We start from the raw sequence: 279,060 nt of genomic DNA, 5'->3' as shown, positions 1-279,060 counted from the left end.
TCATTAACAGTCACCGCGGCCACTGGCCTTAATTAAAATGCCCGTGACTATGATCAAGTCGGAATAGGAGAAGTCCCTCTAAAACAATTCACAGCGGGACAACATGTTAGTAAATTTACAGTCGCCAACTTGATGTCACAATTTAAATAATTAAATACATTAAATCATTGTTAAGCCTTAAGCACCCAATTACCAGGTGCTACATTTTAATTGGGGACCTGGAACATGTTTTAACTGGTCATAGAGTAAATTCAATTAATATAAGTTTTTTGACGCCGACTCACAAAGAAGAGAAAGTTTCACTTCCTTGCGAGGCGGCCATGTCCGGCAGTCTCGAACCACTCCGCGCCGGGAACAGACGTGTGTCCGTGGGCAGCATCCAAGTTTTCTTTCTGTGATTATTTTATTCTGTACTAAATATTTAAATTTAAACCTCTTATTAATTCATAGCTGCCCACGTCGACTCGGCGCGTATTTTACGGAACCGGGCCTATCCCGACCGTCTTCATCGTGATACCGCGCTGCAGATCGTATCACTAACATAAGTGTTTCGCCGAATTTAGGAGCCCGCTCATAGAGCCCCCCCCCCCCTGCACCCGTTAATGTTCGGCGCTGGCCGTCTCCAGCGAGCATCGACCCGCGTCCCGCGAGACTGCCGCGGTAACCATTAGTGTCGCGTAGTGTTATGTTTTTTCTGTGTTAATTGTGTAACGGCTAGACGTCGCCAAGTGTTGGTGAGAGTGTTTTGTAGCGGGACTAGATTAAAGGTAATTTTCACCAACTCGTGTACACTAATTTTCCGGAGTCTCCCGTCCTCCACACGGCCGAGCGGCCTTCACAGTCAAGGGAGAGCCATTCAGGGTAGATTCAAGCCGTGTACCTGGCGGGGCACGCGGGGGCAGAGTACCCACGACCCAACACCAACGGCCTAGCAGCCCGCTAGCCTGGCGCCCCTCCGGACAACAAGAGCACCGCGACGCCCGTAGCGCCCGTCAGGTACCCCCCGGGCCTTTCACATAGGTCGGGTGACGGCAATATTTTCATTTATTGTCATTCTGGCGTGTTTTCAGACGGACTTACGTAGCTTAGGTAGCTTTATCATTTTTGTCCTGAAAATTCTGGAAAAAAAAAGCTTCTAATTACCCTTGCTAGTTCTCTCAGCGCTAATACTTGCACTATAATCTTAAAATAATTTCCACAAAATTTATAATTTATATCACAGTAAAAATGTAAATGCACTAATTAAGTGTGATAATATAAATTGGACTAGATATATTAATGGTATTAAGTATAACCATAAGAAATATTTTCATTGAGTAAAATTAATGAGCCATATTTTTTATGAACAATCTGCACCTATAGTGTGACGACAGTCATCGTACCCTCCCAGATGCAGAGGCCGTACCTGTCCACCGACGTGGGCCTAAGGGAGGTTTGTCCCCCCAGTGCACCGTCTGTGAAGTGCTACGGTCAGGGACGCACCCGCGTGCGCCCTAGCATGCCAGTGGGCTTCTTTTTGTGTTGTAAATAATTATGCTTATTATGTACTTTTAAGTGGTCACGAGCCTCCACAATTGCGTATATTTTGTAACGTAACAAAATTCTCATGTCTGAAACATTGTGTAAATACTTCACTTGTCATTTATTCGTAACTAATTAATTCACGTGTATTTTCGTTTTATTAATTAATTACTTGTCATGTCGTTTTAATAATTCTGTGATTCTTTCAAGTGTTTATGCTATGTTAGTAATGTAATCGCAGCCTGGCGCACCGCGAGGCGGGCCTCTCTCACGCCGGCCGATTTCCCCTCCCCTCCTCCGCAGCCCGCGGGCCTCGGCCCGCTAGCGGGCGGGGGAAGTGAACGAGACGCGAGAGCGAACAGACGTGCGCTCCGCTCCGCGCTGCTCGGGAGACGCGTTTCTCATCTCGAAGTTCGCTGACAGTGAAACGTCACGGGTCGTCTCTGCAGCTGAGCTGCATTCGTTATATCGCTGGACGTACTCAGTTTTACGAGTTTTTCTGGGACTTCACCTGCCTACGTTATAGGCCGTGTAAGTGCCTCTCCAGACTGCCGAACCTCTCAGTCAGTACGAGCACTCATAGGACCTTCTTCCTCTTACGTGACGGGCCGCGTACACGCTGTGCATCAGTACAGAACAATCGTAACCGGTACCATTAGCTACGGGATTACCTTCTCTGTTCGTTTCGGGTCGTATCCTAAGGACGAGACTTATTTCCGGGAGTCCAGGTCGTGGTGGGGTGGGCGCTCGTTTTGCGACGTGCCAGCCAGGCTGCGGCAGGTTCTCTATACGGAAATAAAAGGGGCTCGTGGAAACGGACATCACCGAGTTATCCTTGGAACTACCTACCGTTCCTCCTCCACACGTAACGTTCCCTCCAGGTCCCGTATTCCGGTCCTGGCCACGTGGCCTGAACTCACTTCCTCACCGACGAAAGCTACATGGGCAAAACAGGACATTTTCGCAAACAGGAAATCAGGGACCATAAGCCGAGGGACGTCAAGTGAATGACACTACTAACAATGATCCAGAGTATTAATAATGTATTTGCTGAATATTTTGCCAGTGAATAAGGATATCCAAATAATCATAACCAAAACAAAACCTTCAATCCTTGTTTCGACCTAATTTCAGTTTCTTCAATCTCTGACAGTATTGTACTCTGATGAATTAAGTCCCTAAAATCATCCTTCTCATGATGGCCTGATGGTATTCTTAAATTTTTACTTAAATATTCTCATTTATTTGTACCTCTTCTTTCAAATATATTTAACACGAGATAAAAATCTCAAGTCTTTCACAATTCCTGGAAAATAGTAAACATCATTACAATTCACCAAAAATGGTAGCAAATTAATGCTAATTAATTATCGTCCCATATCACTGCTTAATGGTTTTTCAAAAATTAAAAATATCAAAATATTACATTTTTCTCTTGGATTTAGAAATTTTAAGTTGATGTCGTCCCGATCATGGCCTCTAAGCCCGTGCTCTGCACCACTAGTACCAGATACCGCTTTCGGAGCGCACCCCCAGCCCAGCGGGAATCAGTCAGGCGAGCGCCTCGGGCGTGACCCCACTAGACGCAAATAAACTTCAGGGCACGAAACCCCAGGGGCTCGACCCTTTAAAATAATTAAGGAACAAGACCTTAGGACACAATTATTAATTCACAGCCATTTAACAAGTGCGCCGTAGCTACTCCATGCGAGCACCGCACGCACGGAGTAGACATCGAACCTCATTGTCAGTCACCGCGGCCACTGGCCTTAATTAAAGTGCCCGTGATAATGATCGAGTCAGATTAGGAGAAATCCAACTAAAACAGTTCACAGTGAGACAATATGTTAATAAATTTACAGTCGCCAACTTGATGCCACAATTCAAAAATTAAATACTATCAAACAGTTGTTAAGCCTTAAGCACCCATTTACCAAGTACTACCTTTTAATTGAGCACCTGGAACGTGTTTTTAGCTTATAATAGAGCAAATTAAGTTGATATAAGTTTTTGGCGCCGACTCACAAAGGAGGTGAAAGTTTCCCTCCCTTGCAAGGCGACCATGTTTGGCAGTCTCCAACCACTCCGCGCCGGGTCAAGACGTGTGTCTGTGAGCAGCCTTCACTTTTGTTCCACCGATCGTTCACTCTGTACTTGATTTAATAACCAATCCTTTATAATTCATTGCTGCTCACGTAGACTAAGCGTGTATTTCGCGGACCCGGGCTTATCTCGACCGTTTCCTTGGCGATTCCGCACCGCGTCGCGGACCACGCAATTTACGGCACTGGCCGACTCCAGCCAACTCGTTTTCGTTAAGATTGCTGCGTATACGCTTGCTGGCTATAACCTCACGTAAGTGTAAACTTGAATTTAAGGTCACGCTCATTGAGCCCTCCTAAGACAATTAACTTTCGTCGTCTCCAGCGAACTAGTAATCACGTCCCCGCGAGACTGCCGCGGCAAATTCACAGTGTTATGTTAGTGTCGTGTTTTCTTTGTAATAAGCGTCTGTAAGTGTAATAGTTCAATGGCTCAGACGCCGCATAGCACATTATCATAGCTTTTGTAGCGGTTCTGCCACCATGTAGTGTTGATGTAGCCACGGATATCACCCCCCGTAATTTAGCTGGTTATGTCCTACTCTCGGGTCGGGGTTCAGGCCTTGTGGCAGGGGGAAATTATCACTACCCGTGCTACAATGAAAGTTCGTCAGTTTGTGACACAACGTTTTACTTAGTCTTTCACACAGTCGCTTTACATGGGCTGCGCGCGGCTCAACACCCGTTCTCTCCGCGGAGTGAAGCTCGGCTACACGTGTTTCGGTGGGCAGGCGCCGAGTGCGGGCTGCCCTCGTGGTCTCGCGACACGTACGTATGAAGAACTTACTACGCCCCTCCTGAATGATAGCGAAAAAACAAAGTCAGTCTGATTGCCAGCACCGAAGACGTAAAGTCCGTCTCGATGCGGTACGCCCATGTCTGCTGATACGCGCAATGTCTGCTTTCACGGAAACACGAAAAACCTTTATATACAATTTAACTATTTACAATTACGATAAGCTGCGTAACCCTAGTGGTCGTGAAGTCTCAATCCCCCTTGACATGATCTCACCCGTCGGTGCTCTTGGCTCTGCGTCTCACCGTGCGACCGCCTTGTCCAGCCGCCAGATGCCAACTCCGTCGTTGCACTGCGACTCTCGTCCCTAGACACGTCTATCCTCTCCGGCCACCAGACTCCGACTCTGTCCTTTCCTGCTGCGCGTCTGCCTCTCCGCCCGTCCTCCCCCCCACTCCGCGACACATGCAGCGCTCGGAGAGATTCCGGGTGTTGGCCTCGTCTTCGTCGCCCGGTGACAGCAATTAAAATAAATGTCACATAATATTTAGAAAGACATATAACAATAATGAAATTACAAAAATTACAGAAAAATAATACAAAAAATAATACATGACCCATTATTAAATATAAAAGTACTTTCTTAATATACAAATTAAAGTGTCACACTGCACGGGCAGGGGTGGTTCAGGAGTTGGCGCAGCATAATGGACTTTATGAGCAGGGGAGACACTTGGGTCGACGTCAGTGTATGTGTAGGGAGTACAGCGTACCCATGCGTACCACTGGAGAAGTCCGTGGATTAAAAGCCAATTTAATATAAACGGTGTCTTCTACGATTATTCCTCAACATTCTGTCCTCCACACGGCCGAGCGGCCTCACAGCCAAGTAGGGAATTTCAGGGTAGATTTCCAGCCGCGTACCTGGCGGGGCACGCGGGGGCAGAGTACCCACGACCCATCACCAATGGCCTAGTGTCCCACTAGCCTGGCGGTCCCCCCCCCCCCCCCCGGATAAAACAGCAGCACCGCGACGCCCACAGCGCCCATCAGGTACTTCCCGGGCCTTCTACAGAGGCCGGGTGACGGCAAAGTTTACTTAAACCCATCTCATTATTTATTTTCTTAATCCCATATTTTATTAAGTTAATCATAGTTGTCAACTAGATACTTCAATTTGAATCTGTTAACCATATTTTGCTTGACCAATTATCAAACTTTGGTCTAAGTAATAATTTTTAAATTTGGTTTGCTAGTTTCTCAATCAAAGAAGTTTTCTTGTCTCCATCATAACTTATTTGATTATTTTAATATTAGCTCAGGTGTTACCCTTTCTCCCTTTCTTTGTAAGGTTTTTATTGATGATAGCTATGTTCATAACCAATCCATGGGAATATTCTTTGCTGATCTGAAGATTTACTTAAATATTAAATGATTTTACATTCTGCGTAATATGTTGAAATGTTTTAATTCGCACATGGTGCTAACAATTGAAAGGCATTTATTCTTTTTTTTCTTTTAGGCTGAGAGTGAATTTTAAGAGCGTTGTCAAAAATAATAATAAGAAAAAGAGTACTATCAAAGCTACAGACTATTTCTCCGAAGAAGAAGAAAATTGAACAGGTAACTATTACAGCTGAAGTTTGTGTGGACGAGAATGAAGAAATTAAGATGCTACAGAAAACGATAGATGATTTGAAGAAGAGAAACACTTTTCTAGAAATTTCTTTGAACAACTGTAAAGCATCACTGAAGAAAGCTAAAAATATTTCGTCATGTAGTGAAGAAGAAGGAACCAGCAACATCACACCATGTCAGAAATGAAACAATTTCTAAAGTCAAAACAATATTAGGAAAGTGTTTTACACCTGCTCAGATTCGCTGTTTGTTGCGCAACATTAGAAGAGTAACGTGGAGTGCCGAATACATTGCAAGTGCTTTAGCTTTACGAGCTCTTTCGAGAAAAACATACTTTTATTTTATTGAGGAAACCCAACATTCCCTTGCCGTCTCGTTCGACACTAAAAAAGTGGACCAAAAATTTCACGTGCAAAGCAGGCATATTAAAAGAAGTGTTGTGTCTTCTGAAAACCAAATTTGAAAATGTAAGTGAATTTTAAAAAATTGCAATGCTGTCGTTCGATGAAATGAACATTGATGGCAGAATGTGCTATGATTCTTCGGAAGACACTGTAGTTGGGCCACACAAAAATGTACAAGTAGTCATGCTCAGAGGACTGTTTCAAGGTTGGAAGCAGCCGGTGTATTATGGTTTCGATGTAACGATGACAAGTGAATTGTTGAAAAGTATAATATCACAAGTAGAGGCCTGTGGAGTGAACATTGTAGGAGTAACATGTGATATGGGAGGAAAGAACAAGAAAGTATGGAGTATGTTAACATAGAGAAACCATACTTCATGAATCCTGTTAATACCGACCAGACGATTTGGGTCTTTTACGATGTGCCTCATTTACTTAAACTTCTACGAAATCACCTTTTAGATGATGGCGTCACATTACCCGATGGTACAAAATTTGGGAAAAAGTGACATTTCCAGCAGACATCACATATCTGCAGCTCATGTAGAGGTGGGTTGTTACAGCAATTTTCGGTATCTGTTCCAACCTGATACTGATACAGTAATATACTAGTTACAAATAGCTGATACTTCTGTATCAGCTAGAGCAGTAAGCATTCCCGTTACAGGTTACACATCCTCCGTGCCGTCATCACCAGCGTAAAAAGGTATCGGTGTTCTCTTTCCACGCCTTTCGTAATCTGCAGCCTCCCCCCCCCCTCTACTCCACAAACTTCATTCCCCTCTTTCCGACGTTAAAGGAGTATTTCTCACTCTCTACCAACCTCCCCTCCCTGTTCTTACTTCTCTCCAACAGTAAAAAAAAAAAAAAAATCTCCGCGTACGCAGACCGTGCGACCGTAAGGAGAATCTGATACATTATTTATCATGCCCGGTAATTCTCTACCTCTGGTAAGCTCATGCCCGCCTAATATAGCCAGTATCAATCAGTTCAACATTCACTGCAGTTCGTCCTGTCCGTGTATTACCACGTACATTGTTGCGGGCTGTCATACTTTGTAGTTAGTATCTTTATAGTGAAATAAGGAATGGATAAGTGCAGGAAAAAGACTTCATTTGTGTGGAATATTTTCACGGAAAATAATGAGTTTGCTAAGTGTAATTTGTGTAAACAAAAACTGAGTTATAATGCAATACTATTTGTTAAATAGTGACTGAACTTGCAAAGTGTTTTTTTTTATCGATATTGGCACTGCTATCTGCCTGATGTAACTCAAATGTCTATTGATATAGTATGCTCAAAATGTACCTATCTGTTTTTTTAATTTTTAATTTTTGATAAAATCGTAATCTTTTAATGTATGAAAACACTAGTTACTAATTGTTTTCGAAAAATGAAAGTCCATAATATTATGTTGATTACATCTGTTATTAGGGTTAACTGAGAATTTATTTGCATTTTCATAGTTGTTAGGTGCACAAATATATATATATATATATATATATATATATATATATATATATATACTATAGTAGTATATAATAGGGCATACTGAAACTGGCGCTGGCGCGCTGTGTGTGTGTCGGTGTCCGCCATCTTGGATTGTGACGTCAGGCGGCCATTTTTGACTCAAAATTCGTCAAAATTCCTCAAAAATGACTCAAAAATTCCCTTTTTGAGGAAAAATTTCCCGTTTTCGAGGGGAAAATTCCCGTTTCGCGGGAAAATTAGGATTTCGAAAAACCACAAAAGTCGTTTTGCCTTAAAAACCACGAAATTCCTGATATAGGCTTAAGCATCCATGTCTACAGCCTCCGATAACCCTCTTTTAGGATTATGACGTCACAATTGCAATTTTCGTTACGGCAGCCATCTTGAAAATATTTATTTATTATCCGATTTTAATGAAAAAAAATTTAAAATTTATAAAAGATTCAGCTTCCGTTAAGCCATTTCTAGGAATAAGGATACCATGACCGCCATCTTGAATTATGACGTCACCGTTGCAATTTACATTATGCACGCCATCTTGAAAATCTGTAATTTTAATGTTAGAAAATCGGGAAAATTTTTAAAAATCATTAAAAAAATTATTTAATCGAATTAAATAATAAAAATATTAAAAAAACACTGTTGCACTTATCTTTACGGTCGCCATCTTGGATTATATAAATGTTGCATATTTCGTTACACCCACCATCTTGGTTGAGTACTATGTCAACGTTACACTTTGTGTTACGACCGTAATATTGGATCCTATTAATGTTGCAATTACCGTTATGGTCGCCATCTTGAAATTTAGATGCCATCTTGTAAATCTGTAATTTTTATGTTAGAAAATCAGGAAAAATTCCAAAATTCATCAAGAAATTAACTTAATATAATTCTGATTGATTATATCGATTCCCATCCTTGGTTAGAAACCGGTGAGGGCAAAAAATAAAAAAAAACATCAGATCCTTCCTCCACAGAAGCCACCTTCAGACTGACCTACCACCAATATCAAGGTATATATCGTCAGCTGGTATGACGTCATGTCCGCCATCTTGTCTTCGTCCGCTGTAGACCATCATCTTGTTTTCGTCTGCTAAAGTGCGCTGACGACATGTTAATATAATTTTCTGTTCACCATACCTTTAACCTTGTCTGTTGGCATTGAACTTTGTCATTGACCTTGAACTTTGACCTTGACCTTGAACTTTGACCTTGACCTTGAACTTTGACTTTGACCTTGAAATTTGACCATGTCCTTGATATTTGACTTTGATCTTGACGTCCATCATGGATCCGTCATTTTATGTTCAGTACATGCCACCAGGAGCTACCACATGCTAGTGGTCATTGCCACCATCATGTTTTCGTCTGCTGGAGGACACCATCTTGTGTGTACTCGTCTTTCCATCATGCTAGTTTTATTCTAACCTGCTACAGTGCAGTAATCATTTCTTATTACTCAGGTGCCCGCCATCTTGAAATTTGGCAGCAATCTTGAAATCATGTAATTATTTAGCTAGAAATCCGGGATGAATTCCAAAAGTCTCCGAAAAAATCAATTATTAATTTACAAATTGAATGGATGGATTCCTGTCCACGGTTCGATTCTTGACCAGTAACAGTTGTAACTAATTATTAAATAAATTTTATATTCTGTTTTCCATTACCTTTCGTGGAGTTTATTAATCATTCACTCTACGAAAAACAACTCAAGTCAATATACCTTACCAACGAATTAATACAGTGCCGATTATCCTATTATGAAAGACTAATATTTCAATAATCTTAATAACCTATAAGCCGTTCATGTACAAAGCCATACATACATATAGACCAAGCGTCTTCGGACCGAGAGACCAGGTCAAAATCAATGTCAGACGTATAGGCTAGTCATTTCAGGACCGCATAACCTTCGTCGTTAGCTAATTATATGCAATTAATCCATCATGACATTTTTTATACATACTAAAGGATCAAGTGACCTTGAAAAATATTTTTGGAACACCAAGAGGTTTTTAAACTAGTATATATTCAATCACTACATTTTGTACTACGCGCAATCAACAAAAAGGAAGCACCGACAACGAAAAGGTAGCACCGCCAACGAAAAGGCAGCACATTTGGTAGCACCGACAACGAAAATGCAGCACCGCCAACGAAAAGGCAGCTCATTTGGAAGCACCGACAACGTAAAGGCAGCACCGACAACGAAAAGGCAGCACCGCCAACAAAAAGGCAGCTCATTTGGAAGCACCGACAACTAAAAGGTAGCACCGCCATCGAAAAGGCAATTCATTTGGAAGCACCGACAACGAAAAGGCAGCACCGCCAACGAAAAGGCAGCTCATTTGTCATTGACTCCATAATGCATTGGCTCCAATAGTCATTGGCTCCAATATTCATTGGCTCCAATATTCATTGGCTCCAATATTCATGGGCTCCAATATCAATTGGCTCCAATTGCTCCAAATGCTCCAACAGGCTCCAAAAGGCTCCAACAGTATTTTGGTTCCTATAGTCATTTGCTCAAATAGTATTTGGCTCCAATATTCATTGGCTCCAATCATGGGGAGGAAACTGGAATAGGAAATTGTTGCACAGGCTTTTTTTTTATGATGGACCATTTTTTTTGTTAGTTCGTCATTCGCCATGATACAGGTGATCGCGCTAAAAGCAATATCACACAATCACACTAAAAACTCCAACAAGTATAGCATAGCTACTTGTACTTGTAACGAAGTTTCTACATCAATTTTAAAAATTATTCAGTATTATAATAAAAATATATATATTTTTTTAAATACTTCGCTAAAATAAGTAGGATATTTATTTGACTCGCATGGTTGGACTTGCTGGCGCCATGTTGTGTTTAGTGGTAAACAACTTGCAGCTGGTAAATTAGAAATCATTTTAAAATATTTGGTTAGCAAAAAAACGTGAACAGATAAAAATGTCTGGACGATATGCCTATGAGCGAAAATGTGCAGTAAGATGCTGTCGTTCAAAACCAGAAGAGCAACGATTTTTTCTAATGAGTTTAGTGACAATTTTTATAAAATAGTGCATGACCAACTCCGTGTTCATCAGATTATTTCTGGCACAACCTATACATCATCTTCTATTTTCATATTTCCTGTAACTAAAATGGAGTTATTGTCAGTAGTTAATAAATCAAAAGGTAAACGTTCATCAGGTTTAGATGCTGCACCTGATTTTATTATTAAGACTTGTATTGATTATATAGTTGACCCATTGTTATATCTTTATAATGAATCTTTTATGCAAGGTTATTTTCCTACCTTATGGAAGTGTTCGAAAGTTATTCCCTTGCATAAAAAAGGTCCTCGTGACGCCTGTCAGAATTATAGGCCAATATCTCTTATGTCCTCATTCTCAAAAATATTAGAATTATTAATGTTTAATAGATTGTCATTTTTTGAGAAAAATAGTAGATATATTTGGTATGTATGGGAGCAGGGGAGGAAAGAGGGGGATTCGGGGATTACGTCACTTCCAGCGACCATCTAGTAGATGGACAAGACCGATTCAAGGACAGGCGGAGGAGCGAGAAGCCGACCTTGAACTTTGACCTTGACCTTTAACTTTGACCTTGAAAATTGGCCTTGAACCTTGACCTGGACCTTTAACTTAGACCTTAAATTTGACCTTGACCTTGAACTTTGACCATGACCTTCACGACCATCATGGATCCGCCATTTTGATTTCTAGAAATTCAAGCGCAGGCGGAGGAGCGAGGATACGACCGCCAACTTGGATGACATAATCGGCGACCATCTTGGATGACGTCATCGGCGGCCATCTTGGATGATGTCATCTAATATATGCTAATCCGTATGCTAATCCATTCTAATCCGTATGCCAATCTATGCTAATTCGTATGCCAATCTATGCTAATCCATGCCAATCTATGCTAATCCATGCTAATCCTTCCGCCATTTTGTATTTCTAGAAATTTCCACCAACTTCGAATCGTGATGTCACCGTTGCACTTTTTGTCACGTCCGCCATCTTGGATTCGATTTTTTTTTCGAACTTCAACTTTTCGAAATTCGATGTAAACATCGCCGTCATCTTGAGTCGTCTGTTGGTGGTCGCCATCTTGTTTCGTCTGCTGGAGGCCACCATCTTGTGACGTCATATATTTCTGTTTGAAAACGTTCAAAACGTAGAGGTTAGAAAGCAGGCACCTTACCAACCAGACCACGAGACCACTTTAGATATAGTGGAATAAATAGTGTATATATGCTACGTACTGACAGCAGGTTTATGATAAAAGGGGGGAGGTTTTTTTTTCCTTCCTTAATGCATACCTAACACACCATATTTGAAATTAAATTTATTATACAGCTGCCATCTTTAATTTCAGCACAGACTACCAGATGGTGCCAAATTCAAATATTAGTTAGGGAGTCGGCAGACAGGTGTCGCACACCGTCATCTTGGTTCTCAAGTTGGCTGGTAGATGTCGCTAGTATCGCGCGCCAAATTCAAAAATTAGTTGCCAGAGGCACCGCCATCTTGGTTCTCAAGTTGGTTGGTAGATGGCGCCACCATCGCCATCTTTAGATCCAAGTGTTGCTACCAGAGTGTGCCACCATCGCCATCTTTAATTCTTAAAGTTACCGCTGGAGCGCGCCAAATTCAAATTCAAAAACCTAGTTGGTAGATAGCGTCACTAGCAACCATATTGGCCGGATAGGTGTGGCATGATGCTTCAAAGTATACGTACCCTTATGCGCATCAGACTCACACACGAGAATTTTCATTGTCAAAGTCCCTGAATGTATGCTTATAGGGTGATTACTCGTTTAACTGTATATACCTATTAAGTAAATAACCTACTAATTATCAGTACCTTGGGGGATATAGGTTTTAAAAATTAAAAAATAATAAGTAATATGTAGGTAAAATCTTATTTATTAAATTAAAAACATATTTTGTACAGCAAAAACATAAACTGTACAGCAAAAATTATACAACAAAAACAGAAACTATACAACAAAAATGGAAACTATACAACACAAAAACAGAAACTATAAAACAAAAACTATACAACAAAAAGAAACTATACAACAAAAAAAGAAACTATACGAAAAAAATGGAAACTATAAAACAAAAAACAGAAACTATACACCAAAAATGGAAACTATACAACAAAATGAAAACTATAAAACAAAAAATGGAAACTATACAATGAATGGAAACAGCAACCAAATTACCAAACTATTTACAACAATAACTATTTACAGGGAAAAAAAATTATTCGTCGCCTCCGATATAACCGTGGGGTACCGTAGGATGCCGTCTTCACAGATTAAATGTTTGTCATCCTCCCACGTTATGGCCAGCTTATTGCTGTATTCGCTGTACAGCACATGCTTTCTCGACCGTATGGCTCTAACACCTGCCCTCCTTGTGCGGTGGTCTTGCAGGGCATCCAGGTAATCACCGAATGTGATGTGGTTTTTCACCACACAACGCTGGATGCCCTTAGCCTTCTTCTCGACCTTGCCACCGCACCTGTATGCATAGAGTTTGGCCCACAGACTGACAAACTCGCTCATTACTTCTCCCCCACATTCATCTTTGAATTTGCCAACAACTTTCTTGTTGATGGGGGAGAAGCATAGGTGGTCAGGAGGGTAGCAGCTGGTGTCGAATTCAGACATGAACTTAGGGTCGGCTCTTAGATCATGGTAGAAGTCTGCTGTCTGAATCTCATACACAAAGCTATCTGTATCCATATATGCCAGATTAATATTTTCCTGATATTTTGGTTTCATAGCATTGTAGTGGAAGTCGTACATGAGTGTTTTTGATGGATCAAGTACTGCGAGTCCGGCATAGATCGGCTTGTCGCAAATGATAGTCTCATGGTTCAGGTGTACAAGAGACAATTTTGGCTCATACATCGTGCGGTCCTTGAAGGACGGACGACACACCAACTTCTTAAAACGCTTCTCGGAGCACACCAACTCCATTTTGAGCCTCCGCCTCTTGTTCTCCATTAGTTTGCCAAATGTCGAGTTCACAGCGAGCTTGAAGAACTCCTTCTAGAACTCGTTGGCTGCTGTTTTGCGCTTGTTGGTGTTCAGCCGAATATAGGGCTGCAACCATGCTGACTGCTCAAACTGAAGAACTTTATGGATTCTTATGATTTTTAGACCATGCGATACTGCTTGCTGTAGGTGTTTATAGTGAACGATGTAGTGCTCTTTATTTTCCAGCATTGTCATCAGCTTTGATTGCTTTGAGCCGGGCGGACACTGATTCACGGGAAGAAACGGCAGGTCTTTGTGACTTTCGTGGAGTTCGAGAGGGTACTCCACATCACACTCGATAATGTAGCCTGTGGAGGAATTTTTCGGAATAGACATGACATCAATTGATGTGTCTGTCCATTGTAAATGCCGAATGGGGAGCGGCAGAGACATCGCCCACCCGTACAAGTTGTTTGCATCAATGTACTCCAGGAATGTGGATGGCTTGGAAGCATCGTGTGTTTCTGGTACGTAGGCGTTATTGGCTATGCAATGACGTTTAATGCTTTGCGCTACACCACCGCGAATACCAGCCTCCACAAACATATACATGTCGTAATCTGTGAGTAGCTCTAGCTGTACACCTGAGGTTCGAAGCATCGCGTCGAAAGCGAACCCAGGACAAGAAATGTAGTGAGACGGATCTAAACTATATGTTTCCAAACAAATACTGCGGAAATTCTCAAATACGTCCGCCAAAATCAGGACATCCGTCATCAGGTACAAGTCAGCGTATTCCCCCAAAGTAGCAAACTGAAACTTGTCCCAGACATTTTGTGGGTGAGCGTAATCCGCCTCGGAATTACCAGTATCAGTCAGAATATGAAAGAACTCATCGATGGATGGAAGACTAGTATCGTCTAGTCGAGCAAAAGAATCAACTAAGTCGTATGGGAATACTCCTTTGCGGGTAACCAACTCCAACTCATCAGAGCGAAAAACTCAGCAGTACTCATAAACTTGTCTGCAGGCAAGAACTTGGTGAGCGAACCAAGACCCCGATTCATAAAACGGAAAGTATCAACAAACTGGATACTGAACTTATCGCATAACGTTTTTGACTCTCTTCTGAATTCGGAATTATAAAAATATATCTTTAGTATCATACCCAAACTTCCTGATAATGAAGTTCTGGTCGTATGCCAGGTTGTGGAAGAACACGATCAACTTTTTTGGTCTGCACCTGAGAAGGTTGCAGTCATTACATGCAGACCCAATAAATTCGCCGGTGAAGTGATTATGGTCACGAACTTTCTTTACAGTTATTCCGAACTTTCCCCCACAGTAGCAACAACACCTTGCTTGCAGAAAAGCAATGTTCTGTGCATGTGTGAGCGGAGTCATAGGAACAGATGTAGAAAATATTTTCTGTATGTCATGTCTAATTTCCACAATGCGGGATATGAATTTATCTTCTGCGTCACACCCCCTGTATATTTCAGGCTGTGAAGTAAGTGAAGAAGTGAGGTGTGCAGGAATGACAGAGTTATCTGCTTTCACATAAATGAAGTAGCTGTACGCTTTATGCTTTTGATACTGCAGCGTGTATGGCTCATCAGGATTCGGGTGACACGTATGGATTTTCTCCAGAATAGCTTCAAAGTCGCAATATACCACGATGGGCATCTTATCAGCATGATGGAAGTTTTAGAACTGCAGAACAGGAGGCTGGCCATTTTCATCAAGCTGTGGCATTTCCATCCTAACATCAGCATGTTGTTTGCAGAGCTCACTGTGTTTTTCCAAACACTGAAGACCAGTGAGCCCACTAAACCTTTCCCGATCATCATAATGCTTAAAGCATCTTTTACATAAATGAATAGCCTCAGTGTGTGAAGTGATTTGGGACCGAACCAGGGAAGAAAAATTAGTGATGTAGGTGAAATGGGACGAATTTTCATTAACCAAGAGCAGAAGATCGAAATGATGCTCTTTTTCTTCAGGAGAGACTCGTGCAGGTACAATTTTCTGCTTCTCATCGATACTGTAGATGTTGATGGAGACTCCAGGGTTCTGTTTTTCGAACAGCGGTATTTGCTTGATTGCAGTAGGAAACTCGATTTTGTTGAAGTTGAACTTCCCCTCCAAGTCATGATAGCGCTGGTTGACACGTTCAGGATTCCATCCCTCAAACTACTTCACAAGAATCGACCACTTAAAGCACATGTGGTCTTCAACATTTTGCGGATTGATCACTGCATATTTGTCTTTGATTGAAGTAGGCAGTTGGTTGTAGGAGCTGGCACGGAGTGGATCAAGTTTGTTTATTCGTAGTTGAAGTCGCTTAACAGCCGACAAAGTCCATCCGGACCTCTTCCCCATGTAGTCTTCCTCCTCCTTGCAGATCTTAGAGATGGACTCGGCAACTGCCTCCTCCACCTCGTGAACTGCGTAGAGGGGGACATTCATGGTTTTGAAGGCCCTCTTGTCTTCGCTGGCATCCACAGGTTTTTCATAGTCGCACTCAAGCACGATGTTGTACTTCAGCGGTCCATTCTCTTCAATTTCCTCCAAAAGTTGGCTTATTATTTTTGCCTTGATGGAGTCCAGGTACGCACAAATGTCCTTGGCAGTACTTGTTGTATTTTCTGCCACGTACGTCTTCAAGTTACCCTTGAAACCCACTTCGGCTGTGATGAAGCCATGGGTGTTGGCCAAACCCATGCCGGTCACCACCTTTGTACGACATGGTTTAGGCAGTACTGCAGGATTAACTGCTGCCATCCTCTACTTCTTTGTCGGAGGCGGAGCAGGCCCCTTTCACACCTTAATGTGGGCTTTCAATTTGTCAGCCCTGGCGAACTCCTTAGCACAGTTGTCGCAGGAATGTGCTATCATGAGAGAGTTCACATGATGACTTGTGCCAGAACTCTCTTGTTGCTTAAGCAAAGAGTTCACAAGCTGACTTTTGCCAGAACTCTCATGTCGCTTAAGCAAAGAGTTCACAAGCTGACTTGTGCTAGAACTCTATTGTTGCTTAAACAAAAAGTTCACATGCTGACTTGTGCCAGAACTCTCAAGTTGCTTAAGCAAAGAGTTCACAAGTTGACTTGTGCTAGAACTCTCATGTTGCTTAAGCAGGATTCAATTTGGACTTTTTAAAATTTTTTTTTATAATTTATGATGTTTATAAACGACATCTCCCAGATAGTTTTCTCTGAGTGCTCCTATTTTATTTTTATCAGGTAGAATTTAAAAAAATCATTATTCAGTCAAATGATAATATGTCCTGAGAAATCAGAAACTTTAACTGGAAGAACAAACTTCCTTCTCCTTGGAGTCTAGCGAAGCCATCCCTCTATTGCGATCGTTAGTGAGAATCCTGCATCCTGCATGAGTAGTATAGGATAGCCGGTCCGAGATCTGGGAATTGGGTGTGGTGCCGAGAGCCGAGCCACATATCTTGGATTTGTGACGTCACGGCGGCAAAAATTCCTCAAAATTCCTCAAAAATGACTCAAAATGACTCAAAAATTCCCCTTTAAAGAAAAAATTTCCCGTTTTCGAGGGAAAAATTCCCGTTTCGAGGGAAAATTTCCTGTTTTATTCCTTAAAAATACCAGCAGCTAGGAATGTCCATATGTAGGCTTAAGCATCCATGTCTACAGCCTCAGATAAGCCTCTGACGTCATCATGGATGATGACGTCACCGTTGCAATTTCCGTTACGCCCGCCATCTTTAAATTTATGATCCGATTTTAATGAAAAAAATGTTAAAATTTATAAAAAAAAATTCAAATAATAAAATTTTAATAAAAAAAAACTTTTATGACACGGGCTCGGTGTCCTCGGTTCGAACCTGGCGAAGGCAAAAAATTAAAAATGGTGACCGATCCTTCCTCCACGGAAGTCACCTACAGACTAACCTACCACCACCAATAACAAGGTCAACTAGTATGATTTCATGTCCGCCATCTTGTCTTCGTCTGCTGGAAGCCATCATCATTGTATCGTTTGCTAGAGTGCGCTGACGCCATGTTAGTTGAATTCTCACCCGCTAGAGTGCTGTTATCATTTATTATAGATGTGACACCTGCCATCTTGTCATTTGGCCGCCATCTTGGAATCGTGTAATTATTTATCTAGGAATTCGGGAAAAATTCCAAAATTCATTAAATAAATCAATCATCATTTTACAGATTGATTCGATCAGTTTCAGTCCTTGGTTCGATACCCGATCGATGCAATAATGTTTAATTTTATGTAAAAAAAATAATAATTTCAATAAACCATGTTCAACATTCTTAAAGAGACTTTAAAACCTCTACTACCATCTTCATCCTATAAGCCATCAACACCACCATCTTGGAAAATTCGTAATTATATTGCTAGAGATTCGGGAAAAAGTTCAGAAAACATTAAATAAATTTCCAATCAATATACTAATTAATTAGATCGATTAAGGTCCTTGGTACGATCTAGGATGATGCAAAAAAATAAATATAACATCAATTTAACATAAAAGTAACAGGTTCGAGGAATTAAACACCCCAAGTTCTTTTACAAACATAATATTTATTACATAATTTCTATTCTACTACAGGATCACTTACGAAAGCTAGCAAATTTATAATCATTTAGTTCCGCATCGGTGTGAAATGACTAATTCTTAGCTCCAATCGGTTTATACTAGACAGAGTCCAACCAGAACCTTTACTGACATAGTTCTCCTCTTCTTGACAGAGTTTCTGGATACCGTTTTTAACAGTTTGCTTCACATCGTCAGAACTGTAAATTACTGCAGCCGATGTCTTGAATGTACACTTCTTCACTTTTTCATCTAACGTATATGGCTTTCCATATAGACAGTCCAACCACAAGTTAAATTTTAATGGACCGTTTGTTGCTACGTCATCAGTAAGCTGATTGATTATGTCCTGTATGATATCATCAAGAAAAGTACAAATGTCCTTCGACTCACCGAACGTATTTAGATAATAGTAGTCTTTCAAAGTTTCACGAAATGCAGACTGTGCCAAGTAGAAGCCACTATCGTTTACTTGTAATGCACCGAACACAGTCATAGGTTTATTTTCATGTTCAGACGTCATAGCAATCGGTTTCTGCACATCTGTTTTATTTTTTTTGCTAGTACGCTCACGAGTCACCAATCTAAAGCGAGGAGTCAAAATGTCAGCAGGTAGTTCAGCAGTAGACGCACGGACTTCACCTTTACAGTTTTTCGCATGTCGGCGCAAATTATCGATTCGAGTAAACCATTTAAGGCACTCATCACAGCGAAACTTCATGCGAGAAGGATTCTTCATGCATTTGCTCCGCTCATGTCTTCGTGCATCATGGAAAAATGCGAACGACGTATCACAGTAGCTGCAAGGATGCCTAGTTGAAGACAAACCCGAACCAGATGACGTTGTAACTGTGGTTGTACCATTTCCAGGCATGCTCTTATGCACATCGATGCATCGTTGTTGCACCGATAGCTTTATTTTCTGACGCTCTGCAGGGCCTATACATGTCTCCAAGTGATGCTTCAAATTAGTATTTCTTGTAAATTGCTTGCGACACTTAATACACCCAAACATTTTACGATAAGGGTTCTTAGCACATTCTCTCTTCTCATGTCGACGAGCATTGCTGATGTTTGAGAAAATCTTGTCTCAGTAACGACATCGATGTTCGTTAGCTGTTGAGGATTCGTCATCCATTGAAGTCTCCATCGAGGGCGAACCAGCGTATGTTGAGGTTTCCTGTACAGCCAGCACTACCGGCATTAAAGTCTCTTCTGCTGGTGGTATCATGTCTGTCGAAGTCTCCTCCAGTGTTGTTGTCGACGTTGCCAACGGGATCTGCACTTTCTCCATCGTAGCTGTCGTCAAGGTTCCCGTAGACGATGGTACAACCTCCGAGTTCGACGTTAAAGTCGGTAAAGATGCCATCGAGTTTGCAAGAACAGGTAATTACGCAACTTATGCACCAGAAGAAACAAACTCGGCGATCCGTACACCACCGACGTCAGTAACAAACTGAGCGTCCTGCTGTCTAGGACTCGCTTATATACATGCACCGTATGGAATAATACGCTAGTCAAATCAAGAATCATTTACAATAATACTTGAATCAAAACAACATTAAAAATAGAAGGACCATCAACGAAAAGGCAGCACATTTGGAAGCACCATAAAAAAAAAAGAAGCACATTTTGGAAGCACCGACAACGAAAAGGCAGCACATTTGGAAGCACCGACAACGAAAAGGCAGCACATTTGTAAGCACCGACAACGAAAAGGCAGCACATTTGGAAGCACCGACAACGAAAAGGCAGCACATTTGGAAGCACCATCAACGAAAAGGCAGCACATTTGGAAGCACCGACAACGAAAAGGCAGCACATTTGGAAGCACCGACAACGAAAAGGCAGCGCATTTGGAATCACCGACAACGAAAAGGCAGCACATTTGGAAGCACCGACAACGAAAAGGCAGCACATTTGGAAGCACCGACAACGAAAAGGCAGCACCATCATCAAAAAGGCCGCAAATTTTTCATTAGCTCCAATATTCATTGGCTCCAATATTCATTGGCTCCAATATTCATTGGCTCCAATATTCATTGGCTCCAATATTCATTGGCTCCAATATTCATTGGCTCCAATATTCATTGGCTCCATTATTCATTGGTTCCATCAGTCTATTGATTCCATCAGTCATTGGCTCCTACAGTCATTGGCTCCAACTGTCTTTTGTCTCACCAACTCCAAATATATTTGGCTAGAATTCTACTAGTCTAAGAGACTATGAGGCCACAAGTTTACGAGTCTTAAAGGATCTAGCTGGTTACGAGTTATACATAGCTACGAGACTGCATTGCTAAAATACCGCGTGGCTACGAAACTACATGTCTTTGAAGCTACAAGAATACAAGTCTACTCGGCTCCAACTACTCCAGCAGCATTATGTTATTATATTGCATGACTACTTGTTTACGTAGCTACAAGTCTACAAGGTTACTTGGCTACATAGCTACAATTATACGAGGTCCCAAGACATCATGAGTACGCGAAAACGAGCCATGAGGTTACGAGACTACACGACTACGAATATTCAAGTTTACGAGGCTGCGCGGCTACAGAGCTACGAAGCTTCTAGAACATAAGTTTACGAGACTGCGAGGATACAGGACTACAAGTCTATACGAGTACTTGACTACGAAGCTACAAGTCTACAAGGCTCCAATTGCGGCATTTGTCTTCGACTGAATTTTCTCTTTGGTTCCAACTGCTACAGCAGCATTATGTTATAATAGTACAAGGCTACTTGACTACGAAGCTACAAGTCTACATGGCACCAATTGCGGCATCTGTCTTCGGCCGAATTTTCTCTTTGGCTCCAACTGCTACAACAGCATTTTGTTATAATATTACAAGGCTACTTGGTTACGAAGCTACACATCTACAAGGCTCCAATTATCGCATCTGTCTTCGTCGGCATTTTCTCTTTTGCTCCCACTGCTCCAACAGCATTATGTTATATGATTCCATGGATACTTTGTTATGTAGCAACAGGTCTACGAGGTTCCAATGCATCATGTTTACGAAGCTTCCAGAACACAAGGTTACGAGACTGCGAGGCTACAGGACTACGAAGCTTCCAGGACACGAGGCTACATGGCTACGAGACTACATGACTCTAACTGATTACAATAGCACCAGTCAGTGGTGAGAGTTAGGCTATCTAATGCAAAGCAAATTGATGCAAGTAGTTCTGGCTGTCATCAACAGATGTAGCCACGTGTTGCTTGCAGGTAAATATTAATTAGTTATTTTATGTGGGATGCGGGATGCTCAATAACGATCGCAAAAGAAGGAGGGCTTCGTTAGACACCAAGGAGAAGGAAGTTCGTCTTACATGTTAATGCTACGCTGATGTCTCATGGCATATTATTTGACTGAGTAATGGTTGTTTATTTCTTTAATTCCACCTGGTAAAATTATTGCAAGTGTCTATTTATTAGCAGAAATTCACTAATTAAATGTAACTCTGAATAAAATGACATGACTCATTAAGTAAATATCCTTCATGCAGAGATCGATTTCACACAAATAATCAGCAGCACTCGGAGAAAATCATTAGATGTCTAGCCGGGAATAACCAGAAGCACTTGGAGAAAACCATCAAATTATTAACAAGAATAATCAGGAGCACACGGAGAAAACGTAATGACAAGAATAATCGGGAGCACACGGAGAAAACCACCACACGTTTTCTTTGATATCATAAAATTACAGGGAAAAAAATATTTAATAAATAATAAAAAAATTTAAAATATAAAAAATACAAAAATACATAAACAGATTCTGCTAGCTTGTGAACTTCTCATTGTTGAGCAAAGTTAGAGTTCTAGTACATCCCGCATCCCACATAAAATAACTAATTAATATTTACCTGCAAGCAACACGTGGCTACATCTGTTGATGACAGCCAGAACTACTTGCATCAATTTGCTTTGCATTAGATAGCCTAACTCTCACCACTGACTGGTGCTATTGTAATCAGTTAGAGTCATGTAGTCTCGTAGCCATGTAGCCTCGTGTCCTGGAAGCTTCGTAGTCCTGTAGCCTCACAGTCTCGTAACCTTGTGTTCTGGAAAATTCGTAAACATGATGCATTGGAACCTCGTAGACCTGTTGCTACATAACAAAGTATCCATGGAATCATATAACATAATGCTGTTGGAGCAGTGGGAGCAAAAGAGAAAATGCCGACGAAGACAGATGCGATAATTGGAGCCTTGTAGATGTGTAGCTTCGTAACCAAGTAGCCTTGTAATATTATAACAAAATGCTGCTGTAGCAGTTGGAGCCAAAGAGAAAATTCGGCCGAATACAGATGCCGCAATTGGTGCCATGTAGACTTGTAGCTTCGTAGTCAAGTAGCCTTGTACTATTATAACATAATGCTGCTGTAGCAGTTGGAACCAAAGAGAAAATTCAGTCGAAGACAAATGCCGCAATTGGAGCCTTGTAGACTTGTAGCTTCGTAGTCAAGTACTCGTATAGACTTGTAGTCCTGTATCCTCGCAGTCTCGTAAACTTATGTTCTAGAAGCTTCGTAGCTCTGTAGCCTCGCAGCCTCGTAAACTTGAAGATTCGTAGTCGTGTAGTCCCGTAACCTCATGGCTCATTGTCGCGTAGTCAAGATGTCTTGGGACCTCGTATAATTGTAGCTATGTAGCCAAGTAACCTCGTAGACTTCTAGCTACGTAAACAAGTAGTCATGCAATATAATAACATAATGCTGCTGGAGTAGTTGGAGCCGAGTAGACTTGTATTCTTGTAGCTTCAAAGACATGTAGTTTCGTAGCCACGCGGTCTTTTAGCCATGCAGATTCGTAGCTATGTATAACTCGTAACCAGCTAGATCCTTTAAGACTCGTAGCCTTGTGGCCTCATAGTCTCTTAGACTCGTAGAATTCTAGCCAAATATATTTGGAGTTGGTGAGACAAAAGACAGTTGGAGCCAATGACTGTAGAAGCCAATGACTGATGGAGTCACTAGACTGATGGAATCAATAGACTGATGGAACCAATGAATAATGGAGCCAATGAATATTGGAGCCAATGAATATTAGAGCCAATGAATATTGGAACTAATGAAAAATGTGCGGCCTTTTTGATGATGGTGCTGCCTTTTCGTTGTCGGTGCTTCCAAATGCGCTGCCTTTCGTTGTCATTGCTTCCAAATGTGCTGCCTTTTCGTTGTCGGTGATTCCAAATGCGCTGCCTTTTCGTTGTCGGTGCTTCCAAATGTGTTGCCTTTTCGTTGTCGGTGCTTCCAAATGTGCTGCCTTTTCGTTGTCGGTGCTTCCAAATGTGCTGCCTTTTCGTTGTCGGTGCTTCCAAAATGTGCTTCTTTTTTTTATGGTGCTTCCTAATGTACTGCCTTTTCGTTGTCGGTGCTTCCAAAATGTGCTGCCTTTTCGTTGATGGTCCTTCTATTTTTAATGTTGTTTTGACTCTAGTATTAAAGTAAATGATTCTTGATTTGACTAGTGTATTATTCCATACGGTGCATGTATATAAGCGAGTCCTAGACAGCAGGACGCTCAGTTTATTACTGACGTCGGTGGTGTACGGATCGCCTAGTTTGTTTCTTCTGGTGCATAAGTTGCGTAATTACCTGTTCTTGCGAACTCGATGGCATCTTTACCGACTTTAACGTCGAACTCGGAGGTTGTACCATCGTCTACGGGAACCTTGACGACAGCTACGATGGAGAAAGTGCAGATCCCGTTGGCAACATCGACGACAACACTGGAGGAGACTTAGACAGACATGATACCACCAGCAGAATAGACTTTAATGCCGGTAGTGCTGGCTATACAGGAAACCTCAACATACGCTGTTTCGCCCTCGATGGAGACTTCAATGGATGACGAATCCTCAACAGCTAACGAACATCGATGTCGTTACTGTGACAAGATTTTCTCAAACATCAGCAATGCTCGTCGACATGAGAAGAGAGAATGTGCTAAGAACCCTTATCGTAAAATGTTTGGGTGTATTAAGTGTCGCAAGCAATTTACAAGAAATACTAATTTGAAGCATCACTTGGAGACATGTAAAGGCCCTGCAGAGCATCAGAAAGTAAAGCTATCGGTGCAACAACGATGCATCGATGTGCATAAGAGCATGCCTGGAAATGGTACAACCACAGTTACAACGTCATCTGGTTCGGGTTTGTCTTCAACTAGGCATCCTTGCAGCTACTGTGATACGTCGTTCGCATTTTTCCATGATGCACGAAGACATGAGCGGAGCAAATGCATGAAGAATCCTTCTCGCATGAAGTTTCGCTGTGATGAGTGCCTTAAATGGTTTACTCGAATCGATAATTTGCGCCGACATGCGAAAAACTGTAAAGGTGAAGTCCGTGCGTCTACTGCTGAACTACCTGCTGACATTTCGACTCCTCGCTTTAGATTGGTGACTCGTGAGTGTACAAGCAAAAAAAATAAAACAGATGTGCATAAACCGATTGCTATGACGTCTGAACATGAAAATAAACCTAAGACTGTGTTCGGTGCATTACAAGTAAACGATAATGGCTTCTACTTGGCACAGTCTGCATTTCGTGGAACTTTGAAAGACTACTATTATCTAAATACGTTCGGTGAGTCGAAGGACATTTGTACTTTTCTTGATGATATCAGACAGGACATAATTAATCAGTTTACTGATGACGTAGCAACAAACGGTCCATTAAAATTTAACTTGTGGTTGGACTGTCTATATGGAAAGCCATATACGTTAGATGACAAAGTGAAGACGTGTACATTCAAGACATCGGCTGCAGTAATTTACAGTTCTGACGATGTGAAGCAAACTGTTAAAAACGGTATCCAGAAACTCTGTCAAGAAGAGGAGAATTATGTCAGTAAAGGTTCTGGTTGGACTCTGTCTAGTATAAACCGATTGGAGCTAAGAATTAGTCATTTCACACCGATGCGGAACTAAATGATTATAAATTTGCTAGCTTTCGTAAGTGATCCTGTAGTAGAATAGAAATTATGTAATAAATATTATGTTTGTAAAAGAACTTGCGGTGTTTAATTCCTCGAACCTGTTACTATTATGTTAAATTGATGTTATATTTAATTTTTTTTGCATCATCCTAGATCGTACCAAGGACCTTAATCGATCTAATTAATCAGTATATTGATTGGAAATTTATTTAATGATTTCTGAACTTTTTCCCGAATCTCTAGCAATATAATTACGAATTTTCCAAGATGGTGGTGTTAATGGCTTATAGGATGATGATGGTAGTAGAGGTTTTAAAGTCTCTTTAAGAATGTTGAACATAGTTTATTGAAATTATTATTTTTTTTTACATAAAATTAAACATTATTGCATTGATCGGGTATCGAGCCAAGGACTGAAACTGATCGAATCAATCTGTAAAATGATGATTGATTTATTTAATGAATTTTGGAATTTTTCCCGTTTTCCTAGATAAATAATTACACGATTCCAAGATGGCGGCCAAATGACAAGATGGCGGGTGTCACAGCAATAATAAATGATTACAGCACTCTAGTGGGTGAGAATTCAACTAACATGGCGTCAGCGCACTCTAGCAGACGATGGACTCCGAGCTGCGTGTCATAAGTGTTTTTTTTAAATTTTTATTAAAATTTTATTATTGATTTTTTTTTATAAATTTTAAATTTTTTTCCTTTAAATATGATAATAAATTTAAAGATGGCGGGCGTAACGGAAATTGCAACGGTGACGTCATCATCCATGATGACGTTGATGTCCCTCTGCTAATGGTCTCTGATTCCCCGTTTGTGTAATAGTCCGGTTGTGCCCGTTCTGCTCTTGTCGGTGAGGTGTGGGTCCAGGCCGACGTAGCCGGGACCGGGAAATACGGGACCTGGAGGGAGAGTTAGGTGAGGAGGGATAGTGGTAGGCTGTTTCAAGGATAACTCGGCGTTGACGATTTCACGAGCCTCTTTTATTGACGTTTTAGAGCCTGCTGCAGCCTGGCGGAACCGTCGCGGAACAAGCGCCCTTCCCGCGGCGACCTGGACACCCGTAAGACCGTACTGTCCGTTAAGACGTCCTGACACGGATTGGGAATTTTCCAACGTAATACTGACCCCGTTTAAGGTTACTCAGCGAAGAAGCGCAATGCGTGCGCGGCCTGTTACGTAACGTTTCGTAAAGACGACGTAAGTTCAGAGACCCGTAATTGCACGTCCACGTTCTGAAACTCTGGACTGGTGATGCCCCTCGAAAGACTTGTAAATTCAGTAAGACGACGAATGACTCGCGGAGGCAGCTCGGCTGCCGCGACAATCCGTGAACTAAAACATATGACTGGCCACGAGCTCAAGGTACGCGCCTCGCGAGCAGCGCGGAGTGGCGTACACGACTGCCTCGGTTCAAGCCCTGAACACGACTGACTCTCCCCGCCCGCCAGCGGGCCGGAGCCCGCGGGCTGCGGGGGAGGGGAGGAGAAATCGGCCGGCGTGGGAGAGGTCCCGCCTGCGGCGCGCCAGACTGCAATTACATATGTACTAGCACACTTGAGAAAACACAGAATATTTACACAGCTAAACGAAACATTAATCACAAGCAAATTTACAGAATTAATAAATTATGATTACATTATTTACATACTTGTTGAGGCCCGTGACCATCTGGGAAAAATATACAAACACAAAATTATCTATTGCACAAAAAGGCTCACTGGCACGCTAGGGCGCACACGGGTGCGTCCCTGGCCGTCGCACTTCACCGATGTTGCACTGGGGAAAAAAACACTACCTCAGGCCCACGTCGGTGGCCAGGTACGGCCTCTGCACCTGAGAGGGTACGACGACTGTCGTCATATGCCTCTCCCGAGGCCGTCCTGGCCCCCGACGCCGACCTAGACCGGCAGCTGCGTCCGCGTCCTTCCACGTGTCTGGTCGTCGGAGTCTGTCACGTCATTCCGTATGGATCGGGCAAACTGGGGCAGGAGCTGCATCACGCTGCAGCGTAGCCCCCCGTCGGCCGTCTGTCGTACGTCTCGGGGCTTGTACTGACCCCCCCACTCGTAGTCCCGGAGGTAGTGAGGGGCCGTTTTCTCACGTGTGGACCGGCGCAACGCTGGTCCCCTCCCCGCGTGAGCGGTCGTCATTGGCTCCCCGGAAGGCAAGTCCAGGACCACCTGCTGGGCCCTGTCGACATCGCCCTTCCCACTGAGGAGCCGGACCGTTACCCCATCTGTCACGTCCTTGCTCACGTCCGTCCTCGTCACCCGCCGTTCCCAGGAGTGGACGCATCTCCATCCACGTCTCTGGACAGGCTCCGGCAACGTCACCACTGGTTCACTCAGGTCGACCAGGTCGCCCTGTGCAGTGTCGTCATGCGTCACATCCTCGATGAGTGGTCTGTCATTATCGTTGGCGTCGGCATTGACGTCATCGGGCGGAAGCACCCGGTTCACAAAGCGCTCCAGCTCTGCCATGCTCGTGCCGAAAACCGCCGTCTCCCCATTGATGTCCCCTTTTAGGGGACTGAGTCGGTGTCGTCGTGCGGGCCTGTTCGTGCGTCGTACCCCAGGTGTCAATGTCTCCGTCATCATTCCTGCTCACCACCCGCTGTGGTCTGGGGTGTGCGTGTCCCCGTCGATGTCCCTGATTCAACTCCGGTGGCGTCAGCACAGGGTCACCGAGGTCGACCAGTACTCCTATGGCGACGTTGTCATTGGCCCTATCCTGGGTCATTGGCCCACTACCGTCGTGGCCTCCCCCGTGCGTCCCGTCCCATGTGTCGTCGTCCTCGTCAACGTCCCTGCTTACCACCCGCTGTGACCTGGGGTGGGCGTGTCCCCGTCGACGTCCCTGATCCTGCTCTGGTGGCGTCACCACGGGGTCACCGAGGTCGACCAGCACTCCTACGGCGACATTGTCATTGGTCCTATCCTGGGTAATTGGCCCACTACCGTCGTGGCCTTCCCCATGCATCCCGTCCCGTGTGTCGTCGTCCTCGTCAACGTCCCAGCTCACCACCCGCTGTGACCTGGGGTGGGCGTGTCCCCGTCGACGTCCCTGATCCAGCTCCGGTGGCGTCACCACGGGGTCACCGAGGTCGGCCAGTACTCCTTCGGTGACGTCATCATCGGCTCCGTCACCAACCACTGGTCCGCTGTCGTCGTGGTCGTCCTCGTCGTGTGGATCCTCGATTAGTCGGATGTCATCTCTGTGTACTTTAGTCATCTGTCCGTCGGCACGATGCACGAGGTACAAGGTGGTCCCCAGTATGTCCACTACCTCCTGCGGTCCTGACCACTTAGGAGCCAGACTGGCGCAAAAGCCCCTCTCGCCAGACGACAGGTGGTGACACCTGACAAACACCTGCTGGCCAGGCTCCAACCGTCCTGGGGGCTGGTGCGTCTGCGGTGTGCGCCGGGCCAGGTAGTCAGCTTGGCGACGTCGGGCGTCTTCGCGCCGATCGTCCGCGGTCATGTCGTGCGAGTCGGGGGGTGTGCGCTCTTCCCCAGGCAGGGCGAGGTTTCGGCCCTGCACCAGTTCAGCGGGGGAATGGCCCGTGACCACGTTCGTCCGACGGCGCAGACAAAACAGCAGCGTCGGCAGGTGCAGGTCCCACTTGGTGTGGTCCTCGTCCAACCGGATGCGCAGCTGAGTTTTAATGTCCTGATTTCGCCTTTCGGTCGGATTCGCGCGCGGATGGTAGGTGGGCGTCGTGTGATGCTCCACCCCCCATCCCGCGCAGGACATTCACCAGTTTCTCCCCGTGAACTGCACCCCGTTGTCCATCAGCAGGACCACGGGGTACCCGTATCGCGGGAAGAACTTGCGCTCGAGCAGGGCAATCACGGTGCCGGCCTTCACGTTTGGTACTGCGAACGCCTCCGCCCAGCGGGTGAAGACGTCCGTGACCACGACAATGAAACGCCGACCACGGGACGTGCGGGGATACGGCCCCATAATATCCACCGCCACAGTGTGGAAGGGATCCTGGGGCCGCTGTGGGACCTGTTGCTCCCTGCCGTCGGGTCGCCTGGACTTCCACTCCTGGCAACACAGGCAGGCCCGCACGTAGCGTCTCACTTCTGCCGCGTCGCCAGGCCAGTGGAACGTCTGTCTGACCTCACACAGCGTCTGCTCCGCACCCAGGTGTCCCGCCAGGGGGTGGTCATGCAGGTAGCCCATGACCCAGCGCCTAGCCTCGGGCGGCACGTGGGTCTGCCACCTGCCCGTCCTGTGAGCCCCCCTGATCTGGAGCACCCCATTCAGACTTCGGCAGCCCGGTACCACCCCTTCCCCTCACTCCGTCAGTCGAGTCTGGGTGTCGGGGTCCCGGAGCTGCGCAGCGTGGACCCACGTGAGCAGTTCAGTCATCGTTTCCGGTCGCGCGTCAGGCGCAGGGGCAGTGGAGCTTGTCAGCGCGTACAACGCACACGGTCGCGGCACCGAGTCCTTTACCCCGCGCTCATGCTCAGGGAGGAGCACTACTTCCCAGCCCTGGTCGTCGCGGAACTCATTCTCAGGATCCGGATTCCGGGACAACTCGTCGGCCAGCTGATTTTCACGTCCAGGAATGTGTTCGACCGTGAACGAGAATTCCTGGATCAGCATGGTCCACCGAGTGAACTTAGACTTCCGGCCCTGAGCAGAGTCTAACCAGCGGAGGCATTGGCTGTCGGTTCTCAGCGTGAATGAGCGTCCCTCGACGTAGTGACGGTACCTCTGCAGGGCCCAGACCACTGCAAGGCACTCCTGCTCATTCACGTGATACCTCCGCTCAGCTTGCCCAAACTTGGCGCTGGCGTAGTCGATCACGCGCCTCACGCCCCGGTCATCCATCTGGTACAGTACCGCACCCATCTCCTCCTGACTCGCGTCCGTCTGGATGAAGATGGGGTGGCTGGGCACCAGGCGTGAGAGCGTGTGACAGTTCCTGAACCGGTGCTTCACCTGTCGCAAGGCCTCGTCCGTGGCGGGAGTCAACCGGAACTTAGTCTTCGGCGACAGTAGGTCCGTCATCGGGGCCTTCACCGTGGCGAAGTCGGGGACAAAGGAGCGCAGCCAGTTGAGCAGTCCCAGCAGCTTCTGAAGCTGCTTCCTGGTCTTCGGTGCCCCCTTTCCCTCGATCAGCTCCAACTGCACAGGTCGGGGGCGGCACCCCTCCGTCGTCACAATGTGTCCCAGGAACTCGATCTCAGTGGCCCCAATATGACATTTCTTTGGGGCACACGTCAGTTCGTGTCTGGCCATACGTTCTAGCACCAGTGCCAGATGGTGCACGTGCTCCTCCCACGTCCTGGACCAGATGATAACGTCGTCCAGATAGGCACTGGCGAATTCGCCAATGTACCCATCCAGAACACGTACCATCAGGGCCTGGAACATGGCAGGGGCGTCCATGAGACCAAACGGCATGGCGCAGAACTGGTATCGCCGGCCGTCTGGTGCTGTAAATGCCGTCTTAGGGCGGTCTTCCAGGCATACCGGCACCTGCCAGTAGCCCGATTTCAAGTCAAGTGTCGTGAAGATAGTCGCGTCCCCCAGTCCGGCTAGAGCATCCGTGATGTTGATCTGCGGGGGCGGGGCGCTAATGGTCAGTTTGTTTACCGCCTTGAAGTTCACGCAAAAGCGTAAACTTCCGTCTTTCTTGGTGGCCAGCACCACCCGCGAGTTGTACGGGAAGGTGCTGGGTTCAACCACCCCGTCACGTAACATCTCGTCAATTTGAGTCTGTATGGCCCCCCGTTCTCGGATGCCAAATCCGTATACCTTCTCAAAGGGGGGGGGGGCGGTGCAGTACCATCGGTATCCTGTGCTCAGTCACGTTCGTCCGTCGTATCCGGTCCGCGGCCGCAAATACCTGTGCCTGGGAGGCGAGGACATTGTTGATGACGTCGACGTACTCCTCGGGGACACCGTGCTGAAGATCCTCCAGGCTGATGACTGACTGAGGGGGACTGGGGGGAACCTGGTGCACGCCGTACACCGTCCAGCGCCCCCGGGTGCCGAAGTGCATCCGCCCAGCTCATACTTCCACGGTGGCATCGACCTCGTACAGCCACGGGACTCCCAGGATCAGCCCCTCGTGGAGCTCGGGGACCAACCAGGCCTCGATGTGGCTAACGTGACCAACGATGCTTCATGTTACCTGAGTGATGCTCCCTGCTGCGACGACGGCGTCCCTGGTGGCCAGCTGCACCAGCTCCCTCCGCGGGGTCACCACCTCTGCTCTCACCAGGTGGGCCGCGATGTAGGATCGGCTGGCGGCGGTGTCCACCGGGGCCAGCATCTCCCGTCCATTAGCGTGGACGAGAATTCGCAGCAGCTCCTGCTCCTTGGGGCTGACCTGCCCCAGCTGTGCCGCCGCCTGTCCCCCACCACCCCCGGCCTCCTGGCCGTCCGGGCGTGGGGAACTCGCGGCGAGGTCCGCGGCTCGTCCTATCGTTGACGTGTTGACGTTACGGTGGTCCGCCTGGTCGACGGCAGGCCGACGAGGCGTCTGGTCCGGCCCTGGAATAACCTCCGTCGGGGCCGCGGTGGTCGTGGCGGCATCTAGTTGTCCCTGGAATGGTCCCAGCACGGGAACTAATGGCGAGATGCCTATGCTGACGTTCCGGTTGTCCACCTCGCCGATGGCACGTCGACGAGGCGGCTGGCCCTGTCCTGGTAAAACTGGCTTCAGGGCCGCGGTGGTTGTGACGGCATCCAGCTGTCCCTGAGGTTGTCCCGGCAAGGGAACAGCTGACGAGGAGCAGTTCTGTTGCCCTTTGCTTCCCGGAGGCGGACACGATGTTGGTGTGATAGGCGCTGGCGGTGGTCGACGAATCCTTTTGGTTACTGGGTCTGCCGGTGGCCGGCGGGTCGGGGAGCGGCACCCAGTTGTCCCTCCGCCCCCGTTCCCGCGTTTCCCGCCTGCGACGTGTTGCCTTCGCGCGCCTCCTCCCACGCGGCTCTGGTGGGGCACAGGCGATGCCAATGGTACGCCTCCGGGCAAAACCTGCATCGCGGCGGACGCTCGTCCCTCTCCCGCATTCCTGTCTGCTCGTGACGTCCTCCTCCTGCTGCAGCTGTCTCCGGGCGTCCCCTGGTGCCACCACGGTCTGTTGTCCTCCGAGGTCCCGCGCCATCGGCGTAGCTAACCATGGCCATGTCATTGTCCGTGACCTCTGTGACGATTACCCCCCGTGGTCCCAAGCGGGCATGGGGAACCCTCGCGCCCCTAAGTGCCGTCCTCCACTGTGACATGTCGCGCTCAATCACGCGAGCGAGGGCCACGAACTCCTCTGTGTCACGTCCGGCGGCTGTTCTCATGAAGGGGCGGAACTCCGGTAGCAATTGTTCGACAATTGTTGGTAACGCCGCACTCACGTCCCCACTCGTCCCCAATCAACGGAACATACGCAGCTTCTCGTAAATTAACTGTTCCGCACTCTCGTCCTCATCCTGGTTCCGGCAATAAAATGTTCGTAGACACATTGCACGCCCCTGATCGTTATCAAACCTAGTCTCGACTTGGCGTAAAAGATGTCCCCACTCGGTATCAAAACTCCCGGCCATTGACCACCAGTTTCTTGCCTCGCCGCGGAGCTGTCCCGGCACTCGCGACGCCCACTCCGCCTGTCGCACTTCGTACAGTTTTAAGAGATGCTCGCATTCCCGCAAAAACTCCCGCGGATCCTCATTGTCTCTCCCCGCAAACACTGGCAACTAGAACTGCGTATTCACGTACCGCACTACCGGCCCCTCCACGTCCGCGGGCATGTCGCTCTGTTCCTGTTTACATTCGGCGTCTGTGCTGTCCGTGCCGTTCGCGCCCCCGACCGCGCCGCCGGGCACACATACTACACTTTTTACGTCCATTTTCGCTGAGTCTCCTTCCTCATGCATGTCTGTTCCGAAACTGATTAGATCGTCTCTCTCTTGTCCCGCCTGCTTCCACGCCATCCTGTCCTCCAGTGCTACTGATCCAGGACGTAATCACAATCTCCCCCAGTAATACAATCCGATCCTTCCTGGCGCGTTATCTTCAGTCGGAGATCCTGCTGACTCGCCGTCTTGTATTCCTGTCGCTCCCTCGTCGCGTTATCTCTCGCCGAAACGTCTCGTGTTCGCGCCGTTCCCGCGCCACGTTATCTCCCGCCAGCGCGCCGGTGCGATGGCTCGAGTTCGCGCCGCTCCCACGCCGCGCGGCTGCACCTGCTTCCGTCCTGTCCTGCACCTGTGCGCTTGTGTGCGCTTGCGTGCGCTTGCGTACGTTTGTGTGTGCTTACGGCCACACTAGTTGGGCGCCAAAAGACGTCCCTTGGCTTCTGGTCCCTTATTCCCCGTTTACATAATAGTCCTGTTGTGCCCGTTCTGCTCTCGTCGGTGAGGTGTGGGTCCAGGCCGACGTGGCCGGGGCCGGGAAATACGGGACCTGGAGGGAAAGTTAGGTGAGGAGAGATAGTGGTAGGCTGTTCCAAGGATAACTCGGCATTGACGATTTCACGAGCCTCTTTTATTGACGTTTTAGAGCCTGCCGCAGCCTGGCGGAACCGTCGCGGAACAAGCGCCCTTCCCGCGGCGACCCGGACTCCCGTAAGACCGTACTGTCTGTTAAGACGTCCTGACACGGATTGGGCTGCGGGGGAGGGGAGGAGAAATCGGCCGGCGTGGGAGAGGTCCTGCCCCGCGGTGTGCCAGGCTGCAATTACATATGTACTAGCACACTTGAGAAAACATAGAATATTTACACAGCTAAACGAAACATTAATCACAAGCAAATTTACAGAATTAATAAATTATGATTACATTATTTACATACTTGTTGAGGCCCGTGACCATTTGGGAAAAATATACAAACACAAAATTATCTATTGCACAAAAAGGCTCACTGGCACGCTAGGGCGCAAGCGGGTGCGTCCCTGGCCGTCTCACTTCACCGATGTTGCACTGGGGAAAACACACTACCTCAGGCCCACGTCGGTGGCCAGGTACGGCCTCTGCACCTGGGAGGGTACGACGACTGTCGTCAACGTCAGAGGCTTATCTGAGGCTGTAGACATGGATGCTTAAGCCTACATATGCACATTCCTAGCTGCTGGTATTTTTAAGGAATAAAACGGGAAATTTTCCCTCGAAACGGGAATTTTTCCCTCGAAAACGGGAATTTTTTTTCTTAAAACTGGAATTTTTGAGTCATTTTGAGTCATTTTTGAGGAATTTTGAGGAATTTTTGCCGCTGTGACGTCAAAAATCCAAGATATGTGGCTCGGCTCTCGGCTCCACACCCAGAACCCAGATCTCGGACCGGCTATCCTATACTACTTGCATGAAAGAAATAAATAATATTCACCTGCAAGCAACACGTGGTGTCATCTGTTGTTGAAAAGCAGAACTACTTATAAAAGGCCGGGATTAGCTGTCGGAGCTTCAGTGTGTTCTTAGAGTTTGAGTGAGTTAGTTCGTGTGTGAGTTTCGCTGCTACCACGATTCCTACCGCCAACACTACATCTTCTGCAGCTCCACTTCATCGTTTTTTGAGGTACGCTACATGTTTCGTTAATATTTTTATGTTTCTCAGCTTTTTTGTAGGTTATCAGATAGCTAGTTTTTTCTCTGTACACTTGTGTGTGGGTAACCAGGAATTGTTTAGCTTAAACTTTTAGCAGTACTTTAAATATTCTAGCATTTTTGGGTTGTGAATTAGAGTAGTTTTGAGGTTATGTAATCAATAATTTTTAGTTAACATTGAATACTTTTTCAGCTTTAACTTTTATCAGTATTTTAAATATTATACCAATTTTAGGATTGTACATGAAGGAGTAGCTTTGAGGTTATGTTGGCAACTTTTTTATTTAGTAACATTGCTAACAGTTTAGGTTAGTAAGCTTGAGGGCTAGAGTTTTGAGGTTATGTTTGCAACTTTTTTATTTAGTAACATTGCTAACAGTTTGGGTTAATAAGATTGAGGGCTAGAGTTTTGAGGTTATGTTTGCAACTTTTTCGTGTAACATCTAGCTACATTGTTTTCTTTATTCGTTTGTGATAGTTCTCTGTACGTCGAGCTTCCTTTGCGTTTTCCGTACGTCGAGACCAGTCTAAAGATTGCTGTGATGGCATCTACCGTGCAGAAATGCAGTTTCTGTCCTGCCGTGTTTTCGCTGGCCCACAACCGCAACCGACATTAGCGCCAGTGTGCCGAGTACCAGCAGCGTGACTTCCAGCAGTGCCACCTATGTGGCAAGATGGTCGCATGCAGCGACAAGATGCAGCAGCACCTGTCAACATGTGCTGGAGCTGTCGCCACAACATCAGGCATGCGGTGCAGTTTCTGCTATAAGGTCTTCGCCCGTGCTGATTTTGCTAGACGTCATGAGAAGTTTGCTTGTGGCCTCAACCCAAACCACATAGCACATTCCTGCGACAACTGTGGTAAGGAGTTCGCCAGGGCTGACAAATTGAAAGCCCACATTAAGGTGTGAAAGGGGCCTGCTCCGCCTTCGACAAAGAAGCAGAGAATGGTGGCAGTTAATCCTGCAGTACTGCCTAAACCATGTCGTACAAAGGTGGTGACCGGCATGGGTTTGGCCAATACCCATGGCTTCATCACAACCGAAGTGGGTTTCAAGGGTAACTTGAAGACGTACGTGGCAGAAAATACAACAAGTACTGCCAAGGACATTTGTGCGTACCTGGACTCCATAAAGGCAAAAATAATAAGCCAACTTTTGGAGGAAATTGAAGAGAATGGACCGCTGAAGTACAACATCGTGCTTGAGTGCGACTATGAAAAACCTGTGGATGCCAGCGAAGACAAGAGGGCCTTCAAAACCATGAATGTCCCCCTCTACGCAGTTCACGAGGTGGAGGAGGCAGTTGCTGAGTCCATCTCTAAGATCTGCAAGGAGGAGGAAGACTACATGGGGAAGGGGTCCGGATGGACTTTGTCGACTGTTAAGCGACTTCAACTACGAATAAACAAACTTGATCCACTCCGTGCCAGCTCCTACAACCAACTGCTTACTTCAATCAAAGACAAATATGCAGTGATCAATCCGCAAAATGTTGAAGACCACATGTGCTTTAAGTGGTCGATTCTTGTGAAGTAGTTTGGGGGATGGAATCCTGAACGTGTCAACCAGCGCTACCATGACTTGGAGGGGAAGTTCAACTTCAACAACATCGAGTTTCCTACTGCAATCAAGCAAATACCGCTGTTCGAAAAACAGAACCCTGGAGTCTCCATCAACATCTACAGTATCGATGAGAAGCAGAAAAAGAGCATCATTTCGATCTTCTGCTCTTGGTTAATGAAAATTCGTCCCATTTCACCTACATCACTCATTTTTCTTCCCTAATTCGGTCCCAAATCACTTCACACACTGAGGCTATTCATGTATGTAAAAGATGCTTTAAGCATTATGATGATCGGGAAAGGGTTAGTGGGCTCACTGGTCTTCAGTGTTTGGAAAAACACAGTGAGCTCTGCAAACAGCATGCTGCTGTAAGGATGGAAATGCCACAGCTTGATGAAAATGGCCAGCCTCCTGTTCTGCAGTTCAAAAACTTCCATCATGCTGATAAGATGCCCATCGTGGTATATTGCGACTTTGAAGCTATTCTGGAGAAAATCCATACGTGTCACCCGAATCCTGATGAGCCATACACGCTGCAGTATCAAAAGCATAAAGCGTACAGCTACTTCATTTATGTGAAAGCAGATAACTCTGTCATTCCTGCACACCTCACTTCTTCACTTACTTCACAGCCTGAAATATACAGGGGGTGTGACGCAGAAGATAAATTCATATCCCGCATTGTGGAAATTAGACATGACATACAGAAAATATTTTCTACATCTGTTCCTATGACTCCGCTCACACATGCACAGAACATTGCTTTTCTGCAAGCAAGGTGTTGTTGCTACTGTGGGGGAAAGTTCGGAGTAACTGTAAAGAAAGTTCGTGACCATAATCACTTCACAGGCGAATTTATTGGGTCTGCATGTAATGACTGCAACCTTCACAGGCGCAGACTAAAAAAGTTGATTGTGTTCTTCCACAACCTGGCATACGACCAGAACTTCATTATCAGGAATGATACTAAAGATATATTTTTATAATTCCGAATTCAGAAGAGAGTCAAAAACGTTATGCGATAAGTTCAGTATCCAGTTTGTTGATACTTTCCGTTTTATGAATCGGGGTCTTGGTTCGCTCACCAAGTTCTTGCCTGCAGAGAAGTTTATAAGTACTGCTGAATTTTTCGCTCTTGATGAGTTGGAGTTGTTACACGCAAAGGAGTATACCCATACGACTTAGTTGATTCTTTTGCTCGACTAGACGATACTAGTCTTCCATCCATCGATGAGTTCTTTCATATTCTGACTGATACTGGTATTTCCGAGGCGGATTACGCTCACGCACAAAATGTCTGGGACAAGTTTCAGTGTACTACTTTCGGGGAGTACGCTGACTTGTACCTGAAGACGGATGTCCTGATTTTGGCGGACGTATTTGAGAATTTTCGCTGTCTTTGCTTGGAAACATATAGTTTAGATCCGTCTCACTACATTTCTTGTCCTGGGTTCGCTTTCGACGCGATGCTTTGAACCACAGGTGTACAGCTAGAGCTACTCACAGATTACATGTATATGTTTGTGGAGGCTGGTATTCGCGGTGGTGTAGCGCAAAGCATTAAACGTCATTGCATAGCCAATAACGCCTACGTACCAGAAACACACGATGCTTCCAAGCCATCCACATTCCTGGAGTACATTGATGCAAACAACTTGTACGGGTGGGCGATGTCTCTGCCGCTCCCCATTCGGCATTTACAATGGACAGACACATCAATTGATGTCATGTCTATTCCGAAAAATTCCTCCACAGGCTACATTATCGAGTGTGATGTGGAGTACCCTCTCGAACTCCACGAAAGTCACAAAGACCTGCCGTTTCTTCCCGTGAAATAGTGTCCGCCCGGCTCAAAGCAATCAAAGCTGATAACAATGCTGGAAAATAAAGAGCACTACATCGTTCACTATAAACACCTACAGCAAGCAGTATCGCATGGTCTAAAAATCATAAGAATCCATAAAGTTCTTCAGTTTGAGCAGTCAGCATGGTTGCAGCCCTATATTCGGCTGAACACCAACAAGCGCAAAACAGCAGCCAACGAGTTCTAGAAGGAGTTCTTCAAGCTCGCTGTGAACTCGACATTTGGCAAACTAATGGAGAACAAGAGGCGGAGGCTCAAAATGGAGTTGGTGTGCTCCGAGAAGCGTTTTAAGAAGTTGGTGTGTCGTCCGTCCTTCAAGGACCGCACGATGTATGAGCCAAACTTGTCTCTTGTACACCTGAACCATGAGACTATCATTTGCGACAAGCTGATCTATGCCGGACTTGCAGTACTTGATCCATCAAAAACACTCATGTACGACTTCCACTACAATGCTATGAAACCAAAATATCAGGAAAATATTAATCTGGCATATATGGATACAGACAGCTTTGTGTATGAGATTCAGACAGCAGACTTCTACCATGATCTAAGAGCCGACCCTAAGTTCATGTCTGAATTCGACACCAGCTGCTACCCTCCTGACCACCCATGCTTCTCCCCCATCAACAAGAAAGTTGTTGGCAAATTCAAAGATGAATGTGGGGGAGAAGTAATGAGCGAGTTTGTCAGTCTGCGGGCCAAACTCTATGCATACAGGTGCGGTGGCAAGGTCGAGAAGAAGGCTAAGGGCATCGAGCGTTGTGTGGTGAAAAACCTCATCACATTCGGTGATTACCTGGATGCTCTGCAAGACCACCGCACAAGGAGGGTAGGTGTTAGAGCCATACGGTCGAGAAAGCATGTGCTGTACAGCGAATACAGCAATAAGCTGGCCATAACGTGGGAGGATGACAAACATTTAATCTGTGAAGACGGCATCCGCACGGTACCACACGGCTATATCGGAGGCGACGAATAATTTTTTTTTTCTGTAAATAGTTTTTGTTGTAAATAGTTTGGTAATTTGGTTGCTGTTTCCATTCGTTGTATAGTTTCCATTTTTTGTTTTATAGTTTTCATTTTGTTGTATAGTTTCCATTTTTGGTGTATAGTTTCTGTTTTTTGTTTTATAGTTTCCATTTTTGTCGTATAGTTTCTTTTTTTGTTGTATAGTTTCTTTTTTGTTGTATAGTTTTTTTATAGTTTCTGTTTTTTTGTATAGTTTCCTTTTTTGTTGTACAGTTTCTGTTTTTGTTGTATAGTTTTTGCTGTACAGTTTATGTTTTTGCTGTACAAAACATGTTTTTAATTTAATAAATAAGATTTTACCTACATATTACTTATTATTTTTTAATTTTTAAAACCTATAACCCCCAAGGTACTGATAATTAGTAGGTTATTTACTTAATAGGTATATACAGTTAAACGAGTAATCACCCTATAAGCATACATTCAGGGACTTTGACAATGAAAATTCTCGTGTGTGAGTCTGATGCGCATAAGGGTACGTATACTTTGAAGCATCATGCCACACCTATCCGGCCAATATGGTTGCTAGTGACGCTATCTACCAACTAGGTTTTTGAATTTGAATTTGGCGCGCTCCAGCGGTAACTTTAAGAATTAAAGATGGCGATGGTGGCACACTCTGGTAGCAACACTTGGATCTAAAGATGGCGATGGTGGCGCCATCTACCAACCAACTTGAGAACCAAGATGGCGGTGCCTCTGGCAACTAATTTTTGAATTTGGCGCGCGATACTAGCGACATCTACCAGCCAACTTGAGAACCAAGATGGCGGTGTGCGACACCTGTCTGCCGACTCCCTAACTAATATTTGAATTTGGCACCATCTGGTAGTCTGTGCTGAAATTAAAGATGGCAGCTGTATAATATATTTAATTTCAAATATGGTGTGTTAGGTATGCATTAAGGAAGGAAAAAAAAACCCTCCCCCCTTTTATCATAAACCTGCTGTCAGTACGTAGCATATATACATTATTTATTCCACTATATCTAAAGTGGTCTCGTGGTCTGGTTGGTAAGGTGCCTGCTTTCTAACCTCTACATCTTGAACGTTTTCACGTCTCATGGATCGAATCCCAGCCCCAGCACTGAAAATATTTTAGTTAAAGAAAAAAAAATCCCTGCTGCTACCTGGTGGCGACCAACAGAACTATATGACGTCACAAGATGGTGGCCTCCAGCAGACGAAATCAAAATGGCGACCACCAGCAGACGACTCAAGATGATGGCGATGTTTACATCGAATTTCGAAAAAAATATCGAATCCAAGATGGCGGCCGTGACGAAAAGTGCAACGGTGACATCACGATTCGAAGTTGGTGGAAATTTCTAGAAATACAAAATGGCGGATGGATTAGCATTGATTAGCATATGGATTAGCATAGATTGACATACGGATTAGCATAGAATGGCATACAGATTAGCATGGATTAGCATAGATTGGCATACGGATTAGCATGTATTAGCATACGGATTAGCATAGATTAGTTGACGTCATCCAAGATGGCTGCCGATGACGTCATCATAGATGGTCGCCGATTACGTCATCCAAGTTGGAGGTTGGCTCCTCGCTCATCCGCCTGCGCTTGAATTTCTAGAAATCAAAATGGCGGATCCATGATGGTCGTGAAGGTTAAGGTCAAAGTTCAAGGTCAAATTTAAGTTATGTTAAAGGTCCATGTCAAGGTTCAAGGCCAATGTTCAAGGTCAAAGTTAAAGGTCAAGGCTCAAGGTCAAAGTCAAAGGTCAAGGTCAAGGTTCATGGTCAAAGTTCAAGGTCGGCTCCTCGCTCCTCCACCTGACCTTGAATCGGTCTTTTCCATCTACTAGATGGTCGCAGGAAGTGACGTTATCCCTGAATCCCCCTCCCTCCACCCCTGCTCCAATACATACCAAATATATCTACTAAAAATAAATTTTAGTGGACAGTCAACATGGATTCAGGCGTTGTAAATCGACGATAACTGCACTTTATGAATTTATCAGCATTATAACTATGGACCTACACAGAAGGAATCATCCTGTTGGGCTATTTTGTGACCTAAGTAAGGCTTTTGATAGTGTTAACCATAAAATATTAATTAAAAAGTTAAGCACATATGGTGTAAGTGATACAGTGCTTAATTGGTTAACATCTTACTTGTCTCAGCGTTCACAAGTAGTCGTAGTACAACATATAGCTCCCTTAACCAACATAAAATATAATGTTCATTCAGATAGGCAAAACATATCTGTTGGTGTTCCTCAGGGTTCTGTACTAGGACCTTTGCTTTTTCTTATATACGTTAACGATTTGCATAAGAATGTTAAGAGTGGGTAAATAGTATTATATGCTGACGACACTAATATATCTATACATGGAGATAACCCTTTAAGTTTAATTGTAAATATTAAAATTTTAACTAGGGACATCATTGATTTGTTTAAGGCTAATGAATTAATTCTTAATAACACAAAAACAATGTGGCTGCATTTTAAACTTAATAACTTATGCAATTTTCAAGACCCAACAGTATCGATTAATGGTGATGATATATCTCAATCAAATTCAACCAAAATACTAGGTATATATATTGACAAGAACCTTAATTGGAAATCTCATATTGCTCATTTAACTAAAAAAATGAACTCAATATTATTTGCTATGAGAACATTTTCAATACTGACTAATCTAAATGCTTTAAAAATTATTTACTTTGGTTATGTTGAACCTCACGATATGGAATAATATTTTGGGGTAATTCCACGGACTCATATAAAATTTTTCAAATACAGAAAATATTTGTACGTATAATAATGCATGTAAATTATCGTACCTCATGCAGACAACTTTTCAAAAGCTTAGGTGTCTTAACATTACCATCGTTATACATTTATGAATTACTTATATTTGCTCATTCACAATTGAATGAACTGCAGAATTTCAATTTACATAATTATTCGACTAGAACAAAAAATAATTTTCATATATTACAACATCATACAAAATGTTTTGCAAATAGTCCGAAATACTCAGCTATATGTTTTAATAATAAACTTCCACCACATTTTAAATCAGAAAAAACAACTTTGTGTATTTAAAAAAAAACTGAAAGATTTGCTGTTGTAATTCAGTTTTTATTCTATTAATGATTTTATGGAAGCATTACTTGCTAAAAAAGTATTATTATTATTATTATTATTATATAATGTACTATCGTTCTATCACTCTGTAAGCTTTCTCTGAAAATTACGATTTGCAGAGTAAGTGATAACTTGAACACACTTCTATAGGGATACAACTTACTCAGGCTGCACTACTCTACAACCATGTGTAACAACAGAGTAAATAGTGAAAGGGTAACATAAATATGCACACAACTAATGAGGCAAGTTGGTAAAACATACAATAATCAGTAAGAAATTAGAACTCATTTTATTTGAATGCAATCCAAACAACGTGAAAAATCCATAAGCATGTAATAAAATTAATAAAATAATATGAAAATAATAATACTTGAAAATAATCCAACTTCCTTAATAAAAATCGGGATATGATACCTGAATTAGCGTGGCCGTTAATCGGTATGCACATGTACCAAAAGTTTGTAAAATTTTATAATAATAATCTCAGGGTTAAATTTTAATGCTGCTATAGTCGGTAGACTCATGAGATACTACACTCAAGACCACTAGACCTGAGTGTGCAGTGTGCTGAACATTGTCGATTATTCCGTGGAAACAAATCACTAGTGCCATTACAATTAATATTACTTTAGTTATTGCACTTAAATGAGTCAAAATGTCCAGATTACAACTCGATATTACGCCGTTAATAAATTATACAGCGATGGCGTCACTGGGATTACAATTATTAAAGCATAAAATGGCGTACCTTTTGATGCTGAATAAATCGTCGTAATTGTAACTATTTTATTACCATCAATTTTGGACACGGAATAGTACAAACATATGTACCTCAGTTGTATGGATCCTTGATATATACAACTCAATAATAAAGATATGCTTCACAATGTGACATAATAAACCTTATCTTCAGAAACTAAGGCTTTATTAAGCACAAAACATGACTTAGATTGTTACATGAATTAATACATAGATTTGAATAAGAGGTAATATTGAAGGTTAAACAATGTTCATGCAAAGAGGTTGCTAAGAGGTTGCTAAGAGGTTAAAACCAATATCACCACACAATGCTTCAACTACAATAACACTCCACCATTATTACTGGACTCACACACCAACCAAACCAGCTTCGGTCCCAGCCAAATCTTAATCTCTTTAAAAACAAAATACTTACTTTTTCCTATATATTTTAATTCCCATGATGCAACGGGCCAGCGGCACTTCCGGGTTCACACGATTAAAATTATAAGAAAAACATGACAACAAGAGTTAAATTAAAGAAAATAATAAAAATTAATTAAATGCTTAACATCATTGAAAAAAATAACAAACAAATAACTCCACAAATATTTACGTTGCCGCCAAGTAAACAAACCATATTTACTAACTTACAGTAACCATGGCAACTAGAATCAAAGAAATCAAAATAAACAACTTTGACACCTGATAATACTCTGTACCCTTACAGTACATTATTTGTTTTTTACTATTATTATTTTTATGTGTATTTGATTGTACTTAAATGTTTATTCATAATGTTTAATATTCTTGACGTGTCCTATACTACATGTAGGCCCTACAATATAATTGTATATTATTGTAGTCGACTTGGACATTTTAAAAAATAAATAAATAAAATAAAAACTTTTCTTCTTCTCGCCGCTGAAGAGTGTAAAAATTTCATCATATATTGGTTGATTTTTTGCTCATCATGATATTTAATTTATAAAATTCACTTGTCCAATATATTTGTAAAAAAGTTTACTCTGAAATGATCTGGTGGATGTAATAAACTAATTAGTAGAGTAAATTATGTTGTTTGACTCAGGTAAACTAGTAATACATATAAATAGCCTATTCAGGTTACCTTTGCATGAAATATATACTGCATTTGAAAATAATCTGGCCCAAGTAGGTCATACCCTGACTTTGGAGCTTTCAGTATACCCTGTGACAGTTATGGCACTACAGCACCACAAAAATGAGTGGGTGAAACCCTAACAACTGGAAAAATTACCTTGGTACATATTTACACTATTATACAGCATGAAATTGTTGTAACAGTGTTGTTTTTGATTGTTGAAATATAATGTTAACATTAATTTTGTAAATATGGGAAAACAAGACAACTATATTTGCAAATTTTATTGACACCAGTAAACATGGGTTTAGGTTTTGTGTCTTGTGAACAGTGAACCTTTTAATTTGTTATCCTGAATGAAATTTAAATATATTGGTATAACATGTCTGAAGGTACATTTTTTATTTACAGCCAATTCAATTTCCCCTTTCCTTTTTTCAGAAAGTATGGCACATAAATGAGACATTCATTAATTCATTCATTGAAATAGGTTTCATATCTAACATCAGAGTGATCATGGTTAACTGTTTTTGCCAACTTTTGGACTGTTGTTTTGACAGCTTGATCTACTAGGGCTCCCAGAAGCCAGATTTTTGCAAAACAGAGTACACAGCATTATTGATCTGTCTGGATAAATGTATGCTCATGACTTAGGCAATAACTGCTATATTTAATTATTCTGCTTTAGTTTTCTATATTCTGATTAAAATCCTGAATAGTTCAACAAATATTAACAGTGTTGATTATGTGTCACTGTTAGCCTACATTATATCCCAACCTTCAACATGCTTCTTATTCTGCAAAAAAATTTTCTGAGAAGTGGCGACTGGCAATGCAGTGCAACAGCGCAATTTCACTGAGTAGTTTGTAAAGTATAAACTTGTTCTCGCTTCTCAATATGTTAATATATAGTCTGTATGGCTGCACTGCCTCTCCGCCTGAAAGATAGTTTACCTACCTAGCTACTGCTGCCTTGTGAGGACCTGCCAAGCAGGGGTTTGGTCGGGCTTGCAGTGTGCAGAAAGATGTCATAGTCTGTAGGAACGCCACATAGTTTGTGGTGAAACTCTCCCTCCCACCTCCTTGCCAAGCCAGCTGTATGCACTGGCCAACATTTAAGGCCCATTCTATAAGTGAGAATCTATTACAAAATGCAATTTTGGCCTGAAACTGTAAACCCAGTTGTGATAAAATTGGTTTTAATGGTAACAAAGTAGGATTTAGTCAGGCCTACAGGAGAAAAAAAATTTTAGTAACGAACATGATAACTAGATTCATTTCATAACAGAACATTCCTGACCTATGTGTCAAAAGTGTAATTAAATGTATTCACACCTGGGTTAGAGGCCTGTATGTTTTTAAAATATAGGTACGTTTTATACATGCGCATGGTAACTTAAACCAAACAAAATGCTCACGAAAGTGATTACATTCTGGCAATATATTTATTATGGTTAACATGACAGATGTCGGGGTTTCATATGGTACAAACCTGATAATATCAGGCACCTTAACAAGAATATTAGCCTTTCTTTGCAATTGAAAGCTCAAAGAAGGTTAAGTATTTAACGAGTGTAACTTTCAGAAATAAACATGCAGAGATGCAATAGGTCCGAGTTACGGCTGTTTAGACTTAGTACATAATTATTTGCCGAGAAAATTAATTACAAGTATTTTATAAGGCAATATCAAAGTAATTGACCAATCAAGTTTAGAAAATAATATAAAGTAACATCCTTTGTAAATAAAGTATTGCTTCTCTGCATCTTTGTTTACAAACATATCGTTAATTTTCTGTATGGCGGGAAAAACAAGCACGTGACAGCTAAAAAAGGGGCTCCTAATGAGCATGCGCCGCACGCTCGTTAGTTCCGGTTTTGCCACGACACACATGGTATCGCTGCGGTCACTCCATAGCAGTCTGCTTATTGCGACACGCATTTAACATGGAAGTAACCACTCTTTCCGTAGGAGTAATACTCGTTGGCTCCAATATTCATTGGCTACAATTATCATTGGCTCCAATATTCATTTGCTCCAAAATTCATTGGCTCCAATATTCATTGACTCCAAAATTCATTGGCTCAAATATTCATTGGCTCCGCTATTCATTGGCTATAATATTCATTGGCTCCAATATTCATTGGCTCCAATATTCATTGGCTCCAATATTCGTTGGCTCCAATATTCATTGGCTCCAATATTCATGAGCTCCAATATTCATTGGCTCCAATATTCATCGGCTCCAATATTCATCGGCTCCAATATTCATCGGCTCCAATATACATTGGCCTCAATATTCATTTGCTCCATCAGTTATTGACAACATCAGTCTTTTGGTTCCAAAAGTCTTTTCAAAAGGCTCCATCAGTCTTTTGGCTCCAACAGTCTGTTGGCTTCTATAGTCATTGGCTCCAATAGTCATTGGCTCCAATATTCATTGGCTCCAATATTCATTGGCTCCAATATTAATGGGCTCCAATATCAATTGGCTCCAATTGCTCCAAATGCTCCAACAGGCTCCAAAAGGCTCCATCAGTCTTTTGGCTCCAACAGTCTTTTGGCTCCTATAGTCATTGGCTCCAATAGTCATTGGCTACAATATTCGTTGGCTCCAATATTCATTGGCTCCAATATTCATTAGCTCCAATAGTCATCGGCTCCAATATTCATTGGCTCCAATATTCATTGGCTCCAATATTCATTGGCTCCAATATTCATTGGCTCCAATATTCATTGGCTCCAATATTCATTGGCTCCATCAGTTATTGACACCAACAGTCTTTTGGTTCCAAAAGTCTTTTGGCTCCAAATATATTTGCCTAGAATTCTTCGAGTCTAAGAGACTATGAGGCCACATGGCTACGAGTCTAAAATGATCTAGCTGGTTACGAGTTATACATGGCTTGCGAGGCTACAGAGCTACGAAGCTTCTAGAACATAAGTTTACGTGACTGCGAGGATACAGGACTACAAGTCTGCATGAGTACTTGACTACGAAACTACTTGTCTACAAGGCTCCAGTTGCCGCATCTGTCTTCGAAGGAATTTTCTCTTTTGCTCCAACTGCTCCATCAGCATTATTTTATAAGATTACAAGGCTGCTTGCTTACGTAGCTTCAAGTCTACGAGACTACGAGCCATGAGTTTACGAGTCTATGCGATTGCGAGTCTTCAAGGTTACGTGATCGCGAAACTATAGGACTACGAAGCTTCAAGTCTACGAGGCTACTTGGATTCGTAGCTACAATTCTACGAGGTCCCAAGTCATCATGTCTACACGACTACGAGCCATGTGGTTACGAGACTACGTGACTACGAATTTTTAAGTTTACGAGACTGCGAGGCTACAGAGCTACGAAGCCTCTAGAAAACGAGTTTACGTGACTGCGAGGATAGAGGTCTACAAGTCTGCATGAGTACTTGACTACGAAGCTACTCGTCTACAAGGCTCCAATTGACGGATCTGTCTTCGTCGGAATTTTCTCTTTTGCTCCAACTGCACCACCAGCATTATGTTATAAGATTACAAGGCTACTTGCTTAGGTAGCTTCAAGTCTGCGAGACTCCAATGCATCATGACTACGAGACTACGACCCATGAGGTTACGAGACTATGCGTTTACAAGTCTTCAAGGTTACGTGATCGCGAGGCTATAGGACTACGAAGCTTCCAGAACGCATGGTTACGAGACTGCATGACTAATTAGCCGCATGGCTACGAATCTTCATGTCTCTGACTACAATAGCACTATTCAGTGGTGAGAGTTAATTTATGTTATGCAAAGGTACTTGCTGCAAGTAGTTCCGCTTTTCAACATGAGATGACGTGACGTGTTGCTTGCAGGTAAATAATATTTATTTCTTTTATGCAGGATGCGGGATGTTCACTATCGATCGCATAAGAAGGGTGGCTTCGTTAGTCTCCCAGGAGAAGGAAGTTCGTCCTTCCTGCTAGTGCTTCTCAGATTTCTCACGGTCCGCCATCTTGGATTGCGACGTCACGGTGGCCATCTTGCATGAGTGTGACCTTGAACTTTGTACGAAACCGCAGGAATGATCGCTAGCACACGGATTAACCATCAAAATATTAACAAGAATAATCGGGAGCACACGGAGAAAACCACCATAATATTGACAAAAATAATCAGAAGCACACGGAGAAAAGCGACACATGTTTTCTTTGATATCATAAAATTTCAGGAAAAAAAAGTATTAAAAATAAAAATAAATTAATAAAAAATAAAAAAATAAAAAATACATAAAATTCTGGCTTGTACAAGAACTCTATCTTTGTTCAACAATGAGAAGTTCACAAGCTAGCAGAATATATTTATGTATTTAGCCATGCAGTCTCGTAACCATGCGTTCTGGAAGCTTCGTAGTCCTATAGCCTCGCGATCACGTAACCTTGAAGACTTGTAATCGCATAGTCTCGTAACCTCATAGGTCGTAGTCTCGTAGACATGATGCATTGGAGTCTCGCAGACTTGAAGCTACCTAAGCAAGTAGCCTTGTAATCTTATACCATAAGGCTGGTGGTGCAGTTGGAGCAAAAGAGAAAATTCCGACGAAGACAGATGCGTCAATTGGAGCCTTGTACACGAGTAGCTTCGAAGTCAAGTACTCATGCAGACTTGTAGACCTCTATCCTCGCAGTCACGTAAACACGTTTTCTAGAGGCTTCGTAGCTCTGTAGCCTCGCAGTCCCGTAAACTTAAAGATTCGTAGTCACGTAGTCTCGTAACCACATGGCACGTAGTCGCGTAGACATGATGTCTTGGGACCTCGTAGAATTGTAGCTACGTATCAGTAGTATATAATAGCCGGTCCTGAAACTGGCTTCTGGCTGTGGTGTGTGTGTCCTATCCGCCATCTTGGATTGTGACGTCACGGCGGCCATCTTGGATGACCTTGACCTTGACCTTTGACCTTGACCTTGAATTTGATCCTAAAAAATCGCCAAAATTTGCCAAAATTGGGCAAAAATTGCCCAAAATTCTTCAAAATTCGCCAAAATTTCCATTTCTGTGGAAAAATATTCCGCCAAAAAATCTCAAATAATTCCACAGTTCAAAAATTAGGATTTCGAAAATCCTCAAAAGTCGCTTTGCCCTAGAAAAAACGAAAACTCCTAAAAGCAGCTTAAAACTCCTAAGAGCTAGCCGCTTATAAGCCGCCGACCTTGAAAATAAGGATGTCATGGCAGCCATATTGGATGATGACGTCACCGTTGCAATTTTCGTTACGGCAGCCATCTTTAACTTTTTTATTTATTATCCGATTTTAACGAAATTTTTTTTAAAATTTATAAAAAAAATTAAATTAATAAAATTTTAATAAATTATTAATAAAAAAATTACATAAACGACACGGAGCTCGGAGTCCTCGGTTCGAACCCGACAGAGGCAAAAAAAATATAAAATGACGACCAATCCTTCCCCCACGGTGGATGCAAGCAGAATGACCCCCACCACTTATGTCAATGCACATATACCATCAGGTAGTATGACGTCATGTCCGTCATCTTGAAATTTGGACGCCATCTTGGAAATCCGTAATTTTTATGTTAGAAAATCGGGAAAAATTCCAAAATTCATCAAAAAATTAACGTAATAGAATTCTGATTGATTATATCGATGTTCGTCCTTGGTTCGAAACCGGTGAGGGCAAAAAATAAAAAAAATCAGATCCTTCCTCCACAGAAGCCACCTACAGACTGACCTACCACCACCAATAACTAGGTATTTACCATCAGCTGGTATGACATCATGTCCGCCATCTTGTCTTTGTCCGCTGGAGGGAACCATCTTGATTTCGTCTGCTAGAGTGTGCTGGAGTCATGTTAGTATAATGTTCTGTTCACCATAACTTTGACCTTGACCTTGGACTTTGACCTTGACCTTGAAATTTGACCTTGACCTTGAAATTTGACCTTGACCTTGAAATTTGACCCTGACCTTGAACTTTGACCTTGACCTTAAACTTTGACCTTGACCTTAAACTTTGACCTTGACCTTGAAAATTGACCTTAGCCTTTGACCTTGACCTTGAACTTTGACCTTGACCTTGAAATTTGACCTTGACCTTGATGTCCATCACGGATCCGTCATTTTATGTTCAGTACATGTTACCAGGAGCTACCACATGCTAGTGGTCATTGCCACCATCATGTTTTCGTCTGCTGGAGGACTCCATATTGTGTGTACTCGTCTTACCATCATGATAATTTTTTAATAACATGCTACAGTGCAGTAATCATTTATTATTACTCAGGTGCCCGACATCTTGAAATTCGGCCGACATCTTGAAATCATGTAATTATTTAGTTAGAAATGCGGGAAAAATTCCAATAGTCTCCGTAAAAATCAATTATTAATTTACAAATTGAATCGATGGATCCCTGTCCACGGTTCGATTCTTGACCAGAGACAGTTGTAACTAATTATTAAATAAATGTTAGGTTCTGTTTTCCATAACCTTTCGCGGAGTTAATTAATCATTCACTCTACGAAAAAAAAACTCAAGTCAATATACCGGACCAACGAATTAAATCAGTGCCGATTAGCCTATTATGAAAGTCTAATTTTTCAATAATCTGAATAACATATAAACCGTTCATGTACAAAGCCACACATATAGATCAATTGTCTTCAGTCCATGAGACCGAGTCATGTCATTATCAGACGTATAGGCTAGTCATTTCAGGACCACATGACCTTCGTAATCCATCGTGACATTTTTATACATTCTAAAGGACCAAGTGACCTTGAAAAATATTTTAGTAACACCAAGAGGTGATAAACTAGTATATATTCAATCACTACATTTTGTACTACGTGCAATCAACAAAAAAGGAAGCACCAACAACGAAAAGACAGCACCACCAACGAAAAGGAAGCACATTTGGAAGCACCAACAAAGAAAAGGCAGCACCGCCAACGAAAAGGAAGCACATTTGGAAGCACCGTCAACGAAAAGGCAGCACCGACAACGAAAAGGAAGCACATTTGGAAGCACTGACAACGAAAAGGCAGCACCGACAACGAAAAGGAAGCACATTTGGAAGCACTGACAACGAAAAGGCAGCACCGACAACGAAAAGGAAGCACATTTGGAAGCACCGACAAAGAAAAGGCAGCACCGCCAACGAAAAGGAACCACATTTGGAAGCACCGACAAAGAAAAGACAGCACTGACAACGAAAAGGAAGCACATTTGGAAGCACCGTCAACGAAAAGGCAGCACCGACAACGAAAAGGAAGCACATTTGGAAGCACCGACAACGAAAAGGCAGCACCGACAACGAAAAGGAAGCACATTTGGAAGCACTGACAACGAAAAGGCAGCACCGACAACGAAAAGGAAGCACATTTGGAAGCACTGACAACGAAAAGGCAGCACCGACAACGAAAAGGAAGCACATTTGGAAGCACCGACAAAGAAAAGGCAGCACCGCCAACGAAAAGGAAGCACATTTGGAAGCACCGACAAAGAAAAGACAGCACTGACAACGAAAAGGAAGCACATTTGGAAGCACCGTCAACGAAAAGGCAGCACCGACAACGAAAAGGAAGCACATTTGGAAGCACTGACAACGAAAAGACAGCACCGACAACGAAAAGGCAGCACATTTGGAAGCACTGACAACGAAAAGGCAGCACAGGCATCGAAAAGGAAGCACATTTGGAAGCACCGACAACGAAAAGGCAGCACCGCCAACGAAAATGCAGCTCATTTGGAAGCACCGACATCGAAAAGGAAGCACCATCAACGAAAAGGCAGCACCATCAACGAAAAGGAAGCACATTTGGAAGCACAAGTTACGAGAACTTAGTCTTAGTTAGAAATCTGAATACAAGAAAAAAAAAACATTAAATTTTTATAATTGCAATTATTTATTTCTTTACATTATACAAATACAAGTAAAACAAGCCATTATTATATGTAGCCAGCTTTCCTCAGTTCTTTGAGTATGAATGATATTTCTTTGATGCACGAATAATTTCCTGCACAAAGCGAGTCATGTAGAAGTCTTAGCCGGTCAACCAATATGTTTGGATCGTTCCATGAAGTGTAATCAGTCTCTTCTACCACCATCTTACTTGTTTGATTATTATAAATATTATTTTCTCTGGTGTCTTCCGTTTTAACTCCATCCTCAGGGTTACTTTCATTATCGAGACAATGATCATCACAAGCTTGATCCGATTTATTTAATATATCACGTTGTTTCCATCGTTTCGGTCTCAGGACACCACCACAGTCTTCGATCTTGCCTGCTTTAGTTGCTTCATCACAGTCTATACCTTTGTCAACAGCCGCAGAGTCACTGTAGCAATCACCGTAGAAGGCATCATCTTCACCCAGATTACCGTAAGAATTCGATGTCGATGATGTCGAAGCGTCTTCATCGTCTTCATGCTTCCTTTTTAGGAGTCCATCATTTTTACAAAGTAGGAAAGATCTTTTTGAATTCGGCTGGAATGTATTCTCACTTTTTACGTTAAAGATTCTTCCATTGTCTTCATTCTTCCATAAATCATAATCGTCCTTCAATTTAAGTTCTTTGTCGAGATCGGAAGAACCGCGATCATAATCTCTCCCAAGACAAGGAATATTATTGTCGTAATGCAGATCACTCTTTCTTAGTCTAGTAGAGCCATCGTTGTCCTCTAGCTTGTACACAGGCTTGACGTTACAAGTTCTGTCATGTCTTTTTAAGCTCTCTCTCCGCGTAAACGACTTGCTACATCGAACACAACTTATCATATTACGTAGTGGATTTTTATCACAGTCATTCTTCTCGTGTTGTCTTCCATTCTTTCTCAAGATAAATTCTTTGCTGCAAAACTTACACCTGTGTCCTTTCGTTACAGCATCAGTCACCGAATCAGGATTCATATTAGTTACTGAGACTATGGTCAGATGCAAACTGAATTAATTAAATTAGATACATTACTTAAATATAATTTTTAATATTTCATCTGCAAGAATTAAGTTACATCATACAAAAGAAATTGTTACATGTGGTCTCGATTATTAGCATGTGATGTCGCCACGTGTTGTGTTGAGTCATAATTTATTTAATTGTTTTATGTGGTATGCGGGAAGCTCACTAACGATCGCAAAACAAGGATGGCTTCGCTAGACATCTAGGAGAAGGAAGTTCATCTTACATGTTAGTGCTCCACGGATGTCTCATGACATATTATTTGACTGAGTAATGGTTGCTTAATTTTTATTTCCACCTGGTAAAAAAATTACAAGTGCTGATTTAGTAACAGATATTCTCGAATTAAATTTAACTCTAAATAACACGTCATGACTCATTAGGTAAAAAATCCGTCATGCAGAGAGCGGTTTCTCATAATAGACAGAAACACTTGAAGAATCCACAGGAATAATCAGGAGTTCATGGAGAAATCCATCATAATATTGAAAAAATAATAGGGAGCACACGGAGAAAACCATCACACGTTTCTTTGTTATCATATAAATACAGAAAAAATATTTAATAATAAAATAAATTAATAAAAAAATTTTAATTGAAAAAAAAATTAAATTGAAAGCAGGAATAATCAGGAGCACACGGAGAAAACCATCATAATATTGACATGGATAATCAGATGCACTCGGAGAAAACCACCACACGTTTTCTTTGATATCATAAAATTACAGGGAAAATTTTTTTTAAAAATAAATAAAAAAAATTCAAAAAAGGAAAAAATTACCAAAATACATAAAATTCTGGCTTGTACTAGAACTCTATCTTTGTTACACAATGAGAAGTTCACAAGCTAGCAGAATCTATTTATGTATTTTGGTAATTTTTTCCTTTTTTGAATTTTTTTTATTTATTTTTAAAAAATTTTTTCCCTGTAATTTTATGATATCAAAGAAAACGTGTGGTGGTTTTCTCCGAGTGCATCTGATTATCCATGTCAATATTATGATGGTTTTCTCCGTGTGCTCCTGATTATTCCTGCTTTCAATTTAATTTTTTTTTTCAATTAAAATTTTTTTATTAATTTATTTTATTATTAAATATTTTTTCTGTATTTATATGATAACAAAGAAACGTGTGATGGTTTTCTCCGTGTGCTCCCTATTATTTTTTCAATATTATGATGGATTTCTCCATGAACTCCTGATTATTCCTGTGGATTCTTCAAGTGTTTCTGTCTATTATGAGAAACCGCTCTCTGCATGACGGATTTTTTACCTAATGAGTCATGACGTGTTATTTAGAGTTAAATTTAATTCGAGAATATCTGTTACTAAATCAGCACTTGTAATTTTTTTACCAGGTGGAAATAAAAATTAAGCAACCATTACTCAGTCAAATAATATGTCATGAGACATCCGTGGAGCACTAACATGTAAGATGAACTTCCTTCTCCTAGATGTCTAGCGAAGCCATCCTTGTTTTGCGATCGTTAGTGAGCTTCCCGCATACCACATAAAACAATTAAATAAATTATGACTCAACACAACACGTGGCGACATCACATGCTAATAATCGAGACCACATGTAACAATTTCTTTTGTATGATGTAACTTAATTCTTGCAGATGAAATATTAAAAATTATATTTAAGTAATGTATCTAATTTAATTAATTCAGTTTGCATCTGACCATAGTCTCAGTAACTAATATGAATCCTGATTCGGTGACTGATGCTGTAACGAAAGGACACAGGTGTAAGTTTTGCAGCAAAGAATTTATCTTGAGAAAGAATGGAAGACAACACGAGAAGAATGACTGTGATAAAAATCCACTACGTAATATGATAAGTTGTGTTCGATGTAGCAAGTCGTTTACGCGGAGAGAGAGCTTAAAAAGACATGACAGAACTTGTAACGTCAAGCCTGTGTACAAGCTAGAGGACAACGATGGCTCTACTAGACTAAGAAAGAGTGATCTGCATTACGACAATAATATTCCTTGTCTTGGGAGAGATTATGATCGCGGTTCTTCCGATCTCGACAAAGAACTTAAATTGAAGGACGATTATGATTTATGGAAGAATGAAGACAATGGAAGAATCTTTAACGTAAAAAGTGAGAATACATTCCAGCCGAATTCAAAAAGATCTTTCCTACTTTGTAAAAATGATGGACTCCTAAAAAGGAAGCATGAAGACGATGAAGACGCTTCGACATCATCGACATCGAATTCTTACGGTAATCTGGGTGAAGATGATGCCTTCTACGGTGATTGCTACAGTGACTCTGCGGCTGTTGACAAAGGTATAGACTGTGATGAAGCAACTAAAGCAGGCAAGATCGAAGACTGTGGTGGTGTCCTGAGACCGAAACGATGGAAACAACGTGATATATTAAATAAATCGGATCAAGCTTGTGATGATCATTGTCTCGATAATGAAAGTAACCCTGAGGATGGAGTTAAAACGGAAGACACCAGAGAAAATAATATTTATAATAATCAAACAAGTAAGATGGTGGTAGAAGAGACTGATTACACTTCATGGAACGATCCAAACATATTGGTTGACCGGCTAAGACTTCTACATGACTCGCTTTGTGCAGGAAATTATTCGTGCATCAAAGAAATATCATTCATACTCAAAGAACTGAGGAAAGCTGGCTACATATAATAATGGCTTGTTTTACTTGTATTTGTATAATGTAAAGAAATAAATAATTGCAATTATAAAAATTTAATGTTTTTTTTTTCTTGTATTCAGATTTCTAACTAAGACTAAGTTCTCGTAACTTGTGCTTCCAAATGTGCTTCCTTTTCGTTGATGGTGCTGCCTTTTCGTTGATGGTGCTTCCTTTTCGATGTCGGTGCTTCCAAATGAGCTGCATTTTCGTTGGCGGTGCTGCCTTTTCGTTGTCGGTGCTTCCAAATGTGCTTCCTTTTCGATGCCTGTGCTGCCTTTTCGTTGTCAGTGCTTCCAAATGTGCTGCCTTTTCGTTGTCGGTGCTGTCTTTTCGTTGTCAGTGCTTCCAAATGTGCTTCCTTTTCGTTGTCGGTGCTGCCTTTTCGTTGACGGTGCTTCCAAATGTGCTTCCTTTTCGTTGTCAGTGCTGTCTTTTCTTTGTCGGTGCTTCCAAATGTGCTTCCTTTTCGTTGGCGGTGCTGCCTTTTCTTTGTCGGTGCTTCCAAATGTGCTTCCTTTTCGTTGTCGGTGCTGCCTTTTCGTTGTCAGTGCTTCCAAATGTGCTTCCTTTTCGTTGTCGGTGCTGCCTTTTCGTTGTCAGTGCTTCCAAATGTGCTTCCTTTTCGTTGTCGGTGCTGCCTTTTCGTTGTCGGTGCTTCCAAATGTGCTTCCTTTTCGTTGTCGGTGCTGCCTTTTCGTTGACGGTGCTTCCAAATGTGCTTCCTTTTCGTTGTCAGTGCTGTATTTTCTTTGTCGGTGCTTCCAAATGTGCTTCCTTTTCGTTGGCGGTGCTGCCTTTTCTTTGTCGGTGCTTCCAAATGTGCTTCCTTTTCGTTGTCGGTGCTGCCTTTTCGTTGTCAGTGCTTCCAAATGTGCTTCCTTTTCGTTGTCGGTGCTGCCTTTTCGTTGTCAGTGCTTCCAAATGTGCTTCCTTTTCGTTGTCAGTGCTTCCAAATGTGCTTCCTTTTCGTTGTCGGTGCTGCCTTTTCGTTGACGGTGCTTCCAAATGTGCTTCCTTTTCGTTGGCGGTGCTGCCTTTTCTTTGTTGGTGCTTCCAAATGTGCTTCCTTTTCGTTGGTGGTGCTGTCTTTTCGTTGTTGGTGCTTCCTTTTTTGTTGATTGCACGTAGTACAAAATGTAGTGATTGAATATATACTAGTTTATCACCTCTTGGTGTTACTAAAATATTTTTCAAGGTCACTTGGTCCTTTAGAATGTATAAAAATGTCACGATGGATTACGAAGGTCATGTGGTCCTGAAATGACTAGCCTATACGTCTGATAATGACATGACTCGGTCTCATGGACTGAAGACAATTGATCTATATGTGTGGCTTTGTACATGAACGGTTTATATGTTATTCAGATTATTGAAAAATTAGACTTTCATAATAGGCTAATCGGCACTGATTTAATTCGTTGGTCCGGTATATTGACTTGAGTTTTTTTTTTCGTAGAGTGAATGATTAATTAACTCCGCGAAAGGTTATGGAAAACAGAACCTAACATTTATTTAATAATTAGTTACAACTGTCTCTGGTCAAGAATCGAACCGTGGACAGGGATCCATCGATTCAATTTGTAAATTAATAATTGATTTTTACGGAGACTATTGGAATTTTTCCCGCATTTCTAACTAAATAATTACATGATTTCAAGATGTCGGCCGAATTTCAAGATGTCGGGCACCTGAGTAATAATAAATGATTACTGCACTGTAGCATGTTATTAAAAAATTATCATGATGGTAAGACGAGTACACACAATATGGAGTCCTCCAGCAGACGAAAACATGATGGTGGCAATGACCACTAGCATGTGGTAGCTCCTGGTAACATGTACTGAACATAAAATGACGGATCCGTGTTGGACATCAAGGTCAAGGTCAAATTTCAAGGTCAAGGTCAAAGTTCAAGGTCAAGGTCAAAGGCTAAGGTCAATTTTCAAGGTCAAGGTCAAAGTTTAAGGTCAAGGTCAAAGTTTAAGGTCAAGGTCAAAGTTCAAGGTCAAGGTCAAATTTCAAGGTCAAGGTCAAATTTCAAGGTCAAGGTCAAATTTCAAGGTCAAGGTCAAAGTCCAAGGTCAAGGTCAAAGTTATGGTGAACAGAACATTATACTAACATGACTCCAGCACACTCTAGCAGACGAAATCAAGATGGTTCCCTCCAGCGGACAAAGACAAGATGGCGGACATGATGTCATACCAGATGATGGTAAATACCTAGTTATTGGTGGTGGTAGGTCAGTCTGTAGGTGGCTTCTGTGGAGGAAGGATCTGATTTTTTTTATTTTTTGCCCTCACCGGTTTCGAACCAAGGACGAACATCGATATAATCAATCAGAATTCTATTACGTTAATTTTTTGATGAATTTTGGAATTTTTCCCGATTTTCTAACATAAAAATTACGGATTTCCAAGATGGCGTCCAAATTTCAAGATGACGGACATGACGTCATACTACCTGATGGTATATGTGTATTGACATAAGTGGTGGGGGTCATTCTGCTTGCATCCACCGTGGGGGAAGGATTGGTCGTCATTTTATATTTTTTTTGCCTCTGTCGGGTTCGAACCGAGGACTCCGAGCTCCGTGTCGTTTATGTAATTTTTTTATTAATAATTTATTAAAATTTTATTAATTTAATTTTTTTTATAAATTTTAAAAAAAATTTCGTTAAAATCGGATAATAAATAAAAAAGTTAAAGATGGCTGCCGTAACGAAAATTGCAACGGTGACGTCATCATCCAATATAGCTGCCATGACATCCTTATTTTCAAGGTCGGCGGCTTATAAGCGGCTAGCTCTTAGGAGTTTTAAGCCGCTTTTAGGAGTTTTCGTTTTTTCTAGGGCAAAGCGACTTTTGAGGATTTTCGAAATCCTAATTTTTGAACTGTGGAATTATTTGAGATTTTTTGGCGGAATATTTTTCCACAGAAATGGAAATTTTGGCGAATTTTGAGGAATTTTGGGCAATTTTTGCCCAATTTTGGCAAATTTTGGCGATTTTTGAGGATCAAATTCAAGGTCAAGGTCAAAGGTCAAGGTCATCCAAGATGGCCGCCGTGACGTCACAATCCAAGATGGCGGATAGGACACACACACCACAGCCAGAAGCCAGTTTCAGGACCGGCTATTATATACTACTCGTATCCAAGTAGCCTAGTAGACTTGAAGCTTCGTAGTCCTATAGTTTCGCGATCACGTAACCTTGAAGACTCGCAATCGCATAGACTCGTAACCTCATGGCTCGTAGTCTCGTAGACTTGAAGCTACGTAAGCAAGCAGCCTTGTAATCTTATAACATAATGCTGATGGAGCAGTTGGAGCAAAAGAGAAAATTTCTTCGAAGACAGATGCGGCAACTGGAGCCTTGTAGACAAGTAGCTTCGTAGTCAAGTACTCATGCAGACTTGTAGTCCTGTATCCTCGCAGTCACGAAAACTTGTGTACTAGAAGCTTCGTAGCTCTGTAGCCTCGCAAGCCATGTATAACTCGTAACCAGCTAGATCATTTTAGACTCGTAGCCATGTGGCCTCATAGTCTCTTAGACTCGTAGAATTCTAGGCAAATATATTTGGAGCCAAAATACTTTTGGAACCTAAAGACTGTTGGTGTCAATAACTGATGGAGCCAATGAATGTTGGAACCAATGAATATTGGAGCCGATGACTATTGGAGCAAATGAATATTGGAGCCAATGAATATTGGAGCCAACGAATATTGTAGCCAATGACTATTGGAGCCAATGACTATATGAGCCAAAAGACTGTTGGAGCCAAAAGACTGATGGAGACTTTTGGAGCCTGTTGGAGCATTTGGAGCAATTGGAGCCTATTGATATTGGAGCCCATTAATATTGGAGCTAATGAATATTGGAGCCAATGAATATTGGAGCCAATGAATATTGGAGCCAATGACTATAGGAGCCAACAGACTGTTGGAGCTAAAAGACTGATGGAGCCTTTTGAAAAAACTTTTGGAACCAATAGACTGATGTTGTCAATACCTGATGGAGCAAATGAATATTGATGCCAATGAATATTGGAGCCGATGACTATTGGAGCCGATGACTATTGGAGCCGATGAATATTGGAGCCAATGAATATTGGAGCCCATGAATATAGGAGCCAATGAATATTGGAGCCAATGAATATTGGAGCCAATGAATATTGGAGCCAATGAATATTGGAGCCAATGAATATTGGAGCCAATGAATATTGGAGACAATGACTATTGGAGCCAATGACTATAGGAGCCAACATACTGTTGGAGCCAATTGACTGATGGAGCCTTTTGAAAAGACTTTTGGAACCAAAAGACTGATGTCAATAACTGATGGAGCAAATGAATATTGAGGCCAATGAATATTGGAGCCAATGACTATTGGAGCCGATGAATATTGGAGCCAATGAATTTTGGAGCCAATGAATATTGGAGCCAATGAATATTGGAGCCAATGAATATTGGAGCCAATGAATATTGGAGCCAATGATTATTGGAGCCAATGAATTTTGGAGCCAATGAATATTGGAGCCAATGAATATTGTAGCCAATGAATATTGGAGCCAATGACTATTGGAGCCAATGAATTTTGTAGTCAATGACAAATGAGCTGCCTTTTCGTTGGCGGTGCTGCCTTTTCGTTGTTGGTGCTTCTAAATGAGTTGTCTTTTCGATGGCGGTGCTGCCTTTTAGTTGTTGGTGCTTCCAAATGAGCTGCCTTTTTGTTGGCGGTGCTGCCTTTTCGTTGTCGGTGCTTCCAAATGTGCTGCCTTTTCGTTGGCGGTGCTACCTTTTCGTTGTCGGCGCTTCCAAATGTGATGCCTTTTCGTTGGCTGTGCTACCTTTTCGTTGTCGGTGCTTCCTTTTTGTTGATTGCGCGTAGTACAAAATGTAGTGATTGAATATTTACTAGTTTAAAACCTTTTGGTGTTTCTAAAATATGTTTCAAGGTCACTTGGTCCTTTAGTATGTATAAAAAATGTCACGATGGATTAATTGAATATAATTAGCTAACGACGAATTTTATGCGGTCCTGAAATGACTAGCCTATACGTCTGACATTGATTTTGACCTGGTCTCTCGGTCCGAAGACGCTTGGTCTATAATTATGTATGGCTTTGTACATGAACGGCTTATAGGTTATTAAGATTATTGAAATATTAGTCTTTCATAATAGACTAATCGGCACTGTATTATTTCGTTGGGAAGGTATATAGACTTGAGTTGTTTTTCGTAGAGTGAATGATTAATAAACTCCACGAAAGGTAATGGAAAACAGAATCTAAAATTTATTTAATAATTAGTTACAACTGTTACTGGTGAAGAATCGAACCGTGGACAGGAATCCATCCATTCAATTTGTAAATTAATAATTGATTTTTTCGGAGACTTTTGGAATTTATCCCGGATTTCTAGCTAAATAATTACATGATTTTAAGATGGCTGCCAAATTTCAAGATGGTGGGCACCTCAGTAATAAGAAATGATTACTGCACTGTAGCAGGTTAGAATAAAACTAACATGATGGAAAGACGAGTACACACAAGATGGTGTCCTCCAGCAGACGAAAACATGATGGTGGCAATGACCACTAGCATGTGGTAGCTCCTGGTGGCATGCACTGAACATAAAATGACGGTTCCATGATGGACGTCAAGATCAAAGTCAAACATCAAGGACATGGTCAAATTTCAAGGTCAAAGTCAAAGTTTAAGGTCAAGGTCAAAGTTCAAGGTCAAGGTCAAAGTTCAAGGTCAATGACAAAGTTCAATGCCAACAGACGAAGATAAAGGTATGGTGAACAGAAAATTATATTAACATGTCGTCAGCACACTTTAGCAGACGAAAACAAGATGACTGTCTCCAGCGGACGAAGACAAGATGGCGGACATGACGTCATACCAGCTGACGATATATACCTTGATATTGGTGGTAGGTCAGTCTGAAGGTGGCTTCTGTGGAGGAAGGATCTGATGTTTTTTTTTATTTTTTGCCCTCACCGGTTTCTAACCAAGGACGGGAATCGATATAATCAATCAGAATTAAATTAAGTTAATTTTTTGATGAATTTTGGAATTTTTCCCGATTTTCTAACATAAAAATTATGGATTTACAAGATGGCATCTAAATTTCAAGATGGCGACCATAACGGTAATTGCAACATTAATAGGATCCAATATTACGGTCGTAACACAAAGTGTAACGTTGACATAGTACTCAACCAAGATGGTGGGTGTAACGAAATATGCAACATTTATATAATCCAAGATGGCGACCGTAAAGATAAGTGCAACAGTGTTTTTTTTAATATTTTTATTATTTAATTCGATTAAATAATTTTTTTAATGATTTTTAAAAATTGTCCCGATTTTCTAACATAAAAATTACAGATTTTCAAGATGGCGTGCGTAATGTTAATTGCAACAGTGACGTCATAATACAAGATGGCGGTCATGGTATCCTTATTCCTAGAAATGGCTTAACGGATGCTGAATTTTTTATAAATTTTAAAAAAATTTTCATTAAAATCGGATAATAAATAAATATTTTCAAGATGGCTGCCGTAACGAAAATTGCCACGGTGACGTCATAATCCTAAAAGAGGCTTATTGAGGCTGTAGGCATGGATGCTTAAGCCTATATCAGAAATTTCGTGGTTTTTAAGGCAAAACGACTTTTGTGGCTTTTCGAAATCCTAATTTTCCCTCGAAACGGGAATTTTTCCCTCGAAAACGGGATACATTTCCTCAAAACGGGAATTTTTGAGTCATTTTGAGTCATTTTTGAGGAATTTTGAGCCAAAAATGGCCGCCGTGACATCACAATCCAAGATGGAGGACACCGACACACACACCACGCGCCAGCGCCAGTTTCAGTATGCCCTATTATATACTATTTATTATATCTTTTATTAATGTACTTTTTAATATTAAAATTTCATTAGTTTTATTATTGAACGAGACAGTGTTTTAGCTTTGCTCCCTAGATCGTAAATCCACATAGTATCTATCACCTAAGGATGATGGATCTAGAACCAGTGTCCTTGGTCTTGTATTGCTATTAGCGTACTAACTAGAGTCTTCAGTCTTCGCAAGAAGCACGCACTGCGCACTGAGCGTACTTTGATATGGGACAATAAACAAAACGACTCGTAACAATTTCGCTCAGCGCCTCTCCTTCAACGCCTTCCCCTGCACTTCCTCCCCTACATTCTTTCCCTTCTTTATCCCTTATTCGTCGTGCCGCTCCCTCCCCTTTCACAAGCTCCGCCCAAGTGACCGTCATCTGCGATCGGGTTCTGTGCACATTGGCCGTGGTGTTGTTCAAGGCAAATTCTAAACTTATACTAAAGTACTTGATACTTGAATAGTGTACTCGTTTGCAGAACCTGATACAGGCGTGTATCAGTAACAAAGTAGCAGGTTGATACTCTGCGACCCACCTCTAAGCTCATGTTAATGTTGCAGGACGTACTCTTCAAAATGTGAGGATGGCTGCACAGTTGCTTTCTCGCCGCACTGCGCAGGCTTTGAATCATGTTTTGAAGAAAACATCTGAATGTAATTTCGTTGAACTAGTCAACGATGTGTTTGATATTTTAAACTCTAGAATTCCAAAAGACGACAAAACACCTCTGCGAAGTGGTTATGGGTTGTTTAATCCCAGTCAGGAAAATACTCTGAAAAGATTTTTAGAAGTTTGTCCTGTACTTCGTTTTGGCAACAGAAATCATCCGTTGCCTTTTCAAAATGGATTTTTTATATCTATTAAGTCGCTCATTGGACTGTTCCAGGACATGAAGAAAAAAATGCAACCTACATACTGATGTCTCGGTTGAATCAAGACTGCATTGAAAACTTTTTTTCATGAATCCGTGGTGTTAGTGTTTTCTACAACAACCCAACACCATTTGAAATCAGAAACAGAATACGATTACTTGTGTTAACAGGCAACACAAGTGATATTCCATTGTCAAGAAATACACCAGTTCCTGAAGAAACATGTGAACCTTCGAATTACTGTGACGACTTGGAAGATTTATCTACTTTCATTTCTAGAGAGCTTTGCATAGGCATAACAGAAAGTAGTCCTACCTTAGAACCAAACGAGGACGAAGAGGTTCAAGAACTTTTACAACATGATGTTGAAATTGAAGTTTGCGAAAAGGAACTTCAAACGGATGTAAGACTTGATGCTTTAAAGTACATTGCAGGTTATGTGGTATTTAAATGCCAAAACGTAGACAAATCATTGGGTGTATGTCATGAGAAGGGTGACATAACCAATGTAAAAAATGATTGGATTTTAGTCATTTCTCGTGGAGAACTTCTGCATCCATCTCCAGAATGGTAGGATAAAGTCAGGCAGTTTGAAATTTTATTTTCAGTGTTTCATGGCCCACAAATTTCTAAGTGTAAAAATGTTATTGCAACTCTGACGGCTATGTTGCAAAATAAGTTTCCAGAGTGCCACAAGAAAGCCATTCATTTGTTTGTTAAAACAAGGGCATTTATTCGTACAAGGCATTTAAATCATGTAATGAAAAAGTACGCAGCAAAAAAGAACAAGCTGTGGGTACAATCTTATTGTGCTAGACAATAAGTCTGGTAGGTTTTCTGTGAAGGCCTACTTCTGAAACACTTGTTGAAATTTTTAAATTCAACTTAAAATATAAATAGAGCATGCTTAACTATAAATATGTACAATTATGTGGTTAAATGTACAACATTCATTAAACTTAAAAATTCACATTTTAAAGTGTTTGCTAGGGAGTGGTACAGTGTTTGACTTATAAAAAACTAAAACTTAAGTAGGGGAGAGTGGGGCAAAGTCGACCAATTTTTAGTTTTTTTGTAATAAATACATTAAGAAGATATTTAGCACAGTCTAACACTTGTGACCATCTTTTTACAAGTTTTTTAAAAATAAGTAAAGAACATAAATGTCACCACGGTAAAATGATACAACTCAGTGGCCGATGTGTTTTCCATTTCACTTAGCCCCAGTGGTGGGGCAAAGCGAAATAAGGGTTGGGGTAAAGTGAAACAATTTCACAAGACAATACATATTTAATTAATATTTAAAAATTAATTAGAAATTTTAAATATTAACAATATAATGAAAATTATCTGTTTAAACCTTCAATGCTGCAATTTTTTTAAATATTTTTAACCATAATGAACAACATAAAAACATAATTTGCAAAAATCACAAACAAAATAAAATTTCACTTTAGCATCAAACGTCATGCATTCTACAAGAGACCATTCGGAACAAATTTGGTATTTCACCCATTCTTCTCCTGGTTTGCTCGTATTCCATTCCCCTCCACACATTCTATGTCTGGAGTAACAGGCGATTTGCCTAACGGCGGTTTGCCTAAACATGAATTCGTTACGGCGATTTGCCTAAAGTCATTTCGCCTAAAGGCATTTTGCCTAATGGCGATTTGCCTAACGGCGTTTTGCCTAATGGCATTTTGCCTAAAATGTTACTATGATGACAAAACCTTGTTATGCCTAACGGCGAATTGCCTAACGGCATTTTGCTAATGGCGATTTGCCAAACAGCGTTTTGCCCAACCTAATCTAACCTAACCTAGCCTAACCTAACCTAACCTAACCTTACCTAACCTAACGGCATTTTGCCTATCAGCGGTTTGCCTAACGGCGATTTGCCTAATGGTGTTTTGCCTAACAGCATTTTGCCTAATGGCGTTTTGCCTAACGGCGATTTGCCTAAACGGCGTTTTGCCTAAAATTAGGCAAAACGCCTTTAGGCAAAACGACACATGCCCGCAAGACACATCAACGTCCTCACATTCACTAGCCATTGTTTTTGATTCAATTCGACTTCTTATGTTATCTTTTCTTTTGGCACTCTATTTGGGCTGAGGGTTAGGTCTAATCTTCTTGCTGGTGTTTCGTAATGGGATTTGAATGAATAATTTTCTTTTGCAACTAGATTTCTGGGACGCCTTTGCAGATAGTTCACAAATGTATGGAATTGAAGTTAAGATAGCAGTCTTCCTCTTATTTCTTCTCGTCCTTGGCTTATTTTCATTGTCTCCTGTGTCACACACTTGTGGGATTGGTAAAATATTCTGTCGTGTGATACGAATTGTGATGCGATCTGCGTTGTTATTTGCAGTCTCAGCTATGTTCTGCACTGGCTGACCACTTTCTTGGGTTGGAGATAGGCCTACTCGACTGGGACCAGCAAGCGGTTCCATAGGTACTTTAATATCAATATCTACATCTTCGATTTTCATTTAGTTATGATATGAGAACTTCACTCAAGTAGGTGTCGAATTTAATTTAACGAACAGATTTAAATATTTACTCGATCGTGCGAAAATGCCTTATTTTGGTTTTTACGTTTCTCGATGACGAAAGTTTCATATCAATTCAATAAATTACTGACCCTTAGCGTAATACACAAAATACATCAACCGCTTTGTATAGGATGCATTGGAAAAACCTCTATTGTAAAGATAATAATAAAACAGACATTTTTTTTAATTTGTTAACGTGCGAAAACTTTCCTCACTGTGCCGTGAGTCATAATTTATCAGCAAGATCAAGCTAGAGATAAGCGATAACAGCCAGCAGGTGATGAAAATAAAAGCTCCAGCCACCACATTCAGAAGTACCTGCACCTGTTAGCAGGTAACAACTAGTGACAGGTGAATTGCGTCCGGACGCAGGCACCGGGAGAAATTTATTACGGTAAACCTAATTTTTTCTCATCATTTTTTGCACCAGCTATAAACCTTTAGCATTAGTTTTAACAGTCAAAGTTTACCAATACAATTTTTATATTAGCGTTATTCAAACATGGCTGCTTTCGCAAGGTCAACAGGTCAACTAGGTGTGATTTTAAAAACAAGCCGATTTAATTTTGAGGCGGTACAAATCATTGCTTAACCCTCTCACAAAAAAAAAGTAGGGGGCACGGTACATTGTGCGCCTTTTTCCTCCCCTCATCAAACAGTTCACGCCCCACTGACATGTGCCACATCGAGGAATCAATGTATAGTTGGTGTCAGGGCCGCAACTAGGGGGGGGGGGGGGGGGGGCAAGCGGGGCATACGCCCCGGGCGCAAAGCTGTGGGGGCGCCGAAATCGCTTTCATTGTAATTCCTACTACCTCTGGTAACTGTTAAAAAATTTTTTCATCGAAGTTACAGTAGCACAGAAACTGTTACATGTAGGTATGGAAAATGCTTAAATAGCACCATTTTTCCGTGGGAGGACCCCCGCTTTATTGGTGTGGTATGTGCAAAAAAAGAGGGGGGGGGGGGGGCGCATGAATCCATTCATGCCCCGGGTGCCAGAGACTCTAGTTGCAGCCCTGGTTGGTGTCATGTAACTTGTCTCGAATTGAACAGTTCACTAAATTAGTGCCAAAGGTCTACGTAAGTCTTCTGCCTCTGTCGTTCTGTGAACAGTGCTTCGTAAATAATATCACCTGATTGTCAATGTCCGTAAACAAAAATCACGTGAACGTTGAGAATTAAAGACAAGTTATATGAGACAGACTATCCTTGAATGCTTATTGTCTTATCGTCGTATGAAAGTTTATCGCCGTTAGAATTCCAGCCGCGTCATTTAGGCAGGTGGTGATGACGATCTTCAGGTGCTGGTATCAGCATTGCGTGTTTGGGGCTAGGAATTGTCAGGAGAAACATGTTGTGACGTAGTTGAATAACTTTTTTTTACCTCGTCATTATTAACCCCCCAAAAAATTTGCAATAATGGAGCTTGACCCCACGTGATTTAATTATCACCGTCGTCGTAAACAATCACTTCCATAAAATACAGTCGTTGGAAACTGTATCCACGATGCACACGTGACACTTCAGCCATTGTTTTGGGCGTCTCGCCAACATGGCGTGGGTCACCAGCTGGACAAAAGGCGTTCTCACGCAGTATCCATGTAGTCACGCATGGCCACACCCTGATTGAGTGTAGGTTATGTTGGCAGCAGGGACGAAGACGAAATGCGGATTCCTGTGTCGGAAGAACCAACATTTTAACTGTCAGAAATTTTCAAACTTTTAATGCTATATGAATTTTAAGATACATAAATTTATTGTTTGTTAAACACTATAGCCTTCTTTATAATTAAAAAGGACAGTAATAGTGTATTAACCAACTAATCACATTGTTAATCAACTTCCTCTTCTCATTAGTGCAAATTGAACAAGGCCCAAAAAAAAAATTTAATTTTTGTTTCCCAACATGTAATGAATTTGTGAGAGCTGTATAATGTTGCGTATAAAACAATCCGGGTTCAATCATACACACAATGAATTTGACTATATATCCATGATAGACATGATCTGCATACACGATTCTTTCATAAGTAGCAATACAGCAACAATACTGGTACGTGGATGTTTACAGTTTCACACAATCACAATGAAATGTCTCTAACTAGACAATACACACATCATGAGCATGCTAATGTTTTTTTTTGTATATATGTTTTCACCTGTGTTGTAGTCTTGTAAGGTCCTAGTAGGTGGTGCCTGCATGTTGGTGGTGCCCACATTGTGTGTAGCAGCTACATGTTGCACTGTCCTACCTGGATGTAGTGCCTAGCAGTATGCAGTGCCTACCCTGATTGCAGAGCCCATCTCATGTTTATTGACCTGTCCATCCTGCAAATTAATATTGTGTTTTTGCCGGCCCCAAATTATTTATACTGTTGGTATGCATGTAAAAACTTTATAAACAAATAAGATAAATATTATCTGGGTATTTTCAAAATGGTGAGATTTAACCGTTTCTACAGAGATCAGCAATATGCATGAGCCCATATTATCTCAGTCTTCCGTTATTCCTGCGGGGAAAAGGTAGTAACTGGACCAATAAAACGACAAACTGCTGCTAAGTCGTGCTGCGTTGGCGAGAACAATAACAATGTGATGTATTAAATAGGTTAGCAATGTGGGAGGAGTTTCAACTGCTCATCAGCTTCACGTGTAGAAAATGCTGGAAGCTAGGGGCAACTTCCAGGTAGAGGAATAAATATTTTCTTGTCTTCTTCGCTACTGGGGTGCAGGTAGAAGCAGCAGCCCAGGAGAACAATGTGTCCTTGTAAAACTGTCCTCTACGTGTTAGGTTCTGCAAGTAGAGATGGCAGCGCATGGCAATTTGACCTCGTACAACTGTTCTTTACGTGCATGGTTATGCAGGTAGAGACAGTAGCCCAGGAGGACATTGTGTCCTTGTATAACTGTCCTCTACGTGTGAGGTTCTGCAGGTAGAGAGAGTGGACCCATGAAAACGTGTCCTTATATAACTGCTCCCTGTGTGCAGGTAGAGAGAGTGGCCCATGAATACGTGTCCTTGTATAACTTCTCCCTGTGTGCAGGTAGAGAATGGGGCCCATGAAGATGTGTCATTGTATAACTGCTCTCTGTGTGCAGGTAGAGAGAGTGGCCCATGAAGACATGTCCTTGTATAACTGCTCTCTGTGTGCAGATAGAGAGAGTGGCCCATGAAGACGTGTCCTAGTATAACTGCTCCCTGTGTGCAGGTAGAGAGAGTGGCCCATGAATACGTGTCCTTGTATAACTGCTCCCTGTGTGCAGGTATAGAGAGTGGCCCATGAAGTCGTGTCCTAGTATAACTGCTCCCTGTGTGCAGGTAGAGAGAGTGGCCCATGAAGTCGTGTTCTAGTATAACTGCTCTCTGTGTGCAGTTAGAGATAGTGGCCCGTGATGACGTGTCCTTGTATAACTGCTCTCTGTGTACAGGTAGAAGCAGCAGCCCAGGAGGACGATGACCAGCTGGAAGAGACCCGACTCAGTGCCGCACCCCAAGGTGTGGCGGCGAGCGTTCGGCAGGAAGCCGGTGGATGGCAAGGTGCTGTCCTTCGTCATCCAGGACGTTCCTGAGGACAGACAGGAGGAGCTAGTGCAATTCATGGTGGAGAACTTCATTAAGAAAGAGCCAATGTGTGAGTGCCTGAACGCAGCTGACGACCCAGTGAGCATGGAGCAGTTCCGTGTATTCTGCGATAAGGTACTGTCGCAGAGAGTATCTGTGGTCGCCTTCCTCGAAGACGACGGTCCCCGACCCAGGATCGCAGGCGCCAACTTACTGGCCGTCTTCACCAAGGCTGAGAAGGACAAAAAATATGAGGTGGGTATAATTATTATTGCAATTTTACTAAGGTAGGGCTTCATTCCTTACCATTTCACTTGAATTGTACTACTGGTAATTATGTATATTTATATAATATTTAAAATCAGTATATTATTAGCTTACATTTAATATTTACGCACGAAATTAATAGTAGACTAACATGCGATTCTTAAGTGAAATTACTTATCAGTTCTCACAGGTTTGTGAACTTCCAGCATGTTCTGCTATTTTTTTTTTGTGTGTAAAAATCTTGGCTCTCTTATACGGAATTGGGTTCAAGTAAAATCGTGAATGGAACGGAAATAGAATGAACGTAAATGTGTAACAACGGTGCCGAATTCGTAAAGATGGCGGACCCGTGTGTAGCAACATAAACCCGTATGTAGTCACTTTTGTAAACATTATGGGACATACCAAAAGTATTGGTGTGCCAAATGAAACTTTATGGTAGTGAAATTACCCTAAAATATCTTTGGTAAAATAAAATAGTCAGAGGTGGCCAGTGGGTGCGTTCAGCAGGCAGGGGCGGTTACTGGTAGCGGGTCTGGGACCAGGCTTCAGGCCTTTCGAGGGGGACGACGCCATTTTTAAATATGTTGCTATGTTTACTAAATATTCTAAAAATTATTACTTTTATATCTATAAACATTAAGGGTAGGTACCCAAGGATATCCATACACGAAATAAAATTAAAATAGCTTTGTGATTATTACGGCTACACAATACTACACATATTTTTCCCCCTGAAATTTGATAGTATTGATGAAAATTTAAGCTCTTCGTTTATAAATTAAATAATGCTTTTAAATATATGGATGATTTTTAATAAACCCTATTTTTGATACTAACCCAAAACATTAATTTTAATTATAAATATAGCTGTTTGGTATTCCAGTTATCATTTACGAGTGAGTTTGAAATCCGTATTGTCTTCTGTACTCCTCGAAAACTTCCCACACCTTCTGTAAATGAGCTTAAAATTCTAAATTAGAGATTGACTAATACCTGTGATAGGAGGCAGCCTGCATTTGTCAATTGTAAAGATTCGGGTGATAAAATTTTATATAGTTGATATTGTAGATATTTTGGTTATATGTGATTCTCATTAACATATTTAGATTGAGAATGTTTTTTCCTGTTCTTTCCACGAGGAAAGTGCAACAAGCTGGCCAATTAGAAATACAAAAGAATTGAAGTTGCTTTATTTGTAAGTTGGAGCATAAATATTTCAGGGCCTGTTTGTAATTTATGTTCTGGAGAAAGGTAACCTACGAAACTCAAATCTGTAAGCTAATCACACACATTGTTTTTTTTTAATCATTTCCCAACCTAACACTACAAGGACATCCTGTGAACATCGTTGGGATATATTGATAGGGCATATTTAATATCCGAATGAAATTCTGTGATTGGCCAAGTGATGTCCTATTAATATATCTGGGGCATTTCAATGACTGACGTGTGGATATCCAAAAGCTATCTCGCCAGGACATTCTAGTGGCTTGGCCGTTTAGAAACATATCTATTGGGTTGCCTCAGAGATACCCATAAGAATCCCATGTCCATCACAGGATATCCATCAGATATTCAAAATGTTTTTAAAGAAGTTCTGAAAAATGTCCAATATGCCTTGCACTGTTAGGAATATTACAGTCATTCTACCTTTGTGTGTGTGTATTTTTTGCGTTATTTTTGTATACACATCCATATCGAAATTTTGGACGTTGCCCATGCAAGTTCTAAGCTAACATATAAATATGAAATTCAAAACACATTAATGATTAAAAAATCTTCTAAAAATTACCTTCGTCCATAGGTAGCGCTTTAACTACCATACTCGCAAAATTAAAATATGCAAAAGAGCAAAGAAAACTAAGCTTGGGAATCATTTGGTCCTGTGCTGACGTCAAACGGCGATGATTTATTTTTCTTGCAGTACATAGGAGACATCGCTAAGAAGACAGAAGAGTTTCAGGAATACTTGAACTCCCTGGCAGACCCCTTCGAGAAGTACGGCCTAGACGAGTACATAGTAGGGATAGGTCTGGCGGTGGCCATGGAGTTCCAAGGCCAAGGACTGGGCAGGGAGATTCTGAAGGCGAGGTTCGACGTGGGCCGGGCCGTGGGGGTGAAGCTGACGGTGACTGTATTCATCGCCATAGAGTCTCAGGTGCTGGCCACCAGGGAGGGCTTCGAGGAGTTGGCGCGCATCGACTACGAGGACTACAAGGTGGACGGCAAAGAGGTGTTCCCGGGAATAACCAGCAAGTGTGCCATACTCATGGCCAAGAGGATATAGTGAACAATGAGTCACCTAGTGGCTTCAATATCACGATAAATTTTATACTCAAACATTTTTTTTTTAAATGTTAACTGGTTAAATGTTTATTCTATATAACGTAAATAAATAATTTCTGTTTCTCTCACTTTTTTCTATTCATCGAAATCTTCACCTGTTCTTTTTACCACAGCTGTTATTCAAACTCGGTGATGATTTCAAACTTCACTGTAATGGATCATGCATATGCCTAGTTCAGGTATGTTTGTATGTTTTAAATGTTCTTTGCAAAACCTACAAAAGTCTTCTGAAAGTGGAAAAAACTAAAACATTTTCGGAAGGATGTATCACAAGATGTTTCTTATTTGTGTAGGCTACCTGTGTGAATGCCAGATAGAATATAGTAAAAATCTCTTTTATTTTGGTCATTTTCAACTTTTTACAAAAGTATTTTAATAGGATCGCTTGAAGAAATTTCAACTTTTTCACATTTAAGAAAATTAATATTTAGGAGAATTTGTTAACTTCAATTACAGTATACAATACATGTAATATCTTGGATAGTAGTTAAATGAATTAGAATATGTTTCATGCCTGCTGCAGTCAGTACTGAGGGAGAGTCAAATAGTAGGCCCAGACTGTAAATATCAATTAATTTAGTTATTCATGGATTAAAATTATTTTTATTAAATCGTGTATAATACTCACGTCCCTGCACGGTAGATGATCCACTTTCACTGTTGCTTTTAAACTTAAAAAACAGTATATTTTTAATATTTGACATGCTTAGTCAGTTTCGCTTTTGCATGATATGAATACCACATCCCTCACATGGAAATGCCTCACATTTAACATTTTTCTTTGCAACCATTTTTAAGGTGCATTGCGATATTCTATAATACTTATTCACAGAAATATCACTTATGTCTGATTTCAATCAGTTGAAGATCTTCCATGGAGGGAGGATGAAGGTTATAATTTCTGATGTTGGTATGTGTACTTAGCCATTCTGCCCAAACCACAAAACTGCACTTGTAGTAAATAAAATACATGCAGGATTACGATGGTTTATTTGAATAGCTGTGATTCGCATGCCTCTGTGCATTGCAGCTTTATGTAAATGACCACTTACAGCTAAGACACTTGTACTTTATAATAAAGGTACACCTTCATACATGTGTTGATCTCTTAAAAAGAATGGTATTAAAACGCGATATACTCTATATTAAACATAGTAGGGTTTATCACGACAAACTCCAGCCAACTTTAAGAATTGTAACATGTTTCAGTGTTCCAATTACATACAAAATCAACATAGAATTATGTTTTAATAAATGGTTGGATGAGTCTAGTTCAATTAGACAAAAATTACCAAAACACTAGATACTAGAGAGAAAGTGGACAGTTTTCTGAAAACGAGATTATGTGACAATAGTTTTGAAGTTTGCAAAATTTACACTTAATTAGGCAAATAATTTTCTTGCGATGACTAACTAAATTCCTAAATGCTTATGGTGTTTCAATAACAGTCGATAGCGTTTGAAATAGTCAGCTTATATTTATATCAATTCCGTAACTGACTTTCTTGTACAACCATATTTCACAAGAAAATACATTTAAGACGATTAATATGTTTTGGTGCAAAATAGTGAATTTGATTTTCATAATGACCCCATGATTGTGATTGCATGTAGGTACAATCTTCGGATAAACACTTTAGAAAGTGGGAGTAGCAACAAAGTGCAGCTACAGAGACATCTACTGGTCTCAAGTTCAGCACGAGACATTTTATTTAATAGCACCATTCTGAAATCTTTAACGAAAATCGAATTACACATGCACCTAACATATTAATCGTGGAAAGTTTAGGTGCATGATATGTATAGTCGACTGCTGTTTAACCACAGTGAAACTGATATATTTAGGGGCCAACAAAATGTTTTGAATATGATTGGAAATATTACTTGCGTATTTTATGGATCACTACAAAAAAAGTAAAGAAAAAAGGTAAATTGCTGAAAACAGTGAAAGCAGTTGTCAGAGGTCTTGTGTCTATTTAAGGCGATTAGTGCATGGAAAATATTACGACAAAACTAATTTAACTGTACATATTTATTTTTGATGCTTCTTTTTAAGACATAATATACCTAGGATATTTTTAATAAACTTTTTTTTACTGAGTTATGTCATTTTAAATGCATTTATTTTTATTCCAAGCCAGAATTATTTAGAAAACACATAATTATGTTAAACTTAAGTATAGTTAAAGAAACGAGTGTACGAATAGGTTTCTGCACCTATAAAAGTAAGAAAAAAAATTTTCATCGTCAAAATTACAGTTTAATATTGACAATTTCCATTGATCACTGCTGGACTACTTCAGGAGCGATTTAAAGAATAAATTTAAATATAAATGAAAACATAATTGGCAGAACACTATTGAGTTATGTATATATTTTCATATCCTTTTGTTTTTGATACGATCCGACTCAAAAAACGCCCTCTGGAGTGACAGTTCTAGTGCTGCATGTAAAACTCTCGCCGCGGGGAAGAATGTCCCCGCGACGTGGCGCTGAGGGTGGCGCTTGTCGGAAGGTAGTCCGGCGGAGCTCTGGCTGGCTGGCCGCAGCCTGCGGGTGGGGAGGGGGAAGAATGGGGTGTGGAGGGAGGACGAGAGAGGAGGCCGAAGAAACGAAGGGTCTGTCAAAGTCGCGCTCATCGAGCTTATATACAGTAATACATCTGGAGAGGACAAGGGAAGGCCAGCAGAGGATGCGAGGTGAAGCCGGGTATCGGCATTTGTTCCATGCCTCCTACGCTGGAAGAAAACGAAGACGAGCCAACTTGCCTCGCGCGGCCGAAAAATCCTCCAAACTAAACTCGCAACAGCTCCGAAACTATCAAAACAATCAAACTGAAAATTTTACTGGAGTATCTGTAAACATTTTCCCCCACATCGCTTTAATATTTTTTTCGAAACATGAATGCTTTCATTTTTAAAAATTAAATACCTATTTACTGCCGAAAATTGTTGTGAATATGCAAAGTAAATTACAACATCGAGGAAAAATTTTTGTTTGCAATTATAAGTGGGGGACACCAGCGTAAGAAATAAGGAAGAAGCCTCAAATTTTATTTATATACCCCTTTTGACGCGTTCAACCCCATACTTTTATTTTTACAGAGAGTTGAAGTGGGGATAATGTTTCAGTGGGTAACACTACCGACATATGTCTTCGGAACGCACTTCTTTTTGTTATTATACGTCTCAAAATTTATAATTTCATACACAACGTTTATAAAAAAGAATTCTTACTTACCTCATTTAATCTATTACAAACCTCTTGTAATATACGTGTATTAGTAGAAGAACCAATGTAACATGCAAACCTTAGGTAAACACTGGTAGAGAATTGTTTGGAATAACTGTAATGCTATGCATATACTGACAATGTAAGAAACTTTCAATTTTATTAATTGTTTGCATTAGAATTAATAATTTTAAAAAAATCATAGAATAGGCCTTTATAGACTGAAAAACTTTCACCTAGTTTCAAGTCGCGTACATAAAAGTTTTTTAATATATATAATTACCAAATATTGTTGAATATATTTAACATTTTTATACATGTTACAACACACATATAATAACAAACCTATATAGTATATAAAAAGACAAACACCAAATTTTAACATTTTGTATTTCTTTTCTCTGTGTGAATAAAATAACAGTTCTTAACGTAGTTGCTAATACAGTACTATATTTCTAAAAAAAATTACGAAAACCCCTGACATCGTCACCATAACAATGATAAATTTGCAAAATAATTAAGGCACATATGTTAATGCTACGAAGCACACTCTTAAGAGAAATGTTTTAAACTTATGTTGGGATGTAACTAATATCTTAAAAGCATTGTGAAACCGTTACTTTGAGGGAAACCTTAATATACCGAACACCATACCATCCTTTAATCGAGTACGATTTTCGCTTCTTAAGACCCATTTGTCTTCAAAATGCACTGTACTGTGTAAGTAATAAATCAGTCTTAAAATTAGTTAGTTATTTTGTCTTCTCTTTCGTATTCTAATTGAGATAAATATCAGATAAGCATGTGTTACTTGTATCACGACATCAAGGTATTATTTATCAGTAATTAATATTTTGTAATAAACCATGCTCTGAGTACCATTTTTCTTACGAACGCTGGGCTGTAGGTAAACACTCAAAAGTGAATAATTAAATTAAGGCCTTGGAAGCGTCAGCCCAGAAAACAAAACAATAACCACAATAATCACAGAGGTGCCCAGACGTCGTATAAAAGAATTTTATTTATAACCTCCTAGCAACTCTAGTAGGCTATGTGGATCGGGGATGAATAATAATGAAATAACAAGACTGGTGGTTTGATTAATATAAGTGCCCTTTTACTTAACTAATTTACTTTTGTTTTTATCTTTTAATTACATTGGTATTAAAACATATTGATTACAAAATAGAGGGAGCCCCGGGGCAACAAAATACATATAAAAGTAACACCATAATACCTCTTGAATTTAATACTGGTTTTAAGTTAGCTCGCAGGCTAAAAAAACAAAACAAAAAAACAATTACATTGACATTTAATTATGTCCTGTGTCCTGGCACCGGAGGTTTCAGCAGATTACGTCCAGAAGAAATCATTTTTAGTAGCAACTCGGAGTTAAACTTGGAGTGGAGCTTGCAGCTAATTTTGGAACTTGGAACTCAACTTGGACCCCGCCTGCAACCAAAGTCCCAAATTACTTAGACTGGTTAACAGGCGGCTAAGACTGGGCAAAAATATGCCCAGGGAAAGGCAAAAAAAAAGGGGGGGGGGAAGGATGACGACCACTTACCCAAAACAGCCAGGTGAAGTTATGTAGGCTGGCTGCAGGAGCAGAGAAGGCAGCTCGCGGCACGAGTGGTCGCGGTAGACATGTTGAGAGAGAGAAATAAATAATTTAGATTAGCAAATAACTATTGCGGGCAGCAAAATTTAAAACTAAGAAAATTGAGGCCTCTATGCCTTGACGTTGGCGACTACATGACGTAGTGTCGAGTCTTGGAGATAAACTTCGGAGATTAACTCTCGCGGATCGCGACGCGTGGTCCGCACAGACCAGATGCTGCCCGCCGAATCTTCAAAAAATGGCGTCGGGGCGCCTAATTAAAGTAAGCAACTGCCCCCAGCCAAAGAAGGTGGTGATTGCCCGAAGGTGTCCAGAGATGCCCGAAGGGGCGAAGCAGACTGCAACCTGTTCGCTGCGCTCTCACGCGAGTCGTAGGCGAACTAAAATCGCAATCGCACTGCGACTGCTGCCAAGGTCGATTGTGACAAGCTGTCTCTTATGGGAGGGATAAGTATTGCGCTCTGGTGGCCAATACGAGAACCTGTCTGGAGGGTCACAGAAACGTCCGCTAGAGTGCAGTGGGCGCGCTCGCGACCAGCGTTCAAAGCAAGGTTAGGGATTTTTCCCGCCGCTAGACTTCGCTGAGGGCTCTGTTTGACAAGTGGGAATGTCCTTGGGGAGACCAGGTCTCCGCCCGGGGTTCACTGGGGGTCGTTGCTCCGGGTTTGAGTTCTCGTGAAGCCACAGGTGGGTGTTGAGGGGAGGGGGGTTTAAATTTGCTAAGTCGCCTGGGAAAGGCGTCATGTGGACCGTCCCGAGGCTTCGCCGCTGGCTGTAACTTGGTCCAGAGGCGTGCTTGCAAAACCCTTACCTATGCTTGCCTCCGAGAAATGAAAGTTGCTAGCAGTGGGGTTGGGGTAGCGTTCGCTAACACGAACGTCATTTTGTTACATGGAGCAAACATGATGCGAACCGCGGCCGAGATGCTGCGATCACAAATCGTCAGCAACCAGTATCTAATTGAAGCCTGCGAACAAGCGCAGGTGCACTGGGTAGCACAAGCTTACGTCGGAGTGTACAGTAATGGCAACAAAATTCAATAAAATAAAAATTACAAATTTATTATTTGGTTTAAATTCGTACATTTGTGCCTGAAAGTGGCACTGAAACGGCACATACTTCCCCCCTGAAAGATGGAGTCAGGGTGGCCAACTTGAGCCACCAAAAACCTAAGTGACTTACCCTGTACCAGGATCTACAGTAGTAAACTACTTACAACCGATAAGAATTCTTACACGTTTAAATAGAGCTAAAACTTACAGATAACTTATTGAATAAGTGGCGCCACTTAAAACTAGACATCTTAATGTAACACTTCTTAACTTAAATATCTTATGAACTAGTACCATGGTTGTTTTTTTTTTACTTATAATTAGGACCTAGGAATTTTTCTTGAAATATCAACACTGTGTGTTGAGTATGGCATGCCGGAATATTAGCGCTGTTCCTTGTGTAAGGAAAGTAGTGAAGAGTGCCCCTACTTCATGTCAGGGTGCACCTTCATCACTTGGGAGATGTGGGCGCGCGTGCGAAATTCGCCAGAACTCGGGTCGGCTAGAGCGACGGTTACTGGCGTGAGGAATCGTTGTATCTGCCAGGGACCATTCCAACGATATGAAAGCTTGGCTGATCGCCTGTCGATAGCCTTGCTTAAGGTGTGTGCCTTGCACAGCACCAAATCACCTAGTCTGTAGGGATTGGGAGAACGTTTTCTGTTATATTTCTGTCTACTTGCCTCATGGGCTAAGTGCAGGTTTCTACGAGCTCTACTCCAGACTTCCTTAATGTTTCTCGGGTCGTCTGGTAGTAACTCTTTCAAAGACCATTGATTAGAGAGTGGGGTGTTGGGCTGGTAGGTAAACATGAGTTCAAACGGTGTTGTTTTGTGACCTTCATGTCTGGCCGAATTGAAAGCCAACTGGAACCACACGAGGTTAGAGTCCCATTTATCCTGCGAGTTCGCATGAAATGCTATGAGAGCAGATCGGAGGTTTCTGTTGAAACGCTCCGCATGCGAAGGCTGGGGATAGTATGGTGTAGTGGTTACATGCTGTATTCCGAGTGAAAAACACATGTTTTTGAAATGGGTCGATTTAAAGTTTGTGGCATTATCAGAAACGATGATGGAAGGAACTCCAGAAATTTTGAAAATGTTGTTTTGTAGGGCTCGAATAGTAATTTCGGCCGTGGCTCTCCTGACTGGAATTAGCCACACGAATTTTGAAAAGGCGTCTACGCATACCAAAAGCATTGTATTTCCGTCCTTTGATCTTGGGAAGGGTCCCACAAAATCTATGAAAAGCTTTTGCATGGGCCTTTCGGCCACGTCAGAACTTAAATAGCCGAACTGGGTCTGCTGCGCAGGTTTACTCAACGCACATAATTTGCATAGTTTTATCCTTTGTGTAATATCCTTGTGCATCCCGTCCAAGATAAAATTCCTACGAATGTTTTCAATCGTTTTGAAAATTTCTAAATGTGCGCCTAAAGGTGACGAGTGGTAATACTGAAAAACCATGTCCCTGAGATTTTGAGGTAGGGCTATTCTGAATCTTTTTCCTTGTTGTGTCCTTCGGTAAAGTATGCCTTTTGAAAGTTTGTAATATTTTGGAGGTGAACCTGATTTTATTTGGTTAATTATGTTTGACAATTGTGGATCAGAATTTTGATTTGATTGTATGTCGGAAAATGCTAGTGGAAAATCTGTTAACAATGCGTGGCATGCAATGGGATTGTTTTCCTGAATATCGGAGTTGGAAGGGTTCTCGAACATTCGAGAAAGAGTGTCTGCCACGATGTTTTGTGAACCACGAATATGTTGGATGTTGAATTTGAGTGAAGCAATTTTTACAATCCAGCGACCTAATTTACCTAGTTGCTTCGGATGGGCTAAAAGCCAAGCAAGGGCCTGGTTGTCTGTTTCTAGTAGAAATTCTTTATGTTCTAGATATGGCCGAAACTTATCTATGCCGAAAACTACGGCAAGGCACTCAAGTTCGTATACCGAGGAGGCTTTTCTCTCCTGGTGTGTTAGGGTGCGGGAGGCAAAAGCTATAGGTTGCCTGCAGCCATCGAACTCTTGGGATAACACGGCACCAATGGCCACACTGGATGCATCGGTTTGCAGAATGAAAGGCTTACTGAAATCAGCCATTCTGAGCACTGGAGGGCTAGCTATTGCCTGTTTTAGGAAATCAAAGGCTTTGTCCTGTTCTGGACCCCAATTGAAAACTGAATTTTTCTTACGTAGAGCATTCAGTGGTGCTGCATGCTCAGCAAAATTAGGTATGAATTTAGCGTAGAAATTTGCCATGCCGATAAATTTGAAAATGCCTTTAACATCTTTAGGGGGTTGGAAATCCTTTATCGCTTGTGTGCGACTAGGGTCTATGGTTACTCCTCTACTTGAAATCAGGTGTCCGAGGAAAGAAATTTCCTGCACTGCAAATTTTACCTTCTTTGTATTGACAGTTAGGCCGGCTTTACGTAGTCGCTCAAGAACTGCTTGCAAATGAGCAATATGCTCTTCAAATGTTTCTGAATAAACAACGACGTCATCAAGATAATTAAAAACGAATTTGAATTTCAGGTCGCCGAAAATTTGGTCTAGAAGGCGTGTTAACACTTGCGCGCCTGTGGTAGAGATTCCACGGAACGCAGAAACCTGTGACGTGTTTTGACTCTGGAGTTAGTGGTATTTGATGATAGGCCGAGTTGAGGTCAAACACACTGAAAAATTTGGCTTTACTGAACCAGTGACATGCCGAATTTAGATCTGGTAATGGCATCATTTCTACTTCAATTTGACGGTTGACACGGCGAAAATCGATCACCATGCGGTGACCTTGACCTTGATCTTTGGGTACCAAAAATGCCGGGGAGGCGAAACTGGAGGTGGAAGGTTCAATGACATCTTTGTCTAACAAATTCTGTATGTGATCCCGCATTATCTGCATTTTAGGTCCTAATAATTGATAAGGATGACACCTAACTGGGGTTTTGTCCAAAAGCTTAATTTCATATTGTGTGAGATGGGTGCGTCCTAATTTTTCACTCAAAACGTCGGGAAAGTTCCTGCATAACTTTTCTATTTCTTGTCTATGTTCGGAGTTAAGGTGGGTTAGTGAAATGTTGTTTTCACCTTTAGCATTTGCGTGAATGGCATTTACATTGCTCTGACATTTTGCGTCAGGAGACACAAAAGAAACAAAAACTTGGTTGTTAAATTTGAAGTGAAATTTTCGTGCTTTCAAATCAATTATCATGCCTGTTTTAACAATGAAATCTGAACCAAAAATTAAATCTGTGGCTAAATCATCTGCTACTAAGAATGGGAAAGTCCAAGAAAACAAGTCGATTTTTACTTTAACAAGGACAATGCGATTTACTTTCAAAGGCTGTTCAGCGGCTGTAAAACATTGTATTTCTATTGGCTCTACATTTTGAGTCAAACGGTCCTGTTGTAATTTCCTGAACAGCTGGCCTGACACGAATGATCGCACGGATCCAGTATCAATTAGACCTGGGACTTCTTGTTTTCCAATTGTTGTGTTTGCGTAGGGCAAAACTGTGGGTAGATTGGCGAAAATGTTATGACATGTTCGTTTGTCACTCGTGCGAGGACAGTTACATTTCTTACACGTGAGCGTAACAGTCTTGCTATGATCAGTTTATTTTCTTTTGTTCATTCTGACTTGCTTGTTTGTTTTGTGTTTTTGTTTTCGTTGTTTATTTTTCCACCGATTTGGGGAAGCTGTGTTTTGTTTTGATTTGTTGCTGTCAGATTTATTATTTACGTTTGTGTGGAAGCAAATATTTCTTACAGTTGATTGGTGTACTGGCTCAGAAAGGATTCTTTCTGGCCAGCGATTTACACGTTTTTTGAATTTTGAGAATAGTGAAAATTTGGCCGATAGTTTTTTGCACGACACTGTTCAATGTAGTGCCCAGTCTTTTTACAGTATCTACACACCGGTATGCTCTCATCTTTGTACTGGGGCTTAACAAAGTGTTCAGAGTTGTGCCTTTGTTGGAATTGTTTATTGGAAAATTGCTGTTTATTTTCTGTTCCTGTCCGTGCGTTGTTGTGGGCGTAGGAATTAGCTTCTCGATTTCGCTGGTGGTCAGTGTATTCTACGTTTGTGTTGGAGATACACAGGCGGTCAAGCTCGGCAAAGTTTTGCGGTCGAGACTGGAAAACTGCCCTCGATCTTTCCTGCGGATTAATTCCATCAAGGATGTTTGAAACTATCTCGTTCTCAGACACTCGCAACCGAAGAATTTGTGCAGCTAATTTGATGTCTGCTATGAAATTTGGTAAGGCTTCACTTCTTTGTTGTAGCCTGTTGTACCATTCCAGTCTGATGTTGGTCATCAAACGGGTTGGAATAAAATAATTTAGTACGTCTTCGTGAAATTGGTCAATTGAATAATTTTGCTCAATGGCGAGCGTCACTCGCTCGCTCAAGGGTGGTTGTGTGAAGGGGAAAATGATTTCCAGCAGTTCCCTGTCTGGAATATTAGCCTTTTGTTTGATTCGGAATAAATGCTTGAGGAACTCGATTAGGCTCCTGGGCTCCAATCCTGTGGTTTCCTTAAAATTGGCTAAGAGCCTCTCCACGGGATGTGGAATCTTAGCATAAAAATTGCCTCCAGTTGCTTGATTGGAGATAGAAAATACAGGTACTGGGTTCGGTGCTAGGGTAGAGGATGGAAGTGGGGCTGGTTGAGGTTGAGGTTGATTTTGAGGTTGATATACCTGCGGATTCAATGGCAGGTATGTGGTGGCGGGGCTGATGTATGGAAGTTGCGACTCTACTCTGCCACCGGGTGGCACAGATGCTGCTTGTGGCAGCGTAGCTGCCAGGGCGGAAGGAAAGGCTATAAGTGGCGAACCTGACCTTTCAATGGCCGAGGAGGTGGGTTGGGCTTCCGGAGAGGTTTGAAGGGATGAAAAGGCGGACCTCAATTCACGATAGGGGTTGAAAATGGTGGGTGAGGTGGAGGGTAGGTATATGGGTTGGGGCCTGTAAAAAGGGTGAGCTGTGAACGATTGAATGGGATGAGTATATGTAACATTGGTGCTCTGTTGAGTACCAGTCGCCATGACAGTCGCGGAGGGAAACTGCAAGTTAATGTATGTAGAGGTGGTGACAGGGAATGCCTGACGGCGTGGTATTACGGGGGTGATGGAGGGGGGGAGGTTAAAGGAGGGGGGGAGGTTAAAGGAGGGGGGGGGTAGGGAAAGAGCTACCTCCGGTTTGCATTTGTTTTGGAGGTGGCTGTACTTGAGTGGCAGTTGCTCCTCCTGCCACTGCCTCTACGGGTTCAAGTAATCCTTGGTCTATTGCGGCTAGTTTGCTCCGCAATTGGAAGGTTAGACCAGGAATCTGCTGCCTACATTTGTCGATCTCCTTTTGGTAGATCCCATTTAATTTGTTTGCGGCTACTATTTTGAGGTTAGTAAACCTCGTGCCGATATGGCTCAAGCGAGTTAGCGCACAGAGGATGTTGTTTTTACTTGTTTCATCTCCTACAGAATTAGTGATTCTGTAGAGATCTTGAAATTTGTTACAATCACAATTAAATTCATTCAATGTGTCCAAGTTCGCGAGATTAGCTATTTGTGGCTGAATCTCTTCGGCACACGCAGCTCGGAGTCTTTTCCGGAGCGTGGCCACGTCGCCGAGGTCTGATAAGCCTCGAAACCGTAGTTCATACATAAGCTCGTCAGGGAGGAGATACTCGGGTGTGAGCAATGTGTTCATTTCGTCGTTGGACCTTGGTCCAATCTTACAAAGACAAAAAAAAAATACACTAACTTTTGACGTTGGTTGGTCAAAAAAAATACCAACAAAGACTTAAAACTATTGTTTAAAAAGTACCTTAAATTCTATACATAAGACACTCTTAACTTAACTTAGTTTAATAATATCATCGTTACTCCAGCAGGTCGGAAGTATGTGCCCAAAGTAACAAAAGTCTTTGTTTAGAAAACTTTAACTTTATACCTAGGATGGGTCAAACACATGCGTCCTAGCCGGTAATGAAAATTAATTATTACTGCTTGGCTCGGAGGACGAATGACGTTCGTCAAGTTGCGTGCCCAGCAGGCCGCTGTGGCAGTACAGTCAGTCGTCCTGTGAAGGTCGCCCAGGGTGCTGAACTGAACTCGACGCGACAACGCGCGCCATGAGAGATAAGGTGCGAAGGGGGGGGAGGGGGTGTTGTTTACAACGGGTGAGCACGTTCTAGTGATAAGGCCATCAGCTGAGTGACGAGGCCTGGAGCCCGCCTTGGGCTGCGTGGAGAAAAATACGCGACCGTCGGTCAAAGGAAAAACCATTTAGTTATATATTACATTATGTTTCAAATTTAAAATTGAAATTTCAAATTAAAAATTAAAATTATTATTTGGGTATGCATATAAACCAAACCACTTAAAATACTACCAACTTCCAACTTGAAACAGAAAATTGCTCTATGCTACCAACTTGTAGCAAAGATCAAACCACACTCTGCTACCATTTTTGTAAGAAACCATGCACTGAGTACCATTTTTCTTACGAAAGCTGGGCTGTAGGTAAACACTAAAAAGTGAATAATTAAATTAAGGCCTTGGAAGCATCAGCCCAGAAAACAAAACAATAACCACAATAATCACAGAGGTGCCCAGACGTCGTATAAAAGAATTTTATTTATAACCTCCTAGCAACTCTAGTAGGCTATGAGGATCGGGGATGAATAATAATGAAATAACAAGACTGGTGGTTTGATTTATATAAGTGCCCTTTTACTTAACTAATTTACTTTTGTTTTTATCTTTTAATTACATTGGTATTAAAACATATTGATTACAAAATAGAGGGAGCCCCGGGGCAACAAAATGCATAATACCTCTTGAATTTAATACTGGTTTTAAGTTAGCTCGCAGGCTCAAAAAAAAAAAAAACAATTACATTGACATTTAATTATGTCCTGTGTCCTGGCACCGGAGGTTTCAGCAGATTACGTCCAGAAGAAATCATTTTTAGTAGCAACTCGGAGTTAAACTTGGAGTGGAGCTTGCAGCTAATTTTGGAACTTGGAGCTCAACTTGGACCCCGCCTGCAACCAAAGTCCCAAATTACTTAGACTGGTTAACAGGCGGCTAAGACTGGGCAAAAATATGCCCAGGGAAAGGCAAAAAAAAGGGGGGGGGGGAAGGATGACGACCACTTACCCAAAACAGCGGGGTGAAGTCATGTAGGCTGGCTGCAGGAGCAGAGAAGGCAGCTCGCGGCACGAATGGTCGCGGTAGACATGTTGAGAGAGAGAAATAAATAATTTAGATTAGCAAATAACTATTGCGGGCAGCAAAATTTAAAACTAAAAAAATTGAGGCCTCTATGCCTTGACGTTGGCGACTACATGACGTAGTGTCGAGTCTTGGAGATAAACTTCGGAGATTAACTCTCGCGGATCGCGACGCGTGGTCCGCACAGACCAGATGCTGCCCGCCGAATCTTCAAAAAATGGCGTCGGGGCGCCTAATTAAAGTAAGCAACTGCCCCCAGCCAAAGAAGGGGGGGGGGGTGGTGATTGCCCGAAGGTGTCCGGAGATGCCCGAAGGGGCGAAGCAGCCTGCAACCTGTTCGCTGCGCTCTCACGCGAGTCGTAGGCGAACTAAAATCGCAATCGCACTGCGACTGCTGCCAAGGTCGATTGTGACAAGCTGTCTCTTATGGGAGGGATAAGTATTGCGCTCTGGTGGCCAATACGAGAACCTGTCTGGAGGGTCACAGAAACGTCCGCTAGAGTGCAGTGGGCGCGCTCGCGACCAGCGCTCAGAGCAAGGTTAGGGATTTTTCCCGCCGCTAGACTTCGCTGAGGGCTCTGTTTGACAAGTGGGAATGTCCTTGGGGAGACCAGGTCTCCGCCCGGGGTTCACTGGGGGTCGTTGCTCCGGGTTTGAGTTCTCGTGAAGCCACAGGTGGGTGTTGAGGGGAGGGGGGTTTAAATTTGCTAAGTCGCCTGGGAAAGGCGTCATGTGGACCGTCCCGAGGCTTCGCCGCTGGCTGTAACTTGGTCCAGAGGCGTGCTTGCAAAACCCTTACCTATGCTTGCCTCCGAGAAATGAAAGTTGCTAGCAGTGGGGTTGGGGTAGCGTTCGCTAACACGAACATCATTTTGTTACATGGAGCAACCGTGACGCGAACCGCGGCCGAGATGCTGCGACCACAAATCGTCAGCAACCAGTATCTAATTGAAGCCTGCGAACAAGCGCAGGTGCACTGGGTAGCACAAGCTTACGTCGGAGTGTACAGTAATGGCATCAAAATTTAATAAAATAAAAATTACAAATTTATTATTTGGTTTCCTTCTATAAAAAATAAAAATAAAATTTAAATTATTACATTTGTGCCTGAAAGTGGCACTGAAATGGCACAATTTCATTTTATTTTTTTGTTAACTAATGTGCATAGGGCAGTGCACTAGACATCACTACCTGTGTGTAGTGTTGCGTTACATTTTTTAACGCATTAGAGTTTACATAAAATGATAAATTCAAAATTTCGTTTAAAAGTATAAATATCAGCGATCAATTTAATTAATGTCCAGTATAACTCAGTCAGTAAAACATTCGGAAATATGTATAGGACCTGTTAACCTAAATATTTGTTAACAGTTAAACTGAACTAAGATGTGTTAGAGTGGTTTTTTCTCTCTCTGTATATTAGAGGTATGGGACATCAAAATACGCATCTGTCGCCCATTTACTTTAAATACAGAATTATAAACTACATATTGTGAAAACATTCTGCAGCAGTTTTTGCTGAACGGAAAAACACGGATGAGAAGACAGACGAAATGTGTTTGGTAAGTGATTTTTCGTCAAATGAAATGGAACATGACAGTGCTTATCAGAATGAAATTACAGAACTACTTTTGTGCAAGGAAATGTATTTTACAAAGACATTTCAAGAGAAATCACCTTTAAATGAAATAGATCTTGCTGACATGGAAGAAATAGACTTAGATTTAGAGGCCAGGCCCCTTTCAAGTGACGAAATTTCTCTTGAAGGGCTGAAATATGTTTCTGGCTATACAGCTCACCGTTTCAGAAATAAATATCCTGACCTTGGCACTACGGATTTCAATTCGGAGGACGATAGCTGGATACATGTACAATCAAAGGGTAACTTAAAATGTCCCACTAATGAATTTTTTGAATTAATAAAGATCGCTGAAATGTGTTTTGATAATGTTCATAGCAACAATTTGTGCAAAAAAGAGCGGATTTTTGTATCACTGACTAAAATTATTTGCGGAACTACTGAAAATAAATATCCAGAAGAAGTTATATACTGTTTTGTCAGGACAAGAACGTATATGCGTAACAAGTATTTGAACATGAAATATTTTAACGAACAAGACCAAAAACGCAAAGAAAGAAATAAGATGAGGAAAACTACCCTCTAAGATTTTTCAGTGTGATAGTGTCCACTTTCCTTCACCATAATATGTATGTTCATAATTTATTTACAATGTTTTTTAATTACTATATTTAAGAAAAGCGTTTATTGTGAATATCGCAGCAATTATGTAGGGCTTAAGGTATTTATTGTATTCCAAATATTGAGTATGTCCTTTTTATTGCCTTTATTAAAAATAATATATATGTTAACAATGTAACAAAATTGCGATATATTTGTATTGCTATTGCAATTTCGTTTCTTGTAAACATTATTGTAGACTTTTTCATATTGAAATTAAATTTGCTATAGGGTTGGTTGTATTTTAATTTTACAGTTATAAGTTTTTTTATATGTTGTTTACTATTTACAAACATTTGAAAAATATTTCCTTAACCATATTTCCATTTCCATGACAATAGTCTTGTTAGCTTTTCGGGTAACTCTTCTACATGGATGATAAGATGGTGCGACATCTAAAACATATCACACCACCTTTACATAACTATAAAACTAAGAGGTGTTTTCTTTACATAATATTAAAGCACAATGTTTCCTTGTGGCGTAGGTGATTTAGAATTTCCATTTATCTAGAAAAATGGGCTTTCAGAATGTTTTTTAACACACAGTGTTTCGGAAGGTTTTTGAAGAAAAAAATTGACTACCCATTTTATTTTTTTACAGCTGAATTCGGGCACGTGCATGAAATATAATTAATCCGTAGGAAGCGCAATGGTTTAAAGTATTGATGTTGAAGATTTGAAAAGATTTATTGAAATAGTGTGAGAGAACGAGCGAGTTGAGTGAGAAGATGTGCGGGAGTGGAGAGGTTAGCTCTAAGCCACATGTGCGCAGTTACGGACAAAAGAATAATCCATTCCGCCTCCCCATGGCGAAGGATGAGTGAAAGAAAAACCTGCTAAACCTTCCCCTCCTCCGGGCACGATAAAACCTTATCGGCTGTGTGTTAGAGGGAGAGCGAGATACAATCTTCGAGGTTTTGTTAGTTACCGCTAGATGGCAGGCCGCAGAGCGACCACCAGCGACACCCTTCCCGTATGAAGGCCATCTCACCACTGACGAGCTGGAACTAAGCTCCTGACCTCCCTACATAGTAACGGTCACCCACATAGGCATCTAGACTCTTTAGTGGTCATATGATACAAAATTCATTGTTTTCGGGCCTGTGACCGTTTTTTACCGTGCACCAATCGCCTTAATATCAAAGTTCAACTTGAAATGGGCGTTCAAGACTGCAGCAAATTACATTAACCTCAGATTACGTAATAAAATAAGGTATGCTTGCGTAAAGTATAAAAAGTATAAAATAGCGCTGTCGTATCTATGCAGCAGGTACATGTATAAACCGGTGTCAATAAGTTAGAAAGAAGAATTTTGAAAAAACGGCGAAATTAATACCGATTTAACTATCAACTAACATGAAATTAAAACTTTGTACCAGCAAAAAAAAAAAAACTCACAAGTGGCGGGAATGCATATTGATTGCCACGGAAAAGTAATCTAAGAATGCAAATGCATCATCTCAACTGAACCAAAATCTTTGTCACGGAATCGAGTAGCCTGATGTTGCTCGTGCGCAAGATGGCAACTGTGTCGTGTTGGGTTGTGGTTCTAACACGTTACCTACAAAGGGCAAACCTTAAAACAAAATTCTCATAAAATCACATTAAATTTTTTAAAAATGTATCTGCTATGAATATGTCGCTTTGTGAACTTTATCAACGGAGCCATTTTTTTATAATAAAAGTTTTTATTTCCATATCATTTCCAATATTTTTATGTGCTTTCTTGGGTTTATGTAACTATAAATTATTAATAAATATTTTAAAATCGGAAGGATATTTTTATTCAGTAACCATTACTGTACGTAAAAATTAACACAAGTAAATATATTTTGTTCTGGAATTAACAATTGTTTCTTTACAAAATTATTTATGCTAAAATAGTTAAATAAAGTCTTTAGTACTGTGGAAAATACATTAAAATTTATATTTTCGATTTTGATTAATCAACTCTATAGGTGTTTTAAGTATAAATGAGGCTCGATATATAGCGCCAAAAGTTTCGTATCCATTATAACCGATTTCATTTTTCACATGTAACAGAACGCATAATAGAATGTTCTGAAACAATGTATAGTAAACATTTTTTTTTTTTTTAATTTTAGTGGTTGTATTCTTAATGCAGGTGTGCCTTATTGTGTCTAGAGGCGATATTTAATCTGCAAGGTTTTACCTTTGAGATAAGGCTCACGGACAGCAGCAGATATAAAGAACACCAGCTACGCAATCACAAGCAGCTGTTAGTGGGGATCCGTGTCAGGTGAGTCGTTCACGATAACCCGACTCAACGAACCGTTGACTAACCCCGTCATTGGCGCTGTGCTATCTCCGTGTGACAGCGACAAGCGACGACCTGTAGCGTGGTCAAGGATTTGGCCTTATAGGGGTGCAGGCGATTTCAAACATTACAAAAGTCACAACTTCAAAATTATAACTGAATTACCATGTATTCGAAGTAGAACTTACGAAACAATATTGTTTCCATTGATATTTTTTAATTATGATGATTTTATAAAAATAAAAACACATTAAAAATGTATGAGAAATAAGTATGATAACCTGATTATTTAAATGAAATTATTGTACGCTAGCGAAAATTTTGTTGTATAACTTTGTTTAAAAAAACATTATTCAGATTCTAGTAGTGTATAAATATCGGTACTGGCTCAGAAGTAGGAGTTAAGAGCTCGAGCCGGTGTCCGCCATCTTTAATTGTGAAGTTGTGGCAACCATCTTGGATTACCTTAACATTTGACCTAGAACTTCAAAATTTGCAAAACAATTATTTAATTAACGTCACTTCAGTGCACTAATATTTCATATTAAAAGTGTAAGTTTTTAGTTGCAAGAATTAAAACAAATTATTACAAAAATTTATTATGTAAATTCTACTTTACCGTATGAACACTTGCGAAAGTTAACATTCTAATAAGCATTTATTTCCGCATTGGCTTTAACTGACTAATTCACAGCTCCAATCAATTTACTGAAAACATCGATCAGCCAAAACCTGTCTCCACATAGTCTTTTTTTTTCTTGACAGAGTTTCTCGATTCTCTATTTAACAGACTACCTACTTCACAACGCCATAATTGTAAATAGGAGCATTCACTGTCTTGAAAGTGCACTTCTTCGCTTGATCCTCAAACATATATGTTTTGCTTTATACCCAAGTCCAACCACAAGTTATATTTTAAGATCCGTATGTTGCTACTTCATCTGCAAGCTGACTATGTTCTGCTTGATATCTGAAAGAAAAGTACAAATTTATTTTGATAATTGTAGTCTTTCAATATTCCACGAATGCGGATTTCAAGTACCTGTAATACACCAAGCGCAGTCTAAGATTTAGATTCATGTCCAGACGTCATCGCATAGGTTTCTGCGCATATGTTTGGGTGCCTGTACGCATACGAGTCTCCAACCTAATCAGAAGAGTCGAAATGTCCGCCGGTAGTTCCTAAGTAGGCAAATGAACTTAACATTTGCAGTTTTTTGAATGTATTCTCAAACTGCCATTACGAGTAAACCAAAGCTGGAACTTATCACAGAGAAATTTCATACGAGAAGGATTCTTCAGACACTCTTTGCGATTCTTCGTGCATCATGGGAAAATGCGAACATCAAATCAAAGTAGTTGCAAGGATGTATATTGGATGACAACGAAACTTTCAGGCCTGGGCCAGATGCTAATGTTATACAAATTCTCTGTGTACTTTAAAGCGTATCAATGCATCACTTTGGCAGCGTTACTTTTTATCAGTTTCTGCCACGCAGCAGGACCTTTGGATGTTTTCAAGTGTCTTTTCAACTTATCTTCTATACAAACTGCTTGTAACATTACTCACAACCATACTTTTTTACTAGGCAGTCTTATAATAATATATTTTTTCATGTCGACGAGCATTACTACTGTTGGAGAACATCTTTCCACAGTGACGAAATCGATTCTCGAAAGACGTTGGTAGACTTCTGACAGTCATCGACGATGAATTCGCCAATTTTGAGGTTATTGTATGCATCGAGGTTTCCTCTGCATGCAACACTAAGCTCGCTTAAGCTGCTACCTTCGAGATCTCCGAGGTTGTAAGCATCGCTGACATTAATATCTTCGATGAAGATGAAACTCCTACCATCGATGTCGAAATTGGTAATGCTGAATCACCAACCCAAAATAAATTCTCGAATTTGCAGCACAAAGAGTCGGTCTTCGCTCTGCCAAAGCACCAGGTGAAGCCTGAAGTAAACTATAGTTTTACATTAACTTTTTTGTAGAATTACTAAAATGTAGTGTGTCAAACCAAGATCCCTGAGCCAGTAACCGTTAATTCCACAGAGAGAGAAAAATTCTAGCTGGACAAACAAGAGACAAAGTGGCGCCTTATTTCAGTTAATTGACTTGTCTCCAAACAGGCTACATCGTACTGCAAAGATTAGTAGAGTGATGCGTTGATAATAATTGCCTGACGATAGAAAACACAAAGTGATGGACTGAATAAGTTAGCAAGTTCTGTCTGGTTACAACCAGTAGTAGTAGTAGTAGCCAGGGGGAATAGGCTTGAGAAGCTAAGCTGTCTCATCTTCTCAATACAATTTATACATGCCAACATAGCATTTTATGGTAAAAACGGGTTGTGGAGAGGGAGAAAGCAAAAAAATTGGGGGGAAGAGGAACTTAGTTTATAAGCACACCACTTCCCTTCTTTTCTTGATATTCTGGATCCACCTGAGACTGTGTATGATCACGAGATGTTAATTTGAGATTCTACACACAAATGTTTAAGGATATGAAGAAGCTTACCTTTCATGTATTCTATGCCTTTCATGTTAGCGGGTAGGAATAAACTGACATCTTGTGGCATCACGACTCATAGATAGGCTACGGCTGTGTGCGGCAAAGACAGTGCACTTTCACACAAAAACCATAGACAAAGTGGAGACTTCATTCCAACACAACATCGAATTCAGTGTTACCAACTCCGGATTCAAGAAGAAGAAGAAGAAGAAATCCCATAAATCGGTTATATATATCGATTATGTAAACTGGTATGAAGATCCTTCTAGAAGATTCTAAAATCATCTTTATTATTAAATTAAACCAGAGAATTGGAGGGGCAATATGAGGGAAGGGGGGAGAGAAAATGGGTATATAAGCTCGGGCTTTGACCAGTTAGGCATGGAGCAGCAGGACCATCACCACCATCATCATGAGGCATGAGAGAGAGAGAGAGAGAGAGAGAGAAAGAGAGAGAGAGCAGAGTTCGACAGCAGGAAAGGTGTTTTGGAGAGCTAGTATTGGTAGGGTTGTAATTATGAAATTGCCACTAGAGTTTGAATTTTTGATGATGATAATAACTTTGTTAGTGTGTATAGTATCTGTTGGATTTGTGTTTTTTGTGAATATGATGCACCTGTTTAAACTTAAAGTGTTGTTTAGGTGCTCATAATGTGGATTTGGCACTTGTTCCATTTTCTGCACCTCCTGTGCATTTTCTTGTTTGGTGGCCATATTGTTTTCAATAACTTGATTTAGCGCCTTATGAGTTGGTTAATAATTTTGTTAATATTGGTAAAGATATTAGGCATTCAAATGTAGCTTATAAATGTTGGCTTTTCTAGCTTAGAGCTTATACCAAAGAAAACTACAAAGTTAGATATAGTATTTATTGTGTGTAAATTATAATATTTGTTTGGACTAACTAGTCATCACAGCTATAACTATTTTTGTACTGGAAGTTATTTATGAGATATGTTAAAGATTAAAAATAAACGATGGAACTAATTTTTATGTTTTTGGTCAATGTTCTGCCACCTTACACTTTCAGCATAGGTTTTATCCCTTTGTTTGAATTTAATATGCAGGTTAGGCCCCATCTGGGCAAGTGTTTACCTTGTGGAAGGTAACAAGAGTTGATGCTTGCAGTGGGAGTTGGGACTCTGATGGGGCCCGGCCTCACACCTTTGGTCACAGCTCCGTATCACGGGCTAATATTCCATACAACCAAGGGAACAATAGGTTCGCCTACTTTCAGGGTGGATAAAATGTTTTGTCGATTAGATTCTGAATATGTTATTCAAATACAAGAGAATACTTGCAATTTTAAAATCCCCAAAAGCAGTACCATTAATATACATTTACAAACTTTCAATCGCAAAGCAACACACAATGTTTGTTCACGAAAACTGGCGACCATGTGGAGTTGTTTACAAACTTTTTTGACAGAAAAAAAGTAGCCAAATGAAACGTATAGTATCCGTACTACTTTTGAGAACTATCAAATTTCAGGATCGTTGCATGAAACATCGACTTTTAAATCATCTGTAGCTTAGTTTCAGCTAACATAATGAAGATATTCTTCACATGTTATTTTTATTTTTAATGCTTTTCTTTAGGATAAGTGAGGGAAATGTATTCATATGTGTGTTGGGTTCTCTGCATACAATATTGTGCAGGTAGAGGCTGTAGCTAAGGTGGACAATGTGTCCTTGTACAACTGTTATCTGCATACAAGATTGTGCAGGTAGAGGCTGTAGCCAAGATGGACAATGTGTCCTTGTACAACTGTTCTCTGCGTACAAGATTGTGCAGGTAGAGGCTGTAGCCAAGATGGACAATGTGTCCTTGTACAACTGTTCTCTGCGTACAAGGTTGTGCAGGTAGAGACTGTAGCCAAGATGGACAATGTGTCCTTGTATAACTGCTCTCTGTGTGCAGGTAGAGAGAGTGGCCCATGAAGTCGTGTCCTTGTATAACTGATCTCTGTGTGCAGGTAGAAGCAGCATCCCAGGAGGACAATGCCCGGCTGGAAGAGACCCGACTCAGTGCCACACCCCAAGGTGTGGCGGCGAGCGGTCGGCAGGAAGCCGGTGGATGGCAAGGTGCCGTCCTTCGTCATCCAGGACATTCCCAAGGACCGCGAAGAGGACCTACTTGACTTCATGCAGCAACACTACATGAAAAACGAACCAATCAGTAAATGCCTGAATGTGGGCGAAGACCCGGTGAACATGCAGGGGTTGCGTGATTACTGGGGGAAATTGCTGGCCCAGAGGATAGCTGTCGTCGCCTTCCTCGAAGACGATGGCCGTCTACCCAGGATCGTGGGTGCCAATATAATCGGCATTCACACCAAGGCTGAGGAGGATGTCAAGCTGGAGGTAGTGTTTTATTTCCTTGTAACGTTATAAAAGCAAAGTGCCACATCTCAATTTACCTTTAAGCTTTAGTACAATTGTATTGAAGGTATTAGAAGCCAATGGGTCCAAGTTAAAATTTCATCATTTTGTGGGACTGCAGTTTGAAGTTAAAATAAAACAGCTGATTCTTAAAGTAGTTTATTATTATGTCGTCGATCTCAGCACATGGCAGACGTTTACTTGTATCTCTTTGTCATCAACATTTAATATGTTTTAACTATCCATGACCGCACTTAACTCTATTATTATTTAATAAGCCACTTGTACTCCTTGGCTTCTCACCCCTAATTATTTATTGCATTATGGGTCTTTATTGTGTGATTTTAAATTTTTTTCTCTCCCGTAGTACGAAAACGATGTCGCCCAAAAGATCTTGACGTTTATAGACTACTTGGAATCCTTGGCAGACCCTTTCGAGAAGTACGGAGTGGAGGAGTACATCACAGCAGTGGGGCTGTCGGTGGCCAAGGAGTTCCAAGGCCAAGGGCTGGGCAAGGAGCTTCTGAAGGCCAGGTTCGACGTGGGCCGGGCCGTGGGGGTGAAGCTGACGGTGACTGCATTCACTGCCATAGAGTCGCAGGTGCTGGCCACCAGGGACGGCTTCGAGGAGTTGGCGCGCATCGACTACAAGGACTACAAGGTGGATGGCAAAGAGGTGTTCCCGGGAATAACCAGCAAGTGTGCCATACTAATGGCTAAGAGGATATAATGAATATAGTCTTATTGGGTCGGCGAGTTCACACAGATTGTTCTTAATATATAATGACATTTATAAACATTTATAAACACGTTGATTGATTGGGAATTTCTAGCACATGTCCAAGCAATGTGAAATCAAATGCTCTGTTTACTCTAGTAATACTCATTTTCATAACACTCTACCGACTGTTATTTCTAGTGGTAACTATAAATATAATACCGGCTCCCCATTTAATATGTCTGCAATCTAATAAGACTAATTTGGTAAAACGTGTGTATCTTATTCTATGGGATTGCCCTAGGAGTGATACTGCACTTCTTTGATTGCAATTACATATTTAAGTCCTCTTTTAGAAGAAATGTATGACATCAGCTTTTACTGCAAGTTAGAAATTTTCATGGAAATGATGCTCTGTCTTGGTTAAAGGTTAAGGGAATTTTAACAATGCATGTTATACAATAACTTCCGTAATCAGTGATAAAAGTAAACCTGACAGTGGAAATGAGCAATGTATTTGACCAACTGACATCGTTGATTTAACATTGTAAGAATTTTAATTTTGCTGATTGTGAAAAAACTTTGTAAAATTGTTTTATATATGAATCATATACTCAAAATGTTACATTTTTTTGCAGCGAAATAATTTAAAGAATATACTAATTCTCTATAAATCGTTCTCCGAGGACGCAACATTTGTGTCTGATTTTAAACAACCGGAGACTTACATTGTAAGACTATGAAGATTGCAATTGTGGGTCTAAAATACTACCCAATCAGCAAAATTGCACTTATTATAAACAAGATATGATCTACAATTTTATCACGTAATTGTCATTTTCATGCCTCTGTTGCAAATGTTTCACAGAACAGACATTTGTATCTCAGAACAAAGATACGTCTTTATAGGTTTGTCCAGTACAGTAAGTAGTGAAATAAAAATTATCCAAAACTATAGATTAAAAAAAAAGAATAATTTGTTAAAAATTTTAGGGTACAGTACTTATTAGGTTAGTAAAGTGCCATTAACTGTGCAGAGAGTTTTCTTGTTGTGTCTGGCATATTTTGTTAAATTGTGAAAGTGTTTAAATTTTGCATTTTCTCTCAAAATATTTTTTCCTGTAATTATGCTAATTTTGGTAACTTTGCTTTAAAAACACTTTTTTCCGGCTACACATTTGGTTACAAAATAATATTTTCTTTGGTGCATAATCACAACTTTGTTTTTTTAATGACCCTATTATAATAAGCTCAAATACAATTTTTGGATGCCTATACGTTTATTGCGTATACTCATAACGTAGTCTTACAATGTATAACTGATTAATGGAGGGGTGTCTGGTTAAAGGTATAATAGAAGGAATGATTACTTATAAGATATCTACTGAAACTACTTCTAACTTCACAAACGTGTTGAAGATCAATACTGCTCGGTTCGCATTACCAACTGACTGGTGACATGTGTCCTTAGGACTCTGTTAATATAGCGCTGTGTTTTAGAGCTAACCAATAGACTGACAGTTGTGTTAGTTTTTTGTGTCACGAACATACTTTTGTTGAGGAATATTAATGCAACCTGTTTGTAGAAGTGTTTATGCAATAGGAAAATTTGTATGCAACAAAACGGAACATGGCTTTCAGCTCTTATGTTAGTCTCTCTGCAGCTCTTTAGTGAGCGGAGTTACTATACATAGTATTATGAAGGAGGTTTTGGAAGTCTTTGGAGAGATTCAATAGGATTGGAGCAAAGTTATTTACCAAGAAAGGCATGTGCTAGAATAGAGTTCAAATGCTAAACATGGTTGCCATGGTTGCCTATGTATGGAAAATTGCGAAGACAAGAGCAAAACATTGTGTGAGAGCGCAAGAAGTACTGCGGCTGATAGGTGTTTCTAATCACGTGGCTGCTCCGGGTTGGTTTCAGTGATTCTGTTTTTGAAATGTAAGCATCTCGGTGTACGGCATTTGGTAGGAGTAATTTCGTGAAAATGGAACGGAATTTATGAACGGAAATGTGTCACAGTGATGGTGGACCCATGTGTATCAAATTAAACCCGTATATAGTTACTTTCGTAAACATTGGGGGACATACCAAACATATTAGTGTGCTAAAAGAAACTTTAGGATAGTGAAACTACCCTGGAGTGTATTTGAGAACTAAAATAGTCATAGTAAAGAGTAATTCTGAGTTTTAAAATAAGTAGGTATTATAATATGAGTATTTAATGATATATATTCTAAGCTCATGTAAGGGAAATCAAATTTTTTCTCTGAGGAGTTCAATTCAATAAATTTAACAATTTTGAACTTCAATTACTACCTCAATAAGACATGTATTATGTTATTTTAAATTATCCACAGGTGCCAGTGCTAAATATCTAAGCATGTTAGTATGTAGTATGTAAATGCCGATCCGGAAACTGGTTCCTGGTTGAGGAGCGTGAGAAGCCGACCGCCATCTTGGAATGCGACATCACTGCGGCCATTTTGGACGACCTTGACTTGACCATTGACCTTAGCCCCTGTGGCCATGATGAATCCACCGTATTGATATCTAGAATGTTCCGCCATTTTGAATTCTAGAGCTTTCTGCTATCTAACACCACACTCCCTAGCGTTGCAATTTCCGTTACGGCCGCCATCTTGAAACTCCATAAATATTATCCGAATTTAATGGAATATTAAAAAAATATTAAAACAATTAATTAACAAAATTTAAGTATAAAAACCTTCACCATTTTGAAAACTGTCCACCATATTGAAAATCCGTAATTATTATATGATTATAATGGGGAAAAAGTCAAAATTCATAAAAAATATTTAAATACGATTTTTAAAATTTAAATGTGACCTTTGACCTTGACCTTGACATATGACCTTGACATTTGACCTTGGCTTGACCTTCGAACTTGATATTTGAATTTGAATTGTGGTCTTGAACTTGATATTTTACCTTCACCTTGACATTTTACCTTGACCATGACCTCTAACTCTGACCTCAGATTCCATCTTAAATGTAATCATCTTAGAAACAAGCACTCAAATCCCCCAATGTTGCAATTTTCATTACGGCTGCCATCTTGAAATTCCGTAGTTATCCGATTTTAATGGAAAAAATTAAATAATAACATTTTAAAATCGTGGAGTCCTTCGTTCGTACTCGGCGAAATCAATCGATTAAAAATGATGACAGATACTTCTTCCACGGAAGCTACGGCAGATTGACCTCACATCACTAATTCTAAGACAGATATTATGTCATTCAGTATGACGTCATGGCGGCAATCTTGTTTTCGTCTGTTGGGGGTCGTTGCCGACATATTGTTTTTTTTTCTGCTAGAGTGTGCTGCCGCCATATTAGTTTAATTTTTACATGCTAGAATGCTGCATTCATTTATTACTTTGTGAAAGCCAATTTTACATTTTAACCGCTTTCTTGAAAATTTATATGGATTTGAGAACATTAAAGGAATTTAGTCACTAAACCGAAACACAATTTACATAATTTTGCAACTAATTGAACGCTTAAAAATTTTAGGAAGGCAATATTGTTTCTGATTTATAAAATACGGCCCAAAAAAACATAATATTAATGCAAAGTGATATTTTATTTTGAATGATCTTAAATATTCCATCGTTTTGAGTGACAGTTAAACCTGGAAAACTCACTAAAATCTTAAACATACTGCGTGTTTCTATTTATTTGTCAAATAAAAATAATAACCATCAATTTAATTTTTTAATTTGTTTTTAAAATGAGTTAAAGCTTCTACAAAAGTTATTTGAAGGAAAAATTAACTGTATTTAATACTGTTGAGTTTTAAAATGCCTTACTTTACGGCAATGAGTGGTATAATTATTGTTGTGTGTTTGGAACAAATTTTTTTTCTGTTGCTAGTTAATAAGCGAAATTACTTTGTGTGTGGTTCTGTTTACAGTCACTCACTATCACTCTGATAAGTAATCATATACATTGGTAGCACTATTCCCATAACTCATTGTACAGAAGAAGGTGGCGGTTCATATACGAGATCCGAAACATAAAGTTTACTTTCTTTTCACCTATATTACAGTTGATAGCTGGAACTAAGGATTTATGATCTAAACTATTACTTCATGAATGAATTATAGTTACCACAGGTAATAGGACAACTATTATTATTATGTTTATACGGGCGCCACACTTTAACATTACTATATTACTCATAAATATTTGCACTGCTATAAGTGGTTTTCAATTGCGGCTTATGCCTAAAGTTAACCATTTCCAATATTAATAGTTTGACACACATAAGGTGATTAACACTGAGAAACAATGTTGCTTACACATAACTCATATGAAATCAAATAAAATATAAGTTATCTATATAGTTATGTTGGGCACAAACGAAAGCAAAAGTTCATTTATGATAAATAATAATCCTTAAAGTGAATTAAAAATCAACTAACTCAGTTACCTCGGATCACACAAGAATCTTTAAATCGAGACTACTAGGTGAAAGTTAAGATAATTATGTTGTGCCATAACGAAAACCAGACGCATTAACAGGAACAATAAATTACTAGGCCCAAACAGTTAATAGAAGGGGTTCACTGAACACAAAACTTCAGGCCTAAATACATTAAACTTTCGTACCTTATATTTCCGTAGATAAAGGTAGCCCCGGTAATTAAATATTACCGTAACATTCGCCCTGGCTCAGGGGCGCAACAGCTTACTTATTCAGTGAAATATCTGCTGAAAATATAGCTGAATTTCGCGTCGGAAATGCCCGACGCGGCCACACACACCAGCCAAAAAAATGGCACCCCAAAAACCCCCTTCTTCATTGTTCTCTCCAAAATTATATCGCCAAATTTTCAACAATGCCTAAATTTTTCCATTTAAAAGGTCCGCCGATCCATAGACAAATCACCTTCTCTTAATCACATATCTTTTCCAACCATTAAAACATAGAGAAATTGCTACTGCTCTGAGAAATAAACTCTAGAGATTATTACAATTGAAAGACATATAAACAAACACTGAAAAATATTTAAACTAAAGTTTCAGTGTTCTGAGATACTTAGTATTATCACAATAACCTTAATAAATTTAACTTACACCTAAGTCTACTTAGGCATTAGTTTATATTGCAAGACTGTGTTATTTTATTTAGTAGTATATATTGTAGCAACTTGAATCATTAATGCGAAAGTCATAAAATAATTTTTGACATAGGCAGCATCACTGCCTAACATTTAGTTACGAGATAAAAGATATGTTATGCGATTACCAGTAGACAATTGATTAATTGCTAAATTTCGTTATTACTACAAAACAGTTCTTTTTTTAATGATTTGGAGTTTGCACGAAATAATGTGATTTATGGGTTTAAAATCAATGTTTGTACGACTTGATTATCAGGTTAAAAGCATTAAATAAAAATTTAGTTATGTTAAATTCGTTTTGTAGGGCCGATGTATTTCTGTGTTCATTTCTGTATCAAAACCCTTTCTTGACATATTAAAAAATTATTTAACAAATTATTAAAAACCTTGCATGAAAAAAACACATAAAAATTATTTTTTTTCCATGCCATGTGTTACCTATGAGTCAGTGATGAAAAAATGCAATTTTTTTTTCTTTTCATTTTAGACCCTTCGTTTATTCTTTAGGAAATTGGAAATTCTTTACATAGTAACAAAACAATTTTCTGGGGACCTTATTTACATACGGAACCATAGACTCCCAACAAAACTTGGAGGTTTTAATCATACACGACACGCAATTGATGGTTAACCACATAAAAAAAGGATATGATAACATAAGGTTGTTGGAGATTATTTCTGAAATAAATGAAAGTGCATTGTAACCTATGGGGCTTTGATAAAATTACGTCTCAAAATAAGTCACCGAGGCGACCTGTATTTTATGAAATTAAAATAACAGTTTGCAAACAAATGCAAAATGGTCTTTTTCAGTGTATTATTTTACCCTCTTTGACTAGACGTGACTTATACGCTATAAATCTTGACTTGTAACATTCATTCATATAAAAAAAAATTATATTCCTGTGACGAGATTTGAACCCAATGAACAAGAACACCTTATATATATATATATATATATATATATATATATATATATATATATATATATATATATATATATCGCGGCAGCGATGACGTGTTCTCCCGCCTGTGATGTTCTCAAATACCGACCAGCCACAGGCGGGAGTTTACCGTACCTAGTCGCTCATGACAACAGTTCGTCATTTTCCGAGCTCCTGTGCCCGAGGCTACGATCACTGGTCAAATGGAACCATCCGCAGGCACTGCCTATAAGTGGCATAGCCTCGCAACTGGGGAACTTGTAAAATGACGCTCTGGTTGTAGACACACCCCGCAGGCGGGAAACCGGACAACATTCACGCCTACAGCCTACTCGCTGTGGGCGTTTCGGAATTGGGCTCCAGGTAGGCGTCAAGTATGAAACAAATATTTAAAAAAATACACACACACAAATTAAAAAAATTAGTCTGTCCGAGTTTCTGCTTCCGATGTGCACGAACAGCCGAATTTGAAATATTCTTTAGCTTATCAAAACACTATTTTTAAAAACAAATTCTGTTTTTACCATCAGCTGCCTTCTTGATATATATATATATTTTTTTTCTGTTTCACACTTGCGTCATACTGCTGTGGCACGGCGTAAACAGAGATAAGCGCCTCTGGACGCCAGATCACAAGGAGAAGATATTCGGACAGAGATCCAGTGCCGCCCGCACTTCACGAGCGAACAGCTGGCTGGGAAGCCCTGCAGGTCAGTCTCGGCGTGCGCGCAGTGATGGTGGAGCTGTGTTCGCCCAGGCCAGTGACTTGCTTGGATAGCTTCGCGGCGCGACCGCCAGAACCGGGCATCGAACCGCGAGCACGTGGAGTCCCAAGCGACGGGACGTTGCCCGTTACCTCTCTCAATTGTGTGCAGAATCTAGGTTATAATTTCAGTGAGAACGCAAGGAGTTTATTAGATGTTATCACTTGATTGGAATTTACAAGCGTTCGGGTCCGAACCTGGATTACGTGTGTTGCAATGGGAACTGTTGTTGTTCGCTGGCATATGTGATGCAAGCTCTTCGAGTTATAATTGTTATTAATACTCCTAATATTTAAGTAGATTTTGATATTTGTGGAAAAAATCCGACAGTTCCTACTAATATTAAATATATTGTTGAAATTGCTCCCACCAAAGGTCAAGGTCTTATTTCTACTAAATGATAGGGATGGTTTTGTTTTATTGACATTAGTTTGCTTCTCTTGAAGTGTACTTAAAACGGTAGATATTGAAAGTATGAACTATATTCGTTCAACTGAGTCACGAGACAGCATCTATGCCCCTCGTGCATGAGCTGGAATTCTAAAAAAAAAAAAAACAAAGTTGGTAGATTTGGCATGTTTATAAATCATACCACATAACTTACATCCTGCTCGATTAGCTTCAGAGATACGAATTATCCACAGAGATACGACTTTCATGATTAAAAAAAATTGACCGCCTTTGTACCTCTTTTTTTCCGACGAATATAGAAAAATGGTAAAGGTTAAAACATAACATTAAATAATAATTGTATACGTTATTCTTGCTCAGTATCTTACCTTCATCTTAATTTGTTTGGAAGTATGTTTTATTGCTATCAAAACTAACGTGCTTCCATGTCACTGGGTGGAATAACAAAAAATGGTAAAAGTACTCTACGTAATAATTATTTACGTTATTTCACAAAGATAGTTACATCTTTACATCTTGTATTGTTTGCTAGATGATATTAATTTTTATGATATAAAATAACTTACTCCCTTTTTCACACACTTAAAAGACGAAATCCGGAAAACTTAAATAATACTACCTGTAACTCTTTATACTCAATGTTCATTCTTAATTTCTAACTCTTAGATATAGTTGATTCTGAAAAATGAATTTTTTTTAAAGTTTATTTAAAACAAACTGATCTCGTTTACCGCTCTTAGGGGCGGAACCTAGCCAATAAGATATAAAATAATTTAATAGTTTATTAGTTTTACCATTAATTTGCGCCATACTTACTAAGTTTCGGGAGTTACGAGTTTTGTTAACAAATAAAGACCTTCCCTGTTTTTACCTCCATTAAAACACGAATTTTAATAAACTCGAAAATAAGCAATGCGTTAACTCTAGAAGCAAGTTTTTTTTTGTTTATAACTTCTAATTATAATTGAATTTGAAGTGTTAGTTTTTGTTTTTGTTTTAAAAACACAACCACCCCCCCCCCCCTTTACCCATTTTTTACCAACCTCGGGGTTTGAATTTTTCAAATTGGTAACATTGTGGTTGGTATTTATCGTGGAAGGAAGGACCTATCAGCATTTTTATTTTGCCCTCACCGGGTTTAAACCAAGGACTCCAAGCTCCAATATGTAAGTGCAATTTTTATTAAAATTATATTAACATTGTAATTAAATAATATTTTACAAATTAATATTTTTCCCGATTTTTTCTGATAATAATTTTGGGTGTTAAAGACGGAGGACGTGACGAAAATTTCAACAGTGAAGTCATAATTCAAAATAGAGGAATTCAAAATAGCGGAAAGTTATAGAAAACCAAAATGTCGAACATTACGCCATAATTCAAAATTGCGGGACTAAATAGGGCGTACGTGACTCCATCCAAGATGGCGGCTGGAGTTAAAGTCAAGGACAAATGTCAAGGTCAATATCAAGGTCATTGAAGATGGCCACCGTGATGTCACAATCCAAGATGGCGAACACCACCACCGACAGCACAGACCGGCACCAGTAGCAGGACATACAATTATTTACCACCAGTAGCGTAGCCAGGATTTGTGTTTGGGGGAGGGGGGGGGGTTAAGAAGCATGGTGCCCCCCTATTAATGCGGGGGGTCCGGGTGTCCTCCCCCGGAAAAATTTGGATTTTAAGGTATAAAATAGTGCTATTTGAGCAGTTTTCGGTACTTAAATTTAAATATTGTAATGGTTAAAATATTATTAATTTTTTAATAAAAAAATTGTTTGAGTGATGAAGTAAGAAATTAATTAAAGATATTTTAATCAATCCAAGTGCCTTGTCCACGTCCACTCAAAATCATAAATCATGCTCGAAGCTCGACAATACAAAAAAAAAAAAAAAGGAATAAAAATGGTTGGGTTTCGGCAGAACTGGCCTATTCCTGGGAACAATTAGCTATAGCTTGAAGAATTACCCAGTCACCACCTGCTTATAATTACCGCGCTGGTTAAATACAATAGGTGTAAGATATTTGAAAGCTTGGGACCCGTCACGGCGTCACAACCTTATAACTTCTACTCGTGACAGGGGTAGGGGAAGGGAAGGAGAAGCGGTAGGGCTCGCTTACTCTTCCCCTCCAGTGTAGTGGCCGGTGATAGCAGTAAGACACCCAGGCTTTAGCTAACCTGCTTTCAGATAAGAAAAAAAATCATGGCTAAAAAAGGGGGGGGGGGGTTATAACCCCTAACGCCCCCCCCCCTGGCTGCGCCCTTACCACTATAGTCCATTCCATTTACAGGCTACCAGTTGCAGTACGACATAGTGATACTTGATATTACACAACTTAAATAGTAGCTGTATGGGAAAAGAAGCAAGGTATATTTCTGCTGTTTCACAATAATTGTTATTTCTATTTCTCTTGACATGTTGCTGTTGCTGCTGCTGCTTCTGCTGCTGCTGCTGCTGCTTTCACATACCTGTTAAATTATTACAGGTTGCTGTTCACAGCCCACTCTACTCTACACCACGTGCAGTTGATGTGCATGACCTGTCGGCGGCAGGATGACTCAGGTGCCAGGACATACTGATGCACCCATAAGATTTCCATTTTTGTTAACACTTCATTATTAACGTGTTACTTGAACGAATTTACAGGTTTTGACGAACAATGATTTAGTTCGGTACGGAACTGTCATCGCTTTGTACTGTTGATAGTATGTGCCATTTTATTTCTGGTTAATTTTTTTTTCTTGTATTATTTGCCTTAATTGTTATAACATATTTCTCAGAAATTTGTTTGTGGTGATATTTATTGAATTGTAAAAGCGCCTCCGACCTCAAAAACTTTAATAACCAACGATTTAGAAGGACAAAGGTAAACTTCTTGATAATTCTATACATTTAAATATTCGAGATAAAATATCAACTGTTGTCTTGATAAATATTTAAAAGATGAGCTGTAAGAAATTTTCGCTTATATGACATTTTTTAAAATTAAAAAATGGCTAAAAATAATATACCTAATTATCATTTCTATATATATATGAAATGATGCCCTACTCAAAATAATATACATATATGTGTGTGTGTTATCGAGATTTTTTTTCTTCATTTTGACGAGTGAAAAATAAAGCAGTAACACAAATACTTGGAACGGGGATATTGGGGAAGGAACCAAGAAACCACAGTATTTGCCTGGATTGATGTCGGGAAGTGGGTAGAAACCATCTGGATGATAGACTTGGACTCGAGCCCTTGTTTCCCAGAATACCAGATAAGTGTCTTACCACTATTCCCCCTCGCTGCATAATTTTTATTTCAAAAAACTGTGTGCTGCAAGTTAAAATATTCTCAAAAACTCCCAACAAAAGCACAAAGACATAATAGTTTGTCAGTCCTATAATGTGCCAGCACGCAGAGTTGCAACTATTTACCCACAACCTGTGGAGAGGAAGTCAATGCTGCAACCATCTTTATGTGTGAATATCAGCACCTCTCACAGACAAAGTTGTGAAGATATTGACGAGTAATGTTTACTGCATGCAAGGTTCTGTAAGTAGAGACAGTAGCCCAGGAGGACAATGTGTCCTTGTATAACTGTCCTCTACGTGTAAGGTTCTGCAGGTAGACAGAGTGGCCCATGAAGATGTGTCCTTGAATAACTGCTCCCTGTGTGCAGGTAGAGAGAGTGGCCCATGAAGACGTGTTCTTGTATAACTGCTCTCTGTGTGCAGGTAGAGAGAGTGGCCCATGAAGACGTGTCCTTGAATAACTGCTCTCTGTGTACAGGTAGAGAGTGGTCCCTGAAGACGTATCCTTGTATAAATGCTCCCTGTGTGCAGGTACAGAGAATGGCCCATGAAGACGTGTCCTTGTATAACTGCTCTCTGTGTACAGGTTGAGAGTGGTCCCTGAAGACGTGTCCTTGTATAACTGCTCCCTGTGTGCAGGTAGAGAGAGTTGCCCATGAAGCCGTGTCCTTGTATAACTGCTCTCTGTGTACAGGTAGAGAGAGGCCCCTGAAGACATGTCCTTGTATAACTGCTCTCTGTGTGCAGGTAGAGAGAGTGGCCCATGAAGTCAAGTCCTTGTATAACTGCTCTCTGTGTGCTGGTAGAGAGAGTGGCCCATGAAGATGTGTCCTTGTATAATTACTCTCTGTGTGCAGGTAGAGAGAGATGCCCATGAAGTCGTGTCCTTGTATAACTGCTCTCTGTGTGCAGGTAGAGAGAGTGGCCCATGAAGATGTGTCCTTGTATAACTGCTCTCTGTGTGCAGGTAGAGAGAGTGGCCCATGAAGACGTGTCCTTGTATAAATGCTCTCTGTGTGCAGGTAGAGAGTGGCCCATGAAGCCGTGTCCTTGTATAACTGCTCTCTGTGTGCAGGTAGAGAGAGAGAGAGTGACCCATGAAAACGTGTACTTGTATAACTGCTCTCTGTGTGTAGGTAGAGAGAGTGGCCCATGAAGACGTGTCCTTGTATAACTGCTCCCTGTGTGCAGGTAGAGAGAGTGGCCCGTGATGACGTGTCCTTGTATAACTGCTCTCTGTGTGCAGGTAGAGAGAGTGGCCCATGAAGCCGTGTCCTTGTATAACTGCTCTCTGTGTGCAGGTAGAGAGAGTGGCCCATGAAGACGTGTCCTTGTATAAATGCTCTCTGTGTGCAGGTAGAGAGAGTGGCCCATGAAGACGTGACCTTGTATAAATGCTCTCTGTGTGCAGGTAGAGAGAGTGGCCCATGAAGACGTGTCCTTGTATAACTGCTCTCTGTGTGCAGGTAGAGAGAGTGGCCCGTGATGACGTGTCCTTGAATAACTGCTCTCTGTGTGCAGGTAGAGAGAGTGGCCCATGAAGCCGTGTCCTTGTATAACTGCTCTCTGTGTACAGGTAGAGAGAGGCCCCTGAAGACATGTCCTTGTATAACTGCTCTCTGTGTGCAGGTAGAGAGAGTGGCCCATGAAGTCAAGTCCTTGTATAACTGCTCTCTGTGTGCTGGTAGAGAGAGTGGCCCATGAAGATGTGTCCTTGTATAATTACTCTCTGTGTGCAGGTAGAGAGAGATGCCCATGAAGTCGTGTCCTTGTATAACTGCTCTCTGTGTGCAGGTAGAGAGAGTGGCCCATGAAGATGTGTCCTTGTATAATTGCTCTCTGTGTGCAGAAAGAGAGAGTGGCCCATGAAGACGTGTCCTTGTATAAATGCTCTCTGTATGCAGGTAGAGAGAGTGGCCCATGAAGCCGTGTCCTTGTATAACTGCTCTCTGTGTACAGGTAGAGAGAGGCCCCTGAAGACGTGTCCTTGTATAACTGCTCTCTGTGTGCAGGTAGAGAGAGTGGCCCCTGAAGACGTGTCCTTGTATAACTGCTCTCTGTGTGCAGGTAGAGAGAGTGGCCCATGAAGCCGTGTCCTTGTATAACTGCTCTCTGTGTACAGGTAGAGAGAGGCCCCTGAAGACGTGTCCTTGTATAACTGCTCTCTGTGTGCAGGTAGAGAGAGTGGCCTATGAAGACGTGTCCTTGTATAACTGCTCCCTGTGTGCAGGTAGAGAGAGTTGCCCATGAAGTCGTGTCCTTGTATAACTGCTCCCTGTGTGCAGGTAGAGAGAGTGGCCCATGAAGTCGTGTCCTTGTATAACTGCTCCCTGTGTGCAGGTAGAGAGAGTGGCCCATGAAGACGTGTCCTAGTATAACTGCTCCCTGTGTGCAGGTAGAGAGAGTGGCCAATGAAGACATGTCCTTGTATAACTGCTCCCTGTGTGCAGGTAGAAGCAGCAGCCCAGGAGGACGATGACCAGCTGGAAGAGACCCGACTCAGTGCAGGTAGAGAGAGTGGCCTATGAAGACGTGTCCTTGTATAACTGCTGCCTGTGTGCAGGTAGAGAGAGTGGCCCATGAAGTCGTGTCCTTGTATAACTGCTCCCTGTGTGCAGGTAGAGAGATTGGCCCATGAAGACGTGTCCTAGTATAACTGCTCCCTGTGTGCAGGTAGAGAGAGTGGCCCATGAAGTCAAGTAATTGTATAACTGCTCTCTGTGCTGGTAGAGAGAGTGGCCCATGAAGATGTGTCCTTGTATAATTACTCTCTGTGTGCAGGTAGAGAGAGATGCCCCTGAAGATGTGTCCTTGTATAACTGCTCTCTGTGTGCAGGTAGAGAGAGTGGCCCATGAAGACGTGTCCTTGTATAAATGCTCTCTGTGTGCAGGTAGAGAGAGTGGCCCATGAAGCCGTGTCCTTGTATAACTGCTCTCTGCGTGCAGGTAGAGAGAGAGAGTGACCCATGAAGACGTGTACTTGTATAACTGCTCTCTGTGTGCAGGTAGAGAGAGTGGCCCATGAAGATGTGTCCTTGTATAATTGCTCTCTGTGTGCAGGTAGAGAGAGTGGCCCCTGAAGACGTGTCCTTGTATAACTGCTCTCTGTGTGCAGGTAGAGAGAGTGGCCTATGAAGACGTGTCCTTGTATAACTGCTCCCTGTGTGCAGGTAGAGAGAGTGGCCCATGAAGACGTGTCCTTGTATAAATGCTCTCTGTATGCAGGTAGAGATAGTGGCCCATGAAGCAGTGTCCTTGTATAACTGCTCTCTGTGTACAGGTAGAGAGAGGCCCCTGAAGACGTGTCCTTGTATAACTGCTCTCTGTGTGCAGGTAGAGAGAGTGGCCCCTGAAGACGTGTCCTTGTATAACTGCTCTCTGTGTGCAGGTAGAGAGAGTGGCCCATGAAGCCGTGTCCTTGTATAACTGCTCTCTGTGTACAGGTAGAGAGAGGCCCCTGAAGACATGTCCTTGTATAACTGCTCTCTGTGTGCAGGTAGAGAGAGTGGCCCATGAAGTCAAGTCCTTGTATAACTGCTCTCTGTGTGCTGGTTGAGAGAGTGGCCCATGAAGATGTGTCCTTGTATAATTACTCTCTGTGTGCAGGTAGAGAGTGATGCCCATGAAGTCGTGTCCTTGTATAACTGCTCTCTGTGTGCAGGTAGAGAGAGTGGCCCATGAAGATGTGTCCTTGTATAATTGCTCTCTGTGTGCAGGTAGAGAGAGTGGCCCCTGAAGACGTGTCCTTGTATAACTGCTCTCTGTGTGCAGGTAGAGAGAGTGGCCCATGAAGCCGTGTCCTTGTATAACTGCTCTCTGTGTACAGGTAGAGAGAGGCCCCTGAAGACGTGTCCTTGTATAACTGCTCTCTGTGTGCAGGTAGAGACAGTGGCCCATGAAGACGTGTCCTTGAATAACTGCTCTCTGTGTGCAGGTAGAGAGAGTGGCCCCTGAAGACGTGTCCTTGTATAACTGCTCTCTGTGTACAGGTAGAGAGAGGCCCCTGAAGACGTGTCCTTGTATAACTGCTCCCTGTGTGCAGGTAGAGAGAGTGGCCCATGAAGACGTGTCCTAGTATAACTGCTCCCTGTGTGCAGGTAGAGAGAGTGGCCCATGAAGACGTGTCCTTGTATAACTGCTCCCTGTGTGCAGGTAGAGAGAGTGGCCCATGAAGACGTGTCCTTGTATAACTGCTCCCTGTGTGCAGGTAGAGAGAGTGGTCCATGAAGACGTGTCCTTGTATAACTGCTCCCTGTGTGCAGGTAGAGAGAGTGGCCCATGAAGTCGTGTCCTTGTATAACTGCTCCCTGTGTGCAGGTAGAGAGAGTGGCCCATGAAGACGTGTCCTTGTATAACTGCTCCCTGTGTGCAGGTAGAGAGAGTGGCCCATGAAGACGTGTCCTTGTATAACTGCTCCCTGTGTGCAGGTAGAGAGAGTGGCCCATGAAGACGTGTCCTTGTATAACTGCTCCCTGTGTGCAGGTAGAGAGAGTGGCCCATGAAGACGTGTCCTTGTATAACTGCTCCCTGTGTGCAGGTAGAGAGAGTGGCCCGTGATGACGTGTCCTTGTATAACTGCTCCCTGTGTGCAGGTAGAGAGAGTGGCCCATGAAGTCGTGTCCTTGTATAACTGCTCCCTGTGTGCAGGTAGAGAGAGTGGCCCATGAAGACGTGTCCTTGTATAACTGCTCTCTGTGTGCAGGTAGAGAGAGTGGCCCATGAAGCCGTGTCCTCGTATAACTGTTCTCTGTGTACAGGTAGAGAGAGGCCCCTGAAGACGTGTCCTTGTATAACTGCTCTCTGTGTGCAGGTAGAGAGAGTGGCCTATGAAGTCGTGTCCTAGTATAACTGCTCCCTGTGTGCAGGTAGAGAGAGTGGCCCATGAAGACATGTCCTTGTATAACTGCTCCCTGTGTGCAGGTAGAAGCAGCAGCTCAGGAGGACGATGACCAGCTGGAAGAGACCCGACTCAGTGCCGCACCCCAAGGTGTGGCGGCGAGCGGTCGGCAGGAAGCCGGTGGATGGCAAGGTGCCGTCCTTCGTCATCCAGGACGTTCCCGAGGACCGCGAGGAGGAGCTACTTGACTTCATGGAGGTGCACTTCATAAGAAACGAACCGCTCTCCAGGTGCCTCGACATGATCAGTGACTCGGCGAGCTTGAAGGATCTGCGTGGCCTCTGGGAGGAGATGCTGGCCCAGAGGATAGCCGTCGTCGCCTTCCTCGAGGACGACGGACCCCGGCCCAGGATCGCGGGCGCCAACATGCTGGGCGTCGTCACGCGAGCCGAGAAGAGCGTGAAACACGAGGTGGGTTTCTAAAACTGATTTTTTTTAATTTTTTTGTTTTTAAGAAAGGTATGAATTCCCTAATTTCAGTGACGCAGCAAAGAAATTTTTTTGGGCAGTTGTTTTACATCTAGTGTAACCCACCCCCATTTACCAGAGACCGCTGTAAGAGTCCTTCTGATGAATTTTGCACTTAAAAATTTTCAAACGAAATATAGTATTATTGTCGTTTAAAAAAATAGTTATTTTTGCATACTTGCATAGTTTTTGTGTCATATTATCATCTTGGAAATGAGTGGGATGTGGACATTTCTGACATTCCACTAGACTGCGTAGTTTCTTCTTTACTTTTTTTTTCTTTTTGTTGGCTACTATTTCAACATGAGAGGAAGGATGCAGTAATAAACCTTACAGTAATTTGTAATATGTAGGTATTTTTCTGATCCTGAGGCAGCGTTTTATTTAATTGCGCAATGCATATTAAGGAATTGAAAGATCCCGTTTCTTTTTTTACTTGTATCTGCAGTAACACACTATTTTATGTTAAAAAAATATTAAAAATAAATGTGAGCTAGTTTTTAAGAACTCCCCAGAGAATTGCAAAATCTACCACGGTAACGAGACAATTCATGTGTTCTCGCGTTGCAAATGCGTTTTTAGGTTATTAAGAAATTCGGACACGAAATTTAAAGGTAGACTTGTTTAAAATTATGACGAGCATAATAAATATAGGCTACGCAAACTATGTTTTCAACTACATTTCTGAACGCCAATCACACGTAGTTTCCGCACCCACAGCTAGAATTCTTTATATCGAATCGTTCCATTTGCAGCCAAAATTTTAAACCATATAGGTAATGACAAGGATACGACAAAAGCTAAAAAGATTTGATAAAATTCTAAAACCTGGCTATGGACCCGATTTTAGACAAGGAATTTTATTGAAATACTGCTAATCTGATTAAAATTAATTCAACACTTTGTGATTTTATGTTTACGCCATCCGCCACAGATGGCAGCACCGTGGTTGTTTCACATTTCCGTTCCATGTGACTTATGTTCCATTCACGTCATTACTAGAGACCCGGAAAATTCGCGGGTTCAATGACCTCCAGGATAGACTCCAATATCCTCTACACACTCGGGCAAATGCCAACTGTTCATTGGCTGCTGACTTGTGAGTCGTCTCGACTGGGTGGCCTGTGATTCGACACTTCTATGAGTGAGGGTCTCTAATTGGCCCTCAGTCCTCCAGATTAACATTGAACCAATGACAGAAGCAGCACTAAGGTATAATTATTTTAATTTTAGCATAACACGAAATGAACCCGCGAATTTTCCGGGTCTCTAGTCATTACTACTACCAACTGTCGTATACCGAGAGTTAAGATACACATAAAAAATATATAATGATGGTATACAAAATAAGCCGGGTAGTATCGATTTGGCAACAGTATTCGCCATTTACTCTGTACTGCAATCCAAGCGCGAGACATACATGTCCAGCTTGTCAGCAAGCTTGATACAACAAGCTGCATTCAAGCTGACACAAACTTTAATCAAGCGTACATAAAGCTTCAATGAAGTTCTCTGTGACAAGTTAACTTGTCTAGCCTCGTTCAAGCACATTGCAAGCGTGCAAATGCAAGTGTGTGTCAAAATAATCAAGGTCATAACAATCAAGCTTGAACCAAGCTTGATGCGGCAACTCTTATTAAAGTGATTTTTCGAGATTACCGCGAATAATAACGACCGTTGAGGGCCGGCGCCGTTTTTAAACTGTCAGTTATGTCCCGTGCTCTTGCACTGGCGATAAGACATGTCTTCCCCTGCTTCGAGGACAGCAGAAAGGTCGCCCGAAAATAGCGCCCAGCCTTGACCGGGGTCAACGGGAAGCTTGCGATCCATTGACCTCCTGTCAGTCCCCGAACGATTCCAAAGTTCACCGCTCGCTAGTGCAACTTCGCGGTCAGAATTAGAAAGAAGAAGGAAAAAAAACTTATATGCAAGAGGTATTACGTTTGCACGATTTTACAGAGTTTTAAACCGGATGTTCACACAAATCTGTAGTAATCTGCCCGTTGGTGAGTCTCTCGCACTCCGGGGCCGGTGTCACAAGACTCAGGGCTGGGGCGACGAATAATCCCTCGCGGGCCGTATTACCTTTGAATATATATACTGTATAGAAGTCGCGAGTGGATAGGATTCACTCTACGTTTTTCAGGAGCGTATGATGAGCAGCTTGGGAACTTCACCGCTGCAGTGCGCTGCTGTAACGCCCTGTATCGTCTTAGTTGTTATTTACACGTTAGAGAGCAGCACTGTCGCCCGCTGTCATTACCCGCACCCCCCACCAATCATTCACTGCAGTTCAAGTTCGTTAAACGGGAGGGGGTAGGGGTGAAGAGTTTGACACTTGTCCGCTAGGGACCACCACAAGTCGATGCCCTAGAGATGGTGGCGATTGCGGCGGTGAATTAACCAACTACCTCAAAACCGTATTAGAAATTTTAACCTGGGCTGGTGACTTCTATACAGTATATATATTCAAATGTATTACAGAACCAGTTCAGGAGCCCTGCGCCAGGCTAGGAACTGGTTTCAACGCATTCTAGCGTACGTTTGGCAACCATCGATAACATTTTTGCTGCAAAAATACTAGAGATAGCCGCACCATCGCAAAATTAGAACGATCGTTCTAATTTTCTCAAGAAGGTACTTTTAAAGTTGCGTTTGTTTCTTTTCCCTAATTTTTTTTATAACAAAAATTATAAATTTACTTTACCGTACTTTTAAAAAATTATTTATCTATGTATTTTGCTACGTTCCAAACGAAATAAAGAAAATCCAGCCGTCACCACCCCCATGGCCTCTAACATGGCAGGTTCGAAACATCAACATTGAAATATCCAACCATAGATGTAGGTGCCGACGCATCGACTTCGATATACAAATCTCGACATGTTGACATTGATATTTCGTTATTAATGTTTCTGACTCGATAACACCGTGAAAAATACAGCATATTTTAATTATATGATACAAATATTATTTTCCCTTGTTTTTCATAATTTTGATAAATTCATTATTCGGCATAAATTATATATATTTAATCTACATTAAACAAAGTCCCTTAATAATATATAGCACATAGCAATTTTATAAGGCTCAATTTTGAAAATTAAAAGCTCAGATAACACATAAAGAGGTTCACAAAGACCATGGCATAGTGTATACATATTAACAATACCGTAATACTGTAGTCATTCCCTGAAGTGAATTAAATACTAAAAGATAATGACTTCACAGTGTAAGCTATTCGTAACTGTCAGTCACTATTAACTTCGAGCAATCCATTAAATTACATATGCTCTGCTTTAAAGAATCAAATTTTGAAAAGAAAATGATAGAAAAACGTTATGCCTGAAAACAGTTGAAAAAACTGCTCTATAGTTTTTCGTGAATTCAAGTTCCAAAAATCGATTTTGTGATTTTCTGATTCCTCAGGTTTGTCCACGTTCAGTGAGGTTTGTGGTTTTAAGGAACAAGTGTTATATTCTGTGTCGTGTACAACTTGTCTCAAATATTACACTTCCCGTAAGTTGTACCTACCGATGTGCCAAATTTGTTCTGTTAACGGATTTTGTAAACAACCTCATATGGTTGTCAGTGGTCGTGAACAGACATCATGTGATGCTTATCACGTGACAGTAAATGGGTACCGCTGGCACATACTTCTTTCAAATACTTAAAAATTTGAGACACATTGAATGATAAAGACAACAGGTGTTTGATTATCACTAAGTAATATATTAAGTTTAAAACCAGGCATTGTCTGCCAGGAATAAGAATACAGAATATCTTGATCCATAGGTGACTATAACTAACAACCGCCGGTAATGACTTGAATGGATCAATGGATGATGTTTTACTTTCCCACAGCATCAAGGGGCTGTCATTAAGAAGATCATAAATCTTCTGGACTACTTGGACTCCCTGGCAGACCCTTTCGAGAAGTACGGAGTGGAGGAGTACATCACGGCTATGGGACTGTCGGTGGCCAAGGAGTTCCAAGGCCAAGGGCTGGGCAAGGAGCTTCTGAAGGCCAGGTTCGACGTGGGCCGGGCAGTGGGGGTGAAGCTGACGGTGACTGCATTCACCGCCATAGAGTCGCAGGTGCTGGCCACCAGGGAGGGCTTCGAGGAGTTGGCGCGCATCGACTACAAGGACTACAAGGTGGACGGCAAAGAGGTGTTCCCGGGAATAACCAGCAAGTGTGCCATACTCATGGCCAAGAGGATAGGATGAACAGCCACCTTGGGGCTAGGGTTGTGAGTCAAGTCAATATGTCAAAATCAACCACGACATGCTAGGTTTTTTGAACAGTTCATATTATTCCAAAGGGTGATTCAGCCAGTTAAAGGCTACAGCTTGAAACCGATATACGTCGAGATGGACATTTCGAGCGATATCTCGTTTTCAACATATCAAGGAAGTCTTGTGGATACCGATATAAATTGGGTCAAGACTTACATGTTAAAGTGTAATATATTATTCGGTTGTCATATAAATTTTGAAAATTATATTTTAAACTTATTAATTATTTACACCAAATGTTTTATTAATTTTAATGTCCTGCAAATGTTTCTGAATATTTCAAAGGGTTTACTTTGAATTTAACTTAAACATTAATAAAAATTAATGTCATGAAGTCTAAAATATAAATGACGAAATGTCAAGTTCTACATGTAGAGATCAATACTTCGAGCCCTATAGCTAGGGTAATATACGTTAATGGTAAATGTTGAGATCGATTTCTCTTGGTATAAGTTTATTTTTTCAAAATATTCCTAATTAATCCAAACCTAAATGTGTAAATTTTATCACATGTTTAATATGTTACTGTATAGTTTAAACTCAACTATATTAAAAAATATTTGTGAAAAAGTATTTAATTACATAAGTTTATTCAGCACTAATAAATAGAGGTGATCTGTGTCTATCTTTGTCGTATATTCTGTCGTTCATAGGATGCTGGGAGTGATTTCAAACTTCTTCCACATGGCGCATCAGTTAAGTATATGTTTATACTTTGCTATTTCTTTCCTAAACCATCACTTTTTTTTAATAGTTTGACGAATTTCTATAACTCATCCATTTAGGATGAAATTTTTATGTCGTCCATCATAATTATTGAAACGCGTGTTCCTAGTTGAATACGTTATAATGCTTTTTTTTTCAATGTATTATCTTTTTCAGTATTTTCCAGTTCACAAAATTCCTTCCCTGTGTTCCTTGAGCATTTTCATTTCCTTTTACTTTCCCCAATATCCCTCCTAATAGCTACTCTGCCTCTGATTGCATATAATTATGGTTTACAAAATGACTATAGATGAATGAACATTTTATTCTTCGTATGAAACATTTATTAGATTAATTAATTTTTAAAAAATGCTATGTTATGATTTTTTTTTCAAGTTACGGCTCATTGCTCAGAAGTCCGAGTCAACTAAACAAATAAACGTCATTTGGAAAGCAGACTTAATGTTCGGAACGGGACAGAAGCTGCGGTCCAATTCGATACTGCGTGGCCAACACCGCCACACGAGGAATGTCCCTAGGTCACACTGCTCCTGTAGCGGTCTCCGGGCGGCATGGCAACAGCACACAACTCTGGGAACATGCCATTTTCGACAGTGCGGTGTAAACAGTGTACAGCAATGTGGAGGTTCATCTATGTAATATGGTTACGAGAACAAATTGCCAGAGACTGCCAGTCTTCTCGGCATGAGAGAGACGCGTCGTTTCAGGTGCTTGCCTTAGCGACTAGGGTTTCCTTTGCGGCGCGCCGCCAGACGTCGGCGGTCTCCGTGATACTGTATCCTCGGCGGTAACTCCCGCCGCCGCGTGTGTATCTACAGCGCATTTCATTGTTAGTTTGCAGTGTGTGCATTTAAATAGGCATTTAAATACTTTCTCTTTCCGATCTGCCATTAGCGCTGTCCTCGTTTCGGCGTGCTCCGTTGCCAGATGCACGCCATTGAGCGCAAACGTTTCACACACAACTTTGCAATGTAATGAAAATTTGTTTAATTTATCGGAATATTTGTATTTTGTAAGTTATCTTTTTGGAATGACGATTGTGGAAATACATATTCCTGGTGAATTTAATCAAGAGCATCATTTGATAATTTATATTATATATATATCTGAGTAGATCTCAACGAAGGATGCCATCTTGGTTTCAACCGTTTTTGTTAACATTTTGTTAATATTTTAATTTAAATGAAGTTTACCCTTTTTTGTCCAGCATTACACATACTTTCATTGAATGCCTTGTTATCAATAGTGACTGACAGTTTCAAATAATTTCTCCTGTAAAATGATAACTGTAATTTAGCATTTAATTTTTTTTCTGTCAGAATTACTACAATTGCAATGACACCGTAGGTACACACTATTTTAGGTTCTTAGAAAAAAAATCAAGAAATATTATAATTAAATAATATATTATTAAAACTTATTGTGATTAACGATGGTACACAGTAGTATAGCTTGGCCGGTCCGGAAACAGGCCTCAGGCGGTGGTGCTTGGTGCCGGCTCCGCCATCTTGGATTTGTGACGTCACGACGGCAAAAATTCCTCAAAATTCCTCAAAAATGACTCAAAATTTCCCGTTTTAAGAAAAAATTTCCCGTTTTCGAGGGAAAAATTCCCGTTTCGAGGGAAAATTTCCCGATTTAGTCCTTAAAAATCCCAACGGCTAGAAATGTCCTGATAGAGGCTTAAGCATCCTTAACTCAAGCCTCAGTTAAGCCTCTATCAGGATGTGACCTTGACCTTTGACCTTGACCCCGACGGCCATCTTGGATCCACCATCTTGGATGATGTCATTTCGTTTTCTCGAACATTCCGGCATTGTGTTATCGGCCATTTTGAATTATGACGTCACCGTTGCAATTTACGTTACGGCCGCCATCTTTAAATTTATTATCCGATTTTAATGAAAAAAAAATTTAAAAATTATAAAAAAAATTAAATAATAAAATTTTTAATAAAATATTTAAAAAACAAACATTTACAACACGGAGCTCGGAGTCCTCGGTTCAAACCCGACGAGTGCAAAAAAATAAAAATGGCGACCGATCCTTCCCCCGAGGTGGCTGCAGGCATACTGACTCCCTCCACTTTTTTTTCAAAGCATATATATATCGTCAGGTAGTATGACATCATGTCCGCCATCTTGTCTTCATCCACTGGAGACCACCATCTTGTTTTCGTCTGCTAGAGTGTGCCGATATCATGTATTATAATTATCTGGTCACCACACCTTTGACCTTGACCTTGAACTTTGACCTTGACCTTGAAATTTGACCTTGACCTTGAACTTTGACCTTGACCTTGAAATTTGACCTTGGCCTTGAACTTTGACCTTGACCTTGAACTTTGACCTTGACCTTGAACTCGAAATTTGACCTTGACCTTGAACTTTGACCTTGACCTTGAAATTTGACCTTGAACTTGAAATTTGACCTTGACCTAGAAATTTGACTTTGACCTTGAAATTTTACTTTGTCCTTGAAATTTGACTTTGTCCTTGATGTCCATCACGGATCCATCATTTTATGTTCAGTACATGATACCAGGAGCGACCACCTGCTGGAGTACACCATCTTGTGCGTGTACTCGTATTACCATCATGCTAGTTTTATTCTAACATGCTACAGTGCAGTAATCATTTATTATTACTGAGGTACCCACCATCTTGAAATTTGACCGCCATCTTGAAATCATGTAATTATTTAGCTAGAAATGCGGGGAAAAATTCCAATAGTCTCCGAAAAAATCATTTATTAATTTACAAATCGAATCGATGGATCCCTGTCCACGGTTCGATTCTTGACCAGAGACAGTTGTAACTAATTATTAAATAAATGTTAGGTTCTGTTTTCCATTACCTTTCGCGGAGTTTATTAATCATTCACTCTACGAAAATCAACTCAAGTCAATATACCGGACCAACGAATTAAATCAGTGCCGATTAGCCTATTATGAAAGTCTAATTTTTCAATAATCTGAATAACATATAAGCCGTTCATGTACAAAGCCACACATATAGATCAATTGCCTTCAGTCCATGAGTCCGAGTCATGTCATTATCAGACGTATAGGCTAGTCATTTCAGGACCACATGACCTTCGTAATCCATCGTGACATTTTTATACATTCTAAAGGACCAAGTAACCTTGTAAAATATTTTAGTAACACCAAGAGGTGATAAACTAGTAAATATTCAATCACTACATTTTGTACTACGCGCAATCAACAAAAAAGGAAGCACCGACAACGAAAATACAGCACCACCAACGAAAAGACAGCTCATTTGGAAGCACCGACAACGAAAAGGCAGCACATTTGGAAGCACCGACAACGAAAAGGCAGCACATTTGGAAGCACCGACAACGAAAAGGCAGCACATTTGGAAGCACCGACAACGAAAAGGCAGCACATTTGAAAGCACCGACAACGTAAAGGCAGCACATTTGGAAGCACCGACAACGAAAAGGCAGCACATTTGGAAGCACCACCAACGAAAAGACAGCTCATTTGGAAGCACCGACAACGAAAAGGCAGCACATTTGGAAGCACCGACAACGAAAAGGCAGCACATTTGGAAGCACCGACAACGAAAAGGCAGCACATTTGGAAGCACCGACAACGAAAAGGCAGCACATTTGAAAGCACCGACAACGTAAAGGCAGCACATTTGGAAGCACCGACAACGAAAAGGCAGCACATTTGGAAGCACCGACAACGAAAAGGCAGCACATTTGGAAGCACCGACAACGTAAAGGCAGCACATTTGGAAGCGCCGACAACGTAAAGGCAGCACATTTGGAAGCACCGACAACGAAAAGGCAGCACATTTGGAAGCACCGACTACGAAAAGGCAGCACATTTGGAAGCACCGACTACGAAAAGGCAGCACATTTGGAAGCACCGACAACGAAAAGGCAGCACATTTGGAAGCACCGACAACGAAAAGGCAGCACATTTGGAAGCACCGACAACGAAAAGGCAGCACATTTGAAAGCACCGACTACGAAAAGGAAGCACATTTGGAAGCACCGACAACGAAAAGGCAGCACATTTGGAAGCACCGACAACGAAAAGGCAGCACATTTGGAAGCACCGACAACGAAAAGGCAGCACATTTGGAAGCACCGACAACGAAAAGGCAGCACATTTGGAAGCACCGACAACGAAAAGGCAGCACATTTGGAAGCACCGACTACGAAAAGGCAGCACATTTGGAAGCACCGACAACGAAAAGGCAGCACATTTGGAAGCACCGACAACGAAAACGCAGCACATTTGGAAGCACCGACAACGAAAAGGCAGCACATTTGGAAGCACCGACAACGAAAAGGCAGCACATTTGGAAGCACCGACAACGAAAAGGCAGCACATTTGGAAGCACCGACAACGAAAAGGCAGCACATTTGGAAGCACCGAAAACGAAAAGGCAGCACATTTGGAAGCACCGAAAACGAAAAGGCAGCACATTTGGAAGCACCGTCATCGAAAAGGCAGCACATTTGGAAGCACCGACAACGAAAAGGCAGCACATTGGAAGCACCGACAACGAAAAGGCAGCACATTTGGAAGCACCGACAACGAAAAGGTAGCACATTTGGAAGCACCGACTACGAAAAGGCAGCACATTTGGAAGCACCGTCATCAATAAAGGCAGCACATTTGGAAGCACCGACAACGAAAAGGCAGCACATTTGGAAGCACCGACAACGTAAAGGCAGCACATTTGGAAGCACCGACAACGAAAAGGCAGCACATTTGGAAGCACCGACAACGAAAAGGCAGCACATTTGGAAGCACCGACAACGAAAAGGCAGCACATTTGGAAGCACCGACAACGAAAAGGCAGCACATTACGTTACTGAGACTAATGCCAGATACCAATTGAGTGTTTTAAATTAGATTCAGTAACTAATATGAATTCCGATTTGGGATCTGACGCTGTATCGAAAGAACATAGGTGTAAGTTTTGCAGTAAAGAGTTTATCTTGAGAAAGAATAAAAGACAACACGAGAAGAATGACTGTGTTAAAAATCCACTGCGCAATATGATAAGTTGTGTTCGATGTAGCAAGTCGTTTACGCGGAGAGAGAGCCTAAAAAGACATGGCAGAACTTGTAGCGCCAAGCCTGCGTACAAGCTAGAGGACAACGATGAATCTACTAGCCTAAGGAAGAGTGATCTGCATTACGACAATAATTTTCTTGGCTCTTCCGATCTCGACAAAGAACTTAAATTGAAGAAGGTTGATGATTTACGGAAGAATGAAGACAATGGAAGAATCCTTAACGTGAAAAGTGAGAATATATTCCAGCCGAATTCAAGTAGATCTTTCCTACTTTGTAAAAATGATGGACTCCTAAAAAGGAAGCACGAAGACGATGAAGACACTTCAACATCATCAACATTGAATTATTACGGTAAATTAGGTGAAGACGATTCCTTCTACGGTGATTGTTACAGTGACTCTGAGGCTATTGACAAAGACATAGACTATGATGAAGCACCTAAAGCTGCCAAGATCGAAGAATGTGGCGGTGTCCTGAGACCGAAACGATGGAAACGACGTGATATATTAAATAAATCTGATCAAGCTTGTGATGATCTAGGTCTCAAACATGAAAGTTACTCTGAGGTTGGTGGTAAAACGGAAGACACCAGAGATCATAATATTTATTATAAAGGTGCAAGGAAGATGGTGTTAGAAGAGAATGATTACACATCATGGAAAGATCCAAACATATTGGTTGACCGGCTAAGACTTCTACATGGTTCGCTTTGTGCAGGAAACTATTCGTGCATCAAAGAAATATCCTTCATACTCAAGGAACTGAGGAATGCTGGCTACATACAATATTGACTTGTTTTACTTGCATTTGTATAATGTAAAGCAATAAAATAAATAATTTAAATTATAAGAATTTAATGTTTTTATTTCTTGTATTATGATTTCTTACTAAGACTTAGATCTCGTAACTTGTGCTTCCTTTTTGCCTTTTTAAGTTAATGGAGCTTCCAAATGTGCTTCCTTATTCGATGATGCATCCAAAATGTGCTGCCTTTTCGTTGGCGGTGCTTCCAAATGTGCTGCCTTTTCGTTGTCGGTGCTTCCAATGTGCTGCCTTTTCGTTGTCGGTGCTTCCAAATGTGCTGCCTTTTCGTTGTCGGTGCTTCCAAATGTGCTGCCTTTTCGTTGTCGGTGCTTCCAAATGTGCTGCCTTTTCGTTGTCGGTGCTTCCAAATGTGCTGCCTTTTCGTTGTCGGTGCTTCCAAATGTGCTGCCTTTACGTTGTCAGTGCTTCCAAATGTGCTGCCTTTTCGTTGTCGGTGCTTCCAAATGTGCTGCCTTTATTGATGACGGTGCTTCCAAATGTGCTGCCTTTTCGTAGTCGGTGCTTCCAAATGTGCTGCCTTTTCGTTGTCGGTGCTTCCAAATGTGCTGCCTTTTCGTTGTCGGTGCTTCCAAATGTGCTGCCTTTTCGTTGTCGGTGCTTCCAAATGTGCTGCCTTTTCGATGACGGTGCTTCCAAATGTGCTGCCTTTTCGATGACGGTGCTTCCAAATGTGCTGCCTTTTCGGTGTCGGTGCTTCCAAATGTGCTGCCTTTTCGTTTTCGGTGCTTCCAAATGTGCTGCCTTTTCGTTTTCGGTGCTTCCAAATGTGCTGCCTTTTCGTTGTCGGTGCTTCCAAATGTGCTGCCTTTTCGTTGTCGGTGCTTCCAAATGTGCTGCCTTTTCGTTGTCGGTGCTTCCAAATGTGCTGCCTTTTCGTTGTCGGTGCTTCCAAATGTGCTGCCTTTTCGTTGTCGGTGCTTCCAAATGTGCTGCCTTTTCGTTGTCGGTGCTTCCAAATGTGCTGCCTTTTCGTTGTCGGTGCTTCCAAATGTGCTGCCTTTTCGTTGTCGGTGCTTCCAAATGTGCTGCCTTTTCGTTGTCGGTGCTTCCAAATGTGCTTCCTTTTCGTTGTCGGTGCTTCCAAATGTGCTGCCTTTTCGTAGTCGGTGCTTCCAAATGTGCTACCTTTTCGTTGTCGGTGCTTCCAAATGTGCTGCCTTTTCGTTGTCGGTGCTTCCAAATGTGCTGCCTTTTCGTTGTCGGTGCTTCCAAATGTGCTGCCTTTTCGTTGTCGGTGCTTCCAAATGTGCTGCCTTTATTGATGACGGTGCTTCCAAATGTGCTGCCTTTTCGTAGTCGGTGCTTCCAAATGTGCTGCCTTTTCGTAGTCGGTGCTTCCAAATGTGCTGCCTTTACGTTGTCGGCGCTTCCAAATGTGCTGCCTTTACGTTGTCGGTGCTTCCAAATGTGCTGCCTTTTCGTTGTCGGTGCTTCCAAATGTGCTGCCTTTACGTTGTCGGTGCTTCCAAATGTGCTGCCTTTACGTTGTCGGTGCTTTCAAATGTGCTGCCTTTTCGTTGTCGGTGCTTCCAAATGTGCTGCCTTTTCGTTGTCGGTGCTTCCAAATGTGCTGCCTTTTCGTTGTCGGTGCTTCCAAATGTGCTGCCTTTTCGTTGTCGGTGCTTCCAAATGAGCTGTCTTTTCGTTGGTGGTGCTGTCTTTTCGTTGTCGGTGCTTCCTCTTTTGTTGATTGCGCGTAGTACAAAATGTAGTGATTGAATATTTACTAGTTTATCACCTCTTGGTGTTACTAAAATATTTTACAAGGTTACTTGGTCCTTTAGAATGTATAAAAATGTCACGATGGATTACGAAGGTCATGTGGTCCTGAAATGACTAGCCTATACGTCTGATAATGACATGACTCGGTCTCATGGACTGAAGGCAATTGATCTATATGTGTGGCTTTGTATATGAACGGCTTATATGTTATTCAGATTATTGAAAAATTAGACTTTCATAATAGGCTAATCGGCACTGATTTAATTCGTTGGTCCGGTATATTGACTTGAGTTGATTTTCGTAGAGTGAATGATTAATAAACTCCGCGAAAGGTAATGGAAAACAGAACCTAACATTTATTTAATAATTAGTTACAACTGTCTCTGGTCAAGAATCGAACCGTGGACAGGGATCCATCGATTCGATTTGTAAATTAATAAATGATTTTTTCGGAGACTATTGGAATTTTTCCCCGCATTTCTAGCTAAATAATTACATGATTTCAAGATGGCGGTCAAATTTCAAGATGGTGGGTACCTCAGTAATAATAAATGATTACTGCACTGTAGCATGTTAGAATAAAACTAGCATGATGGTAATACGAGTACACGCACAAGATGGTGTACTCCAGCAGGTGGTCGCTCCTGGTATCATGTACTGAACATAAAATGATGGATCCGTGATGGACATCAAGGACAAAGTCAAATTTCAAGGACAAAGTAAAATTTCAAGGTCAAAGTCAAATTTCTAGGTCAAGGTCAAATTTCAAGTTCAAGGTCAAATTTCAAGGTCAAGGTCAAAGTTCAAGGTCAAGGTCAAATTTCGAGTTCAAGGTCAAATTTCAAGGTCAAGGTCAAAGTTCAAGGTCAAGGTCAAAGTTCAAGGCCAAGGTCAAATTTCAAGGTCAAGGTCAAATTTCAAGGTCAAGGTCAAAGTTCAAGGTCAAGGTCAAAGTTCAAGGTCAAGGTCAAATTTCAAGGTCAAGGTCAAATTTCAAGCTCAAGGTCAAAGTTCAAGGTCAAGGTCAAATTTCAAGGTCAAGGTCAAAGTTCAAGGTCAAGGTCAAAGGTGTGGTGACCAGATAATTATACTACATGATATCGGCACACTCTAGTAGACGAAAACAAGATGGTGGTCTCCAGTGGATGAAGACAAGATGGCGGACATGATGTCATACTACCTGACGATATATATATGCTTTGGAAAAAAAAGTGGAGGGAGTCAGTATGCCTGCAGCCACCTCGGGGGAAGGATCGGTCGCCATTTTTTTTTTTTGCACTCGTCGGGTTTGAACCGAGGACTCCGAGCTCCGTGTTGTAAATGTTTGTTTTTTAAATATTTTATTAAAAATTTTATTATTTAATTTTTTTTATAATTTTTAAATTTTTTTTTATTAAAATCGGATAATAAATTTAAAGATGGCGGCCGTAACGTAAATTGCAACGGTGACGTCATAATTCAAAATGGCCGATAACACAATGCCGGAATGTTCGAGAAAACGAAATGACGTCATCCAAGATGGTGGATCCAAGATTGCCGTCGGGGTCAAGGTCAAAGGTCAAGGTCGCATCCTGATAGAGGCTTAACTGAGGCTTGAGTTAAGGATGCTTAAGCCTCTATCAGGACATTTCTAGCCGTTGGGATTTTTAAGGACTAAATCGGGAAATTTTCCCTCGAAACGGGAATTTTTCCCTCGAAAACGGGAAATTTTTTCTTAAAACGGGAAATTTTGAGTCATTTTTGAGGAATTTTGAGGAATTTTTGCCGTCGTGACGTCACAAATCCAAGATGGCGGAGCCGGCACCAAGCACTACCGCCTGAGGCCTGTTTCCGGACCGGCCAAGCTATACTACTGTACACAAAATAAGATTTTTAATCAGGCAACAGTGTTCGCCATTTTTACACTGTACTGCAATCAAAGCATGAAACACGCTATAGCCACGAAAACAAGACCTCGGACGTGAGTCTCTGGCGTCTTCCAGGGCTCGGATAAAGGAACCTTGGCTCACAGCACGATCAGAAACCTACGAGGATGTTCCGCCCAGCCAGCCCCGCGCGCTCACATCAATCGCTTAGTGAAGCGACCCCAAGCAGCCACTGCTGACTAACAGGGCTGTCACAATCGCCAGTGGTGGACCCAGGGGCCGAGCACCCGAATTTGGCATCGAACCCCGAGGCCCGCGAGGAGTCCCAGGCCGCTGAATGCGGCCCCCAAACCTCCTGTAAATAATAAGTATTGACGGGAATTGTGAAATAACTGACTTCGAAAATTCGCTGCGAAGCTTGGTGACTACAAATGGCCCGAGTTAAATTTAATTTAATTTAGAGGGAAATGAAATTTTTTGACGTGACAACGTCTAATAAATCGATGACCGCCGGCTGCACGCACGAAAAAGGACGACTCATTGTCCCGTTACGCACATTTTCCCGTTACGCTGTGTCCCGTTAAGCTCATTGTACGCTTGCGCCGCAACTATCTCTCTTCCACTCGATTGGAACAACCATCGATTTGACTTTTTCGAGGCACATTATACTTGAAACACTCCCATTCGTTTCCTACTTTTATCATCGTCCTATCCTTAACAGAATAACACATATTGGAAGAAGTTAAATAGCAAACATGTATAAAAGTTATAGTTAAAATAATCTGTTCGTTAAAGTAATAAACATATTTGAATTAATGAGTGCAAATAAAAGTAAATTTATCAATTAAATTGTAGATTTCATTTCACTCCTTCTTTGTATCCATACAAAATGGTGATAATTCAATAAAAATGATTCAATTTTATTCATAAAAGTATGCAATCATTTCATCAATGTTTTGTTATGACGTTGTCACGTTAAACTATCGTCCGTAAACCGACTTTACAGATAACTATTTTTTTTTTACGTTCAACTCGTGTGTGAGGGAGCGCGGCGGCTCTGGGTGCCGACGACACCCGCGTGCAGTACTGGCGGCTACTGCCCAGGGATGTTAGACAGTGGCTCAACGAACCTGGCACATATGTCACTAAAAGCTGGTATCTAAAAAAATAAAAAATAAAAAAAAACTGGTACACTCCAAGATCTTACATACATACTTTATTAGTTGACAATTTTGTAACCTTTTATGTTTCCATAGTATTTATCGTATTAAAGCAGTTTATATAAATATCATTATATATATAATCTATGAAACAAAATCCACACGATCTTTGTCAGTGTAAGATCTTCGGCATGGCGCAGGGGGGTGACAGTAGATAGGACAAACTGAATCCTTAAAAATTGGATCATACCATGTTTCACCAACATCGGAAAAAAAAAAGATTACAAGTTTTGATCTAATTAGTTTATTACATATCCAGTTGTTATAATTACATATTATATTGTATTGTCTCGTGGTAATAATGGGATTTGAAAGTAAAAGTACATATTTTTAAAATGTCACTGAAAACTAGATGCTGTGTGGCATATTGCCGAAAACGAAAATTAGAACACGTTGGCCTGTCGTTCTCCATATTACCTGCTACTGTTTTTGAATTTGAAAATTAAAAATAAATAATGGAATGGAAAATAAATATAATAAACAGAAATAAAATTAATTACTTAACAATCATCAGTTTCAATCTGGCTGTATAATTTGAACTTTACTAGTGCAGAAAAATATTAAATAAGTATCTACACTTGTAGAACTTTGTGTAACATTAACTGGTGGTCGTGGGATTAAGGCGTGGTGTTTCAAATCTATCGGTCGCCGGTTTGAATCCACCTTGAGCTTGAACCAAAGTTTTTTTCTTTTGCGGAATTTTTTTTTCTATTGTGGAAATATTTTAACGTCCTATTATAAGGACTAACATAAATCAATTTTACAATATCAGTAGCCTTTATCGAAAAAATATAAAATATGGCAACTACAAATGTGCCAACTATCGCGCGCTAAACCTTTCTCAGGTTGTATCTGGCTGTAATTTTTTCGCTGTCAAGTTGCAAAGAAATGGTATGATCGCAAGGGTTTTGTTTACAAATTTAAACAAACGATCATTACTATGGGAGTGGCGCCTCTCCCTTTACTTACTCTATCCATGGCGCTGTGATGAATTTCTAGAGAACTAGCATCTGAAATTATAAGATGGCCATAAAAACGTTAGCACCTAGTATGAATACTTTCAATTAAATTACCACTTAAAAATTTCTCTAAAATGCCGTTTTATTAATAGTATACAGATGGAATTATTAAAACGCAACTATTCGAATTATTCGTCCACGCCTAATGTTAATTGTTAATGCATGGCGCATCGCGCATGGTCCATGTTCTGCATACCAGCACAATTTCTACTTGGTACATGGTACAAGACCCTGAAAAATGGTATGTGTACCAACAAGTTGGTACGTCTAACATCCCTGCTACTGCCGTCCCGCGGCGAAGACAGGACTGTTCGGCTGGAGAGGGAGACTGCACGAGTGGGCAGGTGGCGAGCGTGTCTGGAGACCACGGCGCGCAGAATATGGCCATCAAGCGAGTCATTTTCCAGTTCAGCATCAGCGTCGTCGTGTTAAAGCTCCCGTTTGGACAGACTTCGAGTCTGGTTATCAATCAGAGATTAAGGCCTAAAGTCTGACAGCTTCTTTTACTTGAAATTTCGGTCGCCTTTATGAAGTGAGGTTGAAGGAAGGTTCCTGCGGTGTAATTTAGGCTACCTTAGCCATTTAAAGGAGCCTAAAATATAAAGGGAGGTCTCTGCATATGGTCGTAAGTGTGTGGTTAGGTAAGAGAGTGACGAAGACTTGTGTAAACATTACTGGACAAATATACTTAACAAAAACCATTTGAGCAATCATTCGAAACCTACATTTCCCATTTGTAACAATTATATAACTTCTTACTTGTACAGTTTTTCAAATATATTTTAAGCTCAAAATATAAAAAAAATTAAATTAAAACTTTAAAAATAAATTGTCTACATAATCAACTTCAAAATCGTTATTTATGTGTTTTTTTTTTCTATATTCCTTGTGTAAATATTCAACTTTAGAACAGTGACGTCCAAGAACTGTTAAATAAGACATCTTTCTCTCTAGATGTTGTTATCGCTAATAGGTTTTCTAAATATGTTCTGCTATTTTATTCTTGCAACACACTTCTGCTGCAGAATTGCGTAACTGAAGATAAGCGTTCTGAAGACTTCAGGCGATAAGGAGAAGTCTCTCAGACAGAGATACCATCCACACTTTCGAGCTGTTACTAACGAACTGTTAACGGGGAAACTTTCCAGGTAGGTCGTAAAAAGTACCCAGTAATAGTTAAGTACCATAAAGAAGTTTGTACAAATACGTTTCTATTCTTAAAAAATTGGCGCAATCTTCTGTGATATATTTTTCCACCACTGGAGCTGTCATTAAGCATTTAAAAAAATGTAAATAACTGAATCGGCTTATGCGTTTGAAGGTTATGAATATTTACAGGTTTAAGGATAGCAGAATTTTTGTACATATATTATGGAAAAAAAACATGTAGCTACTATAAATCTCCTGGTATATCAGAGTTATATTGATATGTATTTTAAAAAATTGAAACACAGAATGAAAAAAAATTCTTTTTAGTAATTTAAAAATTAACATTTTAAGAAAAATACACTTTGAACTTTCCAAAGTGGAAAATATATATTCCATACAAACTAAGTCAGTAAGATTAGGTTTTCAGGGTTCGTTAGTGTCTTTGTTTCTTTCCAGCTTAAAAGAGTGTACCAACCATGTCTTGCTGGTTCAAGTTGCATAAATATACATATTTTGTTTTTTAATTAGTTCAGATTTAAGGTTGATTTGTCTTCAGAAGTTGTTTTCAAAATCATTTAAAAAAAAAAATCTCTACGCAAATGTTACTTTAAAATACATATCAAGAAGTAATCTCACTAAGATACCAGAAAATGTATTGTGTCTACATATTATTTAACTTAGCAAAATATATAAAAAATACTACTTTTTTAATTGTAACCTGTAAAAATGTATAACTTAAAACCAAGATAAGCCGATTCAAATAATTTAAATTGTAATAAAATATATATTATGGCAAAAACGATAAAAAAATTGTATTTTAAAAGATTGCACCAAATGTTCCTGAGGACAGGAACGAACGGTTTGTACAAATTTGTAATGGCCCTAAACATTTAACGGTTACTGTAAGTTGACATGATAATGTTTCGTTGCTTCCTACTGGTGTATTCACTTGGCGTTATATTTAAGAGGGTAGAGTTCACTGGCTTTGGCGGTTTTTAACGAGCCATGGGACGCACACGCTCTTCAAAATATTGCATTATTTTATATCAACTATCGACAATATTGTCGTTCTCCCTGCTTCTTGGTGCGTCGCTTGAAACAAGGGCGTAAACAGTTTCATGAGGTAGAAGGGTCCATGGTGCCGTACAATAATAAACAACAAAAGGAAGAACATTATATATATATATATATATATACATATATATATATAGAACAACAGTTTTTGAGGATCATTTAAGAATTTTATAACTAAAGTTTTTTATTCTTTGTTTTTCCACTTCGAAAAGTTGAGAAGGCACGTGTTTCCCCCACCCCCCCCAAATTGACACGTCCTTGACTGAAAGAATGTTTGCTTATCCGCATGAAATATTGTACGTTCACGCAAGACTCTGTCTCGCACTTTTTTTTTCCATTCTTATTACTGCCATCTATTACTGTAGTTTTTATCACGATAGTTCTCTTGCATGTTATGTTTAGCTAAGAAATCCGTCACCAGCTAAGAATGTTATTAAAGTGATTAAAATAACAAATTAAAAAAAATTGATGTCTGTAAAGTCTGTTTACGGACGATAGTTTAACGTGACAACGTCATAACAAAACATTGATGAAATAATTGCATACTTTTATGAATAAAATTGAATCGTTTTTATTTTAATAATAAAAGAATAAATAATTTAAATTATACTAGTAATCAGATTTTTAAAATGCAAGAATAATTAACCTTTATTGCCGAAATTGTTGTTGTAATAAGCAATGAAAACCACATTAACTTTTCACTGTCGACGAAACAGTTCACTTGTAGATGTAGTTGTGTGCTGCCGCTGTCTTTCTTCTCCTCGGACGCATAGGCCAATCGAGTGGAAGAGATATACATGCGGCGCAAGCGTACAATGAGCGTAACGGGACACCGCATAACGGAACAATGTGCGTAACGGCACACAGCGTAACGGAACAGTGTGCGTAACCGGACACTTTTTCGTGCATGCAGCCGGCGTTCATCGATTTATTAGACCTTGTCACGTCAAAAACTTGTGTATCCATTTTACTGCTATTAGAAAGATAAAGTTACGTATCCAGTGACTTGATTTGTGACGAACCACGGACTGCTGTCGTATTAAATATACGATAATGGGTAGCCTTTAAGTTTTCTTAATGACTAGTGAATTGAAATAACCAACGTGGTAGACGAGACCGCTAACAGAAAATTTTCACACGATCCCACTAACGCGACGTGACGCTACCGAAGCCACGTGACTTCACTCCAGCAACGGTCCGTGGGCAGTTGGTGAGCGAGATTTGGGGGAAGCAGGCTGCTGAAGTTACAGGAGTGCTTTCTTTACGCACGAATAAGGTAATGGAACCTTGATTCAATTTAGTGAGAAGCTACAGCACTACACAACAATCTATATTTTAGGGGACGCAAGTTAGCTTCATCTCTGGGCTTGAAGCACGCTGAAATGATACATTACAGTAAGAATCTAAGCGGGATTAAATAAATATATGAAATTAAAATTTTGTATCCGTAGATTGTTATGTGTGTTTCTTAAGGGGGGGGAAGGAGGGGGGGGGGGGAGATATCTTTTAATTGCGTTTTTTTAAAACTTGCTTTAGGAAATTTTTTTGCAGTAAAAAGTTAGTCTCATTTATATAGCGTCAATTATAGGGTGGAAACTATGAGCATCTAATATAAATATTTGGAAAATTTTGCATTCTCCTTCGAACTTAATTATTAGGACGATTTTCCAGTAGTTAATTATTTCCCAAATATGTCTTAAAATCTATATAATTATTATTTTATGAGTGTTTGCAGAAAAAAATGTACAGCTTTAAATAAAGTGGTTGATTTTATTTTTACTGTTTGCTTTTGAACATGTAAAATTATTAACAAAACTGTTAATTTTGCTACGTCAAACTGTTATATTTGCGCATATAAATAACGATATAACATTTATTCTAACGAATGTGAACATATTTGAATAGGTACTTGTTCATCTAGTTCTAAGTCACCGGTTAGATCCCGACGGGAGGAAATTAGTTAAAATAGTATTTGAAAAATTATATAAAAATATTTAAATTAAAAAAAAACAACTACGTATTGATCTATGGAATGCTCGGTTCGATCCCTGGCATTCCGCACCAATATTTATTAGGTGACTGACCCACACAAACTATACTAAAGCATTTATTATTTCCGTCATTTTGACATCGGGCAGCTAAGTTGACAGACATGACATTTATGCATACAAAATTAAGAGTATTAAGGGTATTCATTTATGTCGGCAGTGGTTTGAACTAACTTATTTTTGGTTCCAGTCGGTTCACCGAAACCATCATAGACAGATAATTTATCTTTGGAGTCTGCTTCTTCCTAATAGAGTTTCTCGATACTATATTCTACAGACTGAGTCACTCCATCGGAATTGTAAGTGACAGTATTCAAAGTCTTGAAAGCACAATTCTTCACTAGGTCCTCGAAAGGCTTCGGTTTACCGCAAACACAGTCCAACCATAAGTTATTTTTTACGCCTACTATGAAGGGTGTACAGAACTAGGAAAGGAGTGATATAGGTATTTCCCCTTAACCCTACTACAAAAATTTTAAAAAATTCTAGAAAAAAAACACTATCATTGCCACCAAGATATTGAAATAATTGGAAAGCAAACAGCTGGCAAAGTATTTGTACCTCCACCTCCCCTCTCGCGCAAACGAATTATGCTAACGCCTCTGCTCGTCCATACGCTGAATGATCATAATTTGCTTGATATCACCAGGAAAAACACAAATGGCTTTTAAATAATATTTATTTAAATAACTCGATAATACCTGGCATGCGTTGCAATGCCTCATTCAATTATTTAAATTTTTTTGTAGTCGGTACACATATAAAAACATATATCTACATCTCTCTCTTATTCTCTATCTTTCTGTCTATCCCTCTGTATATAGATCTATATCTATCTCAATTTCTCTATTCATATATTTATCTCTCTATCTTTTTCTATATTGAACCGAACGCAGACAGAAACACCCCCCCCCCCCCAATTATAGGTCGTAACAATATTACACAAAAATCTATACTTAAATAGTTCTCCTAAAATATACCATAAAACTTAAATGGTTAGGTTTATTAGATCCCTGCGCAGTACCTACAAAAAAAACATAATAAACTAGTAGTATAGGAATGTATGTCCTGGGACTGGCGCTGGCGCGTGGAGCCTGAGCCGGTGTCCGCCATATTGGATTGTGACGTCACGGCGGCCATCTTGGAGGAGTGTAACGGGACATAGCGTAACGGGACAAGTTTTACATTGACCTTTGACCCTCAAAATTCGCCAAAATTGGGCAAAAATTGCCCAAAATTCGTCAAAATTTACATTTCTGTGGAAAAAAATTCCGCCAAAAAATCTCAAAAAATTCCACAATTCAAAAATTAGGATTTCGAAAATCTTCAAAAGTCGTTTTGCCTTAGAAAGAACCCAAATTACTTAAAGAGGCTTAAGCATCCATGTCTACAGCCTCTGATAAGCCTCTGACGTCATCATGGAATATGTCATTTTGAATAAAGACGTCACCGTTGCAATTATCGTTATGGTCGCCATCTTTAAATTTTGAACGCCATCTTGAAAATCTTTAATTATTATCCGATTTTAATGGAAAAAATTCCAAAATTCATCAAAAAATTAACTTATTCGAATTCTGATTGATTATATCGATTACCGTCCTCGGTTCGAACCCGGTGAGTGCAAAAAAAACTAAAAATGGCGACAGGCTCCTTCCTCAATGGTGGATGCAGGCAGACTGACTCCTATCACTTTTTTTCAAAGCATATATATCGTCACCTAGTATGACGTCATGTCCGCCATCTTGAAAATCCATAATTTTAATGCTAGAGATTCGGGAAAAATTTAAAAATCATTAAAAAAATTAACTAATCGAATTAAATAATAAAAAAAATCCTTATAACCACCGTTGCACTTTTCGTAACGGCCACCATCATTTAATCAAGAAACTGGAGGTCACCATCTTGTTTTCATCCGCTAGAGTGTGCTGATACCATGTTAGTATACTTAACCGGTCACCACACCTTTAACCTTGACCTTGAAATTTGACCTTGACCTTGAAATTTGACCTTTACCGTGAACTTTGACCTTGACCTTGATATTTTACCTTGACCTTTGACCTTGTCCTTGAAATTTGACCTTGACCTTGAAATTTGACCTTGACCTGGATATTTGACTTTGACCCTGAAATTTGACTTTGTCCTTGTCGACCATCATGGATTCGACATTTTATGTTCAGTACATGCTACCAGGAGCTACCACCTGCTGGAGTACGCCATCTTGTGTGTGTGTACTTGTATTATAGAGTACATTTCCATCTGGATAATTTTATTCTAACCCGCTACAGTGCAGTAATAATTTATTATAGAGGTGCCCCCCGCCATCTTGAAATACGGCCGCCATCATGAAATCATGTAATAATGTAGCTAGAAAAGCGGGAAAAAATCCAAAAGTCATTAAATAAATCACTCATTAACTTACATATTGATTCGATCGATTCCTGTCCTCGGTTCGATACCCGATCGATGCAATAATGTTTAATATTATGTAAAAAATAATAATTTCAATAAACCATGTTCAACATACGTAAAGAGACTCTAAATCCTCTACAACCATCATCCTATCAGACATCAAGACCAACATATTGGTAATTCATAATTTTAATGCTAGAAATTCGGGAAAAAATCCAAAATTCATTAAATAAATTTGTAATCCATATAATGATTGATTGGATCGACTAAGGTCCTTGGTTCGATCCCTATCCGATACAAACCAACTTTAATTTAAAAAAATACTAAAAAAGTGTTAGGTTTGAGAAAATAAAAACACCACAAGTTCTTTTAAAAAAATTTTATTACATAAATTCAATACACTACTACAAGTACAAAAAAACACTGACAAATTAGCAAAGCCTTTTGGATTCCTCGATTCAAACAGTCTTCTTATTGTACGGACTAAGCCTTTTACATGACTTTAAATGTCTATCCGATCCGGTCATCACCACAGCCACAGACGGACTGAAGTCCATATCACCAGGGTCTCACTTATATAGACTCATCAGCCGGTACAACACAAGAGTCAAAACAATAACCATGTTCATTATACGCGCACTTAACTTTCTCGGAGCATTTTTTATAATGAAGATGTAAGCTATCAAGACGTGAAATTAGTTTTTTTTGCACTTATTGCACTGAAATTGTATTCTTTTAACATTACTAGAACAACTGCTTCTTTCATGTCTGCGAGCATTTGAGGTGATAGTAAATGATGCGTCACAGTATTTGCACTGACGCAATGTACGCTCTTCATTAGTTGAAGAATCCATTGCTGATGATGAAACTTCGGATGATGGTGGAACAGCACATATCGAAGTCTCCTCCAGTGTTGTCAGAGGCGTTGCCAACGGGATCTGCTCCAACATCGTCGGCGCTGGCGTCATGGTTCCCGTAGTCGATGGTACATCCTCCATCGAGTTCGACGTTAAAGTCGGTAAAGATGCCATCGAAGTCTCAAGAACAGGCAATTACACGACTTATGCACCAGAAGAAACAAACTAGGTGATCCGTACACCGTCGACGGCAGTAACAAACTGAGCGTCCTGCTGTCTAGGACTCGCTTATATACATGCACCGGATGGAATAATACGCTAGTCAAATCAAGAACAATTTATTATAATACTAGAGTCAAAACAACATTAAAAAAATAGAAGCACCATCAACAAAAAAAAGGCAGCACATTTGGAAGCACCGACAACGAAAAAGGCAGCACCATCATCGAAAAGGCCGCACATTTGTCATTGGCTCCAATATTCATTGGCTCCAATATTCATTGGTTCCATCAGTCTATTGATTCTATCAGTCTAGTGACTCCAACAGTCATTGACACCAACAGCCTTTTTCTTCATCAGCTCCAATGATATTTGGCTAGAATGCTACGAGTCTAAGAGACTATGAGGCTACAATTCTACGAGTGTACAAGACTCCAACTACCTTCAAGTGTATAAAGCTCCAAATGCTCCAACAGCTCCAACACGCAATGTACGCAATGTACGCGCAATACACACAGTACACACACAGGAAACGGAACGTACACACAGTACACACAGGAAACGGAACGTACACACAGTACACACAGGAAACGGAACGTACACACAGTACACACAGGAAACGGAACGTACACACAGTACACACAGGAAACGGAACGTACACACAGTACACACAGGAAACGGAACGTACACACAGTACACACAGGAAACGGAACGTACACACAGTACACACAGGAAACGAAACGTACACACAGTACACACAGGAAACAGAACGTACACACAGTACACACAGGAAACGGAACGTACACACAATGACTACACTTCGTTCGCGCAGTATAAGCATTTAATGAGAACGAAGCACGTTTGGACGGAAATTCTATAAAACGAAAGCTCATTTAACGAAAAGGAGGCGCATTCTCTCGTTCATTCAACTTGGTAGGATGCAATCGTCAATTATAAGTTAGGATATAATCTCTCCAACAGTCTATGAATCCAACAGTTTATATTTCCATTAGCCATCGACTCCAACAGTCATTGACTCCAACAGTCATTGGCTCCAACAGTCATTGCCTCCAACAGCTCCAAATGGCTCCAACAGCTCCAAATGGATCCAAATGCTTCAAACGACCTCCAAATGCTTGACAGCTCCAAATGGCTCCAAATGCTCCAAACGGCCTCCAAATGGCTCCAACAGCCTCCAAATGCTTAACACCTCTCCAAATGGCTCCAAATGCTCCAAACGGCCTCCAAATGCTTGACAGCTCCAAATGTCTCCAGCAGCTCCAAATGCTCCAAATGGCTCCAACAGCTCCAACAGCTCCAAATGGCTCCAACAGCTCAAAATGCTCCAAACGGTCTCCAAATGGCTCCAACAGCTCCAACAGCCTCCAAATGCTTAACTCAGCTCCAAATGGCTCCAAATTTTCCAAACGGCCTTCAAATGCTTGACAGCTCCAAATGCTCCAAATGGCTCCAACAGCTCCAAAAGGCTCCAAATGCTTCAAAAGACTCCAAATGCTCCAACAGCTCTAACAGCTCCAAAAAAAAGGCTCCAAATGCTCCAACAGCCTCCAAATGCTTAACACAGCGCCAGATGCTTCAAAAGGCTCCAATTATCGCATCTGTCTTCGTCGGCATTTTCTCTTTTGCTCCCACTGCTCCAACAGCATTATGTTATATGATTCCATGGATACTTTGTTACGTAGCTACAGGTCTACGAGGTTCCAATGCATCATGTTTACGAAGCTTCCAGGACACGAGGCTACATGGCTACGAGACTACATGACTCTAACTGATTACAATAGCACCACTCAGTGGTGAGAGTTAGGTTATCTAATGCAAAGCAAATTGATGTAAGTAGTTCTGACTGTCATCAACAGATGTAGCCACGTGTTGCTTGCAGGTAAATATTAATTAGTTATTTTATGTGGGATGCGGGATGCTCACTAACGATCGCAAAAGAAGGAGGGCTTCGCTAGACACCAAGGAGAAGGAAGTTCGTCTTACATGTTAATGCTTCGCTGATGTCTCATGGCATATTATTTGACTGAGTAATGGTTGTTTATTTCTTTAATTCCACCTGGTAAAATTATTGCAAGTGTCAATTTATTAGCAGAAATTCACTAATTAAATGTAGCTCTGAATAAAATGACATGACTCATTAGGTAAATATCCTTCATGCAGAGATCGATTTCACACAAATAATCAGCAGCACTCAGAGAAAATCATTAGATGTCTAGCCAGGAATAACCAGAAGCACTTGGAGAAAACCATCAAATTATTAACAAGAATAATCAGGAGCACACGGAGAAAACGTAATGACAAGAATAATCAGGAGCACACGGAGAAAACATAATAACAAGAATAATCGGGAGCACACGGAGAAAACCACCACACGTTTTCTTGATATCATAAAATTAGAGGAAAAAAAAATAAAAAAATAAATTAATAAAAAATTTAAAATAAAAACAAAAAATACATAAGATTCTGCTAGCTTGTGAACTTCTCATTGATGAGCAAAGATAGAGTTCTAGTACAAGCCAGAATTTTATGTATTTTTTGTTTTTATTTTAAATTTTTTATTTATTTATTTTTTATTTTTTTTCCCCTCTAATTTTATGATATCAAGAAAACGTGTGGTGGTTTTCTCCGTGTGCTCCCGATTATTCTTGTTATTATGTTTTCTCCTTGTGCTCCTGATTATTCTTGTCATTACGTTTTCTCCGTGTGCTCCTGATTATTCTTGTTAATAATTTGATAGTTTTCTCCAAGTGCTTCTGGTTATTCCTGGCTAGACATCTAATGATTTTCTCTGAGTGCTGCTGATTATTTGTGTGAAATCGATCTCTGCATGAAGGATATTTACCTAATGAGTCATGTCATTTTATTCAGAGCTACATTTAATTAGTGAATTTCTGCTAATAAATTGACACTTGCAATAATTTTACCAGGTGGAATTAAAGAAATAAACAACCATTACTCAGTCAAATAATATGCCATGAGACATCAGCGAAGCATTAACATGTAAGACGAACTTCCTTCTCCTTGGTGTCTAGCGAAGCCCTCCTTCTTTTGCGATCGTTAGTGAGCATCCCGCATCCCACATAAAATAACTAATTAATATTTACCTGCAAGCAACACGTGGCTACATCTGTTGATGACAGTCAGAACTACTTACATCAATTTGCTTTGCATTAGATAACCTAACTCTCACCACTGAGTGGTGCTATTGTAATCAGTTAGAGTCATGTAGTCTCGTAGCCATGTAGCCTCGTGTCCTGGAAGCTTCGTAAACATGATGCATTGGAACCTCGTAGACCTGTAGCTACGTAACAAAGTATCCATGGAATCATATAACATAATGCTGTTGGAGCAGTGGGAGCAAAAGAGAAAATGCCGACGAAGACAGATGCGATAATTGGAGCCTTTTGAAGCATCTGGCGCTGTGTTAAGCATTTGGAGGCTGTTGGAGCATTTGGAGCCTTTTTTTTGGAGCTGTTGGAGCTGATGGAGCCATTTGGAGCTGTTGGAGCATTTGGAGTCTTTTGAAGCATTTGGAGCCTTTTGGAGCTGTTGGAGCCATTTGGAGCATTTGGAGCTGTCAAGCATTTGAAGGCCGTTTGGAACATTTGGAGCCATTTGGAGCTGAGTTAAGCATTTGGAGGCTGTTGGAGCTGTTGGAACCATTTGGAGACCGTTTGGAGCATTTTGAGCTGTTGGAGCCATTTGGAGCTGTTGGAGCTGTTGGAGCCATTTGGAGCATTTGGAGCTGCTGGAGACATTTGGAGCTGTCAAGCATTTGGAGGCCGTTTGGAGCATTTGGAGCCATTTGGAGATGTGTTAAGCATTTGGAGGCTGTTGGAGCCATTTGGAGGCCGTTTGGAGCATTTGGAGCCATTTGGAGCTGTCAAGCATTTGGAGGTCGTTTGAAGCATTTGGATCCATTTGGAGCTGTTGGAGCCATTTGGAGCTGTTGGAGGCAATGACTGTTGGAGCCAATGACTGTTGGAGTCAATGACTGTTGGAGTCGATGGCTAATGGAAATATAAACTGTTGGATTCATAGACTGTTGGAGAGATTATATCCTAACTTATAATTGACGATTGCATCCTACCAAGTTGAATGAACGAGAGAATGCGCCTCCTTTTCGTTAAATGAGCTGTCGTTTTATATAATTTCCGTCCAAACGTGCTTCGTTCTCATTAAATGCTTATACTGCGCGAACGAAGTGTAGTCATTGTGTGTACGTTCCGTTTCCTGTGTGTACTGTGTGTACGTTCTGTTTCCTGTGTGTACTGTGTGTACGTTTCGTTTCCTGTGTGTACTGTGTGTACGTTCCGTTTCCTGTGTGTACTGTGTGTACGTTCCGTTTCCTGTGTGTACTGTGTGTACGTTCCGTTTCCTGTGTGTACTGTGTGTACGTTCCGTTTCCTGTGTGTACTGTGTGTACGTTCCGTTTCCTGTGTGTACTGTGTGTACGTTCCGTTTCCTGTGTGTACTGTGTGTACGTTCCGTTTCCTGTGTGTGTACTGTGTGTATTGCGCGTACATTGCGTACATTGCGTGTTGGAGCTGTTGGAGCATTTGGAGCTTTATACACTTGAAGGTAGTTGGAGGAGTCTTGTACACTCGTAGAATTGTAGCCTCATAGTCTCTTAGACTCGTAGCATTCTAGCCAAATATCATTGGAGCTGATGAAGAAAAAGGCTGTTGGTGTCAATGACTGTTGGAGTCACTAGACTGATAGAATCAATAGACTGATGGAACCAATGAATATTGGAGCCAATGAATATTGGAGCCAATGACAAATGTGCGGCCTTTTCGATGATGGTGCTGCCTTTTTCGTTGTCGGTGCTTCCAAATGTGCTGCCTTTTTTTTGTTGATGGTGCTTCTATTTTTTTAATGTTGTTTTGACTCTAGTATTATAATAAATTGTTCTTGATTTGACTAGCGTATTATTCCATCCGGTGCATGTATATAAGCGAGTCCTAGACAGCAGGACGCTCAGTTTGTTACTGCCGTCGACGGTGTACGGATCACCTAGTTTGTTTCTTCTGGTGCATAAGTCGTGTAATTGCCTGTTCTTGAGACTTCGATGGCATCTTTACCGACTTTAACGTCGAACTCGATGGAGGATGTACCATCGACTACGGGAACCATGACGCCAGCGCCGACGATGTTGGAGCAGATCCCGTTGGCAACGCCTCTGACAACACTGGAGGAGACTTCGATATGTGCTGTTCCACCATCATCCGAAGTTTCATCATCAGCAATGGATTCTTCAACTAATGAAGAGCGTACATTGCGTCAGTGCAAATACTGTGACGCATCATTTACTATCACCTCAAATGCTCGCAGACATGAAAGAAGCAGTTGTTCTAGTAATGTTAAAAGAATACAATTTCAGTGCAATAAGTGCAAAAAAAAACTAATTTCACGTCTTGATAGCTTACATCTTCATTATAAAAAATGCTCCGAGAAAGTTAAGTGCGCGTATAATGAACATGGTTATTGTTTTGACTCTTGTGTTGTACCGGCTGATGAGTCTATATAAGTGAGACCCTGGTGATATGGACTTCAGTCCGTCTGTGGCTGTGGTGATGACCGGATCGGATAGACATTTAAAGTCATGTAAAAGGCTTAGTCCGTACAATAAGAAGACTGTTTGAATTGAGGAATCCAAAAGGCTTTGCTAATTTGTCAGTGTTTTTTTGTACTTGTAGTAGTGTATTGAATTTATGTAATAAAATTTTTTTAAAAGAACTTGTGGTGTTTTTATTTTCTCAAACCTAACACTTTTTTAGTATTTTTTTAATTAAAGTTGTTTTGTATCGGCTAGGGATCGAACCAAGGACCTTAGTCGATCCAATCAATCATTATATGGATTACAAATTTATTTAATGAATTTTGGATTTTTTCCCGAATTTCTAGCATTAAAATTATGAATTACCAATATGTTGGTCTTGATGCCTGATGGGATGATGGTTGTAGAGGATTTAGAGTCTCTTTACGTATGTTGAACATGGTTTATTGAAATTATTATTTTTTACATAATATTAAACATTATTGCATCGATCGGGTATCGAACCGAGGACAGGAATCGATCGAATCAATATGTAAGTTAATGAGTGATTTATTTAATGACTTTTGGATTTTTTCCCGCTTTTCTAGCTACATTATTACATGATTTCAAGATGGCGGCCGTATTTCAAGATGGCGGGGGGCACCTCTATAATAAATTATTACTGCACTGTAGCGGGTTAGAATAAAATTATCCAGATGGAAATGTACTCTATAATACAAGTACACACACACAAGATGGAGTACTCCAGCAGGTGGTAGCTCCTGGTAGCATGTACTGAACATAAAATGTCGAATCCATGATGGTCGACAAGGACAAAGTCAAATTTCAGGGTCAAAGTCAAATATCCAGGTCAAGGTCAAATTTCAAGGTCAAGGTCAAATTTCAAGGACAAGGTCAAAGGTCAAGGTAAAATATCAAGGTCAAGGTCAAAGTTCACGGTGAAGGTCAAATTTCAAGGTCAAGGTCAAATTTCAAGGTCAAGGTTAAAGGTGTGGTGACCAGTTAAGTATACTAACATGGTATCAGCACACTCTAGCGGATGAAAACAAGATGGTGACCTCCAGTTTCTTGATTAAATGATGGTGGCCGTTACGAAAAGTGCAACGGTGGTTATAAGGATTTTTTTATTATTTAATTCGATTAGTTAATTTTTTTAATGATTTTTAAATTTTTCCCGAATCTCTAGCATTAAAATTATGGATTTTCAAGATGGCGGACATGACGTCATACTAGGTGACGATATATATGCTTTGAAAAAAAGTGATAGGAGTCAGTCTGCCTGCATCCACCATTGAGGAAGGAGCCTGTCGCCATTTTTAGTTTTTTTTGCACTCACCGGGTTCGAACCGAGGACGGTAATCGATATAATCAATCAGAATTCGAATAAGTTAATTTTTTGATGAATTTTGGAATTTTTTCCATTAAAATCGGATAATAATTAAAGATTTTCAAGATGGCGTCCAAATTTAAAGATGGCGACCATAACGATAATTGCAACGGTGACGTCTTTATTCAAAATGACATATTCCATGATGACGTCAGAGGCTTATCAGAGGCTGTAGACATGGATGCTTAAGCCTCTTTAAGTAATTTGGGTTCTTTCTAAGGCAAAACGACTTTTGAGGATTTTCGAAATCCTAATTTTTGAATTGTAGAATTTTTTGAGATTTTTTGGCGGAATTTTTTTCCACAGAAATGTAAATTTTGACGAATTTTGGGCAATTTTTGCCCAATTTTGGCGAATTTTGAGGGTCAAAGTTCAAGGTAAAACTTGTCCCGTTACGCTATGTCCCGTTACACTCCTCCAAGATGGCCGCCGTGAAGTCACAATCCAATATGGCGGACACCGGCTCAGGCTCCACGCGCCAGCGCCAGTCCCAGGACATACATTCCTATACTACTTAAACTGTATTTAACTTTTGTACTGGGAGGCAGTACTTAATTTTTATAATTTTCTTGACGTCAGTCCTAACGACGATGTACGTAGAAAACAGCTGTCTACAGCATAGTAGTAGCACCAACCAAGATCGGAGTAAAATGGAGAGCCCGCGCGTGCAACTGGACGCAACGCATTAAGCAAACCAAAGTTTCTGCAAATTAAGTTCCAGGACGAACCACGTGCACAGGCTTTCAAAAATTATGTTTCTTTTTAAACCGTGCTTACAAAGTGCCAGAAACATTTTATTTACTTGCAGAGGGAAAATGCACTAGTCTAGTCCAACAATCCAACAAATGTAGGTTAAGCGTACCAGGCAGTTCGACGAAAGTTAGTGAATTACGTAATGCATGCGATTGCTATGCCCAAAAACTTTACGTTTTCGTCAATGAGCCTTATGTACTAAAAAAATTACCTTTAAATCTGCACAGTAAAAAAAGTGCATTAAATGGCCACAAAGTGATGTAACTGAACACATGCATAGACGTGGTGTTTCTAAAATTCTATTCCAGAACAGTCTCCGAACGGGGCGACGGAAGACTGCCATGTCGGAAGACTACCATAATGAGAGTATTCCGCCTGGCCTCTTCGAAAAAGTAACATAACGGAAAAATGCCATACATCCGAAGGACGAAACGGAATTCTGCCATATTTTCTTACACCCTCCATGGAAAGAGTACAAAAGCATTGCCCTCGAAGTAGTGAATACTCGGTAGGTAGCGCTGTCAACCCTCTAGCTGTTTTTCAGGTTAACTTTAAAGATTACAGACATAGTTGCAATAACAAATTACTTCCAGATCGCGGACGAGAAGAAAAAACATGTTTCCAAAAATGTATTATAGGAAGCACTTTTTCTTATTACGACGATTAAATATATATATATATTTTTTTTGTGGTACCTAGTATTCCATTCTGCCAAAATTTCTTATACATTTTACGGAATGAGGAAAACGGCATTAGTCGTAAAATTGTAATGCTTTATAGAATTTACATTTTTGCACACTGGAATAATTGAAGTAATTGTAGATAATTATTTAATGAGTGCAAATTCAACGCAAATATTCAAGGATTTTCTTATGTAATGTTTTCATTATTAGGGTGACTGAACACAAACAACTCAGATATTAAGGTTTCTAATGTCTATAATAAATTATTTTAAGTCTACAAAATGTGTTTTTAAGATGCTGAAATGCGAGGGAAATATTTTGTGCAATATAGTTTGTTGGCACAGGGAAAGCAGCACAGGCGATCTAGGGGAGACATAGGCTAGTACATCGAATGTTGATGGGTTTTGCACAGGCATATTGTCCTGCTTTATTGAAACTGTCAGATCTAATTGAAATTCAGTTGTTGTGCCTTACAGCACCTATAAACGAATTGTGACATAAAAAAACAACAATAACACATTAACACAAGACATACACTGAGACATCAATGCTACAAAACACGAAACAACACAACACACAGATAGATAAAGATTGATAAAGTTCATGTTAACCAATTGGTTACTTTGGTTTTCACAAAAATCTTAAACCGAAACTAAAATGGTGTATACAAAATAAATATGTAGATTACAAAAGTTTTACCAATGATTATTCAAAAGGAGTTATATTTTTTTACAATATTTTATAGTTACTAATGGTTTTAAGTGGCACTAATTCTGTAATTGTAAGTTAGAATTCTTAATCCAAACCGAGCCATTATGTTTGAACCAACAAAAATGGTAATAAAAGGTATATAATAAAAAGTTATTCACTGATCGAACGTTTAATAAATAGAAAATGCAAATAGGTTATATAGGAATGTAGTATATTCAAAATTATTTACATACCTGAAATTTTTAAATATTTATTTAATAACTTTTTCTTCACACTTTCAATTCTTTTCTAATTAAAATCATTTAATGCAGAGAAAGTTTTGAATTTAATAAGACCTAAAGATCTTCATATGTTTGCTAATAGTATTATCTACATGTTGGTGGGAAAAAAGCTTGGCATCAATATAACACTAAGGTCTTAAAAGAGAACACCACGTTTAATGTCATAACTTACTATGTGATAATTCTGATTAATTAAATTAGTTTTTTGACTAAATATTATAAAAAAGTGCTATATTAATTCAGAGACGTTTTTTAACTTTAAAATCAGATCCGGACAGCTGAAATATCTTGCTGAATAGTTTCACAAACTATATACTATATATATTTTTCATCAGCATCTTTTCTTGATCAATTCTGATTACAGTTGGAATATAATTTATTTATTATTAAAGAGTAGTTAAGATAAACTACTACTTTGCGGAACACCTAATGCCATGAAACTATATATGCAAATTTGACTGTAAAGCGTCTATTTGTAAGATAATTAAAACATATATACCACGCATTGCTTGATGAGGACTGAAATTGATAATATTTAATCATAAGATTATGTTGGAAAGTATCAAAGGCTTTTCTCATGTTGAAATAAATAGAATATTTTATTTACATCTGGATTTATACTGGTACACACACACATATAAAAAACGTTTGTTAAACATGTGGTTTTAGACTAATAATATTTTTAGGAATAAAATTCATGTAGGCCTACCTATAAATATTTTTTCGTCAAAACCTTCCAAAATACTACAAAACAAAGGTTTCTGACTAGAATTTAATCGTCAATAATACTTCAAGATAATATATACCGATAAATGGTTGAACACACAACAACAGTATTACAATCACTCACTGACTAATACACACTTAATTCAAATATTTTATGTACAAAAGCAAAAAAAAAAAAATTATGTTTTAAATTTTTGTTTGAGCTTTATTTATAACATGGTGGAATGATAATGCTACAGTTACTAAAAGCTAAAACGCTTCAAAACTAATATATATATATATATATATATATATATATATATATATATATATATATATATATTGACGTCCCTCGGCTTCTGGTCCCCGTTTTCCCGTTGAAATAAATGTCCTGTTATGCCCGTACTGCCCTCGTCGGAGAGGTGTGGGTCCAGGCCAACGTGGCCGGGACCGGGAAAGGCGGGACCTGGAGGGAGAGTGAAGTGATTGCGAGGAATGTTGGTAGGTTGTCGCAAGCAGAACACGGCATTAACGAATTTCACGAGCCGTCTTTTATTAACGCTTATAAAGTCCTGCCGCAGCCTGGCGGAACCGTCGCGGAACAAGTGCCCTACCACGGCGACACGGACTCCCTGATGACGGGGCGGTTCTCAAATACGTTTCGGCGCGAATCGTAAAGTTTATTAATGCTAGGCTGACCCAGTGAGAGAGGGCCCGAAGACGGAGCGCTGTACATACGCGGCCCGTTACGTAATGTTCCGTGGACGGCGAAAAGTTCAGAGACTCGTAGCACCACGTTCGCGTTGTAGAAACTGCCCGCTAGACACGTCTCCCGATGACTCGTAAGTTAACAATGCTAAGCTGATTCGCGGTGGCAGCTCAGCTGCCGTGACCGACTGCGGACTGAGCGAACGTTCAATCCCGAGCGCAACGTGCGCGGCTCGCGGAGCAACGAACACGTCTGTCTCCGCTCGAGACCAGGACGCGACTGCCTCTCCCCGCTCGCCCGCGGGCCGGCGCCCGCGGGTGGCGGGGAGGGAGGGGAAAATCGGCCGGCGTGGGAGAGAGCTCCGTCCCGCGGCGCGCCAGGCTGCAATTACATACTACGGCGAAACACTTCAGAAAAAGTTATTGAATTATTTACAAAGACATACACGAGACATTAATTACACAGCGAACTTGCACAATGAATAATAAATAAAATAAGTTAATTACACACATTCAAATCCCTTAATCGTTTACAAATATATACACACTGAAATAAAAGATAAAGTCACATAGAAAAACACTCGTTGGCATGCTAGGGCGCACGCGGGTGCGTCCCTGGCCGTCGCACACACTGGGGTTCACTGGGGGGGAAAACAGGCCCCCTCAGGCCCGCGTCGGTGGCCAGGTACGGCCTCTGTATCTGGGAGGGTACGACGACTGTCGTCAATATATATGTATATATATATGTATATATATTTTTGCCGTTCTCCCGGAGAAACCCCCGGAATGGCCACCGCATGGGGAGCCCAAGAAAAGAAACCTGGAAGGTTTTTTTCTGTTCCATCCACCGTTTCTTTGGTAGCCTTACTTGTTGCAAGGGATTGTATTCCTACCAAAGAAAATGCCACCATTTTGTCTGGGCAATCCGCCTTGGAGGAGCCGGGGCGCGAACCCGGGTCCTACAAGTCACAAGGCAGGCGCTCTACCCCAGAAGCAGAGTGGTAGAGCGGATATTTGCTGTCTTCTTAACACTGACATTATGTTATTCCAAGAGTTTACTGTAGTTTCGTGTGTCATTAACACGTGCAGTAACATCTAACCACGGTAACGAACAAATTTATGTGTTCTTATGTTGTTCGTCCAGCATGATTTATGTAATTTCATAACGGTGAAATATAATTTGTATAACTAGTCTGGCAATTTTTTAGTTGATTTTCTGCAAACAAAATTACAGTCCCGCTGAACAATAATTATATAGAAATACAGACAAGTGAAAACATATGTAAGAGCTTGCACTGTCGATGGTAAAGTTATTTTGAATAAATACCTATTAGAATTTAAAAGAGTTTGTTTAGTTGAAATATGTGTGTCTTTACAAGCATTAAGTTATTGTATAAACATTTTATTTATTTGGTTTTAAAGCCAAAGAAAAGTTAACTTTTTTATATTACTTTTGGCTTTCTTTTGTTTTACCGTGCTTAACATGCGCAGTTAATACTGGAAAACTATTCAAACAACTGTTTACAAATAACTAAATACTGGAGGTACTGGGGGCAACACGAAACATAAATGGTAACACTATTTTGTAGTGATACCGAGGCGCAACAACAGGGGGGGGGGGGGCAAGGGTATTTTGCCCCCCCCCCCCTCTGAAACCTTGAAGTGGGGGCCAAAGGGGCAAAGAAAGTACTGTGTAATCAATTTTTAGATAATAAAACTGCTTAAATAGCACCATTTTACACCTTGAAATACAATTTTTCCCGGGGGAGGACCCCCGGACCCCCCGCTTCAATAGGGGGGATCAATGATTCTTTATAAAAATGTATATTGCCCCCCCCCCCCCACCAACCCCTTTGGAAATGTAGTTGTTGCGCCCCTGTAGTGATACAGTTATTTTCATGTAAATGTACAAATATGTCAGTTTACATGAATATTTCTGTTACATTTACAAAGAAAATTTACGATGTACAACGGAAAAAAGAATAGCTCAACGATAAAACTTAACAGATAAAAATTGAATAAACGGCTATACAGAGACGCACGGGTGAACCCAGCGATGTGAATAAACAGTGATGACAGTGAAGTAGACGAACACCGTAAGCAATAGTTGAGCGAAAAAACATATTTTGAAAACCACAACGATTATAGCGCAGACTAACACAGTTTCGGGAAAGAGATCTATTCCCTTCTTAATGCACAAACAGACTGAGGTTTGTCATGACATACAGTTTAATTAGTAGATAATGGCGTATATCCGAAACTACATCTTGAATTAATTTACCTATTATTTAAAATGTTGTTTGTCAGTGGAAATTTATTTAATGAAGTACACTGAATTTGTTGATATTCACATAGAGACTGACTTTCTTTAAACAGATTTGTGTTTTGTTTGTTTTATGTGTATATTTGTTTACACTTCTGTTAACAAGGCACAGGTATTAGTGCAGAGAAGCTTATTCAAAAGATGAACCTTTTTCTGTAGCAATAAGTGTCAAGAGCGTAGGGTTGCCAGATTTATTTAGACAAAGAATTTTATTTTACAAAAATTACAATGGCAGGAATTTAAAAAAAAAAATCTTAAGGGATCGTCAACTAACCTAAAAATTTATTCCCAAGCATTATCTTTGTAAAAGAGTTTCCGGAGGGACTGGATTTTGCCCTCCCCTTCCACAAATACTGTCTACACCCATGGTAAATCGTATGTAGTTACACGCAATAGTACACTATATACTCAAACGACGTGAATTAAAATTTTGGAGACCGTAATTTTTGATAGTTGTACTTATAATATTAGATGTCAATAATTTTTCAAGACATGTGATGATAGCCTACATGGAGTACTATAGTATGAAACTATGTATTTATACTGTTATGAAATAATCGTACACTCACGCCTGTAGCATAAGGAATCACTACAATGTAATCTGAAGATGAGAAAAGATACACTATCGAAGTTTCTGGACCGAGTCGTAAGACACTATTTTCGTATTCCAGAGAACATAGGTTCAAATCCCGACTCGTAATTGTCATATCATTTTGACGTGAAACGTCTTAAAAATCACAGCGAAATATATGGGTACCAGAAAAAGTCTGACGAAAAGGTCAGTATCATTTTGCTTTAACATTTTCCTAACTATATAGGCTTCGGCCTGAGACGCACTTAAGTCTTCCTTACCTAGACCTCCCAATACACTTAGTTTTAATTTAGGTTCGGAAAAAAAATTCTGTTCAGTGTAGCTCACGACTCAGATGTAATAGCGCGTTGATTCGTGTGATTGTGTATAGAGAACTGACAACACTGGGAAATACAGATTGTACGTTCACCAAAAAACATTAATTTTTATATTATGCCTTCGGTATCGCATTTATCATATCACAGGCCAATGTTAAACATGTTAATTGAAATGAATAGTAAGCTACAATTTAGTGTCTGTTTTGAATTAAAATTTTTAGTACGTAGTCAATTTCTCGTTTTTATTGTTTTTATTTTAAACCATTACACTAAAAGCGACTCGCTGACGTATAAGTTTCACGTTGTGCCGTGTATTAAGTATTTAGGCACGTTTTATTTAAAAATTTTGTAATCTGAAATATTTTGGAAATATTATTATTTTTTTTTCTCTCATCTTATTTTCTTTACGGCCAGGCCCTCAGCCTCTGTTCTCAAAGGCGAGCTGATTTTCTTTCCCAGCCTCATGCTAGGCTAGCATTCTGGCTAATATTTCCCCCGCCTTCAGTCACGCCTCAAGCCTGTAATATCATTTCTCTTCGTGACCCTAACTGCAAAGGCAAGCCTGTAGCTTGCAGGCGACCAGTTCGCAGAGACGAGCTGAGATTCGCCTTTTTCATCACGTCGTAGTGTTATATTCGCCCCTCTGTAGCCACGACGGGGCGTAGTTTCCCATCAGCGTTGCATTTTACCCCCACCTCCCCCCCTTCTCAGTTCCAAGTAAGACCAATGACCGGTCGTAACCCCCTGGACACCGGTGACCGTTTCCAAGGTCTCTTCGTAAAGCGAGGGCGCCAAAACTGATCACAAGCGATTCCTAGCGGTCAAGTCGCTAACTTCTCCGCTTGCCTACCCGCTAGGGCACCAGAGAGCAGCACCGCTCTCCCTTGAGTTATATGGACGCCCGGCGCGAGTCGATTCCTTTCAACTCAGCCGCCTCCGACAGAGTTCTCTACGGTCGCCCAGTGTGGCCAACTTCAAGACTCCTGCTAGAGTTTTTTTTCTGCCCGCGTTCGGGCAAGTTCGGTATTTTTCGGCGGGCCAGACACCACCCCCTTCCACCTGTTAGAGCAGGTGGGCACTTTTTAATTACGAGACGCCGTTTACCGTGCGACAGATCAACTCGCGTCGCGGCTGCAGACAGACCTCCCTCGAGTATCGGCGAATCGGGTAGATTTCATCCGACCGTTAACGAATATGTAGTCGCCTTGTATAAGGGATGCTATCCCTCAAGTCCATTTTAGTAGATTAGTCTGTCTGCATAGTTTAGTTATTTGCCTTAGAAATTTTCCTCTTTGAAATTTATTATTATGAAGAAATCATCCGCGTCCTGCCGCGCAATTCGCGAGCTCCCGAGCCTGGCTGACTCCACGACTGCAGTGTGCTGGGCAACTCCCCTGTTTTGGTGAGTGATAATTCGCGAACCCTCCTTTTTCCCTTTAAATTTGTTTTCCGGGCATTTTCTGCCCCATAGACTGCCTGTATACCAGTTCTAATCAGTTTTGATTTGGACTGTTGCAGACAGGGTTCGATGACCGGGAGAGATTGATGCTCTCATCTCGTGTCCTCCCCCCCTTCCCTGTTCCGTGGGAAGAAACATTAGAAGAAACTTTTCTACCACCCGAAGTGATCGTTTGAAGACCCCGGGTGGTAATGTAAATTCAACATTTCCCCCTTACCTAGCTACGAACTATCTTCACCGGATGACCAACCCACCAGCGACCAGTGTTTTTCTCAAGAAAATGTAAAACTAATCGAACTCATTATCAATGTAATCCTCGGATCCATCCAACTTTGGGTGTAAAACTCATAATGCAAATGTTTATAGTTCAAACTAAAAATGTTAATTATGCTCAGTAAGCCGGGCCGGCCCCAATTTCGTGTTCCTTTTGTTAATCTTGGAAAATTGTTAAATCTTTTGTATGTATGTTAAAATAATTGAAACATGATATTCATCAGGGCAAATAAAACAGGGAAACTATAGATCAAGTTAATCGTGTAGTTTTTATTTTATTGATTATAACGATCCTCCAACTTCCCCTTTGCTTGTTACAGGAAGTTCCTAAATTGTGTTTGTTCCCACCTCGTGTCGCCTCTGGTAAATCATTTCATTTAACGTATTTTTTTTCCCAGCTTGTTTCCAAGGCTCTTTTAATTAATTCCAAATAATTCTATTTTGAGGCACGAGGGGTGTTACAACGTGAAACCAACGGCCGTGAGTCTCGATAGGACGGATCCGTACAGTAGATCATGGCTAATTCCTCTCAAATTATCGCTATATTGTGGCGTTGTGTTTTGCCGTCTGCATTGATCTCGCTATTAATATTTTTACGGACAAGCAAGCATTTCAGAATAAGAAAAATAATATCGTAAATAGGCTATTCCCCTGGTAAACATACATAAAAATGATTTCAATACTTTCATAAATTAATGTTCTGAAATGTTTTCACTTAACCAGCACATTACAGCATTTCTAAATGATTTCTTAGTAATTGAGGCAGTTAAAATATAGGTCTAATTTCACAACTACTTAATCAATAAAACTTAAACAGCAAACGTAAATCGTTCTCAAGTAACGTATAACAAATATTCCGTATTCACAGTTCACAGGTTGGAAATGCTGTGATTGTTTTTTCTGTACATATATAGTTAAAATACTCTTCTAATAGTTTTCACAGCACATGCTAAAAACATAATGCTGGAATCACAATAAAATACAGTAACATCCCCAACATGACAAAAACAACACCACATCCATTGAAAAGTAAGTTAATAGTGAAATCAGACCACGGAAAATGAACCCCAATGTGGGTGTTATTAATGATGTAGTAACGTAAAAAATATATTTTTTTTTTGTGAAATCATTACTGCTTAAGTTTATTTTATTGTTCTTTTGATAGACATTGCATAATATAAACTCAGTAGTATAGATGACAATACACCTGATGGTGATAATCGGACGTGGCATTTCAGACATATGATATAAATAATGCAATATTTTACTTACTTAACCGTCGGTTGTCAGGGAATTGTGATTTTCGGTCACTAGATTACATTTCATTTCAACTAGTGGCCTGGAGTTAAAACAGTAGTTAGAATCAAGACTTTGTATGCTGTTTATTTATACAAATTCTTTCTAAGATAATATACATAATTTACTCATTTCGTTCGAGTATTAGGACTGTATGGTCACGTTTTATCTTATGGTAGTTTTCCGTCGCTCCCAGGTGGAATTGTTTCAGTATGGCAGTCTTCAGTCCCCCGTCCCCGATGGTCAAAACATGAGGAAAAGTGACATAATTGAAAACTACCATATTTTTATTTTTACAGATCGCGGTTATACGTATACAATGCTGCTTACTATAACCCATTTTTGGAAACATTTGTTTCTATTAGTGTGCAATCTGTTGAGTTGATTTAATATTGGAACTACAGAAAGTAACCGTCAGAAGCGCTATCTGTAGCATTTAAGTTAACCTAAGAAATAGTTGGAGGGTTCACAGCGCTGCCTACCGAGTATTCTATACACTACTTCGAGGGCAATGCTGTTGTACTCATTCCATGGAGGGTGTAAGAAAATATGGCAGAATTCCGTTTCGTCCTTGGGATGTATGGAACTTTTCCGTTTGGTACATTTCCGCCTTTTTCGAAGAGGCCAAGCGGAATACTCACATTATGGTAGTCTTACGATATGGCAGTCTTCCGCACCCCCCTTCGAACCACAATTGCGGCAGCATCCGGAAAAGAGTCATGTATGTCAAAAAATTATTTTGAGATATTGAGCCTTAATGATTTAAACACTTACAACTCTTAAGATATAAATGATTTATTTCATTTTGTATCATAAGTGTTTTATAACTACTTAAGTTTTATTTGTATTGTGTGTTTGATCTTAAAAATTCTAGTTTAAATTAAACAGTTAAATAAAATAAGTATATTATGTGCCATTTTCCAACCAGGGGTTAGGTTTAAAATAATGTGTATTGTAAGATCTCAAAACATTAATTTTCATTTATTGTACAATAATAAAGTATAAAATATATTGGTTTTATAAATAAGTACCTACGTGGAAGAAAAATAACTATAGGTGTTTAAAGAGGCCTAAAAAATGAAATATGCTGATAACATAAAAGTAAGGTGACATGTTACTGATTAGGCTCGTTCAATATTTATTCAATTGATTCACAGTCTCCTTGAACGAATTGTGTACGCAAACTTCTTACATAATATATTTTACAAGCACTAACAGTGGGAAAGAGGACAGTTTTCTTTTGGTTGTTACCAATGTTGATAATAGTAGACAGAGTCATACAAACTGATAGGTAGGCATCTTTAAGTGACTTATTTGGCCCATTGTAGGATGAGTCAAATACGTACGTTACACTGGTATTGAAGTGGAAAATGTTATTAACATCTATTTATACAACATTCACAACCAATGTAAAACATCTTGATGGAACTACTTCACATTTTTGCCTAACATACTCGTCACCTCGATCTTTACTCATTTTTGTACTTTCTTGTTCCTTATTTACATACCTATGCGTCATCCGTCTGTTTTTTCAACCGGCTCTGTTATATACATCACTGTAGTTAATTAATAGAGAACATTTAAAGCACAAACTAAAAGAACAATGTATCAATGTATGTTTTGTTTCAACATGTCCACGACTATGAAACACGTGTTTACAAAAACTGTGTTACTGAACTCTAGTGTTGAGATATTGAACTGAAATTTTCACAATGTTTTCTCACCACTATGGCTTGATAGAATAACAAAAAAGATGGTCGGAAAAAGGGCACAAAGGTCTATGCGCTCTTTTTACCGGTTGCCGCCTCCATCACTTTTACAGTAAAAATAAACTTGTGCTGGCTACAATTGGCGGGCCCATTAACGCTTCTTCGAATAGTGTCATCCTTCTATAGGCAAAGTGGGCAATGAGTCAGTGTATAGCTGTTATTTGAGTGTCATGTTGTGCAGAGGGAAAAAAAAAACAGCATCCCAGGAGGACACAGTGTTATTGTATAACTGTTCTCTGTGAGCAAGGTTGTGCAGGTAGCGGTAACCGCCCAGAAGGACATTGTGTCCTTGTATAACTGCTCTCTGTGTGCAGGTAGAGGCAGCAGCCCAGGAGGACGATGACCAGCTGGAAGAGACCCGACTCAGTGCCGCACCCCAAGGTGTGGCGGCGAGCGGTCGGCAGGAAGCCGGTGGATGGCAAGGTGCCGTCCTTCGTCATCCAGGACGTTCCTGAGGACCGCGAGGAGGAGCTAGTGGACTTCATGGAGGAGCACTTCATGCATAATGAGCCTCTCTGCAAGTGCCTCAACATAAACAGTGATTCGGCGAGCGTGAAGGATCTGCGCGGCCTCTGGGAGGAGATGCTGGCCCAGAGGATAGCCGTCGTCGCCTTCCTCGAGGACGACGGACCCCGGCCCAGGATCGCGGGCGCCAACATGCTGGGCGTCGTCACCCGAGCCGAGAAGAGCGTGAAACACGAGGTGAGTTCCTAAAACTGATTCTCTTTTTAAATAGAGTATAAATATTATATTTTACTCATTTCCTCGTCTGGTAATAATTTTATCACTAGTCGATGTATACTAACTGTATTTTATAGTGATGTGTGTTAATTTTCTTTTTTTAGATCTCAGTCTAATAGTTATTTATTTCCAACTGCTACAAGCTATCATTAGAACTGTAAAAACAAATTCATGATAAATTCTTATGCTTTTATGGTTATTATTTTCTCAGACATTACACTCCTTTATATTTTATATTTATGCATATGGATTTGTACCTAACTGTGTGTGGTGCATTCATACAGAGGCATAAATATTCATAGTACAGGAAAAAGAAAGACTTTTGCAGATTTCAAAATCCTCCACGCCCAACAGTGTCCCCCTCCCCCTGGTAAGGTCACTATCAAAAATATTATCGCCCCTTAAAATGAAATGGCACAGGGCCCAATAAAGTCTAAGGCCGCCACTGGATCCTAAGGTGATTCATGCGAAATGACTTTTTCAAAAGTAACTATAATCTATATGTTAGTACCTGATATTTCGATACAGTTGAGACTTCAACTGAAAATTTTCCTATTTCTCGTAGTACGAAGGAGTTGTAATGAAGTCGGTCGTGAAGCTTCTGGACGACTTGGACTCCCTGGCAGACCCTTTCGAGAAGTACGGAGTGGAGGAGTACATCGCGGCCATGGGACTGTCGGTGGCAAAGGAGTTCCAAGGCCAAGGGCTGGGCAAGGAGATTCTGAAGGCCAGGTTCGACGTGGGCCGGGCCGTGGGGGTGAAGCTGACGGTGACTGCATTCACCGCCATAGAGTCTCAGGTGCTGGCCACCAGGGAGGGCTTCGAGAAGTTGGCGCGCATCGACTACAAGGACTACAGGGTGGACGGCAATGAGGTGTTCCCGGGAATAACCAGCAAGTGTGTCATACTCATGGCCAAGAGGATAGGTTAACGAGTCTTCCAGCATCTGCGATGATATATAAAATTCTTTGTACATGCATTGCTTACACATTTAAAACAGAAATTATGTAATTTAATAAAAAAATTATGTACTTGATTGAAAAGGTGGTAGTATTTTAATACACAGTCTTATGCTGGCTGGGCGACCCTTACTCTGAACCTCGGGCTAAAATGAAATGTTATAATTTTTGAAGAGATATTGTCTTGGGCACCAACTGCCAGTAGAGCAGTGTGATCATTCCGCATGGTCATTTCCAGGGCTTGTCTTATTGATGACCCCGTTGCTCCCACCCACTAGGATGATATTCAGGCTCCACCCATGCCTTAATTACACAAGACCCAGGGTGTGAATTAATACTCACTGTTCGTGGTGACTGATTTACTTACAGTTTAAACTTACACATGCTCTATGTACATCAATAAAACAATAAACTTACGAAGGATAAATATTTTAGTTGAAAATTCCACCAAAATTAGGAGAACAGATTTGGCCGGTATTATGTATTATTAATGTATTTGCAACATGAGAACACATGATTTTGCTCGTTACCGAGGTTAGGTGTTACCTATCTCTGGCGAGTATTGAAAAACTCACTCTCTATAAGGGGGGGCGGGAGGGGAGGGTGTTTGCGCACGCACGTAGTTTACGCCGTTAGACTACTACTTTTGATAAAATATTCGCTCATGACATTCTCTGCATTATTCTGTGCGGTAAAATAAGCCAGTAAAAGTCATTGTAAAATCTCATTATTGTTTCCTATCTGAAGTTAAAAGGTCAAACAAGATATCAACAGCTCGTAAATAACAGATGATACAAAATAAATGATTATTCAGTGTAGGAGAAGCCCTTGGGAGTCACAGTTTTGGTTACACTATTACACGATTACACTTGTAAAAACTGCACACTGTGGTGCTCCCACGTACACGATTACACTCCACACGTTATCTAAGGGGGACACCTGCGTGCCTCTACGTGCGTTTACTTATTAAGCCCTCACGCCAGTCGAATGTTGGGGGGGGGGGGGGGAAGCTTGATTGTTTGTCGGCCAATCCCGAAAATCGTCTCTACGTTGTGGGCCGGGCCACTTGCGTGGGCCGCGGTCCGCAGGCTAAATTAGGTTCACAAGCGAAGTGTCGTTGTGGCCGGTGCCGGTGAGTAGTATAGGAATGGGGCTTCTGGAACATGGCGCCGGCGCGTGGTTTGTGGTGTCGGTGTCCGCCATCTTGGATTGTGACGTCACGGCGGCCATCTTGGACTCAAAATTCCTTAAGAATGACTCAAAATGACTCAAAAATTCCCGTTTTAAGAAAAAATTCCCGTAACGAGGGAAAATTTCCCGTTTTATTCCTTAAAAATACCAGCAGCTAGAAATGTCAATATGTAGGCTTAAGCATCCATGTCTACAGCCTCAGATAAGCCTCTGACGTCATCATGGATTATGACGTCACAGCTGCAATTTCCGTTACGCCCGCCATCTTTAAATTTATTATCCGAATTTAATGGAAAAAAATTTAAAATTTATAAAAAATTCATTTAATAAAATTTTAATAAAAAATATTTAAAAAACATACATTAACGACACGGAGCTCGGAGTCCTCGGTTCGAACCTGGTGAGGGCAAAAAAATAAAAATGGCGACCGATCCTTCCCTCGTGGTGGACGCTGGCATACTGACCCCCACCACATGTTTCATAGCATATATATCATCCGGCAGTATGACGTCATGTACGCCATCTTGAAATTTGGACGCCATATTGAAAATCTTTATTTATTATCCGATTTTAATGAAAAAATTCAAAAATTCATCGAAAAATTAACATATTTGAATTCTGTTTGATTATATCGATGTACGTCCTTGGTTCGATTCCCGGCGAGAGTAAACGGTCGATCCTTTCTCCATGAAAGCTACCTAGACTGATCTACCACCAACAATACCAAGGTATATATCGTCAACTGGTATGACGTCATGTCCGACATCTTGTCTTCATCCGCTGGAGACCACCATCTTGTTTTCGTCTGCTACAGTGTGCCGATACCATGTTAGTATAATTATCTGGTTACCATACTTTTGTCCTCAACTGTTGACATTGAACATTGACCTTGGCCTTTGACCTTGACCTAGAAATTTGACCTTGAACTTTGACCTTGGCCTTGAAATTTGACATTGACCTTGAAATTTGACCTTGACCTTGAAATTTGACCTTGACCTTGAATTTTGACCTTGACTTTGAAATTTGACTTTGTCCTTGAAATTTGACTTTGTCCTTGTCGACCATCATGGATCCGTCATTTTATGTTCAGTACATGCTACCAGGAGCTACCACCTGCTGGAGTACACCATCTTGTGTGTACTCGTATTATAGAGTACATTTCCATCTGGATAATTTTATTCTAACCCGCTACAGTGCAGTAATAATTTATTACTAAGGTGCCCGCCATCTTGTAATGTGAGCGCCATCTTGAAAATCCGTAATTTTTATGCTAGAAATGCGGGAAAAATTTCAAAATTCATTAAATAAATCACTCATTAGTTTACATATTGATTCAATCGATTCCCGTCCTTGGTTCGATCCCTGATCGATGCAATAATGTTTAATTGTATGGAAAAAGTAATAATTTCAATAAACTATGTTCAAAATTCATTAAATAAATTGACAATAAATGTAATGATTGATTAGATCGAATAAGGTCCTTGGTTTGACCCCTGGCCGATACCAAACAACTTTAATTTTAAAAAATACCACAAAAGCGACAGGTTTTAGAAAATAAAAACACAGCAAGTTCTTTTAAAAAATTTATTACATAAATTTGACACTACTACAAGTACAAAACAAATCCACAGACAAATTACTAAAGTCTTGCGGATTTCTCGATTCAAACAGTCTTCTTATTGTACGGACTAAGCCTTTTACATGACTTTAAATGTCTATCCGATCCGTTCAACACCGCAGCCAGAGACGGACTGAAGTTCATATCACTTATATAGTCTCATTAGCCGGTACAACACATGCGTCAAATCAATAACCATGTTCATTATACGTCGCGAAGCATTTTTTATAATGACGATGTAAGCTATCGTGACGTGAAAATAGTTTGTTGCACTTATTGCACTGAAATTGTATTCTTTGAACATTATTAGAACAACCTCTTCTTTCATGTCTGCGAGCATTTGAGGTGATAGTAAATGATGCGCCACGGTATTTGCACTGATGCGAAGTACGCTCTTCATTAATTGAAGTATTCAATGTTGATGAAACTTCAGCTGATGGTGGAACAGCACATATCGAATTCTCCTTCTGTGTTGACATCGACGTTGCCAACGGGATAGGCTCCACCATCGTCGACGCTGACGTCATGGTTCCCGCAGTCGATGGTACAACCTCCATCGAGTTCGTCGTTAAAGTCGGTAAAGATGCCATCGAGTTCGCAAGAACAGGTAATTGACACGACTTATGCACCAGATGTTACAAACTAGGTGATTCTTACACCGTCGACGTCAGTAACAAACTGAGCGTCCTGTTGTCTAGGACTCGCTTATATACATGTACCGGATGGAATAATAATACGCTAGTCAAATCAAGAACAATTTACTAAAATACTAGAGTCAAAACAACATTAAAAATAGAAGCACCATCAACAAAAAGGAAGCACAATTGGAAGCACCGTCAACGAAAAGGCAGCGCATTTGGAAGCACCGACAACGAAAAGGCAGCACATTTGGATGCACAGACAACGAAAAGGCAGCTCATTTGGAAGCACCGACAACGAAAAGGCAGCACATTTGGAAGCACCGACAACGAAAAGGCAGCACATTTGGAAGCACCGACAACGAAAAGGCAGCACATTTGGAAGCACCGACAACGAAAAGGCAGCACTTTTGGAAGCACCGCCAACGAAAAAGGCAGCACATTTTGGATGTACCATCATAAAGGCAGCACATTTTGGAAGCACCATCGAATAAGGAAGCAGATTTGAAAGCTCCATCAACAAAAAAGGCAAAAAGGAAGCACAAGTTGCGAGATCTAAGTATTAATTAGAAATCAGAATACAAGAAATAAAAACATTAAATTTTTATAATTTAAATTATTTATTTTATTTCTTTACATTATACAAAAGCAAGTAAAACAAGCCATTATTGCATGTAGCCAGCTTTCCTCAGTTCCTTGAGTATGAAGGATATTTCTTGATGCACGAATAGTTTCCTGCACAAAGCGAACCATGTAGAAGTCTTAGCCGGTCAACCAGTATGTTTGGATCTTTCCATGATGTGTAATCATTCTCTTCTACCACCATCTTCCTTGCACGTTTATGATAAATATTATGATCTCTGGTGTCTTTCGTTTTACCACCAACCTCACGGTAACTTTCATTTTTGAGACGGTGATCATCACAAGCTTGATCAGATTTATTTAATATATCACGTCGTTTCCATCGTTTCGGTCTCAGGACACCACCACATTCTTCGATCTTGTCAGCTTTAGGTGCTTCATCATAGTCTATGTCTTTGTCAACAGCCTCAGAGTCACTGTAACAATCACCGTAGAAGGAATCGTCATCACCCAATTTACCGTAAGAATTCGATGTTGATGATGTTGAAGTGTCTTCATCGTCTTCATGCTTCCTTTTTAGGAGTCCATCATTTCTACAAAGTAGGAAAGATCTACTTGAATTCGGCTGGAATATATTCTCACTTTTCACGTTAAGGATTCTTCCACTGTCTTCATTCTTCCATAAATCATCAACCTCCTTCAATTTAAGTTATTTGTCGAGATCGGAAAATTATTGAACAAAGATAGAGTTCTAGTACAAGCCAGAATTTTATGTATTTTTTATATTATTTTTTATTTTTTATTAATTTATTTTTATTTTTAAATATTTTTTTTCCCCTAAAATTTTATGATATCAAAGAAAACTTGTGCCGTTTTTCTCCGTGTGCTTCTGATTATTTTTGACAATATTATGGTGGTTTTCTCCGTGTGCTCCCGATTATTCTTGTTAATATTTTGATGGTTAATCCGTGTGCTGCGATCATTCCTGCGGTTTCGGTCAAAGTTCAAGGCCACACTCATCCATTATGGCCACCGTGACGTCACAATCCAAGATGGTGGACCGTGAGAAATCTGAGAAGCACTAGCAGGAAGGACGAACTTCCTTCTCCTTGGAGAATATCGTAGCTATCCTTCTTATGCGATCGATAGTGAGCATCCAGCATCCTGCATAAAAGAAATAAATATTATTTATCTGCAAGCAATACGAGACGTCATCTGATGTTGAAAAGCGGAACTAGTTGCAGCAAGTACCTTGGCATAAGATAAATTAACTCTCGCTGACGAAATATTTAAAAAATTGTATTTAAGTAATGGTTATTAATTTAAAACTCTTAGTTTGCATCTGGCATTAGTCTCGGTAACTAATATGAATTCCGATTTAGGATCTGACGCTGTATCGAAAGAACATAGGTGTGAGTTTTGCAGCAAAGAGTTTATCTTGAGAAAGAATAAAAGACAACACGAGAAGAATGACTGTGTTAAAAATCCACTACGCAATATGATAAGTTGTGATTGATGTAGCAAGTCGTTTACACGGAGAGAGAGCTTAAAAATACATGTCAGAACTTGTAACGCCAAGCCTGCGTACAAGCTAGAAGACAACGATGAATCTACTAGACTAAGGAAGAGTGATCTACATTACGACAATAATTTTCCTGGCTCTTCCGATCTCGACAAAGAACTTAAATTGAAGGAGGTTGATGATTTATGGAAGAATGAAGACAGTGGAAGAATCCTTAACGTGAAAAGTGAGAATATATTCCAGCCGAATTCAAGTAGATCTTTCCTACTTTGTAGAAATGATGGACTCCTAAAAAGGAAGCATGAAGACGATGCAGACACTTCAACATCATCAACATCGAATTCTTACGGTAAATTGGGTGATGACGATTCCTTCTACGGTGATTGTTACAGTGACTCTGAGGCTGTTGACAAAGACATAGACTATGATGAAGCACCTAAAGCTGACAAGATCGAAGAATGTGGTGGTGTCCTGAGACCGAAACGATGGAAACGACGTGATATATTAAATAAATCTGATCAAGCTTGTGATGATCACCGTCTCAAAAATGAAAGTTACCCTGAGGTTGGTGGTAAAACGGAAGACACCAGAGATCATAATATTTATTATAAACGTGCAAGGAAGATGGTGGTAGAAGAGAATGATTACACATCATGGAAAGATCCAAACATACTGGTTGACCGGCTAAGACTTCTACATGGTTCGCTTTGTGCAGGAAACTATTCGTGCATCAAAGAAATATCCTTCATACTCAAGGAACTGAGGAAAGCTGGCTACATGCAATAATGGCTTGTTTTACTTGCTTTTGTATAATGTAAAGAAATAAAATAAATAATTTAAATTATGAAAATTTAATGTTTTTATTTCTTGTATTCTGATTTCTAATTAAGACTTAGATCTCGCAACTTGTGCTTCCTTTTTGCCTTTTTTGTTGATGGAGCTTTCAAATCTGCTTCCTTATTCGATGGTGCTTCCAAAATGTGCTGCCTTTATGATGGTGCATCCAAAATGTGCTGCCTTTTTCGTTGGCGGTGCTTCCAAAAGTGCTGCCTTTTCGTTGTCGGTGCTTCCAAATGTGCTGCCTTTTCGTTGTCGGTGCTTCCAAATGTGCTGCCTTTTCGTTGTCGGTGCTTCCAAATGTGCTGCCTTTTCGTTGTCGGTGCTTCCAAATGTGCTGCCTTTTCGTTGTCGGTGCTTCCAAATGAGCTGCCTTTTCGTTGTCGGTGCTTCCAAATGTGCTGCCTTTTCGTTGTCGGTGCTTCCAAATGCGCTGACTTTTCGTTGACGGTGCTTCCAAATGTGCTTCCTTTTTGTTGATGGTGCTTCTATTTTTAATGTTGTTTTGACTCTAGTATTTTAGTAAATTGTTCTTGATTTGACTAGCGTATTATTATTCCATCCGGTACATGTATATAAGCGAGTCCTAGACAACAGGACGCTCAGTTTGTTACTGACGTCGACGGTGTAAGGATCACCTAGTTTGTAACATCTGGTGCATAAGTCGTGTCAATTACCTGTTCTTGCGAACTCGATGGCATCTTTACCGACTTTAACGACGAACTCGATGGAGGTTGTACCATCGACTGCGGGAACCATGATATCAGCGTCGACGATGGTGGAGCAGATCCCGTTGGCAACGTCGATGTCAACACAGAAGGAGAATTCGATATGTGCTGTTCCACCATCAGCTGAAGTTTCATCAGCATTGAATACTTCAATTAATGAAGAGCGTACTTCGCATCAGTGCAAATACCGTGGCGCATCATTTACTATCACCTCAAAGCTCGCAGACATGAAAGAAGCGGTTGTTCTAATAATGTTCAAAGAATACAATTTCAGTGCAATAAGTGCAATAAACTAATTTCACGTCACGATAGCTTACATCGTCATTATAAAAAATGCTTCGCGACGTATAATGAACATGGTTATTGATTTGACGCATGTGTTGTACCGGCTAATGAGACTATATAAGTGATATGAACTTCAGTCCGTCTCTGGCTGCGGTGTTGAACGGATCGGATAGACATTTAAAGTCATGTAAAAGGCTTAGTCCGTACAATAAGAAGACTGTTTGAATCGAGAAATCCGCAAGACTTTAGTAATTTGTCTGTGGATTTGTTTTGTACTTGTAGTAGTGTCAAATTTATGTAATAAATTTTTTAAAAGAACTTGCTGTGTTTTTATTTTCTAAAACCTGTCGCTTTTGTGGTATTTTTTAAAATTAAAGTTGTTTGGTATCGGCCAGGGGTCAAACCAAGGACCTTATTCGATCTAATCAATCATTACATTTATTGTCAATTTATTTAATGAATTTTGAACATAGTTTATTGAAATTATTACTTTTTCCATACAATTAAACATTATTGCATCGATCAGGGATCGAACCAAGGACGGGAATCGATTGAATCAATATGTAAACTAATGAGTGACTTATTTAATGAATTTTGAAATTTTTCCCGCATTTCTAGCATAAAAATTACGGATTTTCAAGATGGCGCTCACATTACAAGATGGCGGGCACCTTTGTAATAAATTATTACTGCACTGTAGCGGGTTAGAATAAAATTATCCAGATGGAAATGTACTCTATAATACGAGTACACACAAGATGGTGTACTCCAGCAGGTGGTAGCTCCTGGTAGCATGTACTGAACATAAAATGACGGATCCATGATGGTCGACAAGGACAAAGTCTAATTTCAAGGTCAAGGACAAATTTCAAGGTCAAGGACAAATTTCAAGGTCAAGGTCAAAATTCAAGGTCAAGGTCAAATTTCAAGGTCAAGGTTTAATTTCAAGATCAAGGTCAAAATTCAAGGTCAAATTTCAAGGTCAAGGTCAAATTTCAAGGTCAAGGTCAAATTTCTAGGTCAAGGTCAAATTTCTAGGTCAAGGTCATAGGCCAAGGTCAATGTTCAATGTCAACAGTTGAGGACAAAAGTATGGTGACCAGATAATTATACTAACATGGTATCGGCACACTGTAGCAGACGAAAACAAGATGGTGGTCTCCAGCGGATGAAGACAAGATGTCGGACTTGACGTCATACAAGTTGACGATATATACCTTGGTATTGTTGGTGGTAGATCAGTCTAGGTAGCTTTCATGGAGGAAGGATCGACCGTTTACTCTCGCCGGGAATCGAACCAAGGACGTACATCGATATAATCAAACAGAATTCAAATAAGTTAATTTTTGATGAATTTTGGATTTTTTTTCATTAAAATCGGATAATAAATAAAGATTTTCAAGATGGCGTCCAAATTTCAAGATGGCGTACATGACGTCATACTGCCGGATGATATATATGCTATGAAACATGTGGTGGGGGTCAGTATGCCAGCGTCCACCACGAGGGAAGGATCGGTCGCCATTTATATTTTTTGCCTTCACTGGGTTCGAACCGAGGACTCCGAGCTTCGTGTCGTTAATGTATGTTTTTTAAATATTTTTTATTGAAATTTTATTAATAGTTTTTTTTATAAATTTTAAATTTTTTTCCATTAAATTCGGATAATAAATTTAAAGATGGCGGGCGTAACGGAAATTGCAGCAGTGACGTCATTATCCATGATGACGTCAGAGGCTTATCTGAGGCTGTAGACATGGATGCTTAAGCCTACATATGGACATTTCTAGTGGCTGGTATTTTTAATGAATAAAACAGGAAATTTTCCCTCGAAACGGGAATTTTTTTCTTAAAACGGGAATTTTTGAGTCATTTTGAGTCCAAGATGGCCGCCGTGACGTCACAATCCAAGATGTCGGACACCGACACCACACACCACGCGCCGGCGCCATGTTCCAGAAGCCCCATTCCTATACTACTCCGGTGCACACGGCTTTTAGTTAAAGTTCTGCGGTGGCGTAAGTCGGCCCGTGCCGTTCGCTGAACTGCCCCGCGTAGCAACTGGTGCGAGGAGTTTTATTAATGAGCGGCTGGGTTAGTCCCTACACCGGAAAAAAGGACCGGGGACACACGGGGAGTTTAATTGTAAGAGAAAAGGTTGATGTTTAAATGACTATATTTACCAGTAGTACTCGGTCGGTGAACAAAGGGTGATGACTCCCCGTGGAACGCACGTCCGCCCCGGCCTGCGAGCTGCTCTCAACTGGCGTGTGACCCTGGCGCGAGGGAAGGGCTCGGCCGTTCTCTCGCGCCAAAGTTTCCCAAGTTCCGTTATTCGGAAATTACTATGTTTACAAAAGGCTGAAGGCCGCTTAAAATTCCTAATATTATTACTAATGACAAGTTCTGACAAAATACTCTCTTAAATAATTGCAATTTAGTGTTTCACATAATAAAGTTTGAATTTGTAACGTCACACCAGAGACTGTCTGTCTCTTGTTAACCGCTCCGGGGCTAATCAATTATGTAAGCACTGGGTTGCACACTGTTTGCATGTGTAATTAAAATGGTTCGCTATTCTCTACCTTGGGCTGCGGTCCGCTCACTTGACTCAGGTGGGCCATGGCTAGGGGTGCTTTCCGTTAGCGGAGCCGAGTACTGGCGGGTGCAGGTCGGGCTTTGGGGTGGCCTTCGGCCGTACAATGTCAATATATAATGACATTTAGAAACATTTTAAAAACACGTTGATTGATTGGGAAATTAGTAGCACATGTCCAAGCAATGTGAAATCAAATGCTCTGTTTACTCTAGTAATACTCATTTTCATAACACTCTACCCACTGTTATTTCTAGTGGTAACTATAAATATAATACCGGCTCCCCATTTAATATGTCTGCAATCTTATAAGACTAATTTGGTAAAACTTGTGTATCTTATTCTATGGGCTTGCCCTAGGAGTCATACTGCACTTCTTTGATTGCAATTATATATATAAGTCCTCTTTTAGAAGAAATGTATGACATCAGCTTTTACTGCAGGTTAGAAATGTTCATGGAAATGATGCCCTGTCTTGGTTAAAGGTTAATGGAATTTTAACAATGCATGTTATACAATAACTTCTGTAATCAGTGATAAAAGTGAACCTGACAGTGGAAATGAGCAATGTATTTGACCAACTGACATCGTTGATTTAACATTGTAAGAATTTTAATTTTGCTGATTGTGAAAAAACTTTGTAAAATTGTTTTATATATGAATCATATACTCAAAATGTTACATTTTTTTGCAGCGAAATAATTTAAAGAATATACTAATTCTCTATAAATCGTTCTCCGAGGACGCAACACTTGTGTCTGATTTTAAACAACCGGAGACTTACATTGTAAGACTATGAAGATTGCAATTGTGGGTCTAAAATACTACCCAATCAGCAAAATTGCACTTATTATAAACAAGATATGATCTACAATTTTATCACATAATTGTCATTTTCAGGCCTCTGTTGCAAATGTTTCACAGAACAGACATTTGTATCTCAGAACAAAGATACGTCTTTATAGGTTTGTCCAGTACAGTTAGTAGTGAAATAAAAATAATCCAAAACTATAGATTAAAAAAAAGAATAATTTGTTAAAAAATTTAGGGTACAGTACTTATTAGGTTAGTAAAGTGCCATTAACTGTGCAGAGAGTTTTCTTGTGGTGTCTGGCATATTTTGTTAAATTGTGAAAGTGTTTAAATTTTGCATTTTCTCTCAAAATATTTTTTCCTGTAATTATGCTAATTTTGGTAACTTTGCTTTAAAAACACTTTTTTCCGGCTACACATTTGGTTACAAAATAATATTTTCTTTGGTGCATAATCACAACTTTGTTTTTTTTAATCACCCTATTATAATAAGCTCAAATACAATTTTTGGATGCCTATACGTTTATTGCGTATACTCATAATGTAGTCTTACAATGTATAACTGATTAATGGAGGGGTGTCTGGTTAAAGGTATAATAGAAGGAATGATTACTTATAAGATATCTACTGAAACTACTTCTAACTTCACAAACGTGTTGAAGATCAATACTGCTCGGTTCGCATTACCAACTGACTGGTGACATGTGTCCTTAGGACTCTGTTAATATAGCGCTGTGTTTTAGAGCTAACCAATAGACTGACAGTTGTGTTAGTTTTTTGTGTCACGAACATGCTTTTGTTGAGGAATATTAATGCAACCTGTTTGTAGAAGTGTTTATGCAATGGGAAAATTTGTATGCAACAAAACGGAACATGGCTTTCAGCTCTTATGTTAGTCTCTCTGCAGCTCTTTAGTGAGCGGAGTTACTATACATAGTATTATGAAGGAGGTTTTGGAAGTCTTTGGAGAGATTCAATAGGATTGGAGCAAAGTTATTTACCAAGAAAGGCATGTGCTAGAATAGAGTTCAAATGCTAAACATGGTTGCCATGGTTGCCTATGTATGGAAAATTGCGAAGACAAGAGCAAAACATTGTGCGAGAGCGCAAGAAGTACTGCGGCTGATAGGTGTTTCTAATCACGTGGCTGCTCCGGGTTGGTTTCAGTGATTCTGTTTTTGAAATGTAAGCATCTCGGTGTACGGCATTTGGTAGGAGTAATTTCGTGAAAATGGAACGGAATTTATGAACGGAAATGTGTCACAGTGATGGTGGACCCATATGTATCAAATTAAACCGGAAATAGTTACTTTCGTAAACATTGAGGGACATACCAAACATATTAGTGTGCTAAAAGAAACTTTAGGATAGTGAAACTACCCTGGAGTGTATTGGGGAACTAAAATAGTCATAGTAAAGAGTAATTCCGAGTTTTAAAATTAGTAGGTAAGTTATTACAACATGAGTATTTAATGAGACATATTCTAAGCTCATGTAAGATAAATCAAATTTTTTCTCTGAGGAGTTCAATTTAATAAATTTAACAATTTTGAACTTCAATTACTACCTCAATAAGACATGTATTATGTTATTTTAAATTATTCACAGGCGCCAGTGCTAAATATCTAAGCATGTTAGTATGTAGTATGTAAATGCCGATCCGGAAACTGGTTCCTGGTTGAGGAGCGTGAGAAGCCGACCGCCATCTTGGAATGCGACATCACTGCGGCCATTTTGGACGACCTTGACTTGACCATTGACCTTAGCCCCGGTGGCCATGATGGTTCCGCCATATTAATATCTAGAATATTCCACCATTTTGAATTCTAGAGCTTTCTGCTATCTAACACAACACTCCCTAGCGTTGCAATTTCCGTTACGGCCGCCATCTTGAAACTCCATAAATATTATCCGAATTTAATGGAATATTAAAAAAATATTAAAACAATTAATTAACAAAATTTAAGTATAAAAATCTTCACCATTTTGAAAACTGTCCACCATATTGAAAATCCGTAATTATTATATGATTATAATGGGGAAAAAGTCAAAATTCATAAAAATTATTTAAATACGATTTTATAAAATTTACATGTGACCTTTGACCTTGACCTTGACATATGACCTTGACATTTGACCTTGGCTTGACCTTAGAACTTGATATTTGAATTTGAATTGTGGTCTTGAACTTGATATTTTACCTTCACCTTGACATTTTACCTTGACCATGACCTCTAACTCTGACCTCAGATTCCATCTTAAATGTAACCATCTTAGAAACAAGCACTCAAATCCCCCAATGTTGCAATTTTCATTACGGCTGCCATCTTGAAATTCCGTAGTTATCCGATTTTAATGGAAAAAATTAAATAATAACATTTTAAAATCGTGGAGTACTTAGTTCGAACTCGGCGAAATCAATCAATTAAAAATGATGACAGATACTTCTTCCACGGAAGCCACGGCAGACTGACCTCACATCACTAATGCTAAGGCAGATATTATGTCATCCAGTATGACGTCATGGCGGCAATCTTGTTTTCGTGAGTTGGAGGTCGTTGCCGACATATTGTTTTTTTTTCTGCTAGAGTGTGCTGCCGCCATATTAGTTTAATTTTTACATGCTAGAATGCTGCATTCATTTATTACTTTGTGAACGCCAATTTTTCATTTTAACCGCTTTCTTGAAAATTTATATGGATTTGAGAACATTAGAGGAATTTAGTCACTAAACCGAAACACAATTTACATAATTTTGCAACTAATTGAACGATTAAAAATTTTAGGAACGCAATATTGTTTCTGATTGATAAAATAAGGCCCAAAAAAACATAACATTAATGCAAAGTGATATTTTATTTTGAATAATCTTAAATATTCCATCGTTTTGAGTGACAGTTAAACCTGGCAAACTCACTAAAATCTTAAACATACTGTGTGTTTCTATTTATTTGTCAAATAAAAATAATTACCATCAATTTAATTTTTTTTATTTGTTTTTTAAAATGAGTTAAAGCTTCTACAAAAGTTATTTGAAGGAAAAATTAACTGTATTTAAAACTGTTGAGTTTTAAAATGCCTGACTTTACGGCAATGAGTGGTATAATTATTGTTGTGTGTTTGGAACAACTTTTTTTTTTTCTGTTGCTAGTTAATAAGCGAAATTTCTTTGTGTGTGGTTCTGTTTACAGTCACTCACTATCACTCTGATAAGTAATCATATACATTGGTAGCACTATTCCCATAACTCATTGTACAGAAGAAGGTGGCGGTTCATATACGAGATCCGAAACATAAAGTTTACTTTCTTTTCACCTATGTTACAGTTGATAGCTAGAACTAAGGATTTATGATCTGAACTATTACTTCATGAATGAATTATAGTTACCATAGGTAATAGGACAACTATTATTATTATGTTTATACGGGCGCCACACTTTAACATTACTATATTACTCATAAATATTTGCACTACTATAAGTGGTTTTCAATTGCGGCTTATGCCTAAAGTTACCCATTTCCAATATTAATAGTTTGACACACATAAGGTGATTAACACTGAGAAACAATGTTGCTTACACATAACTCATATGAAATCAAATAAAATATAAGTTATCTATATAGTTATGTTGGGCACAAACGAAAGCAAAAGTTCATTTATGATAAATAATAATCCTTAAAGTGAATTAAAAATCAACTAACTCAGTTACCTCGGATCACACAAGAATCTTTAAATCGAGACTACTAGGTGAAAGTTAAGATAATTATGTTGTGCCATAACGAAAACCAGAGGCATTAACAGGAACAATAAATTACTAGGCCGAAACAGTTAATAGAAGGGGCTCACTGAACACAAAACTTCAGGCCTAAATACATTAAACTTTCGTACCTTATATTTCCGTAGATAAAGGTAGCCCCGGTAATTAAATATTACCGTAACATTCGCCCTGGCTCAGGGGCGCAACAGCTTACTTATTCAGTGAAATATCTGCTGAAAATATAGCTGAATTTCGCGACGGAAATGCCCGACGCGGCCACACACACCAGCCAAAAAAATGGCACCCCAAAAACCTCCTTCTTCATTGTTCTCTCCAAAATTATATCGTCAAATTCTCAACAATGCCTAAATTTTTCCATTTAAAAGGTCTGCCGATCCATAGACAAATCACCTTCTCTTAATCACATATCTTTTCCAACCATTAAAACATAGAGAAATTGCTACTGCTCAGAGCAATAAACTCTAGAGATTATTACAATTGAAATACATATAAACAAATACTGAAAAATATTTAAACTAAAGTTTCAGTGTTCTGAGATACTTAGTATTATCACAGATGCCGCTCTCGGCCTTAATTCACACCAAAATTACCTTAAATTTGGTTTAATTTAGGTCGTACAATAATTTCAAATTCAAACACTGAAACTTGACATTTGCTAAAAGTTGGTAGCACTGCGTTTCGTGACGGTTGAGAATCGTAACGGCTCACAACATATTTCTTCATCCTGGGAGCAGGCAGCTGCTATCAACAAGTGTCTGGTAAACAAACACCCGGCGTCGTTGATCGAGGTGTCTATTACCTCGCTGAAGGTCTCGGGAGCACAGAAGAAAACTCGTTCCGCCGCTGGTTACAAGGTAGGAGTTGATTCTGCAGGAAATTACGAGGCTGCTATCAACAAGTGTTGTGTGGCGGGTACTCAACAATACCGCTCAATGTGCAGATACACGCCGTCGCTGGACACTGTTGGCCGGGACGCCGTCCAAGCCAATGACAACCACTGATGTCACCACATTGACATCGTGATGCAGGCTAGAGAGGACTGGCAGCCATTCCAGACAACCCATGCCTGGATATACCTCTCGGCCGCTCCACCCCAGGCCTGCGGTGGGACGTCATGCCCAAAGCCTGACAGACATGGTGGACGCTGTCACTGCTGATGCTACTACCCCATGCAGTAGACGAGGATCAAGAAGAATTCATCTCGGTCCGTAGTTCGTCCGCGCACTCGTGTACACTATAAACACTCATTAAACTGTTATATATTAGCCTCTAAATGCACCCGCGCTTTTTAACTTTAAGCGTCTAAAGTGAACTACCTCGTACAGTTTATTCTCCATTCGCTGCAGACACTGGAACGTAAAAATTCTTCTTTACTTGCTACCCTAACTAACCTTAAATAATGTGTAAGCAACCTTGGTTTAAAGTAAACAATATAACTCTAAAATAAAATAACATAGGCCTACTTAATCACAATTTAAAATCTTAAATTAAACACACATAATTTGACACACCTCATATTAACCAAAAATATTAAATGAAATAAGCATAATTCATTAACATAATAACGCAAATACATAATATAGGGGAAATCAGATGTGGACTATTGTTGAGACTGGGTATTTTTTCCATGTTCATGATAAAATGCTGTGTACATGAATGTGATAATGTTTACTTGTCTACAACAATAGATAACTATTTACACAAAAGCCATTTAGTTATTTTGGCTGGAAAGAATTATTTTTAACCTAGCCAAAGAAAAACTTTGTTTTATTACAATTGGTATCATACCATCAATTGAAATAGTTGTTTGTTAAACTTCATTACAAACATTATTATTTTAGTACATTAGTTTTATGGCAGAAATAATAACATTTCCTGGGATTCTGCCTATAACAATAAACATTTGTTTCATTATGATATATATATTATATTTACAAGCAACTTGTTCTTAGAAACATTAACTAAACTTCAGTGCAGGAACACATAATTAAACTTCAAACACAATAACATTGATATGCACATATTAAATAAATATTTACAGTGATTACTAGAACTTCATAAATGCATTGCTGGTATATAGGAATAGCACATTCCTGGTCATTACAAACAAATACAAACATTTTATAGATATTTGCACTGACATAACATTGATATGCACATATTCTAATATTTTACAGTTATTTCTGATTATACTTAGTGTTTCATTTGGTCTCTCATAAAACAACATTAAATCACATTTTCACATCACTAGCTTTTTAGCATTGCTATTAATTACATCACAGATATTTTATAATATTTTGTCAATTAACAAATAATAACATTCTACACTCATCACTGAAGAAGCTTTTCACATCAAGAAATAGACAGTGAATTACAGTGGTTTCAACCTGAGTGCTATCTGTGTGATGTAAACAAGTGAAATTCAACGATTAATGTGCATTTTTCTTTCTTTTCAAAATTAATCTAAAGAGAAGTGAAGGTGATCTCTCTAGTGAGCTATATAGCTAATTCTTTCTTCATGTGTGATATCTAGGAAGTTGTGGATGAAGTAAATATCCACTTAGATAGGGTAATCCTGTGGGATTACAATCCTAGTCAGCATTATTTACTACTGATTGAAAAGTGTTAGAAATGAGGAATGCCTAGGAAATAGGTAGGTAAAAAAAGCTGTAGCCTGGATCATAACAAGGTAAGCCATTATTTTCAATTTCTACAGTGCTTTCTTGTTTGTTTACACACAGTGTGTCAGGGTGTCCGTGTTTACAACAGAAAATTGCCTAGGTATACATTAGCACCAACATACAGCCTGTACTGACAGTGTACATTAAAATTACTCAATTCGCGTGTGTGAACCGAACTATTAGGTGCTGCCAATAAACATGTACATACAGTACACCAGGTTCACAGTACATCCTCTAGGTCTCTGCCTAAGGACAAGAGCATTTACTCTCGTAATGAACCACATAAATGCTAGGAAGACTATGCTTCACCTAGCCGAAATCAACTGAGTTCACACAAAAATATAACTCAGCTGACTAACACCATAACCTTCCGGTATAAATTTGAAGTATCGTGAAGGGGAAGGGGAAGTCCACCTCACTTTACCTCAATGACGTTAACAATTAGAAACATAAAAAAAACTATGGCCCTTGTAAAGGGACAGGCAGAGTGCCAGACGTGTTGTGCAACCCCTAAAGAAATAAGCGTAAATATCAGAAATACAAAAATACACAACTTTATTATTCTTTAAATCAAGTCCCATATGAATGTAGAGGGGCAACACATAACAAGAATTACGAAAGAAAGAATTACGTAAACAGGTACTGATGAGCAATACAAATAGCCAATATACCAATGTTATGTGCTAACGTTATTCAAATCAAGCAATTGCAAATAGAATGCTGTCTGTCCGGACGTGAGAGGTGCGGCGGAGAAAAACGGCAAACGCCCTAACGGAAAATGGGTCGAATGCAAAAAAAAAAAATCAAAGAATTGCACAGGGTGAAACACACTGGCAATGCAAACCAGAAAATTACGAAACAAATTCGATGTCCAGCAAACATTACTTTATGAGACCAAAAGGAGGCAAGCCAAACATGACGCAGAAGGCAAATTACAGAATTATCAAGAAAAAAATGTAAGACACCGACCAGAGAACTCCTCGTAGCCATGCATAACACGGCGCGACGCCGAAGCACCCCTCACGGCGATCGCTCCCGGAACAGAACAGAACGAGCAAAATAATTACAGCCCTATATATAAAAAATCCAGATGGCGCTAGTGTCGCACTCAGTAGGCCTGGAAGGAGGCGCCTACGTCACGCGGACGTCACAAGGGAGTGCGAGAGGGGGTTTTAAGGGGAACGAGGTAAGGGGAGGTGCCGGCGGGCGTCTGAATGCCGAAGCGCACGTTGCAAATTCCCGCCCCCTGGCGAAGCCTTCCGCAGGACGATGAAGCAGATGAAGGCGACGATACGAGGAGCGACGAGTAGAGTATCTTGTATGTGGTTTCTTCGAAGTAGAGTGAAAACTCAGCGACGTCAGTAGGAAGCTGGAGTACAAATGGCTCGCACGCACCAAGTCCAGTCCGCAGATGGGGGAAGCTTCGAACAGGACTGCAGCGCCCGGAGCACCCCAGCAGCGCGGAACGGCGATAAGCAGGAAGAAGTATCTAAAGCACAATCCATGAAGAAGCCGCCACACGACACACAGCGCAAGCGCCCGCCCCAAAACACCACAAGGGCTGGTGGCAGGCGAACGAGAAGGGGGGAGCGGCGGAATCGGAGAATAAGAGCAGGTACGAATCACAGCTTCCGATCCAGCCCGAAACTGCAAGTCTCACAGGGAACCACCGCCGGGCGCAGCAGTGCACGGAGGGGAGGCGGCTCGCAGCGGCGCTCGAAGAGGGGCGCCAGCGTGCTGCCACATCACAAACACTCCGACGAAGCGCGCCACAGCAGGTATCACTGCTCGACGAATCTCTGGGCTAGGCAGGGGCTGCGCAAACAGTACATGGAAGTATCTAACACTACGAGAGGGCTCACCTCGTAGGAGACAACCAGCAGGAGCGGCGGGCACACCGACGAGATGAGATGGCGCAGTCACTGTCGAGGCTTACGTCCATAACACGTAGGAAGCAGGAGCCGCCAGAAGAGCGTGACGCAGGCAGTGAAGAGTGGACGTCTCCTCTCTTCGCTGGGTGATGACTGAAGAAGAGCGGCGAAGACGGCTCGCCAGCAACAGGATAATGGAGTGGCGGAGAGGAAATAACAAAGAAAAACATACAACACACTGCGCCATCCACAAATACAAAACTATACCTTCCCAATCACACAACTTACTTTCCAGTGCACTGGAAAGATTCACATAATTTAGTAGGGAACAAATATACAATAAAACATAAAAGATATTGTAAAAAAATAGCAGCTCACTCAGCCAACAATCTTTTTATAGAGCTGGGCTGCCATACTAGTTGCATACTGTAAACACTTATTCAAAGATTATTAGGACATAAATAATAAATCAGAATATGGCTATTACTGTTAAAATACAAGTCTTAAACTATCCCTAGAAAATAATTCCAAACTTCTATGTGAAAATTTTGACAATATGGCTAGGCCAGAGCAAACAGCTCAAGATGAATATTCATAAATGACATGCAGGTAAAATCAATAAAAATACAATGGGAGAGAAGACCTGCTAAAAACTTACTAAGAAAACAACTTACACGTTAAGATACATAAACTTTCAGCTGGCTTACATGGCACTTTTTATACCTGGATTTTTTCTTACAATCCTGGAGAAGTATAGTATTACTGCCCAAAAAACGCACAATAGTGAACGGGCCCTCATATGGGGGAAGCAACTTAACATTGATCTGTGCCGCTAAAGAAGGGAGAACATATGAACGCACCAGTACAATATCGCCAACCTTAAAATCATGGGGCTGCCTAGTTTTGTTGTACTGCGTCTCGACAATGCGGCGGGCCTTCTGGAGATTACAAGGGACAAGATCAAGAATTTTCTCGAGGTCAGCCTCAGTTAGGGCGGAGCTTAGAGACGGCAGTCCCCAGAGATTCAGGAGAGGGTGAGTGAGCTCGCGGCCCAGAAAGGGAATGGAAGGAGGAAAACCGGTGGCGGAGTGCACAGCAGAGTTAAGACCCATGTTAATGTAGTCCAGATCGGAATCCCAAAGTGTCTGATCTGAACGATAAAAGGAAGTGAGAACCCCCTTGAGCACCTTGTTGACACGCTCTGATTGGCTGCCCTGAGGGAAATATGCCGAACTATAGATAGGTTTAATTGCCCATTCAAAGCACATATCCTTGTAGATGTTAGACTGGAAGTATCTGGCATTATCAGACACGAGCATGGCAGGGGCTCCGAAGGGCTTTGACAATCGAAACTGCTTTCATGTTTTTTAGAGGTAGAAGTATGACAAATTTAGTGAAAATATCGACCAAGACAAGCAAGCACATATTACCCTTACGCGAGCGCGTCAATGGTCCAAAGATATCTAGATGAACAACATGCCAGGGTGCCACTGGCGGGTCTGCACAGTACAGGCCCACCCTAGTGTTTTGGGGTGGCTTCGAAATCTGGCAATCATGACAGGATCTGACCAAGGCACGAACGTCGTTGCGAAGATCCGGCCAGTATAAATGCGCAGAAATGCGGCGGAAGGTTTTATCCATACCAAGATGGCCTCCGATCAGGGACGAATGGTAGTATTTAAGTACCATAGGCCTTAATATTAATGGCACAACTGCCTTACGAGTTCGACCCGAGCTGCCAGTAAAATAAATCAGACCCTGTTCCTCCACAAATGGGACCACTTTCTTGTCTCGCAAGTCCTTACGGATTTTCTGACAAACGACGTCGTCAAGTTGACACTCACGAACATTAAGGTAGGACTACGGGAAAACCTTGCACACACATAGGAGTTCATCGGGACTAGGTGACTCGTTCTCTTCAACCAAAAACTCTTCGGGACAAAACATCCGCGAAAGTGTGTCGGCCACTACATTGTCGGCTCCTCGAACATGATGGATAACAAAGTTAAAACGAGAAAGACGAAGTATCCAACGTCCCAGCTTGCCCAGTTGTTGAGGATGGTTACAGAGCCAGCTCAAAGCCTGATTATCTGTAAAAAGATCGAATTCCCTACAGTCGAGATAACATTCGAACTTTTCCAAGCCGAACAGGCAGGCAAGAGCCTCCTTCTCGTAAGTACCTAACTTTCGTTCAGACTCCAGTAACGAGCGGCTGGCGAAAGCTATTGGCCGGAGTTTGCCCTCTTCCAGGTGGCTGAGAACAGCTCCTAGAGCAATGGACGAGGCATCAACAAACAGGGCAAAATGCTTGCTGAAATCAGGCAGGACCAGAACGGGAGGAGAGCCCAATTGAGACTTCAGGATAGCAAACGCCTTTTCCTGTTCCGGGCCCCAAACAAAGGGAACGTCCTTTTTACGAAGGGCATTTAAGGGGGCACAAAGGGCAGCAAAATTCTTGATGAAGCGGGAATAATACCCAAGCATGCCCAAATATTCTTAGGTCTGGGGAAGGCGACAATGGGGGCAACCTTATCCGGGTCCATGAGCAAGGAGCCCTCGGAAATAACATAGCCCAGGAACTTCACGAACTATTGGCCAAGGGAAATTTTCTTAGGATTGACCGTAAGTTTGGCAGCACGTAGGCGAAGGAAGACCTCCCTAAGGTGGTCAAGGTGCTCCTCAAAAGAATTGCTATATACAATAATGTCGTCGATGTAGTTGAAAACAAAACGAAATTTTAAATCACTTAACACGTGATCAAGCACGCGGCTCAAGGCCTGGCTGCCAAAACTGACGCCCATAGGAATTCTGTTAAACTGGTAATGACCGAAAGGGGTTGAAAATGCAGTATATTTACGGCAACTCGGGTCCAACAGACATTGGTGGAAACTATGATTAAGGTCGATAACTGAAAATATACGAGCCTTGCCCAAGTGTTGTAGAGCACTCTCCACTGTAGTAATGGCCCATCAATAATTTTCTGATTCAATTCCTGGAAATTGTGAACTAAACGCCATTCCGTACTGTTCTTCTTGGGTACCAAGAAGGTTGGGATACTGAAATCGGATGTAGATGGGGTAATAACATCGGCAGCCAACAATTTTTGAATAATTTCTCTCATGAACTGAAGTTTCGGGGGTGACACCTTTACATATCTGCTGCGAACGGGTACCTCATCCCTCACATAGAAGCGATAAGGCAGTACATCACACCTGCCAATCTTGCGGGTTATCACATCAGGAAACTCGCTAACTAAGTCAGCGATAGCCTGATCGGATTCGTGACTCGTCAGTTCCTTACAGGACATGATGATAGGCACGCGTCTTTCGTGCTGCAGCTGAATTTTTATAGATGGCGCAAAACCAAAAGACAACTCGTGTCTATGCAAATCCAACATGCAACACGTGTTACTAAGGAAATCGAGACCCAAAACAAAATTAGACGCAAGTCCAGAAACCACAATAAACTTCCAACTCCAAGAAAATCTGTGAACCTTAAAATGTAAAATCACCGAGCGACGGGCGCGCACGATGTCGCCATTGGCCACGGAAATGATTACATCAGGCTCATTGACAACGAAACGCTTCAAATGACGATGCTGGCTAAGCAAACTGTCAAAACATGCCTCACTGATGCACGAACAAGTGGCTCCTGTATCGTCGAGGGCAGGGTAAAAATTACCCAGTACAAGCAAGGGAAGAAAATGTAAAAACGCTTGAGGAAAGGATTTGCGCATAACACGACGACTACGACCCTTCCTGCGTGTCGTCAATGTCGGTTTCCCGGACATTGAACTCGGTAATGGCCCGCCTGACCGCAGCGGAAACACCGCCTATCGCCAGCATTAACTCGAGAACTAGTGCACTCGGCCGTAACGTGTCCGAAAACACAACAATTAGCACATCGGCCACGGCCGCGAGTATCAATCCTAGCGGGGAGCGCGGCTGCGTTATTCACGGCCAAGTTCAAGATCGCGGCAAGGGGCGGCTCGCTTACACGAGCAAGCGCCGCGCCGCTCGACACACCGCAGGGGCTAGTAAGCGCGACAGGCGGCTCGCTTACACAAGCTTGGATACCGCCGGTCGGGCGGCCACGCGGACGGGCCGGCCCGCCGGGAGACTCGTTCACATGAGCGCGCACCTCGGCGCGCGAGGCGACATGCGGGAGCAACTCTTCGAACGAATGATGTAACACGTCACTCACTGGGGCGCGTCTCTCGAAAACAGGCGTGGCGTCGCCGTAACATGCACTTCCGTCAGGTGGTCGCGCATAAGTAGCAGGCCGACAGTCAGTCATGCCGACATGCCTGGGGGGAAAATATTCACTACTGAAAGGTGGCGACTTAGAGTCAGCGCCGCAAGTAGACACGGGAAATTAAGAGCGATACTTGCTTGCCGCAGCGATACGGCTTTCTATCTCGCCGCCCCACTCACGTAAGGCATTCAGGGTAGATGGAGGTGTCAACATAGCGCAGTTCTGAAGCACCACCGGTGCAAGATTACCTAGGATCAACTGCACAAATTCCCCTTCAGGAATTCCCAAACTCAAAGCATCGGCATAATCACTAACAGAATTTACAAACTGAGTGACAGATTCATCGTGCTTTTGAAAGCGAAAAACCAGCTCTCGTTTACACACGTCGAGAACACGGGGCGGACAAACAGTGTGAACCAACTGTTTTTAAATGCCGCGAAATCGTCTCCATGTGAAATAGCCTGCGTAAGAAGTTGCACATAAGTGCCAGTGCACTTACTCAGTACGGCTTTCTTGAAAGCCTCAGCAGGAACCAAATTCAATTTAAACAATCGCTCCGCGGCAATCACAAAATCCAAAGTGGCACGCGGCTCGCTTCCGCCCAACACGGGGAGCAGCTTTAAGGCTACAAAGAAGAGCTTCTGATTAAAGGAAGCGCCCGTGGGCGGACTCACGTCAGGAGGGGACTGCCGTGTCCGGGGCTCAGGAATGGCTGCACACGAGTCATGCACGAACTGAGCGAGGCGCGCGCGAAGCACCGCCACGGTGTCCGTCGCCGAAGCCTCTAATTGATTTTCTTCGTAATGATGGATGAGTTCCTCCTTGTGCAGCTTATATAACCAGGCAACCCCCGGCGAAGACGTAAACACAACAGCAAAAAACACTCCGCGAGCAGAGTTGCGCAGAATTTGAAGTATCGTGAAGGGGAAGGGGAAATCCACCTCACTTTACCTCAATGACGTTAACAATTAGAAACATAAAAAAAACTATGGCCCTTGTAAAGGGACAGGCAGAGTGCCAGACGTGTTGTGTAACCCCTAAAGAAATAAGCGTAAATATCAGAAATACAAAAATACACAACTTTATTATTCTTTAAATCAAGTCCCATATGAATGTAGAGGGGCAACACATAACAAGAATTACGAAAGAAAGAATTACGTAAACAGGTACTGATGAGCAATACAAATAGCCAATATACCAATGTTATGTGCTAACGTTATTCAAATCAAGCAATTGCAAATAGAATGCTGTCTGTCCAGACGTGAGAGGTGCGGCGGAGAAAAACGGCAAACGCCCTAACGGAAAATGGGTCGAATGCAAAAAAAAAAAAATCAAAGAATTGCACAGGGTGAAACACACTGGCAATGCAAACCAGAAAATTACGAAACAAATTCGATGTCCAGCAAACATTACTTTATGAGGCCAAAAGGAGGCAAGCCAAACATGACGCAGAAGGCAAATTACAGAATTATCAAGAAAAAAATGTAAGACACCGACCAGAGAACACCTTGTAGCCAAGCGTAACACGGCGCGACGCCGAAGCACCCCTCACGGCGATCGCTCCCGGAACAGAACAGAACGAGCAAAATAATTACAGCCCTATATATAAAAAATCCAGATGGCGCTAGTGTCGCACTCAGTAGGCCTGGAAGGAGGCGCCTACGTCACGCGGACGTCACAAGGGAGTGCGGGAGGGGGTTTTAAGGGGAACGAGGTAAGGGGAGGAGCCGGCGTGTGAATGCTGAAGCGCACGTTGCAAATTCAGTTACACACAAATCCTATTTGTAATTCTAGGCACAATAACAGTACAGTATACATATAGCTAACTATTTTGTATACTCTGATCTTACATATTTTGCACCGCTGGTGCGTTGTAGGCCCTTAAATGATTAATGTTGTAGTTTCCCAAATTAATACCTGTTGACGCTTCCTTTATGGTGTAACAGTTCTCCCGATGTACCTGGAGAATCTCGTAGGGTCCACTGTAGAGTAGGAATAACTTCTTCGTTACATTCGCCCACTTGTTGCTTGTTGGCGCAGTCAACAGCACAAGGTCACCGACCTTAAAACGGTGTAGCTTGCGTCTGGTTTTCCGCTTCTGCCTATTCCTGGCTTCTAGGTGTAGCTTTGCCCTAATTAAATCCTCAATTTCTTCCCTGCTAGGAAGTTTATCCTCATCCAGATTCTCGTCGCAGATGGGTAAATATTGGTTTGGTATAGCCTCCGACCGAATCAGGCATATGGCCTCATGGGGGTGTGTATGGTGTGGTTTAGTACACACTCTACAAACGGTAAATAATCACGCCAGCCTTGCTGTGCATCGTGACAGTATGCCCTTAGCAGATTACCTAGCGAACGCATCTGCCGCTCCACAGGGTTGCTTTGTGGATGCCTCACTGAAGATGTGGTGGGTGAAGTACCTAGTCGTTTCACACCACTTTGCCACACATCACTAGAAAACTGGGGTCCTCTATCAGATAACACGTAGGTGGCTTTCCCGATTGTCTCAGTGAAAGTTTTGAACTTTGACAACAAAATTTGATATGTGATGCGATTATAACTGGGCACACAATAGTTCACCCCCATGCCTGGTTCGGCGATCAATGGTCGGGGGGTACCACCATCAATCCTTGCTAGTTTAACGCCGTCGCATTGGCTGTGCTAGCCAAGGCGGCGTTTGATGATGAGCTGGCCTGCTGCTGTTGCCGCAGCTGCTGCATCTGGCTGCTGTTGGGAGGGATTGGTGATTGCCGCACAAAGTATCCTTGTTGGTACTTTGACGTGGACGAGGAGAAGTCGTGAGTGGGGAAACTCGTCGTGGTGTTCGCTGACTGGACGGTTTCAGCTCCACTGGGAGGGAACACTAGATGTTGCTGCTGCTCCGGTGATCTTGGCAATCGGTCGTGGTACCCTTGACGTGGTGACCCTGGTCGCTCGGCTTGGTACTCGTACCTGGGAGGCCGTTGTTCTTCGTGTTGCGATCCCTTGTTGCGGTGTTGTTCATGGTGGCTCGGCTCGTACTCGTCACTACCGGGACGACTCCATTTCCCGCCCCAGAAGTTCGAGTTATGTATTCGATTCTGCCGGTTGTTCCATTTCCCGGTGCGCTGAAACTTCCATTTGGCGGTGTTGACTCGTATTTTGGGCTGTTCCCCGCCACACTGCCACTGTTGATAAAGCGGAGGTGATTTCTGAGCTTGTGCCTTTTCTGGTTCAGTGGTATTAATCCGCCCCTGCTGCTCTAGCCTGGCGAATGCCAGTAACATGTTACGCCCCTCGTGCCTCAAAATTGAATTATTGTGAATTAAATAAAAGGAGCCTTGGAAACTTGCTGGATAAAAAAAATAAGTTAAATAAATTGATTTACCAGAGGCGACACGAGGTGGGGAACAAACAAAATTTAGGAACTTCCTGTAACAAGCACGGAGAAAGTTGGTGGGTCGTTAAAATCAATAAATAAAAACTACACGATTAACTTGATCTATAGTTTCCCTGTTTTATTTGCCCTGATGAATTATCTTGTTTCCATTACTTTACATACAAAAGGTTTTAACAAGTTTCAAAGATTAAAAAAAAGAAAAACGAAAAGGGGGCCGGCCCGCGATTATTTAAAACAATTTACATTCTTAGTTTGAAATATAAACATTTGCATTATGAGTTTCACACCCAAAATTGGATGGATCCGATGATTACATTGATAATTAGTTCCACATGTTCTTGAGGAAAACACTGGTCGCTGGTGGGTTGGTCATCCGCTTAAGATAGTTCGTAGCTAGGTAAGGGGGAAATGTTGAATTTACATTACCACCCGAGGTCTTCAAACGATCACGTCGGGTAGTAGAAACGTTTCTTCGAATGTGACCCACAGAACAGGAAGGGAAGTGGCCACGAGATGGGAGCAATCAGTCTCTCCCTGTCATCGACCCTGTCTGCAAAAGTCCAAATCAAAACTGATTAGAACTTGTATACAGGCAATTTATGGGGCAGAAAATGCCCAAAAAAAAAATTAAGGGAAAAAAAAGGGGGGGTCGCGAATTATCACTCACCAAAACAGGGGAGTTGCCCAGCACGCTGCAGTCGTGGAGTCAGCCAGGGTCTGGAGCTCGCGAATTGCGCGGCAGGACGCGGATGATTTCTTCATGATAACATTTAAAAAAAAAAAAAATTGGAAGGCAAATAATTAAAATATGCAGACAGACTAATCTACTAGGATAGACTTGAGGGATAGCATCCCTTATACAAAGCGACTACATAGTCGTTAGCGGTCGGAAGAAGTCTTGCAGAGTCTGCCGATTCGGCGATACTCGATGGAGATCTGTCTGCAGACGCGACGCGAGTTGATCTGTGTCGCGGCAAACCGCGTCTCGTAATTAAAAGTGGCCGCCGGCTCTTACAGGTGGAGGGGGGTCTGGGCCGCCGAAAGATTCCGAACTTGCCCGAATGCGGGCGGAAAAAAACTCTGGCAGGAGTTTTGAAGTTGGCATCACTGGGCGACAGTAGAGAACTCTATCGGAGGGGTCTGAGTTGAAAACAATCGACTCGCCCACGGCGTCCATATAGCTCAAGGGAAAACAGGTGCTGCTCTCTGGCGCCCTAGAGGGTAGGCTAGCGGAGTAGTTCGCGACTTGGTCGCTAGGTAGCGCTTGCTATCAGTTTTGGCGCACTCGTTTTTGCGCGGAGACCTTGAGGAGGGTCACTGGTGCCCAGGGGGTTACGACCGGTCATTGGTCTTACTTGGAACTGAGAAGGGGGGGGGAGGATAAAATGCAACGCTGCTGGGACTCTACGTCCCGTCGTGGCTGCAGAGGAGCGAACATAACACTAATACGTGATGAAAAAGGCCAATCTCAGCTCGTCTCTGAGAACTGGTCGCCTGCAAGCTACAGGCTTGTCTATGCAGTTAGGGTCACGAAGAGAAATGATATTACCGGCATGAGGCGTGACTGAAGGCGGGGAAACGGTAAGCTGTCTGCCAGTCAGGGATTAGGCCAGCAAAATATCCGATACGCCGATGGGAAAGGGGCTTCAGAGGACTGAGACAAAGTTTAACTCAGAGGAGTACACCAGACTAACAAAGTAAAATCACACTATAGTAGAGCAAATAAAATTTCCACACAAAAAAAATTTAAAATCATAATAAAAATTTAAAATATGTCGTGTTGAAATTACTAATTAACGGCACATACTCCCCCGCTTGAATGCGGAGCATATAGGGAAAATAAAAACAACAAACCTTACACTGCTCAGTAGAGCTAGTACCATGTCCGCCTGTATCCTACTACTTACAAAAAAAATTTTTTTGTACGGTCAATTCGAAGGAGTATTATAATTAATTAAATTACCCTTAACGGTGAATGATGTCATTCGGAAAGTTGATCTCAGATGTTGGGAATGGTGTCACGTGACAAAACTCTAAACATGGGCGCTGTGAGGCGGGCCTAAAACACTGGGCCGGGACCGGAACTTGGTCCGTCGGGTGCCAGTAAAGAAAGGTGGGGATTTGTGTACCCCTGAAAATAATGAAAGTGGGAATGTAAACCCCTGTACAATAGTCTTTCCATAAGAAGCCGAAGGCATTGGGACTTAGCCCTGCACAGTCAGGCGATAGAGAAGACAGTCGAATTTGCTGCTTGCTCGAAAGGCGAAACAGAGCCTCAGTCCCAGAGTGACACATGGCCTAAGGGTGGTATTCCCTTGGCGGAATTTTAAATGATTGGGGATGAAAACCCTAAAAGATCAACAAACCGTATGAATGAATGAATTTAAAAAAAAATTAAATATTCGACAAAGTTAGAAATTTCAGTGCATACCACTCTGATGTTTATTATTATTAACTAATATTTATTATTTAAAAGTATTCTGCAAACAAAACGATAAATTAACGACTCTTCGCACACAAATTTAAATTATTTAAAGAAATGTAAAATGCAATAAACCAACAATTATAAATCAAAAAGGGATAAATTATAATGGAGCGGTTAGATCTTCCATGACTGCTGATAGGCTTCGCACTGCCTGAGAGGGGGTTTGAACATAGGCCGTCCAAAGATGAGTGGTGGGAATGTAACCCAAAGAACACTCGAAAATGGTCATGAGATTTTTCACTCAGAGGACCTGGTCATGGCTCGTTGGCTCAGAGGACCCTAACTTTTGCGCCGCTCATTGGCTAGCTTGACCTAGCTCCTATTTTAGAAAAACACATAAAAGAAACCAGTTTGCCGTCTGGAAGTCATGTAGCTCTTACTTAAATAAACAATCTCATCGATAACGATGTAAAAGAAATACAACCTTGGGGTAGAATGCAAAAGAAAAAGAAAAAATGGCTAGATGTGACAGCTTCAGTGCTCAGATTCTATGTACGTCAATGTACATCACATTTACGTACAAGGAAAATAAAGAAATAAACATGTACAAGTATTAACGCAAAATCAGTACAAAAAAAACTACAAACATTATTCTTGCTTACTTTACGAATTATGGTTTTTAAAAAAAAAGGAACGTAATCAGAAATTAAATAAATGAAATCGTGGAACAAGATACATGAAGATTCAAAAAATATCAGAGAGGTATTTCTGAGTAAAAAAAAAACATTAAAACTATTTACGTCAAGTAGCTTGTTAAAGACTGAACTTACATATGTAAAAATTAAAAATTAAAATATCTTAAATTACCTAGCTTGTGCGAGCCTAGAAACGGGATGCTCAAACATACCCAATTTAATTAAGTGGACCTCTCGTTGGGGGTTGAAAGTATTTCAGTACTCTCGGTGATTACCTTAAATATTAAAATGAGACTAGTCACCTCGTAGCTGCTTAATTTCTGGGGGAATACATATTTTGATATGCTTGATTATATTATTATTATTATTGAGCAAAAAGGGGATACCTGTTGCCCTACTGCTTGTAATAGAAGCCGAATTAATTCCATGACCTTTGACTGTAACACTTTATGAGTCAAACACAAGGTTTATAATTAAATAGGGTCCATTTAAACTTGGTTTGAATTATTTAAAATAAATCCTTAAAATCATTTAATAAATAAAAAAATAAATTTAAAGCTTAACCTTAAAGTACCTGTAAGCTTACAACTATTTATGTCTTTGCTATATTAATGAAATGAAATTCATCCCGTTGATCTCAGATTTTGGATATCGTGTAGGAACACAAAATGGGCGCTATGAGGGAGGCCGAAAAGCACTGAGGCCGAAACAAGGGAAAAGCGTCCTTGAGCACTCAGTGACTAATGGGGACTGTAACCCCTGTAAATGGGTATGGTAACCCGTAACTTACAAACTAAATTGGGAATATAACCCCTGTACATAATTGTTTCGCTGTCCATAAGAAGTCGAATGCATTGAGTCATAGCTCTGCACAATCTGACGATGGATCAGACGAACTATATGAATTTAATACTTGCTTAAAAGCGAAGCACACCTCGGTCCCGGATACCTACATTTATTAACTCACATAGGCTCAATATGTTCAAGCTCTGACGGTTGATCAGACCATCAGGCTGAAGCAGAGAGACCTACGAGGGAATTTCACCCCTGAGTTAGTTCGGGTTCGAAACCCGAAAGATCAACGAATTTGGATGAAAAATTGATCATGTAACGAAAATTTAGATTATAAGAAATTGACTGATATAATATTGTAGCTATTATATAATTTTAATAAATCATAATTCTTGCACTCAAATTTAATAAAAAAAAATATAAGTAAAATCGTAACATGGTATATTATGATCCTAAAAAAGTTAATTTTAAATTAATTATAATCTCGCTGTCGGATCTTCCATGGCGGGCACAAAAGTTCACACTGCCTAAGAGAGGGGTTTGAACATAGGTCGTCCAAAGGGTGAGTGCTGGGGATCTAACCCAGGGAACACTCTATGGTCATAGGATTTTTCACCTAGAGGGCCAGGTCTTGGCTCATTGGCTCAGAGGACCTCTCGCGATTTAACGCCTGAATTTAGTGCTGCACTGTGACTAGCTTGACCTAGCTCGACTTTAGAAATACATAAAATTAAACCTTAATGCCACCTTGGAAGTCACAATTGCAAAACCATGCAAAATAATAATGAACATCAAACTACTAATTTTAGAAGGCAAGAAAACAATCAAATTTAGTGTACCGTGATGCACGAGCTACTGTGCTCAGTTTTAAATACGTAGTTGTACGCCACCTTATAAAAGAAATTGATACCGATCCAAAATAAATATAAAAGTTAGTAAATGGTTTACTCAAAAATCATAATCACAAAAATATTATTTATCCTTTACTTTGCATTCTTAGATTAATTGATAAATTGCTCATAGAAAACTCGACGTTAAAAAAAAGGTATAGTACTCTATCTTACAATAAATTCCTCACCTCATGTCTAGCGTAAAAAGTATTGGGGATTCAACCCGTGTATATAAACAATTTAATTCAGTAACCTTTCCTTAAAGGCATGAGTGATTGCACCTCTCGTTGGGTGATCACGAAATAAATCTAAACAAAAGCTAGGCACATGGATGTGTATAGTGACACAATTAAATGGTACGTCGAAGTTTATTCACTTTGCTTGTGAACGATGCAATAGGATTAGGGTACTTGTTAAAATTACTTATGAGCATATTCTTATTTTATATTACTTAATAAATGGACCCTTTTTTAGATTTATTTTATGTATTATTAAAATACTTAATCGTTAATTTTAAGATACTTAGAAATAGTAAACAACGGAAGTTTCTTAGCATTAGCTAAAACAAAAGGTTTATATTATCATATTATTTGTATTGTTAATATTATTATAAGGTATATATAAAATTACTATGTTATATTTTAGTAACCCTAGATTAAGAAAATACTTTGCTGCTAGATTTAAAGTAGTATAGATTATTTATAGTGCTTGTTTTGTGACATAAAAATTATATTATTAGGACCTACAAAGCATGGGTAGTTTGTTTACAAAATACGTGGCATGTGGGTGGAGTAGAGAAGAGTTCCGCGCGGTTGGCGGCCCTACCATGTGGAGAGATAACATGTCGGCGCGCGCAAGACGCCGAGAGACAAAACACAACAATGTCCGAAAGGACTTCTATGATCTGTTTTTTACAAAGATGGCCTGGTTTGCAGGCGGATGTGTTATAAAAAAACACTGATAAAAGGGAGGAATTTCGAAAAACTCAGGGCACTGTCGGCCGCGAGTAACAAACTAGATTGCAACGCATTGTTACGCTGCCGGACACGGGTCAACGGCATGACCTTGTCTCCTCCAGCCGGTGAGGCGTGAAGGGGAGGGGTGAAGCGGTGACAGGGAGAATGACACGCGCGCCTGATAAAGCACGCGGCCTGAGGGGCGTCGCACCGACGGGGCCGCGCGGTGTCTGACCGCGCGCAAACACAATCACAGTGGGACTTAAAACTCAAAATAAATTTTAAAATAGAAAACCAATATAACTACCGGGTGTACCAGCGATCAGTTTACAATATTATTACAAAATTGCTATTATCAAAAATTAATTAAAAAAAAAAATTTTTTGTACTTTTATTTTTAGTTTAGATGTGCTTATATTATTCAGGTATGCCTATAGACCAAGGAAACCACGCTCTGCTACCAAGTTGTTACGCCCCTCGTGCCTCAAAATTGAATTATTGTGAATTAAATAAAAGGAGCCTTGGAAACTTGCTGGATAAAAAAAATAAGTTAAATAAATTGATTTACCAGAGGCGACACGAGGTGGGGAACAAACAAAATTTAGGAACTTCCTGTAACAAGCAAGGAGGAAGTTGGTGGGTCGTTAAAATCAATAAATAAAAACTACACGATTAACTTGATCTATAGTTTCCCTGTTTTATTTGCCCTGATGAATTATCTTGTTTCCATTACTTTACATACAAAAGGTTTTAACAAGTTTCAAAGATTAAGAAAAAGAAAAACGAAAAGGGGGCCGGCCCGCGATTATTTAAAACAATTTACATTCTTAGTTTGAAATATAAACATTTGCATTATGAGTTTCACACCCAAAATTGGATGGATCCGATGATTACATTGATAATTAGTTCCACATGTTCTTGAGGAAAACACTGGTCGCTGGTGGGTTGGTCATCCGCTTAAGATAGTTCGTAGCTAGGTAAGGGGGAAATGTTGAATTTACATTACCACCCGAGGTCTTCAAACGATCACGTCGGGTAGTAGAAATGTTTCTTCGAATGTGACCCACGGAACAGGAAGGGGGGTGGCCACGAGATGGGAGCAATCAGTCTCTCCCTGTCATCGACCCTGTCTGCAAAAGTCCAAATCAAAACTGATTAGAACTTGTATACAGGCAGTTTATGGGGCAGAAAATGCCCAAAAAAAAATTTAAGGGAAAAAAAAGGGGGGGTCGCGAATTATCACTCACCAAAACAGGGGAGTTGCCCAGCACGCTGCAGTCGTGGAGTCAGCCAGGGTCTGGAGCTCGCGAATTGCGCGGCAGGACGCGGATGATTTCTTCATGATAACATTTAAAAAAATAAAAAATCGAAGGCAAATAATTAAAATATGCAGACAGACTAATCTACTAGGATAGACTTGAGGGATAGCATCCCTTATACAAATCGACTACATAGTCGTTAGCGGTCGGAAGAAGTCTTGCAGAGTCTGCCGATTCGGCGATACTCGATGGAGATCTGTCTGCAGACGCGACGCGAGTTGATCTGTGTCGCGGCAAACCGCGTCTCGTAATTAAAAGTGGCCGCCGGCTCTTACAGGTGGAGGGGGGTCTGGGCCGCCGAAAGATTCCGAACTTGCCCGAATGCGGGCGGAAAAAACTCTGGCAGGAGTTTTGAAGTTGGCATCACTGGGCGACAGTAGAGAACTCTGTCGGAGGGGTCTGAGTTGAAAACAATCGACTCGCCCACGGCATCCATATAGCTCAAGGGAAAACAGGTGCTGCTCTCTGGCGCCCTAGAGGGTAGGCTAGCGGAGTAGTTCGCGACTTGGTCGCTAGGTAGCGCTTGCTATCAGTTTTGGCGCACTCGTTTTTGCGCGGAGACCTTGAGGAGGGTCACTGGTGCCCAGGGGGTTACGACCGGTCATTGCTCTTACTTGGAACTGAGAAGGGGGGGGGGAGGATAAAATGCAACGCTGCTGGGACTCTACGTCCCGTCGTGGCTGCAGAGGAGCGAACATAACACTAATACGTGATGAAAAAGGCCAATCTCAGCTCGTCTCTGAGAACTGGTCGCCTGAAAGCTACAGGCTTGTCTATGCAGTTAGGGTCACGAAGAGAAATGATATTACCGGCATGAGGCGTGACTGAAGGCGGGGAAACGGTAAGCTGTCTGCCAGTCAGGGATTAGGCCAGCAAAATATCCGATACGCCGATGGGAAAGGGGCTTCAGAGGACTGAGACAAAGTTTAACTCAGAGGAGTACACCAGACTAACAAAGTAAAATCACACTATAGTAGAGCAAATAAAATTTCCACACAAAAAAAAATTAAAATCATAATAAAAATTTAAAATATATCGTGTCGAAATTACTAATTAACGGCACAAACTGTTCTCTAAACTCGGTAATATTCGAAAAATTCCTACCAGTTAACTGTAACTGGTACTTGTTGGGTAATTGTCCAAGAAACATGGAAATAAATTCCTCGTCATTCATTGGTAGGTCTAAGTACCTGGTACGTTAAAACATGCTCGAGAGATAGGCTTCCAGAGACATGTTTTTTATAGTCGAATTTTTCCCCATGCAGCCTGGCTCTTAAGTGGCCCTTTATTCGCACACTCCAGAACTGCTGCTTGAATTGGGTTTGGAAGTCTGCGTATGTGTAGGTCGAAGTTTGTATTACTTCCCACCAGTAATACGCATGTTCGCGGAGGGCAGTGTTCAGGCATTTTAATTGCTACTCGTCATTCAGCTTAAACATGGCTGAATACTCCTCAAATTTTTTTAAAAACCGCATGGGGTTTTCATTTTCCCCACCTGCGAAACGAGGTATGGCCTCTGACCACTGTCTGGCCGGGTGGTGCATAATGGCCACTTGGTCAAGAGCAGGAGAAAGGCTAGAATGTGCTGCATGTGGTGTAGTAACTGGTGAAGCATGCTCTGGCACGTTACTAGGGATAACTATGGGCGTAACTGCGGATTTGTGTTTGGGGGAGGGGGGGGGTTAAGAAGCATGGTGCCCCCCTATTAATGCGGGGGGTCCGGGTGTCCTCCCCCGGAAAAATTTGGATTTTAAGGTATAAAATAGTGCTATTTGAGCAGTTTTCGGTACTTAAATTTAAATATTGTAATGGTTAAAATATTATTAATTTTTTAATAAAAAAATTGTTTGAGTGATGAAGTAAGAAATTAATTAAAGATATTTTAATCAATCCAAGTGCCTTGTCCACGTCCACTCAAAATCATAAATCATGCTCGAAGCTCGACAATACAAAAAAAAAAAAAAAAGGAATAAAAATGGTTGGGTTTCGGCAGAACTGGCCTATTCCTGGGAACAATTAGCTATAGCTTGAAGAATTACCCAGTCACCACCTGCTTATAATTACCGCGCTGGTTAAATACAATAGGTGTAAGATATTTGAAAGCTTGGGACCCGTCACGGCGTCACAACCTTATAACTTCTACTCGTGACAGGGGTAGGGGAAGGGAAGGAGAAGCGGTAGGGCTCGCTTACTCTTCCCCTCCAGTGTAGTGGCCGGTGATAGCAGTAAGACACCCAGGCTTTAGCTAACCTGCTTTCAGATAAGAAAAAAAATCATGGCTAAAAAAGGGGGGGGGGGGTTATAACCCCTAACGCCCCCCCCCCCTGGCTGCGCCCTTACCACTATAGTCCATTCCATTTACAGGCTACCAGTTGCAGTACGACATAGTGATACTTGATATTACACAACTTAAATAGTAGCTGTATGGGAAAAGAAGCAAGGTATATTTCTGCTGTTTCACAATAATTGTTATTTCTATTTCTCTTGACATGTTGCTGTTGCTGCTGCTGCTTCTGCTGCTGCTGCTGCTGCTTTCACATACCTGTTAAATTATTACAGGTTGCTGTTCACAGCCCACTCTACTCTACACCACGTGCAGTTGATGTGCATGACCTGTCGGCGGCAGGATGACTCAGGTGCCAGGACATACTGGTGCACCCATAAGATATCCATTTTTGTTAACACTTCATTATTAACGTGTTACTTGAACGAATTTACAGGTTTTGACGAACAATGATTTAGTTCGGTACGGAACTGTCATCGCTTTGTACTGTTGATAGTATGTGCCATTTTATTTCTGGTTAATTTTTTTTTCTTGTATTATTTGCCTTAATTGTTATAACATATTTCTCAGAAATTTGTTTGTGGTGATATTTATTGAATTGTAAAAGCGCCTCCGACCTCAAAAACTTTAATAACCAACGATTTAGAAGGACAAAGGTAAACTTCTTGATAATTCTATACATTTAAATATTCGAGATAAAATATCAACTGTTGTCTTGATAAATATTTAAAAGATGAGCTGTAAGAAATTTTCGCTTATATGACATTTTTTAAAATTAAAAAATGGCTAAAAATAATATACCTAATTATCATTTCTATATATATATGAAATGATGCCCTACTCAAAATAATATACATATATGTGTGTGTGTTATCGAGATTTTTTTTCTTCATTTTGACGAGTGAAAAATAAAGCAGTAACACAAATACTTGGAACGGGGATATTGGGGAAGGAACCAAGAAACCACAGTATTTGCCTGGATTGATGTCGGGAAGTGGGTAGAAACCATCTGGATGATAGACTTGGACTCGAGCCCTTGTTTCCCAGAATACCAGATAAGTGTCTTACCACTATTCCCCCTCGCTGCATAATTTTTATTTCAAAAAACTGTGTGCTGCAAGTTAAAATATTCTCAAAAACTCCCAACAAAAGCACAAAGACATAATAGTTTGTCAGTCCTATAATGTGCCAGCACGCAGAGTTGCAACTATTTACCCACAACCTGTGGAGAGGAAGTCAATGCTGCAACCATCTTTATGTGTGAATATCAGCACCTCTCACAGACAAAGTTGTGAAGATATTGACGAGTAATGTTTACTGCATGCAAGGTTCTGTAAGTAGAGACAGTAGCCCAGGAGGACAATGTGTCCTTGTATAACTGTCCTCTACGTGTGAGGTTCTGCAGGTAGACAGAGTGGCCCATGAAGATGTGTCCTTGAATAACTGCTCCCTGTGTGCAGGTAGAGAGAGTGGCCCCTGAAGACTTGTCCTTGTATAACTGCTCTCTGTGCGCAGGTAGAGAGAGTGGCCCATGAAGACGTGTCCTTGAATAACTGCTCTCTGTGTACAGGTAGAGAGTGGTCCCTGAAGACGTATCCTTGTATAACTGCTCCCTGTGTGCAGGTACAGAGAATGGCCCATGAAGACGTGTCCTTGTATAACTGCTCTCTGTGTACAGGTAGAGAGTGGTCCCTGAAGACGTGTCCTTGTATAACTGCTCCCTGTGTGCAGGTAGAGAGAGTTGCCCATGAAGCGGTGTCCTTGTATAACTGCTCTCTGTGTACAGGTAGAGAGAGGCCCCTGAAGACATGTCCTTGTATAACTGCTCTCTGTGTGCAGGTAGAGAGAGTGGCCCATGAAGTCAAGTCCTTGTATAACTGCTCTCTGTGTGCTCGTAGAGAGAGTGGCCCATGAAGATGTGTCCTTGTATAATTACTCTCTGTGTGCAGGTAGAGAGAGATGCCCATGAAGTCGTGTCCTTGTATAACTGCTCTCTGTGTGCAGGTAGAGAGAGTGGCCCATGAAGATGTGTCCTTGTATAACTGCTCTCTGTGTGCAGGTAGAGAGAGTGACCCATGAAGACGTGTCCTTGTATAAATGCTCTCTGTGTGCAGGTAGAGAGAGTGGCCCATGAAGCCGTGTCCTTGTATATCTGCTCTCTGTGTGCAGGTAGAGAGAGAGAGAGTGACCCATGAAGACGTGTACTTGTATAACTGCTCTCTGTGTGCAGGTAGAGAGAGTGGCCCATGAAGACGTGTCCTTGTATACCTGCTCCCTTTGTGCAGGTAGAGAGAGTGGCCCGTGATGACGTGTCCTTGTATAACTGCTCTCTGTGTGCAGGTAGAGAGAGTGGCCCATGAAGCCGTGTCCTTGTATAACTGCTCTCTGTGTGCAGGTAGAGAGAGTGGCCCATGAAGACGTGTCCTTGTATAAATGCTCTCTGTGTGCAGGTAGAGAGAGTGGCCCATGAAGAAGTGTCCTTGTATAAATGCTCTCTGTGTGCAGGTAGAGAGAGTGGCCCATGAAGACGTGTCCTTGTATAACTGCTCTCTGTGTGCAGGTAGAGAGAGTGGCCCGTGATGACGTGTCCTTGTATAACTGCTCTCTGTGTGCAGGTAGAGAGAGTGGCCCATGAAGCCGTGTCCTTGTATAACTGCTCTCTGTGTACAGGTAGAGAGAGGCCCCTGAAGACATGGTATTCTATAACTGCTCTCTGTGTGCAGGTAGAGAGAGTGGCCCATGAAGTCAAGTCCTTGTATAACTGCTCTCTGTGTGCTGGTAGAGAGAGTGGCCCATGAAGATGTGTCCTTGTATAATTACTCTCTGTGTGCAGGTAGAGAGAGATGCCCATGAAGTCGTGTCCTTGTATAACTGCTCTCTGTGTGCAGGTAGAGAGAGTGGCCCATGAAGATGTGTCCTTGTATAATTGCTCTCTGTGTGCAGAAAGAGAGAGTGGCCCATGAAGACGTGTCCTTGTATAAATGCTCTCTGTATGCAGGTAGAGAGAGTGGCCCATGAAGCCGTGTCCTTGTATAACTGCTCTCTGTGTACAGGTAGAGAGAGGCCCCTGAAGACGTGTCCTTGTATAACTGCTCTCTGTGTGCAGGTAGAGAGAGTGGCCCCTGAAGACGTGTCCTTGTATAACTGCTCTCTGTGTGCAGGTAGAGAGAGTGGCCCATGAAGCCGTGTCCTTGTATAACTGCTCTCTGTGTACAGGTAGAGAGAGGCCCCTGAAGACGTGTCCTTGTATAACTGCTCTCTGTGTGCAGGTAGAGAGAGTGGCCTATGAAGACGTGTCCTTGTATAACTGCTCCCTGTGTGCAGGTAGAGAGAGTGGCCCATGAAGTCGTGTCCTTGTATAACTGCTCCCTGTGTGCAGGTAGAGAGAGTGGCCCATGAAGTCGTGTCCTTGTATAACTGCTCCCTGTGTGCAGGTAGAGAGAGTGGCCCATGAAGACGTGTCCTAGTATAACTGCACCCTGTGTGCAGGTAGAGAGAGTGGCCCATGAAGACATGTCCTTGTATAACTGCTCCCTGTGTGCAGGTAGAAGCAGCAGCCCAGGAGGACGATGACCAGCTGGAAGAGACCTGACTCAGTGCAGGTAGAGAGAGTGGCCTATGAAGACGTGTCCTTGTATAACTGCTCCCTGTGTGCAGGTAGATAGAGTGGCCCATGAAGTCGTGTCCTTGTATAACTGCTCCCTGTGTGCAGGTAGAGAGAGTGGCCCATGAAGACGTGTCCTAGTATAACTGCACCCTGTGTGCAGGTAGAGAGAGTGGCCCATGAAGACATGTCCTTGTATAACTGCTCCCTGTGTGCAGGTAGAAGCAGCAGCCCAGGAGGACGAATACCAGCTGGAAGAGACCCGACTCGGTGCAGGTAGAGAGAGTGGCCTATGAAGACGTGTCCTTGTATAACTGCTCCCTGTGTGCAGGTAGATAGAGTGGCCCATGAAGTCGTGTCCTTGTATAACTGCTCCCTGTGTGCAGGTAGAGAGAGTTGCAAATTAAGACGTGTCCTAGTATAACTGCTCCCTGTGTGCAGGTAGAGAGAGTGGCCCATGAAGTCAAGTCCTTGTATAACTGCTCTCTGTGTGCTGGTAGAGAGAGTGGCCCATGAAGATGTGTCCTTGTATAATTACTCTCTGTGTGCAGGTAGAGAGAGTGGCCCATGAAGCCGTGTCCTCGTATAACTGCTCTCTGTGTACAGGTAGAGAGAGGCCCCTGAAGACGTGTCCTTGTATAACTGCTCTCTGTGTGCAGGTAGAGAGAGTGGCCTATGAAGTCGTGTCCTAGTGTAACTGCTCCCTGTGTGCAGGTAGAGAGAGTGGCTAATGAAGTCATGTCCTTGTAAACTGCTCCCTGTGTGCAGGTAGAAGCAGTAGCCCAGGAGGACGATGACCAGCTGGAAGAGACCCGACTCAGTGCCGCACCCCAAGGTGTGGCGTCGAGCGGTCGGCAGGAAGCCGGTGGATGGCAAGGTGCCGTCCTTCGTCATCCAGGGCGTTCCCGAGGACCGCGAGGAGGAGCTAGTGGACTTCATGGAGGTGCACTTCATAAGAAACGAACCGCTCTCCAGGTGCCTCGACATGATCAGTGACTCGGCGAGCTTGAAGGATCTGCGTGGCCTCTGGGAGGAGATGCTGGCCCAGAGGATAGCCGTCGTCGCCTTCCTCGAGGACGACGGTTCCCGGCCCAGGATCGCGGGCGCCAACATGCTGGGCGTCGTCACGCGAGCCGAGAAGAGCGTGAAACACGAGGTGGGTTTCTAAAACTGATTTTTTTTAAATTTTTTTTTATTTTAAGAAAGGTATGAATTCCCTAATTTCAGTGACGCAGCAAAGAAATTTTTTTGGGCAGTTGTTTTACATCTAGTGTAACCCACTCCCATTTACCAGAGACCGCTGTAAGAGTCCTTCTGATGAATTTTGCACTTAAAAATTTTCAAACGATATATACTATTATTGTCGTTTAAAAAAATAGTTATTTTTGCATACTTGTTTAGTTTTTGTATCAAATTATCATCTTGGGAATGCGTGGGATGTGGACATTTCTGACATTCCACTAGACTGCGTAGTTTCTTCTTTACTTTTTTTTCTTTTTGTTGGCTACTATTTCAACATGAGAGGAAGGATGCAGTAATTAACCTTACAGTAATTTGTAATATGTAGGTATTTTTCTGATCCTGAGGCAGCGTTTTATTTAATTGCGCAATGCATATTAAGGAATTGAAAGATCCCGTTTCTTTTTTTACGTGTATCTCCAGTAACACACTATTTTATGTTAAAAAAATATTAAAAATAAATGTGAGCTAGTTTTTAAGAACTCCCCAGAGAATTGCAAAATCTACCACGGTAACGAGACAATTCATGTGTTCTCGCGTTGCAAATGCGTTTTTAGGTTATTAAGAAACTCGGACACGAAATTTAAAGGTAGACTTGTTTAAAATTATGACGAGCATAATAAATATAGGCTACGCAAACTATGTTTTCAACTACATTTCTGAACGCCAATCACACGTAGTTTCCGCACCCACAGCTAGAATTCTTTATATCGAATCGTTCCATTTGCAGCCAAAATTTTAAACCATATAGGTAATGACAAGGATACGACAAAAGCTAAAAAGATTTGATAAAATTCTAAAACCTGGCTATGGACCCGATTTTAGACAAGGAATTTTATTGAAATACTGCTAATCTGATTAAAATTAATTCAACACTTTGTGATTTTATGTTTACGCCATCCGCCACAGATGGCAGCACCGTGGTTGTTTCACATTTCCGTTCCATGTGACTTATGTTCCATTCACGTCATTACTAGAGACCCGGAAAATTCGCGGGTTCAATGACCTCCAGGATAGACTCCAATATCCTCTACACACTCGGGCAAATGCCAACTGTTCATTGGCTGCTGACTTGTGAGTCGTCTCGACTGGGTGGCCTGTGATTCGACACTTCTATGAGTGAGGGTCTCTAATTGGCCCTCAGTCCTCCAGATTAACATTGAACCAATGACAGAAGCAGCACTAAGGTATAATTATTTTAATTTTAGCATAACACGAAATGAACCCGCGAATTTTCCGGGTCTCTAGTCATTACTACTACCAACTGTCGTATACCGAGAGTTAAGATACACATAAAAAATATATAATGATGGTATACAAAATAAGCCGGGTAGTATCGATTTGGCAACAGTATTCGCCATTTACTCTGTACTGCAATCCAAGCGCGAGACATACATGTCCAGCTTGTCAGCAAGCTTGATACAACAAGCTGCATTCAAGCTGACACAAACTTTAATCAAGCGTACATAAAGCTTCAATGAAGTTCTCTGTGACAAGTTAACTTGTCTAGCCTCGTTCAAGCACATTGCAAGCGTGCAAATGCAAGTGTGTGTCAAAATAATCAAGGTCATAACAATCAAGCTTGAACCAAGCTTGATGCGGCAACTCTTATTAAAGTGATTTTTCGAGATTACCGCGAATAATAACGACCGTTGAGGGCCGGCGCCGTTTTTAAACTGTCAGTTATGTCCCGTGCTCTTGCACTGGCGATAAGACATGTCTTCCCCTGCTTCGAGGACAGCAGAAAGGTCGCCCGAAAATAGCGCCCAGCCTTGACCGGGGTCAACGGGAAGCTTGCGATCCATTGACCTCCTGTCAGTCCCCGAACGATTCCAAAGTTCACCGCTCGCTAGTGCAACTTCGCGGTCAGAATTAGAAAGAAGAAGGAAAAAAAACTTATATGCAAGAGGTATTACGTTTGCACGATTTTACAGAGTTTTAAACCGGATGTTCACACAAATCTGTAGTAATCTGCCCGTTGGTGAGTCTCTCGCACTCCGGGGCCGGTGTCACAAGACTCAGGGCTGGGGCGACGAATAATCCCTCGCGGGCCGTATTACCTTTGAATATATATACTGTATAGAAGTCGCGAGTGGATAGGATTCACTCTACGTTTTTCAGGAGCGTATGATGAGCAGCTTGGGAACTTCACCGCTGCAGTGCGCTGCTGTAACGCCCTGTATCGTCTTAGTTGTTATTTACACGTTAGAGAGCAGCACTGTCGCCCGCTGTCATTACCCGCACCCCCCACCAATCATTCACTGCAGTTCAAGTTCGTTAAACGGGAGGGGGTAGGGGTGAAGAGTTTGACACTTGTCCGCTAGGGACCACCACAAGTCGATGCCCTAGAGATGGTGGCGATTGCGGCGGTGAATTAACCAACTACCTCAAAACCGTATTAGAAATTTTAACCTGGGCTGGTGTCTTCTATACAGTATATATATTCAAATGTATTACAGAACCAGTTCAGGAGCCCTGCGCCAGGCTAGGAACTGGTTTCAACGCATTCTAGCGTACGTTTGGCAACCATCGATAACATTTTTGCTGCAAAAATACTAGAGATAGCCGCACCATCGCAAAATTAGAACGATCGTTCTAATTTTCTCAAGAAGGTACTTTTAAAGTTGCGTTTGTTTCTTTTCCCTAATTTTTTTTATAACAAAAATTATAAATTTACTTTACCGTACTTTTAAAAAATTATTTATCTATGTATTTTGCTACGTTCCAAACGAAATAAAGAAAATCCAGCCGTCACCACCCCCATGGCCTCTAACATGGCAGGTTCGAAACATCAACATTGAAATATCCAACCATAGATGTAGGTGCCGACGCATCGACTTCGATATACAAATCTCGACATGTTGACATTGATATTTCGTTATTAATGTTTCTGACTCGATAACACCGTGAAAAATACAGCATATTTTAATTATATGATACAAATATTATTTTCCCTTGTTTTTCATAATTTTGATAAATTCATTATTCGGCATAAATTATATATATTTAATCTACATTAAGCAAAGTCCCTTAATAATATATTTAGCACATAACAATTTTATAAGGCTCAATTTTGAAAATTAAAAGCTCAGATAACACATAAAGAGGTTCACAAAGACCATGGCATAGTGTATACATATTAACAATACCGTAACACTGTAGTCATTCCCTGAAGTGAATTAAATACTAAAAGATAATGACTTCACAGTGTAAGCTATTCGTAACTGTCAGTCACTATTAACTTCGAGCAATCCATTAAATTACATATGCTCTGCTTTAAAGAATCAAATTTTGAAAAGAAAATGATAGAAAAACGTTATGCCTGAAAACAGTTGAAAAAACTGCTCTATAGTTTTTCGTGAATTCAAGTTCCAAAAATCGATTTTGTGATTTTCTGATTCCTCAGGTTTGTCCACGTTCAGTGAGGTTTGTGGTTTTAAGGAACAAGTGTTATATTCTGTGTCGTGTACAACTTGTCTCAAATATTACACTTCCCGTAAGTTGTACCTACCGATGTGCCAAATTTGTTCTGTTAACGGATTTTGTAAACAACCTCATATGGTTGTCAGTGGTCGTGAACAGACATCATGTGATGCTTATCACGTGACAGTAAATGGGTACCTCTGGCACATACTTCTTTCAAATACTTAAAAATTTGAGACACATTGAATGATAAAGACAACAGGTGTTTGATTATCACTAAGTAATATATTAAGTTTAAAACCAGGCATTGTCTGCCAGGAATAAGAATACAGAATATCTTGATCCATAGGTGACTATAACTAACAACCGCCGGTAATGACTTGAATGGATCAATGGATGATGTTTTACTTTCCCACAGCATCAAGGGGCTGTCATTAAGAAGATCATAAATCTTCTGGACTACTTGGACTCCCTGGCAGACCCTTTCAAGAAGTACGGAGTGGAGGAGTACATCACGGCTATGGGACTGTCGGTGGCCAAGGAGTTCCAAGGCCAAGGGCTGGGCAAGGAGCTTCTGAAGGCCAGGTTCGACGTGGGCCGGGCCGTGGGGGTGAAGCTGACGGTGACTGCATTCACCGCCATAGAGTCGCAGGTGCTGGCCACCAGGGAGGGCTTCGAGGAGTTGGCGCGCATCGACTACGAGGACTACAAGGTGGACGGCAAAGAGGTGTTCCCGGGAATAACCAGCAAGTGTGCCATACTCATGGCCAAGAGGATAGGATGAACAGCCACCTTGGGGCTAGGGTTGTGAGTCAAGCCAATATGTCAAAATCAACCACGACATGCTAGGTTTTTTGAACAGTTCATATTATTCCAAAGGGTGATTCAGCCAGCGAAAGGCTACAGCTTGAAACCGATATACGTCGAGATGGACATTTCGAGCGATATCTCGTTATCAACATATCAAGGATATAAATTGGGTCAAGACTTACATGTTAAAGTGTAATATATTATTCGGTTGTCATATAAATTTTGAAAATTATATTTTAAACTTATTAATTATTTACACCAAATGTTTTATTAATTTTAATGTCCTGCAAATGTTTCTGAATATTTCAAAGGGTTTACTTTGAATTTAACTTAAACATTAATAAAAATTAATGTCATGAAGTCTAAAATATAAATGACGAAATGTCAAGTTCTACATGTAGAGATCAATACTTCGAGCCCTATAGCTAGGGTAATATACGTTAATGGTAAATGTTGAGATCGATTTCTCTTGGTATAAGTTTATTTTTTCAAAATATTCCTAATTAATCCAAACCTAAATGTGTAAATTTTATCACATGTTTAATATGTTACTGTATAGTGTAAACTCAACTATATTAAAAAAATATTTGTGAAAAAGTATTTAATTACATAAGTTTATTCAGCACTAATAAATAGAGGTGATCTGTGTCTATCTTTGTCGTATATTCTGTCGTTCATAGGATGCTGGGAGTGATTTCAAACTTCTTCCACATGGCGCATCAGTTAAGTATATGTTTATACTTTGCTATTTCTTTCCTAAACCATCACTTTTTTTTAATAGTTTGACGAATTTCTATAACTCATCCATTTAGGATGAAATTTTTATGTCGTCCATCATAATTATTGAAACGCGTGTTCCTAGTTGAATACGTTATAATGCTTTTTTTTTCAATGTATTATCTTTTTCAGTATTTTCCAGTTCACAAAATTCCTTCCCTGTGTTCCTTGAGCATTTTCATTTCCTTTTACTTTCCCCAATATCCCTCCTAATAGCTACTCTGCCTCTGATTGCATATAATTATGGTTTACAAAATGACTATAGATGAATGAACATTTTATTCTTCGTATGAAACATTTATTAGATTAATTAATTTTTAAAAAATGCTATGTTATGATTTTTTTTTTCAAGTTACGGCTCATTGCTCAGAAGTCCGAGTCAACTAAACAAATAAACGTCATTTGGAAAGCAGACTTAATGTTCGGAACGGGACAGAAGCTGCGGTCCAATTCGATACTGCGTGGCCAACACCGCCACACGAGGAATGTCCCTAGGTCACACTGCTCCTGTAGCGGTCTCCGGGCGGCATGGCAACAGCACACAACTCTGGGAACATGCCATTTTCGACAGTGCGGTGTAAACAGTGTACAGCAATGTGGAGGTTCATCTATGTAATATGGTTACGAGAACAAATTGCCAGAGACTGCCAGTCTTCTCGGCACGAGAGAGACGCGTCGTTTCAGGTGCTCGCCTTAGCGACTAGGATTTCCTTTGCGGCGCGCCGCCAGACGTCGGCGGTCTCCGTGATATTGTATCCTCGGCGGTAACTCCCGCCGCCGCGTGCGTATCTATACCGCATTTCATTGTTAGTTTGCAGTGTGTGCATTTAAATAGGCATTTAAATACTTTCTCTTTCCGATCTGCCATTAGCGCTGTCCTCGTTTCGGCGTGCTCCGTTGCCAGATGCACGCCATTGAGCGCAAACGTTTCACACACAACTTTGCAATGTAATGAAAATTTGTTTAATTTATCGGAATATTTGTATTTTGTAAGTTATCTTTTTGGAATGACGATTGTGGAAATACATATTCCTGGTGAATTTAATCAAGAGCATCATTTGATAATTTATATTATATATATATCTGAGTAGATCTCAACGAAGGATGCCATCTTGGTTTCAACCGTTTTTGTTAACATTTTGTTAATATTTTAATTTAAATGAAGTTTACCCTTTTTTGTCCAGCATTACACATACTTTCATTGAATGCCTTGTTATCAATAGTGACTGACAGTTTCAAATAATTTCTCCTGTAAAATGATAACTGTAATTTAGCATTTAATTTTTTTTCTGTCAGAATTACTACAATTGCAATGACACCATAGGTACACACTATTTTAGGTTCTTAGAAAAAAAATCAAGAAATATTATAATTAAATAATATATTATTAAAACTTATTGTGATTAACGATGGTACACAGTAGTATAGCTTGGCCGGTCCGGAAACAGGCCTCAGGCGGTGGTGCTTAGTGCCGGCTCCGCCATCTTGGATTTGTGACGTCACGACGGCAAAAATTCCTCAAAATTCCTCAAAAATGACTCAAAATTTCCCGTTTTAAGAAAAAATTTCCCGTTTTCGAGGGAAAAATTCCCGTTTCGAGGGAAAATTTCCCGATTTAGTCCTTAAAAATCCCAACGGCTAGAAATGTCCTGATAGAGGCTTAAGCATCCTTAACTCAAGCCTCAGTTAAGCCTCTATCAGGATGTGACCTTGACCTTTGACCTTGACCCCGACGGCCATCTTGGATCCACCATCTTGGATGACGTCATTTCGTTTTCTCGAACATTCCGGCATTGTGTTATCGGCCATTTTGAATTATGACGTCACCGTTGCAATTTACGTTACGGCCGCCATCTTTAAATTTATTATCCGATTTTAATGAAAAAAAAATTTAAAAATTATAAAAAAAATTAAATAATAAAATTTTTAATAAAATATTTAAAAAACAAACATTTACAACACGGAGCTTGGAGTCCTCGGTTCAAACCCGACGAGTGCAAAAAAATAAAAATGGCGACCGATCCTTCCCCCGAGGTGGCTGCAGGCATACTGACTCCCTCCACTTTTTTTTCAAAGCATATATATATCGTCAGGTAATATGACATCATGTCCGCCATCTTGTCTTCATCCACTGGAGACCACCATCTTGTTTTCGTCTGCTAGAGTGTGCCGATATCATGTAGTATAATTATCTGGTCACCACACCTTTGACCTTGACCTTGAACTTTGACCTTGACCTTGAAATTTGACCTTGACCTTGAACTTTGACCTTGACCTTGAAATTTGACCTTGACCTTGAAATTTGACCTTGACCTTGAAATTTGACCTTGGCCTTGAACTTTGACCTTGACCTTGAACTTTGACCTTGACCTTGAAATTTGACCTTGAACTCGAAATTTGACCTTGACCTTGAACTTTGACCTTGACCTTGAGATTTGACCTTGAACTTGAAATTTGACCTTGACCTAGAAATTTGACTTTGACCTTGAAATTTTACTTTGTCCTTGAAATTTGACTTTGTCCTTGATGTCCATCACGGATCCATCATTTTATGTTCAGTACATGATACCAGGAGCGACCACCTGCTGGAGTACACCATCTTGTGCGTGTACTCGTATTACCATCATGCTAGTTTTATTCTAACATGCTACAGTGCAGTAATCATTTATTATTACTGAGGTACCCACCATCTTGAAATTTGACCGCCATCTTGAAATCATGTAATTATTTAGCTAGAAATGCGGGGAAAAATTCCAATAGTCTCCGAAAAAATCATTTATTAATTTACAAATCGAATCGATGGATCCCTGTCCACGGTTCGATTCTTGACCAGAGACAGTTGTAACTAATTATTAAATAAATGTTAGGTTCTGTTTTCCATTACCTTTCGCGGAATTTATTAATCATTCACTCTACGAAAATCAACTCAAGTCAATATACCGGACCAACGAATTAAATCAGTGCCGATTAGCCTATTATGAAAGTCTAATTTTTCAATAATCTGAATAACATATAAGCCGTTCATGTACAAAGCCACACATATAGATCAATTGCCTTCAGTCCATGAGACCGAGTCATGTCATTATCAGACGTATAGGCTAGTCATTTCAGGACCACATGACCTTCGTAATCCATCGTGACATTTTTATACATTCTAAAGGACCAAGTAACCTTGTAAAATATTTTAGTAACACCAAGAGGTGATAAACTAGTAAATATTCAATCACTACATTTTGTACTACGCGCAATCAACAAAAAAGGAAGCACCGACAACGAAAATACAGCACCACCAACGAAAAGACAGCTCATTTGGAAGCACCGACAACGAAAAGGCAGCACATTTGGAAGCACCGACAACGAAAAGGCAGCACATTTGGAAGCACCGACAACGAAAAGGCAGCACATTTGGAAGCACCGACAACGAAAAGGCAGCACATTTGAAAGCACCGACAACGTAAAGGCAGCACATTTGGAAGCACCGACAACGAAAAGGCAGCACATTTGGAAGCACCGACAACGAAAAGGCAGCACATTTGGAAGCACCGACAACGTAAAGGCAGCACATTTGGAAGCGCCGACAACGTAAAGGCAGCACATTTGGAACCACCGACAACGAAAAGGCAGCACATTTGGAAGCACCGACTACGAAAAGGCAGCACATTTGGAAGCACCGACTACGAAAAGGCAGCACATTTGGAAGCACCGACAACGAAAAGGCAGCACATTTGGAAGCACCGACAACGAAAAGGCAGCACATTTGGAAGCACCGACAACGAAAAGGCAGCACATTTGAAAGCACCGACTACGAAAAGTAAGCACATTTGGAAGCACCGACAACGAAAAGGCAGCACATTTGGAAGCACCGACAACGAAAAGGCAGCACATTTGGAAGCACCGACAACGAAAAGGCAGCACATTTTGAAGCACCGACAACGAAAAGGCAGCACATTTGGAAGCACCGACAACGAAAAGGCAGCACATTTGGAAGCACCGACTACGAAAAGGCAGCACATTTGGAAGCACCGACAACGAAAAGGCAGCACATTTGGAAGCACCGACAACGAAAAGGCAGCACATTTGGAAGCACCGACAACGAAAAAGCAGCACATTTGGAAGCACCGACAACGAAAAGGCAGCACATTTGGAAGCACCGACAACAAAAAGGCAACACATTTGGAAGCACCGACAACGAAAAGGCAGCACATTTGGAAGCACCGAAAACGAAAAGGCAGCACATTTGTAAGCACCGAAAACGAAAAGGCAGCACATTTGGAAGCACCGACAACGAAAAGGCAGCACATTTGGAAGCACCGTCATCGAAAAGGCAGCACATTTGGAAGCACCGTCATCGAAAAGGCAGCACATTTGGAAGCACCGACAACGAAAAGGCAGCACATTTGGAAGCACCGACAACGAAAAGGCAGCACATTTGGAAGCACCGACAACGAAAAGGCAGCACATTTGGAAGCACCGAAAACGAAAAGGCAGCACATTTGGAAGCACCGAAAACGAAAAGGCAGCACATTTGGAAGCACCGACAACGAAAAGGCAGCACATTTGGAAGCACCGTCATCGAAAAGGCAGCACATTTGGAAGCACCGTCATCGAAAAGGCAGCACATTAGGAAGCACCGACAACGAAAAGGCAGCACATTTGGAAGCACCGACAACGAAAAGGCAGCACATTTGGAAGCACCGACAACGAAAAGGCAGCACATTTGGAAGCACCGACTACGAAAAGGCAGCACATTTGGAAGCACCGTCATCAATAAAGGCAGCACATTTGGAAGCACCGACAACGAAAAGGCAGCACATTTGGAAGCACCGACAACGTAAAGGCAGCACATTTGGAAGCACCGACAACGAAAAGGCAGCACATTTGGAAGCACCGACAACGAAAAGGCAGCACATTTGGAAGCACCGACAACGAAAAGGCAGCACATTTGGAAGCACCGACAACGAAAAGGCAGCACATTACGTTACTGAGACTAATGCCAGATACCAATTGAGTGTTTTAAATTAGATTCAGTAACTGATATGAATTCCGATTTGGGATCTGACGCTGTATCGAAAGAACATAGGTGTAAGTTTTGCAGTAAAGAGTTTATCTTGAGAAAGAATAAAAGACAACACGAGAAGAATGACTGTGTTAAAAATCCACTGCGCAATATGATAAGTTGTGTTCGATGTAGCAAGTCGTTTACGCGGAGAGAGAGCCTAAAAAGACATGGCAAAACTTGTAGCGCCAAGCCTGCGTACAAGCTAGAGGACAACGATGAATCTACTAGCCTAAGGAAGAGTGATCTGCATTACGACAATAATTTTCTTGGCTCTTCCGATCTCGACAAAGAACTTAAATTGAAGAAGGTTGATGATTTACGGAAGAATGAAGACAATGGAAGAATCCTTAACGTGAAAAGTGAGAATATATTCCAGCCGAATTCAAGTAGATCTTTCCTACTTTGTAAAAATGATGGACTCCTAAAAAGGAAGCACGAAGACGATGAAGACACTTCAACATCATCAACATTGAATTATTACGGTAAATTAGGTGAAGACGATTCCTTCTACGGTGATTGTTACAGTGACTCTGAGGCTGTTGACAAAGACATAGACTATGATGAAGCACCTAAAGCTGCCAAGATCGAAGAATGTGGCGGTGTCCTGAGACCGAAACGATGGAAACGACGTGATATATTAAATAAATCTGATCAAGCTTGTGATGATCTAGGTCTCAAACATGAAAGTTACTCTGAGGTTGGTGGTAAAACGGAAGACACCAGAGATCATAATATTTATTATAAAGGTGCAAGGAAGATGGTGGTAGAAGAGAATGATTACACATCATGGAAAGATCCAAACATATTGGTTGACCGGCTAAGACTTCTACATGGTTCGCTTTGTGCAGGAAACTATTCGTGCATCAAAGAAATATCCTTCATACTCAAGGAACTGAGGAATGCTGGCTACATACAATATTGACTTGTTTTACTTGCATTTGTATAATGTAAAGCAATAAAATAAATAATTTAAATTATAAGAATTTAATGTTTTTATTTCTTGTATTATGATTTCTTACTAAGACTTAGATCTCGTAACTTGTGCTTCCTTTTTGCCTTTTTTAGTTGATGGAGCTTCCAAATGTGCTTCCTTATTCGATGATGCATCCAAAATGTGCTGCCTTTTCGTTGGCGGTGCTTCCAAATGTGCTGCCTTTTCGTTGTCGGTGCTTCCAATGTGCTGCCTTTTCGTTGTCGGTGATTCCAAATGTGCTGCCTTTTCGTTGTCGGTGCTTCCAAATGTGCTGCCTTTTCGTTGTCGGTGCTTCCAAATGTGCTGCCTTTTCGTTGTCGGTGCTTCCAAATGTGCTGCCTTTTCGTTGTCGGTGCTTCCAAATGTGCTGCCTTTACGTTGTCAGTGCTTCCAAATGTGCTGCCTTTTCGTTGTCGGTGCTTCCAAATGTGCTGCCTTTATTGATGACGGTGCTTCCAAATGTGCTGCATTTTCGTAGTCGGTGCTTCCAAATGTGCTGCCTTTTCGTTGTCGGTGCTTCCAAATGTGCTGCCTTTTCGTTGTCGGTGCTTCCAAATGTGCTGCCTTTTCGTTGTCGGTGCTTCCAAATGTGCTGCCTTTTCGATGACGGTGCTTCCAAATGTGCTGGCTTTTCGATGACGGTGCTTCCAAATGTGCTGCCTTTTCGTTGTCGGTGCTTCCAAATGTGCTGCCTTTTCGTTTTCGGTGCTTCCAAATGTGCTGCCTTTTCGTTTTCGGTGCTTCCAAATGTGCTGCCTTTTCGTTGTCGGTGCTTCCAAATGTGCTGCCTTTTCGTTGTCGGTGCTTCCAAATGTGCTGCCTTTTCGTTGTCGGTGCTTCCAAATGTGCTGCCTTTTCGTTGTCGGTGCTTCCAAATGTGCTGCCTTTTCGTTGTCGGTGCTTCCAAATGTGCTGCCTTTTCGTTGTCGGTGCTTCCAAATGTGCTGCCTTTTCGTAGTCGGTGCTTCCAAATGTGCTACCTTTTCGTTGTCGGTGCTTCCAAATGTGCTGCCTTTTCGTTGTCGGTGCTTCCAAATGTGCTGCCTTTTCGTTGTCGGTGCTTCCAAATGTGCTGCCTTTTCGTTGTCGGTGCTTCCAAATGTGCTGCCTTTTCGTAGTCGGTGCTTCCAAATGTGCTGCCTTTTCGTTGTCGGTGCTTCCAAATGTGCTGCCTTTTCGTTGTCGGTGCTTCCAAATGTGCTGCTTTTTCGTTGTCGGTGCTTCCAAATGTGCTGCCTTTTCGTTGTCGGTGCTTCCAAATGTGCTGCCTTTTCGTTGTCGGTGCTTCCAAATGTGCTGCCTTTTCGTTGTCGGTGCTTCCAAATGTGCTGCCTTTTCGTTGTCGGTGCTTCCAAATGTGTACTCCAGCAGGTGGTCGCTCCTGGTATCATGTACTGAACATAAAATGATGGATCCGTGATGGACATCAAGGACAAAGTCAAATTTCAAGGACAAAGTAAAATTTCAAGGTCAAAGTCAAATTTCTAGGTCAAGGTCAAATTTCAAGTTCAAGGTCAAATTTCAAGGTCAAGGTCAAAGTTCAAGGTCAAGGTCAAATTTCGAGTTCAAGGTCAAATTTCAAGGTCAAGGTCAAAGTTCAAGGTCAAGGTCAAAGTTCAAGGCCAAGGTCAAATTTCAAGGTCAAGGTCAAATTTCAAGGTCAAGGTCAAAGTTCAAGGTCAAGGTCAAAGTTCAAGGTCAAGGTCAAATTTCAAGGTCAAGGTCAAATTTCAAGGTCAAGGTCAAAGTTCAAGGTCAAGGTCAAATTTCAAGGTCAAGGTCAAAGTTCAAGGTCAAGGTCAAAGGTGTGGTGACCAGATAATTATACTACATGATATCGGCACACTCTAGTAGACGAAAACAAGATGGTGGTCTCCAGTGGATGAAGACAAGATGGCGGACATGATGTCATACTACCTGACGATATATATATGCTTTGGAAAAAAAAGTGGAGGGAGTCAGTATGCCTGCAGCCACCTCGGGGGAAGGATCGGTCGCCATTTTTATTTTTTTGCACTCGTCGGGTTTGAACCGAGGACTCCGAGCTCCGTGTTGTAAATGTTTGTTTTTTAAATATTTTATTAAAAATTTTATTATTTAATTTTTTTTATAATTTTTAAATTTTTTTTCATTAAAATCGGATAATAAATTTAAAGATGGCGGCCGTAACGTAAATTGCAACGGTGACGTCATAATTCAAAATGGCCGATAACACAATGCCGGAATGTTCGAGAAAACGAAATGACGTCATCCAAGATGGTGGATCCAAGATTGCCGTCGGGGTCAAGGTCAAAGGTCAAGGTCACATCCTGATAGAGGCTTAACTGAGGCTTGAGTTAAGGATGCTTAAGCCTCTATCAGGACATTTCTAGCCGTTGGGATTTTTAAGGACTAAATCGGGAAATTTTCCCTCGAAACGGGAATTTTTCCCTCGAAAACGGGAAATTTTTTCTTAAAACGGGAAATTTTGAGTCATTTTTGAGGAATTTTGAGGAATTTTTGCCGTCGTGACGTCACAAATCCAAGATGGCGGAGCCGGCACCAAGCACCACCGCCTGAGGCCTGTTTCCGGACCGGCCAAGCTATACTACTGTACAAAAAATAAGATTTTTAATCAGGCAACAGTGTTCGCCATTTTTACACTGTACTGCAATCAAAGCATGAAACACGCTATAGCCACGAAAACAAGACCTCGGACGTGAGTCTCTGGCGTCTTCCAGGGCTCGGATAAAGGAACCTTGGCTCACAGCACGATCAGAAACCTACGAGGATGTTCCGCCCAGCCAGCCCCGCGCGCTCACATCAATCGCTTAGTGAAGCGACCCCAAGCAGCCACTGCTGACTAACAGGGCTGTCACAATCGCCAGTGGTGGACCCAGGGGCCGAGCACCCGAATTTGGCATCGAACCCCGAGGCCCGCGAGGAGTCCCAGGCCGCTGAATGCGGCCCCCAAACCTCCTGTAAATAATAAGTATTGACGGGGATTGTGAAATAACTGACTTCGAAAATTCGCTGCGAAGCTTGGTGACTACAAATGGCCCGAGTTAAATTTAATTTAATTTAGAGGGAAATGAAATTTTTTGACGTGACAACGTCTAATAAATCGATGACCGCCGGCTGCACGCACGAAAAAGGACGACTCATTGTCCCGTTACGCACATTTTCCCGTTACGCTGTGTCCCGTTAAGCTCATTGTACGCTTGCGCCGCAACTATCTCTCTTCCACTCGATTGGAACAACCATCGATTTGACTTTTTCGAGGCACATTATACTTGAAACACTCCCATTCGTTTCCTACTTTTATCATCGTCCTATCCTTAACAGAATAACACATATTGGAAGAAGTTAAATAGCAAACATGTATAAAAGTTATAGTTAAAATAATCTGTTCGTTAAAGTAATAAACATATTTGAATTAATGAGTGCAAATAAAAGTAAATTTATCAATTAAATTGTAGATTTCATTTCACTCCTTCTTTGTATCCATACAAAATGGTGATAATTCAATAAAAATGATTCAATTTTATTCATAAAAGTATGCAATCATTTCATCAATGTTTTGTTATGACGTTGTCACGTTAAACTATCGTCCGTAAACCGACTTTACAGATAACTATTTTTTTTTTACGTTCAACTCGTGTGTGAGGGAGCGCGGCGGCTCTGGGTGCCGACGACACCCGCGTGCAGTACTGGCGGCTACTGCCCAGGGATGTTAGACAGTGGCTCAACGAACCTGGCACATATGTCACTAAAAGCTGGTATCTAAAAAAATAAAAAATAAAAAAAAAACTGGTACACTCCAAGATCTTACATACATACTTTATTAGTTGACAATTATGTAACCTTTTATGTTTCCATAGTATTTATCGTATTAAAGCAGTTTATATAAATATCATTATATATATAATCTATGAAACAAAATCCACACGATCTTTGTCAGTGTAAGATCTTCGGCATGGCGCAGGGGGGTGACAGTAGATAGGACAAACTGAATCCTTAAAAATTGGATCATACCATGTTTCACCAACATCGGAAAAAAAAAGATTACAAGTTTTGATCTAATTAGTTTATTACATATCCAGTTGTTATAATTACATATTATATTGTATTGTCTCGTGGTAATAATGGGATTTGAAAGTAAAAGTACATATTTTTAAAATGTCACTGAAAACTAGATGCTGTGTGGCATATTGCCGAAAACGAAAATTAGAACACGTTGGCCTGTCGTTCTCCATATTACCTGCTACTGTTTTTGAATTTGAAAATTAAAAATAAATAATGGAATGGAAAATAAATATAATAAACAGAAATAAAATTAATTACTTAACAATCATCAGTTTCAATCTGGCTGTATAATTTGAACTTTACTAGTGCAGAAAAATATTAAATAAGTATCTACACTTGTAGAACTTTGTGTAACATTAACTGGTGGTCGTGGGATTAAGGCGTGGTGTTTCAAATCTATCGGTCGCCGGTTTGAATCCACCTTGAGCTTGAACCAAAGTTTTTTTCTTTTGCGGATTTTTTTTTTCTATTGTGGAAATATTTTAACGTCCTATTATAAGGACTAACATAAATCAATTTTACAATATCAGTAGCCTTTATCGAAAAAATATAAAATATGGCAACTACAAATGTGCCAACTATCGCGCGCTAAACCTTTCTCAGGTTGTATCTGGCTGTAATTTTTTCGTTGTCAAGTTGCAAAGAAATGGTATGATCGCAAGGGTTTTGTTTACAAATTTAAACAAACGATCATTACTATGGGAGTGGCGCCTCTCCCTTTACTTACTCTATCCATGGCGCTGTGATGAATTTCTAGAGAACTAGCATCTGAAATTATAAGATGGCCATAAAAACGTTAGCACCTAGTATGAATACTTTCAATTAAATTACCACTTAAAAATTTCTCTAAAATGCCGTTTTATTAATAGTATACAGATGGAATTATTAAAACGCAACTATTCGAATTATTCGTCCACGCCTAATGTTAATTGTTAATGCATGGCGCATCGCGCATGGTCCATGTTCTGCATACCAGCACAATTTCTACTTGGTACATGGTACAAGACCCTGAAAAATGGTATGTGTACCAACAAGTTGGTACGTCTAACATCCCTGCTACTGCCGTCCCGCGGCGAAGACAGGACTGTTCGGCTGGAGAGGGAGACTGCACGAGTGGGCAGGTGGCGAGCGTGTCTGGAGACCACGGCGCGCAGAATATGGCCATCAAGCGAGTCATTCTCCAGTTCAGCATCAGCGTCGTCGTGTTAAAGCTCCCGTTTGGACAGACTTCGAGTCTGGTTATCAATCAGAGATTAAGGCCTAAAGTCTGACAGCTTCTTTTACTTGAAATTTCGGTCGCCTTTATGAAGTGAGGTTGAAGGAAGGTTCCTGCGGTGTAATTTAGGCTACCTTAGCCATTTAAAGGAGCCTAAAATATAAAGGGAGGTCTCTGCATATGGTCGTAAGTGTGTGGTTAGGTAAGAGAGTGACGAAGACTTGTGTAAACATTACTGGACAAATATACTTAACAAAAACCATTTGAGCAATCATTCGAAACCTACATTTCCCATTTGTAACAATTATATAACTTCTTACTTGTACAGTTTTTCAAATATATTTTAAGCTCAAAATATAAAAAAAATTAAATTAAAACTTTAAAAATAAATTGTCTACATAATCAACTTCAAAATCGTTATTTATGTGTTTTTTTTTCTTTCTATATTCCTTGTGTAAATATTCAACTTTAGAACAGTGACGTCCAAGAACTGTTAAATAAGACATCTTTCTCTCTAGATGTTGTTATCGCTAATAGGTTTTCTAAATATGTTCTGCTATTTTATTCTTGCAACACACTTCTGCTGCAGAATTGCGTAACTGAAGATAAGCGTTCTCAAGACTTCAGGCGATAAGGAGAAGTCTCTCAGACAGAGATACCATCCACACTTTCGAGCTGTTACTAACGAACTGTTAACGGGGAAACTTTCCAGGTAGGTCGTAAACAGTACCCAGTAATAGTTAAGTACCATAAAGAAGTTTGTACAAATACGTTTCTATTCTTAAAAAATTGGCGCAATCTTCTGTGATATATTTTTCCACCACTGGAGCTGTCATTAAGCATTTAAAAAAATGTAAATAACTGAATCGGCTTATGCGTTTGAAGGTTATGAATATTTACAGGTTTAAGGATAGCAGAATTTTTGTACATATATTATGGAAAAAAAACATGTAGCTACTATAAATCTCCTGGTATATCAGAGTTATATTGATATGTATTTTAAAAAATTGAAACACAGAATGAAAAAAAATTCTTTTTAGTAATTTAAAAATTAACATTTTAAGAAAAATACACTTTGAACTTTCCAAAGTGGAAAATATATATTCCATACAAACTAAGTCAGTAAGATTAGGTTTTCAGGGTTCGTTAGTGTCTTTGTTTCTTTCCAGCTTAAAAGAGTGTACCAACCATGTCTTGCTGGTTCAAGTTGCATAAATATACATATTTTGTTTTTTAATTAGTTCAGATTTAAGGTTGATTTGTCTTCAGAAGTTGTTTTCAAAATCATTTAAAAAAAAAAATCTCTACGCAAATGTTACTTTAAAATACATATCAAGAAGTAATCTCACTAAGATACCAGAAAATGTATTGTGTCTACATATTTTTTAACTTAGCAAAATATATAAAAAATACTACTTTTTTAATTGTAACCTGTAAAAATGTATAACTTAAAACCAAGATAAGCCGATTCAAATAATTTAAATTGTAATAAAATATATATTATGGCAAAAACGATAAAAAAATTGTATTTTAAAAGATTGCACCAAATGTTCCTGAGGACAGGAACGAACGGTTTGTACAAATTTGTAATGGCCCTAAACATTTAACGGTTACTGTAAGTTGACATGATAATGTTTCGTTGCTTCCTACTGGTGTATTCACTTGGCGTTATATTTAAGAGGGTAGAGTTCACTGGCTTTGGCGGTTTTTAACGAGCCATGGGACGCACACGCTCTTCAAAATATTGCATTATTTTATATCAACTATCGACAATATTGTCGTTCTCCCTGCTTCTTGGTGCGTCGCTTGAAACAAGGGCGTAAACAGTTTCATGAGGTAGAAGGGTCCATGGTGCCGTACAATAATAAACAACAAAAGGAAGAACATTATATATATATATATATATATATATATATATATACATATATATATATATAGAACAACAGTTTTTGAGGATCATTTAAGAATTTTATAACTAAAGTTTTTTATTCTTTGTTTTTCCACTTCGAAAAGTTGAGAAGGCACGTGTTTCCCCCACCCCCCCCAAATTGACACGTCCTTGACTGAAAGAATGTTTGCTTATCCGCATGAAATATTGTACGTTCACGCAAGACTCTGTCTCGCACTTTTTTTTTCCATTCTTATTACTGCCATCTATTACTGTAGTTTTTATCACGATAGTTCTCTTGCATGTTATGTTTTGCTAAGAAATCCGTCACCAGCTAAGAATGTTATTAAAGTGATTAAAATAACAAATTAAAAAAAATTGATGTCTGTAAAGTCTGTTTACGGACGATAGTTTAACGTGACAACGTCATAACAAAACATTGATGAAATAATTGCATACTTTTATGAATAAAATTGAATCGTTTTTATTTTAATAATAAAAGAATAAATAATTTAAATTATACTAGTAATCAGATTTTTAAAATGCAAGAATAATTAACCTTTATTGCCGAAATTGTTGTTGTAATAAGCAATGAAAACCACATTAACTTTTCACTGTCGACGAAACAGTTCACTTGTAGATGTAGTTGTGTGCTGCCGCTGTCTTTCTTCTCCTCGGACGCATAGGCCAATCGAGTGGAAGAGATATACATGCGGCGCAAGCGTACAATGAGCGTAACGGGACACCGCATAACGGAACAATGTGCGTAACGGCACACAGCGTAACGGAACAATGTGCGTAACCGGACACTTTTTCGTGCATGCAGCCGGCGTTCATCGATTTATTAGACCTTGTCACGTCAAAAACTTGTGTATCCATTTTACTGCTATTAGAAAGATAAAGTTACGTATCCAGTGACTTGATTTGTGACGAACCACGGACTGCTGTCGTATTAAATATACGATAATGGGTAGCCTTTAAGTTTTCTTAATGACTAGTGAATTGAAATAACCAACGTGGTAGACGAGACCGCTAACAGAAAATTTTCACACGATCCCACTAACGCGACGTGACGCTACCGAAGCCACGTGACTTCACTCCAGCAACGGTCCGTGGGCAGTTGGTGAGCGAGATTTGGGGGAAGCAGGCTGCTGAAGTTACAGGAGTGCTTTCTTTACGCACGAATAAGGTAATGGAACCTTGATTCAATTTAGTGAGAAGCTACAGCACTACACAACAATCTATATTTTAGGGGACGCAAGTTAGCTACATCTCTGGGCTTGAAGCACGCTGAAATGATACATTACAGTAAGAATCTAAGCGGGATTAAATAAATATATGAAATTAAAATTTTGTATCCGTAGATTGTTATGTGTGTTTCTTAAGGGGGGGGAAGGAGGGGGGGGGGGAGATATCTTTTAATTGCGTTTTTTTAAAACTTGCTTTAGGAAATTTTTTTGCAGTAAAAAGTTAGTCTCATTTATATAGCGTCAATTATAGGGTGGAAACTATGAGCATCTAATATAAATATTTGGAAAATTTTGCATTCTCCTTCGAACTTAATTATTAGGACGATTTTCCAGTAGTTAATTATTTCCCAAATATGTCTTAAAATCTATATAATTATTATTTTATGAGTGTTTGCAGAAAAAAATGTACAGCTTTAAATAAAGTGGTTGATTTTATTTTTACTGTTTGCTTTTGAACATGTAAAATTATTAACAAAACTGTTAATTTTGCTACGTCAAACTGTTATATTTGCGCATATAAATAACGATATAACATTTATTCTAACGAATGTGAACATATTTGAATAGGTACTTGTTCATCTAGTTCTAAGTCACCGGTTAGATCCCGACGGGAGGAAATTAGTTAAAATAGTATTTGAAAAATTATATAAAAATATTTAAATTAAAAAAAACAACTACGTATTGATCTATGGAATGCTCGGTTCGATCCCTGGCATTCCGCACCAATATTTATTAGGTGACTGACCCACACAAACTATACTAAAGCATTTATTATTTCCGTCATTTTGACATCGGGCAGCTAAGTTGACAGACATGACATTTATGCATACAAAATTAAGAGTATTAAGGGTATTCATTTATGTCGGCAGTGGTTTGAACTAACTTATTTTTGGTTCCAGTCGGTTCACCGAAACCATCATAGACAGATAATTTATCTTTGGAGTCTGCTTCTTCCTAATAGAGTTTCTCGATACTATATTCTACAGACTGAGTCACTCCATCGGAATTGTAAGTGACAGTATTCAAAGTCTTGAAAGCACAATTCTTCACTAGGTCCTCGAAAGGCTTCGGTTTACCGCAAACACAGTCCAACCATAAGTTATTTTTTACGCCTACTATGAAGGGTGTACAGAACTAGGAAAGGAGTGATATAGGTATTTCCCCTTAACCCTACTACAAAAATTTTAAAAAATTCTAGAAAAAAAACACTATCATTGCCACCAAGATATTGAAATAATTGGAAAGCAAACAGCTGGCAAAGTATTTGTACCTCCACCTCCCCTCTCGCGCAAACGAATTATGCTAACGCCTCTGCTCGTCCATACGCTGAATGATCATAATTTGCTTGATATCACCAGGAAAAACACAAATGGCTTTTAAATAATATTTATTTAAATAACTCGTTGCAATGCCTCATTCAATTATTTAAATTTTTTTGTAGTCGGTACACATATAAAAACATATATCTACATCTCTCTCTTATTCTCTATCTTTCTGTCTATCCCTCTGTATATAGATCTATATCTATCTCAATTTCTCTATTCATATATTTATCTCTCTATCTTTTTCTATATTGAACCGAACGCAGACAGAAACACCCCCCCCCCCCCCCAATTATAGGTCGTAACAATATTACACAAAAATCTATACTTAAATAGTTCTCCTAAAATATACCATAAAACTTAAATGGTTAGGTTTATTAGATCCCTGCGCAGTACCTACAAAATAGCATAATAAACTAGTAGTATAGGAATGTATGTCCTGGGACTGGCGCTGGCGCGTGGAGCCTGAGCCGGTGTCCGCCATATTGGATTGTGACGTCACGGCGGCCATCTTGGAGGAGTGTAACGGGACATAGCGTAACGGGACAAGTTTTACCTTGACCTTTGACCCTCAAAATTCGCCAAAATTGGGCAAAAATTGCCCAAAATTCGTCAAAATTTACATTTCTGTGGAAAAAAATTCCGCCAAAAAATCTCAAAAAATTCCACAATTCAAAAATTAGGATTTCGAAAATCTTCAAAAGTCGTTTTGCCTTAGAAAGAACCCAAATTACTTAAAGAGGCTTAAGCATCCATGTCTACAGCCTCTGATAAGCCTCTGACGTCATCATGGAATATGTCATTTTGAATAAAGACGTCACCGTTGCAATTATCGTTATGGTCGCCATCTTTAAATTTGGACGCCATCTTGAAAATCTTTAATTATTATCCGATTTTAATGGAAAAAATTCCAAAATTCATCAAAAAATTAACTTATTCGAATTCTGATTGATTATATCGATTACCGTCCTCGGTTCGAACCCGGTGAGTGCAAAAAAAACTAAAAATGGCGACAGGCTCCTTCCTCAATGGTGGATGCAGGCAGACTGACTCCTATCACTTTTTTTCAAAGCATATATATCGTCACCTAGTATGACGTCATGTCCGCCATCTTGAAAATCCATAATTTTAATGCTAGAGATTCGGGAAAAATTTAAAAATCATTAAAAAAATTAACTAATCGAATTAAATAATAAAAAAATCCTTATAACCACCGTTGCACTTTTCGTAACGGCCACCATCATTTAATCAAGAAACTGGAGGTCACCATCTTGTTTTCATCCGCTAGAGTGTGCTGATACCATGTTAGTATACTTAACCGGTCACCACACCTTTAACCTTGACCTTGAAATTTGACCTTGACCTTGAAATTTGACCTTCACCGTGAACTTTGACCTTGACCTTGATATTTTACCTTGACCTTTGACCTTGTCCTTGAAATTTGACCTTGACCTTGAAATTTGACCTTGACCTGGATATTTGACTTTGACCCTGAAATTTGACTTTGTCCTTGTCGACCATCATGGATTCGACATTTTATGTTCAGTACATGCTACCAGGAGCTACCACCTGCTGGAGTACGCCATCTTGTGTGTGTGTACTTGTATTATAGAGTACATTTCCATCTGGATAATTTTATTCTAACCCGCTACAGTGCAGTAATAATTTATTATAGAGGTGCCCCCCGCCATCTTGAAATACGGCCGCCATCTTGAAATCATGTAATAATGTAGCTAGAAAAGCGGGAAAAAATCCAAAAGTCATTAAATAAATCACTCATTAACTTACATATTGATTCGATCGATTCCTGTCCTCGGTTCGATACCCGATCGATGCAATAATGTTTAATATTATGTAAAAAATAATAATTTCAATAAACCATGTTCAACATACGTAAAGAGACTCTAAATCCTCTACAACCATCATCCTATCAGACATCAAGACCAACATATTGGTAATTCATAATTTTAATGCTAGAAATTCGGGAAAAAATCCAAAATTCATTAAATAAATTTGTAATCCATATAATGATTGATTGGATCGACTACGGTCCTTGGTTCGATCCCTAGCCGATACAAACCAACTTTAATTAAAAAAATACTAAAAAAGTGTTAGGTTTGAGAAAATAAAAACACCACAAGTTCTTTTAAAAAAATTTTATTACATAAATTCAATACACTACTACAAGTACAAAAAAACACTGACAAATTAGCAAAGCCTTTTGGATTCCTCGATTCAAACAGTCTTCTTATTGTACGGACTAAGCCTTTTACATGACTTTAAATGTCTATCCGATCCGGTCATCACCACAGCCACAGACGGACTGAAGTCCATATCACCAGGGTCTCACTTATATAGACTCATCAGCCGGTACAACACAAGAGTCAAAACAATAACCATGTTCATTATACGCGCACTTAACTTTCTCGGAGCATTTTTTATAATGAAGATGTAAGCTATCAAGACGTGAAATTAGTTTTTTTTGCACTTATAGCACTGAAATTGTATTCTTTTAACATTACTAGAACAACTGCTTCTTTCATGTCTGCGAGCATTTGAGGTGATAGTAAATGATGCGTCACAGTATTTGCACTGACGCAATGTACGCTCTTCATTAGTTGAAGAATCCATTGCTGATGATGAAACTTCGGATGATGGTGGAACAGCACATATCGAAGTCTCCTCCAGTGTTGTCAGAGGCGTTGCCAACGGGATCTGCTCCAACATCGTCGGCGCTGGCGTCATGGTTCCCGTAGTCGATGGTACATCCTCCATCGAGTTCGACGTTAAAGTCGGTAAAGATGCCATCGAAGTCTCAAGAACAGGCAATTACACGACTTATGCACCAGAAGAAACAAACTAGGTGATCCGTACACCGTCGACGGCAGTAACAAACTGAGCGTCCTGCTGTCTAGGACTCGCTTATATACATGCACCGGATGGAATAATACGCTAGTCAAATCAAGAACAATTTATTATAATACTAGAGTCAAAACAACATTAAAAAAATAGAAGCACCATCAACAAAAAAAAGGCAGCACATTTGGAAGCACCGACAACGAAAAAGGCAGCACCATCATCGAAAAGGCCGCACATTTGTCATTGGCTCCAATATTCATTGGCTCCAATATTCATTGGTTCCATCAGTCTATTGATTCTATCAGTCTAGTGACTCCAACAGTCATTGACACCAACAGCCTTTTTCTTCATCAGCTCCAATGATATTTGGCTAGAATGCTATGAGTCTAAGAGACTATGAGGCTACAATTCTACGAGTGTACAAGACTCCAACTACCTTCAAGTGTATAAAGCTCCAAATGCTCCAACAGCTCCAACACGCAATGTACGCAATGTACGCGCAATACACACAGTACACACACACAGGAAACGGAACGTACACACAGTACACACAGGAAACGGAACGTACACACAGTACACACAGGAAACGGAACGTACACACAGTACACACAGGAAACGGAACGTACACACAGTACACACAGGAAACGGAACGTACACACAGTACACACAGGAAACGGAACGTACACACAGTACACACAGGAAACGGAACGTACACACAGTACACACAGGAAACGAAACGTACACACAGTACACACAGGAAACAGAACGTACACACAGTACACACAGGAAACGGAACGTACACACAATGACTACACTTCGTTCGCGCAGTATAAGCATTTAATGAGAACGAAGCACGTTTGGACGGAAATTCTATAAAACGAAAGCTCATTTAACGAAAAGGAGGCGCATTCTCTCGTTCATTCAACTTGGTAGGATGCAATCGTCAATTATAAGTTAGGATATAATCTCTCCAACAGTCTATGAATCCAACAGTTTATATTTCCATTAGCCATCGACTCCAACAGTCATTGACTCCAACAGTCATTGGCTCCAACAGTCATTGCCTCCAACAGCTCCAAATGGCTCCAACAGCTCCAAATGGATCCAAATGCTTCAAACGACCTCCAAATGCTTGACAGCTCCAAATGGCTCCAAATGCTCCAAACGGCCTCCAAATGGCTCCAACAGCCTCCAAATGCTTAACACATCTCCAAATGGCTCCAAATGCTCCAAACGGCCTCCAAATGCTTGACAGCTCCAAATGTCTCCAGCAGCTCCAAATGCTCCAAATGGCTCCAACAGCTCCAACAGCTCCAAATGGCTCCAACAGCTCAAAATGCTCCAAACGGTCTCCAAATGGCTCCAACAGCTCCAACAGCCTCCAAATGCTTAACTCAGCTCCAAATGGCTCCAAATGTTCCAAACGGCCTTCAAATGCTTGACAGCTCCAAATGCTCCAAATGGCTCCAACAGCTCCAAAAGGCTCCAAATGCTTCAAAAGACTCCAAATGCTCCAACAGCTCTAACAGCTCCAAAAAAAAGGCTCCAAATGCTCCAACAGCCTCCAAATGCTTAACACAGCGCCAGATGCTTCAAAAGGCTCCAATTATCGCATCTGTCTTCGTCGGCATTTTCTCTTTTGCTCCCACTGCTCCAACAGCATTATGTTATATGATTCCATGGATACTTTGTTACGTAGCTACAGGTCTACGAGGTTCCAATGCATCATGTTTACGAAGCTTCCAGGACACGAGGCTACATGGCTACGAGACTACATGACTCTAACTGATTACAATAGCACCACTCAGTGGTGAGAGTTAGGTTATCTAATGCAAAGCAAATTGATGTAAGTAGTTCTGACTGTCATCAACAGATGTAGCCACGTGTTGCTTGCAGGTAAATATTAATTAGTTATTTTATGTGGGATGCGGGATGCTCACTAACGATCGCAAAAGAAGGAGGGCTTCGCTAGACACCAAGGAGAAGGAAGTTCGTCTTACATGTTAATGCTTCGCTGATGTCTCATGGCATATTATTTGACTGAGTAATGGTTGTTTATTTCTTTAATTCCACCTGGTAAAATTATTGCAAGTGTCAATTTATTAGCAGAAATTCACTAATTAAATGTAGCTCTGAATAAAATGACATGACTCATTAGGTAAATATCCTTCATGCAGAGATCGATTTCACACAAATAATCAGCAGCACTCAGAGAAAATCATTAGATGTCTAGCCAGGAATAACCAGAAGCACTTGGAGAAAACCATCAAATTATTAACAAGAATAATCAGGAGCACACGGAGAAAACGTAATGACAAGAATAATCAGGAGCACACGGAGAAAACATAATAACAAGAATAATCGGGAGCACACGGAGAAAACCACCACACGGTTTCTTGATATCATAAAATTAGAGGAAAAAAAAAAAAATAAAAAATAAATTAATAAATAATTTAAAATAAAAACAAAAAATACATAAGATTCTGCTAGCTTGTGAACTTCTCATTGATGAGCAAAGATAGAGTTCTAGTACAAGCCAGAATTTTATGTATTTTTTGTTTTTATTTTAAATTTTTTATTTATTTATTTTTTATTTTTTTTCCCCTCTAATTTTATGATATCAAGAAAACGTGTGGTGGTTTTCTCCGTGTGCTCCCGATTATTCTTGTTATTATGTTTTCTCCGTGTGCTCCTGATTATTCTTGTCATTACGTTTTCTCCGTGCGCTCCTGATTATTCTTGTTAATAATTTGATAGTTTTCTCCAAGTGCTTCTGGTTATTCCTGGCTAGACATCTAATGATTTTCTCTGAGTGCTGCTGATTATTTGTGTGAAATCGATCTCTGCATGAAGGATATTTACCTAATGAGTCATGTCATTTTATTCAGAGCTACATTTAATTAGTGAATTTCTGCTAATAAATTGACACTTGCAATAATTTTACCAGGTGGAATTAAAGAAATAAACAACCATTACTCAGTCAAATAATATGCCATGAGACATCAGCGAAGCATTAACATGTAAGACGAACTTCCTTCTCCTTGGTGTCTAGCGAAGCCCTCCTTCTTTTGCGATCGTTAGTGAGCATCCCGCATCCCACATAAAATAACTAATTAATATTTACCTGCAAGCAACACGTGGCTACATCTGTTGATGACAGTCAGAACTACTTACATCAATTTGCTTTGCATTAGATAACCTAACTCTCACCACTGAGTGGTGCTATTGTAATCAGTTAGAGTCATGTAGTCTCGTAGCCATGTAGCCTCGTGTCCTGGAAGCTTCGTAAACATGATGCATTGGAACCTCGTAGACCTGTAGCTACGTAACAAAGTATCCATGGAATCATATAACATAATGCTGTTGGAGCAGTGGGAGCAAAAGAGAAAATGCCGACGAAGACAGATGCGATAATTGGAGCCTTTTGAAGCATCTGGCGCTGTGTTAAGCATTTGGAGGCTGTTGGAGCATTTGGAGCCTTTTTTTTGGAGCTGTTGGAGCTGATGGAGCCATTTGGAGCTGTTGGAGCATTTGGAGTCTTTTGAAGCATTTGGAGCCTTTTGGAGCTGTTGGAGCCATTTGGAGCATTTGGAGCTGTCAAGCATTTGAAGGCCGTTGGGAACATTTGGAGCCATTTGGAGCTGAGTTAAGCATTTGGAGGCTGTTGGAGCTGTTGGAGCCATTTGGAGACCGTTTGGAGCATTTTGAGCTGTTGGAGCCATTTGGAGCTGTTGGAGCTGTTGGAGCCATTTGGAGCATTTGGAGCTGCTGGAGACATTTGGAGCTGTCAAGCATTTGGAGGCCGTTTGGAGCATTTGGAGCCATTTGGAGATGTGTTAAGCATTTGGAGGCTGTTGGAGCCATTTGGAGGCCGTTTGGAGCATTTGGAGCCATTTGGAGCTGTCAAGCATTTGGAGGTCGTTTGAAGCATTTGGATCCATTTGGAGCTGTTGGAGCCATTTGGAGCTGTTGGAGGCAATGACTGTTGGAGCCAATGACTGTTGGAGTCAATGACTGTTGGAGTCGATGGCTAATGGAAATATAAACTGTTGGATTCATAGACTGTTGGAGAGATTATATCCTAACTTATAATTGACGATTGCATCCTACCAAGTTGAATGAACGAGAGAATGCGCCTCCTTTTCGTTAAATGAGCTTTCGTTTTATAGAATTTCCGTCCAAACGTGCTTCGTTCTCATTAAATGCTTATACTGCGCGAACGAAGTGTAGTCATTGTGTGTACGTTCCGTTTCCTGTGTGTACTGTGTGTACGTTCTGTTTCCTGTGTGTACTGTGTGTACGTTTCGTTTCCTGTGTGTACTGTGTGTACGTTCCGTTTCCTGTGTGTACTGTGTGTACGTTCCGTTTCCTGTGTGTACTGTGTGTACGTTCCGTTTCCTGTGTGTACTGTGTGTACGTTCCGTTTCCTGTGTGTACTGTGTGTACGTTCCGTTTCCTGTGTGTACTGTGTGTACGTTCCGTTTCCTGTGTGTACTGTGTGTACGTTCCGTTTCCTGTGTGTACTGTGTGTACGTTCCGTTTCCTGTGTGTGTACTGTGTGTATTGCGCGTACATTGCGTACATTGCGTGTTGGAGCTGTTGGAGCATTTGGAGCTTTATACACTTGAAGGTAGTTGGAGGAGTCTTGTACACTCGTAGAATTGTAGCCTCATAGTCTCTTAGACTCGTAGCATTCTAGCCAAATATCATTGGAGCTGATGAAGAAAAAGGCTGTTGGTGTCAATGACTGTTGGAGTCACTAGACTGATAGAATCAATAGACTGATGGAACCAATGAATATTGGAGCCAATGACAAATGTGCGGCCTTTTCGATGATGGTGCTGCCTTTTTCGTTGTCGGTGCTTCCAAATGTGCTGCCTTTTTTTTGTTGATGGTGCTTCTATTTTTTTAATGTTGTTTTGACTCTAGTATTATAATAAATTGTTCTTGATTTGACTAGCGTATTATTCCATCCGGTGCATGTATATAAGCGAGTCCTAGACAGCAGGACGCTCAGTTTGTTACTGCCGTCGACGGTGTACGGATCACCTAGTTTGTTTCTTCTGGTGCATAAGTCGTGTAATTGCCTGTTCTTGAGACTTCGATGGCATCTTTACCGACTTTAACGTCGAACTCGATGGAGGATGTACCATCGACTAAGGGAACCATGACGCCAGCGCCGACGATGTTGGAGCAGATCCCGTTGGCAACGCCTCTGACAACACTGGAGGAGACTTCGATATGTGCTGTTCCACCATCATCCGAAGTTTCATCATCAGCAATGGATTCTTCAACTAATGAAGAGCGTACATTGCGTCAGTGCAAATACTGTGACGCATCATTTACTATCACCTCAAATGCTCGCAGAAATGAAAGAAGCAGTTGTTCTAGTAATGTTAAAAGAATACAATTTCAGTGCAATAAGTGCAAAAAAAAACTAATTTCACGTCTTGATAGCTTACATCTTCATTATAAAAAATGCTCCGAGAAAGTTAAGTGCGCGTATAATGAACATGGTTATTGTTTTGACTCTTGTGTTGTACCGGCTGATGAGTCTATATAAGTGAGACCCTGGTGATATGGACTTCAGTCCGTCTGTGGCTGTGGTGATGACCGGATCGGATAGACATTTAAAGTCATGTAAAAGGCTTAGTCCGTACAATAAGAAGACTGTTTGAATCGAGGAATCCAAAAGGCTTTGCTAATTTGTCAGTGTTTTTTTGTACTTGTAGTAGTGTATTGAATTTATGTAATAAAATTTTTTTAAAAGAACTTGTGGTGTTTTTATTTTCTCAAACCTAACACTTTTTTAGTATTTTTTTAATTAAAGTTGGTTTGTATCGGCTAGGGATCGAACCAAGGACCTTAGTCGATCCAATCAATCATTATATGGATTACAAATTTATTTAATGAATTTTGGATTTTTTCCCGAATTTCTAGCATTAAAATTATGAATTACCAATATGTTGGTCTTGATGTCTGATAGGATGATGGTTGTAGAGGATTTAGAGTCTCTTTACGTATGTTGAACATGGTTTATTGAAATTATTATTTTTTACATAATATTAAACATTATTGCATCGATCGGGTATCGAACCGAGGACAGGAATCGATCGAATCAATATGTAAGTTAATGAGTGATTTATTTAATGACTTTTGGATTTTTTCCCGCTTTTCTAGCTACATTATTACATGATTTCAAGATGGCGGCCGTATTTCAAGATGGCGGGGGGCACCTCTATAATAAATTATTACTGCACTGTAGCGGGTTAGAATAAAATTATCCAGATGGAAATGTACTCTATAATACAAGTACACACACACAAGATGGCGTACTCCAGCAGGTGGTAGCTCCTGGTAGCATGTACTGAACATAAATTGTCGAATCCATGATGGTCGACAAGGACAAAGTCAAATTTCAGGGTCAAAGTCAAATATCCAGGTCAAGGTCAAATTTCAAGGTCAAGGTCAAATTTCAAGGACAAGGTCAAAGGTCAAGGTAAAATATCAAGGTCAAGGTCAAAGTTCACGGTAAAGGTCAAATTTCAAGGTCAAGGTCAAATTTCAAGGTCAAGGTTAAAGGTGTGGTGACCGGTTAAGTATACTAACATGGTATCAGCACACTCTAGCGGATGAAAACAAGATGGTGACCTCCAGTTTCTTGATTAAATGATGGTGGCCGTTACGAAAAGTGCAACGGTGGTTATAAGGATTTTTTTATTATTTAATTCGATTAGTTAATTTTTTTAATGATTTTTAAATTTTTCCCGAATCTCTAGCATTAAAATTATGGATTTTCAAGATGGCGGACATGACGTCATACTAGGTGACGATATATATGCTTTGAAAAAAAGTGATAGGAGTCAGTCTGCCTGCATCCACCATTGAGGAAGGAGCCTGTCGCCATTTTTAGTTTTTTTTGCACTCACCGGGTTCGAACCGAGGACGGTAATCGATATAATCAATCAGAATTCGAATAAGTTAATTTTTTGATGAATTTTGGAATTTTTTCCATTAAAATCGGATAATAATTAAAGATTTTCAAGATGGCGTCCAAATTTAAAGATGGCGACCAAAACGATAATTGCAACGGTGACGTCTTTATTCAAAATGACATATTCCATGATGACGTCAGAGGCTTATCAGAGGCTGTAGACATGGATGCTTAAGCCTCTTTAAGTAATTTGGGTTCTTTCTAAGGCAAAACGACTTTTGAGGATTTTCGAAATCCTAATTTTTGAATTGTGGAATTTTTTGAGATTTTTTGGCGGAATTTTTTTCCACAGAAATGTAAATTTTGACGAATTTTGGGTAATTTTTGCCCAATTTTGGCGAATTTTGAGGGTCAAAGTTCAAGGTAAAACTTGTCCCGTTACGCTATGTCCCGTTACACTCCTCCAAGATGGCCGCCGTGACGTCACAATCCAATATGGCGGACACCGGCTCAGGCTCCACGCGCCAGCGCCAGTCCCAGGACATACATTCCTATACTACTTAAACTGTATTTAACTTTTGTACTGGGAGGCAGTACTTAATTTTTATAATTTGCTTGACGTCAGTCCTAACGACGATGTACGTAGAAAACAGCTGTCTACAGCATAGTAGTAGCACCAACCAAGATCGGAGTAAAATGGAGAGCCCGCGCGTGCAACTGGACGCAACGCATTAAGCAAACCAAAGTTTCTGCAAATTAAGTTCCAGGACGAACCACGTGCACAGGCTTTCAAAAATTATGTTTCTTTTTAAACCGTGCTTACAAAGTGCCAGAAACATTTTATTTACTTGCAGAGGGAAAATGCACTAGTCTAGTCCAACAATCCAACAAATGTAGGCTAAGCGTACCAGGCAGTTCGACGAAAGTTAGTGAATTACGTAATGCATGCGATTGCTATGCCCAAAAACTTTACGTTTTCGTCAATGAGCCTTATGTACTAAAAAAATTACCTTTAAATCTGCACAGTAAAAAAAGTGCATTAAATGGCCACAAAGTGATGTAACTGAACACATGCATAGACGTAGTGTTTCTAAAATTCTATTCCAGAACAGTCTCCGAACGGGGCGACGGAAGACTGCCATGTCGGAAGACTACCATAATGAGAGTATTCCGCCTGGCCTCTTCGAAAAAGTAACATAACGGAAAAATGCCATACATCCGAAGGACGAAACGGAATTCTGCCATATTTTCTTACACCCTCCATGGAAAGAGTACAAAAGCATTGCCCTCGAAGTAGTGTATAGAATACTCGGTAGGTAGCGCTGTCAACCCTCTAGCTGTTTTTCAGGTTAACTTTAAAGATTACAGACATAGTTGCAATAACAAATTACTTCCAGATCGCGGACGAGAAGAAAAAACATGTTTCCAAAAATGTATTATAGGAAGCACTTTTTCTTATTACGACGATTAAATATATATATATATTTTTTTTTTTTGTGGTACCTAGTATTCCATTCTGCCAAAATTTCTTATACATTTTACGGAATGAGGAAAACGGCATTAGTCGTAAAATTGTAATGCTTTATAGAATTTACATTTTTGCACACTGGAATAATTGAAGTAATTGTAGATAATTATTTAATGAGTGCAAATTCAACGCAAATATTCAAGGATTTTCTTATGTAATGTTTTCATTATTAGGGTGACTGAACACAAACAACTCAGATATTAAGGTTTCTAATGTCTATAATAAATTATTTTAAGTCTACAAAATGTGTTTTTAAGATGCTGAAATGCGAGGGAAATATTTTGTGCAATATAGTTTGTTGGCACAGGGAAAGCAGCACAGGCGATCTAGGGGAGACATAGGCTAGTACATCGAATGTTGATGGGTTTTGCACAGGCATATTGTCCTGCTTTATTGAAACTGTCAGATCTAATTGAAATTCAGTTGTTGTGCCTTACAGCACCTATAAACGAATTGTGACATAAAAAAACAACAATAACACATTAACACAAGACATACACTGAGACATCAATGCTACAAAACACGAAACAACACAACACACAGATAGATAAAGATTGATAAAGTTCATGTTAACCAATTGGTTACTTTGGTTTTCACAAAAATCTTAAACCGAAACTAAAATGGTTTATACAAAATAAATATGTAGATTACAAAAGTTTTACCAATGATTATTCAAAAGGAGTTATATTTTTTTACAATATTTTATAGTTACTAATGGTTTTAAGTGGCACTAATTCTGTAATTGTAAGTTAGAATTCTTAATCCAAACCGAGCCATTATGTCTGAACCAACAAAAATGGTAATAAAAGGTATATAATAAAAAGTTATTCACTGATCGAACGTTTAATAAATAGAAAATGCAAATAGGTTATATAGGAATGTAGTATATTCAAAATTATTTACATACCTGAAATTTTTAAATATTTATTTAATAACTTTTTCTTCACACTTTCAATTCTTTTCTAATTAAAATCATTTAATGCAGAGAAAGTTTTGAGTTTAATAAGACCTAAAGATCTTCATATGTTTGCTAATAGTATTATCTACATGTTGGTGGGAAAAAAGCTTGGCATCAATATAACACTAAGGTCTTAAAAGAGAACACCACGTTTAATGTCATAACTTACTATGTGATAATTCTGATTAATTAAATTAGTTTTTTGACTAAATATTATAAAAAAGTGCTATATTAATTCAGAGACGTTTTTTAACTTTAAAATCAGATCCGGACAGCTGAAATATCTTGCTGAATAGTTTCACAAACTATATACTATATATATTTTTCATCAGCATCTTTTCTTGATCAATTCTGATTACAGTTGGAATATAATTTATTTATTATTAAAGAGTAGTTAAGATAAACTACTACTTTGCGGAACACCTAATGCCATGAAACTATATATGCAAATTTGACTGTAAAGCGTCTATTTGTAAGATAATTAAAACATATATACCACGCATTGCTTGATGAGGACTGAAATTGATAATATTTAATCATAAGATTATGTTGGAAAGTATCAAAGGCTTTTCTCATGTTGAAATAAATAGAATATTTTATTTACATCTGGATTTATACTGGTACACACACACATATAAAAAACGTTTGTTAAACATGTGGTTTTAGACTAATAATATTTTTAGGAATAAAATTCATGTAGGCCTACCTATAAATATTTTTTCGTCAAAACCTTCCAAAATACTACAAAACAAAGGTTTCTGACTAGAATTTAATTGTCAATAATACTTCAAGATAATATATACCGATAAATGGTTGAACACACAACAACGGTATTACAATCACTCACTGACTAATACACACTTAATTCAAATATTTTATGTACAAAAGCAAAAAAAAAAAAAATTATGTTTTAAATTTTTGTTTGAGCTTTATTTATAACATGGTGGAATGATAATGCTACAGTTACTAAAAGCTAAAACGCTTCAAAACTAATATATATATATATATATATATATATATATATATATATATTGACGTCCCTCGGCTTCTGGTCCCCGTTTTCCCGTTGAAATAAATGTCCTGTTATGCCCGTACTGCCCTCGTCGGAGAGGTGTGGGTCCAGGCCAACGTGGCCGGGACCGGGAAAGGCGGGACCTGGAGGGAGAGTGAAGTGATTGCGAGGAATGTTGGTAGGTTGTCGCAAGCAGAACACGGCATTAACGAATTTCACGAGCCGTCTTTTATTAACGCTTATAAAGTACTGCCGCAGCCTGGCGGAACCGTCGCGGAACAAGTGCCCTACCACGGCGACACGGACTCCCTGATGACGGGGCGGTTCTCAAATACGTTTCGGCGCGAATCGTAAAGTTTATTAATGCTAGGCTGACCCAGTGAGAGAGGGCCCGAAGACGGAGCGCTGTACATACGCGGCCCGTTACGTAATGTTCCGTGGACGGCGAAAAGTTCAGAGACTCGTAGCACCACGTTCGCGTTGTAGAAACTGCCCGCTAGACACGTCTCCCGATGACTCGTAAGTTAACAATGCTAAGCTGATTCGCGGTGGCAGCTCAGCTGCCGTGACCGACTGCGGACTGAGCGAACGTTCAATCCCGAGCGCAACGTGCGCGGCTCGCGGAGCAACGAACACGTCTGTCTCCGCTCGAGACCAGGACGCGACTGCCTCTCCCCGCTCGCCCGCGGGCCGGCGCCCGCGGGTGGCGGGGAGGGAGGGGAAAATCGGCCGGCGTGGGAGAGAGCTCCGTCCCGCGGCGCGCCAGGCTGCAATTACATACTACGGCGAAACACTTCAGAAAAAGTTATTGAATTATTTACAAAGACATACACGAGACATTAATTACACAGCGAACTTGCACAATGAATAATAAATAAAATAAGTTAATTACACACATTCAAATCCCTTAATCGTTTACAAATATATACACACTGAAATAAAAGATAAAGTCACATAGAAAAAACACTCGTTGGCATGCTAGGGCGCATGCGGGTGCGTCCCTGGCCGTCGCACACACTGGGGTTCACTGGGGGGGAAAACAGGCCCCCTCAGGCCCGCGTCGGTGGCCAGGTACGGCCTCTGTATCTGGGAGGGTACGACGACTGTCGTCATATGCCCCCCCTCTCCCGAGGCCGTCCTGGCCCCCGACGCCGACCTAGACCGGCAGCCGCGTCCGCGTCCGGCCACTTGTCTGGTCGTCGGAGCTCGTCACGTCATTCCGTCCGGGTCGGGCAAACTGGGGCAGGAGCTGCATCACGCTGCAGCGTAACCCCCCGTCGGTCGTTTGTCTTACGTCTCGGGGTTTGCGCTGACTCCCCCACTCGTAGTCCCGGAGGTAGTGGGGGGCCGTCTTCTCATGCGTGGACCGGCACAACGCCGGTCCCCTCCCCGCATGAGCGGTCATCCTCGGCTCCCCGGAAGGCAAGTCCAGGACCACCTGCTGGGCCCTGTCGACATCGCCCTCCCCACTGAGGAGCCGGACCGTTACCCCGTCTGTCACGTCCTTGCTCACGTCCGTCCCCGTCACCCGCCGTTCCCAGGAGTGGACGTACCTCCGTCCACGTCTCTGGGTAGGCTCCGGCAACGTCACCACTGGTTCACTCAGGTCGACCAGGTCGCCCTGAGCAGTGTTGTCATGTGTTACGTCCTCGATGAGTGGTCCATCAGTGTCGTTGGCGTAGGCGCTGACGTCATCAGGCGGGAGCACCCGGTCCACGAAGCGCTCCAGCTCTGCCATGCTTGCGCCACGCGGACCCCTTCCGCCCCTTCTGACGGGCGTCCGTTCCCCGCCCCCTCTTGCCAGTTGCCAACCACCGTTCCCCTTTTGCTGTCCCCCCGTAGGAGGCTGAGTCGGTGTCGTCGTGGGGGCCCGTCCATGTGTCGTGCCCCAGGTGTCGTCGTCCCTGTCAACGTTCCTGCCAACCCCCCGCAGTGACTTGGGGTGGGCGTGTCCTCGTCGACGACCCTGATCCGGCTCCGGTGGCATCACCACGGGGTCACCGAGGTCGACCAGGACTCCTACTGCGACGTTGTCATCGGTCCTGTCCCGTGTGTCGTCGTCCCTGTCAACGTTCCTGCCCACCCCCCGCATTGACCTGGGGTGGGCGTGTCCTCGTCGACGTCCCTGATCCGGCTCCGGTGGCGTCACCACGGGGTCACCGAGGTCGACCAGGACTCCTACTGCGACGTTGTCATCGGTCCTGTCCCGTGTGTCGTCGTCCCTGTCAACGTTCCTGCCCACCCCCCGCAGTGACCTGGGGTGGGCGTGTCCCCGTCGACGTCCCTGATCCGGCTCTGGTGGCGTCACCACGGGGTCACCGAGGTCGACCAGGACCCCTACTGCGACGTTGTCATCGGTCCTGTCCCGTGTGTCGTCGTCCCTGTCAACGTTCCTGCCAACCCCCCGCAGTGACCTGGGGTGGGCGTGTCCCCGTCGACGTCCCAGGTCCGGCTCCGGCGGTACCACCACAGGGGCGCCGAGGTCGGCCAGTACACCTTCGGTGACGTCATCCTCGGCCTCGTCACCGTCCACTGGTCCGCTGTCGTCGTGGTCGTACTCGTCGTGCGGGTCGCCTATCAGTCGAATGTCGTCCCTGTGCACCTTAGTTGTCCGTCCGTCGGCGCGACGCACGAGGTACGAGGTGGTGCCCAGTCTGTCTACGATCTCCTGTGGCCCCGCCCACTTAGGAGCCAGACTGGCGCAAAAGCCCCGCTCGCCAGCCGACAGGTGATGACACTTAACAAACACCTGCTGGCCAGGCTCTAGTCGTGCTGGGGGCTGGTGCGTCTGCGGCGTACGTCTAGTCAGGTAGTCAGCTTGGCGACGTCGGGCGTCTTCGCGCAGATTGTCCGTGGTCATGTCGTGCAAGTCGGGGGTTGCTCGCGCTTCCCCGGGCAGGGCGAGGTTCCGGCCCTGCACCAGTTCAGCGGGGGAATGGCCCGTGACCGCGTTCGTCCGACGGCGCAGGCAAAACAGCAGCGTCGGCAGGTGCAGGTCCCACTTGGTGTGGTCCTCGTCCAACCGGATGCGCAGCTGAGTTTTAATGTCCTGATTCCGCCTTTCGGTCGGATTCGCGCGCGGATGGTAGGTGGGCGTCGTGTGATGCTCCACCCCCCAACACGCGCAGGACACTCGCCAGCTTCTCCCCGTGAACTGCACCCCGTTGTCCGTCAGCAGGACCGCGGGGTACCCGTATCGCGGGAAGAACTCGCGCTCGAGCAGGGCAATCACGGTGCCGGCTTTCACGTTTGGTACTGCGAACGCCTCCGCCCAGCGGGTGAAGACATCCGTGACCACAACAATGAATCGCCGACCACGGGACGTGCGAGGATACGGCCCCATAATATCCACCGCCACAGTGTGGAAGGGATTCCGGGGCCGTCGTGGGACCTGCTGCTCCTTGCCGTCGGGTCGCCTGGACTTCCGCTCCTGGCAACGCAGGCAGGCCCGCACGTAGCGTCTCACTTCTGCCGCGTCGCCAGGCCAGCGGAACGTCCGTCTGACCTCACGCAGCGTCTGCTCCGCGCCCGGGTGTCCCGCCAGGGGGTGGTCATGCAGGTAGCTCAGGACCCAGCGCCTGGCCTCGGGCGGCACGTGGGTCCGCCACCCGCTCGACCTGTGAGCCCCCCTGGTCTGGAGCACCCCGTTCAGGCTCCGGCAGCCCGGTATCACCCCCTCCCCACACTCTGTAAGTCGGGTCCGGGTGTCGGGGTCCCGGAGTTGCGCCGCGTGGACCCACGCCAGCAGGTCAGTCATAGTCTCGGGTCGCGCGTCGGGTGCAGGAGCAGTGGGGCTTGTCAGCGCATACAACGCGCACGGTCGCGGCACCGAGTCCTCTACCCCGCGCTCACGCTCAGGGATGAGCACTTCCTCCCAGCCCTGGTCGTCGTGGAACTCATTCTCAGGGTCCGGATTCCGGGACAACTCGTCGGCCAACTGATTTTCACGTCCAGGAATGTGCTCGACCGTGAACGAGAATTCCTGGATCAGCATGGCCCACCGAGTGAACTTAGACTTCCGGCCCTGAGCGGAGTCCAACCAGCGGAGGCATTGGCTGTCGGTTCTCAGCGTGAATGAGCGGCCCTCGACGTGGTGACGGTACCTCTGTAGGGCCCAGACCACCGCAAGGCACTCTTGCTCATTCACGTGATACTTCCGCTCAGCCTGCCCAAACTTGGCACTGGCGTACTCGATCACGCGCCTCTCGCCCCGGTCATCCATCTGGTACAACACCGCCCCCATCCCCTCCCGACTCGCATCCGTCTGGATGAAGATGGGGCGGCTGGGCACCAGGCGTGAGAGCGTGTGACAGTTCCTGAACCGGCGCTTCACCTGTCGCAAGGCCTCGTCCGCGGCGGGGGTCCACCGGAACTTAGTCTTCGGCGACAGTAGGTCCGTCATCGGGGCCGTCACCGTGGCGAAGTCGGGGACGAAGGACCGCAGCCAGTTGAGCAGCCCCAGCAGCTTCTGGAGCTGCTTCCTGGTCTTCGGTGCCCCCTTTCCCTCTATTAGCTCCAACTGCTCAGGTCGGGGGTGGCACCCCTCCGCCGTCACTATGTGTCCTAGGAACTCTATTTCCGTGGCCCCAATGTGGCATTTCTTTGGGGCGCACGTCAGTCTGTGTCTGGCCATACGTTCTAGCACCAATGCCAGATGGTGCGCGTGTTCCTCCCACGTCCTGGACCAGATGATAACGTCGTCCAGATAGGCACTGGCGAACTCACCAATGTACCCATCCAGAACACGTACCATCAGGGCCTGGAACGTGGCAGGGGCGTCCATGAGACCAAACGGCATGGCGCAGAACTGGTAACGTCGACCGTCTGGTGCCGTAAATGCCGTCTTAGGGCGGTCCTCCAGACATACCGGCACCTGCCAGTAGCCTGATTTTAAGTCTAGTGTCGTGAAAATAGTGGCGTCCCCCAGTCCTGCCAGTGCGTCTGTGATATTGATCTGCGGGGGCGGGGCGGGAATGGTCAGTTTGTTTATCGCCTTGAAGTTTACGCAAAAGCGTAGACTTCCGTCTTTCTTGGTGGCCAGCACCACCCGTGAGTTATACGGGGAGGTGCTGGGTTCCACTACCCCGTCACGTAACATCTCGTCAATTTGAGTCTGTATGGCCTCCCGTTCCCGGATGCCAAATCCGTATACCTTCTCAAAGGGAGGGCGGTGCGGTACCATCGGTATCCGGTGCTCCGTCACGTTTGTCCGTCGTAGCCGGTCCGCGGCCGCAAATACCTGTGCCTGAGAGGTGAGGACATGGTTGATGACATCGACGTACTCCTCTGGAACACCGTGCTGAAGGTCTTCTAGGCGAATGACTGACTGAGGGGGACTGGGGGGAACCTGGTGCACGCCGTACACCGTCCAGCGCCCCTGGGTGCCGAAGTGCATCCGGCCAGCTCGTACTTCCACGGTGGCGTCGACCTCGTGCAGCCATGGGACCCCCAGAATCAGCCCCTCGCGGAGCTCGGGGACCACCCAGGCCTCGACGTGGCTAACGTGACCAACGATGCTCATTGTTACCTGAGTGATGCCCCCTGCTGCAACGACGGCGTCCCTGGTGGCCAGCTGCACCAGCTCCCTCCGCGGTGTCACTGCCTCCGCTCCCACCAGGTGGGCCGCGATGTAGGTTCGGCTGGCGGCGGTGTCCACCAGGGCCAGCATCTCCCGCCCGTTAGCGCGGACAGGAATTCGCAGCAGCTCCGGCTCCTCGGGGCCGACCTGCCCCAGCTGTGCAGTCGTCTGTCCCCCACCGCCCCCGGCCACCTGGCCGTCCGGGCGTGGGGAACTCGCGGCGAGGTCCGCGGCTCGCTCCGGCGCCGACGTGTTGACGTTCCGGTGGTCCACCTCGTCGACGACAGGTCGACGAGGCGGCTGGTCCGGCCCTGGTATAACCGGCCTCAGGGCCGCGGTGGTGGCGCCGGCAGTCAGCTGTCCCTGCACGGAGATGGCCGGCGGGATGCCTGCGCTGATGCTCTGGTTGTCCGCCCCATCGACGGCGTGTCGACGAGGCAGCTGGTCCGACCCTGGTATACCCGGCCTCAGGGCCGCGGTGGTGGCGCCGGCAGTCAGCTGTCCCTGCCCGGAGATGGCCGGCACGATGCCTGCGCTGATGCTCTGATTGTCCACCCCGTCGACGGCGTGTCGACGAGGCGGCTGGTCCGGCCCTGGTACACCCGGCCTCAGGGCCGCGGTGGTGGCGCCGGCAGTCAGCTGTCCCTGCCCGGAGATGGCCGGCGGGACGCCTGCGCTGATGCTCTGATTGTCCACCCCGTCGACGGCGTGTCGACGAGGCGGCTGGTCCGGCCCTGGTATAACCGGCCTCAGGGCCGCGGTGGTGGCGCCGGCAGTCAGCTGTCCCTGCACGGAGATGGCCGGCGGGATGCCTGCGCTGACGCTCTGGTTGTCCACCCCGTCGACGGCGTGTCGACGAGGCGGCTGGTCCGGCCCTGGTATACCCGGCCTCAGGGCCGCGGTGGTGGCGCCGGCAGTCAGCTGTCCCCGCAGTTGCCTCGGCGTGGGGACAGCTGATGAGGAGTAGTCCCGTTGTCCCCTGCTTCCCGGCGGCATACAGGACGTTAGTGCGGTAGGCGCCGGTGGTGGTCGACGTGTTCTGTCAGTTACTGGGACTGCCGGTGGCTGGCGGGCCGGGGAGCGGCACCCAGTTGTCCCTCCGCCCCCGGTCCTGCGTTTCCCGCCTGCGACGTGTTGCCTTCGCGCGCCTCCTCCCACGCGGCTCTGGTGGGGCAGAGGCGATGCCAATGGTACGCGTCCAGGCAAAAACGGCATCGTGGCGGACGTTCGTCCCTCTCTCTCGTATCTGTCCGCTCGTGACGTCCTCCTCCTGTCGCAGCTGGTTCCGGGCGTTCCCTGGTGCCACCGCGGTCTGTTGTCCTGCGCGGTCCCGCGCCGCCGGCGTAGCTCACCACGGCCAAGTCACTGTCCGTGACCTCTGTGACGGTGACCCCCCGCGGCCCCGAGCGAGCACGGGGAGCTCTCGCGCCCCTGAGTGCCGTCCTCCACTGCGACATGTCACGTTCGATCACGCGGGCGAGGGCCACGAACTCCTCCGTGTCACGACCAGCAGCCATCCTCATGAAGGGGCGAAACTCTGGCAGCAATTGTTCGACAATGGTTGGCAACGCCGCACTCACGTCCCCACTTGTCCCCAATCGGCGGAACATGCGTAACTTCTCGTAAATGAACTGCTCTGCACTCTCGTCCTCCTCCTGGTTTCGGCAATAAAATGTCCGCAAACACATTGCCCGCGCCTGATCGTTATCAAACCTAGTTTTGACTTGGCGTACAAAATGTCCCCACTCGGTATCAAAACTCCCGGCCATTGACCACCAGTTCCTTGCCTCACCGCGGAGCTGTCCCGCCACTCGCGGCGTCCACTCCGCCCGTCGCACTTCGTACAGTTTTAGGAGGTGTTCACACTCCCGCAAAAACTCCCGCGGGTCCTCGTTGTCTCTCCCCGCAAACTCTGGCAACTCAAACTGCGCGCTCACGTACCGCACTACCGGCCCATCTGCGTCCGCGTGCCTGTCCCCCTGTTCCCGATTACTGTCCTCAACTGTGCTGTCCGTGCTGTTCGCGCCCTCGGCCGCGCCGCCGGACCCGCACACCTCGTTTTTTACGTCCATTTTCGCGGAGTCTCCCTCCTCACACAAGTCCGTTTCGAAACTGATTAGATCGTATCTTTCTTGTCCCGCCTGTTTCCACGCCATCCTGTCCTCCTGTGCTACTGATCCGCGGATCGTGAACACAATCTCCCCCAGTAATACAATACGATCCTCCCCAGCGCGTTATCTTCAGTCCGGGATACCGCTGCACCGCCGTCTTGTATTTCTGTCCCCCACGACGCGCTATCTCTCGCCGAAACGTCTCGTGTTCGCGCCGTTCCCGCCCTGCGTTATCTCCCGCCGGCGCGCCGGCGCGACGTCTCGAATTCGAGCCGCTCCCACGCCGCGCAGCCCCACCTGCTTCCGTTCTGTCCTGCACCTGCGCGCTTGCGTGCGCTTGCGTGCGCTTGCGTGCGCTTGCGTATGCTTACGGCCACACTAGTTGGGCGCCAAATGACGTCCCTCGGCTTCTGGTCCCCGTTTTCCCGTTGAAATAAATGTCCTTTTATGCCCGTACTGCCCTCGTCGGAGAGGTGTGGGTCCAGGCCAACGTGGCCGGGACCGGGAAAGGCGGGACCTGGAGGGAGAGTGAAGTGATTGCGAGGAATGTTGGTAGGTTGTCGCAAGCAGAACACGGCATTAACGAATTTCACGAGCCGTCTTTTATTAACGCTTATAAAGTCCTGCCGCAGCCTGGTGGAACCGTCGCGGAACAAGTGCCCTACCACGGCGACACGGACTCCCTGATGACGGGGCGGTTCTCAAATACGTTTCGGCGCGAATCGTAAAGTTTATTAATGCTAGGCTGACCCAGTGAGAGAGGGCCCGAAGACGGAGCGCTGTACATACGCGGCCCGTTACGTAATGTTCCGTGGACGGCGAAAAGTTCAGAGACTCGTAGCACCACGTTCGCGTTGTAGAAACTGCCCGCTAGACACGTCTCCCGATGACTCGTAAGTTAACAATGCTAAGCTGATTCGCGGTGGCAGCTCAGCTGCCGTGACCGACTGCGGACTGAGCGAACGTTCAATCCCGAGCGCAACGTGCGCGGCTCGCGGAGCAACGAACACGTCTGTCTCCGCTCGAGACCAGGACGCGACTGCCTCTCCCCGCTCGCCCGCGGGCCGGCGCCCGCGGGTGGCGGGGAGGGAGGGGAAAATCGGCCGGCGTGGGAGAGAGCTCCGTCCCGCGGCGCGCCAGGCTGCAATTACATACTACGGCGAAACACTTCAGAAAAAGTTATTGAATTATTTACAAAGACATACACGAGACATTAATTACACAGCGAACTTGCACAATGAATAATAAATAAAATAAGTTAATTACACACATTCAAATCCCTTAATCGTTTACAAATATATACACACTGAAATAAAAGATAAAGTCACATAGAAAAAACACTCGTTGGCATGCTAGGGCGCACGCGGGTGCGTCCCTGGCCGTCGCACACACTGGGGTTCACTGGGGGGGAAAACAGGCCCCCTCAGGCCCGCGTCGGTGGCCAGGTACGGCCTCTGTATCTGGGAGGGTACGACGACTGTCGTCAATATATATGTATATATATATGTATATATATTTTTGCCGTTCTCCCGGAGAAACCCCCGGAATGGCCACCGCATGGGGAGCCCAAGAAAAGAAACCTGGAAGGTTTTTTTCTGTTCCATCCACCGTTTCTTTGGTAGCCCTACTTGTTGCAAGGGATTGTATTCCTACCAAAGAAAATGCCACCATTTTGTCTGGGCAATCCGCCTTGGAGGAGCCGGGGCGCGAACCCGGGTCCTACAAGTCACAAGGCAGGCGCTCTACCCCAGAAGCAGAGTGGTAGAGCGGATATTTGCTGTCTTCTTAACACTGACATTATGTTATTCCAAGAGTTTACTGTAGTTTCGTGTGTCATTAACACGTGCAGTAACATCTAACCACGGTAACGAACAAATTTATGTGTTCTTATGTTGTTCGTCCAGCATGATTTATGTAATTTCATAACGGTGAAATATAATTTGTATAACTAGTCTGGCAATTTTTTAGTTGATTTTCTGCAAACAAAATTACAGTCCCGCTGAACAATAATTATATAGAAATACAGACAAGTGAAAACATATGTAAGAGCTTGCACTGTCGATGGTAAAGTTATTTTGAATAAATACCTATTAGAATTTAAAAGAGTTTGTTTAGTTGAAATATGTGTGTCTTTACAAGCATTAAGTTATTGTATAAACATTTTATTTATTTGGTTTTAAAGCCAAAGAAAAGTTAACTTTTTTATATTACTTTTGGCTTTCTTTTGTTTTACCGTGCTTAACATGCGCAGTTAATACTGGAAAACTATTCAAACAACTGTTTACAAATAACTAAATACTGGAGGTACTGGGGGCAACACGAAACATAAATGGTAACACTATTTTGTAGTGATACCGAGGCGCAACAACAGGGGGGGGGGCAAGGGTATTTTGCCCCCCCCCCCTCTCTGAAACCTTGAAGTGGGGGCCAAAGGGGCAAAGAAAGTACTGTGTAATCAATTTTTAGATAATAAAACTGCTTAAATAGCACCATTTTACACCTTGAAATACAATTTTTCCCGGGGGAGGACCCCCGGACCCCCCGCTTCAATAGGGGGGATCAGTGATTCTTTATAAAAATGTATATTGCCCCCCCCCCCCCCCACCAACCCCTTTGGAAATGTAGTTGTTGCGCCCCTGTAGTGATACAGTTATTTTCATGTAAATGTACAAATATGTCAGTTTACATGAATATTTCTGTTACATTTACAAAGAAAATTTACGATGTACAACGGAAAAAAGAATAGCTCAACGATAAAACTTAACAGATAAAAATTGAATAAACGGCTATACAGAGACGCACGGGTGAACCCAGCGATGTGAATAAACAGTGATGACAGTGAAGTAGACGAACACCGTAAGCAATAGTTGAGCGAAAAAACATATTTTGAAAACCACAACGATTATAGCGCAGACTAACACAGTTTCGGGAAAGAGATCTATTCCCTTCTTAATGCACAAACAGACTGAGGTTTGTCATGACATACAGTTTAATTAGTAGATAATGGCGTATATCCGAAACTACATCTTGAATTAATTTACCTATTATTTAAAATGTTGTTTGTCAGTGGAAATTTATTTAATGAAGTACACTGAATTTGTTGATATTCACATAGAGACTGACTTTCTTTAAACAGATTTGTGTTTTGTTTGTTTTATGTGTATATTTGTTTACACTTCTGTTAACAAGGCACAGGTATTAGTGCAGAGAAGCTTATTCAAAAGATGAACCTTTTTCTGTAGCAATAAGTGTCAAGAGCGTAGGGTTGCCAGATTTATTTAGACAAAGAATTTTATTTTACAAAAATTACAATGGCAGGAATTTAAAAAAAAAAATCTTAAGGGATCGTCAACTAACCTAAAAATTTATTCCCAAGCATTATCTTTGTAAAAGAGTTTCCGGAGGGACTGGATTTTGCCCTCCCCTTCCACAAATACTGTCTACACCCATGGTAAATCGTATGTAGTTACACGCAATAGTACACTATATACTCAAACGACGTGAATTAAAATTTTGGAGACCGTAATTTTTGATAGTTGTACTTATAATATTAGAGGTCAATAATTTTTCAAGACATGTGATGATAGCCTACATGGAGTACTATAGTATGAAACTATGTATTTATACTGTTATGAAATAATCGTACACTCACGCCTGTAGCATAAGGAATCACTACAATGTAATCTGAAGATGAGAAAAGATACACTATCGAAGTTTCTGGACCGAGTCGTAAGACACTATTTTCGTATTCCAGAGAACATAGGTTCAAATCCCGACTCGTAATTGTCATATCATTTTGACGTGAAACGTCTTAAAAATCACAGCGAAACATATGGGTACCAGAAAAAGTCTGACGAAAAGGTCAGTATCATTTTGCTTTAACATTTTCCTAACTATATAGGCTTCGGCCTGAGACGCACTTAAGTCTTCCTTACCTAGACCTCCCAATACACTTAGTTTTAATTTAGGTTCGGAAAAAAAATTCTGTTCAGTGTAGCTCACGACTCAGATGTAATAGCGCGTTGATTCGTGTGATTGTGTATAGAGAACTGACAACACTGGGAAATACAGATTGTACGTTCACCAAAAAACATTAATTTTTATATTATGCCTTCGGTATCGCATTTATCATATCACAGGCCAATGTTAAACATGTTAATTGAAATGAATAGTAAGCTACAATTTAGTGTCTGTTTTGAATTAAAATTTTTAGTACGTAGTCAATTTCTCGTTTTTATTGTTTTTATTTTAAACCATTACACTAAGAGCGACTCGCTGACGTATAAGTTTCACGTTGTGCCGTGTATTAAGTATTTAGGCACGTTTTATTTAAAAATTTTGTAATCTGAAATATTTTGGAAATATTATTATTTTTTTTTTCTCTCATCTTATTTTCTTTACGGCCAGGCCCTCAGCCTCTGTTCTCAGAGGCGAGCTGATTTTCTTTCCCAGCCTCATGCTAGGCTAGCATTCTGGCTAATATTTCCCCCGCCTTCAGTCACGCCTCAAGCCTGTAATATCATTTCTCTTCGTGACCCTAACTGCAAAGGCAAGCCTGTAGCTTGCAGGCGACCAGTTCGCAGAGACGAGCTGAGATTCGCCTTTTTCATCACGTCGTAGTGTTATATTCGCCCCTCTGTAGCCACGACGGGGCGTAGTTTCCCATCAGCGTTGCATTTTACCCCCACCTCCCCCCCTTCTCAGTTCCAAGTAAGACCAATGACCGGTCGTAACCCCCTGGACACCGGTGACCGTTTCCAAGGTCTCTTCGTAAAGCGAGGGCGCCAAAACTGATCACAAGCGATTCCTAGCGGTCAAGTCGCTAACTTCTCCACTTGCCTACCCGCTAGGGCACCAGAGAGCAGCACCGCTCTCCCTTGAGTTATATGGACGCCCGGCGCGAGTCGATTCCTTTCAACTCAGCCGCCTCCGACAGAGTTCTCTACGGTCGCCCAGTGTGGCCAACTTCAAGACTCCTGCTAGAGTGTTTTTTCTGCCCGCGTTCGGGCAAGTTCGGTATTTTTCGGCGGGCCAGACACCACCCCCTTCCACCTGTTAGAGCAGGTGGGCACTTTTTAATTACGAGACGCCGTTTACCGTGCGACAGATCAACTCGCGTCGCGGCTGCAGACAGACCTCCCTCGGGTATCGGCGAATCGGGTAGATTTCATCCGACCGTTAACGAATATGTAGTCGCCTTGTATAAGGGATGCTATCCCTCAAGTCCATTTTAGTAGATTAGTCTGTCTGCATAGTTTAGTTATTTGCCTTAGAAATTTTCCTCTTTGAAATTTATTATTATGAAGAAATCATCCGCGTCCTGCCGCGCAATTCGCGAGCTCCCGAGCCTGGCTGACTCCACGACTGCAGTGTGCTGGGCAACTCCCCTGTTTTGGTGAGTGATAATTCGCGAACCCTCCTTTTTCCCTTTAAATTTGTTTTCCGGGCATTTTCTGCCCCATAGACTGCCTGTATACCAGTTCTAATCAGTTTTGATTTGGACTGTTGCAGACAGGGTTCGATGACCGGGAGAGATTGATGCTCTCATCTCGTGTCCTCCCCCCCTTCCCTGTTCCGTGGGAAGAAACATTAGAAGAAACTTTTCTACCACCCGAAGTGATCGTTTGAAGACCCCGGGTGGTAATGTAAATTCAACATTTCCCCCTTACCTAGCTACGAACTATCTTCACCGGATGACCAACCCACCAGCGACCAGTGTTTTTCTCAAGAAAATGTAAAACTAATCGAACTCATTATCAATGTAATCCTCGGATCCATCCAACTTTGGGTGTAAAACTCATAATGCAAATGTTTATAGTTCAAACTAAAAATGTTAATTATGCTCAGTAAGCCGGGCCGGCCCCAATTTCGTGTTCCTTTTGTTAATCTTGGAAAATTGTTAAATCTTTTGTATGTATGTTAAAATAATTGAAACATGATATTCATCAGGGCAAATAAAACAGGGAAACTATAGATCAAGTTAATCGTGTAGTTTTTATTTTATTGATTATAACGATCCTCCAACTTCCCCTTTGCTTGTTACAGGAAGTTCCTAAATTGTGTTTGTTCCCACCTCGTGTCGCCTCTGGTAAATCATTTCATTTAACGTATTTTTTTTCCCAGCTTGTTTCCAAGGCTCTTTTAATTAATTCCAAATAATTCTATTTTGAGGCACGAGGGGTGTTACAACGTGAAACCAACGGCCGTGAGTCTCGATAGGACGGATCCGTACAGTAGATCATGGCTAATTCCTCTCAAATTATCGCTATATTGTGGCGTTGTGTTTTGCCGTCTGCATTGATCTCGCTATTAATATTTTTACGGACAAGCAAGCATTTCAGAATAAGAAAAATAATATCGTAAATAGGCTATTCCCCTGGTAAACATACATAAAAATGATTTCAATACTTTCATAAATTAATGTTCTGAAATGTTTTCACTTAACCAGCACATTACAGCATTTCTAAATGATTTCTTAGTAATTGAGGCAGTTAAAATATAGGTCTAATTTCACAACTACTTAATCAATAAAACTTAAACAGCAAACGTAAATCGTTCTCAAGTAACGTATAACAAATATTCCGTATTCACAGTTCACAGGTTGGAAATGCTGTGATTGTTTTTTCTGTACATATATAGTTAAAATACTCTTCTAATAGTTTTCACAGCACATGCTAAAAACATAATGCTGGAATCACAATAAAATACAGTAACATCCCCAACATGACAAAAACAACACCACATCCATTGAAAAGTAAGTTAATAGTGAAATCAGACCACGGAAAATGAACCCCAATGTGGGTGTTATTAATGATGTAGTAACGTAAAAAATATATTTTTTTTTGTGAAATCATTACTGCTTAAGTTTATTTTATTGTTCTTTTGATAGACATTGCATAATATAAACTCAGTAGTATAGATGACAATACACCTGATGGTGATAATCGGACGTGGCATTTCAGACATATGATATAAATAATGCAATATTTTACTTACTTAACCGTCGGTTGTCAGGGAATTGTGATTTTCGGTCACTAGATTACATTTCATTTCAACTAGTGGCCTGGAGTTAAAACAGTAGTTAGAATCAAGACTTTGTATGCTGTTTATTTATACAAATTCTTTCTAAGATAATATACATAATTTACTCATTTCGTTCGAGTATTAGGACTGTATGGTCACGTTTTATCTTATGGTAGTTTTCCGTCGCTCCCAGGTGGAATTGTTTCAGTATGGCAGTCTTCAGTCCCCCGTCCCCGATGGTCAAAACATGAGGAAAAGTGACATAATTGAAAACTACCATATTTTTATTTTTACAGATCGCGGTTATACGTATACAATGCTGCTTACTATAACCCATTTTTGGAAACATTTGTTTCTATTAGTGTGCAATCTGTTGAGTTGATTTAATATTGGAACTACAGAAAGTAACCGTCAGAAGCGCTATCTGTAGCATTTAAGTTAACCTAAGAAATAGTTGGAGGGTTCACAGCGCTGCCTACCGAGTATTCTATACACTACTTCGAAGGCAATGCTGTTGTACTCATTCCATGGAGGGTGTAAGAAAATATGGCAGAATTCCGTTTCGTCCTTGGGATGTATGGAACTTTTCCGTTTGGTACATTTCCGCCTTTTTCGAAGAGGCCAAGCGGAATACTCACATTATGGTAGTCTTACGATATGGCAGTCTTCCGCACCCCCCTTCGAACCACAATTGCGGCAGCATCCGGAAAAGAGTCATGTATGTCAAAAAATTATTTTGAGATATTGAGCCTTAATGATTTAAACACTTACAACTCTTAAGATATAAATGATTTATTTCATTTTGTATCATAAGTGTTTTATAACTACTTAAGTTTTATTTGTATTGTGTGTTTGATCTTAAAAATTCTAGTTTAAATTAAACAGTTAAATAAAATAAGTATATTATGTGCCATTTTCCAACCAGGGGTTAGGTTTAAAATAATGTGTATTGTAAGATCTCAAAACATTAATTTTCATTTATTGTACAATAATAAAGTATAAAATATATTGGTTTTATAAATAAGTACCTACGTGGAAGAAAAATAACTATAGGTGTTTAAAGAGGCCTAAAAAATGAAATATGCTGATAACATAAAAGTAAGGTGACATGTTACTGATTAGGCTCGTTCAATATTTATTCAATTGATTCACAGTCTCCTTGAACGAATTGTGTACGCAAACTTCTTACATAATATATTTTACAAGCACTAACAGTGGGAAAGAGGACAGTTTTCTTTTGGTTGTTACCAATGTTGATAATAGTAGACAGAGTCATACAAACTGATAGGTAGGCATCTTTAAGTGACTTATTTGGCCCATTGTAGGATGAGTCAAATACGTACGTTACACTGGTATTGAAGTGGAAAATGTTATTAACATCTATTTATACAACATTCACAACCAATGTAAAACATCTTGATGGAACTACTTCACATTTTTGCCTAACATACTCGTCACCTCGATCTTTACTCATTTTTGTACTTTCTTGTTCCTTATTTACATACCTATGCGTCATCCGTCTGTTTTTTCAACCGGCTCTGTTATATACATCACTGTAGTTAATTAATAGAGAACATTTAAAGCACAAACTAAAAGAACAATGTATCAATGTATGTTTTGTTTCAACATGTCCACGACTATGAAACACGTGTTTACAAAAACTGTGTTACTGAACTCTAGTGTTGAGATATTGAACTGAAATTTTCACAATGTTTTCTCACCACTATGGCTTGATAGAAGAACAAAAAAGATGGTCGGAAAAAGGGCACAAAGGTCTATGCGCTCTTTTTACCGGTTGCCGCCTCCATCACTTTTACAGTAAAAATAAACTTGTGCTGGCTACAATTGGCGGGCCCATTAACGCTTCTTCGAATAGCGTCATCCTTCTATAGGCAAAGTGGGCAATGAGTCAGTGTATAGCTGTTATTTGAGTGTCATGTTGTGCAGAGGGAAAAAAAAACAGCATCCCAGGAGGACACAGTGTTATTGTATAACTGTTCTCTGTGAGCAAGGTTGTGCAGGTAGCGGTAACCGCCCAGAAGGACATTGTGTCCTTGTATAACTGCTCTCTGTGTGCAGGTAGAGGCAGCAGCCCAGGAGGACGATGACCAGCTGGAAGAGACCCGACTCAGTGCCGCACCCCAAGGTGTGGCGGCGAGCGGTCGGCAGGAAGCCGGTGGATGGCAAGGTGCCGTCCTTCGTCATCCAGGACGTTCCTGAGGACCGCGAGGAGGAGCTAGTGGACTTCATGGAGGAGCACTTCATGCATAATGAGCCTCTCTGCAAGTGCCTCAACATAAACAGTGATTCGGCGAGCGTGAAGGATCTGCGCGGCCTCTGGGAGGAGATGCTGGCCCAGAGGATAGCCGTCGTCGCCTTCCTCGAGGACGACGGACCCCGGCCCAGGATCGCGGGCGCCAACATGCTGGGCGTCGTCACCCGAGCCGAGAAGAGCGTGAAACACGAGGTGAGTTCCTAAAACTGATTCTCTTTTTAAATAGAGTATAAATATTATATTTTACTCATTTCCTCGTCTGGTAATAATTTTATCACTAGTCGATGTATACTAACTACTGTATTTTATAGTGATGTGTGTTAATTTTCTTTTTTTAGATCTCAGTCTAATAGTTATTTATTTCCAACTGCTACAAGCTATCATTAGAACTGTAAAAACAAATTCATGATAAATTCTTATGCTTTTATGGTTATTATTTTCTCAGACATTACACTCCTTTATATTTTATATTTATGCATATGGATTTGTACCTAACTGTGTGTGGTGCATTCATACAGAGGCATAAATATTCATAGTACAGGAAAAAGAAAGACTTTTGCAGATTTCAAAATCCTCCACGCCCAACAGTGTCCCCCTCCCCCTGGTAAGGTCACTATCAAAAATATTATCGCCCCTTAAAATTAAATGGCACAGGGCCCAATAAAGTCTAAGGCCGCCACTGGATCCTAAGGTGATTCATGCGAAATGACTTTTTCAAAAGTAACTATAATCTATATGTTAGTACCTGATATTTCGATACAGTTGAGACTTCAACTGAAAATTTTCCTATTTCTCGTAGTACGAAGGAGTTGTAATGAAGTCGGTCGTGAAGCTTCTGGACGACTTGGACTCCCTGGCAGACCCTTTCGAGAAGTACGGAGTGGAGGAGTACATCGCGGCCATGGGACTGTCGGTGGCAAAGGAGTTCCAAGGCCAAGGGCTGGGCAAGGAGATTCTGAAGGCCAGGTTCGACGTGGGCCGGGCCGTGGGGGTGAAGCTGACGGTGACTGCATTCACCGCCATAGAGTCTCAGGTGCTGGCCACCAGGGAGGGCTTCGAGAAGTTGGCGCGCATCGACTACAAGGACTACAGGGTGGACGGCAATGAGGTGTTCCCGGGAATAACCAGCAAGTGTGTCATACTCATGGCCAAGAGGATAGGTTAACGAGTCTTCCAGCATCTGCGATGATATATAAAATTCTTTGTACATGCATTGCTTACACATTTAAAACAGAAATTATGTAATTTAATAAAAAAATTATGTACTTGATTGAAAAGGTGGTAGTATTTTAATACACAGTCATATGCTGGCTGGGCGACCCTTACTCTGAACCTCGGGCTAAAATGAAATGTTATAATTTTTGAAGAGATATTGTCTTGGGCACCAACTGCCAGTAGAGCAGTGTGATCATTCCGCATGGTCATTTCCAGGGCTTGGCTTATTGATGACCCCGTTGCTCCCACCCACTAGGATGATATTCAGGCTCCACCCATGCCTTAATTACACAAGACCCAGGGTGTGAATTAATACTCACTGTTCGTGGTGACTGATTTACTTACAGTTTAAACTTACACATGCTCTATGTACATCAATAAAACAATAAACTTACGAAGGATAAATATTTTAGTTGAAAATTCCACCAAAATTAGGAGAACAGATTTGGCCGGTATTATGTATTATTAATGTATTTGCAACATGAGAACACATGATTTTGCTCGTTACCGAGGTTAGGTGTTACCTATCTCTGGCGAGTATTGAAAAACTCACTCTCTATAAGGGGGGGCGGGAGGGGAGGGTGTTTGCGCACGCACGTAGTTTACGCCGTTAGACTACTACTTTTGATAAAATATTCGCTCATGACATTCTCTGCATTATTCTGTGCGGTAAAATAAGCCAGTAAAAGTCATTGTAAAATCTCATTATTGTTTCCTATCTGAAGTTAAAAGGTCAAACAAGATATCAACAGCTCGTAAATAACAGATGATACAAAATAAATGATTATTCAGTGTAGGAGAAGCCCTTGGGAGTCACAGTTTTGGTTACACTATTACACGATTACACTTGTAAAAACTGCACACTGTGGTGCTCCCACGTACACGATTACACTCCACACGTTATCTAAGGGGGACACCTGCGTGCCTCTACGTGCGTTTACTTATTAAGCCCTCACGCCAGTCGAATGTTGGGGGGGGGGGGGGGGGAAGCTTGATTGTTTGTCGGCCAATCCCGAAAATCGTCTCTACGTTGTGGGCCGGGCCACTTGCGTGGGCCGCGGTCCGCAGGCTAAATTAGGTTCACAAGCGAAGTGTCGTTGTGGCCGGTGCCGGTGAGTAGTATAGGAATGGGGCTTCTGTAACATGGCGCCGGCGCGTGGTTTGTGGTGTCGGTGTCCGCCATCTTGGATTGTGACGTCACGGCGGCCATCTTGGACTCAAAATTCCTTAAGAATGACTCAAAATGACTCAAAAATTCCCGTTTTAAGAAAAAATTCCCGTAACGAGGGAAAATTTCCCGTTTTATTCCTTAAAAATACCAGCAGCTAGAAATGTCAATATGTAGGCTTAAGCATCCATGTCTACAGCCTCAGATAAGCCTCTGACGTCATCATGGATTATGACGTCACAGCTGCAATTTCCGTTACGCCCGCCATCTTTAAATTTATTATCCGAATTTAATGGAAAAAAATTTAAAATTTATAAAAAATTCATTTAATAAAATTTTAATAAAAAATATTTAAAAAACATACATTAACGACACGGAGCTCGGAGTCCTCGGTTCGAACCTGGTGAGGGCAAAAAAATAAAAATGGCGACCGATCCTTCCCTCGTGGTGGACGCTGGCATACTGACCCCCACCACATGTTTCATAGCATATATATCATCCGGCAGTATGACGTCATGTACGCCATCTTGAAATTTGGACGCCATATTGAAAATCTTTATTTATTATCCGATTTTAATGAGAAAATTCAAAAATTCATCGAAAAGTTAACTTATTTGAATTCTGTTTGATTATATCGATGTACGTCCTTGGTTCGATTCCCGGCGAGAGTAAACGGTCGATCCTTCCTCCATGAAAGCTACCTAGACTGATCTACCACCAACAATACCAAGGTATATATCGTCAACTGGTATGACGTCATGTCCGACATCTTGTCTTCATCCGCTGGAGACCACCATCTTGTTTTCGTCTGCTACAGTGTGCCGATACCATGTTAGTATAATTATCTGGTTACCATACTTTTGTCCTCAACTGTTGACATTGAACATTGACCTTGGCCTTTGACCTTGACCTAGAAATTTGACCTTGAACTTTGACCTTGGCCTTGAAATTTGACATTGACCTTGAAATTTGACCTTGACCTTGAAATTTGACCTTGACCTTGAATTTTGACCTTGACTTTGAAATTTGACTTTGTCCTTGAAATTTGACTTTGTCCTTGTCGACCATCATGGATCCGTAATTTTATGTTCAGTACATGCTACCAGGAGCTACCACCTGCTGGAGTACACCATCTTGTGTGTACTCGTATTATAGAGTACATTTCCATCTGGATAATTTTATTCTAACCCGCTACAGTGCAGTAATAATTTATTACTAAGGTGCCCGCCATCTTGTAATGTGAGCGCCATCTTGAAAATCCGTAATTTTTATGCTAGAAATGCGGGAAAAATTTCAAAATTCATTAAATAAATCACTCATTAGTTTACATATTGATTCAATCGATTCCCGTCCTTGGTTCGATCCCTGATCGATGCAATAATGTTTAATTGTATGGAAAAAGTAATAATTTCAATAAACTATGTTCAAAATTCATTAAATAAATTGACAATAAATGTATTGATTGATTAGATCGAATAAGGTCCTTGGTTTGACCCCTGGCCGATACCAAACAACTTTAATTTTAAAAAATACCACAAAAGCGACAGGTTTTAGAAAATAAAAACACAGCAAGTTCTTTTAAAAAATTTATTACATAAATTTGACACTACTACAAGTACAAAACAAATCCACAGACAAATTACTAAAGTCTTGCGGATTTCTCGATTCAAACAGTCTTCTTATTGTACGGACTAAGCCTTTTACATGACTTTAAATGTCTATCCGATCCGTTCAACACCGCAGCCAGAGACGGACTGAAGTTCATATCACTTATATAGTCTCATTAGCCGGTACAACACATGCGTCAAATCAATAACCATGTTCATTATACGTCGCGAAGCATTTTTTATAATGACGATGTAAGCTATCGTGACGTGAAAATAGTTTGTTGCACTTATTGCACTGAAATTGTATTCTTTGAACATATTAGAACAACCTCTTCTTTCATGTCTGCGAGCATTTGAGGTGATAGTAAATGATGCGCCACGGTATTTGCACTGATGCGAAGTACGCTCTTCATTAATTGAAGTATTCAATGTTGATGAAACTTCAGCTGATGGTGGAACAGCACATATCGAATTCTCCTTCTGTGTTGACATCGACGTTGCCAACGGGATCTGCTCCACCATCGTCGACGCTGACGTCATGGTTCCCGCAGTCGATGGTACAACCTCCATCGAGTTCGTCGTTAAAGTCGGTAAAGATGCCATCGAGTTCGCAAGAACAGGTAATTGACACGACTTATGCACCAGATGTTACAAACTAGGTGATCCTTACACCGTCGACGTCAGTAACAAACTGAGCGTCCTGTTGTCTAGGACTCGCTTATATACATGTACCGGATGGAATAATAATACGCTAGTCAAATCAAGAACAATTTACTAAAATACTAGAGTCAAAACAACATTAAAAATAGAAGCACCATCAACAAAAAGGAAGCACAATTGGAAGCACCGTCAACGAAAAGGCAGCGCATTTGGAAGCACCGACAACGAAAAGGCAGCACATTTGGATGCACAGACAACGAAAAGGCAGCTCATTTGGAAGCACCGACAACGAAAAGGCAGCACATTTGGAAGCACCGACAACGAAAAGGCAGCACATTTGGAAGCACCGACAACGAAAAGGCAGCACATTTGGAAGCACCGACAACGAAAAGGCAGCACTTTTGGAAGCACCGCCAACGAAAAAGGCAGCACATTTTGGATGTACCATCATAAAGGCAGCACATTTTGGAAGCACCATCGAATAAGGAAGCAGATTTGAAAGCTCCATCAACAAAAAAGGCAAAAAGGAAGCACAAGTTGCGAGATCTAAGTATTAATTAGAAATCAGAATACAAGAAATAAAAACATTAAATTTTTATAATTTAAATTATTTATTTTATTTCTTTACATTATACAAAAGCAAGTAAAACAAGCCATTATTGCATGTAGCCAGCTTTCCTCAGTTCCTTGAGTATGAAGGATATTTCTTGATGCACGAATAGTTTCCTGCACAAAGCGAACCATGTAGAAGTCTTAGCCGGTCAACCAGTATGTTTGGATCTTTCCATGATGTGTAATCATTCTCTTCTACCACCATCTTCCTTGCACGTTTATGATAAATATTATGATCTCTGGTGTCTTTCGTTTTACCACCAACCTCACGGTAACTTTCATTTTTGAGACGGTGATCATCACAAGCTTGATCAGATTTATTTAATATATCACGTCGTTTCCATCGTTTCGGTCTCAGGACACCACCACATTCTTCGATCTTGTCAGCTTTAGGTGCTTCATCATAGTCTATGTCTTTGTCAACAGCCTCAGAGTCACTGTAACAATCACCGTAGAAGGAATCGTCATCACCCAATTTACCGTAAGAATTCGATGTTGATGATGTTGAAGTGTCTTCATCGTCTTCATGCTTCCTTTTTAGGAGTCCATCATTTCTACAAAGTAGGAAAGATCTACTTGAATTCGGCTGGTATATATTCTCACTTTTCACATTAAGGATTCTTCCACTGTCTTCATTCTTCCATAAATCATCAACCTCCTTCAATTTAAGTTCTTTGTCGAGATCGGAAAATTATTGAACAAAGATAGAGTTCTAGTACAAGCCAGAATTTTATGTATTTTTTATATTATTTTTTATTTTTTATTAATTTATTTTTATTTTTAAATATTTTTTCCCCTAAAATTTTATGATATCAAAGAAAACTTGTGCCGTTTTTCTCCGTGTGCTTCTGATTATTTTTGACAATATTATGGTGGTTTTCTCCGTGTGCTCCCGATTATTCTTGTTAATATTTTGATGGTTAATCCGTGTGCTGCGATCATTCCTGCGGTTTCGGTCAAAGTTCAAGGCCACACTCATCCATTATGGCCACCGTGACGTCACAATCCAAGATGGTGGACCGTGAGAAATCTGAGAAGCACTAGCAGGAAGGACGAACTTCCTTCTCCTTGGAGAATATCGTAGCTATCCTTCTTATGCGATCGATAGTGAGCATCCAGCATCCTGCATAAAATAAATAAATATTATTTATCTGCAAGCAATACGAGACGTCATCTGATGTTGAAAAGCGGAACTAGTTGCAGCAAGTTCCTTTGCATAAGATAAATTAACTCTCGCTGACGAAATATTTAAAAAATTGTATTTAAGTAATGGTTATTAATTTAAAACTCTTAGTTTGCATCTGGCATTAGTCTCGGTAACTAATATGAATTCCGATTTAGGATCTGACGCTGTATCGAAAGAACATAGGTGTGAGTTTTGCAGCAAAGAGTTTATCTTGAGAAAGAATAAAAGACAACACGAGAAGAATGACTGTGTTAAAAATCCACTACGCAATATGATAAGTTGTGATTGATGTAGCAAGTCGTTTACACGGAGAGAGAGCTTAAAAATACATGTCAGAACTTGTAACGCCAAGCCTGCGTACAAGCTAGAAGACAACGATGAATCTACTAGACTAAGGAAGAGTGATCTACATTACGACAATAATTTTCCTGGCTCTTCCGATCTCGACAAAGAACTTAAATTGAAGGAGGTTTATGATTTATGGAAGAATGAAGACAGTGGAAGAATCCTTAACGTGAAAAGTGAGAATATATTCCAGCCGAATTCAAGTAGATCTTTCCTACTTTGTAGAAATGATGGACTCCTAAAAAGGAAGCATGAAGACGATGCAGACACTTCAACATCATCAACATCGAATTCTTACGGTAAATTGGGTGATGACGATTCCTTCTACGGTGATTGTTACAGTGACTCTGAGGCTGTTGACAAAGACATAGACTATGATGAAGCACCTAAAGCTGACAAGATCGAAGAATGTGGTGGTGTCCTGAGACCGAAACGACGGAAACGACGTGATATATTAAATAAATCTGATCAAGCTTGTGATGATCACCGTCTCAAAAATGAAAGTTACCCTGAGGTTGGTGGTAAAACGGAAGACACCAGAGATCATAATATTTATTATAAACGTGCAAGGAAGATGGTGGTAGAAGAGAATGATTACACATCATGGAAAGATCCAAACATACTGGTTGACCGGCTAAGACTTCTACATGGTTCGCTTTGTGCAGGAAACTATTCGTGCATCAAAGAAATATCCTTCATACTCAAGGAACTGAGGAAAGCTGGCTACATGCAATAATGGCTTGTTTTACTTGCTTTTGTATAATGTAAAGAAATAAAATAAATAATTTAAATTATGAAAATTTAATGTTTTTATTTCTTGTATTCTGATTTCTAATTAAGACTTAGATCTCGCAACTTGTGCTTCCTTTTTGCCTTTTTTGTTGATGGAGCTTTCAAATCTGCTTCCTTATTCGATGGTGCTTCCAAAATGTGCTGCCTTTATGATGGTGCATCCAAAATGTGCTGCCTTTTTCGTTGGCGGTGCTTCCAAAAGTGCTGCCTTTTCGTTGTCGGTGCTTCCAAATGTGCTGCCTTTTCGTTGTCGGTGCTTCCAAATGTGCTGCCTTTTCGTTGTCGGTGCTTCCAAATGTGCTGCCTTTTCGTTGTCGGTGCTTCCAAATGTGCTGCCTTTTCGTTGTCGGTGCTTCCAAATGAGCTGCCTTTTCGTTGTCGGTGCTTCCAAATGTGCTGCCTTTTCGGTGTCGGTGCTTCCAAATGCGCTGCCTTTTCGTTGACGGTGCTTCCAAATGTGCTTCCTTTTTGTTGATGGTGCTTCTATTTTTAATGTTGTTTTGACTCTAGTATTTTAGTAAATTGTTCTTGATTTGACTAGCGTATTATTATTCCATCCGGTACATGTATATAAGCGAGTCCTAGACAACAGGACGCTCAGTTTGTTACTGACGTCGACGGTGTAAGGATCACCTAGTTTGTAACATCTGGTGCATAAGTCGTGTCAATTACCTGTTCTTGCGAACTCGATGGCATCTTTACCGACTTTAACGACGAACTCGATGGAGGTTGTACCATCGACTGCGGGAACCATGACATCAGCGTCGACGATGGTGGAGCAGATCCCGTTGGCAACGTCGATGTCAACACAGAAGGAGAATTCGATATGTGCTGTTCCACCATCAGCTGAAGTTTCATCAGCATTGAATACTTCAATTAATGAAGAGCGTACTTCGCATCAGTGCAAATACCGTGGCGCATCATTTACTATCACCTCAAAGCTCGCAGACATGAAAGAAGCGGTTGTTCTAATAATGTTCAAAGAATACAATTTCAGTGCAATAAGTGCAATAAACTAATTTCACGTCACGATAGCTTACATCGTCATTATAAAAAATGCTTCGCGACGTATAATGAACATGGTTATTGATTTGACGCATGTGTTGTACCGGCTAATGAGACTATATAAGTGATATGAACTTCAGTCCGTCTCTGGCTGCGGTGTTGAACGGATCGGATAGACATTTAAAGTCATGTAAAAGGCTTAGTCCGTACAATAAGAAGACTGTTTGAATCGAGAAATCCGCAAGACTTTAGTAATTTGTCTGTGGATTTGTTTTGTACTTGTAGTAGTGTCAAATTTATGTAATAAATTTTTTAAAAGAACTTGCTGTGTTTTTATTTTCTAAAACCTGTCGCTTTTGTGGTATTTTTTAAAATTAAAGTTGTTTGGTATCGGCCAGGGGTCAAACCAAGGACCTTATTCGATCTAATCAATCATTACATTTATTGTCAATTTATTTAATGAATTTTGAACATAGTTTATTGAAATTATTACTTTTTCCATACAATTAAACATTATTGCATCGATCAGGGATCGAACCAAGGACGGGAATCGATTGAATCAATATGTAAACTAATGAGTGACTTATTTAATGAATTTTGAAATTTTTCCCGCATTTCTAGCATAAAAATTACGGATTTTCAAGATGGCGCTCACATTACAAGATGGCGGGCACCTTAGTAATAAATTATTACTGCACTGTAGCGGGTTAGAATAAAATTATCCAGATGGAAATGTACTCTATAATACGAGTACACACAAGATGGTGTACTCCAGCAGGTGGTAGCTCCTGGTAGCATGTACTGAACATAAAATGACGGATCCATGATGGTCGACAAGGACAAAGTCTAATTTCAAGGTCAAGGACAAATTTCAAGGTCAAGGACAAATTTCAAGGTCAAGGTCAAAATTCAAGGTCAACGTCAAATTTCAAGGTCAAGGTTTAATTTCAAGGTCAAGGTCAAAATTCAAGGTCAAGGTCAAATTTCAAGGTCAAGGTCAAATTTCTAGGTCAAGGTCAAATTTCTAGGTCAAGGTCATAGGCCAAGGTCAATGTTCAATGTCAACAGTTGAGGACAAAAGTATGGTGACCAGATAATTATACTAACATGGTATCGGCACACTGTAGCAGACGAAAACAAGATGGTGGTCTCCAGCGGATGAAGACAAGATGTCGGACTTGACGTCATACAAGTTGACGATATATACCTTGGTATTGTTGGTGGTAGATCAGTCTAGGTAGCTTTCATGGAGGAAGGATCGACCGTTTACTCTCGCCGGGAATCGAACCAAGGACGTACATCGATATAATCAAACAGAATTCAAATAAGTTAATTTTTGATGAATTTTGGATTTTTTTTCATTAAAATCGGATAATAAATAAAGATTTTCAAGATGGCGTCCAAATTTCAAGATGGCGTACATGACGTCATACTGCCGGATGATATATATGCTATGAAACATGTGGTGGGGGTCAGTATGCCAGCGTCCACCACGAGGGAAGGATCGGTCGCCATTTATATTTTTTGCCTTCACTGGGTTCGAACCGAGGACTCCGAGCTTCGTGTCGTTAATGTATGTTTTTTAAATATTTTTTATTGAAATTTTATTAATTGAATTTTTTATAAATTTTAAATTTTTTTCCATTAAATTCGGATAATAAATTTAAAGATGGCGGGCGTAACGGAAATTGCAGCAGTGACGTCATTATCCATGATGACGTCAGAGGCTTATCTGAGGCTGTAGACATGGATGCTTAAGCCTACATATGGACATTTCTAGTGGCTGGTATTTTTAATGAATAAAACAGGAAATTTTCCCTCGAAACGGGAAATTTTTTCTTAAAACGGGAATTTTTGAGTCATTTTGAGTCCAAGATGGCCGCCGTGACGTCACAATCCAAGATGTCGGACACCGACACCACACACCACGCGCCGGCGCCATGTTCCAGAAGCCCCATTCCTATACTACTCCGGTGCACACGGCTTTTAGTTAAAGTTCTGCGGTGGCGTAAGTCGGCCCGTGCCGTTCGCTGAACTGCCCCGCGTAGCAACTGGTGCGAGGAGTTTTATTAATGAGCGGCTGGGTTAGTCCCTACACCGGAAAAAAGGACCGGGGACACACGGGGAGTTTAATTGTAAGAGAAAAGGTTGATGTTTAAATGACTATATTTACCAGTAGTACTCGGTCGGTGAACAAAGGGTGATGACTCCCCGTGGAACGCACGTCCGCCCCGGCCTGCGAGCTGCTCTCAACTGGCGTGTGACCCTGGCGCGAGGGAAGGGCTCGGCCGTTCTCTCGCGCCAAAGTTTCCCAAGTTCCGTTATTCGGAAATTACTATGTTTACAAAAGGCTGAAGGCCGCTTAAAATTCCTAATATTATTACTAATGACAAGTTCTGACAAAATACTCTCTTAAATAATTGCAATTTAGTGTTTCACATAATAAAGTTTGAATTTGTAACGTCACACCAGAGACTGTCTGTCTCTTGTTAACCGCTCCGGGGCTAATCAATTATGTAAGCACTGGGTTGCACACTGTTTGCATGTGTAATTAAAATGGTTCGCTATTCTCTACCTTGGGCTGCGGTCCGCTCACTTGACTCAGGTGGGCCATGGCTAGGGGTGCTTTCCGTTAGCGGAGCCGAGTACTGGCGGGTGCAGGTCGGGCTTTGGGGTGGCCTTCGGCCGTACAATGTCAATATATAATGACATTTAGAAACATTTTAAAAACACGTTGATTGATTGGGAAATTAATAGCACATGTCCAAGCAATGTGAAATCAAATGCTCTGTTTACTCTAGTAATACTCATTTTCATAACACTCTACCCACTGTTATTTCTAATGGTAACTATAAATATAATACCGGCTCCCCATTTAATATGTCTGCAATCTTATAAGACTAATTTGGTAAAACTTGTGTATCTTATTCTATGGGCTTGCCCTAGGAGTCATACTGCACTTCTTTGATTGCAATTATATATATAAGTCCTCTTTTAGAAGAAATGTATGACATCAGCTTTTACTGCAGGTTAGAAATGTTCATGGAAATGATGCCCTGTCTTGGTTAAAGGTTAATGGAATTTTAACAATGCATGTTATACAATAACTTCTGTAATCAGTGATAAAAGTGAACCTGACAGTGGAAATGAGCAATGTATTTGACCAACTGACATCGTTGATTTAACATTGTAAGAATTTTAATTTTGCTGATTGTGAAAAAACTTTGTAAAATTGTTTTATATATGAATCATATACTCAAAATGTTACATTTTTTTGCAGCGAAATAATTTAAAGAATATACTAATTCTCTATAAATCGTTCTCCGAGGACGCAACACTTGTGTCTGATTTTAAACAACCGGAGACTTACATTGTAAGACTATGAAGATTGCAATTGTGGGTCTAAAATACTACCCAATCAGCAAAATTGCACTTATTATAAACAAGATATGATCTACAATTTTATCACATAATTGTCATTTTCAGGCCTCTGTTGCAAATGTTTCACAGAACAGACATTTGTATCTCAGAACAAAGATACGTCTTTATAGGTTTGTCCAGTACAGTTAGTAGTGAAATAAAAATAATCCAAAACTATAGATTAAAAAAAAGAATAATTTGTTAAAAAATTTAGGGTACAGTACTTATTAGGTTAGTAAAGTGCCATTAACTGTGCAGAGAGTTTTCTTGTGGTGTCTGGCATATTTTGTTAAATTGTGAAAGTGTTTAAATTTTGCATTTTCTCTCAAAATATTTTTTCCTGTAATTATGCTAATTTTGGTAACTTTGCTTTAAAAACACTTTTTTCCGGCTACACATTTGGTTACAAAATAATATTTTCTTTGGTGCATAATCACAACTTTGTTTTTTTAATGACCCTATTATAATAAGCTCAAATACAATTTTTGGATGCCTATACGTTTATTGCGTATACTCATAATGTAGTCTTACAATGTATAACTGATTAATGGAGGGGTGTCTGGTTAAAGGTATAATAGAAGGAATGATTACTTATAAGATATCTACTGAAACTACTTCTAACTTCACAAACGTGTTGAAGATCAATACTGCTCGGTTCGCATTACCAACTGACTGGTGACATGTGTCCTTAGGACTCTGTTAATATAGCGCTGTGTTTTAGAGCTAACCAATAGACTGACAGTTGTGTTAGTTTTTTGTGTCACGAACATGCTTTTGTTGAGGAATATTAATGCAACCTGTTTGTAGAAGTGTTTATGCAATGGGAAAATTTGTATGCAACAAAACGGAACATGGCTTTCAGCTCTTATGTTAGTCTCTCTGCAGCTCTTTAGTGAGCGGAGTTACTATACATAGTATTATGAAGGAGGTTTTGGAAGTCTTTGGAGAGATTCAATAGGATTGGAGCAAAGTTATTTACCAAGAAAGGCATGTGCTAGAATAGAGTTCAAATGCTAAACATGGTTGCCATGGTTGCCTATGTATGGAAAATTGCGAAGACAAGAGCAAAACATTGTGCGAGAGCGCAAGAAGTACTGCGGCTGATAGGTGTTTCTAATCACGTGGCTGCTCCGGGTTGGTTTCAGTGATTCTGTTTTTGAAATGTAAGCATCTCGGTGTACGGCATTTGGTAGGAGTAATTTCGTGAAAATGGAACGGAATTTATGAACGGAAATGTGTCACAGTGATGGTGGACCCATATGTATCAAATTAAACCGGAAATAGTTACTTTCGTAAACATTGAGGGACATACCAAACATATTAGTGTGCTAAAAGAAACTTTAGGATAGTGAAACTACCCTGGAGTGTATTGGGGAACTAAAATAGTCATAGTAAAGAGTAATTCCGAGTTTTAAAATTAGTAGGTAAGTTATTACAACATGAGTATTTAATGAGACATATTCTAAGCTCATGTAAGATAAATCAAATTTTTTCTCTGAGGAGTTCAATTTAATAAATTTAACAATTTTGAACTTCAATTACTACCTCAATAAGACATGAATTATGTTATTTTAAATTATTCACAGGCGCCAGTGCTAAATATCTAAGCATGTTAGTATGTAGTATGTAAATGCCGATCCGGAAACTGGTTCCTGGTTGAGGAGCGTGAGAAGCCGACCGCCATCTTGGAATGCGACATCACTGCGGCCATTTTGGACGACCTTGACTTGACCATTGACCTTAGCCCCGGTGGCCATGATGGTTCCGCCATATTAATATCTAGAATATTCCACCATTTTGAATTCTAGAGCTTTCTGCTATCTAACACAACACTCCCTAGCGTTGCAATTTCCGTTACGGCCGCCATCTTGAAACTCCATAAATATTATCCGAATTTAATGGAATATTAAAAAAATATTAAAACAATTAATTAACAAAATTTAAGTATAAAAATCTTCACCATTTTGAAAACTGTCCACCATATTGAAAATCCGTAATTATTATATGATTATAATGGGGAAAAAGTCAAAATTCATAAAAATTATTTAAATACGATTTTATAAAATTTACATGTGACCTTTGACCTTGACCTTGACATATGACCTTGACATTTGACCTTGGCTTGACCTTAGAACTTGATATTTGAATTTGAATTGTGGTCTTGAACTTGATATTTTACCTTCACCTTGACATTTTACCTTGACCATGACCTCTAACTCTGACCTCAGATTCCATCTTAAATGTAACCATCTTAGAAACAAGCACTCAAATCCCCCAATGTTGCAATTTTCATTACGGCTGCCATCTTGAAATTCCGTAGTTATCCGATTTTAATGGAAAAAATTAAATAATAACATTTTAAAATCGTGGAGTACTTAGTTCGAACTCGGCGAAATCAATCAATTAAAAATGATGACAGATACTTCTTCCACGGAAGCCACGGCAGACTGACCTCACATCACTAATGCTAAGGCAGATATTATGTCATCCAGTATGACGTCATGGCGGCAATCTTGTTTTCGTGAGTTGGAGGTCGTTGCCGACATATTGTTTTTTTTTCTGCTAGAGTGTGCTGCCGCCATATTAGTTTAATTTTTACATGCTAGAATGCTGCATTCATTTATTACTTTGTGAACGCCAATTTTGCATTTTAACCGCTTTCTTGAAAATTTATATGGATTTGAGAACATTAGAGGAATTTAGTCACTAAACCGAAACACAATTTACATAATTTTGCAACTAATTGAACGATTAAAAATTTTAGGAACGCAATATTGTTTCTGATTGATAAAATAAGGCCCAAAAAAACATAACATTAATGCAAAGTGATATTTTATTTTGAATAATCTTAAATATTCCATCGTTTTGAGTGACAGTTAAACCTGGCAAACTCACTAAAATCTTAAACATACTGTGTGTTTCTATTTATTTGTCAAATAAAAATAATTACCATCAATTTAATTTTTTTTATTTGTTTTTTAAAATGAGTTAAAGCTTCTACAAAAGTTATTTGAAGGAAAAATTAACTGTATTTAAAACTGTTGAGTTTTAAAATGCCTGACTTTACGGCAATGAGTGGTATAATTATTGTTGTGTGTTTGGAACAACTTTTTTTTTTCTGTTGCTAGTTAATAAGCGAAATTACTTTGTGTGTGGTTCTGTTTACAGTCACTCACTATCACTCTGATAAGTAATCATATACATTGGTAGCACTATTCCCATAACTCATTGTACAGAAGAAGGTGGCGGTTCATATACGAGATCCGAAACATAAAGTTTACTTTCTTTTCACCTATGTTACAGTTGATAGCTAGAACTAAGGATTTATGATCTGAACTATTACTTCATGAATGAATTATAGTTACCATAGGTAATAGGACAACTATTATTATTATGTTTATACGGGCGCCACACTTTAACATTACTATATTACTCATAAATATTTGCACTACTATAAGTGGTTTTCAATTGCGGCTTATGCCTAAAGTTACCCATTTCCAATATTAATAGTTTGACACACATAAGGTGATTAACACTGAGAAACAATGTTGCTTACACATAAACTCATATGAAATCAAATAAAATATAAGTTATCTATATAGTTATGTTGGGCACAAACGAAAGCAAAAGTTCATTTATGATAAATAATAATCCTTAAAGTGAATTAAAAATCAACTAACTCAGTTACCTCGGATCACACAAGAATCTTTAAATCGAGACTACTAGGTGAAAGTTAAGATAATTATGTTGTGCCATAACGAAAACCAGAGGCATTAACAGGAACAATAAATTACTAGGCCGAAACAGTTAATAGAAGGGGCTCACTGAACACAAAACTTCAGGCCTAAATACATTAAACTTTCGTACCTTATATTTCCGTAGATAAAGGTAGCCCCGGTAATTAAATATTACCGTAACATTCGCCCTGGCTCAGGGGCGCAACAGCTTACTTATTCAGTGAAATATCTGCTGAAAATATAGCTGAATTTCGCGACGGAAATGCCCGACGCGGCCACACACACCAGCCAAAAAAATGGCACCCCAAAAACCTCCTTCTTCATTGTTCTCTCCAAAATTATATCGTCAAATTTTCAACAATGCCTAAATTTTTCCATTTAAAAGGTCTGCCGATCCATAGACAAATCACCTTCTCTTAATCACATATCTTTTCCAACCATTAAAACATAGAGAAATTGCTACTGCTCTGAGCAATAAACTCTAGAGATTATTACAATTGAAAGACATATAAACAAATACTGAAAAATATTTAAACTAAAGTTTCAGTGTTCTGAGATACTTAGTATTATCACAGATGCCGCTCTCGGCCTTAATTCACACCAAAATTACCTTAAATTTGGTTTAATTTAGGTCGTACAATAATTTCAAATTCAAACACTGAAACTTGACATTTGCCAAAAGTTGGTAGCACTGCGTTTCGTGACGGTTGAGAATCGTAACGGCTCACACCATATTTCTTCATCCTGGGAGCAGGCAGCTGCTATCAACAAGTGTCTGGTAAACAAACACCCGGCGTCGTTGATCGAGGTGTCTATTACCTCGCTGAAGGTCTCGGGAGCACAGAAGAAAACTCGTTCCGCCGCTGGTTACAAGGTAGGAGTTGATTCTGCAGGAAATTACGAGGCTGCTATCAACAAGTGTTGTGTGGCGGGTACTCAACAATACCGCTCAATGTGCAGATACACGCCGTCGCTGGACACTGTTGGCCGGGACGCCGTCCAAGCCAATGACAACCACTGATGTCACCACATTGACATCGTGATGCAGGCTAGAGAGGACTGGCAGCCATTCCAGACAACCCATGCCTGGATATACCTCTCGGCCGCTCCACCCCAGGCCTGCGGTGGGACGTCATGCCCAAAGCCTGACAGACATGGTGGACGCTGTCACTGCTGATGCTACTACCCCATGCAGTAGACGAGGATCAAGAAGAATTCATCTCGGTCCGTAGTTCGTCCGCGCACTCGTGTACACTATAAACACTCATTAAACTGTTATATATTAGCCTCTAAATGCACCCGCGCTTTTTAACTTTAAGCGTCTAAAGTGAACTACCTCGTACAGTTTATTCTCCATTCGCTGCAGACACTGGAACGTAAAAATTCTTCTTTACTTGCTACCCTAACTAACCTTAAATAATGTGTAAGCAACCTTGGTTTAAAGTAAACAATATAACTCTAAAATAAAATAACATAGGCCTACTTAATCACAATTTAAAATCTTAAATTAAACACACATAATTTGACACACCTCATATTAACCAAAAATATTAAATGAAATAAGCATAATTCATTAACATAATAACGCAAATACATAATATAGGGGAAATCAGATGTGGACTATTGTTGAGACTGGGTATTTTTTCCATGTTCATGATAAAATGCTGTGTACATGAATGTGATAATGTTTACTTGTCTACAACAATAGATAACTATTTACACAAAAGCCATTTAGTTATTTTGGCTGGAAAGAATTATTTTTAACCTAGCCAAAGAAAAACTTTGTTTTATTACAATTGGTATCATACCATCAATTGAAATAGTTGTTTGTTAAACTTCATTACAAACATTATTATTTTAGTACATTAGTTTTATGGCAGAAATAATAACATTTCCTGGGATTCTGCCTATAACAATAAACATTTGTTTCATTATGATATATATATTATATTTACAAGCAACTTGTTCTTAGAAACATTAACTAAACTTCAGTGCAGGAACACATAATTAAACTTCAAACACAATAACATTGATATGCACATATTAAATAAATATTTACAGTGATTACTAGAACTTCATAAATGCATTGCTGGTATATAGGAATAGCACATTCCTGGTCATTACAAACAAATACAAACATTTTATAGATATTTGCACTGACATAACATTGATATGCACATATTCTAATATTTTACAGTTATTTCTGATTATACTTAGTGTTTCATTTGGTCTCTCATAAAACAACATTAAATCACATTTTCACATCACTAGCTTTTTAGCATTGATATTAATTACATCACAGATATTTTATAATATTTTGTCAATTAACAAATAATAACATTCTACACTCATCACTGAAGAAGCTTTTCACATCAAGAAATAGACAGTGAATTACAGTGGTTTCAACCTGAGTGCTATCTGTGTGATGTAAACAAGTGAAATTCAACGATTAATGTGCATTTTTCTTTCTTTTCAAAATTAATCTAAAGAGAAGTGAAGGTGATCTCTCTAGTGAGCTATATAGCTAATTCTTTCTTCATGTGTGATATCTAGGAAGTTGTGGATGAAGTAAATATCCACTTAGATAGGGTAATCCTGTGGGATTACAATCCTAGTCAGCATTATTTACTACTGATTGAAAAGTGTTAGAAATGAGGAATGCCTAGGAAATAGGTAGGTAAAAAAAGCTGTAGCCTGGATCATAACAAGGTAAGCCATTATTTTCAATTTCTACAGTGCTTTCTTGTTTGTTTACACACAGTGTGTCAGGGTGTCCGTGTTTACAACAGAAAATTGCCTAGGTATACATTAGCACCAACATACAGCCTGTACTGACAGTGTACATTAAAATTACTCAATTCGCGTGTGTGAACCGAACTATTAGGTGCTGCCAATAAACATGTACATACAGTACACCAGGTTCACAGTACATCCTCTAGGTCTCTGCCTAAGGACAAGAGCATTTACTCTCGTAATGAACCACATAAATGCTAGGAAGACTATGCTTCACCTAGCCGAAATCAACTGAGTTCACACAAAAATATAACTCAGCTGACTAACACCATAACCTTCCGGTATAAATTTGAAGTATCGTGAAGGGGAAGGGGAAGTCCACCTCACTTTACCTCAATGACGTTAACAATTAGAAACATAAAAAAAACTATGGCCCTTGTAAAGGGACAGGCAGAGTGCCAGACGTGTTGTGCAACCCCTAAAGAAATAAGCGTAAATATCAGAAATACAAAAATACACAACTTTATTATTCTTTAAATCAAGTCCCATATGAATGTAGAGGGGCAACACATAACAAGAATTACGAAAGAAAGAATTACGTAAACAGGTACTGATGAGCAATACAAATAGCCAATATACCAATGTTATGTGCTAACGTTATTCAAATCAAGCAATTGCAAATAGAATGCTGTCTGTCCGGACGTGAGAGGTGCGGCGGAGAAAAACGGCAAACGCCCTAACGGAAAATGGGTCGAATGCAAAAAAAAAAAAATCAAAGAATTGCACAGGGTGAAACACACTGGCAATGCAAACCAGAAAATTACGAAACAAATTCGATGTCCAGCAAACATTACTTTATGAGGCCAAAAGGAGGCAAGCCAAACATGACGCAGAAGGCAAATTACAGAATTATCAAGAAAAAAATGTAAGACACCGACCAGAGAACACCTCGTAGCCATGCATAACACGGCGCGACGCCGAAGCACCCCTCACGGCGATCGCTCCCGGAACAGAACAGAACGAGCAAAATAATTACAGCCCTATATATAAAAAATCCAGATGGCGCTAGTGTCGCACTCAGTAGGCCTGGAAGGAGGCGCCTACGTCACGCGGACGTCACAAGGGAGTGCGAGAGGGGGTTTTAAGGGGAACGAGGTAAGGGGAGGTGCCGGCGGGCGTCTGAATGCCGAAGCGCACGTTGCAAATTCCCGCCCCCTGGCGAAGCCTTCCGCAGGACGATGAAGCAGATGAAGGCGACGATACGAGGAGCGACGAGTAGAGTATCTTGTATGTGGTTTCTTCGAAGTAGAGTGAAAACTCAGCGACGTCAGTAGGAAGCTGGAGTACAAATGGCTCGCACGCACCAAGTCCAGTCCGCAGATGGGGGAAGCTTCGAACAGGACTGCAGCGCCCGGAGCACCCCAGCAGCGCGGAACGGCGATAAGCAGGAAGAAGTATCTAAAGCACAATCCATGAAGAAGCCGCCACACGACACACAGCGCAAGCGCCCGCCCCAAAACACCACAAGGGCTGGTGGCAGGCGAACGAGAAGGGGGGAGCGGCGGAATCGGAGAATAAGAGCAGGTACGAATCACAGCTTCCGATCCAGCCCGAAACTGCAAGTCTCACAGGGAACCACCGCCGGGCGCAGCAGTGCACGGAGGGGAGGCGGCTCGCAGCGGCGCTCGAAGAGGGGCGCCAGCGTGCTGCCACATCACAAACACTCCGACGAAGCGCGCCACAGCAGGTATCACTGCTCGACGAATCTCTGGGCTAGGCAGGGGCTGCGCAAACAGTACATGGAAGTATCTAACACTACGAGAGGGCCCACTTCGTAGGAGACAACCAGCAGGAGCGGCGGGCACACCGACGAGATGAGATGGCGCAGTCACTGTCGAGGCTTACGTCCATAACACGTAGGAAGCAGGAGCCGCCAGAAGAGCGTGACGCAGGCAGTGAAGAGTGGACGTCTCCTCTCTTCGCTGGGTGATGACTGAAGAAGAGCGGCGAAGACGGCTCGCCAGCAACAGGATAATGGAGTGGCGGAGAGGAAATAACAAAGAAAAACATACAACACACTGCACCATCCACAAATACAAAACTATACCTTCCCAATCACACAACTTACTTTCCAGTGCACTGGAAAGATTCACATAATTTAGTAGGGAACAAATATACAATAAAACATAAAAGATATTGTAAAAAAATAGCAGCTCACTCAGCCAACAATCTTTTTATAGAGCTGGGCTGCCATACTAGTTGCATACTGTAAACACTTATTCAAAGATTATTAGGACATAAATAATAAATCAGAATATGGCTATTACTGTTAAAATACAAGTCTTAAACTATCCCTAGAAAATAATTCCAAACTTCTATGTGAAAATTTTGACAATATGGCTAGGCCAGAGCAAACAGCTCAAGATGAATATTCATAAATGACATGCAGGTAAAATCAATAAAAATACAATGGGAGAGAAGACCTGCTAAAAACTTACTAAGAAAACAACTTACACGTTAAGATACATAAACTTTCAGCTGGCTTACATGGCACTTTTTATACCTGGATTTTTTCTTACAATCCTGGAGAAGTATAGTATTACTGCCCAAAAAACGCACAATAGTGAACGGGCCCTCATATGGGGGAAGCAACTTAACATTGATCTGTGCCGCTAAAGAAGGGAGAACATATGAACGCACCAGTACAATATCGCCAACCTTAAAATCATGGGGCTGCCTAGTTTTGTTGTACTGCGTCTCGACAATGCGGCGGGCCTTCTGGAGATTACAAGGGACAAGATCAAGAATTTTCTCGAGGTCAGCCTCAGTTAGGGCGGAGCTTAGAGACGGCAGTCCCCAGAGATTCAGGAGAGGGTGAGTGAGCTCGCGGCCCAGAAAGGGAATGGAAGGAGGAAAACCGGTGGCGGAGTGCACAGCAGAGTTAAGACCCATGTTAATGTAGTCCAGATCGGAATCCCAAAGTGTCTGATCTGAACGATAAAAGGAAGTGAGAACCCCCTTGAGCACCTTGTTGACACGCTCTGATTGGCTGCCCTGAGGGAAATATGCCGAACTATAGATAGGTTTAATTGCCCATTCAAAGCACATATCCTTGTAGATGTTAGACTGGAAGTATCTGGCATTATCAGACACGAGCATGGCAGGGGCTCCGAAGGGCTTTGACAATCGAAACTGCTTTCATGTTTTTTAGAGGTAGAAGTATGACAAATTTAGTGAAAATATCGACCAAGACAAGCAAGCACATATTACCCTTACGCGAGCGCGTCAATGGTCCAAAGATATCTAGATGAACAACATGCCAGGGTGCCACTGGCGGGTCTGCACAGTACAGGCCCACCCTAGTGTTTTGGGGTGGCTTCGAAATCTGGCAATCATGACAGGATCTGACCAAGGCACGAACGTCGTTGCGAAGATCCGGCCAGTATAAATGCGCAGAAATGCGGCGGAAGGTTTTATCCATACCAAGATGGCCTCCGATCAGGGACGAATGGTAGTATTTAAGTACCATAGGCCTTAATATTAATGGCACAACTGCCTTACGAGCTCGACCCGAGCTGCCAGTAAAATAAATCAGACCCTGTTCCTCCACAAATGGGACCACTTTCTTGTCTCGCAAGTCCTTACGGATTTTCTGACAAACGACGTCGTCAAGCTGACACTCACGAACATTAAGGTAGGACTACGGGAAAACCTTGCACACACATAGAAGTTCATCGGGACTAGGTGACTCGTTCTCTTCAACCAAAAACTCTTCGGGACAAAACATCCGCGAAAGTGTGTCGGCCACTACATTGTCGGCTCCTCGAACATGATGGATAACAAAGTTAAAACGAGAAAGACGAAGTATCCAACGTCCCAGCTTGCCCAGTTGTTGAGGATGGTTACAGAGCCAGCTCAAAGCCTGATTATCTGTAAAAAGATCGAATTCCCTACAGTCGAGATAACATTCGAACTTTTCCAAGCCGAACAGGCAGGCAAGAGCCTCCTTCTCGTAAGTACCTAACTTTCGTTCAGACTCCAGTAACGAGCGGCTGGCGAAAGCTATTGGCCGGAGTTTGCCCTCTTCCAGGTGGCTGAGAACAGCTCCTAGAGCAATGGACGAGGCATCAACAAACAGGGCAAAATGCTTGCTGAAATCAGGCAGGACCAGAACGGGAGGAGAGCCCAATTGAGACTTCAGGATAGCAAACGCCTTTTCCTGTTCCGGGCCCCAAACAAAGGGAACGTCCTTTTTACGAAGGGCATTTAAGGGGGCACAAAGGGCAGCAAAATTCTTGATGAAGCGGGAATAATACCCAAGCATGCCCAAATATTCTTAGGTCTGGGGAAGGCGACAATGGGGGCAACCTTATCCGGGTCCATGAGCAAGGAGCCCTCGGAAATAACATAGCCCAGGAACTTCACGAACTATTGGCCAAGGGAAATTTTCTTAGGATTGACCGTAAGTTTGGCAGCACGAAGGCGAAGGAAGACCTCCCTAAGGTGGTCAAGGTGCTCCTCAAAAGAATTGCTATATACAATAATGTCGTCGATGTAGTTGAAAACAAAACGAAATTTTAAATCACTTAACACGTGATCAAGCACGCGGCTCAAGGCCTGGCTGCCAAAACTGACGCCCATAGGAATTCTGTTAAACTGGTAATGACCGAAAGGGGTTGAAAATGCAGTATATTTACGGCAACTCGGGTCCAACAGACATTGGTGGAAACTATGATTAAGGTCGATAACTGAAAATATACGAGCCTTGCCCAAGTGTTGTAGAGCACTCTCCACTGTAGTAATGGCCCATCAATAATTTTCTGATTCAATTCCTGGAAATTGTGAACTAAACGCCATTCCGTACTGTTCTTCTTGGGTACCAAGAAGGTTGGGATACTGAAATCGGATGTAGATGGGGTAATAACATCGGCAGCCAACAATTTTTGAATAATTTCTCTCATGAACTGAAGTTTCGGGGGTGACACCTTTACATATCTGCTGCGAACGGGTACCTCATCCCTCACATAGAAGCGATAAGGCAGTACATCACACCTGCCAATCTTGCGGGTTATCACATCCGGAAACTCGCTAACTGAGTCAGCGATAGCCTGATCGGATTCGTGACTCGTCAGTTCCTTACAGGACATGATGATAGGCACGCGTCTTTCGTGCTGCAGCTGAATTTTTATAGATGGCGCAAAACCAAAAGACAACTCGTGTCTATGCAAATCCAACATGCAACGCGTGTTACTAAGGAAATCGAGACCCAAAACAAAATTAGACGCAAGTCCAGAAACCACAATAAACTTCCAACTCCAAGAAAATCTGTGAACCTTAAAATGTAAAATCACCGAGCGACGGGCGCGCACGATGTCGCCATTGGCCACGGAAATGATTACATCAGGCTCATTGACAACGAAACGCTTCAAATGACGATGCTGGCTAAGCAAACTGTCAAAACATGCCTCACTGATGCACGAACAAGTGGCTCCTGTATCGTCGAGGGCAGGGTAAAAATTACCCAGTACAAGCAAGGGAAGAAAATGTAAAAACGCTTGAGGAAAGGATTTGCGCATAACACGACGACTACGACCCTTCCTGCGTGTCGTCAATGTCGGTTTCCCGGACATTGAACTCGGTAATGGCCCGCCTGACCGCAGCGGAAACACCGCCTATCGCCAGCATTAACTCGAGAACTAGTGCACTCGGCCGTAACGTGTCCGAAAACACAACAATTAGCACATCGGCCACGGCCGCGAGTATCAATCCTAGCGGGGAGCGCGGCTGCGTTATTCACGGCCAAGTTCAAGATCGCGGCAAGGGGCGGCTCGCTTACACGAGCAAGCGCCGCGCCGCTCGACACACCGCAGGGGCTAGTAAGCGCGACAGGCGGCTCGCTTACACAAGCTTGGATACCGCCGGTCGGGCGGCCACGCGGACGGGCCAGCCCGCCGGGAGACTCGTTCACATGAGCGCGCACCTCGGCGCGCGAGGCGACATGCGGGAGCAACTCTTCGAACGAATGATGTAACACGTCACTCACTGGGGCGCGTCTCTCGAAAACAGGCGTGGCGTCGCCGTAACATGCACTTCCGTCAGGTGGTCGCGCATAAGTAGCAGGCCGACAGTCAGTCATGCCGACATGCCTGGGGGGAAAATATTCTCTACTGAAAGGTGGCGACTTAGAGTCAGCGCCGCAAGTAGACACGGGAAATTAAGAGCGATACTTGCTTGCCGCAGCGATACGGCTTTCTATCTCGCCACCCCACTCACGTAAGGCATTCAGGGTAGATGGAGGTGTCAACATAGCGCAGTTCTGAAGCACCACCGGTGCAAGATTACCTAGGATCAACTGCACAAATTCCCCTTCAGGAATTCCCAAACTCAAAGCATCGGCATAATCACTAACAGAATTTACAAACTGAGTGACAGATTCATCGTGCTTTTGAAAGCGAAAAACCAGCTCTCGTTTACACACGTCGAGAACACGGGGCGGACAAACAGTGTGAACCAACTGTTTTTTAAATGCCGCGAAATCGTCTCCATGTGAAATAGCCTGCGTAAGAAGTTGCACATAAGTGCCAGTGCACTTACTCAGTACGGCTTTCTTGAAAGCCTCAGCAGGAACCAAATTCAATTTAAACAATCGCTCCGCGGCAATCACAAAATCCAAAGTGGCACGCGGCTCGCTTCCGCCCAACACGGGGAGCAGCTTTAAGGCTACAAAGAAGAGCTTCTGATTAAAGGAAGCGCCCGTGGGCGGACTCACGTCAGGAGGGGACTGCCGTGTCCGGGGCTCAGGAATGGCTGCACACGAGTCATGCACGAACTGAGCAAGGCGTGCGCGAAGCACCGCCACGGTGTCCGTCGCCGAAGCCTCTAATTGATTTTCTTCGTAATGATGGATGAGTTCCTCCTTGTGCAGCTTATATAACCAGGCAACCCCCGGCGAAGACGTAAACACAACAGCAAAAAACACTCCGCGAGCAGAGTTGCGCAGAATTTGAAGTATCGTGAAGGGGAAGGGGAAATCCACCTCACTTTACCTCAATGACGTTAACAATTAGAAACATAAAAAAAACTATGGCCCTTGTAAAGGGACAGGCAGAGTGCCAGACGTGTTGTGTAACCCCTAAAGAAATAAGCATAAATATCAGAAATACAAAAATACACAACTTTATTATTCTTTAAATCAAGTCCCATATGAATGTAGAGGGGCAACACATAACAAGAATTACGAAAGAAAGAATTACGTAAACAGGTACTGATGAGCAATACAAATAGCCAATATACCAATGTTATGTGCTAACGTTATTCAAATCAAGCAATTGCAAATAGAATGCTGTCTGTCCAGACGTGAGAGGTGCGGCGGAGAAAAACGGCAAACGCCCTAACGGAAAATGGGTCGAATGCAAAAAAAAAAAATCAAAGAATTGCACAGGGTGAAACACACTGGCAATGCAAACCAGAAAATTACGAAACAAATTCGATGTCCAGCAAACATTACTTTATGAGGCCAAAAGGAGGCAAGCCAAACATGACGCAGAAGGCAAATTACAGAATTATCAAGAAAAAAATGTAAGACACCGACCAGAGAACACCTCGTAGCCATGCGTAACACGGCGCGACGCCGAAGCACCCCTCACGGCGATCGCTCCCGGAACAGAACAGAACGAGCAAAATAATTACAGCCCTATATATAAAAAATCCAGATGGCGCTAGTGTCGCACTCAGTAGGCCTGGAAGGAGGCGCCTACGTCACGCGGACGTCACAAGGGAGTGCGGGAGGGGGTTTTAAGGGGAACGAGGTAAGGGGAGGAGCCGGCGTGTGAATGCTGAAGCGCACGTTGCAAATTCAGTTACACACAAATCCTATTTGTAATTCTAGGCACAATAACAGTACAGTATACATATAGCTAACTATTTTGTATACTCTGATCTTACATATTTTGCACCGCTGGTGCGTTGTAGGCCCTTAAATGATTAATGTTGTAGTTTCCCAAATTAATACCTGTTGACACTTCCTTTATGGTGTAACAGTTCTCCCGATGTACCTGGAGAATCTCGTAGGGTCCACTGTAGAGTAGGAATAACTTCTTCGTTACATTCGCCCACTTGTTGCTTGTTGGCGCAGTCAACAGCACAAGGTCACCGACCTTAAAACGGTGTAGCTTGCGTCTGGTTTTCCGCTTCTGCCTATTCCTGGCTTCTAGGTGTAGCTTTGCTCTAATTAAATCCTCAATTTCTTCCCTGCTAGGAAGTTTATCCTCATCCAGATTCTCGTCGCAGATGGGTAAATATTGGTTTGGTATAGCCTCCGACCGAATCAGGCATATGGCCTCATGGGGGTGTGTATGGTGTGGTTTAGTACACACTCTACAAACGGTAAATAATCACGCCAGCCTTGCTGTGCATCGTGACAGTATGCCCTTAGCAGATTACCTAGCGAACGCATCTGCCGCTCCACAGGGTTGCTTTGTGGATGCCTCACTGAAGATGTGGTGGGTGAAGTACCTAGTCGTTTCACACCACTTTGCCACACATCACTAGAAAACTGGGGTCCTCTATCAGATAACACGTAGGTGGCTTTCCCGATTGTCTCAGTGAAAGTTTTGAACTTTGACAACAAAATTTGATATGTGATGCGATTATAACTGGGCACACAATAGTTCACCCCCATGCCTGGTTCGGCGATCAATGGTCGGGGGGTACCACCATCAATCCTTGCTAGTTTAACGCCGTCGCATTGGCTGTGCTAGCCAAGGCGGCGTTTGATGATGAGCTGGCCTGCTGCTGTTGCCGCAGCTGCTGCATCTGGCTGCTGTTGGGAGGGATTGGTGATTGCCGCACAAAGTATCCTTGTTGGTACTTTGACGTGGACGAGGAGAAGTCGTGAGTGGGGAAACTCGTCGTGGTGTTCGCTGACTGGACGGTTTCAGCTCCACTGGGAGGGAACACTAGATGTTGCTGCTGCTCCGGTGATCTTGGCAATCGGTCGTGGTACCCTTGACGTGGTGACCCTGGTCGCTCGGCTTGGTACTCGTACCTGGGAGGCCGTTGTTCTTCGTGTTGCGATCCCTTGTTGCGGTGTTGTTCATGGTGGCTCGGCTCGTACTCGTCACTACCGGGACGACTCCATTTCCCGCCCCAGAAGTTCGAGTTATGTATTCGATTCTGCCGGTTGTTCCATTTCCCGGTGCGCTGAAACTTCCATTTGGCGGTGTTGACTCGTATTTTGGGCTGTTCCCCGCCACACTGCCACTGTTGATAAAGCGGAGGTGATTTCTGAGCTTGTGCCTTTTCTGGTTCAGTGGTATTAATCCGCCCCTGCTGCTCTAGCCTGGCGAATGCCAGTAACATGTTACGCCCCTCGTGCCTCAAAATTGAATTATTGTGAATTAAATAAAAGGAGCCTTGGAAACTTGCTGGATAAAAAAAATAAGTTAAATAAATTGATTTACCAGAGGCGACACGAGGTGGGGAACAAACAAAATTTAGGAACTTCCTGTAACAAGCAAGGAGGAAGTTGGTGGGTCGTTAAAATCAATAAATAAAAACTACACGATTAACTTGATCTATAGTTTCCCTGTTTTATTTGCCCTGATGAATTATCTTGTTTCCATTACTTTACATACAAAAGGTTTTAACAAGTTTCAAAGATTAAAAAAAAGAAAAACGAAAAGGGGGCCGGCCCGCGATTATTTAAAACAATTTACATTCTTAGTTTGAAATATAAACATTTGCATTATGAGTTTCACACCCAAAATTGGATGGATCCGATGATTACATTGATAATTAGTTCCACATGTTCTTGAGGAAAACACTGGTCGCTGGTGGGTTGGTCATCCGCTTAAGATAGTTCGTAGCTAGGTAAGGGGGAAATGTTGAATTTACATTACCACCCGAGGTCTTCAAACGATCACGTCGGGTAGTAGAAACGTTTCTTCGAATGTGACCCACAGAACAGGAAGGGAAGTGGCCACGAGATGGGAGCAATCAGTCTCTCCCTGTCATCGACCCTGTCTGCAAAAGTCCAAATCAAAACTGATTAGAACTTGTATACAGGCAATTTATGGGGCAGAAAATGCCCAAAAAAAAAATTAAGGGAAAAAAAGGGGGGGTCGCGAATTATCACTCACCAAAACAGGGGAGTTGCCCAGCACGCTGCAGTCGTGGAGTCAGCCAGGGTCTGGAGCTCGCGAATTGCGCGGCAGGACGCGGATGATTTCTTCATGATAACATTTAAAAAAAAAAAAATTGGAAGGCAAATAATTAAAATATGCAGACAGACTAATCTACTAGGATAGACTTGAGGGATAGCATCCCTTATACAAAGCGACTACATAGTCGTTAGCGGTCGGAAAAAGTCTTGCAGAGTCTGCCGATTCGGCGATACTCGATGGAGATCTGTCTGCAGACGCGACGCGAGTTGATCTGTGTCGCGGCAAACCGCGTCTCGTAATTAAAAGTGGCCGCCGGCTCTTACAGGTGGAGGGGGGTCTGGGCCGCCGAAAGATTCCGAACTTGCCCGAATGCGGGCGGAAAAAAACTCTGGCAGGAGTTTTGAAGTTGGCATCACTGGGCGACAGTAGAGAACTCTGTCGGAGGGGTCTGAGTTGAAAACAATCGACTCGCCCACGGCATCCATATAGCTCAAGGGAAAACAGGTGCTGCTCTCTGGCGCCCTAGAGGGTAGGCTAGCGGAGTAGTTCGCGACTTGGTCGCTAGGTAGCGCTTGCTATCAGTTTTGGCGCACTCGTTTTTGCGCGGAGACCTTGAGGAGGGTCACTGGTGCCCAGGGGGTTACGACCGGTCATTGGTCTTACTTGGAACTGAGAAGGGGGGGGGGGGGAGGATAAAATGCAACGCTGCTGGGACTCTACGTCCCGTCGTGGCTGCAGAGGAGCGAACATAACACTAATACGTGATGAAAAAGGCCAATCTCAGCTCGTCTCTGAGAACTGGTCGCCTGCAAGCTACAGGCTTGTCTATGCAGTTAGGGTCACGAAGAGAAATGATATTACCGGCATGAGGCGTGACTGAAGGCGGGGAAACGGTAAGCTGTCTGCCAGTCAGGGATTAGGCCAGCAAAATATCCGATACGCCGATGGGAAAGGGGCTTCAGAGGACTGAGACAAAGTTTAACTCAGAGGAGTACACCAGACTAACAAAGTAAAATCACACTATAGTAGAGCAAATAAAATTTCCACACAAAAAAAATTTAAAATCATAATAAAAATTTAAAATATATCGTGTTGAAATTACTAATTAACGGCACATACTCCCCCGCTTGAATGCGAAGCATATAGGGAAAATAAAAACAACAAACCTTACACTGCTCAGTAGAGCTAGTACCAGGTCCGCCTGTATCCTACTACTTACAAAAAAAATTTTTTTTGTACGGTCAATTCGAAGGAGTTATATAATTAATTAAATTACCCTTAACGGTGAATGATGTCATTCGGAAAGTTGATCTCAGATGTTGGGAATGGTGTCACGTGACAAAACTCTAAACATGGGCACTGTGAGGCGGGCCTAAAACACTGGGCCGGGACCGGAACTTGGTCCGTCGGGTGCCAGTAAAGAAAGGTGGGGATTTGTGTACCCCTGAAAATAATGAAAGTGGGAATGTAAACCCCTGTACAATAGTCTTTCCATAAGAAGCCGAAGGCATTGGG

The 279,060-nt window shown here is 41.3% G+C and overlaps 5 protein-coding genes across 8 annotated transcripts; all 5 read left to right on the top strand.

Moving 5' to 3' along the window:
• Positions 1-66,725: 66,725 nt before the first annotated feature.
• LOC134543118 (uncharacterized) lies at positions 66,726-72,666 on the top strand. The gene is made up of 3 exons (XM_063387952.1): positions 66,726-66,815; positions 69,854-70,241; positions 72,181-72,666. Exons 2-3 carry the CDS (start codon positions 69,879-69,881, stop codon positions 72,541-72,543), a joined length of 726 nt encoding a protein of 241 aa, XP_063244022.1. The 5' UTR covers positions 66,726-66,815; positions 69,854-69,878; the 3' UTR covers positions 72,544-72,666.
• A 22,120-nt stretch (positions 72,667-94,786) lies between these two features.
• Positions 94,787-95,897, top strand: LOC134542903 (uncharacterized). The gene is made up of 2 exons (XM_063387489.1): positions 94,787-95,149; positions 95,535-95,897. Exons 1-2 carry the CDS (start codon positions 94,787-94,789, stop codon positions 95,895-95,897), a joined length of 726 nt encoding a protein of 241 aa, XP_063243559.1.
• A 6,710-nt stretch (positions 95,898-102,607) lies between these two features.
• On the top strand, positions 102,608-202,606 carry LOC134542827 (uncharacterized). Of its 2 annotated transcripts, none has more exons than XM_063387389.1 (3): positions 102,608-102,690; positions 111,384-111,771; positions 115,693-116,752. In XM_063387389.1, exons 2-3 carry the CDS (start codon positions 111,409-111,411, stop codon positions 116,056-116,058), a joined length of 729 nt encoding a protein of 242 aa, XP_063243459.1. In that variant the 5' UTR covers positions 102,608-102,690; positions 111,384-111,408; the 3' UTR covers positions 116,059-116,752. The 2 variants fall into 2 exon arrangements, with proteins under 2 accessions (XP_063243459.1, XP_063243458.1); XM_063387388.1 differs by lacking the exons at positions 111,384-111,771; positions 115,693-116,752 and adding exons at positions 197,371-197,758; positions 201,683-202,606 and having other exon boundaries at positions 102,626-102,690.
• LOC134543154 (uncharacterized) lies at positions 129,665-156,947 on the top strand. Of its 2 annotated transcripts, none has more exons than XM_063388013.1 (3): positions 129,665-129,721; positions 155,482-155,865; positions 156,470-156,947. In XM_063388013.1, exons 2-3 carry the CDS (start codon positions 155,503-155,505, stop codon positions 156,833-156,835), a joined length of 729 nt encoding a protein of 242 aa, XP_063244083.1. In that variant the 5' UTR covers positions 129,665-129,721; positions 155,482-155,502; the 3' UTR covers positions 156,836-156,947. The 2 variants fall into 2 exon arrangements, with proteins under 2 accessions (XP_063244083.1, XP_063244084.1); XM_063388014.1 differs by having other exon boundaries at positions 129,672-129,717; positions 155,478-155,865.
• Positions 202,607-214,823: 12,217 nt separating the features above from the next.
• On the top strand, positions 214,824-250,179 carry LOC134543149 (uncharacterized). Of its 2 annotated transcripts, none has more exons than XM_063388006.1 (3): positions 214,824-214,880; positions 248,711-249,094; positions 249,702-250,179. In XM_063388006.1, the coding sequence occupies exons 2-3, from the start codon at positions 248,732-248,734 to the stop codon at positions 250,065-250,067; spliced, it is 729 nt and encodes a 242-aa protein (XP_063244076.1). In that variant the 5' UTR covers positions 214,824-214,880; positions 248,711-248,731; the 3' UTR covers positions 250,068-250,179. The 2 variants fall into 2 exon arrangements, with proteins under 2 accessions (XP_063244076.1, XP_063244077.1); XM_063388007.1 differs by having other exon boundaries at positions 214,831-214,876; positions 248,707-249,094.
• The last annotated feature ends 28,881 nt before the right edge of the window (positions 250,180-279,060 follow it).

The sequence above is a fragment of the Bacillus rossius genome (genome assembly GCF_032445375.1).
Source record: "Bacillus rossius redtenbacheri isolate Brsri chromosome 9 unlocalized genomic scaffold, Brsri_v3 Brsri_v3_scf9_2, whole genome shotgun sequence".
Classification (NCBI taxonomy): Eukaryota; Metazoa; Arthropoda; class Insecta; order Phasmatodea; family Bacillidae; genus Bacillus; species Bacillus rossius.
Note: the sequence above shows the minus strand (reverse complement) of the source record. Positions and strands in the feature narration are given on the sequence as shown.

Excerpts from the sequence above, each read along its gene's own strand:
- LOC134543154 (XM_063388013.1), top strand. The coding sequence starts at position 155,503 with ATGACCAGCTGGAAGAGACCCGACTCAGTGCCGCACCCCAAGGTGTGG. Across the intron at positions 155,866-156,469 it reads AGAAGAGCGTGAAACACGAG|TACGAAGGAGTTGTAATGAA; the intron begins GTGAGTTCCTAA and ends TATTTCTCGTAG.
- LOC134542903 (XM_063387489.1), top strand. The coding sequence starts at position 94,787 with ATGCCCGGCTGGAAGAGACCCGACTCAGTGCCACACCCCAAGGTGTGG. Across the intron at positions 95,150-95,534 it reads AGGAGGATGTCAAGCTGGAG|TACGAAAACGATGTCGCCCA; the intron begins GTAGTGTTTTAT and ends TCTCTCCCGTAG.
- LOC134542827 (XM_063387388.1), top strand. The coding sequence starts at position 197,396 with ATGACCAGCTGGAAGAGACCCGACTCAGTGCCGCACCCCAAGGTGTGG. Across the intron at positions 197,759-201,682 it reads AGAAGAGCGTGAAACACGAG|CATCAAGGGGCTGTCATTAA; the intron begins GTGGGTTTCTAA and ends ACTTTCCCACAG.
- LOC134543149 (XM_063388006.1), top strand. The coding sequence starts at position 248,732 with ATGACCAGCTGGAAGAGACCCGACTCAGTGCCGCACCCCAAGGTGTGG. Across the intron at positions 249,095-249,701 it reads AGAAGAGCGTGAAACACGAG|TACGAAGGAGTTGTAATGAA; the intron begins GTGAGTTCCTAA and ends TATTTCTCGTAG.
- LOC134543118 (XM_063387952.1), top strand. The coding sequence starts at position 69,879 with ATGACCAGCTGGAAGAGACCCGACTCAGTGCCGCACCCCAAGGTGTGG. Across the intron at positions 70,242-72,180 it reads AGAAGGACAAAAAATATGAG|TACATAGGAGACATCGCTAA; the intron begins GTGGGTATAATT and ends TTTTTCTTGCAG.